Source organism: Sinohyriopsis cumingii, chromosome 14 (genome assembly GCF_028554795.1).
Source record: "Sinohyriopsis cumingii isolate HCF-2022 chromosome 14, ASM2855479v2, whole genome shotgun sequence".
NCBI classification, from domain to species: domain Eukaryota; kingdom Metazoa; phylum Mollusca; class Bivalvia; order Unionida; family Unionidae; genus Sinohyriopsis; species Sinohyriopsis cumingii.
Genome location: NC_142974.1, coordinates 13797838 through 14086195, shown reverse-complemented (window position 1 = coordinate 14086195; position 288358 = coordinate 13797838). Strand labels below are relative to the sequence as shown.

General features: G+C 38.0%; 2 protein-coding genes across 5 annotated transcripts; both read right to left on the bottom strand.

Moving 5' to 3' along the window:
• Positions 1–38385: 38385 nt before the first annotated feature.
• On the bottom strand, positions 38386–48049 carry LOC149783286 (uncharacterized). The gene is made up of 4 exons (XM_089933090.1): positions 47905–48049; positions 42693–42905; positions 41666–41809; positions 38386–40936 (listed from the first exon to the last, which is right to left on the bottom strand). The coding sequence occupies exons 2-4, from the start codon at positions 42895–42897 to the stop codon at positions 40746–40748; spliced, it is 540 nt and encodes a 179-aa protein (XP_089789216.1). The 5' UTR covers positions 42898–42905; positions 47905–48049; the 3' UTR covers positions 38386–40745.
• A 40854-nt stretch (positions 48050–88903) lies between these two features.
• LOC149783285 (uncharacterized) lies at positions 88904–205238 on the bottom strand. Of its 4 annotated transcripts, none has more exons than XM_089931516.1 (5): positions 204799–205238; positions 165617–165735; positions 106963–107248; positions 95476–95550; positions 88904–93449 (listed from the first exon to the last, which is right to left on the bottom strand). In XM_089931516.1, the coding sequence occupies exon 5, from the start codon at positions 93440–93442 to the stop codon at positions 91979–91981; it is 1464 nt and encodes a 487-aa protein (XP_089787642.1). In that variant the 5' UTR covers positions 93443–93449; positions 95476–95550; positions 106963–107248; positions 165617–165735; positions 204799–205238; the 3' UTR covers positions 88904–91978. The 4 variants fall into 4 exon arrangements, with proteins under 4 accessions (XP_089787642.1, XP_089787643.1, XP_089787644.1 ...); XM_089931517.1 differs by having other exon boundaries at positions 106963–107063; XM_089931518.1 differs by lacking the exon at positions 106963–107248.
• Positions 205239–288358: the final 83120 nt, after the last annotated feature.

The following is a 288358-nucleotide window of genomic DNA, read 5'->3' as shown; positions in this document are numbered from 1 at the left end:
TCAAAATTCAGTAGTGTATGGAGGACCTACTGTGACATAAATTAAAAAAATAATTCAATGTGGTGATGATAGTTAATAATGTGGTGATGATAGTTAATAATGTGGTGATGATAGTTATTGATACTTAAAGATAATTTTCTGTTTATATTTTTTCGAGAAAGCAGATCTTATTATATTTTCTGCCACCCTTTGTACTGATTGCGGGTGAATATCAAAATATTTCGCAGCAGAAGATATTGAACGCGATATAACTTTTTCGCCAGTTTCTATGTTTGTGGAAATTACCGCCCTCTTTCCGATTGTCTTACATCTTCCTGTATTACCACGTGTATTATTCTCGCTGTGAGAGATAGCTTGTAAATTGGATAAATTATTGTTTTGAGTGTCCCCGTCAATATGATCAATAACAAGACCATCTTTGATCACTCCGAAGAAACATTCATACGTAAATCTATGACATAGATAATGTTTCTTCCCCCCCCCCCCCGCATGTGAACATTAGATAACCAACATTAGTAATATAACCAACTTGTCTCTTCAACTTGCAGTGTCTGATGATACCATTAATATTTGATTCATAGTTTGTTATGACAGGATGTGGGACAAATATATTTTGCTCCATTATAATAATATTATACGTTTAAATCGTTGTTTGTCTGAAATCTTGATATATAATCCCTCACGGATTTTATAGCGTTTTCACCGCTATTATTTTTTTTGTCATAATATCTTTTAAGCTCTCTGAACCGTTTCCCGCCGCACTTCCCACATAATTCTGTCTTTCCTCGCACTCCAATACCACACCGTAGACATGGTATTGGTCCTAGACTTCCTCGTCGTATGTTTTGTGAGTGTATCCAACAAAATTCCTTTCTACAGGATTTGTTGCATCGATTTACCGAGCCGATCATCAACCATCTGCATTGGGACATTGTATATATATATATATAATTTTCTTTATTTAAATATTTGTTTTAATTATATGAACGAGTTTGAGAGATTATCCCAAACTAGGCCTGTTAAATATAAATTCAACCTTGACAGATTATCTTCTGACATGCCAGTGCGAGATCTGGTTGATACGAAAAATAAAAGTTTGATCTTGAAAATTCACGACGCCAAGAAAGAATTTTACACGGATGGTGCATCTCATACATGGTCAACGTTCAAGATTATACGCAACACTGGCAAAGTTAGTGTCGACAAAGTCAAGGACGCTACAATGAACGACAAGCGAGCGGCAACTATCATTAACTACATCGCTGAATACGAGGGCAATCAAAAATATTTCTTCAGAGTAAAATTTATTGTATTAACAGAAACAGGTAGTTGGATTATCCGTGACAAATATGATCCTGTCCTTGGTAATAATGAAACTATCATATTAAGTAAAAATTCCAGACCGGGTCTACTGACGGGTATTGACAAACCGTATTATGAGCGAGCATATCCTGTAACAGCGGTTATTTATGGAATTTATGAGATAAATAAAAAACCCAACGTTGATAAACTAGCGCCGATGAAATTTTCAAGGTTAAATTGTGTGGCTGAACGAGTAATAGAACACTTTACAAACGCGATGCGTGGAAATGGATTAACTGATTTAAGGCGTGAAAAAATAAACTCGTGGGCTGATTCAGTTAAGGATACCGGTGCTACAATAAAAGATGTTGCTGAGTTAGGAAAAATATTAAAATTTCCAATAACCGTAGCAACAATAACGGGAGAAGTACTGTACCAGTCGAAATATAAATCGAAAGGAGCTCCAATAAATATTATCGATCATAACGCGCACGCATGGACTAACGCGGTAACAATATTTCCACGTGATCGAACTGTTAGATTTTACTCCCCAGATAATTCTGGGGCAGATAATTCTGGGGCAGATAGTATGTTTGATTTTATCAACGAAATAAGTAAAACCGATCCTGTATCGGTATGGTTATTTAAAAGTAATGAGGAGGGTGAATTTGATCAGTTTGTCAAACCGAACGGTGAAATATATCGCACAGAATCCCTCCATGACGAGATGAAAAATCTTGCGACGTTTTTACAGTGCAAGCACGCGGAAAATACTGACAAATTACTAACTAATTGTTTTACCGTTCCATCTGTTGCGGCTCATTTCGCCAGAGAACGAAATTCATGGAAACCAACACGATTTGATTTACTCGAGGACGTACGCGCAAGTTGCGTCGAATATGGACATGGCGGATTATGGAATACCAAATACAATTACAATGATGTTATTTCGGTTGATATGGTTGCATGTTATCCAGGAAGTTTTCTGGGATACGGAGATTGTTCTGTGTACTTTGAAAGATTTGGTCACCCTACAAACGAGATGACGCGAGTGGCAATTAATGGACCATTACCTGATTTTGATCTGACTGGATTCGCCCGTATTGAATCGTTCGAGTTTAACGAAAATCTTCACAAGATTTGTTATGTTTGGTTTGGCAGACATTTTTGTGAAAAACGTTGGGCACCTATAGTTTTGTTGCGATATATGCTAGATTGTATGATACTGACATCGTTGGTGGTCAGTGAGGCAATTATATCATATCATGCACAGACCAAAGTTTGGTTGCCCATGTCAGATTCTGAAGTTATCAGCGAGTTTAAGGATGATATTCCTAATAAACTCAAAACCGCAAAAGATCTCGGTAGAAAAATTATAGGTAAATTTACTCAAGGTGGTGCATATGATTATAAAAGACATCACGCACGATTAATTCTAGATGATGCCGAGTACGATTTTATAATCGCTGATACAACGGCGAAAAATATATTTGTAAATCGAGAGAGTGTTTATTTATCCGACGGAACAAAATTGGGTACGATCGTTAGTTACATAAATGATGTATCCCCGCAATATACTCATCTAAGATCTTCCATGTTGGCTTATGTTTCTATAAATTTATTATCGATGATTAATAGATTTCCTGAGACCGCAGTCAGAGTCGCAACGGACTCGTTTTATATTTCAAGTAAATATTTAGAACCTGTTATGAAATTTACAAGTAATGATGAACGATGGGGTCCGTGGAGAATAAAAAAGGAACTATTACACAATTATACAGAATCAGCAGATGTTCCAATGAGAGATTTTTATCGTGAGGGTAATAAAATATCAGACATGTTGAAAGCACCATCATTGAGTGATCCAATAACCAGATATAAGACAGTATATCTCAATGGACCTGGTGGATGCGGCAAAACAACTCGAACGATTAATGTTTTTAGAAATTCAGATATAATCGTGCTGACACCCACACATAGACTTGCACGTGAGATGAAACAACGGCAAGTACAATCGTGCACGTATCATAGTTTCTTTCGGTGGCGCGGAGATACATGGACTCCTGAACGGATGGGAGAAAAATATATACCTAAAATAATTATTTGGGATGAGATATGCACGGTGTCATTGGATACATTAAAAATGTTTCTTGATTGGTTGTTGACAAAAAATACCGCCATAATAATGTGTGGCGATCATGGTCAACCTCCGCCTTTTGTTGGACCATCTCCACATGATTGGTTAAAAAATTTCGTTGATTATTACGAAGAAATAGATGATGATCATAGAGCTCTTGATGCAAATCTGAAGGAGTTTAAAAAATTAATCAGATTACAATCAAACAAAATTCAGTGTGAAATAATACGTGGAGTGATCTCAGAGACATCAATGAGTGATTTTTTAAATTTTTGGAGACCCAACGATTTGATCGTAGCAAGTAGAAAAATAATCAGAGACGCTTTACAACAACAGTTATTTCAACTACATAAAGAAAAACACTCAGAATTACCCGTACCGTTGTGTTATAGACCATCAGATACACGAAAACAGAATATTAATGTTGATATTCCAGGACCCTTGACAGAGTCAAGGAAACAAAATCTCGTATTAAATGATATTGTCGCCGTTGATATCAGTGTGGTCGAAGATGCATTACACGCTGACAAATCTCCATGGGTGTTGGGATACGCTATGACGATCCACTCGTCTCAGGGATTAACTATTTCTGATACACGAGTCTGGATTGTAGACGATCGCATCGAGTGGTCAAATTTAGTTTATTTAGCGGTATCGAGGGTCAGAAATATATCTCAATTACGTAGAATCATAATTCCTGAAATCGTTGATAAATTTAACATCATCGATGATGATATAATAAGAAAAAAATTAATCGGATACAAACAATCTGACAAAAAAAATAAACGTGACTTTGATCTTGATGTTGAATTTATTATTGAGTTAAAACAGCAGCAGAACAATCATTGCACCAGTTGTAATTGTATAATGTTATGGCGGTATTCGAGTAATGATTCAAGACAATTCACCGTAGATAGAAAAGATAATAGTCGCGGTCATACACGAGAAAATACCATGTTAACCTGTCTTGAGTGTAATCGACGTAGAGGCGCTAGCGCCTTGGGTGCTAGTTAAGTGATCGAAATCACCGGAGTGATTTTGGTGGTAGTTGTGTATCCGCGGGAATTATTTGTAGTTGTTCACGTGTAAATCCACGTTGAGGAGCGGCCGAATCTAATCTGTAGATTGCAGGTCTGGAAACGCCTACGTTTCTTCCAGTGGATCTTGTCACGGTAGATATTTTGTGTGTGGTAACACTCCAAATAGGATCGGTCGCTCTCGCTTTACCACCTTCAAGTTCACCAGGCTCATATAAATATCTGACTGTGACATCACCTAATATTTTTTGTTTTCCAGCATCTTTTCGTTGTGTTGGTATATTTATTTTTGTGACCGCGCTAATGGGTTTCATGTTGGTTGTTCGTGTGATCTCATTATTTAATGCAGCTATCACACCTGGTAATCTTGCAACCCACTCGCGAGATCTTTTATCCTGAATAAATTCCCTCGCGTATTGATATCCAAATAACCGTTCAGCAAGTGTTCGATTAAATCGCTCAACAATTGCTTGATCACGGTGAATTGCAGTATGACCTCGTCGTATTTTGGTATTATGTTGTTTCATCAGCGATGATACTGGACCAAGAAATTCCTTACCAGGATCAACCTGTAGTAGCTGCGGCCATCGTAGACCACCTCGTGGTCCACCACCTCGTTGATAAATTCGTTCAAACGCATCGGCTACTTCAGATGATGTTTTCGCTGATAGCGGCTCTGCTTCTTTATATCTACTTGCAACATCAACTACGGTTAACGCGTATTTGTACGTTTTTCCACGCACAGTATCATGCGGTAAAAACAGAATATCAGCTTGATGAACTTCATTAGGAACACTGACATCGAAATACGCGTACTGAATTTGTTTAGGACGTGGTAGATAAATTTGCCATATTGCCTGCCTGGACAACCAAGCGCTAGCAGTAGAATGTTTAACCGCTGCTGCATCAGCGAGTTTACCAATTGCTGCTTTGCCTCTCCAGTATCCTCTCGGTGAATAATAAATTGATTCCATTATTAATTACCAGCCCCAATCGCTAATTTACCTTTCATCGAGGATCTTACTAACCAATTAGCTAATGATTCTCTAATATTTTTATTTTTTATAGAATTTAATGAATGAATTAATTTCACATCTGCAATATGCCTATCTTGTAGATTTTGACGTTTATAAGCTACATCATGAGCATGACAAGCTCGATCAATAGCGTTTATTGGTTCCTCGCCTGGTTTTGGTTGATCTTGATCATCGAGCCTGATATCAAGTCTGGTACCAGGACCGCAATAATTATATCCTGGTAGATGTTTTTCTCCACTGTATTTAGCCCATGGAGCACCTGGAAACTTTGACATCAAATTAGCAATATCACCACCGCGCTTATTAGGTAAAAACGAAAATTTCTTTCTACCGCATATAGAACATTTTCCACCGTACGCTATTTTTTTGTTTTTTGTTATAACTGTGGCTAAATCAGTAGTTGGAGTTTTAACTCTACAGCGTAAACAATATAAATTCATGTTATAATATATATGGATATAATTGATTTCTCAGCAACTCGGCAGCGAGAGCCAGTTAAGCATCATCCTGCGCTACCGAACTCCATCAGAATGATTATCATAGGACCATCTGGATCGGGTAAGACGCAATTATTACTTAATCTGATAATGAGATGGTTGAAATGGGATAAATTATATTTAGTAGCACCATCCGTTGATGATCAACGATGTTATGATGTACTTAAAGATTTCAATGAAAACGCGCGATTACTGGATGAAGATAATGATGTTATAGAGTTTATAACCGATATTGATGAAGCACCATCCGTAGATTCCATAGACGGATTTATTAATAATTTAGTTGTATACGACGATGTGATGCTAGATAAACAATCAAATCCAGCCAGAATATTTTCCCGAGGGAGACACAAAAATACAGACGTGATCTATGTTACTCAACGATATACACAAATTCCGAAGGTGATCAGAGACAACTGCAACATTTTAGTTGTGTTTAATGGCGTAGACACACACACGTTGCGAAATATTCATCAAACTTGGTGTGGTGGTGACATGGATATAATTAAATTCAAAAATTTCTTCTCACGAGCGCAAGCTACTCCGCATGGATTTATAACAATAAATTTACATGATCCAAGAACAAGATATCGTGTGGGTATTGATAAAATATTTGGGTAACAGGGGGAGCAGCAGAGAGGGTACCTACCAACGTTGGTCGTCAAAAAATAAACAAGAAATAAATAAACACGTAGAGTACTTTATTTTTTCAGATACCATTTCGAACTGAGGTTTTATTAGTACAATCGTCCATTACAGAAATAAAACATCTCAAGGAAAAGTTCATTTGTAAAATCTTGACCTTTCTACGAGATGATTTATTTGTTTGTTTTATTTGTTTTGTCGGAATTCTATGGTCTGTTCACCCTCTCTGCTGCTCAAGTCCATCTCCATAATATGCACTTTAAACAGGATATCGCGAATTTACCACCCTGATTCGTCGGGTCATATGATGAGAGTCATGTATGATCATTTTATTTAATTATTTATTTCTCTAATCCTCGCGATGCGAGGGAGACTTTCAGTCGCTCTCCGTGAGTTCATCAATAAGTTCTCGGTAGATGCTAATATCCATGATACCGTCGCTGAATAATCGCTGACAGATATCAGCCGCTTCATTAATGATTTCCGGAGAGTTGTTTCCGGCACGTCTTCCTCCGATGAGAACTTCAAGCCGTGATACATCATTGACGACGTTGTCAGGACAAGTAATTCCCAAACCACTGCCAGTAGCTACAGTGTCAGATGCGTCAAAAAATTCTTCTGTTGTCTCTGTGTCTTTTTTAGCTAAAGATCTCGCTTTTTTAAGATACTTCTCTTTTTAAAGTTCCGGCGAAGGAGACTGTTGTTGTTCTATCTGTTGCAGAGGTGGAGGAAGTTGATAAGAAGGCCCCAGCTGGTGCGTTATTTGTTTCATTTTCTCTTTATAAAGGCTTTTTATTTCTTCATCAAGACTTCTGTATTCTAAATCATCATCTCTGACCTGTTTTTTGTTTTTATATATGCGATATATCCACTTAAAAAGATTGTCGTCGGTTACCTTTTCAAAACCGGATTTTAAGATATTAGGTTTATCAAATATACTAATTAATATTTTTTCAGGCAATTCTTTTCTTTTAGTATTTCTAATATCTTCAATAAAATTCTTCTTAAATTTTGCAATCAGTCCAATATTTTCCTTTATTGGTTTAGACTGAGTTCAGTACGAATTTGTTCAATGCCTTCAAGTATTTCTTCGCCGACGGGCGAAGGTTGACCTGCAGCTATATCAGTTGGAAGATCTCGTAAAAGTTTTTTTGTTTGTTTGGTTCTTCTAGCAATTTTTTCAGCCTGCTCAGCAGTTTGTTTTAGCACTGGAAGAATACCCGTTGTTTTGTCGTCATCTAGTAAAACCCTTTCAGTGACCGCCGCAGCCTTTTCAGTAGCTGTTGTGACGGGTTTAAATAATTCTTCTGCACCTGTCGCAAATTCAATTTGTGCTTGTTGCCGTGCTTGAAGTTTTTCCCGTACAGAATCTCTCACAGGAAGAAACGCTTTTATTGCTGCTAGTCGCTCTCGAGCTAGTCTGGCGGAATGTGCTTCTCCGATGTTGGCCATTATTGTTAACTTAAATTTTTAATTTACAGCAGCAGAAACGGCGACGACAAGCAAACTCTGCCAGGACTTTTACAGAGCAGCAGACGGGGCTAAACACCCCCGAGAAGTTTTCGCAGCATAGACCCTTGTACAAGAAATAGTTGTACGGGTAGATATTTTCACGATATAACTCTTCCAAGTCAGTAGAGAAAGCCCATTCTGTGTTGTTTTTCTGAATGGAGGGTTTATTTTGTGAAAATAAGGTCTCTATCTAAAATGTCCTCGATGGGGGGCTCTGTTAAGCAAAATATTTTGTGGGATTCGCCCCCTCTGCTGCTTCACACACGCACACAAGCATAAGGATATTTGACGATGTCATGCCTAATTGGGTCAAGGGTCCGTTTACTAGCTTGGCATTACATCAACAGTCGTGTCTAAATGACTGGGTCGTTATTAACTTAGACCAGGTATGTGCAACGTACAGCGCGCGAGATTGGCTCGCGACCTGGTTTTGTCCGGTTATATTTACATCATACGGATACATTTAAAATTCGCTATCCGACCCCAACCCAGGTGGAAGCTGCACATGCATGTCTTAGATTTTCTAATGAATTAATTTCAAATTTCGAGTTTATTTCTTTGAATAGGGGTTTGACTAACTAAACATGTTAATAAAGGTGGGGTGGGGGTGGGGAGAGGTTAATTAAAAACTTTGTAATTCCTGCATAGAGGTTGACACGCTGACATTAAAATATTACATTGTTTGGTAATATGTAGTATTTTGACTTGTAGTGAAAAGGTATATGAATGAAAATGTACGGAACATGACTTGGTATTTTTCTGGCACCCTGGGTGGCCCATACCTCTGCTCAATGTATTATGGTACATGACTTGGTATTTTTCTGGCACCCTGGGTGGCCCATATCTATGCTCAATGTATTACGGTACATGACTTGGTATTTTCCTGGCACCCTGGGTGGCCCATACCTATGCTCAATGTATTATGGTACACGACTTGGTATTTTTCTGGCACCCTGGGTGGCCCATACCTCTGCTCAATGTATTACGGTACTTGACTTGGTATTTTTCTGGCACCCTGGGTGGCCCATAACTCTGCTCAATGTATTACGGTACATGACTTGGTATTTTTCTGGCACCCTGGGTGGCCCATACCTCTGCTCAATGTATTTTGGATCCTAGACATTCTGATTCTACTAGCCTGCTGCAAAGCTTATCGATACAAAGTATTATGCCATGAATAGTAGAAGCGTGATGTCATTATACATCCAATGAGCATTTACTTTGGAAAATGAAACCGAATTTGTTTGTTGTAGCTCAACTAATATGTACATAGTTACTGGGTCCGGTCCACATTAGCATGCATGAAATAGGCATAGCATCATTGACATGAATGCAAGCATTTCTGAATGGTACGCATGTGCTGCTGCACGACTCTCCATTCGAATGGGCTATGATTTAATAAAAACTCAGATGAATGCTGAAGCTGCATTTCATAGCATACGAATCATAAATATAGACAAGATATTACTTTGGTTTTCTCCTATTAAAGAATAACTAATATATTTTGCAATAAACACAAGTTCAGAACAGAAAAAGGGAATGGGTGAGTTTGCTAGGTAACTCAATACATACAGCGTACAAGAAATAACAAGCAAAATTAGCCAGGTTCATTTACAGTACGTTGATCGTTATCGGTGCGTTACAAAATCAGTTGAAAATGTGAACGTAGCGCGTGCAACTTTACACAGATTAGTTAACTCGAGAGTGGCAAATTCAACGCATAGTACGTGCTCAAGCTGTCCCGTTGTTACTACGTAACAGTTCCATGAAGTATCGCGTGTCTTCGAGATGCTTTCAGGATCAGTATGTTTCACATGTAAGAACAGCGAGCGTCAATTGGTTTCCAGTGCAGTTGACCATTCAAAGAGCACTTTGCAGACACCACATTCAGATAAAGGTTCTTTTAATTCAGGGGTACACAACCCGTGGCCCGCGGGCCGGATCCGGCTGGCTAATGTGGTCCGTCCGGACCCAAGGGAAAATTAAAATAACACAGAAATCTGTCCCGTGAACAGTATTTATAGTAAAGAAATTAGAAATCCATTGGGCTAATATCAGCTTTGCGACCTTTACCAACCTGACACAGAACTTAAGTCTAACTCAGGGAAGGCGATTACGTCGTCCTCACCTAAGAAGCTGAAAAAAGCCGCATCTGTTAGAACGCCAGCGCAAAAGGGCAGCATAAACCTGGCTCGCCTCAGGCGGCAATTTTTATCGCGCCGGCCCTGTCAAGTCTAAGAATTTTGATTGGCAGCTTGTTGCGCGATCTTAATCAAGTTCACCATGTCGGTGATTCTAGAATATATCTTCTTCATTGCGTCAGCGGTAATTAAGACAAAGCGTGCTTTTCTAAAACTTTAATTTACAATGCCGTAAGAGAAGATGTCTAAACTTGAATCTAAAAGGCGTACGATTGATGGAGGAAAACGTCAGATCAATGATGAATGGACATGTCAGTTTATGTATAGATACTTTTAACGGCAAATCAGTGGGTTTTTTTTTACGCGAGTCACTTAGTGTTATGAAAGAGTATAACTGCAGACTACATCAAGAAAAGAAACATGCCGCTGTTCAAAAGGAATTGCAAGGTGACTAGAGAAGGCAGAAAATCGAACAGTTAAAGAAGACTCTGTCGGACGAGCAAAGTCTTTTTCACAAGGAAGTCGTAAGGAATAAGATGTTTGACACGTGCCATCTGTAAAGCGGCGCAGATAATTACAAAGCCATCACGGCCTTCCACATATGGCGAATGTCTCCAAAGCATCTGCACAGCAATATGTCTAGAAAATGCTAGTTGTTTAAGCAAAGTTCTGTTATCAAGAATCACAAATCAACGCCGAGTCTTGAACATTGCAAAAGATGTTACTGAGCAGTGGCATGACAAATTAGCTAGCTGCACATATTTTTCAGTAGCTTTGAATGAGAGCACTGATAATACCGATACTGCACAACTCTTAGTTTATGTACGTACAGTGAATGGTAATTATGAGGTAGCTCAGGGTCAGCTTCGTTGCATTGACCGTGGCGTGACAGGTTCTTATGCCGTCACTGTGGTAGGTGTGGGGTGGGGTGCTTCCAATATTTATTTAAATTATTATAGAAGTCCCACCCAGGCTCGATTTTGATTGGAAGTTAAATTAGTGAAAGACAGATGTAAAGCTTTTAGCCCCAGGCAACAATCCGACGGTTTAATGATTGAATATACAAAAAAAAAAAAAAATGAAATTGAACTAAAAACAATTAAATGACAATTCAATAATTAAATGTTTAAAATTTCCCATGTACTCTCCTTCCGCTTGACCCTGTGATAGCCTTTTGCATCATTTGATTTGTAGTGGGATAGCTTTCCACGTGTCCTTGTATTCTATTCATCCGTGTATTCTTCTATCCTATCAATTCAATTCCTTCTTCTCTTCCTCCCAATTTTCTCCAAATTCCTACTCTTACCGACTCTTCAGTACTCCTTATCCTTCTCCACTCGCTCCTCCTCGATTCTCTTTCCTCCTCCTCCTCGACTCTGTACCGACTAGACTTGTCGACTCCGACTACTCTGCAAGCCTTACTTCCGTCTCCACTTTTAGAGACTCGGAACTCAATGAACCGGAAGTTCTGTCCCCTAAAAAGCTTTCTGTGAAAACAAAAGGACGGTACAAGATTTTCCTTAGCCTTCTCATCTCATACGACATACATCCTATCATCAGATAACGGCTATTAAACTTCTTCGGTCACGCATTCTTTCACATCGAAATACTCATACGTTCTTGTATGGTAAAACAACCTCGTAATAAAAACACGGTATCAATTACCTCTCATACCTACATCAATAAATTGCTTCACATCAGCACACATTTCTAATCCCATTATACTATACAATATCACAACAATCGGACTCATTTCTTAAAATAGCAAACTCATACAAAGTACACAAATATTCAAATACCAATGCTATGATATATCCATACATCCATATTAACTAATCTTACATACTTCATCCATTTTCCTAATTCACAATTCAAGCATGTGTAAAATTTAATATATCACATGAATATATGCATTAGATTACTACGAAGTATTCTAACAGCGAATTACAAAATTAATTCTGACCACAAGCTAACAATCTACATAATTTTCTACATAATAATCAAGCTAATTTCTCAAATACGCGTGTAAAGTAAGCACCACAAAGGTAATGTTACGTACCAAATGATTCCAGTAATTAAGTATACATACTACACATAATTACAATTACAATGCCGTAATATTCTGCAATATTGAGCAAATATCTTAATGACCTTTACGAAGTTTTGTGTTCCCTTAGAATCTCCTCTCTAAGTTTTACCGCCAAATTACGAGTGGCTCTTTCGGAGTAACCCTACATTGCTCATCAATCTTCTTAGGCCAGACTAAATTTTCGATGGCTAGTTAGAAGTTATAATTCGGATCGAAATTATTACCACACACCCCGTCTCAATTCCGATTGGATGTCTCTTTGATTCGATCCAATCAGACCTAACGGACAAGGTCCTTCATGCTGTCTGTCAACTTGGGGACGGATTTAGAACGCAACCTGATCCCACGCGGTTCCTCTGATCTTAGGACAAAGCTATAACACTTAGGTAAGAAGTCGATCGATCTAACGCCTGTGCCAATTTCAGATGCCGGATCTTCTTTCTGGTCACGGTAACCTTGCGTAAGAGATTAATTCTAGCCTGCTGCTATGTTCAGACATCAAACATGCATTGTACTAATACCTTAGTTTATACACGACTTATGAACTGGGATGAGCAAACGTGCCATGGGCGTACAACAGGTCTAGAAATTTTAAATGGATGAAGTCATTTCTTGGTGAGTTTAATGTACAATGGTTGAAGATGTTTAGTGTGACAACAGGCGGTGTTCCTGCAATGTTAGGAAAATAAACTGGATTAGCTGTTCAAGTGAAATTACATTTGAATCAAATTGACCTTCGAGATGATGCTGTCAATACGTACCACTGTATTGTTCACCAGAAAGTACTCTGTAGTCGCGTTATAAAATTTGACAAGGTAATGAAGTATATTTCACTACTATTAACTCCATCAGTTCCAGAGGCCTTAATCATAGGCTGTTTAAATCCTTTCTAGAAGAGATTCAAGCTGATTACCAAAATATTCCTTATCACACAGATGCCGGAAGATAGAGCAGAGGAAACGTTTTGAAAAGATTTATTGAACTGCATTCAGAACTTTACGAATTTCTAACTGCAAAGAGCAAAGAAACAGCTGTGTTTGACGAAAAAACATGGCTGTCTGACTTGGCCTTTCATACAGACATCAGAGGTCATTTAAATACTGTGAATCAACGTCTTCAAGGTAAAGATCACTTTATCCTTGACATGTTTCAAAAGTTGCAAGAGTAGTAAGGTGGGCCATTATACGTACAATGGAAATTAGCATTACGGAGACCCCTGGGCCACTATACGTACAATGGAAATTTAACATGGCGAAAAATCGTGGGTCAATATACGTACAAGGGGATTTAACATGGCGAAAAATCGTGGGTTAATATACGTACAAGGGGAATTAACATGGGAAAAAAATTGTGGGCCGATATACGTACAAGGGGAATTTAACATGGGGGAATAGAGTTTGGGGATTGTTTAGGGACAAAGGGGAATTGAGTATGGGATTTTTTTTTTTAAATTTTTTTAAAAAAAGGGGTAGGCAATGGAAAGGCTATCTCTTTTCGAGAAATATGGCTGGCCCTGAAAAGGGCCTTTGGGTTTTCTTCTGCTTCTAGTTTCTTCTTTTTCTCCACCAAGTTCTTATTTTATCTCCAACACTCTTTCTCTTCTTTTCTTTCTTTTTTTTCTCCTGCTCTTCTTTCTTCTTCTCTTCCTCCTCTTCTTTCTTCCTCTTCTCATTTTCTTCTTCTTTTTCAATCTTTTCGTTCCATTTGCTTATTCTTATTCTTTCCTCTTCATCCTCCTTCTCCTCCTTTATCTCTTTCATGACACCACTAATCTTGTCCTTTACCTTTTTTAAGTTATTAATTTCCATCTTTACACGATGGGGACTATAGGAATAATGGTCTTCAACCAGTCTTATCAACATCTGCTCCATCATTCCTAAGTTGTCTAAAACGTCTTGTAATGTTTGTATTTTGTCCATTTGGTTAGAAGCCATCTTCTTTTTTTATTCTTTGCAGAATGGTTTGAACGACGAATACTGTGGGTTCTTATACTTAAAGCGCGTACGTGAAGGAAAACATCCCCCTAAAACGTAAAATTGATCTTACCTAGATCATGACCAAACAACGCGCGGACGTGAAGGAAAACATCCCCTACTTTTTCATTTCATATAATAAAACCCAAACTATACTCTCCACATACGCTAAGAAACAATAAACAAATCCATAATCTACTATCCACACAATCGTACGTGAGCGGGTACAAACACAAACACAAACACACAAACACATACGCTAAGAAACAATAAACAAATCCATAATCTACTATCCACACAATCGTACGTGAGCGGGTACAAACACAAACACACAAACACAAACACACAAACACATACGCTAAGAAACAATAAACAAATCCATAATCTACTATCCACACAATCGTACGTGAGCGGGTACAAACACAAACACACAAACACAAACACACAAACACATACGCTAAGAAACAATAAACAAAATCCATAATCTACTATCCACACAATCGTACGTGAGCGCTTACAAAACCCAAACTATACTCTTCACATACGCTAAGAACAATAAACAAATCCATAATCTACTATTCACACAATCGTACGTGAGCGGGTACAAACACAAACACACAAACACATACCCTCACACTATCTTAAAAAAGAGTTAGTGTTTATATTCACACTACTCTACCTACACATTGGCAAATTGATGGTTATTTCTTTTCTAGAGTATTGGGTAGCCCTGAAAAGGGCTGTTTTTTGGGTTTTTTTGGAACTTCATGGACACCTGGTTAATGGTGGCACCTTCCAGGCCTGGCGCCACATACACATCTTATCCCCCAGTTACTTTTTACTTTTTTGGGGGAGAGAGCAGAGGCAGGATATGTCTCTTCAGAATCCCAATTTTCGCTCTCTGGGATTCTGAAATTTATTCTTCTTCTCTTCTTTTCCTTCTCCTCCTCCTCTTCTTTGTTTCTTCTCTCCTCCTCTTTGTATCTTCTTTCCTCTTCTTCTTCTTCTTTATATCTTCTCTCCTCCTCTTCTTTTTTTCTTCTTTCCTCCTCCTCTCTTATCCTTCCCTCCTCCACAATGGCTTCCGCGGCCAGTTCATTCAACAGGCGCCTGGCATATTCCAGATGCACATGAAGTTCCAACAGTTTAGACAGTCTCGTGTTCATTTTTGGTGTTGATCAATCAACAAGGGTAGCTAGACTGCCCAGCGAGTTTCAATTTATAGTGAAAGCGCGGACGTGAAGGAAAACATCCCCCTAAAAAAACATAAAATTGATGTTACCTACATCATGACCAAAAACAACAACGCGCGGACCTAAAAGAAACACTCACTCACTTTTTTATGCTACCCATCACTATTTTAAAATTTTTTATAAATCACTTCAATAGACTATCCACATACGCAAAGCAATCCAATCTAACCTCAAATCTACACCTCAAACACCAAATAAAGACATCATTTTAATCTACTATCCACACCAATGTACTTGATCACTTACAAACACACAAACTCACAAACACATACCCTCACATTTTTTTAAAAAGAGTTAGTGTTTATTTTCACACTACTCTACCTACACACATTGGCAAATCGATCGTTATTTCTTTTCTAGAGTATTGGGGGGTAGCCCTGAAAAGGGCTGTTTTTTTGTTTGCTATGGCATTTTTTTAGTTTCTAAGAATGCGATGTCCTCTGAGGATAGACTTTCTGGCGATAGGTCTGCTTCTTCGGAAAGAGAAGAAGAACTCTTTGGTGTCGATACGACAATCGACAAAGCCTCTGTCAGCTTCAGGTTGCTGATGCTGTTGTTGTTGTTGTTGTTGTTGCTGCTGTTGCTGCTGTCTCTGAAGTCTGTACTTCTCTGTCCATTCTTCTTTTTCCCTGTTCATTTCTTCTCTGAAGAGCTCTTCTATCAGGTCTTCAGTGATTTTTAACATTCTCACATTCTCTATTTCTTCTGGCTTCGGTATCAGATTGTGTCTGACCCTATGCAAATTCACGTAGGCTTCGTTGAGTTTAGCTAGTTTGGAGCACATCTTCTTAGGAGGATGAGTCGACAATGGATGGTTAGACTGGAAACAACCCGGTTCTTAAAGTCAAAGCGCGGACGTGAAGGAAAACATCCCCCACACGGTTTTTGAGTCGCAACGTTTAGTGAGTGTCATGAGAGGGATAGTAAGAAATGAAAGAGCATCAATCCAACATTCTTAGAGCTAAACAAAAGACAAAGGCATTTTTTTCAAAACACAACATTTTTTATTCAAAAATCACTTAACACTAAACAACAACTCTAACATTTTTAACAATAATCCAACAATATAACATCAAACAATTTTTTTCAAAACACAACATTTTTTAATTCAAAAATCACTTAACACTAAACAACAAGAACTCTAACATTTTTTAACAATAATCCAACACTAAAAGTTTCTCCACTAGGTAAAGAGGGATAACAGTCTTCCATGGTTTCTAGTAATCTAGGATGACTTCTCTCAAACTGTTGATTTCTATGGTATTATCGAATTCTGCATACAGGATGACGTTCACCGTTTCATCAGGGTCTCGGTCTTTAAACTGAATTTCCACACGAATCTGGCCGGATTTTATAGGGTGGAAATGTCCCTCGTCGCTGCCTTGGTCTGGAGTGAAATCGAAAGCCCACAAAGCGTAGCCTCCTGCATAATCCTCGTACGTAATACCGTGACTGGTATTGGTTCCTAACTGTCCGGTGGCTTCGTACAGGGACAAGTACGATCTCAAGTAATTCTTCTTGGTAAAGTCAGGTTCGAAAGGTCGGGTACACAAGGTCTTGCCATCGCGACTGACTTCGATTTTGGACACGCCAAAGTGTTGAAAGTAGAAAGGATTTTTTTCGGCAGCTCCGTTGAAGGCTGTATTCTCGACGATACCAACGATCAAACGTTTGGGTAACTGTCCTTGGAACAGATGATCTTCGATCATGGATCGCTGTCCCTTGGGAATGGTGAAGGTTTTCACTTCCACGCGTCGTATGGGATACTTGGCGGTCGTTCTGCTCAACGTCTGACTGATGTCGTTTCCCACTTTAGGTAACACTTCCACACGGCGTACGTAGAGTCTGGCTTCTAGGATTTTGGTTTTGTAACCGTCACTATCAGCCATCAAATGGAAAGCGGCACTGCTACGATTCAGTCTCAGACGGACATCCACCCCGTTCAGCAAATACTTTTCTTGCAACCACATGTCCAAATGCAAACGATCCATCAGTTCTAAACTTGTGTCGGCTCCCGTGATTCTCTTTCTTCGTTCTACAAATCCATCATTGTTGTCTTTCTTTTCATCAGTTTCCAATATTTCAAACTTGGTAGGTTCGTCAGCTTCCCATACCACACAGGCATTGAGATGAGTGTTCTTGGCATCTATTCCGTACGTCAAGAGATTTTCCAGGTAGGCACGATAAGGGTAAGTATCCATGCTGCTACTGACCAGTTTGTTATTCAAGTACAAGTCCACTCCACTGAACAAAGAATGCATGAAATTGTTGACGGGAGCTACTGCTTCATCGTCTATAGCACCTCCAGTCTTATCTAGAATTTTGACTTTCAGGTACAAGTAACTGCTATTCAGATCGATGTAATCTTCGGGCTGTCCTTTGATTTCAAACTCGATGGGAGCGGAATCGGTCAGTGAGGAGACGGGGTGAAATTCCACCCACTGGGATTCTTGCATCGTCATCATCGTGGGGGGCATGGCAAACAGGTCCAGTTCCGTCTTGGAACAAGCGCAAGATTCTCGGTGCATCATTTTTTTTTTGTCTCTTTTCTCAATAATCGAAAACGTCTAAGTCTCGAACGGTTCTTCTTTTCTTGGCCTTTCTCGCTTGAAGTCTGGTGAAAGGGTGTTTTCTTCGTCGTCTCTTTCTGCCTTGTCCTTGCTGAATGCCTGACTCGGTAGCGTGCAGGGCATTTATAGGTGTTTCTCGTTGGCCTAAAATGTCTTTGCCCGTTTGCAGCAAGACATTTTTGCCAGCCCTCATGAAGGCTTCTTTAGGGTTTTGTTTGTCGATGATGACATTTTGGAGAAATTCTTTGCCTTGCGTCAGTGCCGCATCTTTCAAGGCGTGCAATCCGCGTGTCACCATCGGTTTCAACACTGGGGCCACCGAACGAAAGGCCGATTTTAACATATCTCCTAAGCCGTGTCCTCGCTGTCGAGCAACCCCTCGGTACACTGGGTACATGACTTACTTACGAGTCGTGAGAGAACCGTTTTCGAAAATGGAGTTTCACCGTGACTTTTCCTTTGGTGAATGGAATATTTTGTCCCAGATCTCCTTTTATAGCAATGTTGACCGTGTCCAAATACGACTTACTGACAGGCAAATAGTGAGGATGTACAAATTCGCGGTGGACGTGGTAAGTGTTTCCACCTTCCTCGTCAGCGCCCGTGGCAGAATCTACTTTGAAAGGAATGACACGCAGTAACGGTACGGAGGTGTGTCCCACCACGTTATACTCCACCACATCGGAGTACACAAACATCAAATTCAGTCCTTGGTTCAGTTCTACCGGGGCACGAAATAACTTGCTAAAAGACTCGTTGTCGTAAACGATGGGTAATTCGTTTTTCTTGATCATGGTCTTTCTCATGTCCATGTCTCCGCCCAACATGTCAAACAATTCAGGACAAAATAAAATGGACATGATTTTACTCCGTTCAAATTTCATCAAGAAGCGACGAGCTGTTTTGTGGTACTCCATGGTGACACTTTTGTTGACATGCTCCAAAGCTTTCAGAAACACGACATTAAACCTGGAGGTTATGGTGCTGACCAAATGTTGACCACTAAAATAATAGCCTGGGGGAATGAACAAGTGATAGGTGGTGTACTTTTGATTTTGTGTACGGGTTTTCTTGTCATATTTGACATTGCTATCCATCCACTGTTGCATTTGCTCGTCATGAACTTCCACATCAAAAAAAATTTGATTGGGAAGGACATTGAGGACTTGGGTCGGGTGAATCATTTCTACTAAAGCCACTTCCCAATGGGCTTCGTGATCTAACTGGATGGCTTGAGGTAATTTGGCCGTGTAACAGCACAACGTGTTCTTGGGAAACACCTCCATGGAACTGTCACTGGGTAAGGTTAAGTAAAATTGGTTTTGGTGACTCATAATTCCAGAGTTCTGTGGCTGTCCGAGGGGATATTACTGGACGTCAGAGGCGTGTCTCCGTCTAAAATGGGGTTCTGGTTGTGGTTGAAGTGGTGACTGGCACTGGCACTGGACACAAGGTTCCCGGGGTTCCCGTTCGAGGTGAATTTCAGGCAGGGATTAGGAAGCAGGTAACCGATGCAACTGCTCAATAAAATGGTCCACAATTGTTTGTCTCCTTGTTGCAAACTCATATTGGCGATGGCTGCCCCGATGACACAATACACCACGAAGATTTGGCAGAAAAAGACGATTTGCGTTTTAGGCACACGTTCTCCACACCACACCCACAAGGGTTGTTTTTGTAAATCTTGCACAGAAGAACTAGGTGAAGGAGGAGTGGTCGACGTAGCTGCGTCTGCTGTGTGAAAGGGCATGATGGTCACTTCTTTTTATAGTCGATGACTTGCGAAGCGTCGATCCAAGAATCGAAACTGGGTGGATATCCTTTCAAACGTACTTTGACTTCTTTGACACGTCGTTTGCCCACTTTACGGGTTCTGCGTTCGAGAATGCTTTCGATGTCGTACACGTCGTCTTCTTTTTTGGTGACACGTTGTAGCTCGGGCAAATAAAACGTTCCTTTGAGCACTTCTCCGTTCATGTCTTCCAATTTATAGACGGCAGGATGACGGCCATGCACTCGTCCAGTGACGCGAAACAATTCGGTCGTCCAGTTAGGTAAGTAACCTTTGTCGAAAGTGCGTTTGGTTTTGCCAATGCGCACCCAATCTCCTACGGCCAACATTCCACTTTTCTCGGGGACAGCCCTCGTCGGGGACGTACCGAACAGACGCTCAAACACCAACACTTCGTTGTCGGGAGTCACGTCTTGCGGGGCACGTCCGATGCTTCGATGGTAAGATTGGTTGTACGCTTGCACCAGGTGCAGTAAGATGTCGATGTACTTCAGAGTGTGGTGATGCGTAAAATATTTCCACATGCGTTCTTTCAAAGTGCGTTGAAAACGTTCCACGATGCTGGCTTTGGTTTCGGGATTCTCGGTGGTAAAAAAATGAATGTCACGTTTCTTTAATTCTTTTTGGATAGCTTGGTTCAGAAATTCGGTGCCTTTGTCCGTTTGCCATCGAAGAGGGTGACGACCGCTTTGTTTCAACACCCGTTGCAGGGCTCGCACTAACTCGCTGCTCGATTTGGAAGTCAAGGGCACGACCCAGGCAAATTTGGAAAAGACGTCGATGACACAAAACAAATATTTGTAGCCACGATTGTAGCTGGCCAAATGAGAGACATCGGCTAAATCGGCTTGCCATTGATGATCGATGCCTTCCACTCGGGTGCGACTTCTGGCAAACTTGCGTCGAATGGGTTTGTGTAAAGTGTAGGTAGCTTGTTCTTGTAACCATCGTTGCACTTGAGGTAAACGGAGACTTTTCAGTCGCGTTTTGGCAGCACGATACAATTTTTGAACTCCTGCGTAACCTGCAGGATGGGAGGGATCGTAGTAAATGCTGGCTAAGACTTTTTCCATTTTTTTTTTGTGTTGGTTGGTGTGTTAATAAGACACCCACTCTTGGAGGATGCTACTCTTTTTCTCTTGGGGTATTTTCTTGGATTGCAATGCTTTGCGTGTGCGGCCAGCAATAGGTGTCGAAGAGGAGAAGGATGTCTGAGCGGGGGATATCGGTTCTTGTTTCACTTCTGTCTTCACTTCTGTCTTCACTTTCTTTTTCTGTTGTGAGGAAGAAGGGGTGGCCATCATCTTTTTAATCCATCCAATTCTGGAGGTAGGTGGTGTTGTTAACTTGCGTACTTTTCCTGGTGGAGTTTGAAACCCTTCCTCTTCTTCTCCTTTTTCTGTCTTGGTCACGGGTACTGGTGGTACTGGTACTGGTACTGGTACTGGTGATGGTGATGGTGCTGGACTTTTCATCAAGGTCTTAAAATCTTTCAGAGTGGGTAGAGCTGTTTCGTCTAAAGCTTTCTGGTGAAAAAGTTGCAGTCGTTGCAAGAGTTGACCGTACTTTTGCGATTTTTCTGTTTCGCACAAATCTTGGCGATCCATCAAGGACTGCAATTCGTGTTGTAACTGGGACATCTCGCTCAAATGGGGATTGGGAGGTAAATGCGGGGTGTGTTGTTCTTGCCACCGATGGTATTCCATCCATCGTTTGTAAGGTACTAAAGCTAGTTTTCGTCCTTCCATGGGGTTGTCAGGGGTCGATTCTGAGATCTTGGAACTTCCGAGGCCTTTTTATCTTGCTCCCACCAGTCCTCCCAACATGGTTCCCAAGACTCCTTTCAGTATGGGGCCTAACAAGAGAGGTAAAATACCTCCACGTTGCACTAACATCTTCTTCTTTTGACGAATGGGAATTTTCTTTTGAACCATTTGGCGAAGAACGTGACGATGTTTGCCTAAGCATTGTTTCTGGTGTTTGGACAAAGGGATCGTGCCTTTCAAAACGTTCAAACAACATTCGCACACGGTATCGATGACCTCTTTGGAGGCTGTTTGAATGAGTTTTTTTCGTAGGGGTGGAGAAGCTTTGGACAGAACAGATAACATGTCCCCATGTTTGGCTAAACGTGGTGGCAGTCCTTTCCTTTTCTTTCCTTGGGGTTTTCTGGAGGGTGACATCTTTGAGTCTTCAGGAGCACCAAAAAAACACTGATACCCGACTTGGTCACAGGCCTTTTTTATACTGGAACGCGTCGCCACTGATTGTCTTTACGTCGTATTAGCTTGAGGACAGGCATGACACGTCGTGCAGGGGTACGTAACGGACTAAAGCGAGCCAGTTCTTGCTTGGACAAATCCAGCAAACTTTGTAACATGCCCGATCTTTCTTGAACTTTGATTTTGGGAGAAGGTACTTTGTGAGCAGCAGCCACTGCCACTAAATTGGAAGGTCCTGCCACTGGGGAAGTTCTTTTGGGGGTCATCAACGGAGAAGTTCTTGGTGTGATCAACGTCTCCAAGTACTCTTCAGTTCTGGGTGTCATTAACGGAGAAGTGGACAAACGTGAAGCTGCCGGAGACGCAGTCACCGCCGTGGCAGGTCGTGGTTTGCGAGTGTAAGGTTGCGTCCTGGCCGAAGTGCCTCTCTTGCGACTAGTTTTCTGTGGACTTTTCTTTTTCTGGGGGCTTCTTTTCTTTTTCCGGGGTGGTGGTGGTGTCTGGTCAGAGGAGGGTCCTGCCACTGGAGAAGTTCTCCTTGGGGACCTGGTCTTTTTCTTCTTGGGGCTTCGTTGGACTTTTGTCTTGGGGATAACTTTGGGGGCATTAGGATCCCATCTTAAGAGTGAGCGAATGATGACCCCTCCTAGAGTACCGCTCCCTCCAGGTTTCAAAATGATTTGTTTTTTGGTTTGAGTGTCGATGCGGGGATCGGCCAGTTGGACCAAAGCGACTTTGTTTCGATCGAAAAAGCGTTTGGTTTGATGAGGAATCTGTATGATTCCTTGGAGTAATTGACGTGCTGTCACCGTGAACCATCGTAAGACTTCTTCGAGACTAGCTTCTAAGACACGAGCTCGTGTTTGTGGATCTTTTTCTCGACTGATGCCATACAAGGCACGAATCAATTTGACGGGAAGATGCGACTGAAGGGACGTCATGTTCGCACTGAGAGTGAGACAGACGAAAAAGGGTCTGAGGTTTTTATAGATTTTTTATGGGGAGTGAAATGAAGTCGAGGACGGAGACGTGTACAGGACAGGCCCTCCGTCTTGGCACCAGTGGTGAAACAAGTGGGTACGAAATCGCAAATCCTCGGGAGTCGTAGGTTTCAAATCGACGAGTAAATAGGCGTGTGGAGTTTGAGTGGCATCGTCGTACGCCTGAGTCAACCAAGGCGCTCCTAACTGTTTGGCTAAGACTTGCACTTGCGATTTATCTCGAGGGCTTTTAAACAAGACCACGTAATGCGCATTGAGACTGATGGTGCGATGGGCTTTACTTTGTTGAAACAAATTTTGGGTGATGTAAACGACACTGGCATTACGGTGATGGCACAGTTTAATTTCTTCTTCGTCTTCTCCTAACATGTCGTCGAAAATGACCAAATGGGTTAGACGGGAGTCAGAGACGATGCCATCGTCTTCTTTAGGAATGCCTTCCACAAACACGATGGAATCGCCTTGACTTTCTCGCAAGAGGCTGTACGCCGATTGCCACTCTTTGTAACACCACACGATTCGTTGAGGGGGTCGATCGATCAAATGATGTTTATGTTCGATCAAACGTTTGACGAATTCGGTTTTGCCTGAACCGCTAGGTCCAGCAATGAGCATGTTAAAGGGATGGCGAAGATACAAAGCCTCCCAACTGGCACGATCTAAGTGTTCGTCGATGACTTTGACAGTAGAGGAAGAGGGAACAGAGACAGCAGAGGTAGCCATGGTGTGAGAAATGTCACTTGTGACACGAAAAACAAACAAGACAAGAGTTTATATACTTTTTCAGAACACGTTTATTGAATGTTTTTTTCAAACATGAATACGAAAGACAAAAAATACATAAAAGCCAAAGGCTTAAGTACAAGAATAAAAGGCACATGATAACCATGAACGTGGAATAAACACAAGTGTCTGTACAACATGTTTTGGGTAAAGTTCTAACCAGTTCTATAGTAGGGGTAAGGTCACACAAGTGTCCTCCCGAAAGGGTCTTTCAGGCCTGTCCACGACAGTCCTGTCCTGGGTGACGGGTTCTTCTGGCACCGTCACTAACACAGTTTGAAAAGTAACTTTTTTCCTTGAATAACTCTCGTGCATACTGGGCCACCTCTTGTGTCCAAGCCTCAAAACCCTGGTCTCGGTGATGTCCAACATTTGACTCCTAACCAATCTGGTTTCTTCTTCGTCAACGACATGGTAAGTTACTTCAATGAACAATGAACTATCGATCTTGCCTAGGGTTCCTTTTTATATACAGACCAATACCGACGTGACCGTACGGTAAGGTGAAGTGATTGGGAAGTCGCACTCGCTTCTGGTATACAATTTGATAGACTTTTTCCAACGGTCGACTGACGATGTGGTGAGTGGGTAAACGTACAATCTTGTTCGGTTGATAGGTGGTCACTTTAAACTTTCCATCCTCTCCCGATTGCAAAGCTTCTTTCAATACCCCAAAGTTCACCACTCGACTGGTACGATGATTCAGAGTCAGTCCTTTCACTTTGCACGTCGTGTGCACTTCTCCTTGTTTGTCCCGGTATCCGTAGCCGTAATTTTTGGGACCGCCACTGACGAAACTTAGAATCTTGTCGTCGGGATGCTCGTCTGTCCAGGCTCCTAAACGGTCTCCTTCGATGTCAGGGTGCTGTTGAATCGGGTGATGGATGTAAATGCAACTGTCCGTGTCAAAGTACAGGACGCGTTCTTCTAACAGTTCTAAAGCTTCGTACAATTTTAAGCGAGCATGAGCTGTCACGTAAGCCGCAATGATATTTCCAAAAGGGTCGTCTTGTACAAAGTCCAGATCTTCTTCGTAATTGACCAAGATCAAATCCTCTCGAACGACGTCCACGTGTTTCATGTATTTGGTTTTGTCGTGAATCATCTGGAAATAGCGGGAAGGTGCTGTCAATTATTCCGTCTTGGGTAAACACGGTCGTTGTGCCATTTTACTCCACAAGCAATTTAACATCACTTTGGCAAACGATCGCCTGCCTTCGTTTTTTTCGATGTGGTCTAAAGAGATGCCTTCTTGTGCGTAGTATTTCTCTTTGAATTGTATTTGGTCTTCGGGAGTGTGACACCAGGAAGGATAGCCGCTGGCTTCTTGTTTCAGTTTCAAAAAGGCATCCACGTAGTCGGCGAAAATGCCTTTCTGAGTAGGGTCACCCTTGTTGTACTGTTGTGTCTTGGGAAAGTGGCAAATTTCGTACACTTCTAACAGTTGGTATCCCATGTCCAGAGCTTTGAACAATTCCACGCTGACCCAGGTTCCCGTCAAGGCACGTTCTTCCTGGCTGTGATGGCAAGGTTGGTCCTGGTTGCACGTTTCGGCACAAGTACGGCACAAGGGAAACATCAGTTTGCCTTGACAATGGTGAGGTAAGACGGGATGGTATAGGTTCGTGGGAGGCAAAACTTTACACTTGATCAAGCCTTCGTATTGTCGAATGTTTTTCAGGTCGATGTGTTCCGTGAACAATTGCGGGTGCCCTACAGGAAAGCGACAATATTTGCACACGTAGGGATACAGCGAACACACGTCCAAGTATTTGATTTCTTCTCCTTTCTCTTCGTCGGCTTGGTACAGCAAACAGGTGGCATTGGTCCTTCCTCCGTACAAACTATTCCTCGGGTTCAGCGGGTCCATGAACTGGTAACTTTCCACGAGGCGTTTAAACTCGGGATCGGTTTTCAAACGGTGATCGTACTCGTGTTCCCACATTTCCACCACTTGGTATCCTTGCTGTTCTAGCTTTAGGCGTCGCTGACAAGTGTCCTGGTACAGGTCTTCCATGGTCCGTTGTAAAAACTGATTTTTAGTGTCACGGTCAGGGTAGCAGACGGGACATCCGTGAAATAAGCAACCGTTAAACTCGTACACGATCTTGGGGTTTTCTAAGTCCCAGCCATCTACCGAATACGTTCCGATGGTCTTTTCGCCTCCTCCGTTGCGGGCATGCTGAATCCATTTGTCTTCCTTGTCGCACAAGTAATGTAACCAACGTAGGGTTTTGACCGAGTATTGACGCTTGACATAGTGGGTCGTTTGAGGACTGATGACAGCCACGGTGTTTTCAGGCATGAATCGTTGGCGGTACACAAAGGAACACGCTTTGGCAATGGTGCAAGCTTCTTTCAAAGGATCGACCCCTCCGTGTTCCATGAACAGTTCTCGAAATTTTCCACAGCAACGCCGTAAAATGTCCACGTCGGAACGACAATACTTTAGCATTTCTTCCTGAAAGTCGAAAGGGTCCGAGGCGTGAGCTTGGTACCAAGCGTAGAAAGCTTCTCGTTGTTCGGTACGCATGTTGTCGGGGTCGTAATAGTGAGCCTCAGGCAAATGGGGTAGAACAGCATCTTGATTGGCTTCCGTATTGAAAAAGTGTGGAAAGTACCCTTTAGCCATTTCTGTCATTCCAAACGTTTTAGGCATTCGGCTCAAAGGCATGGCCAAGTAACTCATCGAATCTTTAAACTGTACTTGTCCCACTTGCATGAAAATGATTTTGGCTCCGTTCAAAGTCACTTTAGGACGTTCGGTGCCTTGTTCCGCATAGTACCTCAAAAGAAACTGTCCATCGTATCCGGAGAAATTGTGAGCCATCACCGTGGCATGACGATGACAATCTCCGTAACGTTCGATGTCCTCTTGGTTCCACGTCTTGTCGATGGGGTCTAAGACCCATTGGGCAAAATCGGCTAACGTGTTTGGTCCCCGAAAGATTTTTTCACGTCCTCCAGGAATCTTGCTGCAGTGAGGGCAATGACTGAAGATAGGTTCTTGAATGCACTTCTCGCACGCTCGATGAGCCACGCAGAAATTAGGAATGTGAATGCCGGTCTCTTGCATGCATTCGAAATCGAAAAAGATGAAATTGCCTTTCTTCTTGTGACCGTCCTCTTTCTCTGGTGGGGGTTGGTATTTTTGCACGTAACATTCGTGTTCCAAGTCCACGATGTGGTGACAAATGTGACATTTTTTCTTTCCTCGACATACGTGTGCCTTGGCATTGTTGGTACGTATGCCTTGTCTACACGTAGGGCACAATCTCAGGAGTTGACAAGCACATTTCTTCTGTGAACCTTGTGTTTTCAGATGTTGTTGGTAACAGGTAGGGCTGACAAACGTGCGCAGACAAGTCGAACAAGGCACTGGTTCTTCGCTCAGACAGGGTGGAGAGGCCAAACATCCTGGGCATTTCCATCCACAATGCTTGTGTTGCTCTCGATTATTATAACCATAGTCACATTTCTCACAGTAATATCTGTATCCCAGGAATCCGGTGATACTGGTAATGGTATCGAAATGGTCATCGTGATGATAAACATGAATGTATTTTCCGTCCTTAAAGTCTTGGCCTCGAAACAACAGAGACCCGCGCATTTCTTGAGGGTGCACTTTCAAGGTGTAGCGTGGAGCTAGGGCATCTTGCAATTTTTTCATCTCAGGAATGCCACAGGGTGTGTCTTTGGACAGGCCAGCTTGTTGCAACAGGTGTTCTGCTTCGTTTCGTTGTTTGGCTCGATCGGATCGTTGAATAGTGTTCCAGGTTCTTTTCCATTCTGTCGTGTCGTTCTTGTTGGCATAGGTTCGTCCCACCACGATGGCACGGGCTAAACACATCTGGTCATGAGGATTGTGAATTTGGACAAGGCTACGCTTAATGCTGCGAAGCTCGTTCACCAATAACATCTTTTTGCGTCCTGTCCCTTGAGGAAGAGAGACGTGGGCCATTTTCAGTGTGGCTTTACCATCGGTGATGTCAAACTGGTCATTAGATTGTTGTACGTGTTGAATCTTGTCCATGATTTTGGAAGGGGTTAGTTCTGCAGGTCTGCTAAACTCGATCCAAACAGGGGATTTCAAACCGTCGTGATCTATGGATAGTGTCAAGCGATCGTCTTCTTTGGGTTGACATTGTCGCTTGAGTGCGGTGAGCAAAGAATCCCACATCTCGGTGATGAACCCTTCTGCTTTCTCCAAGGGTACGTCGGCCTTGAAATCTTTAAACTTCACCGTGTAGGTGTAAGCCGTGGTTCTAAATTTTCTAGAGGAGCGCTTTTCCGTCTCTCGAATGGAATAGTATTTTTCAGGGTTGACTAAGGGTGACGAACTTGGTTTAGAGGTTTCAAATTCTGGTTCACTCATGTCCTCTTCAAAATCACTGGCATGAATTTGTGCCAAGATTTCAGCCCTGGTACGAGGCGATAGATCACGTTTCTGCCTCTTACTTTCTTCTTCTTCTTTCTTCTCGAATGAATGGGATCGTTTCATCTTGAGTGCAAAACGTCAAATGACTCAAGTTTAAACACCACAGACTAATTTATAGTCTTGGCAAACCAGCGTATATAAAAAGGGTGTGTGTCTTGTCCTTTCACTATTCATTTCACTCTCAAGCCGAGCACAACGATGGAAGAGACTACCCAGATGGAACGTTTCGTCAGAGCTTTGCGAGGGGTCATTAGAAAATTCTCTTCAGACCAGCCGACGGACTACTCTCCTTCCTTTCGAGATAAAAGTCAAGATACTTGCTATATCTGTCAGAAGAAAGGGCATTGGTCTTCAGAGTGTCCAGACCGTCAAAAAAGAACAAAAACAGGGACTAAAAGAGACAAAAGTCAAGATACCTGTTATTATTGTAAAGAAAAAGGACATTGGTCTCCAGATTGCCCAAAAAAGAAACAAGAGGAGTCAGAAGAAAAGAAGGATTCTTCAGAAGAAGAGAGGGATTCTTCGGAAGAAGAGAGGGATTCTTCAGAGGAAGAAGAGGAAGAAAGAAGACAATTATATTTAAAAGAAGCAAAGAAACAGGAGAAGAAAAGAAGAAGGGAGGAAAATGAGGAAAAAACGGTGAAGAAATTCAAAAAACAGAGAGACTAAACAAGGAGAAAGAAGAAGTCAATGAACTTTTAATTAAAGTGTTCTGTGGTGAATTGTGAATTGGATTGTAAAAAAATGGATAAAAGAATACATGAATGATATAAGGTAAGTGTCTTTGAGTTTTGATTTTAAAATAAGAAGCTACACTCACGCACTCATACACAGACACGTACTATAAGGGTAAAATGGGTGGGGTTTATTTTTGAGTTATTGGCAAATTGAAATTGTATTTCTTTTCGAGAAATGTGGGTGGCCCTGAAAAGGGCCTTTTTATTTTGGTGTAGGGGTGAGTTTAACCAATCAACTTTAACTGCCTTAAGCCTTTGCCACGGCCAAGGCCTACTTCTGATGATTGGGTTGAAATCACTAAGGGTGGTACGACAGGCTTGGTCACAGGGTTGGCGTGTTTAGCTCGGGAAGGTCGTATTCTCTTCGGTCGTGATAAAGAAGTCTGATACATTTGTTTCAGACTTCTTAACTCCGCTAAAATGTCCAACAGTACCGTAGCCGTTTGATTTTCACCTTCTTGTTTCTTTGCTGCTACTTCTTCTTGCTGTTGTTGCTGTTGTTTTTTTCTTACCTCTTCTTGTTGCTGTTGCTGTTGCTGTAGGAGAAAAGCTTGTTCCGCTTCCTTTTGTCGTTGCATAAATTTCTCCAATTCTTCTTTCTGTCTCTGTCTAAAATTCTCCACTTGCGGCAATGAAGAAGGTAACGAAGGTTCCGGAACAAATTCTTGCGAGGTAAGAAAATCCACAAAATCCCAATTCACCTCTTCTGAAAGTAAGTCCGGGTTCCCTTGGGCAGTCTCCCCTGCTGGTGCACCCCAATGGATCGTTTTCTGAGTTTCCGTCATGTTGAATCACTGTCGCATAGATTGACTGCACACAAGCGCTAACGAATCTATATAGACCAACTGACGTCACAGACTGCTCTCTTCGGATTGGATGCGAGCTGACTGAATTTTGTAACGCGTGTTCGGATTGGTGAATGAATTCAATCCGTTTCAATCCTTCCTGTACCTATAAATAAGCGCAGTTCACTGCATTGATTCACTTGTTCTCGTCGCTTCAAGATGTGGACCGATGTGCAATCTTCTACGCTTGTGTCTTCCATGATGTTCCGGACGGACATGCTCATGTATGTCCGATCCAAGTGGACCGTTGTCCACAGGACAAACACCAGCCTGTGGATACGTAGGATCTACGTTGAAAGACAAGGATGCCTGAAAAGAGTGCTGATTTACGGACCAACAGTGAGACGTAGCCTAAGGACAAGAAGAAGACCAATGCGGTACCCTTTATGTTAATGAATACATTAACATAAACCCAAAGGCCCTTTTCAGGGCCAGTCATATTTCTCGAAAAGAGATAGCCTTTCCATTGCCTACCCCTTTTTTAAAAAAAAATTTAAAAAAAAAATCCCATATTCAATTCCCCTTTGTCCCTAAACAATCCCCAAACTCTATTCCCCCATGTTAAATTCCCCTTGTACGTATATCGGCCCACAATTTTTTCCCATGTTAATTCCCCTTGTACGTATATTAACCCACGATTTTTCGCCATGTTAAATCCCCTTGTACGTATATTGACCCACGATTTTTCGCCATGTTAAATTTCCATTGTACGTATAGTGGCCCAGGGGTCTCCGTAATGCTAATTTCCATTGTACGTATAGTGTCCCACCTTACTACTTGCAAGCTTTTCAATTAAATCTACAATTCTTTCAGTCACATCTGCAGTCTGGGAGTCTAATTCATTTTGAGATATGGTTACTTGTGCAAGTGGTGTACCAGGGTGAATTTTCGGGATATCATAAGTCTTGTGAAACCTTAAAGAAGGAATTTAATAATCGGTTTCGAGACTTCAGAGTAAAGAAAGATTTGTCTAAGTTCATGCTTGATCCCTTTTCTTGTACAGCGGAAGCTATTCCTACTGAATATCAGTTGGGGGTTATCGAACTTCAGTGTTCAGCTGAACTGAAATTGGCCTTTACGGAAAATAACATGTTAACATTTTCCAGGAATCTTCGTCCAGACAAATATGGCAAAACTAAGGACTTGACCTTAAAGCTGTTTTCACTGTTTGGAAGTACATATTTATGCCAGCAAATATTCTCATTCATGAACCTCAATAAGAATAAACTGAGATGAAACATGAATGATAGCAACCTCAATAAGAATAAACTGAGATCAAACTTGACTGATAGCAACCTCAATAAGAATAAACTGAGATGAAACATGACTGATAGCAACCTCAATAAGAATAAACTGAGATCAAACATGACTGATAGCAACCTCAATAAGAATAAACTGCGATCCAACTTGACTGATAGCAACCTCAATAAGAATAAACTGAGATCAAACATGACTAATAGCAACCTCAATAAGAATAAACTGCGATCAAACTTGACTGATAGCAACCTCAATAAGAATAAACTGAGATCAAACATGACTGATAGCAACCTCAGTAAGAATAAACTGAGATCAAACATGACTGATAGCAACCTCGATTCCATTTCCAATTTGAAGATTGCAACAACTGAATTACAACCAAACATTGAGAGAATAGTTCAGAACATTCAGTCACAGACATCTGATTAGATTACGTGGAAGCAACAAATGAGGAATTGTATGTTGGACTTAAACATTTTAATTAAAACCTGATGATCAGTTCATCTTGATTCTTGAGCCCTCGCTTTTACATATAAAAATAAAATTATATGAATGTTTCATGTCTGTCAGTAGTTTATTACAACATTTATTAACATTAAGTTTGTTTACCAAGTCTCTGTTGTATAGAATATGTAGCGTCGTGTTTGAGACCTTCGAGTGGTCTTAGAAAATGCAATCTGGCCCTAGGCCGAAAAGGGTTGTGCAACCTTACTTGATATTAATTTATTAGAAATGTAGCAACAAAATACATGTCTTTGCTAAATCTACTTGTCAGAACTAAGTTGTAGTTAAGCCGTGGCAATAAGACTTATACGGCTGGCTGATTATTGTCAATTAGACTCCAGTCTGAAATGATTTTGTTCCCAATCACTAAAACAGTGCAAGTGGAAGCTCTGAATGTCGATACTTCTGAGTAGCATGAAGTAGTACGAAGATACTTATGGCCCATTGTTTTCTTTCTTCTTGTCGTTACATTATTAATTTATTTTCATCGCCTCTTTAATAACTGAATTAGAAAGCAGAAAAAATTGTACACGTTATACAATTGCTTACAACTTTGAATCTCCCCAAAACCACAACACATAAAATATGGTTCTTAGCGTCAATTGTAATGCATAAGTAGTGTAGTGGGATATCGTAGCGTCGAAAGGACGTCTATGTTAAAACAGGGGGGTTGTACCCTGGCATCAAGGGATTTTAACATGGGGAAATTTAACATGGGATGTATAAGGACAAGGGATTGGGACTGTCTAGTGTCTAAAAATATTCGGACTGTCTAGCATCAATAGAAATCCCTGTCAAAAAAAGGTCGTGGGCAACTCTGGCGACACGTGGAATTTAACATGGGGAAATTTAACATGGGTGGGACTATAGAGGCTCATGGTATTCGGACTGTCTATCATCAAGGGATTGGGACAGTCTAGCGTCAAGGGATTGGGACTGTTTAGGCTCAATTAAAGCGATTTAGCCTAAATGGGTCTTTCATTTTTAAAATTTCGTAGGCAACTCTGGCGACAAGGTAAATCTAACATGGGAACATATTGGGTCTGTCTAGCGACAAAGAATATTAGGCCTGTCTAGCGACAAAACATACTTGGGATATATAGGGACAATAGGAACTGAACAGGTGGGGTGACGTTATGGACCATGTCAACACTGCCCACCAGGAGTTACATAAAGTTATATGTCCCACCCCGCCAACCGTTATATCAAGCCATATGTACCGCCCCGCCATGCGTTATAGCTTTTCACTGTGATACATGGACAAAGGGAATTACTATTACAAAACACCCTGGGACGATTCAAGGACAAGATTTATACGGACAAAAGGTTGGTCCTGTATTGAGACCAAAACAAATATTGGATATGTCAAGAAACAATAAGAATGGAACAGATGGGCTGACGTCACTTTACTGGACATTTGCAACAATGTGGCAAGGGGCTGACCTCAATCGTGCCAAACAGTGACAGCGAGGGAACAAATATATAACGTCTGGCGGGGCGGGACTCATAACTTTGTAGACGGAGAATCCCCTACCAAAGTCGCTTCAAATGTAAGAGAAGGAGATGAAATCTCAAAGATATATATCCCTTGCACCACAAACTACTATCCATTACACCCACTCTACCATCCATTATATCATGCTCTCAATCCAAACGCCCTATGTTAGCTTAAAATGTAGAATGAGATAAAATCCCACAAAATAGACTATTCCTTACACCACAAAAATATTATCTATCACACCACTATGCTATCCAACGAATCAAAATCACTATCCAAAATGCCTTGTGTTTGCTTAGAATGTGAGAGAAGGAGATGAAAATTCACAACATATATATCCCTTAGACCACAAAAATACTATCTATTACACCCACTCGACCATCCATTATATTATAGTCACTATCCAAATGCCCTGTGTTAACTTAAAATGTGTTAGTAAAAGTTTGTGCTAGCGATCTTGAAGAAGATATGATTACCGCATATTCAACACCAGTTACATCCATTACAGGAAGATACTAAGAGACTGAGAGAGTGAAAACACGGTGGTAAATCTGAATGGATGACAGAATCAACAAGACCAGTGAAGAAGGAACATCGTTTAGTGTCTCATGGAGATTGTCTTTACAAAAAGTAGCCTAAAAGTGACTTGCAGAAAATAAAATTGAGAACGATGACATACACCTACACCGAAAAATTAAACGGTTTAAGTCAATTGTTATTATGTTTTTGTATGTAATGTTCATATGACATTTTGGTACAAACGAAAGATAACACACACACACACGTACGCACGCATACACACGTGTTACTACATTGGGTGACGGTAGAACTGGGACTAGTGACTTGCGAGATGGACAGACTTAATGTTACAATGCAAGAGAAAGAAAGAATTGAAAAAGACAGAAATGTAGACACCATATTTTGGTTATTTTTTAAAGGTATTGCAGGATAATGATAATTAAGACAACGATATATTCTATGTGAGACATTTTCAAAGAGAATCGTTTTCATTCTGCCATAACAATTTTTAGATATCCCAATTTGGAGATGTCATGTTTCGCATCACACTCTACAAGGAATGTGGCGAAGTTTCCAACAAAACGACTGACATCACCAAAACAAGTTTGGTTCTACTGCAGTCTTAAGAAACGCATGTATTGGTTTTAGAATCAGAGGTTGCCATAGACAGGGTCATATATTGCAGTGAAACTTGCTTTAGTATTGAAAAGGCCCTGTTTGTTTTCTTTCGGAAAAACGGTAGATCTAACGTTAGAATATTTTTTCCGTGACATATGACAGTAAAAAAGGATACCTGATGTGTGCAGGTACAAGTCAATTCAAGTTTTGTTTTTAGCATTCAACGATTTACTTATGGAAAGAAAGAAATCGCTCTACAATTTTTAGGGTGTAAGTGTTTGAAAAAAGTGCACGAGAAACGGAACAGTTCACCTAATTACGGTAACTACTGATCTCATTTCTGGAGAGGTTTCCTAAAACAGGAACAGATACCATTATGATTTCAATCAAACTTATTACGAGAGAGAGAGAGAGAGAGAGAGAGAGAGAGAGAGAGAATGTTATTCCTGCTTTAATAAAATATCACTACACTTACGTTTCTATTTATGGTGGAAAGCTGAACATAGGCTGCGTTTGTATAGGGACATTAGGAATCATGACGTCACGGTACTGGACATTGGCAACAATGTTGCAAGGAGCATACCTCAATCGGGCCAAACATTGATAACGGGAAAAAGAAATAAGCTATAACGCTTGGCGGGGCGGGAACGAATCTATGTTCAACTTTCCATATCCGTAGTGTGTTTGTGTTATGTTTGTGTATTTGTTTATTTGTCTAGGTCTGTAAAGTTATATGTCCTGCCCCGCCAGGCGATGTTTTTGTTTGTAGTATGAACGGTACGTATTCATACCCCGCCAGGCGCTGTTTGTGTTTGTTGGTCAGTACCGCGCGGAAGTTCGTTCCATCCCCTCAGCGAACACCAGGCAATTTTTACTTGGCAAAAACTTATCCCTAAACACAAAACATATTGAATGTGTGTGTGCGTGTTTTGTGTGTGTGTGTGTGTGTGTGTGTGTGTGTGTGTGTGTGCACGTTTGTGTGTGTGCATGTGTGTTTGATTTTCCTTATAAAAAAACTTATCCATTAGCAAAGAGGGTGTCTGTTTGCATTTATGTGTGTTGGTATGCACGCGTTCGTTTGTGTGTGTATGTGTTTGTGTGTATTTTGTTTGTGTACGCGCGTACGTTTGTATGTGTTTGCATGTTCGTTTTCTTCCCTTAACAAAAAAACTTATTCCTTAGCCAAAACGTATTTGCATGTGTGTGTATGTATGTGTTTTTTGGATGCACGCGTTCGTTTGTGTGTTTGTATGTGTGCGGGCGTACGTTCGTGTGTGTTTGTGTGCTTGTTTTTCCCTCAAAAACCTATCCCTTAACAAAAAGTGTGTGTGTATGTGTGCACTCAAACGTTTGTATGTGTTTGTTTGTTTGTCTCTTTCCGTTAACAATAAACCCTTGTTCCTGTTCAATGTGTTTGTTTTGTGTGAATGTAGTGTGACTATAACCACTAACTATTTTGCTGAGGTGATTATAGCTAATCGTGTGTTTTGTAGATAAAAATAAATTTCCTTCTCCACAATGCATTGATTGTAAATAACATGGATTTTGTTAGTATGAGTTTGTTATTTTTTTAAAAAATTATTTTAGATTAGCACTCTCACCCCTATGCATTGTTTGGTAGGTGATTCTCTGTCTATAAAGTTATAAGTCCAGCCCCGCCAGACGTTATAGATTTGTTCCCTCGCTGTCGCTGTTTGGCCCAATTGATGTCAAACCCTTGCCACCTTGTTGCCAATGTCCAGTATCGTTACGTCACCCCACCTGTTCTATTCCTATTGTCCCTGGACAAATCCTATATTTTTTGGCGCTATACAGGCCCAACCCTTTGTCCTTATAAATTTTGTCCGTGAATCTTTCCAGGGTGTTTTGCATTGGTCATTCCCTTTGTCCGTGAATCGCCGTGAAAAGCTATAACGCTTGGTGGGGCTGATCAGATACCTTCATATAAATGTTGGCGGGGCGGGATATATAACTTGATATAACACTTGGTGGAGCGGGACATATAACTTTATATAACACCTGGCGGACTGTGTTGCCATTGGCCATGAAGTCACCCCACCTGTTCCATTCCTATGGTCCCTAGACGAACCCAATATGTTTTGTCGCTAGACAGGCCCAATACTTTTGGTCGCTAGACACGCCCAATATTTCCACATATTAAATTTCCCTTGTCGCCAGAGTCGCCCACGACCATTTTAACATGGAAGTCCCATTGAGGCTGAATCGCTTACATTAAGCCAAGACAGTCACAATCCCTTGACGCTAGACAATCATAATCCCTTGAAGCTAGACAATCACAATCCCTTGAGCCTCTGTAGTCTCACCCATGTTAATTTATCCCATGTAAAATTCCCCTTGTCGCCAGAGTTTCACACGACGTTTTTGTCTGGGATTTCCATTGATACTAGACAGTTCCGATTTTTTTTAGCCAGTCGCAATCCCTTGTCCCTATACATCCCATGTTAAATTTCCCCATGTTAAATTCCCCTTTACTCCAAGGTACCCCCCACCCCGTTTTAACATAGAAGTCGCATTGACGCTAGGGTGTCCCACTACACTATTTGTATATTCTAACTTACGTCTTGCACAAAAGTTGTTTATTTAACATTCTTGTGCAGAAAACGTTAGGTTCGTCCTCAAGTAAAACCGAAATCCTGGGTGGGTATACACGAAACTAATTTCAAAATGGTATAATGTTCGTTTGTTTTACATTAGTATGACTTAACAATACCCAATTCCATGTCGTAAGTAAATAGTTTATGCCACGTTCCACGCACCTAATGCACATAATTACTCCTATCTCAAACCGCTAACCACTTATATAGGAATTACTTGTATTAAGAAATTTGACAAGGGCTAGTTTACGAAACTAATCCAACATGCCATTCAGTCCCATGAATGTGGTACAGTTTAAATGATGATTATACCTACTAATTGGCTAATTAATCTGTTTCCGAATATTTTCCCAACGCCTATTCCTAATAATAAATTAGGTAATCTGTTCACATTGGCAACATCTATTGCGCATCTGCTTCGTATGCGAGAGATCGCAGGTTCGAATCCCGGCCGAATCATAGCAATTGTAATAAACACTGCCTCGCCTAGCGCTCAGCATTAAGAGGTTAGCTTTAGGACCGGTATGCCTGGTGTCAGGATAATGTGACAGGGTGGGACATGCTGCATGTCTGCGGCATGATGCCCCAGTCCCAGGCATCACTATAAGCTGCCGAACTGCAGACTTGGTAGCGATATGACCGAAAACAATTGTTAAAGCTACGTTAATCATCCAAATCACACACAACCTCTATTACAATAAGCATAGGTATGATCCATGCAGATGAGATAATACCTTACAGATTTTCTCTTGCAGTCACCGCTCATTCTTAGCATATATAGGAAACGATTGCATGCTTGGTTTAACTGCATATTTAACTCATTATTGGCCATAACATTATTGGCCATGGCATGATTGGTTTAACTGCACATTAAACTCATTATTGGCCATTGCTTGCTTGGATGAACTACACATTTAACTCATTATTGGCCATTGCTTGCTTGGTTTAACTGCACATTTAACTCATTATTGGCCATAACATTATTGGTCATTGCTTGCTTGGTTTAACTGCACATTTAACTCATTATTGGCCATAACATTATTGGTCATTGCTTGCTTGGTTTAACTGCACATTTAACTCATTATTGGCCATAACATTATTGGTCATTGCTTGCTTGGTTTAACTGCACATTTAACTCATTATTGGCCATAAAAATTTGATTGAGTATGTGGGAGCTAAATGCCATTCCCAAGTACAGACTGATGCCGCTGACACGTGCAAGACTGGGTATTATCAAACCGACGGTCCGTGAACTGCGAATCAAACGCTCTACCAAATGAACTACCGTGGCTCACAATGAATAAAAAAAGAAACAATCAAAGGAAAGTCGCATTATTTTTATTATATGTTATATTAAAGTGCATTCTTAGGTATTTTATTATAAATGAAATCCAACTGACAATAATCCAACGACAACTATCCAACTGACAATCGTACAACTGACAATCCTCCAACGACAATCATCCAACGACAACCATGAAACTGACAATCATTCATCTGACAATCATCCAAATGACAATTGTCTAACTGACAATCATCCAACGACAATCATCCAATTGACAATCTCTTATAGTCTCGGCTTGGCCAATGTGGCTATGTGAACAAGTTGGCCATTAGATTCCCATGGGTCGGTAGTTCTTCCCGGAGTTTTCCTGGGTTCTTCCTCCATAACACATACTGGCCGGCATGCATCCTGTTATGTGCTGAAAATGGGTTAAATTAAGAGTACAAGACCCAGTTGAAAATATATTAATTGTATTCACAAAATGACAAATCAGTATTGCAATCAAACGTTTTAACAGCGGAAAAAATAGTGACAATAAATGGCTTACATTACAAGAATGAACCGATCGTACTTTTGGATGGCGGTTTTAATTAATGTTCAGATTTGACCGAGCAATGAAAAAATATATATTTTCTAACGTAGTGGTAATCAGGTGCAAGCGTTATAAACATTCAACATATTTGACAAGCAGATAATCTGCTCTAATTAGAGGACTTGAACCTTTATTTTGTCTAACTCTCAACATCTGATTCTTGTTTTACCTAAGAGAATATCCTCAGTGCACAATGACAATAATAGAGCAGCATAATTTACATTGCATAAATGACAGCACATGTGAGGCGTACGATAAAAAGAATGGGGGTTTGGGTGTGAAAGTTTACTGCGGAACCTTCTTTGTTAACGGATGTGCGGACAGAAAAAGGGAACTGACAAATAGACTTGCAGGCACACATTGATATTACTATACCTCACAGAAACTATTAAAGGAGGCGAGTGAATGAAGAATGGAACGAATCTCTCAGGATTATAATATACCAGTAGGTTTTCTAGACGTGTCACATATATTTTACCTTCTTATACATGTAGCCTTAATATATCTGGGTAACTGACATTAATTTGTACCCCGATGAATCTCAAAAAGATGTTATATTCCAATCTATTTCCATCCTCTGGATTGGAGTGTCTGCCATCTTTCCGGAAAACCTTGAATAAGGTTTGAAATGGTACGGAGAAATAAGATGACGCAGTATGTCTTTCAAGTACCTATCTATCAGAAGTGTGGCCTGCTTCATTAAGGTACGATTGAATTACAGAATGCTGGATACAAGATCACCAAATTGACAACAAATTCCATACAATATAGCAGATTGGGAATACTAGTCTCGTTCTGTCTGCGAGAACGATATATGTACAGGCTACATACCATTACGTCAGAGTTAATTAGCAATTATTGAAGTACTGAACAAGGGATAAGCTAGTATAATTAATCCTGCAAATAACGTCTGTTAGCTACGAACAAATTATATCAGTTACTCGAGAGGCAAATCATCTAAACTCATTCAGTTTTCAACGTCAGTCAAACCAGACTAAATTAATGATAGACCTAATTATCCAACCTTTATGAGCAGTTGATATTTATAAATAGGCGAAGAAGTATTAAATAATGTGTAAAGGGAACCTGTGAAAATGTTTCTTCTTAGAGAGGTTTACCGTATATAAAAGTGATCGTTGTATCAAAACTAAATGCATATTTCATCGATGTATGAGGGTAAGTAATAATTATACTGTAGATAATTATGATTAGTCATTACGTTATATGAGAACAATGTATAAGAGATGACCATCATTTGTGTGGTCAGTCTGAACCTCCAGCTATGGTTAACTTTTATGCATTTGAATCATTTGACCCCTGTTAGGTCGACAGTTAAAGAGTTTTTATATTTGTATCCACCCCACGATCTGTAGTTGGGTGTATATTTTCAAAAAACAGGCAATTTTTTTTTATATAAAACGTGGATCTTTATTTAGAATTTTAATTCATGTTTCTCTTTCTATTTTACAATGGCGTATTTATCTAAATTCCCCATTCCAGGTTTTCATCCCTTCTGTCCCCAAGCGTAAATATGAATGGTGAGGGTGAGAATTGAATTGCGACTTTGGGCGGTGGGTCATAGTGCAACCTACATCTCCATTAAACAAGTTAGTTACATGCAATAAAACGATAATCGTGTATCAATCCCTGGCAAGCATCATTACACAGTTCTCATAAGGGTAGGGAAACTGCCGAAAGATCAAGATCTTTTTTAAATACATTAATGTATACACTATTTTGATACGTGTTCCGCAGGTTTCAGGAAAGTGCTCTCTGAGCTCAAGGAAGTTGTTAGCATATGTACAAGCAAAGGATGGATGTTCACACGGTTTGTCTCTACAAATTCTCAAAACTTCGAATGCGGCTGTTCACTGGATTCTGCTTTCCAACCTAGGAGAAGCAGAATTCCAGCAACGATCGACAGAAAGCCTGACACGATGGCGAGGATGAATCCCACGGAAAGACTGCATTGTACAAACAGTTGTTCATCCTTGTACTTTGCTGCCCAGATGATGGCTCCGACAATCATAATCACACCTAAATTGTATAAAACAAGTGTGGATGTATATAATGCTGACTCAAAGTATGTATAAACATAATTATATTACGTAGTAGACAGATAATGATGTGTTATATATAATTCATAGGTTTTTCAATTATTTATACAAATGTATTACCTGACCCTGAGTATCTAAGAGTCAAACGTCTCCAAATTTGCATAATTCCATCATTTTTGTACCTTATTTGAATATATATATATATATTTATATATATATATATATATATATATATATATATATATATATATATATATATATATATATATATATAAGTCAATATTTCTGCACGTTGACGAATGTAGACGTTTGGCTGGTTTATCTGTTATTATATTAACTTCCATCCAGTAGTATCTCAGTGGTTAGCTAGCTGCGTTACAGAAGAGACAATGGTTTTAAAAATACAGATTCAGCCCATGGTTTGTCCTTGTGCGAAGCTCTTTCCTCCAACTACATCAGCAGAAACTAATCTAATTATATTGATGTAACATAAAGCGCTAAACAAAATCAAAGTAACTCTGCCACAAGAACTGACTTTATTTGTATTGTCAGCTAGCATTTTTGTTTAGACAATATAAGTATAATGAAATATATTTGAATATTGTTCTCTGGAAGATAAAGAGAGAGTGAACGCTTTGATCTTACATCAATCTTCATCTTGTTGATTTACTTCAAAATAAAGATACATGGATGATCTATTTAAACTTACCACCACCAACTGCACTTGGCCCTGGTACTTTCCCCGCGACTTTGCTGTTCTTGGCGATGAAAATATGCAGAAAGGCGAGTAAAACAGCGAACAATATTTCACAAATGCCTGCCACCTCAATCGCTGATGTAGCTATTATCCATCCTACGTGCAAGACAAACAAGGAGAAAGAAATGTCCTTAAGCCGGGAAAGAATATTTTACTTGTAGAGATGCCAAAACATTTACATTCGCATAAAGTCTAGTCATTAAGATTATATATTAATAATTGTCATCACAAACATAATCATCTTTTTTATAGATCACGAGCAATTTTATGCTCTTACCTGAATCAGGTCAATTTGATAAACAAAATGAAGACATTCTGTACATTGCTGAGACATGAATAAAAATAACAAAATTATATATAATAATGTACCAGGACTCACAGGACTCACAAATATATATATATATATATATATATATATATATATATATATATATATATATATATATATATATATATATATATATATATATATATTAGAGAAATTGATAGAATAAGATGTTTGTAAGGAACGTTTTCAAAGCTCGCGCTGTAAATATAACTTAGCCAGGAGTATAGCAACAGATTATATCAAATAAAACGATTAAGAAAATAGATACACATGCCATGGATAAACAAATAACTAAATTGACGGAAACCCAAAGTGACATGTTCGAGTGATTAGATGAAATAGACAAGCAAACAAACATATTGAATTGTCTACGGTGTATTGACAAAAATAAAACTTCACGGGGGTCTTATTTTAATAATTGTAAAACTTGATATGATTGAGGTATAATGTAGAATGAAAATTAAACTGACATAGATACATGCTTACTGAGAGAGAGAGAGAGAGAAAGAGAGAGAAAGAGAGAGAGAGAGAGAGAGAGAGAGAGAGAGAGAGAGAAAGAGAGAGAGAGGAGAGAGAGAGAGAGAGAGAGAGAGAGAGGGGGGGGGGAAGGAAGAGAGAGAGAGAGAAGGTGGGCTACTTTCCTCCTATTACCTGGTGTTTGTTCATATGACCCGCAAACCACCTCACCTCCTACTGAAACGGAGGCGCAAGCTCGCCACAGTCCAAATGATACTTCTGCTATTCCCAAATCAAATGCCAGCCATTTTGGAACAGCTATGGCTGCGATGCCTAAAACAACTGACACGGCCCCGCACGCCGCTCCAGCGATTGTCATGGGTGGTTTACTCAGATTCATTTTAAAATCTAATAAATAAAAATTAAATACCGTTAAATATAAATATATATTTCAGTGTTAACGACAAGATACCGATATCGTTTTGTTTCCAAATTATCAGACTTTCACCCACTGACGGAATGTAGCTAATAGTATGTGGCCAATATTCTAAAAACTGTATAATTGTATAATTGCTCCTACAGTCATATGCAAAATATGACTGGACCACATGAGAGAGAGACAGAGGGGGGTTATCTTTATCAATCAGCAACTAAAAAAGAAAACATTTCCATACTTCCAAAAAGCATTTCCTTTCAATGTATACACAGCATGCGGATACAACCCGTTCATCCATAAATTATTGTTTCAGTCAATATTGGTTTGATACGGTCAAAACCAAAAGCGTCCTTAAAAATCAACACGATCAACAGGTGATAAGTATTTCGAAGAATTTTTACAATAACACATTATAAAGACCTTTGTTTGCATAATTTTTAGGTTAATATCTATCCTTCCATCACCATTGTTGAAATGAACAATCATTCAATGGCATCGTCACAGTTTTGATGTTTTGTTTCCACTGCACGCGTGTTTAATCATTCATAAACCAGAGACTTTATTGTTATTTGCACAGGGTTAGAATCTTAAAGTAAAAAAAATTCTCTGGGTTTCCTCACTGATTATAATATTGTAAGAAGACCTTCTGTATTCTATGCTTTGTCCAAAGAACCTTTGATTCCTTTTATTTTGGTGTGTGATCGACAGGTGTAGTTTGGGTTATAGATTATACAGATTGGACTTACTAAAATTGTGCACCTATAAACAGTCTCCGCTTGGAAATATTCACTTCCTTGACTTAGAAGTAGATCGTAAGAAAAAGAAGGGCCGATAACTTTGTTACATTATTTTTTTGGTAATTCATTATCGGCACTTTCCGAAGCTGCTATTATCTAGTCCGATTTTCCCTATTTTAATAACTACTACATTAGTGTACTTTTGACTAAATCAGGCTGAATTGTTTAGCCTAAGTGAGCAGATATCTTAATTAGCTGTGCTTAGATTGTGTACAGTTTCCACAAGTACAATTATCGAAAGAAATTTCAACCACAGTACATGAAAGCAAAGTGAAGTGAAGTAATTTGGACTTTTAACGTAGCTTTAACAATTTTTTAGTCACATCGCTACGATGTCTGCATTGTGGCAGTTTATAGTGATGCCTAGCACTGGGACATAATGCCGCAGACATGTAACATAATGTTGCACCCAGTCACATTATCCTGACTCCAGGCCGACCAGTATTAACACTAAGAGCGCCAAGCGAGGCAGCTGTTAATACCATTTTTGTAAGTCTTTGGTATGCCTCGGCCAGGGATCGAACCCACGACCTCCCGCATCAGAGGCGGACGCTCTAACTACTAGGCCACCGAAGCGATGTGTAGATGAAAGTAACATATATATATATATATATATATATATATATATATATATATATATATATATATATATATATATATATATATATATATATATATATATATATATAGTGGGTACCCTAAATAGATCGTGAACGTCTGAGAGAGTGCGGGTTTAAGGTGAAGTTGTTTACATTTGCAAGATACGCGATGGAGATAATGTTGGTATACCTGAGTGTATATATATATATATATATATATATATATATATATATATATATATATATATATATATATATATATATATATATATATACGTACTTGGATACAATGTGTTCGGCTCCAACGTCTGAGATTCAATTCCTCGGCCAAATTCCAATCTTATATGTATTTCTAAGGCTTTGCTATTACGTTCCTTTGATCAGGGCCAATAAGATGGGGTGGAGGCGACCAGGTCCCGGGCCGAACAAAACGTTTTAATTTTGTAAAAGAAAAATTGAGTTTGAACAAGAACATAGATAGGCCCGGGTGTTTCTTATCCCAGGGTCCGTGATAGCTCCCAAGGGCCCTGCCTTTGTTACAAAATCTAATCACACATACCATTTCATTTATGCGGTCCGCCTGATGAAATTAGCTCAGTCAGAATGTTATATCGCCTAACTCGCCTAAGCCAGACAAATAATGGCGGTCAGAGATCATAACAATCCAATAGCACGATATGCGGCGCCCTCAAATTTCAGATTTTTTTTCATCCTATATTCTAAGTGTCCTAAGTGCCCTTTGGGCTTCTCGTCAAAATGTTCTGAATTTGCAAAAGAAATCTTTGATCGCGCTGATGAAATGCTGCATTTTATTTCAAGTTTTTGAAAGACTAGTAGATTAATAATATGCATCCCCTTGTATGCCCATCACCCTTAAAAAGATCGTCAACTTTGTCTACGAAGCGAACCATGTAACCTATGGATGGGGAACAGAGTGCTTGGATTGTCTATAACTAGTGCTCTCTTGGCTTTAACATACATGTAACTTTAGAACTAAATATCATGTTAAAGAACGTGTACCGCATATATCGTTTCACATTTGAAACCTACCACTTTGGAAAATTAAGAGATTTAATAAAACACGAAATGATTTTTTTTTACAAAAAAACAACATAAACAAAACCGATTTATAGCGCGTTTGTACATGCGTTACAGAAACCAGGGAATGACTAGCCTATTTGGTACCATAACCTTTCCAGACTTCGTTGTAACCAATGTACTGATTTGCTTTGTAAAATGGGGTTTAGGCTGACATGCGTACACAACACATTGTTAACGAATATACTTTTCTTATAATCTGGAAAGTTGATGACAAATGAGAGTTGTTTTCGAGGTTTTTATATGCTACAAATACGGTCAATTAAATATAGGTCGTCCATTAGCGGAACCGAGATAAAATGGAAAGACCCTCGAAAAAGGGTTTCAGCACAACACTTGAATAAGATTTTTTAAATTTCATGTTAGCATTTCATTAATGATAGCTAAGATATCCCCATCCTCATACATACACCTGAGAACGGAAGTATTTATACATAATTATCGATACTTTCATCGGCTTATTAATGTATTATTTTGTATTCTCATAATACAGTGTATTTATACAAAAAACACTAAAACACTTAACAACTCAATCAAGCTATCTTTTAAATTGTCAAGCGTAATTTGGTATGGAATTTTATTGAAAGGCTTATATTTGATTTGTACCTTGCAAACATACGTGCTGCTGTTTTGTTTAGGAATCGTTTTATTGTTGACAGTATCAGAAGGTAATTCAAATGATAGCTTGTGGATGTACGGTTTGGGATAGCCATGCAATAATCTTAAGAGATAAATATTTTGTAGTGTGAGATAGTCACACAACTATGTCGTGTGGTAATGTTTTCACACTTAACGTACACAGAGTGACCATGATTTGGGGTGTGGATGGGGTTTAGGGCGCTGATCGCCGTAATGCTTCAAAATTGACAAAATATTATCACCGCACTTGTGGCCTAGTGGTTAGAGCGTCCGCCTCGGATGCGGGAGTTCGTGGGTTCGATCTCCGGCCGCGTCATACCAAAGACTTACAAAAATGGTACTAACAGCTGCCTCGCTTGGCGCTCAGCTTCAAGAGGTTAGTGTTAGGACTGGTCGACCAGGTGTCAGGATAATGTGACTGGGTGGGACATCATGCTATATGTCTGCTGCATGATGCCCTAGTGTTAGACTTCACTATAAACTGCCACATTGCAGATATCGTAGCGATATGACTGAAAAATTGTTAAAGGTGCGTTCTAAATCCAATCACATCACATCACAGAATATTATCTTCCTTAAATCTTATTCCAATCCCATACAGATATACATACTGGAGTAAAATCTATAATGAACTCGTTTTCAGTTAATTTACCGTCCTATAGATGAAAATCGAAGGCTTTTAAAGTAATGTTATTATTGTACACCAATCAGTGAAAAAGAGGTGTGTAATATATACTATACTACCCAGCTGTATTATCCAGTAACAAATAAACTGAATTTCACTCTGTTAAGTTCTTTCTTTTTAATGAGTTTATTTTATTTTTACAGGAATGTTTAAGGTAAAGAACAAAAGTACTTCTAATAGTAATGGTGTCAGTGTACTTTTGTAAAAGTGGAAACATATATAATTCTTAAAAAGAGCCTGGAATATAAAGCTTTCCTAAAAAAAAACCACATTATGCATTAAAAGTTAATTGTTGAATGATATATATATATATATATATATATATATATATATATATATATATATATATATATATATATTATAATTTCGTAAAATATATGTTAGTAAAATGGTAAAACACGCAAAATCCTTTAACCGTATGAAGCAGGATCAGAATCAGGAAGGGAATAAATACCCATGTTAATAATAAATCTACCATTATATAGTTTCATTGAATTTTTTCTTTAAAGACAGGAAGTAAAAAGTGAGATGGTCGGAGATGGATTTTCTTATGTATAATGAAGATGGATTTATGTCCACCAGATTGGGGAGGAAAGTACGTGTACCTATATGAACGCGAATAAACCAACACTCACAAGCATGCCTTAGAGTTACAAATGTAAAAGAACAAGTATTACTGTGAATATGTATGTTATATGGCTATTACTTGTCGTCATTTCCCTTTTTTTCTTGTTATTACATCGTAGTCCTATGTTATTCTTTTACTTCAATGTCCATTATTTGGAAAGAAGTGTTTATGTTTTATTAACAGGTTAATTAGTTATGTAAATTAGCAGTTTTAAAAAAGGAATTAACGAATACTTATAACGTTTTCGTTGGGATTCGAAAATTACAAAGTCCATACACTTTTAGTTTTGGACACGTATCAATTAAACAGACAAACCGGCAAGCAAGAAATGTGACGGAATCCAAATGTGCACAAAATAGAACAGAGATGATGAACTAACCATCAGTAGAATAACGAAACAAACAGACGCAAATGCTAGCATTGAAACTAATCAGATTATATATGGAAGAGAACAGAGATGGTGTATGAAACGTTAGGAAGAGAGAAAAACGGACATAGAGACATGAAGGGAAAAAAAAACTTTACCTGTATTCACCGTTATTGCTGCCTTGATGATTGAATGACTTCTGGTCTGGATTATTTATCAAATAAAGTAGAAAGCCAAGCCCATCCATACAGTGCCCTAAAGCAAGACAATGAGGTCATCTGTTCAAGTTACTACTTGCTCAGTATCTGCCAGCACGTAATCGTCAGTTCAGGATCAATCACAATGGTTGATCAAGACAGGGCAGGTTCTCTTACCTTCCTATCCAACACAAATAATTTGCGATCACTCTTGTCCAACACGATGTCCCAGCCAGCGTACATCAGTCAGTAAATTTCTTCACCATATGTGTGTGTGTGTGTGTCTGTGTGTGTGTGTTCCTTCGTCAACTGATACTTTTTTAACTCAGAAAGAGCTTGTTTGTGAAAGTTAAGTACGTGCTTTGCACGTACAGTATATTCATATTTTTGCTCTTTTTGTTGCTCTATCAATGTATTCGGCAGCGATATATTAGAATATCGTGCACGTATGACAAAAAAACTTGCTTGATATGGAACACAGAAGGACTAGTTCGTAAAATCAAAGCCTCGTTTTTAACAAGAATACTTCTTCCATAATATGTATCAGCTCAGGCAGTCTTTGCAGTTGATACTATAACTATATTCGTGGTTCTTTCTCAACTACTGACAGATCAGGTAATTACAATTAGCAATTCTTCTCACGAAAATGTTCAGAAAAGAATTCAGTATCTTAATGATTTATCAAACTAAATACAAATGTAAATCATCAAATAAAACTGTACCTTTTTATCTATAATTTAGTAACCCAACGGCAATATTATTATTTTGTGTACATTACCGTCTGACGTTTTGTTTTTTATATTCCGACACTTGGTGAGGACACTTCAGGTTTCGTACACCTTTGCTAGCATCCATTGATCTTCGTGAAACATATTTGCTTGCCTGAGTCCGTTTGATTTATGCCACAACTTTATCCTACACAAACTGACTATGCAGATCGAATCTACGGTAAGTAGAAAAAGCTATACTAAATGTTATAAACTTGTGAATTTAAGTTAATGAGACCGTATTGAGTTAGGCGTTGCCTACGCATATAAATCTATAAAGAAAGAAAAGGTTAATGAATTCATTTTAGTAAGATAAATTTAAGAACAAGAAGCAAATTGATGACCGAGAAATAATGCAGCTGAACGAATAGGTGGGTGGTTCATTTTCACCAGATTAATTTATCACATGACCATATTACGTGCTGGCATGATCTATCTTTAACAGATGACAACGCTAAATACGTTGAAGTTTGGCCGTCTTTAAACCTTTGAACCTTTGTATACGGAAGACAAGTTTAATTTAAACATATTTATGCATTTGCAATCTAACAGAAGAAACGAAAGCAAAGTACAAATTTGAAAAAGTGTGCAATAGTGTTCCTTTGAATGGTATCTCTGATATAAAATTTAAGTTAAAATTATGAGGGGTTAATGGTCCTCACAGACGTTTGATATAATTGTAAATCATATTTATGAATAAGATCAGATGTGAGTGTACCTTCCACGAGTTTGTATATCAAATGTTTGTTTTCAATTGCGTTAAGGTTAAGGTTGTTTTAAAGTAGTTTATCCATTTTTTTTAAACTAAGAAAAAATAAATAGTTTGTGATATTGTTGTATTTATAAATGGTTTGATATATTTGTGAGTAAAATCAAAAATGGAATTTATATTTAGCCAGATAGATAGATAGATAGAGAGAGAGAGAGAGAGAGAGAGAGAGAGATCCCTTTTATTTAATTACTTTTTCTCACCAATCTCCTTATACCAAATGCTGTATTTCATCATATTTTTAGCACGATTGCTCCAGAGTCAACAATAGATTTTATTTGTTATTTTATTTATTTAAAAAGCAATGCTTCAAATATATCTGCTAAATTTGTTATATTCGTGTGAAAAATTCAAAATGGTAGGTATTTCATCCTAAATAAAACATCGCCGCCAATCTTTTCCATTGCGGATTTTTGCACGGTTCACCATTTTCTTCATTACAGATTCTACAGCTTGCTTTCTACGCTTGCATACATATACACGTGCACCATTTAATCCTGCCTCGCTATAGCTATTTAAGATTTATTTCTCTAATCTTCGTTGCTGTGGAATTGGGTGGCAATATATATTTAGCTATGGTTCAGTTGTTACTATCATTTTTCATAAGGCATGCGTACAATGCTCTTAACTTGGGATATAAATTCAGTTCGAGTAATTAATGTATCTGTGTGTGGCATGTTACCCCATCATTTTAGCACTTTGCAAAGTCTACTTAAATGTTGTTACTAGAACAAAATAGTTAAAATTAGTATTCTATCTGAACACTGTTATTGATATCGTACGTTTGTATAGGTTAATGTAAGCCCCATTACATACAAACTTAACACTGTTCTTGATATCGTACGTTTGTAAAGGTTAATGTAAGCCCCATTACATTCAAACTTAACACTGTTCTTGATATCGTACGTTTGTAAAGGTTAATGTAAGCCCCATTACATTCAAACTTAACACTGTTCTTGATATCGTACGTTTGTATAGGTTAATGTAAGCCCCATTACATACAAACTTAACACTGTTCTTGATATCGTACGTTTGTAAAGGTTAATGTAAGCCCCATTACATTCAAACTTAACACTGTTCTTGATATCGTACGTTTTTAAAGGTTAATGTAAGCCCCATTACATACAAACTTAACACTGTTCTTGATATCGTACGTTTGTATAGTTTAATGTAAACGCCATCACATACAACTAAAGTTTCATTCATCATACAAATCTACCGCAAACATCGTTTAATTACGTTGACATGAATGGATCTTATCACGGGTAATGTATGCCTGTATTCGTATCGCGGGAGATAAAAGTTCAATTGATAATATATATCACTAAATGAATACTGAGCAACTTAATTCTATAAAGGGCCTTAGCATAATGCTGCGCCGATTTAACATAGTTATAAAACAATACGGATCTATTTGCGGGAAGTCAGGTCAAACATGATAAATCCTGAACAACGAAGCTTTCAAAGACAGTCAAATCATGCTTTGTGAACCTTTAATTTCTCCCCCATCAAATACAATAAAACAAAACAAAAAAAAAAGATGTGAATCTGACATTAGCAACAAGCGGATAAAGTAAATTCACCGAAAGTATAACGATTCACGACGACTTTATTTGGAAACCAGCTTAAAATAAAATGTTCAATTGAATTTAATAATGTCAAACATGAACGTGTACTTATCACATGAAGGGTTTGTTATGCGATCTAAGAGATAATTCAACCAGATTACAAAATATTATGGTGTTATACGTGGAATCAAACTATATTTACAAACAGTAAATTTGCGACTAGAGAAAAAATCTGCACACATTTTACCCGAAGAATATTGAAGTTCTACTCAGGAAACAAAAAGGAGAAAGAAAGATATATAATAGTTTAATAGCATCATTTTTACAATGTTCGAGAAACCATTTTTCCAAATTTAACAGTACAAAAGACAAGAATTGGTGGAGCAGGGCATATTCCGTAAAAAATGACTTTTGATATAAATATATGGTGGCTCAAGCTTAGAACCAAAACATACTGAAAACAACTATTTGTTTTAAAAATCAAAATTGATTTTGTAGCTGATCAAATGTGTCCTTTCCTTAGTTGTGAGGAAGAAACGATGAAATATTTATTTTGCAATATTGCTGTAAATTCTTGGGGTCGGAATTTACATTTTTGAACAATGGAGATTGGAGTAAATTTTGAGATTTCTGACAAAATCATTTTTTATAGATTTAAATCAATGTTGCCATTAAAAGGTAATAAATCTAATAGTACTGCTTGCAAAATGTTTTAAACTTAGATAGAAACTTCAAAACATACAATGCTGCTTTGATCTGGTAATTCAATTTAAATTTAAAGCTAATAAGCCTGACCTTGGAAATCCAAAAGTGCAAAAGTTATTTACCAAATGGAATCATGTGTAAACATATTTTATTGGGTATTGGAGTAGTGGTTCTGAAATTGAAACCTTCTCCTCGTTTGTCTTATGGTTTAAATAATGTAACAAGATTTACATATTACATGCATACAGTGTTTGTTTATGCCCATAACCTTTACAGTGTACACAAGAACAAGATTGTAAAAAAAGGAGCGAACTGATAAAATCACTGTTTATTTCACAGATTATATGGACGCGGTATCTTGTCACTGGACAATATCCAGTCATGACATTAACATACAACCCAGTGCCATAATCGTTTCTTCTAAAACATATCATTTGAAAGAAACAAGAAACATTACCAGCATATTGTACAGTGATCATAATCATGCATATCACATGCTAAAACACAACATAGTTTCATCACGTGATAGCAGCTTCAGCTATCATTATCCTAAACAGTATCGACTACTTAATGAAACATGGGATCAGCCATACAAATGTTAATTCTATGATCAACAGCTAAAACGAAGAATAAAGCAAAAGGGGTACGTAAAATAAATGATGAAAATGACATTAGACAAGGGAAGAAATTGGCAGAACGTTTTTGAAATAAGGCACATAGTGTGGTTTCGACATATGGATTACGAAAATCACCGACATTGCATACGTAATATCTGACAAACGTGTATTGCAAAATTCAAGTTGTAAACGAAACCTTGAATCATAGTATACATAGGTTCTGGGATGGACAATTAATCCTATAAAATACTTTGTAGCCATGTTTTATCGTATGATAAACAAACGCACTAACCGTGGCTTAAACCTCAGTAATAACTGTATTACAAGACAGCAAGTCGTGTACACCAACATTGAATTATCCCCGCCAACCTCGATATAATTGCATAAAATACCACGTTATTCGCATAATCTGCGATGGCTGATCGTTTTATCATGTAGAGTAAACAGACTATAACAATTCAGCATACCACTGTATCATTTACACTCCTAGCATGGTTTAACCTGAACAACGTTTACAGTTGTACAATATGAAATCAAATAAATGTACGCTTGCAAATCCTCTGAAGAGAACGGTGAGGACAAAACTGTTAATTGGAAACTTTCGAGTGTAGTAAGATGCGATTACACCCGAATCAGTCGCGCAATGTTTAAGTGACAAAATATGGAGTCGCTTTCTTTTACGAGCACGCCAATGGGAATGTATCGTTCACATATCAGCCAATAGAGAACGCATCGTTCACATATCAGCCAATAGGGAAAAGCACACTTCACATATCAGCCAATGGAGAACTCATCGTTCACGTATAAACCAATGGGGAACGCATCCTTCACATATCAGCCAACGGGGAACACATCGTCTGCATATAAGCCAATGGGAGAGGCATCTTTCACATATTAGCCAATAAAACCTCATGTGAATCTGACACTTAAATATCCATGTATTAAACTTTTTTTTCTTTCTTTCAACTGTCTTAAAGAGTGGAGAAAGGGGTCCCAAAATGTTTAACATAACAGTGATATAAATAATCTCACATTTGAAGATCAGGTTACCATTCTAAAGAATGAACTAAATTTAACTATGCCCGGTTGCATGTGATAAAGCCATATGTAAACTTAATCTGATATGGACAGAATGCAGAGACCACATTGATTCTGACTTTATGACCTGCCCAACCTTTCTGTGCCACGAAATCTACAGTAGAAAAAGAAGGTGATTATGATAGGTCCTTAAGAGTCATTAAAAGTGGTAAGAGTTACTGGTTGATGTCTAAGAAGGTATGAATAATTTGCTTTGTTTTTGTGACCGCGAATTGTTGCAATGTGGCTAGAAAGAGAAACGAGAGGCAAGATGTTATATCATCAAAATGTTTGTGTTTTTACTCCAGCATCTTTTGCACGTGACTTTTATTCCTGATTTTCAACATGAATCGTTTTACTTGTTATGACAATTTAAACTTTCAGCGTTTCATGTGGATCTCGCGTGATGTGTATGCTTCATGTGGGTCTCGCGTGATGTGTATGCCTCATAACATTTATATTATTTGAATATTATTTCAAATTGTAGTGCTCGTATGGTGATGAAGTGAAGCTCTTAATAAAGCGAACAATATCGTCATTTGGATGAGTTGCGTCAGGTGACTGGACGGTCCAATTAAATTCATGTCTTATTAATTTATCTTGTGGTTATTTAAGCACTTTAAATATCTCAAAGATTGTGAAATATTTTAATCGAGTTTATATATTTTGTTTCCTTCAATTATTTCCAATATTCTTTACACATATTCTTGTCGTCGTGAACAGTTACAAATAAACACGGTTTATTCCCTAACCATGAATAACTTTCTGATTGAATGTTCGTTTAACACTTTTTCTTAAGAAGCGGTGAATTGTCCATTTATTAATTAGTGGGAAATCAAATACGTTGTCCTTTGAAAAAACAACTAGAGTCGTAACGTTCAATTTTTTCATTCATGTAATGTATAAGTACTGGGCCACTAACTGTTTTACGACAGTTAAATCAGTTTACTTGTGGACTAATAAAAAGTATGATACTAACTATTTTGAGATGCGCCAAACAGCTAGTACATGTATTTATTTTTGTACATTATATATTCAACCAACTGCAACCTATGTATTACTAAAGCTAAATTAAGTTGACATCAAAATATTTTTTACTTTTTTATTTCATGTATTCCATTAGCTAGTAAAAAGATAGCATATGGACTCCTATTGTTAGTCTGTATTATTAGGTGTCAACAAGATAGTCCACATGTACAGGACTAAAATAAATGCTGTGAAACACCTGTACTTTAAGGTTGAAACAGATTTCTCTAAATGTAATAAATGAATGCGTGCATGGTTTGGATGCCTTCCTAATGCAGAAATTACTTTTTATGTACTATACATTAGCATTATGTACTATAAAACTTCTTTAAAACGTTACACGTTATTTTGCTCATGTTGCTCATGTTGACAGTCATGAACAATAAGCTTCATTTTGCGTACTGGTGATTTTGAAATAGTAAAGCAATAGTTACAAACTGGTTCTGTAACACAGCTCCAAACTCAAATATGGAGAATAAAAATAGAGAAAGTGTATAGTATTGAAATGACAAATGATATAACCAGTCCGTAGAGCCATGTGACTACTAAGACCAAAAAGTAACCAGAACAATGGCTAATCCTTTAATCAACCATGGCAATAGCAAATGTAAAGTTAAGATAATTTTCTGATGTACGTCCATCGACCTTGAGATTTGGTATATCGACTGTAAACTCAACAGAGAGCTATCCTTCCTCGTATGCAATGCAAATGTGATGTCATTACTGATGGAATGCAGATAAATTGAGGAGACAGTTGTTGAGACCGTAACTTTTGGCTTTCTGACCTAATAACAAATATGGAGGTAACTCTTCCAAAGCAAAATTCCAGCAATAAAGGACGAAATGGCTGACACGATAGCGAGGATAAATCCCACGGAAAGACTGCACAGTACCAAGTTTGCTTCGTCGTTGTACTTCACTGCAAATGTGATGGCGCCGACAATCATAAGCACACCTAAATGTATGAAACAATGTGTGTGACTATAATGTTGACTCAAAATACCTAATAACAGAATTGCATTACATAGCAGATTGATACTGATGTGTCAGAATAATACTTAAGTTTGCTGTTGTTGTTGTTGTTGTTGTTGTTGTAGAGTTTAACGCCATTTTTCAGCACATGATAGGCTATACATGGCGGCCAGTATCAATCGTGGAGGAAGAACCCAGGAAATTCCCGGAAAGAACCACCGACCCTCGAGAAGCTACTGGCAAGCTTTCTCACATACCCACATTGGCCGAATCCGATACTTACGTTGTAAATTATTTATAAACTGTGTTATGTAACCCTGAGTATTTAAGAGTCAAACATCTCTAAACTGAAGACGCGCCTTTTGCGTAAGTTCCTCACTTATATTCCTGGTTTAGAATGTCCACTTTGACAAATGCACATTCTACCCGAATATATATAATCTGCAAATGAAAAAGCTATTTAAATGAATATTCTCACTTTAGATGCACATCAACAAATGAAGGAGTTTGCTTCCTCTATCAGTCACTGTCTTTACTTCTTTACTTACACCCCAAAAGTGGGTCAGTGGTTGGCGTACTGAATGCGTTATCGAAAACAAGCAGGTTCCAAACCAAACAAAGATTCAGCTCTTGTAGTCAATTATGTTGTATCCCTATGCATTACATTTAACTCCGATTACATCAACATACATAAACTAATTGCTTTCTTATTACGTCGAGCTCAAAACAAAATCAAAACTTCTTTTTTTATATCATTTCCGACTTTATTTATATTGTCACTTAGCATTTCCTTTTTAATAAGTATAATTACATTGAAATATCTTGAATATGTATTTTCCTTTTAAGCTAAGTGAGGTTGAAAATGTTGATATTCTTGTTGATTGATTTAAATATAAACAAATAATTGATCACCTGTTTAAGCTTATCGCCAGCAGTTGCATATGGTCCTGGTAATTTTCAAAGAGATTTGCTGTCCTCGGGGAAGGAGATGTGCACAAATGCGAATAAAACGGCGACAAATGTTTCGCAAATGCTTGCAACCTCAAACATTGATGTAGCCATTACCCATCCTAAGTGAAGGACAAGCAAGAAGTGAGAATAAATGTTCTTTTAGTCTGGAAATAATATTACACTGGTGGCGATACCAAGATATATTGTCTAATTCAAAGGCAAACACAAATCAGAGACGAGACAAACACTAAACACAAAAAACAATGAAATTACAAATGTGTAAGTAACTATTTCCGCTGGAGTCAAGGTTTTAAAATGTTTTATATTTCGAACAGGTAGCTTCAGCTTGACGGATGATGATACCGTGTATCGACCTACAAATGGATAAGCCATATCACTATATGTTTGTTGTTTCTTTTTTTTTTCTTTTCTTTTTTTTTGGTTTGATTTTTTGTTGATTGTTTCTTTTTTGTTTGTTTTGGTAAATTGGTCTAACAGTAACTTATATCCCGGATATTTCATTTTTTCGAGAGTACTCACAGACATACTAGGGAATAATGACCAAATAAAAAACAAAACTTTAAATGTAAATGTGCTGGCTGTAAAAGTATCATGCGACATTGCGAGTGGTTGTCTTTTTGCAATCTTCCTGATTAAGGCCGCTTGGTTTGAGTGTTTTAAGACACCGTATCCAGTAAAATTCCTTTCATTTTCTGGTCTCAGAACTCCAGTTGGGTTCGCGAGCATTTGCAATTTGCGATATATCCATGAAAGTGTGTCCGGGGGAAGAGAATTGGTCTGTAACTGGATTGCTGTTCAGCTTCTTTATCATCAAATTAGATCTCTGACGATTGTTTTGTATGTGTAGCTTTTCTGTTTCTCCAACATACTGAAGGCAACAAATCTTACATGCGATGAGACGAGTTACATTCTGTTTTTCACGTTCCGCCTGGATCAAGTAAGCTCAGTTTTGTGCTCGTTTCTGTGCTAAAGAATATTTTGTTCTTTATCATACGTTGACAGGTTTTGTACCTTTTATTTCCACAAGGAACAAATTTACAAGGTTGGTCCAAGCTTGTGATTTGCATTAGCCTCACTCTGAGTATTGTATTGGTCTGCAATAGGCTACTACTTGTTTTCTTCGGGAGGATGAACTTTAGTGTATCACATGATTCCACGGTTGGCCAGGGTTTCTGGAGTTTTACATTGGGGTTATCTACATGGCAGGTCTTGATAAATGGTATACATTCGACTTTTCTTACACTCTTTAGTTTAGAAAAGCATTGAGGTTTGTTTATTTAACACGTTTGTGTTGCTCCGCTATCGGATCTGTGTCGTAGCCACGGTTCATCAAATGCTAGGATAATTCTTCATGTCATATTTAGAATATTTCATTGTCGGAGCAGAGGTTTCATATAAACTATCATCGGAAAGAAAAATAGATGTATGGAATGTTTTCCATGTTATATTTGTTCAAATATAGATGTGATAAACGAAATATCAAGACGAAATCATATGAATGACACAAAGTAGACAAAAGACAATATAATATTATTATATAAATGAAAATACATATGTTATTAAATTGACCTTTCTTTTAACGTAGTTAATGTATATATTGTACTCCTGAAATATCACAGTTCATCTTAATATTCTATGGGTTTTTGTGTGTGTTTGTTTCCAATTACCGTCATATGGTTGTGATCACTAAACAGATTTATCGAAGAAGGAGTTGTAATAATATACACTTCATAGTGTGGAAAGTTAATAACAAAACCAAACTTTCCTTCTCGATTACTGTTCAACTCCTCTGGTGAAGTTCCCATTGGGCTTGTCGATAAAATGTTACAAATTTGCTTCAGAGAACTTCGATCACGCTGATCAAAAGCAGCATTTGTTGAACGACGAATTTTATTTTCAAAATGTATCGGTATGTATGCTGTTTTGTATTTTTTTCAAAATGTTTAATTTTTGTCCTTGATTGTAGATTGTAAATGTTGTCTAGAACAGAACATATTTCATATTAAATTTTTGTCCATGATTATGGATTTCTACTTTATTATAATGTGACTTTTTCCATAAACATGTTTACTTGGATCTGAGATCCGGACATTAGTATTAGCTTTAAAGAAAACATTGCGTGATCTTTGTGAATTAGCTTGTTAAGTTTAAGTAAACAGATCGGACTTTGTTTACCAATTGATTCACAATACTGTAGTTAATGTAAAGGTACGCCCCTCTCTTGCAAGGGGTGTGGGTTGATTGACGGATTATACCTTCTTGCAAGGTGTCCACTTTATTCGGTTCTCGTTCTCTAGGAGATGATCGGTGTTATTGCCCCAAACGAGTAAACTTATATGTGGAATAAACAGAGATCTGTGCATATATATAGAACATAATGACACGATCCCCTGTACGAAAATAATCAGAATTCAATCAATTACATAAACACTGGAGATAATACAATACATTGGGTAGATGCACTTCTTTGGAATCAATCTTTCACCGAATTTCAAAAAACACAAATATATTTATAAAAATGCCAATCAGTTTTACTGATAGAATTAGTCATCATACGATCGAGTGAACAATCGAAGTCGTCGCCCTGCACAATTTGTTCAATTATCGGTCCTTTCGCCCTTTCTCTCCTTCCTTTTATCTTTCCTCTCTCCAACCTTTCTACTACTTCACTCCATTCGGTCCTCTTTCTTGTTGTGGGTAGGTGATTATTTAAGCATGTAGATACACAACTAATTGATTTCGTCAGTGCGTAGGTACATGTGATGATATGTCGAAAGATACCTCTGAAGTTACGTTCGAAGAGCTATTTTCCCCTTTTGTACTTTGAACGGTTTTCTCTACGTCCGCCGAAAAGTGTGACCGTTGAACCTTCACACCTCCGGTCCCTTGGTCACGTGTTTTACGAGAGAGAATATCTTTCAAGTTCCTCTCGGAGTCCACGTACGTCTACTCTTGCAGCAAAACTTAGACTAATTAGATATTTTCGATGTGACGATATTAAATCTAGGAAATTTAGTGTGGGAAACACGCCTGTTTCTTTATAGCAAAACCAGTCAGGATTAAATATATTTGCCGGCTTTTATAACTAGGCGCCAAATCTGGGGTCAATTTGATCTTCTACGTTGCGATTAACGGTTTATGGAAATATTCAATATTTGAGAGTTCCACTATGAAATCGCAGTTTAACTGTGTGCCTAATAGTCTGGCTGGTTGCTATATAAACAAAAATGTAATTAGCATCATACCGTCCCCGACCAGACATTTAGAAAATTTCGCAGTATAGCGATTTAACAAGTGCATATGTCCATAAATACGATTAATTGTTCTCTGGTCTCAAACTAATGTGTTCTTCATCGATCCACAGAAATTTGCCCCTCAGAACCTAAATTTATTGTTGACATGGCATAACCTTCCATGTCATTTTACCAGCCATAGGACAAACATACTGTTTTCAGTCCATTTACCACATATATCGTATAAAAGGTTGCTCGTTTAATCCATAAATGATACATGACACAAAGCAGACAGAACTAGTCTGCTACGTACCCGTACTGTTGCAGTGCTCGTTGGAACCAATGCAATGATGCGTGGCTGAGAAATGAGGTTACGGCTAATACATGTACAGATCAAGTTGTAACTATAACACCGTATCGTTATAATCTTGAGGGATTATGGCAAATAAGGGATTTGTTTATAAGTGTTATAAAGGGATCAAATGTGGATTATGCTGACTTTTGAGTCTATGATTAAAAACAGGCCGTCCTCTGCCGGAAATGAGCTGAAAAGTAAAGACCAATCAAAAATGTATTTAGACAGAAGAACTTGAAACGTGTTCTGATTTTTCGTGTCTTGTTCCATTGATATTATGTTATTTCAAGTCAACATTTCATGAATGAAACCTAAGATGGACACTTCGGCATCCTTATACTTGTGTAAAGCAACAATTATGATACATGTACACCTATGTTAATACCTTCACCAGCTGGTAAAACGTGCCGATTTATCGCTTCTTTTAATCTTCATGATAACACGTATTCGTACAAATTTATGATGTTTTTCTGGGGGCCAATATTATTAGCAGCAAATGTTAGTTCTGGCGATACTCATATCAGTACTAACACGTTATCGACATGGGCAAGTACATTAACTATATATATATATATATATATATATATATATATATATATATATATATATATATATATATATATACATACATATATATATGTGTGTGTGTGTGTGTGTGTTTATGCACTTGCCCATGTCGATAATATATATATATATATATATATATATATATATATATATATATATATATATATATATATATATATATATATTACCATATGTCTAATACTGAAAGTTTTAATCCACTTCTCAAGTTTTATTGAGATAATCATGAACTAATCTAACACCGTGAATACTAATATGTACTTGACGCATGTGCAAACAGCCAGCTAGTGTAGCATGTGACTTTTAAAAGAAATTGTTTAGAAATGATGACTCCCTCTGTAAACATTTGAAAATGCGTCAGTTTATTCTGGTGTTCTGGTGTAAAACTCATTATATGAGGTTTATAACGAAAAGAATGATTCAGGATGGTTCGTATCTCATTGATATCAATCACACAATCACACACACAGTATAATCGGATTCATTCCCATACGGAAACACATTTAAGGAACGACATTCAATGACTGATCAAATTTTCAGCTGCCTAACTATACAGCACATCAACGTTAATAGCATGGGATATACATTCGTCTATTTCGACACACAAAACTGTGTACACGGATGATGTATTCTACTATGTTCCAATTATTCAAACAACAATAAATCAAAGTTCAAGGAAGCAAGTTGTTGCTTCAGTAAGGATGCCTTTTGCTCTATATGTAGATAACGGAGCATATCAAACTCGTCATTCGAAGAAAGAATATTCCACACTGTTGATGGTAATCTAAAGTAATAAGCGAAAACACAGTTTCACAGTGCAAACTACAATTTTCGAAACCTGGGACTACACAAAGAGACTTATTCCCCTAAGTTGTGTTAATACTGGATTTATTTATAAGCAGAGAGAGAGAGAGAGACAGAGACAGAGACAGACAGAGACAGAGACAGAGAGAGAGAGAGAGAGACAGAGACAGAGAGCAAACATTTCAAGTCAAGTAAGATTTGCAAACAGTGAGGTGAATACAAACGTTTATTTCATAGCTAAAAACGTGGCTGCGGGTGAGAGTTTAAAGTCAACATTGGACATAATAATGACCTCTGTCCAGCATTTTGTTTCTTCAACTTTCATGTTAGTGGAGATAACAATACGTAAGTAGCACATATACTTTAGTCGTCTCGTCTCCCATCTTAATCAATGTCACACACGTTCAATTAAGAATGCATTCAAATAATTGTTGACACCACCCTTTCAAACAATTTAAAACTAGCAATATGAAACTTTAATGAATGAAAACTCATTAGTTTGTGATTGTGCTTCAGAAATTTTTTATCGAGCATCTGGATGTGGGGCTCAGGAGATATAAGTTATTTCGCATGCAATTTAAATAATTCCAGAGTTGAATGTAACATTGCCTGGGACTTAGCGTCTATAGCCAACGCACCAAGCATGTCCACAGGCCAGCTTGAAACTTATGACTGCTACCCCATGGTTCTTTTCCTTCCTTACCCAACGGGTGACAATATAACGGCAACAACTGGGAAACGCAATGTTAGAGTTTGAGCCGTACGTACAAAACAATGACCATGAAATACGTATTTAAAAATGCAATTAACAGGGTTGGCGCCAGACCCGGCCTGACTATCGGGCGCCCTAGGTAAGGTTAGATTCTGGCGCCCATCCCCACCCCCAGAAAAATATCAATTTCCAAATTTATAAACAATACAAAAAATTAAAAATGCACCCCCTGAAATCAGCGCCCTAGGCGGCTGCCTAGTTTGCCTATATGGTAGCGCCGGCCCTGGCAATTAATATTTCCTCCCGGGTATATGCCAAAATCCTGAGGACTCATGCTGTTAGAGATAACATTTAAACTAGGTCGGTCCGGTGCATCCCATAATGTGTGCACTTACTGGACACTGGACTTAAGATCCTCGCAGTGATACAGGTTTTGATTTTGCAGCACAAGTTATCCAGTAACTACCCAAGGCTATTGCAATGTAAATTATGTCATAATAGTACGAAGCTGATAGACCTATCGATTTCTCGTTTTTCATCAACAAAGAGACCATTTCGGCGTTTAGGTCCTTACATCTACTCCTATTATTTTATACACCTACTTTCAAACAGGTGGCATTATCTTTCGTTTAATTTAGTATTTATAGATGCTCAGACATAGCACAAGTATGGGTGTGTTGGTGTGTTATTTGGATTTTTAACGTAGCTTTAACAATTTTTCAGTCATATCGCTACGATGTATGCAGTGTGGCAATTTGTAGTGATGTCTAGCACTGGGGGATCATGTCGTAGACATGTAGCGTGATGTCCCACCCAGTCACATTATCCTGACACCAGGCAGATTTGTCCTAACATTAACCTCGTAATGCTGAACGCTAAGCGAGGAAGCTGTTAGTAACATTTTTGTAAGTCTTTGGTATGACTAGGCATGCGATCGAACCCACGACCTCACGCATCCGAGGCGGATGCTCTAACCATTAGGCCACCGGAGCGGTACCACAGTTATGGGTCTATTTGGTTATTATGCAGATGCCTTTAGTAGAAGGGAGCATTCAGTAAAGATGACATACGTCTAATTTTAATGTATCATTAACTATTCAAGCTGCTGTTATTTTACCGTATGCTACGGTTGACATTGACCGCATGACCAAAACGTCTATGTGAAATATAAAATTGTTTACGAAGAACTAAACACAAATTTTCTTTAAGTTAATCTTGATATATGTGTGAACGAAAGCGATGGTTTTTTTTTTTTTTTTTTTGACGGTCAGTGATTTTCTGAAGGGTATATGTCAGTGGTGTAGACAAACATGTGATGGGGATGGTAGGTTTATAAGCGCATGTTGCATTCACTAAACTAAAGCATGCCAAAAAAAACCTGAGATACACGGCCTTCACCGGGACACGCCGAGGCCGTCCTCCCTGGCTGACACAGGCAGGTATCGAAACATGCTGCTTCCGATTATGACTATAACGCTCTTGACATTCCTCTGGTAGGGCAGCAGATTACAGAAAAAATTCGAATGTGTAAATACGGATTAGTTCTTAAACATATATATTCATCAAATACTCTTTTAAATAGTGAAGTTTAATGAGGTATGGAATTCTATTGAAAGGTATAAACCTTGCACACACTATATGTGTTGGTGTTTTGTTTCATCAGTAAATATAAATAAAAATGTTCTTATATCATGTTATTCGAGATTTCGAAGGACTTGTTTATTGTTGACAGTATCAGACGGTCATTCAGATTATAACATGGGGGTGTACGGTATGGGATAGCCACATCATATTCTTGACAGATAAAGATTTCAACATTTGGGATAGTCACACGACATTGTTATCAGATAACGATTTCAACCCTAACAATCAGTGTGAGAATAAGAGGGTATAATGAAGTGGGGTTGGGGGGAGGTACCGCATATACCATTGTGTATATCTTATTTCACTCCGCCCATTAGTCATACATACTGGAATACTATCAGTGAACTCACTTTCAGTTATTGCAAAGTTCTTATGCACAAATATGATAGGTTCTTCAATTACGCGCCAATCAGAAAAAATGCGGTGTCCAATATATAGTGTATAAGCCAAATGTGTCATTATCATAAATACGTTGTTTTTTGTTTTTTTAAATCCAAAACGCAGTGTTTATTGTGAAGAAGAAAAAGAAGTAGCAGTTATAATGATAGGGTAATGGTACGTCAGCACAGTAATGGCTACATTGTCACGTTAAAATATCCATTTCAAAAACTTAAAATATTCAGAATATAACCACCAACCAGGATGACAAATGTTTCCAAAATTAAGCACTCAGTACTAAAAGGTAAAGGTTGAATAATAAACATATTTAAATTATGTGAAATGAATATATAAAAAATATAAAGGTAAATTATATAAAATCCGTAAAACATACGAAACATGAACAGAATCAGGAAAGAGAATAGTTAATCATGTTAAAATACACTATTTTATAGGTTTAATGATTTCAGCTTTCAAAGGTAAACGATAATATCTTTGATAATTGGAGAGGGATTTTCTTATATATATATATATATATATATATATATATATATATATATATATACACACACACACACACACACACATATTGAGAGAGAGGGATTTTTGAATAATTAATTAAGAAGGGGTCTGTCCTGGTGTGAAAGACCAAGCATATATATATATATATATATATATATATATATATATATATATATATATATATATATAATTAAGAATGGGTGTGTCAAGATGTCAAAGACCAAGCATATATATATGGGTGTGTCTATTACCTCTATTACCTTTTCCCGTTATTCTTTTGTAATCCTATGTGCTATTTTATCGTTAACCTATCAAGATCTTATACTTTAGTTCATTTTCATTTTGCCTTTGGTGTTTAGCTTATATTATTAATATGTTAATTAGTAATGTCTATTAGCGATATTAAACGAAATAATTACGGCATACTTAAAGAAGTGAAAATAGTTAATCATGTTAAAATACAGAGATGTATTTTAATTCCGAAATCGGGTAGACTTTTAATATTGACATATCACTGCAAAATAATTGTATGAATCAAACAAAGAGACCTACCAGACAGATTTGCGACTAAAGCATAATATACATGGAATAGAACAACGGTGATGAATGCAACGTTAGGAGGACAGAGAAACAAAGAGATGGAAAGGCAAAACTATAAGTAAATCAGACTGTAGAAGGAAGAGGGCAGAGATGATGACATTAGGAGGGAGAAAAAGCAGATACACAGAAAAACAAACTTTACAAATACCTTTCCTCTATTTACCGTTGCTGTTGATTTGCATAATGTTTGACTTCGAGATTATATATCGTAGATCAAATATAGCAGTGAAACTGTCCCTTCCAACTCTATCCTAAAAGGATGGTAAATGTGGTCAAATGTCCATGTTAATGTATATCCAGTATATGACAGTACGTAATCGTCATTTGACTATTAATTGGTAGGTCAAGATAGGAAACGTTCATTCTTGTCCTACTTCATTTCAGCATACGTACATCAATGAATACATTTCTTCATTCTTACCTTTAATGATTCATCCGTCAGTCTGCTTTTCCATCAATGACAACTCGGAAGCGGTACACACACACGCACGAATGCACGCACGTACGCACACACACACACACACACACACACATACAAACATACTTATATATATATATATATATATATATATATATATATATATATATATATATATATATATAGATACATATATATATATATAATGTTACATACGTTCAGTACAGATGTAGGTTTTCGAAATTTATTGCTTTATATTTGGATACTATTTAAAAAATTTCTTGTTTACAGAAAAAGAAATGGGGTAGGTGGTGGTGGCGAAGTGGTATTATACAGATATACCTTAATATAGTTTGCATGTGTGTTTGGAAGAAGAAGAAAATTATTGCCAGAAAGGTAAGTTTTCATAATGACTACAGGTTGTTTTGAGAAGGTTTCACTTCTTTTATGTCAATGCAAGACCACAGATCTCAGACTGCCAACTATTTATCAGCCGCACATCTGCATGGTTTCTCCTCATTAGGTTCCCGTACCACCAGCAGTTCACGCCATATAAAGAATACAACTAACCCTTAACACAAGGAACTATTTTAACTCCGCCACCCTAGGCCAGTCAACCCATGGTTCCCAGGCACATTTCGCAAGTATAATTACACTTCATTTGCCACCATGGCGACATAAACCGTATCTGCCGAGTCCCTTCTTATTGGTTCCATAGTGTAATTTGCCGGTTTCCTACCGTAAATACTGGCACTGCAGTCACACCACCAATGTACACCGCTAGATTTTAGTAGGGACTTTATTATTCCATCGACACCCATTCGGTTTGGACCTGATTCCACTACTGGTGAACCATGGCATCATGGAAATTCACTAACACTTTACTCCGTGATATTTGCTCCCAGTACTTGGCTAATTATTTCGAGCAACGGAATATCTCTATTACACCGAATTCCAATAACCAGACAAGTAATCACAAAAATCTAAGAATTCCTTAAAACGGTCGCTATAATCAAATGCGCACATACTCCACATTTATTCCAATACTATTTTATGCTAAACAATTTATCTCATTTTCGACAAGGTTTCGTGTGCTTTTCGTAGAAAAACAAAGACCACGTACATCCAGCATATAATTGTATCAAATTCTAGCAATTACAACGATCACAGTTTACAGATATCCAAACCCAAATATACGGATGAATTCGTCCAAGGTGAAAGAAGGCGAGACCATGACGATGAACTGGAATATATTTGTCTATAGTAAGATAAACTTACATTCGAATCAATCGCGCAACATATGTGTAAAAAGTATGGAGTTACGACCACACCAGTGGGAGGAGCATTGTTGACATATCAGCCAATAAACTTTCACAACTCTTTCAACTAATTATTTAGGAATGGAAACTACCTTTTCCAGCCGTGGTAAACAGTGGAGAAATGTGCCCCGCCAAATGTTTTATAACTCATTAATAGAAACAATCTCGTATATGATGATTAGGCAGTTAAAATTAATTATGTTATATAACTTGTGGTAAAACCATTTGTGAACTTGATCTTTTAGGGACAGAATAAAGTGAAAATATCGCATTTTGACATTATCGTATTGTTAGCGTTTGTAATCGCTGTTAAGCACATGATGAATCCGCTTATATTATTATTTATTCCTGGCAAACACTAGATCGTTGCATAATTAGAAGGTTCGTTTTCATGTACACATAGTTTACTACTGTTCCTTTACCTGAAATATGTACCTGTTTGACGAATAGAGAGTTATTTACTAATTTAATGAAAGTCATTTTTAAAATTATCATTACCATTTTGTCACAGTCTGGTATTCAGATATGTGTATGATTTATGTAACTGTTAATGTTAAAGCAGGGCCGGCGCTACCATATAGGCAAACTAGGCAGCCTCCTAGGACGCTGAGTTCAGGGGGGCGCATTTATATATATTTTTTATTGTTTATAAATTTGGAAATTGATATTTTTCGGGGTGGGGGAGCAGAATCTAACCTTGCCTAGGGCGCCAGATAGTCTGGCCGGGTCTGGCGCCGGCCCTGTATTAAAGCAAGACAATTGTTTGTATCTTTTTGCTGTTTTAATCATAACTGCATATACAAATTATAACTTATGTAATTTGTCACTTACTTATCCTTGTTTTCCAGATTGTTCCGGTGCCCTAAGTTGTTAGAGCGTCCGCCTGAGATGAGGAAAGTCGGCGCGTCATACCAAAGACATAAAAAAAAGTACTAGAAGAGGCCTCGCTTGGTGCACAGCATTAAGAGGTTAGTGTTATGACTGGTCGGCCTGGTGTCGGGATAATGTGACTGGGTGGCACATCATGCAACATCGTAGCGATATGACTGGACAATTGTTAAACCGCCGATTAAAAATTCCAATCAAACACAGTCATTCCTTGTTTCCAATGTACAGTCAATTTTTCATACATATAATAATGTATTAATTTCATTTGTAAGGGAGATAAATGATTTCAGTATGGTGTTAATTTCTTCGGAACAGACTTGTAGTCCTTGAAATCATGGTACCTCTACATTTACTTCAAATGAGTAATTTGTATTGTTATTATGGGTACCAGACCACCAATTGCTTGAAAGTCAGAAAACCAGTCTAATGGGCGAGGGGAATAAAAAATAAAATTTAGACTCTTTTAAGATGCACCCATTGATTTGCAAATGAATCTAATTTGTGTTCATAATACATTTAACAAATTTCAATATATGTATATAGATGAACATAGAAAATTCTTTCGATTTGTTATCCGATATTTAATTTGCTACTGATAACAACATAATTGGACGCTTAGTGCGAGTTGATTTTGTTATATGCAAACAAAGGTAATCCACCTAAAGAGGAGAACGCATCTAAACTAATTGCTGTGAAACACCAGTGTTCTTAGGCTGAAAAAGATTTCTTGCTCTAAAAAAAGGTAATGCATTTGTGATATTTATACCAACCTAATGCAAAAAAAAAAGGTTTTGTTTATCATATTAACATTACATTATGTAGGAAATCCGTTCGTGACAGTTCGTGACCCGATTCTTTCTAGACTGGGGGTAGTGTCTGTTTCTATGACAACTATGTGCATCGCTGCAATCTTTTCAGTGTCATTGGTTAATTGACGAGAACATGGTTTGGTTTCGGCCACAAAATTGACAGCCATGGTATTAAAGTTTATGTTGTTATCTGACTGTAATAACAATGAGTTGCAGATTGGAATGGTATTTTCCCAACTCCTAAATGCATTGTCACTGTGCATATTACAGTGAATGCCAATACTATTTTCTGTATCAGCTCGCAACAAGTTCATTTTTCTATTTCATCGCAGACCATTGCCACATATTTACCATATATGCATTTATCACTGGAAATAACAAGAAATTTATGAATTTATATCCTCGTTTGTTACACAGACTCTAACATTTATTACGCTATATTTTACATGGATTAATTTATAATCTAAGTTACATGACTGTGCCCATGTATGAGTTTGGATTGGATAGGTTACCTCCCCTTCAGCATACGTATTAACTTTAAAATGGTATATCCATTTTGCAATTATGAAATTACAATGAAGAACTGACTGAAGAGTCTCATAATAAATCATATTTTGCGCAAGATCTTATCTGAAGTACTTCTGGATAAAATTTATTTGATTATAAGTGTTTTTTTTTCAATTGTGATTTTGATTACTTTCGTTCATGAACCAGTGCATGCAGACTGAATACTAATATTTTATAAGACTAAGTAATGATAAATTTCTTTTTAGTTCCTTGTTCAGAATACTCGAACTGTAGCGTCTTTGTCAGTATCAATGTCTGAACGTTTTTCTTTTTTCAACAAGATTGTACTTTACCTCCAAATGCCTTTTGCATCGTGATTTTGTCATACTTTTCTCTTTTCTCATCTGCTACACTCTTATTATGAAAATTATTTTTCTAGTTTGAAATGAAAGTGACTTCTGTTTAAACAACTTCTGGTTTTTCTCTTTACTTTTATCTCTGTAATGTGGCTGTAGTTTATGATCTGAATTTTACAGAGCGACCGCAATATCTATATATCTATCCATATCTCTCTCTCTCTCTCTCTCTCTCTCTCTCTCTCTCTCTATATATATATATATATATATATATATATATATATATATATATATATATATATATATAAGCAGCAGGGAGGGCGAACCCTACAACTTTTTAGAAGGTTCCAAATGCCGAAATAAACCCTTTATAAAACCTCGATGACGCTTTATGTAAACGCAATTGTCGCCGTCATTGCTGCCCTTTTTGTCGTTGCCCTCCCTGCTGCTTTCTGCGTCCCTTTTCGAAAATCAAGGCCTTTATCGATGTACGAAAAAACATTTGCGCGTCTGTTGTCATAAATTAAAAATTTAAGTTAACAATAATGGCCAACATTGGAGAAGCACATTCCGCTAGATTAGCTCCAGAGCGACTAGAAGCAATCAAAAAATTTCTTCCCGTGAGAGATTCTGTAGGACAAAAATTACAAGCGCGGCAACAAGCACAAGTTGAATATGCAACATACGTAGAACAATTATTTAAACCCGTTACAACAGCTACTGAAAAAGCTGCGGCGGTCACTGAAAGAGCTTTATTGGGAGATCCTAAGGACGAAACAAAGAAAGGTATTCCTCCAATATTAAAATAGACCGCTGAGCAGACTGAAAAAATAGCAGCGAGAACTAAAAAAACAAAAAAAACTTTTACGAGATCTTCCAACTGACATAGCTGCAGCTCAACCTCCACCCGTCGGCGAAGAAATACTTGAGGGTATTGAACAAATTCGTACTGAACTCGCGTCTAAACCAATAAAGGAAAATATTGGACTGAAGATATTAGAAATACTAAAATAGAAAAATTGCCTGAAAAAATATTAATTAGTATATTTAATAGATCTGGTGTCTTAAGATCCGGTTCTGAAAAAGTAACTGATGATAATCTTATTAAGTGGATATATCGCATATATAAAAACAAAAAACAAGCCAGAGATGATGGTTTAGAATACAGAAGTCTAGATGAAGAAGTAAAGAGACTTCATAAAAAAACAATAAAACGACCAGAAAAACAACCCTCTCAGCAGGAACCTTCATATCAACCTCCTCCACCTCTGCAACAGATAGAACAACAAAAGTCTTCTTCACCGCAGCAAAAGTTGGTGTCGGAACTTAAAAAGTCTGAGGAGCTACTTAAAAAAGCAAAAGGAGAAAGATCACCCTTAAGACTGTTTAAGAAAACAACAGAAGAAGGAGCTACTGGCAGTGGTTTGGGAAGTGGTCTTACTTGTCCTAACAATATCATCAATGACATGTCGCGGTTAAAAGTTCTCATAGGAGGAAAGCGAGCTGGGAATAACTCACCAGAAATAATTAATGAAGCAGCTGATATCTGTCAGCGATTATTTCAAAATAATATTATGGATGCTAGTATATACCGAGAACTTATTGATGAAGTCGGGACGGTGTCAGTGGCTACTACAGCGACTAGTTAAATAAATAACTAATTAAATAAAATGATCGTACACAATTCTCATCGTAGACCAGTCATGGCCAGAGTTGTAAACTCACGAGTACCCGTATACAGGATGACTTACGGAAATGGATTTGGTGATGTTGTTCGGGGTTTATTCGCGAGGATGGCTCCTAAAGCAATACCAATCGCAAAACAATTATCGATGAAAGCTATTGACTTATTAAAGATAAAGCTACTGGCGCTGTTGGCAGCGCTGCCGGTAAAGCATTCTTGGCAATTAAGGATAGACTAGCACGATTAATACGCAAACCTCAAAGAGGTTCGCCTCCACCGGTAAAATTACCAGTCACCGCAGACATGCCTGTAAATGTTAGTAAAGTAATAAATGAAGCCGCAAATCAAAACCTAGCAGCGCTGATAAATCAAGGGGCTGAACAAATAAACACAAGTCTGGTGGTGGGAAGTGGTCTTCGTTTTAGACGATAACTTTTATAATAAAATGTTTAAACGGGAATCCGACCCAGCATTCGACATAGACGAAAAAACCGGTTCTTAAAAATGAATCAGTGCGTGATTATCAGTATTATTCTTATGACGCACGAGAACCAAATAAACAAGGACGAATTGAATTACAGGCTCAGGATACAAGTAGATATTTTTTACTCGCTGAAGCATTTATTGAAGTAGAAGGTGAAATTAAAAAAAAACAGATGATACAGTATACGGACCTGAGGTTAAAATCGATTTTGTCAATAACGGAATTATGGCCTTGTTTAGTAGCGCCATATATATGATTGACGGAAAAAAAATTGAGTCAATTTAAAATAATGTCGATGTTGCTACAACAATAATTGGTCTAGCAAGATATTCTGATGATTATACAAGATCAGCTGGTCCATCAATTATGTTTGCCAAGGACACTTCTGATTATCCTAACAGTGATCAGTACAATATTAGACGACCAAGAAACTTTGCCAACAACGCTGACGCTGATGTGACGCCGGTGGTTCATGGTGCTAATGCAGAATTTAATTTAGGTTTCGCTACACGTAGACAAATGTTAAAAGGGGATCGTATAAATTTTTCATGTGCCATTCCGCTGTCGCATATCTTTGGATTTTGCAGAGATGTCAGAAAGGTAATTTTCGGAGCAAAACATACGGTCGTGCTTGTTAGAAAAAATGACGATAATGATGCTTTATGGCGACCCCTAGGTGACGCTGGTAAAGTAGAAATAAAAGAAACTATCACTGTGGATGCCGGTAATGACTCCGGCAATTCCTGAAGAACAGCAACTGCTTTCTTTAATGGATCAAGGTGGTAAATTGTTGTTATCGTGGCTTACAACAACCAAGATAGTATTCAGAGTAATAATAATGGTTTATTTACATGGCATATAGCATCACAGCAGGGGGTTTCCGCGCCGCGACATATTTTCATTGCTCTTCAAGATGTTACACGAACAAACTCACAAACACGGAGTCACATGATATTTGTCAAACTCGGTGTCTCAGAAATTTCTTTAAGAATAAACGGGCATCAAGAACCATCTGAGAACATACTGTTAAATTTTGACAATAATCATGTTGCATGTGCATATCAACGCTTGACGAAATATCTAGCGCGTGATCTAAATATTGATACTGGTTTGCAAATATCACAATTGGATTTTATAAATTATTATCCAATCTATTACTTTTCACTAGAGCATCTTGATTTAACCAGACAGTCTGTCGTTGATGTGCACTTTCGGGCTAATGTGACAAGAGGAGCTATAGCCGAGTACAGAGCAATCGCAGTCATACTCAGCGATAAAGCAATGTTACTTGAAGTTGCTGGCGGCCGAATGAGATTCGTTGATGCACCAGTAGAAAACATGTAGACATTATTTTAATAATGTGTAGACAATTAGATCAATCTCGTATTAAATAAAATGTCATACAGTCACGTTAATGTCACTCTGACTTCTGGTCAGGCGAAAAAATTACAATCGAAAAACGCGAGCACATGTGGGGCAACGATAACACTAAAAAATGATCAAATTGCTGTAGGTCCAAACAAATTATCGCTGACTAAAACACAACTTAATCATTTCAATAAAGCAAAACAAGCAAAAACTGGGGTTCAACTTAGTTTTGCTCCGAAAGCCGTCAAAGACATGATTAAAACCGGTGGTATATTTCCTCTTCTCGCCTCAATACCATCACTGATAGCTGCTGCTGCCCCAGCTGTCGCAAAAGCAGCCGCGTTAGGAGCTGTTGGAACCGCTGCTGGAATGGCATTAAAGAAAGCAACTGGAAAAGGATACAAAAAAAAAAAGGACGGGGTCTAAGACTTCCAGGAACTCCGCCTTCATGGTACCCAAGACGGTTCTAGACATCACACAAGGTGTTTTCACACCAATGTCAAATTTTGATTTATTCGATGCTGTTAAACAATTAAATATAAAAAATTTCAGAGGCGTCTTTATGCGAGATCAGCTACCAGTACAACCAAACAATCCAGAAACCGGAATTATTAATCTCGATAACAGTAACGGTCCAGGAACTCACTGGGCTGCTTACACGATACATCCACGTGGAATTATCTATTTCGATTCGTATAGGTTAGCACCGCCAGTTGAATTTCTAAAATATACAAAAGACATCCCATCGAAAGTTTGGTACTCAACGCTACCAACACAAACACTGACCGATCCTCCGATATGTGGTCGTGAAGTATTAAATGTTCTCACCGCGATATCAAAATCAATCAAACCACCTCACAAAGTCGTGCACGAGTATACCACCGGTCAATTTAAACAGTTTCCTATCAAATAATGGTTGATATTTACGGAAGATCTCTTCTCAACAGAAAAGTGAAGCGCACCGATATAGATTTATCAAAATATGCGACCAAAGATGAAATCGATAATCATTTAAGTCTGACCGGAATAGACCCAGATGAGGTTGTTATTTTTCAGGACCGACACGGAAAACTAAAAACCAGCGATATCAAATGGCATGAAATAATTCGTAGGGTTATTGGAGCTACTCCGGGTAACATCCCTGTGTTCACTGACAGCGGAAAAATCAAAGATTCGCTGATATCAATCGCGGCGTTAAGAGATGATACGCAAAAAGCTGCAGGGGAACGCGTAAAAAAAGACCGGCGATACAATGACAGGTGAACTCAGCATGAACGGTAACAAAATAGTGGTTTTAAGAGATCCAACATCCCCGGAAGATGCCGCGACGAAAAATTATGTTGACACCGTTGACGGTAAATTATCCACGTTGCGGACCGAATACGACGTTCACATAACCGCGTTTTCAAGACTTCGTAGAGACTTAAAAAAAACTAATGAAACCGCAGAGGAATTTTTTGGTACTCCGCACACCGTTGACATAAAACTTTCTGATATCAAAACTAACATTGACACGGTCAAACAAACACAGCAGGATATCGTAAGTGGGATTCCTGAGATCGTTAACAAAACCAGTTTGATTAAAATCCCATCTGGAGTTACTCCCGGGCATATTACCAACATGGTATACACAGTATCATCCGGGATCGCAACATGGTCTAAGCAAAATTATACTATCAAATATACAGCAACAGTCACTGGAGTGTATAGACTGTCTGTGTTCAGTGCTGCGCAATTTGAGATATTCACAACGTATCCCTGGCGACATTCCACCGACAAGTATTCCGGGGTTGTAACTATCATATTAAACAAGGGAACCGAAGAAACATTTATACTGGAATCCGCCGACAAGAAATTAACCGCAACATCTTACTGGTGGTGTTTGGAATTTGTAGCTGAAACGCCTCAATTGGTTACTGCGTAAAATAATAAAATGGCGTTAAAAAATAAGTCAGCATCAACGACAACATTAGATGCGCAGCAATATAGATACGATCAAGTACGCGAATGGCAATCAGAGTTAAAAAATACCATTAACCAATGCACAATAAAAGTAAAAAAATACAAGCGCGTGTAATCATCCTAGACACAATAGTGTATTCAGTATCCGCGATAGTTGCATCTACGGGAGTATTATTATCAACGCTAACACCAGTGACAACTGCAATCGCGGTAACAATTACAGTTTTAACATCAACGACAATTGCAGGCGTTGAAAATATTATCGCGAAAAAAATATCCTCATGCGCGCTAACAAAATTGCACGAATATGAAAAGTTAAACAATGCGGCCACGAGCGCCTACTCGAAATTATCGTTGCTGATATCATCAAGCCTAAACGACGAAACAATATCAGATTCCGAATTTACGCAAATGGCAAAGATATAAGAAGACTACACCAGTCATTTGAAGAGACAAAAGGTAAATAACAATGTCGGAATTACTTCAACAGATAGTCGAAAATACAAGCCCAAAACGAACTACTTCGACAACAGTAATCTCGACTAAACCAGAATTTAGTATTAATTTTCCAACTGCGATTCCAGTAAACGAGATCGCGTTAGCACAATTACGAGTATTTCACAGTTGGCCCAATATCAGATCAAAATCTTTTGGTGGATTGCCAGCGAATAATTCGTTTGTGTTTGCAAATAAAAATAAAGAAGATGGTACACCAGACTGGAATGCCATTGAGTTACCAACCGGGTCTTATCAAATCGAAGAAATCAATGAAGAATTACAACGTCGAATAAAAAATATCACAGGAAAAGCATCTAAGATAATAATAACTGTTCATGAACCAACCCTGTCTTCTGCCATTGAAATAAACTCTCCAGACTACTCCGTGGAAATATATAATAGTTCGATCAGAACATTGTTAGGATGGCCTGAAATTCCACCGCCGACGCCGCCAATACCACCAACACCGATGAAGTCTGACTATGTCACAGATAATAAATCATATCATGATATTTCCACTGCAGACATCCATCCTCGTTATATGGAACATCTAACACATTCATTACTTTACGCTGGTCAAGTTTGGGGAGTGATGAGAACTGTAGATGAAGGAAAATCGATAGAACAAAAACATGTTTTGGAATTTTTCAACTCTCTTAATAACAAATACAAGAAAATATTAAATAAATTACGACAAAATCTTCAAGAACTTGTTTTTGATTTATCGTTAAAAACCTCAATTATCAAATACATAGAAATATTAAATCAAATTGCACACGACATGAAACTATTTAATATACGATTTATTCAAAGTGTATTAGATGCCAGTAGTGGCACTTTTAGGAATTATTTTGCAAATTTGAATAAAATACGTGTAGAAGATATTCCAGATTATAAATTTCCCGGATATATTTCTCGAACCGAACACAAAAAATCAGTCAACGACCTCATCAATGAGTTCTTTGATGACATACTTGCAAAACACAGGCGATCACTGCCACCGCCAACTATCCTCAGACACAATGGTAGTCAAATTGGAGACGGACGACATGTATCTCCGGGCATCGTAAACATAACTGAAGTGGTCGCGGTCAATCTTGTGTGTGATGTCATTGATGGCAGCTACAGCACAAACACGACAGTATCAAATCAAGTCCAGCAAGGATTTGTTCTTTATTCATTTACCCCGAAAGATGTACCACCTGGATTTCTAATCGTGCAAAATCCGATCAATCCAGTCTATCTATGATGTCATAATCCGTGGCTGACCAGAATAAGTTTCAAACTAACAGACCAGTCTGGTCACCTTCTTGATTTACGGAATGAAACACTACATATTAATTTACTTGTAAAGTCTTAAGACTTTTATCATAGAAGTCAAAGACTTCCAAATCGAAGATTTTCAGAGATTTTGTCTTAAGACTTTCAGTCTTAAATTATATAAATAATTTTCACACTGACTTGTTTTGCTTTTTTAGTGGGTACTTTACTAGTAAAAATCGTGCACGATGACTTAGCTAGTAACATTTTTTATATATTTTACAAAAAATTATAATTTTTCACAAACAACGATTTCAATCCGGCCAAATTAATATATAACGTACCACCGCGTAAAATGTTTCATACATAACAAAGAACTTCTTGATGAAGCTGTTAAAACAGGAAAAGTTACCCCGGAAAAAATAATTGTTGACGAATACGGCACTGACGATTTTATATTGACCGATACGCAACTGAAAAGACTAAAAAAGGATCATATTGTGATCGCGCATTGCAGTATACTTCAAATTTTAGAATGTGTACGTATATTTAGATCTTAGATCTTAAATATGTACCACCACATAAATGTTTTCGTGTATGACAAACAAGCGCTCGAGCAAGCAGTTAAGGCCGCATTTACCCAAGAAGAAATTAACGTTAAATTCATTATTGACGAATACGGATACGAAGATTTCTTACTAACACAGCAACAGTTAGATAGCCTCAAACGCGAGCATATTATTTCAATTTTATGTGACCGAGATCAAATTCTCAATTATGCGCACTCTTGCATTAAATCTGATCGACTAAGAGAAATATTATCTAACTCGGACTGATACAAGTCACCTTGATGAAATCAAGGAAGTAAAAAAAATAATTATCTGTATCACTTTTTTTTTACTTTCAATTTCATTTCCAAGTACTTGACTTCATTTCTAGGTATTTACTTCCTTGACTTCGTTACTCTCTGACACACAAATTTGTAGATGTCTTACGCGAGTATTTATTACTTTCCTTGTTTCATATTCTTGGGCTAATTCCAACCTGTTTGTTTCAGTTGCACGAGACAACGAAATAAATTCATTTATTTGTGTTTCTTCTACTGTAACCAGCGATTTATATAAATTCGTCTGGATCTTCTTTATAAATCTGTACTGAGCAGGCAAAATATAACGCCCTGCGCATTTAGCTTCATGTAATGTTTCAAAATCAGATATGATTGTTGCAGCATTTAGTTCATCGGATATATTAAATCCGCTCTCTTCTAATTTTTTAATAGCAACAATCACATCATTGATATTTTCGTAATTAATATATATATATATATATATATATATATATATATATATATATATATATATATATATATATATATATATATATATATATATATATATATATTATATGTTTAAAAGAAAAAAATAAACAGTAACCATGATGAGCGGTTATCAATTATGGGTCTTGCACTAGCCTATGTTTCACGAGGTCCTTTCAGACTTTCATCTTGGAGATTTTATCTCGGGAGATTTTTTATCTCAGTCTTACAGAACCTTCCTAATGGTTTCTCGGCATCCTCGTGATTGTGACAGAGTCAAGGGCCGCATTCTTTGTTGGACCCATGTGACGTAGAGCTTTCTGCATCCAAAGTTACTGTTTATTTTTGGGGGCCTAAGCGAAAGTGAAACTGTCTGTTGTACATACCCCCCGAGATCAAAATCCCAAGGGTGAAAAACACACCCCCACGATTCGTCGTGAAGGAGACATGTACACGACGGCCCTGCTGGAGCCCCCAAATTTTATTATAAAACCCTATAATTGGGACCGTCGACAGAATGTCCGTGACGAGACTCGAACCGCTGACATTTGATAAAGTCGAGGACGAGAGTCAAACGCTTTACAACTGCACCACGGTCTTATCTAATAATGCAGGATTTAAAAATTATCATATAGGTAACTATTGACAGACAGTTAACAAGTTCTGAAATATTGCTGCTGAATTTAAATTCTGAATTTAAGTTCTGAACTGGATTTTAAACATTACTGCTAAATTTTAATTCTAAATATTACTGTGAAAATAACACTTACCTGTAATGACAATATCAGACGCGGAAGTGTTAATGTATTGAAATAGACTGTGGCGCAGTCTGTATACAATTGGCTGTAAAAAAAACCCAACTGTATACAGTTCTGCTCGCTGGATAATATTACCTGTAAAAGGTAATGATATGTGTGTTGCACAATCACCTTGACAAAGTCACCCTGACAAGGAAAGGGAACTAATTGCATGAGATATGCTTAACGGAGTTATCTCCCTTACATAATGCTATTTATATTAAAAAAACTTCAGGATTTTAGTGAAGTACCTAACAATAATCAAAAACAATCTTTTGCTTATTATATTTTTTGAGAGGGCAGATTTGGTTATATTTTCGGCGACTCTTCATATTGAAGGCGCACAAATATCAAAATACTTGCCAGCCTCGTTTATTGAATGAAATATTTTTTTTTTATTTGTGTTTAAATTTATGGAAAAAATTGCTTTGGCTCTTTTATCACTACAGCCAGTATTACCAGACTTACAATTTTGACTTTGTGTTACAATTCTCAGATTGGATAAAGAATTGTCGAGTTTGTTGTTGTTGATATGATCGATTACAAGACCGTCTTGGATCTCTCCGTTAAATACCTCAAACACGAAGCGATGATTGTAATACTTCTTTTTCGCAACAGTAAAACTAAGATAACCAGCATTAGTAACAAAACCAACTGGTTTTTTCAACCTGAAGTTAGTATTAAAAGATATTGTCACAGTTGATGTCAATGTTGTTGAAGATACACTGCGCGCTGATAAATCCCCGTTGACGCTAGGATACGCAATGACGATTCATTGATCTCAAGGACTGACTATTACTGATACAGTTGTTTGGATCGTTGATGATCGAATCGAGTGGTCAAACTTAGTTTACTTGGCAGTGTCTCGATTGAGAAGATTTTCTCAATTGCAGAGAATTGTCTTGGATGAGTCAGTGGCTGATGTCAAGTCGATATAATAAGAAAAAAAATTGGCTGGTATTAAACATAGCGACAAAAAAAAATAATCACAACTTTGATCTTGATGTTGAATTTATCATGACACTGAAACAACAACAGAATAATCACTGTGCGAGCTGTAATTGTATAATGTTGTGGTGTTACACTAATAAAAATCCAAAATAATTTACCGTAGACAGAAAAGATAACAATCTTGGTCATACACGAGAAAATGTAATGTTGACATGCCTTGAAGGTAATCGAAGTCGTGGTGTTAGTTAAGTGATCTGGGCGGTAATTGTGTGTCTTCGGGAATTACTTGTAATTGTTCACGTGTAAATCCGCGTTGAGGAGCAGGATTCACCTGCCTGTAGATTGCTGGTCTACCAGTGGATCTAGTTATGTTAGATATCTTGTGTGTGGTGATGCTCCAGACAGGATCAGTCGCTCTTTTTTTTACCACCTTCAAGTTCACCTGGTTCATATAAATATCTTACAGTAACATCACCCAGTATTGGTTTTACTGAAAAATCACGTCGTACGGGTACATGTTTTTTGGTAATTGCATTAATAGGTTTCATGTTGGTTGTTATTTCATTATTTAATGCAGTTATCACGCTTGGCAATCTTGCAACCCATTCGCGAGATCTCTTGTCCTGAACGAATTCCTTCGTGTACTGATATCCAAATAACCGCTCAGCAAGTGTTCGATTAAATCGTTCAACAATTGCCTGATCACGATGAATTTCAGTATGTCCTCGTCTATTGTTGACATCATGTTGCTTCATCAGCGATAATACTGCACCCTGAAATTCCCTGCCAGGATGAACTTGTAATAGATTTGGCCATCGTAGAGGTCCTCGTTGATAAATTCGTTCAAAAGCAGAAGCAACCTCAGATGCTGTTTAAGTCGTTAACGGTTCTGCATCTTTGTATTTACTTGCAACATCAACTACAGTTAACGCGTATTTATATGTTCGACGACGAACGGTATCATGTGGCAGAAATAATATATCAGCCTGATGAACTTCATTAGGAACACTAACATTAAAATGTGCAAAATTAATTTTTCTAGGACGCTGTAGATAAATTTGCCATATTGCCTGTTTTGGATAACCAATCTACTGCAGTATCACGTGTGACTTTTGCTGCACTGGCAAGTTTACTAATTGCTGCGCTACCCCTCCAGTATCCTCTTGGGGAATAATAAATCGACTCCATTATAATTAATTACCAGCGCCTAATACAAGCTTAGATTTCATCGAAGATTTTGTTAACCAACTAGCTAACCTCTCCTTGAAAGATTTATCAGTGATGGAATTTAGCGCGTCAATTAATTTCACATCCGCGATATGCCTATCTTGTAGATTTTTACTTTTATAAGCTACATCATGCGCATGACACGCTTTATCAATATCGTTTATCGGATACTCACCTGGTTTTGGTTGATCTTGATCATCAAGTCTGATATCAAGTCTGGTTCCAGGACCACAGTAATTATATCCTGGTAGATGTTTTTCTCCTGGGTATTTAGCCCACGGAGCACCTGGAAGTTTTCCTAACTGAGCGGCAATATCACCTCCTCGTTTTTTTTTTTTTTTTTACTTGGTGCTGGCTTTGACTTTGGTTTTGGCACTGGCTTTGGTTTTGGCGCTGACTTTGGTTTTGGCGCTGACCTACCACCTTACGGAGTCAGGGAGATAAATTTGAACTTTTTTGTACCGCATCGTTCACACTTGCCCGTAACCGCAGATCTATTATTTTTTGTTGTAATGTTTGTTAGATCACTTGTAGGCGTGCGTGCCCTACATTTCACACAATATAAATCCATATTTATTTTATATTTTTCTAATGGAAATCACTGACTTTTCTGCAACAAGGAAACAAGAACCAGTTAAGCATCACGCAGCGCTACCAAATTCTGTTCGTATGATTATAAATGGACCATCTGGGAGTGGTAAGACACAGTTGTTACTTAATTTAATAATGAAGTGGATGAAGTGGGACAAGTTGTATTTGGTAGCACCAAGTGTAGACGGTCAACGATGCTACGAAGTGTTAAAAAATTTTAATGAAAGTGCAAAATCATTAAATGAAAACGGTGAGGATGTTGTTGAATTTATAACTAACATTAATGCAGCGCTAAGTATTGATGATATTGATGGATTTATTAATAATTTAGTTGTTTACGATGATGTCATGTTGGATAAACAATCAAATCCTGCCAGGATATTTTCCAGAGGCAGACACAAAAACACTGATGTGATTTATGTAACCCAGCGATACACCCAGATACCGAAAGTGATCAGGGATAACTGTAATATTCTTGCAGTGTTTAACGGTGTTGATACACACACATTACGAAATATACATCAGACTTGGTGCAGTGGTGATATGGATATAAATAAGTTTAGAAATTTATTTAGTCATGCCCAATCAACCCCTCACGGATTTATAACAATAAATTTACATGATCCTCGAACACGGTATCGAGTTGGGTTAGATACAATTTTTGGATAATTTTTCGTACATCGATAAAGGCCTTGATTTTCGAAAAGGGACGCAGAAAGCAGCAGGGAGGGCAACTACAACAAAGGGCAGCAAGACGGCGACAATTGCGTTTACATAAAGCGTCATCGCTGTTTTATAAAGGGTTTATTTCGGCATTTGGAACCTTCTAAAAAGTTGTAAGGTTCGCCCTCCCTGCTGCTATATATATATATATATATATATATATATATATATATATATATAGCTGCTATATAAAAATATATATATATATATATATATATATATATATATATATATATATATATATATATATATATATATATATATATATATAATACAAATACAAATAATAATAATAATAATAATAATAATAATAAGAATGATGACTTTTTATAGCGCCTAATCTTTAGACGCTCTAATAATGATATGATTACAAAAACAAACACCATGAAATTAGAAAACATTAAAAAAACATGCTGAGAATATTTAAGGTAGGAAACATTATTAGGTATTTAAATTTGTTCTTGCAGCCGAAATAAGTGAGTTTTGAGAGCCCTCTTGAATGTGATCACTGTGTCTTTGTGTCTAAGTTCAGTGGGCAATTCATTCCATATATGTATATGTCTATTTTTTTATTTACTGATGGTATTAGAGTTGGCACTGTTTATATTATTTATTTTTATTAAGGGAAGGTGGTAGCAGTTAACGATCTGATCAGATTGTTTTAGCCTTTGGCTGCAGACCTCTACAATCATACATTTCCAATGTGACGTGTGGAAATCAAATTCTAATGCAATATTACACACATCTAAACACTAATATAGAACATTGCAGACATCCAAAATATCAACGTTACAACAGAAATTGATTCAAAACTAATTATCTTAATTAATACATCTTATTTAATAATACCCATTTTAGATGTGTTCACATGAGTAGGTCAAATACACATGGAATTACGACAAAATTAACATCCTTGCATTTATTCACCTATCTACTTCTATAGTTTATTTATATTGTAATTATTAACTGCATTGTAATAATCATTTATGTCATCTGTCGGCATTACATAGGTGTGTATTAGTATTCCTGGTTATGCTTACAACTCCGCCCACATTAGAATGGTTCACATCTGGTGTCTGAGGGCGTCCATACACAAACATGTTCGAAATTGAGACTCAGCATAGGTGTTCGACCATTAATATCTGTATAGCCACAACATAGTCTACTAGTGAGAGAATAAAAATAGAACTCTAAATTTATAATCCTGTAATAATTTCCACTGACAAAATTGCATATGGACTCTTGTGTGGGGCTATCTTGTTGCGTGCAGACCAGAGAGTTCCCCTTTTACGAGCACGAGGCTGAAACAAGCACTGCGAACATAGACATGTTATACATACATTACATTTTTATTGTTTAATATATTAGCAATAGTTTGTGATGGAAATGAATTAGTCTGGCATTTTAAATCGATGATCATTTACCCTTCAAGTATCTAGCCAGCATCATCATACGTTTCAAAAATATAAGTATCTTCCACTCTAGTCTGTAACTAACTAAAGCACTTGATGTAAGATTTACGTTTTCTTTTACATTGCTCGTTCTATTTTAATTTTACATTCTTAAGTTATTACATTTAGTGCTTGTTGTTGCATATCTGTGTAGTATCATAGTCAATCAGGCGCCAAAATGCCATTACGAATCACTACACGCTTTTCATGATTATTTGTGAAACGTTTGAACTGACATTAATAGTAGCATCCTAAATATGTCATTGTGAAACAGAGATCACAATGGGTCTAGTTGGGAGTTGTTAATAAATCCATTCTTGTATTCCTCACAATTGTCGCCGAACGTTATTAATTGTTCTCTTTACATGTTAAAATATTAACTGTTATTTGCAGGCTGAAACGTTTCATAATATTACGCACTTAGTTGTAATCGTCATGTCATAACTTTGAATAGCAAGTGACGACTAAATTGAGTTGAGCATTATTAGTGTTCCACGTGACTTTTTGAGGCGCGTTCCGAGGCTTCAAGTACATTCTCTGGTATACATCGAGCCTAAAATATGCATGTATCAACATCATTTCCCTAAACAATTTTGATTATTCTTTCTGTTACATTATTCGGATATATTTTCTTACAACTGTTTACGAACAAATGTGTCATGTTTCTTGCGCTAATCGTACAATAAATACATCCTTTATTTATTATCAGGTCTTGTCAATAAACCCTATGGGAAGTTATTTTTTCTCTCATGAGGTATATTTTTGATTTGTATTTAGCGTGGTCGACTTTAGAAGTTGACATTTTTCTTAAATTTAAAGAAATTTATTTTCTCCGCGTGGTCGTAGAGTGGCCGAGGCGTCTAAAGCGATCTTGTTACTGATCACTGCCATCTCACATATGTCTGCGAGGATCCTCGAACTTCGGGTTTGGCCACTGTGGGTACATAAGAAAACATGACAGTGGTCCTGTGGGTCAGTGGTTCTTTCCAGGGTTTTTAACGGTTCTTCCTCCACAATGTATACTGGTCTGCCATGTATGGCCTATCTTGCGCTGAAAAAATGGCGTTAAACCCCATACAACAACAACTTCTCTGCGTGACAATGATTCGGCTTTGAAATAGGACGCATTTAATTATCCGCTATGAATCGTATTTAATTATACTATGAAGAAACACTCTAATTGTTGCTCTATCATAACACGCAAAGTCACGATATTTGTGATTTTTTTGCCCTGACCGCTTGCTAGCAATTGTCTGTCTTTCAGTCGGTGTTTTTTTAAAACAAACTTTGCACTTGAAAAGTTCAATTCATTTTTTTGGAAGACCAATCTGTGTGTGATATGTATTGTGCTTGTATGTGTATAGGTCCATAACAGTATTTAGAATTTAGTGGTGATAGTTTTGGTTTTCATTTAATATGTGTGAAGTGTGTGCGAACATGTTTTCTATTGCCACATAATAAAGTATCCCTGGTCTGGCTCTATATCTGGCTTGGTCCTGTCGCTATAACTAAATCACATAATAAAGTATCCCTGCTCTAGCTCTATAACTAAATCACACATCAATACCTTTTAATGCTGTTCCATTAAATATGGATTGTGTGATTGATCACACAACAACAACGTGATCTTGAAATGTGACATACGGATGTAATCGAGAACTATGCCATAAAAGCTCGTGACTAGTAATTCTGAATTGTAAATGGTGTACAAGCAGCGGTGTTGACTACGAAGCTTATTGCTTTAGTTTATTGGAATAAATAAATAAATACTATTACTTTTTAAGTGACAGAACTATTCAGGACGCATTCTCTTTACGATCTGTATTTATACTGTGTAATATGAAGCACGATCCGAATACCCAATACACATAATTACAACTACCTCTAATAATTCAACACTGAGACATAAAAATATCCTGTGAAATCCTTATTATTACAAAACTCATAGATCCAGCCATACAGTTTGGTGCATATTGTACAATATGACGTTTATACGGGTGAAACATGTTTTAGAATAATCTGTATGTAGTTTAAATTTAACAGTACATTCCTTCTCGGTAAGCGTCACACGTATCCATTACGACTGATGTATTGGCTGGTCCCGCAGTAATTGTTCACTGCTAGGGATAGAATCTGCTCTGCAAAGGGGAATTAATTGAATTGTAACTAATACCCGCTTTGTTAACAGTTAAGAACAGGCATGGGTACAATATTACCGCGAGGTCACTGCAGTATAATGTCTAGGGTTGATATGTACTAGGGGAGCATTTTAGGAAATTGTAGTCCATTTAAAACAGGTGTCATAAAATGATATGTTACAGAATCGTCATTAACAATGGCAGGCTAAATAGGATTTGCGGACTTCGATGAGAACGATAAAGAAATTTGTCTTGTAAAGTAGTAATTCTGATTGTCTATGCTAAACGAGGGGGTCGTTTCTAAACGAAATTTCGGATTTCAAAATAATTCCCCCCCCCCCCGTAGAATGCATCAAACCAAGTTTTTTTTTGGCCATTGGGGAAGGTAAGAGGAACTCCGTGAAAATTAATAAGTCATTGCTCTCCTTAAACAAATTTTCGAAAGGCAAAGGGCTTTCGTGACAGTTAGAGACCCGTAACCAGAGAATAAGACAGAGGGAATTATATAATTATTAGCGACGAAGAGCTCGAGAAAGCACAAGGTTAGTCTCGGTTACATATGATGTGTTCACTGATTAAAATTTTTAATTATTGCTGAATTTTCGTGTTACATTTATATTTCAAGTTTTCCTTGAGCGCATAAATAATAGTGCAGGTTATATGATTCATGTTTATAAGAACGTTATACAGTATTTCTTTATACGAATGAGTTCGAATCTATTTGTTTTTATGTAAAATAAATGACGTAGTAAGATTGGATGCATTTCTTCCGAAGTAAATTGTGTGAATATGTGAATTATCACTCTTAAATGATTCGTATCACTAATTAGCAAAGTAACGTAGTTATGACAAGGAGGGAAGTCCAATAACTATTTTATAATTAAGTTGTGAATTCATTCCATCCGAAATAGTGTTGTAGCTTTAGGAACATGTGTCGACTGATACGTCAGCTGGTGAATTTATGGCTACTACGGGACAAAGACAGTATCAAAGATGGCTTTTCATCCCATGGTGCTCAGTTAAGAATGTTGTACCCGCTAACCAGGGATACATAGGTTGTTTGTGTATTATTGCGAATGACATAGCTAGTTATGTTGAGTTCGATACACGATATCTGACAAAAAGAGTGGAAATATGTGTTGATCCCGTCAGAGAAGAAACCCTGACGGTATTTCGGTTAGGTGTAATATTTTTTTGAAGGAACAAAACAAGATAGCTCGATAAGGAGAGCACAGAGAAAAGATAGTAAAGACTTCAACAGTGAGGTTGGTGTCCCGAATAGGCTAAAATGAGAGAGAGAGAGAGAGAGAGAGAGAGAGAGATAAGTAAACACTGACCGATCACCAGCAGTGATTGGGAAAGGACCGGAAGTACCAGGTGATGCTCTCATGCCGGCAATCTGCATTCGATCACATGATGACATTTTTTTATGTCAGTGACAAAACCGCTAAATGAAGTTCGCATAATTTTTTTAACTCTGTTTCTGAGAGAAAGCGAATAATTCACGAATCAAGTACGATTTCATTTTCATTTTGTATTTTTGTAATTGATTAAATTGTTGTGTTTTATATAAGGGAGATCCTGTTATTCTATTATATATCTCTGCTCAGTTCTCTGTTATTCCATCCCTAACATCCATATGGTATGTTATTCATTACTCGATTCGGGCAATAACACCATGAACGATCATCTTAGATAACAAAACTCAAAAGTCTTCGGAGTGAAATCTCCCACATTTTACACCTCCCAATCGAGACGTCTCTTCCTATTATGTGGCCAATTATACGGCTTAAAATATCTCCTTAACTCTTACTTCATATAATCAAAGAATAACCCCTTAAACCTATCAAAGTTAAACAGAGTTACATACCAATAGCACATGCCTAGATGTGGCAAAATAAAAGAAAGAAGGAAGAGGTTGTTGTTGTTGTAGGGTTTAAGCAATTTTTCAGCACACGATAGGCTATACATGGCGGCCAGTAATAATGGTGGATGAAAGACCCGGAAAAACCCCGGAAAGAACCACCGACCTACGAGAAGCTACTGGCAAGCTTTCTCACATAACCACATTAGCCGACTCCGAGACTCGAGCCCACGCAGATAGAGGTGAGATGGCAGTGATCCGTAACGGTGAGCGCTTTAGATCACTCGGCCACTCGGGGCCCATATATATATATATATATATATATATATATATATATATATATATATATATATATATATATATATATGTGGGTTCGAATCTCAGTAGAGAGAGAGAGAGAGAAAGTTATAAATATACACCAGACAGAACGGAAAATGCTATCCCTGGATTCTGTAGAAGAATGCTTGATAATAGTATACATAATTAATATTTAATACAAATGATAGTCTCATACTGGTGAGCGAAATTTTAATTCATACTCTACGGACATTTGCAGTCATGTCCTCGGGTTAACGGCACCCATTGCCTTGCCTGCACACACAAGTCCATATTTCCCCACGACTATGCACACATCACCAACAAATAATGCTATTATATATGTGGTATGTAAACTCGTGCGTAGCAGACACACTCACATGACGACCTAATAATTAATTCTCATCTATCTACATAGTCAATCCTGGTTCCTATGAAATAAATCAAGGTATATTGAATTAATTATAGAGAATTTTAAATATACACCAGATAGAATGGAAAGTACTATCCCCGAATTATATAGAAGAATGGTTGATAATAGTAGGCAGAGTTAATATTTAATACAAAACAGTCATTCCGGATTCCTATGAAAGAAATCAAGGCGGTGGATGCCGCTTACGCGCGGACCTGGGTTCGAATCTCAGTAGAGTGCAAATTAAACATTCTCTAACATGTATGATAGTATTATATATGAAAGTTATATAGCCTCCAAATAAAGAAAAACTAACCTTAAAGTGATTAGACTTTTTATTAAGATAACATTGGTCAATAACAACAATAAATATCATGTGTCATCAAATTAACAAACACATTTAATTTCTTAAAATGTGAGCAATGGTTCAGCCGAGCACTATCAGTCAACTGTATCGACATCATTCTAACGCCTTACTGTTGCTTACTAGCAGTATGGTCCTTCTGTTAAGTGAAGAAGATGCATACTTCTACGGTTGATCTATAGAAAATTTCTAAGTTAAAAATCCAGGGAAAATTCTAGTGGTTGACATTGTATATGCTAACATGTGCATATATGGTCTTCTGATGAAGATCTCAATGTCGCAGTGGTTTGGACACAAGGAGAGACAGACAGACATACAGACAGGCAGAGAGAGAGAGAGAGAGAGAGATTAAAACCTATGTTGTGTGCGTAAATTATTGTAACCCAGAGAAGTATGTAGAATTCAAGAATACGGCTAGGAACAGTCTAGTTGACTATTTATTATTGCACATATATGTTTGGTTTTTCATGCCGTTAAAGAGTGTATATGGCTTTTTAATGGGGATCTCAGAGGTTTCGCGTTCTAACCCAGAGGATAGAAACAGATGTACGACCCAAGGCAGTGTTGGATTAATGTAAGGTAACTTCTTCCTTTTGTATTGATATAAGGACACACAATGCGTCATATCAAATTCTATATTGAAGACTATCAAAATATCAGTATATGTGGATATTGGGGATTAACGTTGATCTGCCTTATCCCTAACACTAATCGGTTGAGACTCAGTTTGCTGAAGAAAGAAAATCAACACTCATTTCGTAAACAGTAAAAACTGAGAGATTAATCTAAATTCCAACAGGCGTTTTCAGAGTTATGAGCTTCGAAAATACTTAAACGGTCTATTGACGCCGGATCCAAAATTGACACCAGTTTTAATCCGAAAATGACACACTTTGATATATGTTATGTCAAGCACGTTTCTCACGAAAAGACGAAACAATAAATAAATAAATAAATAAATAAATAAATAAATACATGGATACATATTAAAAGAAGCACAAAGGAAACCAAGCGCTAGAATGGTATTTACAATGATCGCACATTGTTGTTCTTATACTTCATTTATAAAATGGATGGTAGTTTGTCATCGTAGTTACGCTGCCATCCGGTCATACCTTGTATATACCAAGCAATGGTCAGAATAACTATAAACATCCGAGAAACACATAATTTTCCATAAACGCAATATAACTGGTGAGCCAAACGCTGTACCGATGTAAAGCATTCTCGCAGTGGAACACGTTTGTAGCAGAAATGAATTTCTAGGTCTGATTTCATGAACCTGTTTCCAACCAATTTGCAAGTATAACATTTTATGGTATGAAGAGTTTTAACTAACCAAACTAACTTTAATGCAAAACAGATAGGTCGAACTAACCCGACCCTGTTTAATGGAAACAAGATAGGCCTAACTAACCCAGTTCAGTTTAATGGAAATAATATGTCTAACCAACCCAGCTCATTTTAATGGAAACAATATGTCTAAAAAATCCAGCTCAGTTTAATGGAGATAATGTCCAACTAACCCAGCTCAGTTTAATGGAAATAATGTCTAACTAACCCAGCTCAGTTTAATGGAAATAATATGTCTAACTAACCCAGCTCGGTTTAATAGAAATAATATGTCTAACTAACCCAACCCGAATTGATGGAAACAAGACAGTCCTAACTAATGCAACCTGGTTTAATGAAATTAAGATTAACTACCCCAGCTCAGTTTAATGGGAATACTTTATGTCTAACTAACCCAACCCGGTTTAATGGCAGTAACATGCTTCTAACTAACCTAATTTTGTAAAACTTTATTTATGCCAATCAAAATATCAATAATACAGAATCAATCTTTTTGTCACAATATGTTTCTGTTCAAAAGACACGATATTAGATAAAAACTTTAAAATCGAGAATTATTTAAAAGCTTATGAAACATATAATTTAAAATATATGCATGGTAAAGTACTCTTGAAAAGTACTCTTGATATGTCTATAAAATGACAACAAACTACAACTATCGTATATCACGTGTACATTCGACGTATACCACGTGTATATTCAACGTATGGATCTCACTCAGGTAATGTACCAATTATATTGCTACTAAGAAACGGGACAGAAATTAAACATCTTTAATAGGCAAGATAATTTTAAAGATTGCTAAAATATACGTAAGGAATTTATTTCTACATTGGCATAGAAAATACCAAGAAAATCTTGCCTGTTATAAATATATGTCTCGTTGATTATACAAAATATGTCTCATTTATCATTCAGACTTATAGCTCTGTTCTAAAGTTGTATACTTCTTTCATTAGTTAAGAATCGCCGATAGATGAGTGTCAGTCAATGTGCACGTCATACTCAAAGCTATACAGTGTCACTGTCAAAATGAAGAGAATGTAAATTATCGTGAGTGTACTGGATCAATCCTTTATTGTAAAGCTGGTTCTGTTCATTTAGAATAGAATAAGATACTGTATAACAAATTTTGCCTGGAATTATAAATTTTTGTCGACTTTACAATTAAAATTTGGGCTGCCCTGCTTAATATGATATGAAAGCAGTATAAACATTAGTGATTGGAGATATGGAGTTTTGACGCTATCTGCCAAAAATTAAACTAAATCCAGCTGATTTTATATATATATATATATATATATATATATATATATATATATATATATATATATATATATATATAGATTTCCCATGAGCATAGGGCAATAACATAAAAAGGAACGGTTAATTGATCTTCAAACCTGGCATCACATTCAACGGGACTGCTAAATCAATGATCCAATAAAAACGATCTACATTTCCAAGATCGTTGTAGTTTTGCGTGTTACTTTTACAAGAGACCATTAATCCTAACAGTCATACACCTGAGCATAACTTTTGAAAATCATAACAATCTTAATGAATCTGATCACAGACAACACAGAAACATATTATAATCGAATCAAAGGAGTGTTCATGATCCTTAAATAGGCATCATCTACAATCTGGATCCATCAGTACAAGAAATAAAGGACTAAAAAGTTAAAGTTGTTCCTCTTCGTTTCTCAATATGGCAAAACAGGACTCCCTTTATCAATCGAATGCATTCCAATCGGAACCGGTCATCCCAGAATCCATATATTATTGGGTTCACCATATTATTTATGACATAAGAACGAAGACAAATGTCGTAAATAACGAGTCTTGTTGCGTCAATCCCTTCCCATAAGTCCTCAACTAATATGTCCGCTACCGACATTGCGATGTAAGGGATATAGCTTACGATAAACATTATTGTAATTGAAAACATCATTAAGGTAATTTTCCGTGTGGTTTTCTGTTTCTTTTGGGAAGCTGCTGCCGCCTCTGGAAGACCTTTAACTGATTTAATATATTTCATGAGCGAAACTCCTTTTCTGCTGTTACTCCGACTCCTTGAAGGTATGCCCTCAAGTGGAGACTTAGATCTACTTCGTGACCGCATTGGGTCTACATATGAAGTTCTTGTACTTTTATTAGTTCCATTGGAAGATTTAGAAGAATCTGAATGCCTTTCTGGGGTTATCTCCCCTTCTAAATTGATGTTTTCCGTTTGTTCCACTTTATGGGTATTCATGTCAAATGTTTTCAGAGGAATATGTTGAATTTCCTCTTCTGAAAAAGAACCAGCTTCTGTAATATTAGTATGATTATTTGTTTCCACACACGTGCCCTTACGTGATCTGACAATCGTTCTTAATATATCTCCTTGGTATTTGTCATGCATGTATATCTGATAGCAAATAAATGAATATAATATTATTAATGTGATTATTGTAGATATTGCTATGAAAAATGTAAATCCAATATAAATTAGTGGATAGTTTGTGTCTTTATAAGAATCATCCACGAAACATTCAACTCCGGTAATATTCACGTGACCTGAGGGGACGGCAGAACTGTGTCCGTATATTACAGCTTGCGGACATGCAGAAAGTACTCCCAACACTACAGCAAATAGGCACGCCTTCCGTGGACCAAAGTCTGCAACCTGCTTTTTCAGTGGTCTGCAGATTTTGAGAAAACGATCTACTCCAACGACTAATAGGACGTATATTGATCCATATGTGAAAAACGTGATGAGAAATGTCAATGCTTTACAAGCATCCGAATAGAAATAGGTGTACGGATGTAGTAAATCTAATAAATGATAGGGAATTCCTAAACAGCATACACACAAGTCCAACATGGCTAAACTCAGAATGTAGAATCTTGCACTGATCCGTTTGAATCTGTATGTATATATGATGAGAACAAATATGTTCCCAACTATGCCGATCACCATAATGATGACGTAGAACACAATGACAGGTAATAACATGATTACTTCAGAGGCGTTTATTTCTTCTAATGTCTGTAGACTCTGTACCACATTTGCGTTATGATTCTCATAAACGCTCGTGTTGGAGGAATTTAGCTCCAATACCCATCCGTTCGGATTACTGTCATAAATTGCCATTGTTGCACTGAAATAATTCATACAAAACAATTACATTTACTTTGAGCAAGAACATAGAAAATCTCCTTCAAATAAGACAGGAAGAAAGATTACTCTGAGTAAGAACGGAATAAAGCGAAAGAGGTATTTCTGAAATACAGGAGAATAGCTCAGTGCAACAGCTAAGATATTTGTGCGCCTCTGCGGGCCCCTATGCAAAGCTAACGGGGTGGTGCCATGCCTATTCGAAAGTGTACAAAAGTAATTCGCATGCAAGAGTATGCAAAGCACAGAGGCCCACGAATTATTTTTGTACACTATAAATTAGGTAGGGGTCCATCAGTAAGCTTTGCATAGGGGACGCACGGGGGAAAGTGTAGGGCCCAGGAATTAATTTGTTACACGTTAGATTAGGCAGGGCCCATCGGTAAGCTTTCCATAGGGTCCCGCATAGGGGCACAGCGATCCTAGCTACGCCACTAATCACATATGTAATTGAAGAAAACTTGCTGAGGAATTTTAAATGTTTCATTGCCACTTCCTCGCAAAATATAAAGTTACGCTGTATCAAAACGTACGGCAACCTGCTAGACTACGGTCTTCCTGCAGTTTTACTTCCAGACAGGTGAGTCATATTTTGCATGTGTGCATACAACAGTTTGCGGCTGTGCTCTGGGTCAAATCTGCCCTTAATCAAACTCCATAAACATCACTATGTCAGCATTTTCCAACATGGCAGATACTGGCGAAACCCTATCATTAACATAGTTGAGCTCTGCACAGATGATCCTTATTTGACAACTCTCTTCAGAGTCACAGATTCCCGTGGCCGTTTGAAAATCTCTCTAATTCGCGATTATCTGTTTACACATTGACCCCAACCTTTTTGGAACAAAAATGAAACATGTTATATATATAATATACATATGATAATTCCCCAAAATGAGTACATAACAGCGGCAGGGGAAAATGTAGGCTAAAAATTATTCTTGAAAACTATTTGCAGAAAATGTGTTTCGTGCCAAAATTAGTCTCCTTGTGCATACAGCATGAAGTCTTGCATACTTGAATCATAATTATAGCGAGTTAGATAATGGGATAAATGCATGAAGACAAAGTACAAATAACTAAAACAAAACATTTAGAAAGTGTTTTGTGATAATTTCGATTATAAATAGTTTCAAATAGTCTTAGTCTGGGATTTTGTAAAGAATCGCATCATTTCATTTTTGTTCATAATGATTGAGATATTTCAAACGGATGAATGCATACAAATATTAAGTAAATTAGAATGTTTTCAGAAATGTGTAAAAGGGAAAATAGACTCGTTATCAAACGCACACTAATCATAAATGTTGTGGATTTTTCAATCTACTATGAAGACAATATTATTTAATTTTTAGCAACAGGAACATATTTTTATCCCTTTTGTCTTATTTTATAAGAGCTAAGCAGAATGACCAGTCAATAATCCGCAGGCTCAATTTCGCTTGATGTAATTTAGAAATTCAGACAAATATCTTAAAGTCTTACAACATACTACATACTTATAACCAGGTAATTATTCAAAAAACCTACAATCCGTATGCATGCGTTATTATTGATAAATGTTTTTCAATCAGAAGTTGGGTAAGAGTAATTAGCATTTGAAATAATCTGTGTCTATATTAATTATCTAATCAGATTTGTTTGGATCAAATATGATCGTAATTCTATAAGTCAAAGTTTGAATTAATCATAATCATTTGCTTAGAAGCCTTAGAGGATAACCCGATGCGATATTAGCACACAAAAATGGCAGGCGGCGTTCAAGTGGTATAAATCTAATTGACAATATAGCATAGCTATTTCTCTTGGGGTATTTGTTGTGTGTGTGTGTGTGTGTGTGTGTGTGTGTGTGTGTGTGTGTGTAAAGGTAATAATATTAGTATATCTGCATTGCTTTATATATATATATATATATATATATATATATATATATATGTATGCACAGTCAATTTGCCATTCTAATCTGGTTGGGAAAATGCCTATGCCGTATCTAGTTTACTACTTACGTTCTTGTCCCCAGTCTTGGCTTGATATGGTCACTCCTTTCTTAATGCGCAGGGTCGAACTGTTGACAAGGTATTCTGGAAAGACATGTTAAATCCAAACTAACTGCATATAATCCTGCAAACACTGAGAATGTGTAAGAGATAATGTCTTCGAAAGCAAGTTCTGAACACATGCAAAGAAAAGATAATTTTGATTGCAAAATGGTGGAAGGTTTAACTTTATCATAAAGTCAGAAAGAAGATATGACATTCACGTTTTCACGAATATAAAGGAAACGAATTAACTTTTCGAAAGACATAAAAAGGTGGGTGAATATAACCCCAAAAGGATAAAACAAATGTCCAACTCTGCGTTGTGTTCTAGTGACGATTTTGAAGTTGACAGCCTGGAGCCTAATTTACGAGGACGCATTATGCCACAGTAGATCGGTTTATCTGACGTCGGAAGCTTGGATAGCATTATCCAAGGATTAATCTAATGCATAACTCATTCCAATACATCCCATCGTAATTTAATCCTACCGTGGACGATAACGAACGAAAGGGACGTTCCCTGACTCTTGGATTAAATTATCGATAAAATAAAATCTAAATAATAATTCAGCCATATAATGGATATGATAAGAGTAATCAATATATTGTACAATGCATATCACAAAATATAATTGTATCGTGGAACAGAAGCCAACCATAAGCTAACAATGACTCAGGGAATAGTTTGTAGAAATGTATACAATGATAGCGAACTATAATGGCCTTAAGCAAGGATGTTCTTGTGCAATGCTGATACAAATGTGGTCCAGATTGCGGCCATTAATTAAAGAACCTGGAGACTGACTTAGAAAAGAAGGAAACGATGAGGAAAGATAGAAAGGATGGAATAAAAGATTGAAGCAAAAATGGGAATGAATAAATAAAGCGGGGAAAAAAGAAAAGAATAAACACACAAGCTAACAGAAATGGTAGAGGATAAGTAATTATCATTTGCATTGTTAGATTTGAAAATTCTTAATCTTCCCATCCTGATGTTGTATGATGTCTTTCTAATATTCACATCTCAATATCGATTGTATCATTATTGACAAGTTAATTTCACGAAGTTAACAAAACAAAATTAATTGAAATTTCGCGTCGGACCAAACTTGAAGCATGTTAAAGAATTAAAATATCCTAAAATGAATCATAAAATAATCCGATTATCTATGGATCATTGGCCAGACAACAAAAGTAACCATGAGAGCGCGGTGTTGCATTATTATGACTGATGTTTTAGAGTAGCATTTTAGCTATGATACTTGTGTGAGAATGTGTGGGTTGTTGCGCGTGCAAAATCACCTTCATTCTTTTACGAGTATCTTAATACCAGGTTTCGTTTTTTTTTTTTTTTATAATAGAGTAGGGTTTTGTTATATTAATATGTTTATCATTATGCATATCTCTTAAAACTAAAGGAAATAAAAAAGACAATGATGCTTGCAGTATGCAATATTAAGTATTATTTGCTACTTTTTGCTTGCAACTTTTAAAAAATATACTTATTTTGGGGGAAATAAAAAATATAAAGCCGTTTAGAATTTTCTTAAAAAAATGAACTTTTCAGACCACATTTTGAACTATTTCCTACTATTATACACTAATTTCAATTTCTTTTTACACGCAGTATGATTTACTTATACAGTGATATAATGATTTAAAAATAGGACTTGTAACATAGGCTGCTCATTTGCTTGCGCTAATGATTAAAATCTGTTCTCGTAGTCGCTATTAGTCACAGAACCGCTCCGGTGGCCTAGTGGTTAGTGCGTCCGCCTCGGATGCGGGATGTCCTGGGTTCGATCCACGGCCGAGTCATACAAGAGACTTACAAAAATGGTACTAGCAGCTTCATAAGCTTGGCGTTTAGTATTAAGAGGTTAGTGTTAGGACTGGTCGGCCTAGTGTCAGGATAATGTGACTGTGTGGGACGTCATGCTACATGTCATCGGCATTATGCCCCAGTGGTAGACATCACTATAAAATGGCACATTGTAGACATTGCAGCGATATGACTGAAAACTTGTTAAAGCTACGTTAAAAATCAAAATCACATCACATTAGTCACAAATATGTTTCAATTATATACGTATCTGTCGTCAATACATATCAGTTTAAATGAAAAACAATTTGAAAAACACTTTTGTCCGCAGTCTTATTATTGATCAGTATGCACTTTACACATTTAAGTTGAAAGCAACGTACAAATTGACGATGAGAAACGAGAGGTATTGAATTACATAAATATGATCATACGTAGAATTAGCAATGTTGTCTAAATCCACTACACATATGTGCATTCAAGATCAAAAGGTTTTCCTTATAACGACTAGCAATGGTCGAAACAACTTAACCAATTAGCACACACAAGACAATGGTGCACAGTGACTTTAATACATGTGTGTACGTCCTACACTTTTAACACACCTAATACGTTCTATATTATTTTATACATAGCTTTATAAAGAGACATGTGGCTTATCATTTTACCAAATCGTCTTTACAGAAGTTTATTAGGGAAAACGAGTTCAATAATTAGTTTGTTTTTGGTTCAGTGATTCACGATACAAGTAAGTAATTTAGTGCTGACACAGATGGATGATAGTTCCTTACCACGGTAGGAATTGGTACATTATCGGCCTTTTCCGTCAAGTTAAGAAAGATACATCGGATGTAATTCGCCTCCATTAAAAGCTATAATCTGAACTACTTTCTTTCACGTGGAACAACTGAGGAATGGGACTGAGTCACAATCAGAACAATCTCGTCCTTTGCTCTCGTATGATATGTGGCGCTCTTCATCATAGGCTAATCACTATGCGAATCATATTGATGTGTATTAGTTCAGATGCTGTTTCACGACTTGACGGAAATGAACGAGTCATGTAACGATCGATCATCGTAGCAGACGATGGCTGATCCTACGGAAGGATTGAAATATCCGTTCTTTCGGCACACTTAGCTCTGAAGCACCAAGGCTCCTGCCTCTACGATTCATATTTTACCACATAAAAGGACAGTGAATATGGCTTATTCAAGAAAACAAAGTCACATAGTTGAATATGTTATTCAACAATAAATCACCCAATTTTTGGATAACCACAAGGTCGCTGTGCACTATGTAAGTTACAAGTGTTATAGCATTAAGAGATCAAGAGTCGCCCCCGTGCAACGGGGCACAATGTGGCACTTCTTTCATTACGCGAAATGAAGTTATTATAAGATATCTCTTCATCTAACATTAGTAAATCTCAAAGATATTGTAAAGCATTAAGTATGGATAAATATTAAAAATCAGACAGCAATTCACTCAAATGATTTAAAACTCACTGAAAAATTGACCATGACCCTAACCACGTTTTTTCGTGTTATTCACAAGAGAGATAGGTATTGCACAAGGTAATACCTGCAGCTGGTAAAACAACTCTCTAATGTCTAATGGTTTATTCGAATCCGAGGAGACTCGTTGCTGGGACGATAGTGTGTCGGACACTTAATCCAATGTATCGTGGGTTTTAATACCCGTTGAGGTCAGACGGGGTCAGTTCCCCCTTGGTGTGTCCTTGAAAAAGATATTTAGCTACCATTTATATGGCATGATATTGCCACTGACGTTAAAAGCGCCGTTTATTTAAACTAAAAAAAAAGTTAAATAAATTCAACAGAGTGCAACTTAACATTGCGTTTATCGTATGTCTTTAAATGCCAATTAAATATGGAGTTTCAAACTTGTCTGTGAAATCTAAAGGCGGAAGATATAATTATTTCTCACACAATGCACAGATTATATATATATATATATATATATATATATATATATATATATATATATATATATATGTGTGTGTGTGTGTGTGTGTGTGTGTGTGTGTGTGTGTGTGTCCCCCCGCCTGTTTGCTACCTATAAAGTCGATAGAACTATTATCAACAAAACACTAATTTTTTAACCGATATCATCGCTTTGAGAAAAATCATAATGACATGTTCATGGTCCAGAAATGAATGAATTGCCACTAAAGAGAACGTCATGCTGGTTGCTCGTCGATTTTTCTTAAATAACAAGTTATCATGATAAATTACACCTTTCATGGAAAGCGCCGACGCAAGATATTCAACGTATACAATTTCATTTTCTGCTGATAGTATGAGGATTAAAACCCGAGATCAATATGTTAAAACCCATATTTTATTGTACCTCAGGTATTTCTTTCTTTCCTTGATTTAATATTAAATTGCTGACTAACCCAAGCTCTAATTTCTAAATTCAGAACTCACAAATGCGTCATAAGTGTTATATAATATAGATTTATAACCATATGTATATATTACATTTTAGAGACACGAGAAATACATGCAATGTTGCAAACATGATTCAGTGTATGTTGCATTTCAGTGGTAATTAAGTAGCAGAAAATAATTATTATAAGTTAATGAAAATGGAACACATTCTTGAATAACGACAAATTTGTGAATGAAATTGTTTTCTGCATCATAGTTACTTTACCTTATATATATATATATATATATATATATATATATATATATATATATATATATATATATATATATATATATATATATATATATATATAATTATAACAAAGGCCGATAATATTGTCAGTTCGTAATAAAATATTCAATCAATAAAAGCTGTCTGGGTTTAATCAATCAATCAATCAATCAATCAACCCATCAATCCATCCATTCATCCACCCATCCATATAAATCCACTGATCCATCCATCCATCCATTCATCCACCCATCCATCTATCCATCCATTCATTCACCCATCCATCCATCCAAAATCAATCAATCAATCAATCAATCAAGGTTATGCGATCTTGCACAGTGATGGACAGTAGGAAGTCGATTTGACGGAAATAACGATGTGTCCTACACGTAACAGAATATTGATATTTCTTCTGTTAAAATATTCCCTTGGAGTAGCCTAGATGTTTAAGTATTAACTCCCCTGATAATGATCGTCAGTCAAAAGGTTAGAGTAGTGATCACGTTTGCTGATTTTATCGCACATTACGGTTTCTCCACCAACTGTGTGGATTTGCAAGAACCTTACCATTTTTGCCAATTTTTCCAGTAAGTTTCAAATTAGAAAAATGACTTTACACTTTCGGAACTCTGTAACCACGTTGAGTCAATCATTAAAAGCAAAACATATCTGGTTATTTCCATATGAATTACAAGTAAAATATGTTACAATAACTTACGTGGGTTCAACACTGGATTGATTACAAGTTAAATGTTAAGGATAATAAGAACTTGCTTCGTGACAATGTTCCTGAACAGGATTTGACTCAGAGCTAAGTTTTAGAGTTTCAAAACTATGGATTGTTTGTTGATTTTTAGTAAAACTTTGCAGATTAGTAGTGAGATTTTTGTGATCCCTTCGCTAGAGGATCAGTAAAGCTAATAGTATAAGAACCTTCTAGCTCTTTGTGAAATGACAGATTAATGAACGAACAAGAACAATAAATACTCATATACATCCACACGTTCAGAAAAGAAATTATATCGTAATTGTTCAATACCAAACAAATTAATCGAAAGCAGGTAATGACAGAACTTCTTCCTGATAATTGTTCCACATTATAATAGCTCAATATCATAATGTAGACGCATGTGTGGTATCAGTAATGGTGCGTGGACAACATTACATCTGACCACAACTGACCAAAGCTTAACCAAAATATTTTTCTTTGTAAAAGGTTCCCATCGGAAATAATTGACAAAGGAAGAATAGTGTTTGTATTGTACGCTATGTTCTAAAAATATGTTTTGTAACTTGCAACGCCAGCATATCATACAGACATTATTGATAGATATGATATAGGCATTCTGAGTGTGATGTTCTATTTTCTAGCAAAGACGAACATTGCTATATTAATTGTACAACATATATCTGTACATTTAAGTATGCACACAATTATTGCTGTCGCTTCCACAGCATATTATTCACTTTTTCCACATGACGCAAGCTGCGTCGTTTGGCTATATCTTTCATTGATGGTATACACTAGCGTGTGTTTTATTTATTTATTTATCCATTTATTTATTTATTTATTTATTATTTATTCTTAATGCAGGTGTTAAGATGGTAATCAAGTGATGTATTACATGTGTAATTAATTATCATACCATGTAATCTTCAAATAATGAAATAAAGATGATGATGAGGGAATCGCATGCTACCTCAATCCTTGTTTGTGCCAATAAGCCTACTAGTCTACCACTATATAATAAGCATGGTAGTCCACCACTATATAATAAGCATGATAATCTACCACTGTATAATAAGCCTTGTAGTCCACCACTCTATAATAAGCCTACTAGTCTACCACTATATAATAAGCCTGGTAGTCTACCACTATATAATAAGCATTGTAGTCCACCACTATATAATAAGCCTGGTAGTCTACCACTGTATAACAAGCCTACTAGTCTACCACTATATAATAAGCCTGATAGCCTACCCCTATATAATAAGCCCGGTAGTCTACCATTATATAATAAGCCTGGTAGTCTACCACTATATAATAAGCCTGGTAGTCTACCACTATATAATAAGCCTGGTAGTCACCCATTATATAATAAGCATGGTAGTCTACCACTATATAATATGCCTGGTAGTCCACAACTATATAATATGCCTGCTAGTCACCCACCAAATAATAAGCCTGGTAGTCTACTACTATATAATAAGCCTCGTAGTCTACCACTGTATAATAAGCTTGGTAGTCACCCACCAAATAATAAGCCTGGTAGTCTACCAGTATATAATAAGCCTTGTAGTCTACCACTATATAATAAGCCTGATAGTCTACCACTATATAATAAGCCTACTAGTCTACCACTATATAATAAGCCTACTAGTCTACGACTATATATATATATATATATATATATATATATATATATATATATATAATAAGAATGGTAGTCTACCACTATATTATAAGTCTGGTAGTCTGCCACTATATAATAATCCTGGTAGTCACCCACCAAATAATAAGCCTGGCAGTCTACTACTATATAATAAGCCTGGTAGTCTACCACTATATAATAAGCCTGGAAGTCACCCACCAAATAATAAGTCTGGTAGTCTACCACTATATAATAAGCCTGGTAGTTAACAGCTATATAATAAGCATGGTAGTCTACCATTATATAATAAGCTTACTAGTTTACCACTATATAATAACCCTACTAGTCTACCACTATATAATAAGCCTGGTAGTCTACCACTATATAATAAGTCTGGTTGTCTACCACTGTATAATAAGCCTGGTAGTCACCCACCAAATAATAAGCCTAGTACTCTACCACTATGAAATAAGCCTGGTAATCTACCACTATATAATATGCCCGGTAGTCTAACACTATATAATAAGCATGGTAGTCACCCACCAAATAATAAGCCTGGTAGTATACCACTATATAATAAGCCTGATAGTCTACCACTATATAATAAGACTGGTACTCTACCACTATATAATAAGCGTGGTAGTATACCACTCTATATCAAGCCTGGTAGTCACACACTATATAATAAGCCTACTAGTCTACCACTATATAATAAGCCTGGTAGTCCACGACTATATAATAAGCCTGGTAGTCACCCACCAAATAATAAGCTTGGTAGTATACTACTATATAATAAGCCTGATAGTCTACCACTATATAATAAGGCTGATAGTCTACCACTAGACAATAAGCCTACTAGTCTACCACTATATAATAAGCCTACTAGTCTACCACTATATAATAAGCTTGGTAGTCTACCACAATATAATAAGCCTGGTAGTCACCCACTATATAATAAGCCTGGTAGTCTACCACTATATAATAAGCCTAGTAGTCTACCACTATATAATAAGCATGGTAGTCTCCCACTATATAATAAGCCTGGTACTCACAAACTATATAATAAGCCTGGTAGTCTAGCACTATAACATAAGCCTGGTAGTCTACCACTATGTAACAAGCCTGGTAGTCACCGACAATATAATCAGCCTGCTACTCACCCACCAAATAATAAGCTTACCTGTCAACTACTATATAATAGGCCTGGCAGTCTAACACTATATAATAAGCCTGGTAGTCTACCATTATATAATAAGAATGGTAGTCTACCACTATATAATAAGCCTGGTAGTCTACCACTATATAATAAGCCTACTAGTCTACCACTATATAATAAGCCTGGATGTCTACCACTATATAATAAGCATGGTAGTCTACCACTATATAATAAGCCAAGTAGTCTACCACTATATAATAAGCATGGTAGTCTGCCACTATATAATTAGCCTGGTAGTCACCCACCAAATAATAAGCCTAGTAGTCTACCACTAATAATAAGCCTACTTGTCTACCACTATATAATAAGCCTAGTAGTCTACCATTATATAATAAGCCTGGTAGTCTACCACTATATAACAAGCCTGGTAGTCTATCACTGTATAATAAGTCTGGTAGTCTACCACTATATAATAAGCCTACTAGTCTACCACTATGTAGTAAGCCTGGTGTTCTACCACTCTATAATAAGCCCGGTAGTCTACCACTATATAATAAGCCTGGTAGTCTCCCACCATATAATAAGCCTGGTAGTCTACCACTATATAATAAGCCTACTAGTCTACTAATATATAATAAGGCTGGTAGTCTAACAGTATATAATAAGCCTGGATGTCTGCCACTATATAATAAGCCTGGTAGTCTACCACTGTATAATAAGCCTAGTAGTCTTCCACTATATAATAAGAATGGTAGTCTACCACTGTATAACAAGCCTGGTAGTCTACCACTATATAATAAGCCTGGATGTCTACCGCTATATAATAAGCATGGTAGTCTACCACTATATAATAAGCCTGGTAGTCTACCAGTATATAATAAGCCTACTAGTCTACCACTAAATAATAAGCCTGGATGTCTACCACTATATAATAATCCTGGTAGTCTGCCACTATATAATAAGCCAAGTGGTCTACCACTATATAATAAGCATGGTAGTCTGCCACTATATAATTAGCCTGGTAGTCAGCCACCAAATAATAAGCCTGGTAGTCTACCACTAATAATAAACCTACTTGTCTACCACTATATAAAAAGCCTGGATGTCTACCACTATATAATAAGCCTGGTAGTCTACCACTATATAATAAGCCTACTAGTCTACCACTATATAATAAGCCTGGATGTCTACCACTATATAATAATCCTGGTAGTCTGCCACTATATAATAAGCCAAGTGGTCTACCACTATATAATAAGCATGGTAGTCTGCCACTATATAATTAGCCTGGTAGTCACCCACCAAATAATAAGCCTGGTAGTCTACCACTAATAATAAGCCTACTTGTCTACCACTATATAATAAGCCTGGATGTCTACCACTATATAATAATCCTGGTAGTCTACCACTATATAATAAGCCTAGTAGTCTACCACTATATAATAAGCATGGTAGTCTGCCACTATATAATTGGCCTGGTAGTCACCCAACAAATATTAAGCCTGGTAGTCTACCACTAATAATAAGCCTACTTGTCTACTACTATATAATAAGCCTGGTGGTCTACCACTATATAATAAGCCGGGTAGTCTACCACTATAGAATAAGCCTGGTTGTCTACCACGATATAGTAAGCCTACTAGTCTACCGCTATATAATAAACATGGTTGTCTGCCACTATAAATAAGCCTGGTTGTCTTCTACTATATAATAAGCCTGGCAGTCTACCACTTTATAATAAGCCTGGTAGTCTACCACTATATAATAAGCCTAGTAGTCTACCACTATATAATAAGCCTAGTAGTCTACCACTATATAATAAGCATCGTAGTCGACCACTATATAATAAGCATGGCAGTCTACCACTATATAATTAGCCTAGTAGTCTACCACTATATAATAAGCCTAGTAGTCTACCACTACATAATAAGCATGGTAGTCTACCACTATATAATTAGCCTAGTAGTCTACCACAATATAATAAGCATGATAGTCTACCACTATATAATAAGCCTGGTAGTCTATCACTATATAATAAGCCTGGTTCTATACCACTGTATAATAATCATGGTCGTCTACCACTATATAATACGCCTGATAATCTACTACTATATAATAAGCCTGGTAGTCTACCACTATATAATAAGCCTGGTAGTCTACCACTATATAACAAGCCTACTAGTCTACCACTATATAATAAGCCTACTAGTCTACCACTATATAATAAGCCTGATAATATACTACTATACAATAAGCCTGGTAGTCTACCGCTATATAATAAGCCTAGCTGTCTACCACTATATAATAAGCCTTTTAATCTACCACTATATAGTAAGCCTAGTAGTCTACCACTATATAATTATCCTACTAGTCTACCACTATATAATAAGCCTACTAGTCTACCACTATATAATAAGCCTGATAATATACTATTATACAATAAGCCTAGTAGTCTACTGCTATATAATAAGCCTGGTTGTCTACCGCTATATAATAAGCCTGGTTGTCTACCACTATATAATAAGCCTGGATGTCTACCACTATATAATAATCGTGGTAATCTTCCACTATATTATATGTCTGTTAGTCTACCATAATGCAATAAGTGTGGCATTCTACCACTATATAATAAGCCTGGTAGTCTACCACTATATAATAAGCATGGTAGTCTACCACTATATAATAAGCATGGTAGCCATATCTATGGAAGAAGTCAGGTAGTCAAGTGCTATTTAGTATATAATGAAGCGAACTTCGACAAGTTTTGTTATGGAGAGAATTTGCAGACCGCTCGTTCATACAAACTTAGCTGGACAAAAACAAACAAAAAAATCCATACTGGTACAGGTGGAAATGATAAGTATGTTTGAGTAATGCTCACTGACATTAACACAGGCACACCTTTCTTAAATACTGTATAGCAGACGAAAACCTTACGAGGTTGCTCATTCACGGACCATTTCATTTTCTTAGTTATTTCTCTGTTGAGGTTATCGTATTTAGGACGGTAAATTCTGATGGGATACATGTTAGCGACTTAAGTTACCATTAAATCTCTAAAATATCTACATCTAAAACGTTCCGATATACGATTATATTGTAATATACAGTTTTACTTCAACGTCGAGACAGCAATAATCAATCCCGTAATGATATGTTTGCATAAGTTACTCCACAGGAGTCTTTACCTATTTATATATATTCACAACAAAAATCTAGAGCAAAATTAATTGTCAAGTCTCACAATAATATATGATTATTTCATTATTCCAACGAATATTTTAGACAGGTTTCACTCACTGTGTAAGTACGTGTGTGTGTGTGTGTGTGTGTGTGTGTGAGAGAGAGAGAGAGAGAGAGAGAGACAGACAGACAGACAGACAGACAGAGATGGAGAGACAGAGAGAGAGAGTCACCTGTTACATCTGAAAGCCGTACAATCACATTGCCTTGTGTCTAGCGTCGATACCGGCCGATTATCCCAGAATAGGTGTTGCAACACACGTTGTGAATACCACTGTAAGTATAGGTTTCCAACCGGTTCAGGAAATCAGATAAACGTATCAAGTTTTCTTCTGTAAGAATGCCCACAATAACCATTAAGGCGGAGCGTGGACAGGTAGAAAATTCAATATATTCTTTTCGGTTTTATGTTTCTCCGATCCCCACTTTACAACAGCCTTAAGACAAGGTAAGTCACTCCTAAAAACAAATACCGCGTATATTCGTTATACGGATGTCGTAAAATTAATACCATATATAGTCACCTAAAAGTCGAATACAAAAGCAATCTGCACTGACCCTGATCTGCCATCGCATTATGCACCGGCAGATCTGGACTGATGCAATTGGTTCGGAGTAATCAGGAAATCAAACAACGCAGATGGACTCGTATTAGCAAGCACTTATGGTATTTAATGCACAAATAATGTGCAGCACGTACGGCCGAGTTCCTAGAGTCAAATTTTAAATGCAAGAAGTTAAAGTATCTGTGTCCAAATGGACGTCTCTCATCGAGTCTTGGATAGGATGGATACACATGCAGGTCATGTGCTTTATATACATGCCCAATCCATATGCGATATATATATATATATATATATATATATATATATATATATATATATATATATATATATATATATATATATATATATATATATATATATATATATATATATCCAAGCCTAATCGAAAAAATCGAGTTTAAAGACCGCATAAGAAAATGGAACACACCCTTTAAATCTCACAAACCTTCGTGGTCTTATGAACAAATGTTACCACACACACACATATGAATGATTGTTGTTGTTGTTGTTGTTGTGGGGTTTAACGCCGTATTTCAGCACACGATAGGCTATGCATGGCGGCCAGTATTAATGGTGGAAGAAGAACCCGGGAAAACCCCGGGAAGAACCACCGACCCACGAGAAGCTACTGGCAAGCCTTCTCACATACCCACATTAGCCGAATCCGAGACTCGAACCCACGCAGAAAGAGGTGAGATGGCAGCGATCCGTAACGGAGAGCGCTTTTGACCACTCGGCCACTCGGGGCCCCACATACGAATGAAACACATTATGAGAATGGTCGATGGTATATATCATTTCACGATTGATATAACTGACTATGGGATGTGAATGTACATGCATACATATTATACGTCCAGGAAAAAAATGTCTTCACTTGGAAAACAGTACACTTTTAAACACTATTTTTGTCTTTAACAGGACAAAATAATTAGTTCACGAAATCAGTATCACGTTCAAATTACAAGGTTACACCTTATTAAATACAATTTAAACCCACGGAAATCACCTCTTATCATCTTCTATATGTTATTTACACTTACTAAGATCGTACGGTCATGTTCCATCTATATTTACCTATGCCACACATGTACCTCGCATCAACACCGATAGATGAGTAGTTAAGTGGGGCACATTAGGGACAATGGGACTTAGCATTAAAAAGACCCCTGGGTCAGATTAGGGACAATGGAAATTTAACATGGAGAGAAATCGTGGGTCACTTTAGGGACAATGGGAATTTAACATAGAGTTTGGGTCTGTCTAGGGACAAGGGAAATTAACATGGGGAATAGAGTTTGGGCTTTTGGGATTTTTTTTTTTTTTTTAAATTTTTTTTAATTTAAATTTAAATTTAAATTTAAATTTAAAAAAAGGGGTAGGCAATGGAAAGGCTATCTCTTTTCGAGAAATATGGCTGGCCCTGAAAAGGGCCTTTGGGTTTTCTTCTTCTTCTTCTAGTTTCTTCTTTTTCTCCACCAAGTTCTTATTTTATCTCCAACACTCTTTCTCTTCTTTTCTTTCTTTTTTTTCTCCTGCTCTTCTTTCTTCTTCTCTTCCTCCTCTTCTTTCTTCCTCTTTTCATTTTCTTCTTCTTTTTCAATTTTTTCATTCCATGCTCTCATCCTTATCCTTTCCTCTTCATCCTCCTTCTCCTCCTTTATTTCTTTCAACAGATCACTGATGATTACCTTCATTTTTCGTAAATTGTTTATCTCCATCTTCACTCGATGGGGACTATAAGAATAGTGATCCTCGTTTAGGTTAACCAACATTTGCTCTATCATTCCTAAATTGTCGAGGACGTTTTGCAATTTTTCCATTTTGTCCATTTGGTTAGAAGCCATCTTCTTTTTTTATTCTTTGCAGAATGGTTTGAACGACGAATACTGTGGGTTCTTATACGAAAAGCGCGGACGTGAAGGAAAACATCCCCCTACTTTTTCATTTCATATAATAAAACCCAAACTATACTTTCTCATTTCATATAATAAAAACCCAAACTTTACTCTCCACATACGCTAAGAAACAATAAACAAAATCCATAATCTACTATCCACACAATCTTACGTAAGCGCTTACAAAACCCAAACTATACTCTTCACATACGCTAAGAACAATAAACAAATCCATAATCTACTATTCACACAATCGTACGTGAGCGGGTACAAACACAAACACAAACACACAAACACAAACACACAAACACATACGCTAAGAAACAATAAACGAATCCATAATCTACTATCCACACAATCGTACGTGAGCGGTTACAAAACCCAAACTATACTCTCCACATACGCTAAGAACAATAAACTAATCCATAATCTACTATCCACACAATCGTACGTGAGCGCTTACAGAACCCTAACTATACTCTTCACCTACGCTAAGAAACAATAAAGAAACCCATAATCTACTATTCCCACAAACATACCTTAGCCCTTACAAGCACCAACACACAAACACATACCCTCACACTATCTTAAAAAAGAGTTAGTGTTTATAATCACACTACTCTACCTACACACATTGGCAAATCGATCGTTATTTCTTTTCTAGAGTATTGGGTAGCCCTGAAAAGGGCTGTTTTTTTGTTTGGAACTTCATGGACACCTGGTTAATGGTGGCACCTTCCAGGCCTGGCGCCGCATACACATCTTGTCCCCCAGTTACTTTTTACCTTTTTGGGGGAGAGAGCAGAGGCAGGATATGTCGCTTCAGAATCCCAATTTTCGCTCTCTGGGATTCTGAAATTTCTTCTTCTTCTCTCCTTTTCCTCCTCCTCCTCTTCTTTGTATCTTCTCTCTTCCTCTTTGTATCTTCTTTCCTCTTCTTCTTTATATCTTCTCTCCTCCTTTTCTTTGTTTCTTCTTTCCTCCTCCTCTCTTATCCTTCCCTCCTCCACAATGGCTTCCGCGGCCAGTTCATTTAACATGCGCCTGGCATATTCCAGATGCACATGAAGTTCCAACAGTTTCTCCAGTCTCGTGTTCATTTTTGGTGTTGATCAATCAACAAGGGTAGCTGGACTGCCGAACGAGTTTCAATTTATAGTGAAAGCGCGGACGTGAAGGAAAACATCCCCAAAAAACATAAAATTGATCTTACCTACATCATGACCAAAAAACAACAACGCGTGGACCTAAAAGAAACACTCACTCACTTTTTATGCTACCCATCACTATTTTAAAATTTTTATTAATCACTTCAATAGACTATCCACATACGCAAAGCAATCCAATCTAACCCCAAATTTACACCTCAAACACCAAAAAAAACAAAAAAGACATCATTTTAATCTACTATCCATACCAACTTACTTAACCACTTACAAACACAAACACACAAACACATACCCTCACATTTTTTTTAAAAAAGAGTTAGTGTTTATTTTCACACTACTCTACCTACACACATTGGCAAATCTATTGTTATTTCTTTTCTAGAGTATTGGGTAGCCCTGAAAAGGGCTGTTTATTTTGTTTGCTATGGCATTCTTTTTAGTTTCTAAGAATGCGATGTCCTCTGAGGATAGACTTTCTGGCGATAGGTCTGCTTCTTCGGAATGAGAAGAAGAACTCTTTGGTGTCGATACGACAATCGACAAAGCCTCTGTCAGCTTCAGGTTGCTGCTGCTGCTCTTGTTGTTGTTGTTGCTGCTGTCTCTGAAGTCTGTACTTCTCTGTCCATTCTTCTTTTTCCCTGTTCATTTCTTCTCTGAAGAGCTCTTCTATCAGGTCTTCAGTGATTTTTAACATTCTCACATTCTCTATTTCTTCTGGCTTCGGTATCAGACTGTGTCTGACCCTATGCAAATTCACGTAGACTTCGTTGAGTTTAGCTAGTTTGGAGCACATCTTCTTAGGAGGATGAGTCGACAATGGATGGTTAGACTGGAAACAACCCGGTTCTTAAAGTCAAAGCGCGGACGTGAAGGAAAACATCCCCCACACGGTTTTTGAGTCGCAGCGTTTAGTGAGTGTCATGAGAGGGATAGTAAGAAATGAAAGAGCATCAATCCAACATTCTTATAGCTAAACAAAAGACAAAGGCATTTTTTTTCAAAACACAACATTTTTTATTCAAAAATCACTTAACACTAAACAACAACTCTAACATTTTTAACAATAATCCAACAATATATTATCAAACAATTTTTTCAAAACACAACATTTTTTATTCAAAAATCACTTAACACTAAACAACAACAACTCTAACATTTTTTAACAACAATGCAACACTAAAAGTTTCTCCACTAGGTAAAGAGGGATAACAGTCTTCCATGGTTTCTAGTAATCTAGGATGACTTCTCTCAAACTGTTGATTTCTATGGTATTATCGAATTCTGCATACAGGATGACGTTCACCGTTTCATCAGGGTCTCGGTCTTTAAACTGAATTTCCACACGAATCTGGCCGGATTTTATAAGGTGGAAATGTCGCTCGTCGCTGCCTTGGTCTGGAGTGAAATCGAAAGCCCACAAAGCGTAGCCTCCTGCATAATCCTCGTACGTAATACCGTGACTGGTATTGGTTCCTAACTGTCCGGTGGCTTCGTACAGGGACAAGTACGATCTCAAGTAATTCTTCTTTTTAAAGTCAGGTTCGAAAGGTCGGGTACACAAGGTCTTGCCATCGCGACTGAGTTCGATTTTGGACACGCCAAAGTGTTGAAAGTAGAAAGGATTTTTTCGGCAGCTCCGTTGAAGGCTGTATTCTCGACGATACCAACGATCAAACGTTTGGGTAACTGTCCTTGGAACAGATGATCTTCGATCATGGATCGCTGTCCCTTGGGAATGGTGAAGGTTTTCACTTCCACGCGTCGTATGGGATACTTGGCAGTCGTTCTGCTCAACGTCTGACTGATGTCGTTTCCCACTTTAGGTAACACTTCCACACGGCGTACGTAGAGTCTGGCTTCTAGGATTTTGGTTTTGTAACCGTCACTATCAGCCATCAAATGGAAAGCGGCACTGCTACGATTCAGTCTCAGGCGGACATCCACCCCGTTCAGCAAATACTTTTCTTGCAACCACATGTCCAAATGCAAACGATCCATCAGTTCTAAACTTGTGTCGGCTCCCGTGATTCTCTTTCTTCGTTCTACAAATCCATCATTGTTGTCTTTCTTTTCATCAGTTTCCAATATTTCAAACTTGGTAGGTTCGTCAGCTTCCCATACCACACAGGCATTGAGATGAGTGTTCTTGGCATCTATTCCGTACGTCAAGAGATTTTCCAGGTAGGCACGATAAGGGTAAGTATCCATGCTGCTACTGACCAGTTTGTTATTCAAATACAAGTCCACTCCACTGAACAAGGAATGCATGAAATTGTTGACGGGAGCTACTGCTTCATCGTCTATAGCACCTCCAGTCTTATCTAGAATTTTGACTTTCAGGTACAAGTAACTGCTATTCAGATCGATGTAATCTTCGGGCTGTCCTTTGATTTCAAACTCGATGGGAGCGGAATCGGTCAGTGAGGAGACGGGGTGAAATTCCACCCACTGGGATTCTTGCATCGTCATCATCGTGGGGGGGCATGGCAAACAGATCCAGTTCCGTCTTGGAACAAGCGCAAGATTCTCGGTGCATCATTTTTTTGTCTCTTTTCTCAATAATCGAAAACGTCTAAGTCTCGAACGGTTCTTCTTTTCTTGGCCTTTCTCGCTTGAAGTCTGGTGAAAGGGTGTTTTCTTCGTCGTCTCTTTCTGCCTTGTCCTTGCTGAATGCCTGACTAGGTAGCGTGCAGGGCATTTATAGGTGTTTCTCGTTGGCCTAAAATGTTTTTGACCGTTTGCAGCAAGTCATTTTTGCCTGCCCTCATGAAGGCTTCTTTAGGGTTTTGTTTGTCGATGATGACATTTTGGAGACATTCTTTGCCTTACGTCAGTGCCGCATCTTTCAAGGCGTGCAATCCGCGTGTCACCATCGGTTTCAACACCGGGGCCACCGAACGAAAGGCCGATTTTAACATATCTCCTAAGCCGTGTCCTCGCTGTCGAGCAACCCCTCGGTACACTGGATACATGACTTAAGAGTCGTGAGAGAACCGTTTTCGAAAATGGAGTTTCACCGTGACTTTTCCTTTGGTGAATGGAATATTTTGTCCCAGATCTCCTTTTATAGCAATGTTGACCGTGTCCAAATAAGACTTTCTGACAGGCAAATAGTGAGGATGGACAAATTCGCGGTGGACGTGGTAAGTGTTTCCACCTTCCTCGTCAGTGTTCGTGGCAGAATCCACTTTGAAAGGAATGACACGCAGTAACGGTACGGAGGTGTGTCCCACCACGTTGTACTCCACCACATCGGAATACACGAACATCAAATTCAGTCCTTGGTTCAGTTCTACCGGGGCACGAAATAACTTGCTAAAAGACTCGTTGTCGTAAACGATGGGTAATTCGTTTTTCTTGATCATGGTCTTTCTCATGTCCATGTCACCGCCCAACATGTCAAACAATTCAGGACAAAATAAAATGGACAGGATTTTACTCCGTTCAAATTTCATCAAGAAGCGACGAGCTGCTTTGTGGTACTCCATGGTGACATTTTTGTTGACATGCTCCAAAGCTTTCAGAAACACGACATTAAACCTGGAGGTTATGGTGCTGACCAAATGTTGACCACTAAAATAATAGCCTGGGGGAATGAACAAGTGATAGGTGGTGTACTTTTGTGTACGGGTTTTCTTGTCATATTTGACATTGCTATCCATCCACTGTTGCATTTGCTCGTCATGAACTTCCACATCAAAAAAATTTTGATTGGGAAGGACATTGAGGACTTGGGTCGGGTGAATCATTTCTACTAAAGCCACTTCCCAATGGGCTTCGTGATCTAACTGGATGGCTTGAGGTAATTTGGCCGTGTAACAGCACAACGTGTTCTTGGGAAACACCTCCATGGAACTGTCACTGGGTAAGGTTAAGTAAAATTGGTTTTGGTGACTCATAATTCCAGAGTTCTGTGGCTGTCCGAGGGGTTACTGGACGTCAGAGGCGTGTCTCCGTCTAAAATGGGGTTCTGGTTGTGATTGAAGTGGTGACTGGCACTGGCACTGGACACAAGGTTCCCGGGGCTCCCGTTCGAGGTGAATTTCAGGGAGTGATTAGGAAGCAGGTAACCGATGCAACTGCTCAATAAAATGGTCCACAATTGTTTGTCTCCTTGTTGCAAACTCAAATTGGCGATGGCTGCCCCGATGACACAATACACCACGAAGATTTGGCAGAAAAAGACGATTTGCGTTTTAGGCACACGTTCTCCACACCACAGCCACAAGGGTTGTTTTTGTAAATCTTGCACAGAAGAACTAGGGGAAGGAGGAGTGGTCGACGTAGCTGCGTCTGCTGTGTGAAAGGGCATGATGGTCACTTCTTTTTATAGTCGATGACTTGCGAAGCGTCGATCCAAGAATCAAAACTGGGTGGATATCCTTTCCAACGTACTTTGACTTCTTTGATACGTCGTTTGCCCACTTTACGGGTTCTGCGTTCGAGAATGCTTTCGATGTCGTACACGTCGTCTTCTTTTTTGGTGACACGTTGTAACTCGGGCAAATAAAACGTTCCTTTGAGCACTTCTCCGTTCATGTCTTCCAATTTATAGACGGCAGGATGACGGCCATGCACTCGTCCAGTGACGCGAAACAATTCGGCCGTCCAGTTAGGTAAGTAACCTTTGTCGAAAGTGCGTTTGGTTTTGCCAATGCGCACCCAATCTCCTATGGCCAACACTCCACTTTTCTTGGGGACAGCCCTCGTCGGGGACGTACCAAACAGGCGCTCAAACACCAGCACTTCGTTGTCGGGAGTCACGTCTTGCGGGGCACGTCCGATGCTTCGATGGTAAGATTGGTTGTACGCTTGCACCAGGTGCGGTAAGATGTCGATGTACTTCAGAGTGTGGTGATGCGTACAATATTTCCACATGCGTTCTTTCAAAGTGCGTTGAAAACGTTCCACGATGCTGGCTTTGGTTTCGGGATTCTCGGTGGTAAAAAAATGAATGTCACGTTTCTTTAATTCTTTTTGGAAAGCTTGGTTCAGAAATTCGGTGCCTTTGTCCGTTTACCATCGAAGAGGGTGACGACCGCTTTATTTCAACACCCGTTGCAGGGCTCGCACTAACTCGCTGCTCGATTTGGAAGTCAAGGGTACGACCCAAGCAAATTTGGAAAAGACGTCGATGACACAAAACAAATATTTGTAGCCACGATTGTAGCTGACCAAATGAGAGACATCGGCTAAATCGGCTTGCCATTGATGATCGATGCCTTCCACTCGGGTGCGACTTCTGGCAAACTTGCGTCGAATGGGTTTGTGTAAAGTGTAGGTAGCTTGTTCTTGTAACCATCGTTGCACTTGAGGTAAACGGAGACTTTTCAGTCGCGTTTTGGCAGCACGATACAATTTTTGAACTCCTGCGTAACCTGCAGGATGGGAGGGATCGTAGTAAATGCTGGCTAAGACTTTTTCCATTTTTTTGTGTGTTGGTTGGTGTGTTAATAAGACACCCACTCTTGGAGGATGCTACTCTTTTTCTCTTGGGGTACTTTCTTGGATTGCAATGCTTTGCGTGTGCGGCCAGCAATAGGTGTCGAAGAGGAGAAGGATGTCTGAGCGGGGGATATCGGTTCTTGTTTCACTTCTGTCTTCACTTCTGTCTTCACTTTCTTTTTCTCTTGTGAGGAAGAAGGGGTGGCCATCATCTTTTTAATCCATCCAATTCTGGAGGTAGGTGGTGTTGTTAACTTGCGTACTTTTTCTGGTGGAGTTTGAAACCCTTCCTCTTCTTCTCCTTTTTCTGTCTTGGTCACGTGTACTGGTGGTACTGGTACTGGTACTGGTACTGGACTTTTCATCAAGGTCTTAAAATCTTTCAGAGTGGGTAGAGCTGTTTCGTCTAAAGCTTTCTGGTGAAAGAGTTGCAGTCGTTGCAAGAGTTGACCGTACTTTTGTGATTTTTCTGTTTCGGACAAATCTTGGCGATCCATCAAGGACTGCAATTCGTGTTGTAACTGGGACATCTCGCTCAAATGGGGATTGGGAGGTAAATGCGGGGTGTGTTGTTCTTGCCACCGATGGTATTCCATCCATCGTTTGTAAGGCACTAAAGCTAGTTTTCGTCCTTCCATGGGGTTGTCAGGGGTCGATTCTGAGATCTTGGAACTTCCGAGGCCTTTTTATCTTGCTCCCACCAGTCCTCCCAACATGGTTCCCAAGACTCCTTTCAGTATGGGGCCTAACAAGAGAGGTAAAATACCTCCACGTTGCACTAACATCTTCTTTTTTTGACGAATGGGAATTTTCTTTTGAACCATTTGGCGAAGAACGTGACGATGTTTGCCTAAGCATTGTTTTTGGTGTTTGGACAAAGGGATCGTGCCTTTCAAAACGTTCAAACAACATTCGCACACGGTATCGATGACCTCTTTGGAGGCTGTTTGAATGAGTTTTTTTCGTAGGGGTGGAGAAGCTTTGGACAGGACAGATAACATGTCCCCATGTTTGGCTAAACGTGGTGGCAGTCCTTTCCTTTTCTTTCCTTGGGGTTTTCTGGAGGGTGACATCTTTGAGTCTTCAGGAGCACCAAAAAACACTGATACCCGACTTGGTCACAGGCCTTTTTTATACTGGAACGCGTCGCCACTGATTGTCTTGACGTCGTATTAGTTTGAGGACAGGCATGACACGTCGTGCAGGGGTACGTAACGGACTAAATCGAGCCAGTTCTTGCTTGGACAAATCCAGTAAACTTTGTAACATGCCCGATCTTTCTTGAACTTTGATTTTGGGAGAAGGTACTTTGTGAGCAGCAGCCACTGCCACTAAATTGGAAGGTCCTGCCACTGGGGAAGTTCTTTTGGGGGTCATCAACGGAGAAGTTCTTGGTGTGATCAACGTCTCCAAGTACTCTTCAGTTCTGGGTGTCATTAACGGAGAAGTGGACAAACGTGAAGCTGCCGGAGACGCAGTCACTGCCGTGGCAGGTCGTGGTTTGCGAGTGTAAGGTTGCGTCCTGGCCGAAGTGCCTCTCTTGCGGCTAGTTTTCTGTGGACTTTTCTTTTTCTGGGGGCTTCTTTTCTTTTTCCGGGGTGGTGGTGGTGTCTGGTCAGAGGAGGGTCCTGCCACTGGAGAAGTTCTCCTTGGGGACCTGGTCTTTTTCTTCTTGGGGATTCGTTGGACTTTTGTCTTGGGTATAACTTTGGGGGCATTAGGATCCCATCTTAAGAGTGAGTGAATGATGACCCCTCCTAGAGTACCGCTCCCTCCAGGTTTCAAAATGATTTGTTTTTTGGTTTGAGTGTCGATGCGGGGATCGGCCAGTTGGACCAAAGCGACTTTGTTTCGATCGAAAAAGCGTTTGGTTTGATGAGGAATCTGAATGATTCCTTGGAGTAATTGACGTGCCGTCACCGTGAACCATCGTAAGACTTCTTTGAGACTAGGTTCTAAGACACGAGCTCGTGTTTGTGGATCTTTTTCTCGACTGATGCCATACAAGGCACGAATCAATTTGACGGGAAGATGCGACTGAAGGGACGTCATGTTCGCACTGAGAGTGAGACAGACGAAAAAGGGTCTGAGGTTTTTATAGATTTTTTTATGGGGAGTGAAATGAAGTCGAGGACGGAGACGTGTACAGGACAGGCCCTCCGTCTTGGCACCAGTGGTGAAACAAGTGGGTACGAAATCGCAAATCCTCGGGAGTCGTAGGTTTCAAATCGACGAGTAAATAGGCGTGTGGAGTTTGAGTGGCATCGTCGTACGCCTGAGTCAGCCAAGGCGTTCCTAACTGTTTGGCTAAGACTTGCACTTGCGATTTATCTCGAGGGCTTTTAAACAAGACCACGTAATGCGCATTGAGACTGATGGTGCGATGGGCTTTACTTTGTTGAAACAAATTTTGGGTGATGTAAACGACACTGGCATTACGGTGATGCCCTTTGCGCGTGAACCACAGTTTAATTTCTTCTTCGTCTTCTCCTAACATGTCGTCGAAAATGACCAAATGGGTTTGACGGGAGTCAGAGACGATGCCGTCGTCTTCTTTAGGAATGCCTTCCACAAACACGATGGAATCGCCTTGACTTTCTCGCAAGAGGCTGTACGCCGATTGCCACTCTTTGCAACACCACACGATCCGTTGAGGTGGCCGATCGATCAAATGATGTTTATGTTCGATCAAACGTTTGACGAATTCGGTTTTGCCTGAACCGCTAGGTCCAGCAATGAGCATGTTAAAGGGATGGCGAAGATACAAAGCCTCCCAACTGGCACGATCTAAGTGTTCGTCGATGACTTTGACAGTAGAGGAAGAGGGAGCAGAGACAGCAGAGGTAGCCATGGTGTGAGAAATGTCACTTGTGACACGAAAAACAAACAAGACAAGAGTTTATATACTTTTTCAGAACACGTTTATTGAATGTTTCAAACATGAATACGAAAGACAAAAATACATAAAAGCCAAAGGCTTACGTACAAGAACAAAAGGCACATGATAACCATGAACGTGGAATAAACACAAGTGTCTGTGCAACATGTTTTGGGTAAAGTTCTAACCAGTTCTATAGTAGGGGTAAGGTCACACAAGTGTCCACCCGAAAGGGTCTTTCAGGCCTGTCCACGACAGTCCTGTCCTGGGTGACGGGTTCTTCTGGCACCGTCACTAACACAGGTTGAAAAGTAACTTTTTTCCTTGAATAACTCTCGTGCATACTGGGCCACCTCTTGTGTCCAAGCCTCAAAACCCTGGTCTCGGTGATGTCCAACATTTGACTCCTAACCAATCTGGTTTCTTCTTCGTCAACGACATGGTAAGTTACTTCAATGAACAATGAACTATCGATCTTGCCTAGGGTTCCTTTTCATATACAGACCAATACCGACGTGACCGTACGGTAAGGTGAAGTGATTGGGAAGTCGCACTCGCTTCTGGTATACAATTTGATAGACTTTTTCCAAGGGTCGACTGACGATGTGGTGGGTGGGTAAACGTACAATCTTGTTCGGTTGATAGGTGGTCACTTTAAAGTTTCCATCCTCTCCCGATTGCAAGGCTTCTTTCAATACCCCAAAGTTGACCACTCGACTGGTACGATGATTCAGAGTCAGTCCTTTCACTTTGCACGTCGTGTGCACTTCTCCTTGTTTGTCCCGGTATTCGTAGCCGTAATTTTTGGGACCACCACTGACGAAACTTAGAATCTTGTCGTCGGGATGCTCGTCTGTCCAGGCTCCTAAACGGTCTCCTTCGATGTCAGGGTGCTGTTGAATCGGGTGATGGATGTAAATGCAACTGTCCGTGTCAAAGTACAGGACGCGTTCTTCTAACAGTTCTAAAGCTTCGTACAATTTTAAGCGAGCATGAGCTGTCACGTAAGCCGCAATGATGACATTTCCAAAAGGGTCGTCTTGTACAAAGTCCAGATCTTCTTCGTAATTGACGAAGATCAAATCCTCTCGAACGACGTCCACGTGTTTCATGTATTTGGTTTTATCGTGAATCATCTGGAAGTAGTGGGAAGGTTCTGTCAAATATTCCGTCTTGGGTAAACACGGTCGTTGTGCCATTTTACCCCACAAGCAATTTAACATCACTTTGGCAAACGATCGCCTGCCTTCATTTTTTTCGATGTGGTCTAAAGAGATGCCTTCTTGTGCGTAGTATTTCTCTTTGAATTGTATTTGGTCTTCGGGAGTGTGACACCAGGAAGGATAGCCGCTGGCTTCTTGTTTCAGTTTCAAAAAGGCATCCACGTAGTCGGCGAAAATGCCTTTCTGAGTAGGGTCACCCTTGTGGTACTGTTGTGTCTTGGGAAAGTGGCAAATTTCGTACACTTCTAACAGTTGGTATCCCATGTCCAGAGCTTTGAACAATTCCACGCTGACCCAGGTTCCCGTCAAGGCACGTTCTTCCTGGCTGTGATGGCAAGGTTGGTCCTGGTTGCACGTTTCGGCACAAGTACGGCACAAGGGAAACATCAGTTTGCCTTGACAATGGTGAGGTAAGACGGGATGGTATAGGTTCGTGGGAGGCAAAACTTTACACTTGATCAAGCCTTCGTATTGTCGAATGTTTTTCAGGTCGATGTGTTCCGTGAACAATTGTGGGTGCCCTACAGGAAAGCGACAATATTTACACACGTAGGGATACAGCGAACACACGTCCAAGTATTTGATTTCTTCTCCTTTCTCTTCGTCGGCTTGGTACAGCAAACAGGTGGCATTGGTCCTTCCTCCGTACAAACTATCCCTCGGGTTCAGCGGGTCCATGAACTGGTAACTTTCCACGAGGCGTTTAAACTCGGGATCGGTTTTCAAACGGTGATCGTACTCGTGTTCCCACATTTCCACCACTTGGTATCCTTGCTGTTCTAACTTCAAGCGTCGCTGACAAGTGTCCTGGTACAAGTCTTCCATGGTTCGTTGCAAAAACTGATTTTTAGTGTCACGGTCAGGGTAACAGACGGGACATCCGTGAAATAAGTAACCGTTAAACTCGTACACGATCTTGGGGTTTTCTAAGTCCCAGCCATCTACCGAATACGTTCCGATGGTCTTTTCGCCTCCTCCGTTGCGGGCATGCTGAATCCATTTGTCTTCCTTGTCGCACAAGTAATGTAACCAACGTAGGGTTTTGACCGAGTATTGACGCTTGACATAGTGGGTCGTTTGAGAACTGATGACAGCCACGGTGTTTTCAGGCATGAATCGTTGGCGGTACACTAAGGAACACGCTTTGGCAATGGTGCAAGCTTCTTTCAAAGGATCGACCCCTCCGTGTTCCATGAACAGTTCTCGAAATTTTCCACAGCAACGTCGTAAAATGTCCACGTCGGAACGACAATACTTTAACATTTCTTCCTGAAAGTCGAAGGGGTCAGAGGCATGAGCATGGTACCAAGCGTAGAAAGCTTCTCGTTGTTCGGTACGCATGTTGTCGGGGTCGTAATAGTGAGCCTCAGGTAAATGGGGTAGAACGGCGTGTTGATTGGCTTCCGTATTGAAAAAGTGTGGAAAGTACCCTTTACCCATTTCTGTCATTCCAAACGTTTTAGGCATTCGACTCAAAGGCATGGCCAAGTAACTCATTGAATCTTTAAACTGCACTTGTCCCACTTGCATGAAAATGATTTTGGCTCCGTTCAAAATCACTTTAGGACGTTCGGTGCCATGTTCCGTATAGTACCTCAAAAGAAACTGTCCATCGTATCCGGAGAAATTGTGAGCCATCACCGTGGCATGACGATGACAATCTCCGTAACGTTCGATGTCCTCTTGGCTCCACGTCTTGTCGATGGGGTTTACGACCCATTGGGCAAAATCGGCTAACGTGTTCGGTCCCCGAAAGATTTTTTCACGCCCTCCAGGAATCTTGCTGCAGTGAGGTCAGTGACTGAAGATAGGTTCTTGAATGCACTTCTCGCACGCTCGATGAGCCACGCAGAAATTAGGAATGTGAATGCCAGTCTCTTGCATGCATTCGAAATGGAAAAAGATGAAATTGCCTTTCTTCTTGTGACCGTCCTCTTTCTCTGGTGGGGGTTGGTATTTTTGCACGTAACATTCGTGTTCCAAGTCCACGATGTGGTGACAAATGTGACATTTTTTCTTTCCTCGACATACGTGTGCCTTGGCATTGTTGGTAAGTATGCCTTGTCCACACGTAGGGCACAATCTCAGGTGTTGACAAGCACATTTCTTCTGTGAACCTTGTGTTTTCAAATGTTGCTGGTAACAGGCAGGGCTGACAAACGTGCGCAGACAAGTCGAACAAGGCACTGGTTCTTCGCTCAGACAGGGTGGAGAGGCCAAACATCCTGGGCATTTCAATCCACAATTCTTGTGTTGCTCTCGATTGTTATAATCATAATCACATTTCTCACAATAATAACTGTATCCCACGAATCCGGTGATACTGGTAATGGTATCGAAATGGTCATCGTGATAATAAAGGTGAATGTATTTTCCGTCCTTAAAATCCTGGCCTGGAAACAACAGTGACCCGCGCATTTCTTGAGGGTGCACTTTCAAGGTGTAGCGTGGAGCTAGGGCATCTTGCAATTTTTGCATCTCAGGAATGCCACAGGGTGTGTCTTTGGACAGGTCAGCTTGTTGCAACAGGAGTTCTGCTTCGTTTCGTTGTTTGGTTCGGTTCGATTTTCGAATGTTCTCCCAGGTTCTTTTCCATTCTACCGTGTCGTTCTTGTTGGCATAGGTTCGTCCCACCACGATGGCACGGGCTAAGCACATCTGGTCTTGAGGGTTGTTAATTCGGACGAGACTCTTTTTGGTGTTGCGAAGGTCGTTCACCAGTAGGACCTTTTTGCGTCCTGTCCCTTGAGGAAGAGAGACGTGAGCCATTTTCAGTGTGGCTTTACCATCGGTGATGTCAAACTGGTCATTAGATTGTTGTACGTGTTGAATCTTGTCCATGACTTTGGAAGGGGTTAGTTCTGCGGGTCTGCTAAACTCGATCCAAACAGGGGATTTCAAACCGTCGTGATCTATGGATAGTGTCAAGCGATCGTCTTCTTTGGGTTGACATTGTCGCTTGAGTGAGGTGAGCAAAGAATCCCACATCTCGGTGATAAACCCTTCTGCTTTCTCCAAGGGTACGTCGGCCTTGAAATCTTTAAACTTCACCGTGTAGGTGTAAGCCGTGGTTCTAAATTTTCTAGAGGGGCGCTTTTCCGTCTCTCGAATGGAATAGTACTTTTCAGGGTTGACTAAGGGTGGTGAACTTGGTTTAGAGGGTTCGGATTCTGGTTCACTCATGTCCTCTTCAAAATTACTGGCATGAATTTGTGCCAAGATTTCGGCCCTGGTACGAGGCGATAGATCACGTTTCTGCCTCTTACTTTCTTCTTCTTCTTTCTTCTCGAATGAATGGGATCGTTTCATCTTGAGTGCAAAACGTCAAATGACTCAAGTTCAAACACCATAGACTAATTTATAGTCATGGCAAACCAGCGTATATAAAAAGTTTGTGTCTTGTCCTTTCACTATTCATTTCACTCTCAAACCGAGGAGAACGATGGAAGAGACTACCCAGATGGAACGTTTCGTCAGAGCTTTGCGAGGGGTCATTAGAAAATTCTCTTCAGACCAGCCGACGGACTACTCTCCTTCCTTTCGAGATAAGAGTCAGGATACTTGCTATATCTGTCTGAAGAAAGGGCATTGGTCTTCAGAGTGTCCAGACCGTCAAAAAAGAAAAAAAAACAGGGGCTAAAAAAGACAAAAGTCAAGATACATGTTATTATTGTAAAGAAAAAGGACATTGGTCTCCAGATTGCCCAAAAAAGAAACAAGAGGAGTCAGAAGAAAAGAAGGATTCTTCAGAAGAAGAGAGGGATTCTTCGGAAGAAGAGAGGGATTCTTCGAAAGAAGAGAGGGATTCTTCAGAGGAAGAAGAGGAAGAAAGAAGACAATTCTATTTAAAAGAAGCAAAGAAACAGGAGAAGGAAAGAAGAAGGGAAGAAAATGAGGAAAAAACGGTGAAGAAATTCAAAAAACAGAGAGACTAAACAAGGAGAAAGAAGAAGTCAATGAACTTTTAATTAAAGTGTTCTGTGGTGAATTGTGAATTGGATTGTAAAAAATGGATAAAAGAATACATGAATGATATAAGGTAAGTGTCTTTGAGTTTTGATTTTAAAATAAGAAGCTACACTCACGCACTCATACACAGACACGTACTATAAGGGTAAAATGGGTGGGGTTTATTTTTGAGTTATTGGCAAATTGAAATTGTATTTCTTTTCGAGAAATGTGGGTGGCCCTGAAAAGGGCCTTTTATTTTGGTGTAGGGGTGAGTTTAACCAATCAACTTTAACTGCCTTAAGCCTTTGCCACGGCCAAGGCCTACTTCTGATGATTGGGTTGAAATCACTAAGGGTGGTACGACAGGCTTAGTCACACGGTTGGCGTGTTTAGCTCGGGAAGGTCGTATTCTCTTCGGTCGTGATAAAGAAGTCTGATACATTTGTTTCAGACTTCTTAACTCCGCTAAAATGTCCAACAGTACCGTAGCCGTTTGATTTTCACCCTCTTGTTTCTTTGCTGCTACTTCTTCTTGCTGTTGTTGCTGTTGTTTTTTTCTTACCTCTTCTTGTTGCTGTTGCTGTTGCTGTAGGAGAAAAGCTTGTTCCGCTTCCTTTTGTCGTTGCATAAATTTCTCCAATTCTTCTTTCTGTCTCTGTCTAAAATTCTCCACTTGCGGTAATGAAGAAGGTAACGAAGGTTCCGGAACAAATTCTTGCGAGGTAAGAAAATCCACAAAATCCCAATGTACCTCTTCTGAAAGTAAGTCCGGGTTCCCTTGGGCAGTCTCCCCTGCTGGTGCACCCCAATGGATCGTTTTCTGAGTTTCCGTCATGTTGAATCACTGTCGCATAGATTGACTGCACACAAGCGCTAGCGAATCTATATAGACCAACTGACGTCACAGACTACTCTCTTCGGATTGGATGCGGGCTGACTGAATTTTGTAACGCGTGTTTGGATTGGTGAATGAACTCAATCCGTTTCAATCCTGCCTCTACCTATAAATAAGCGCAGTTCAGTGCATTGATTCACTTGTTCTCGTTGCTTCAAGATGTGGACCGATGTGCAATCTTCTACGCTTGTGTCTTCCATGATGTTCCGGACGGACATGCCCATGTATGTCCGATCCAAGTGGACCGTTGTCCACAGGACAAACACCAGCCTGTGGATACGTAGGATCTACGTAGAAAGACAAGGATGCCTGAAAAGAGTGCTGATTTACGGACCAACAGTGAGACGTAGCCTAAGGACAAGAAGAAGACCAATGCGGTACCATTTATGTTAATGAATACATTAACATAAACCCAAAGGCCCTTTTCAGGGCCAGCCATATTTCTCGAAAAGAGATAGCCTTTCCATTGCCTACCCCTTTTTTTAAAATTTAAATTTAAATTTAAATTTAAATTTAAAAAAATTAAAAAAAAAAAAAAATCCCAAAAGCCCAAACTCTATTCCCCATGTTAATTTCCCTTGTCCCTAGACAGACCCAAACTCTATGTTAAATTCCCATTGTCCCTAAAGTGACCCACGATTTCTCTCCATGTTAAATTTCCATTGTCCCTAATCTGACCCAGGGGTCTTTTTAATGCTAAGTCCCATTGTCCCTAATGTGCCCCACTTAACTACTTAGAAGACTGATTCAGTGAAGCTGCACTGTAAAATATATCCCATTCATACGAATGAAAAACTCATTTCACTTTAATTGTACATATGTGCAATTCACACTTTTCTATCATCGAACAAGTGTATATTAAAAAATAAAATTGACTTATCATTACGATCACCAGCAGGGCCGTAGAGAGGAGCACGGGCCCTGGAGTAAGAAACACCCGGGTCTCTCCTATTTCTAGTTCAAGCAAAACTTTTCTTTCATAAAATTAACAAGTGTTGTTCGGCCCTGGCCCCGGGAATATATATCCCGGCCCCCCCCCCCCCCCCCCTTGTCCGCCCTAATCACCGGAGATAACAGTTGTTGCTATTAGTGCATTGACTACTTGCGGAAAAAAAAAGACGCTTAAATTACTGGCGGAATTTTCCCCATGCACGTAGGAAGAAGCCCGACAGTGATACATTTTACTGTGGATATTTTCTCGTTTATACACGGCAGAAGAATGTTGTAAAGGGAAACACTGCTATCACTCTTTTTCTTTCAAAGGCCAAATGCTTGTTAGAAATAATTTGCGGCTTTTACCTTTACTTGGACGCAGTGGGCCTGGGCTATGCAATAATTCTATCTAATCCTGTATTACATTTACCGGTATATGTTAAAGTTATAATTAACAGACTACTAACGATTTTAAACAGTGGTGTAGCTATTACAGACACTGCAATGCAATTTCGTAATGATATTATCAAATGTTAGAACTTACTCTTTGTATTACTTTCCAATTGTGACGCTGAAAATAGTGAACAGATATTTATGGATTGTGTTTTATTTCGAAAGCTGTTTCAAATTCTTCTAATTTATGAACCAAGCTTCATCAAATATAATTTTATTTATACAGTATATATGCTCTTAAATTATATGTACATTGCCACACGTATAAGCTTGTATATGCCTACATAAATTACACCCATACAAGTAAATTGGTAAATTGATATAAAGACAATTTGAGCAATCTTAATAACATGTTATGATTTCGGGTAGCAGCAAACAAATTCTAGACAGTGTATTTTTACGAAAATATTGTTAACTTTCAATTAAAATTCAGTGAGAACATGTTTAGTAATAGTAGCTGTAGCGGCTGTTGTTGTTATAGGTTTAACTCCAGTTTTCAGCATATGATAGGCTATATACATGGCGGCTACTTTACTTTTGGCGGAGGAAGAACAAGGTAAAACCCGGGTAAATAATAATAATAATAATAATAATAATAATATAAAAGGATCTTGCAGCTTCTTTAAAGGGCCTTCGACGACTCCGATGTTGACTGGATTTGGTCGAGACTCCAGGTCAAGGAAACTGCCAAAGCATCATTCGTCAATTTATAAGAAAGCACCCTTCTAGATCCGAAATTGGGAATCCATCCCGAGACCAAAGAAGTGTAACGCATGCACATTACCACTCTGATATCCTGACCCTTATTTTTATATCATCAACGTTACTACAATAGTTGGTACACTAATGTTTACTGTCATTTTGTAACATAATTCAACTCAAGACACGTGCATGTGATCTCTTGTCCTCTAGTGTTGTTACTACCTTGTGACTAAGCATTCCAACATCCCTAACAATACAGCAAGTTAACTGCTTTTTGTAAGTATCGCTTAAGGTTTGCTTTTCATTTTATGCGACACATATACCAGAATAGTTCCAGTATACAAGGTTATAATGAATTTTTTTTCTAAACTTATTTCCATACCTTGCCACACGTATAAGCATCAATTACACCCATACAAGTAAATTGGCATATTGATACAGTCTATATGCTCTTAAAATATGTGTACACGTATACAGGTTACAATGAATTCTTTTTCTAAATTTCTTTCCATATCTTTAATATATATATATATATATATATATATATATATATATATATATATATATATATATATATATATACACGCACACGCACGCACGCACACACACACACACACACACACACACGCAGTGGGTTAAATAAACTTTTAGAGTTTCCCATTTTCCATCTTGAACTAATTTAGTTGGATATAATTTTAAGTTGTTTTCCAATGTACGTTTCTTTACTATATGTACTACAAACCGTTAGCGATAGTGAAAGTAGTGAAGCCTGTCCTGTGGAATAATTCGAAATATAGTCCATAGTGGTCTTGGCCGTATTAAAATGACCATTGGATCCGTATCCCCTTCTGCCCATTTCACTCTGTCACATTTGCTCAGCCCCAATTCGTAAGTCGTGTATAAACAAATGTGTTTATTACAAGTCATGGGGGAGGGGGGGTGCCAAGTAGCCGAGTGGTTTAAAGCGCTCTCCGTTACGAGCCATTGCCATCTTACCTCTGTCTGCGTGGGTTCGAGTCTCGGATTCGGCCAATGTGGGTATGTTGGAAATCTTGCAAGTAGCTTCTTGTGGGTCGGTGGTTCTTTCCGCGGTTTTCCCGGGTTCTTCCTCCACCATTAATACTGGCCGCCATGTATAGCCTATCGTGTGCTGACAAATTAAACCCTACAACAACAACAACAACCAAAACAACAACAAGCCATGTTTTGAAGTCTGAACATTGACGCAAGGTTACCGTGACCAGAGAGAAGATCCTGCATCCTGAATATGTACAGCCGTTAGATCGAGCAAATTTCCACCTATGTGTTTCAAAAATCAGATGAATCGCGAGAAACAGGACGTGTTCTAAATACGTACCAACGTGGACAGACAGCGAGAAGGACATTGTCCCCTAAGTTTGATTGGATCGGGTCAAAGCGACGTGCAATCGTAATTGGGGGGGGGGAGGAGAGCGTGATAACAATTTTGATCCGAATTGTAATTTCTAAGTAGCAAGCAAAAATTTGGTCTCGCCTGGGAAGATTGCTGAGTATTATAGGGTTACTCCTAGACAGCCACTCGTAATTTGGCGGTAAAACTTAGGAGATTTTAAGGAAAGAAAAAGCTTCTTAAAGGTCAGTAAATTAATTGCTTGATTTTCGCAGTATATTATATCATTGTAATTGTAATTATGTGTAGTATGTATACTTAATTACTATGAACGTTTAGTACGTATAATTACCTTTGTAGTGTTTAATTTACAAGCGTATTTGAGAAATGAGTTTGAGTATTATGTAGAGAATTATGTAGATTGTTAGCTTGTGGTCAGAATTAATTTGTCATTCGCTAATAGGCTAATTCGTAGTAAACTAATGTACTTATTCATGTGATATTTTAGAATTTACACATGCTTGAATTGTGAATTTGGAAAATGGTTGAAATGCATAAGATTAATTTGATATGGTTGCTTGGATATGTGAATATTTGTGTACTTTGTATAAGTTGTAATGGAAAGAAATACGTGTGAATGTTGCGGTATTGTTTAATATAATGGGATTATGAATATGTACTGATGTGACACAATTTATTTATGTATGTTTAAAAAAGTAATTGATACCGTGCTTTTATTACGACGATGTCTTACCATACAAGAACATATGAGTATTTCGATGTGAATGAATGAGTGACTGAAGAAATTTAATAGCCGTTATTTGACGATAGGCTAGGTGTAGAGTGAGATGAAAGGGCTAATGATAATACTGTACCGTCCTTGTGTTTTCATTTGAAGCTTTTTCGGGGACAACTTCCGGTTTAGTTAAGTCCGAGTCTCTAAGTGGGGAGACGGAAATGAGACTAGCGGGGCAGGCGGAGTCGACAAGTCTAGTCTTAATAACGAATCAAGGAAGAGGATGAAAAGGAGTCAAGGAGGAGAAAGTGGAGAAGGAGAAGAAGTATGGAGAAGTCTAGAGGAGAAGGAATTTGGAGAATGTAGGGAGAAAGAGAAGGAATAGTTGAGAAGAATACACATATGAGTAGAATACAAGGACAGGAGGAAAGCTACCTCACACTACTAATCAAATGATGCAATAGGCTAATACAAGGTCGAGCGGAAGGAGATTACGTGGGATATTTTAATTGTTTGACTATTTAATTGTCATTAAATTGTTATACGTTGAATTTCACTTTTTGCATATTCAATCACTGTACCGTCGGCAACGTTGAGTAGCGGCAACGCTGACTAGGGGCTTGGAGTTTTACATCTATCTTTCACTAATTTATATTCCAACAAAAACTGAGCCTGGGTGGGGCTTCTATAATAGTTTAAATAAAATATTGGAAGCACCCCACCCCACACCTACCACAGTTACGGCATAACAATCCGTCACGCCACACATCACTCAGGTTTAATTAAATAGTGTGTGTGTGTGTGTGTGTGTGTGTGTGTGTGTGTGTGTGTGTGTGATTTAGATTATTAACTTTAACAACTTTGCAGCCATATCGCTACAGTGCCTGCAGTGCGACAGCTTGTAGTGATGTCTAGCACTGTGGCATCATGCCGCATACATGTAGCTTGATGTCCCACCCAGTCACATTATCCTGACACCAGGCCAACCAGTCCTAACACTAATCTCTTAATGCTGAGCGCCAAGCGAGGCAGCTGCTAGTACCATTTTTATAAGTCTTTAATATGACTCGGCCGGGGTTTGAAACCGCGACCTCCCACATCCGAGGCGGAAGCTCTAACAACTAGGCCACCTGAGCGGTTCCTTCGTCTTTTGGATGCGTGCGGTAATAATAAACATGTTTTCCATACCATGTAAACAAGCTAACGACGATTTTCATGTTTTTAAATTAAAGGTTTATCGATCACTGGCAAAGATTAATACAGTATGATAAATACAATACAGCTCATAATTAAATATTTTACTGTATTTCATGAGTTAACAAAGCTATATATTACCCAGTGTAATTTTGAACATTTTTCAATATGGTTCGTGTGTGTGATTTGGATTTTTAACGTAGCTTTAACAATGTTCCAGTCACATGGATATGATGTCTGCAGTGTGAAAGTTTATAGCAATGGCTTGCACTGGGGCGTCATGCTGCATACACGCAACATCAAGTCCCACCCAGTCACATTATCCTAACACCAGGCCGACCAGTCATATCGCTAACCTCTTGATTCGACCGGGGTTCGAATCCGCGATGTCCCTCATCCGGAGCGATCGATTCGTGAAAGGAAAGAAGACTTTCAAAAACATAAGTCAATAATATTTAACCCTTCTGGTATATCTTCAAGTGCTCGTGTCAGTGAGCTATTTGGCATATTAACAGAACCAACGATAAAATAAAAACCATTCGAGTGATGTTCTTTGCTTTTCTAGGTACAAAGTCGAAATAACTGTAATAAACAGGTCCTGACGAAAAATAGCCATGGTGTCATGTTTACCCCGACCCAGAGTAGCCCAGTTTGAAACATGTATAATCAAGGTAATTCTGACGGGTCATTGTTTGATGTCGAACATTGCCGAAGGCTAGCACTAATCCGTTACATAAGATTGTTGTGGCTAGAATCGAAGGACCGGACATTGGAGTTGCAAAGTCACAGACAGCCAATTATCACCTAGGTGTCGAAATGTTTCCAAGATCAAAAGAAATTGCCTGAAGAAGTGGGAGTGTCCTAACTTCTTTCCCCTGCAAACAGACAGAGAGGTTGAACTGGCCGCTAAGACGATTGGATAGGGGCACAGCGCCACCCAATCAGAATCGAGATGGGGGAAACCTTGATTTGGGTAGAATGATATCCCTGAGTTTTCCGGCAAAAGTTAGTTCGCTGAGAGAAATTACCCAGAGAAGAGGTTAGCGTAACTCCGAATAGCCATTCGTTATTGGCGGGAAAATCTTAGAGCGGGAAGGTCTAAGTACAGAAAGCTTCAAAAGGAAGCTTTGAGGGACAGACCAGTTAAAGTTTGGTCCCGTTGTCTCGGATAGAGAGACGGAGGAAAGGAGGGAAGGGGAAGAAAGTGGAGTGAAGTCTAGGAGCGAAATTGGAGGAGGAGATAATAGAGAGGGAAAGGAGAAGAAAGGAGAAGTTGAAGTCTGGAGCGAAGTTGGAGGAGGAGATAGTAGAGAGGGAAACAGAGACAAAGGAGGAGTTAGAGGAACAGAAAGAAGGAAGAATCAGCGGGAAGAAATAGATGAGTAGATGCAAGGACAGGGGGAAAATCGAACTCACACTGTAAATCACGGGATGAATTAGGCTGTCACTTGGTCGAGGGAAAGACGAGTGATTGGAAGTTATCGTTTTTAAATTATCACATTTATTAAATTGTTATTGATTGAATTTCATCTTCGTGTTCTCTATAATTTAACCGTCGGCATTGCTGACTGGGGGCTCAGAGCTGTAAATCTACATCATCACTAATTTAACTTTCTAACCTAACGAGCCAGGGTGGAACTTTCAATTTAATTTAATTAAATTATATTGGGAGAACTCCACCCTAATACGACAGAACGCCACAGTGGGCGCTTCGTCCGGGATTTGAATTAGACATAAATATTATTTTACGATCTAAAAGTTTACTTGTTAGGAAGTATTAGTGAACAGTGTGAGATATTTTCCATCCTAGATATTTTGAATTTTTATGATTTTCTCATCTTGTGTTTGTTATATTTGATATTTACATGTTTGGTAGATCTTTAATTACTTGCAGTAATTGTGAAGCAAATATCGAGCAAATATCTTACCTGAACGAAATTAGTTGTTGTCGACAGGTAAGTATTTGGCTGGGAACTTGTAACATCTGTCCATTGTTAGTAAGGTCGAGACAAGGTATCACTTCCTATTAGTATAACAATATGGCTACAGAAAGGCAAATGATCAAGGAGTACCGTGCCATGGGTTCGGAAGATCTCGGCTACGAGGGAGATCGCCTGGCAGCATTTATTGAAGAAAGAATCAAGGAATGGAAGGCAGAAAAAGCAGCGGAGAAGGAGCTGGCTAAGATGGCAGCGGACCGAGAGCTGGCCAAGATAACAGCGGACCGAGAAACACAGAAAGAGCTTGAGCTGGCCAGACTTGCTCACGCTCTCGAAATGGAGAAGGTCAGGTTAGCGGCTAGGGACAATGATAGGGACGACGCCAGCACAAGTTCTGGAGGGACTGGACGACCTTTCATCGACCACCGAATGGTCCAGATAAGTATGCCGCGGTTCAGCGATAAGGAGGAATCTATCGACGATTTTCTTGTTCAGTTTGAGAAACTCGCTCACGCTCATAAAATTCCTGAACAACATTGGGCGATTAATGTCTCAGCTTTTTTGCAAGGTGCAGCTCGTGAAGTCTACCACGGCTTAGCTGCAGACGATGCTGACGGCTACAATGCGCTCAAAAAGGCCCTTCTCTGCCATTATCGGCTGACCGCCGAAACATATCGTAAACTTTTTCGGGACTCGGCGAAAAAGGCAACGGAGATCCACTCTCAATTCCACACCCGTGTTCGAGGGTTATTTGAGAAGTGGATGAAGATGGCCGAAGTCGAACGATCGTACGACGGGCTACGCGAGGTTATACTCAAGGAACATGTCCTGAGTACTTACCGTCGCGAGTTGACAGTCTTTCTAGCAGAGAGAGAACACCGGACGCTCGAAGAGATTGCTAGCATGGCGGAGCGATACGAGCAGGCACACTCGAAAAGTGGAGGTTCCGGGGGTGCGGATCGACCCCGACCCACTGAGTCGCGCCGTGTGGTTGAGGTAGAGCCGGCTGTCCGTAACCGTCAGGGCGACGGAAGGGTCGGAAGGAGATCTACAGGTAGGGATGCCAACCATAAACCTGGACAGGCCTCACCCACGAAAGCGGGACTTGCAGGTCGGCGAGGGCCGCCGACGTGTTACAACTGCAAGCGCCCGGGGCATATTGCCAGGGACTGTCCCAAGGGCAGGCAGACCCAGGTGAATGCCGTCGCTAGGAAGGAGCGCGAACCGGAGGCAAGCTGTAACCCAGCCAACCTCGCGTCTGCTACTGTCAACGGAGAAGGTGCCACCATCTTGTATGACACTGGGTGTAGCGTCCCAGCCCTTGTCGACAAGAAGTACGTTAAGCCCGAGGATTACACAGGGGAGGTAATCGAAGTTCAGTACGCGAACAGCGCGCGTGACTCATTGCCAGTGGCTGTCATTGACCTCGATTCACCGTACGTGAAGGGGAAAATTGAAGCTGCATGCTTGGATGGTTTATCACATGACGTCATACTAGGATGTCGTTATGTGTTGCCACAACCGAACCCCGAAACCTGCACACCGATGCCGGTGAGTGCTGTGGAAACCAGGTCCAAGAGTCGACAGACGAAAGTGAAGCCGATAGAAGTTACATCGACACCGGTGAGTAACGTTCTTCCGGCCGAGCTGAGGAAGCTGCAACAGGAAGACGCAACTCTGGCGCAGTTGCACAAATACGCTGCAGCAGGAACGGAGAAAGAGACTCTGAATGGCGGGGTGAAGTTCGCATACAAGAAGGGGATCTTGTATCGCTACGCCAGGAATGGTAACGAACTCTTTAAGCAAGTCGTCGTACCAAAAGAGAAGCGAGGGGAAGTGTTGAAACTCGCGCACGAGAGTCTCATGGGTGGACACATGGGAATTGCCAAGACGCGGGACCGTCTTGTCAAAGGATTCTACTGGCCAGGGGTCCAGGGAGACGTCAAACGGTTCTGTCTCTCCTGTGACAAGTGTCAGAGAATGGCACCGAAAACGGATCATCGACCCGTCCCCTTGGGGAGTACACCCCTTATCGATGAACCGTTTAGACGCGTCGCGATGGACTTGATCGGACCGATAAAACCCGCGTCGTCGCACGGAAATCGGTATATCTTAACGGTCGTAGATTACGCTACACGCTATCCGGAGGCCGTTGCGCTGCGTAATATTGATTCGGAAACCGTCGCGCAGGCGCTGTTTGGGATTTGGTCAAGAGTTGGAGTGCCCCACGAGATCCTGACCGGCCAAGGGACACAATTCATGAGTCGCGTGATCGCAGAGGTAAACCGACTGATGTCAATTAAGCACCTCACGACTACACCGTATCACCCTCAATGTAACGGACTGGTCGAACGGTTTAACGGGACCCTAAAAAACACGCTCAAGAAGCTGTGCGAAGGCCGCCCCAAGGATTGGGATCGGTATATTCCTGCCATGCTTTTCGCCTACCGGGAAGTACCTCAAGCGAGTTTAGGGTTCTCTCCCTTTGAACTCCTGTACGGGAGGACCGTACGCGGCCCAATCGCCATACTGAGACAACTGTGGACGGACGATCACGCTGTGGAGGAGGTACGCACCACCTACCAATACGTTGCGGACTTGCGCAACAAACTGGAGGAAGTTTGTTCCCTCGCACAGGAGAACCTCAAGCGAGCGAAGGCGCGTCAGGCGAAGAATTACAACAAGCGCGCAAAACCACGCCAGTTTGAAGTAGGGGACAAGGTGTTGTTACTGCTGCCCAAAGAACACAACAAGTTGCAAGTTTCCTGGAGGGGTCCATACGTTGTCACCGAGAAGGTCGGAGGTCAAACATATCGGATACGGCTACCAACGAAGGAGAAATTGTACCATGCCAATCTCCTTAAGAGATACCGGGAAAGAGAGACCGTCAGCGATTTTGTTATCGCCACGATAGTCACCGAGGACGCCGAAGGCGATATGGAAGGTGCCAACACTGTTCCGAGCTGTCCGTTAACGAGGGCTGAGACACCCTCGGACGTTGAGTGCGACCCCATGTTGACTGCGGTACAGCGGGAAGAGATTGATACGTTGGTGGCCGGGTATTCCGATGTGCTTACGGAAATACCCGGGAGAACGTCGCTTGTCGAGTTCGGGTTAAAGCTGGTGGATAACCGGCCAGTCCAGCGGAAACCCTACCCCTTGCCCCACGCAAAACGACAAGTCGTAAGGGAGGAGATCGAGCAGATGATTGCTCTGGGAGTGATCGAACCCGCCGACTCTCCGTACAGCTCTCCGGTAGTCCTAGTGCAGAAGAAGGACGGCACCCATCGGTTTTGTGTCGACTACCGGAAGCTAAATCAGGTGACAGAATTTCAAGTCGAAATGCTACCTGACCCGGAACATATTTTCGCTTCTGTCTCGAAAGCGAAATATTTCTCCAAGCTGGATTTGTCCAAGGGTTATTGGCAAATTCCGGTAAGGGAGGAGGATAGGGCAAAGCTAGCTTTTGCTACTCCCGACGGGACCTACCAATGGTTGGTCATGCCGTTCGGGGTACAGAACGCGCCCAGCGTCTTTACTAGGATGATGCGGAAGTTGTTGGAACCCTTGCGCGATAGGGGTGTCCACACCTTCATTGATGACATCTTGTTAGCCACAGCGATGTGGGGTGAACACCTCACTCTGTTAGCTGACGTTTTGGAGCGGCTGCGTCAGGCGGGATTGACAGCTCGCCCTTCCAAATGTCACCTAGGGTTCCGGACATTGGACTATTTGGGACATACCCTGAGCCAAGGTACGCTGTCCCCAGAGAAGTCGAAGGTGGAGCAGCTGAGAAACGCCGCACGGCCCACCACGAAAACTGAGGTGAGGTCATTTCTGGGATTGGCCGGGTATTACCGGAGGTATGTGGCCAATTTCAGCGCGATTGCAGGACCGTTGTCTGACTTAACCAAGAAACGTGCCCCGACTAAGGTTATTTGGACAGATGCGTGTGAGCATGCTTTCCAAACGCTGAAGGATAGACTTACATCCGACGCAGTTGTCCGTCTAATGGATCTGGCAAAAGACTTCGTTCTTCGCACCGACGCATGTGACACGGGACTGGGAGCAGTACTACTACAGGAATACGATGGGACGCTTTTTCCTGTCGCGTACGGCAGTCGGAAGTTGTCAGCTGCCGAGAAGAACTACTCCGTATCGGAGAGAGAATGCCTCGGAATTGTGTTCGGTATATCACGGTTCGAGCGGTACTTATACGGGCGGAAGTTCATCTTGGAGACTGACCACCAACCACTCGCGTATCTCACGCAGGCGAAATTGTCGAATGGACGATTGATGCGATGGTCGCTGTTCTTACAACAATACCAGATGCAGATCAGATACGTGAAAGGAACTGAGAACGAAGGCGCCGATTTCATGAGCAGGAGCGCTGGAATGGTATAGATCGCTCTATGTAGATATATAGTCATGTTCATACTCAGTGTGTAGTGTCGCGATAATTTTGTTCTTTATTTCGTGTATTAATGCCATTGCATTTGAAGTAATTTTGAGGGAATAAAATCCCGATTTTATTCTCAAGCGTGGGGGGGGGGTGTGTCATGTTTACTCCGACCCAGAGTAGCCCAGTTTGAAACATGTATAATCAAGGTAATTCTGACGGGTCATGGTTTGATGTCGAACATTGCCGAAGGCTAGCACTAATCCGTTACATAAGATTGTTGTGGCTAGAATCGAAGGACCGGACATTGGAGTTGCAAAGTCACAGACAGCCAATTATCACCTAGGTGTCGAAATGTTTCCAAGATCAAAAGAAATTGCCTGAAGAAGTGGGAGTGTCCTAACTTCTTTCCCCTGCAAACAGACAGACAGGTTGAACTGGCCGCTAAGACGATTGGACAAGGGCACAGCGCCACCCAATCAGAATCGAGATGGGGGAGACCTTGATTTGGGTAGAATGATATCCCTGAGTTTTCCGGCAAAAGTTAGTTCGCTGAGAGAAATTACCCAGAGAAGAGGTTAGCGTAACTCCGAATAGCCATTCGTTATTGGCGGGAAAATCTTAGAGCGGGAAGGTCTAAGTACAGAAAGCTTCAAAAGGAAGCTTTGAGGGACAGACCAGTTAAAGTTTGGTCCCGTTGTCTCGGATAGAGAGACGGAGGAAAGGAAGGAAGGGGAAGAAAGTGGAGTGAAGTCTAGGAGCGAAATTGGAGGAGGAGATAATAGAGAGGGAAAGGAGAAGAAAGGAGAAGTTGAAGTCTGGAGCGAAGTTGGAGGAGGAGATAGTAGAGAGGGAAACAGAGACAAAGGAGGAGTTAGAGGAACAGAAAGAAGGAAGAATCAGCGGGAAGAAATAGATGAGTAGATGCAAGGACAGGGGGAAAATCGAACTCACACTGTAAATCACGGGATGAATTAGGCTGTCACTTGGTCGAGGGAAAGACGAGTGATTGGAAGTTATCGTTTTTAAATTATCACATTTATTAAATTGTTATTGATTGAATTTCATCTTCGTGTTCTCTATAATTTAACCGTCGGCATTGCTGACTGGGGGCTCAGAGCTGTAAATCTACATCATCACTAATTTAACTTTCTAACCTAACGAGCCAGGGTGGAACTTTCAATTTAATTTAATTAAATTATATTGGGAGAACCCCACCCCAATACGACAGAACGTCACACATATATTCAATAGATGCAATGCTGCATCGTTTAAATGTTAATAAGATAGTATCACTGTTGTAAATGTTAATTAATGATCATTTAATCATTTTTCTTTCTGAATGAGGTTGATTTTGTGGAAAGAAAAGTGTGATGATTTTCAAATGCCAATATACATCATAATTATATCAATATTTAGATGAGATTTACAAGCGCATTCCTCTTCCGATGAATAATAAGTTTTTGAAATCAGATATCCTTTTTCACGCGTATGGGTCCAGATAAACTTAAAACAAGAAAACAAAGGTTACATGAATAAAATCTGCATCATTATATTATTTTCTTAGTCCACACTTGTCCATCATATATTCTCACTTCAACTGTTAATTATGTGTAAAGCACGTACTTGTTTTAACATTCCTAATGTTGTCGTTGATGCTGCACCGAAACAGCGAAGTTAAAAAATAAGACGTTGACCCAGAAATGAAAGTGTTTTCTGCAGCAAGTGCTCAGTCTATTCAGGAAACATCGCACTAAATCAATATAGTATCCACGTCGCGAATGTGATTATGAAGACAGTCCTTTCCAATGCTGAGTACTTCGTAAATTGGCCCCTGGCAAATTTCTTAACTTAAGGCTATGGTGTGACTTTTTCAGCTATTATTGTTCACTGTTTATATATATGAATATGTTTGTGAACTAGGGGTTTTGGGCTTGTGTTGTTCTTGAAATTGATGTCAGGCATGTACACCTTCCATAGTTGCTCTGCAGTATGTTGATAGTGAAATACCAATAGTCGGCTAGGAAGAAGAGCTAGCCTCCCGTAGCAGTAGACACGTGGGTTCAAGGCAAGTAGAGTATCTCAAAAACGGCTTGGATGACAACTATTCTGAATTGCATCAAACTATTTAGTAGACAATATTTTTCAAAATTTTCATAAAGGGAAAGGGCATGAGTTTGCACTGTGAGCACCACATGCTGTCAAAAATGGCCTTTGAATGTGAAAAAGGCATGTATAAAATAGGGGTTGGGGTGCATAAACTTCTTCTGCTATGAACTGCCATTGACTTCTCTGGTCAAGTCAATACTATTCTTATGCTTTGTTTTAATATAGGTGTCTAAAAATATGGACCTTTTTGACCTCACTTGTGTATTTGATTTTTTATGATTTTTTATACTAGGTCGCTGATTGCGGCATTAAATTTGTACATAAAAACTGGCCCCTGCCCCCTTAATTAAGGAAAATTGATAATTTAATTATGGTGCAGTCAGCCACATCTATTATACTTTTCTGTTTCTTTGTGTATAATTAAATAATTATTATGCATTAACTTCATTATATTTCCTTCTTTTTTCCATATATCACTTAGTGTTGTATGTAATGCTCTTTTTTGTACCTCAGTGTGAGAACTGTTTACATCATGACAAAGTAGCATATTCTGGACTTAACTTACTAAATATGGGAACAAAATGGTAACCATAATGTATTGTCTTGCACTTTCTGTAGCTGTCAAGGTTTGCACCCCTATTTTTTATGAATAATATTCACATTTCAATACAGATACACATAAACAATTGCATAGCATGTCAACATGAGTAGTGAATAGGGATAGTATAGCGTCAATGGGACTTAGCATTAAAAACACCCCTGGGAACATATAGCGTCAAGGGAAATTTAACATGGAGAAAAATCGTGGGAACATATAGCGTCAAGGGAAATTAACATGGAGAAAAATCGTGGGACTGTTGAGCGTCAAGGGGAATTTAAACAGGGTGGGACTGTATAGCGTCAAGGGAAATTGAACAAGGGATTTTTTTTTAAAAATTTTTTTTAGAAAAAGGGGTAGGCAATTGAAAAGTCATTCTCTTTTCGAGAAATATGGCTGGCCCTGAAAAGGGCCTTTGGGTTTATGTTAATGTATTCATTAACATAAAGGGCACCGCATTGGTCTTCTTCTTGTTCTTAGGCTGCGTCTTACTGTTGGTCCGCAAATCAGCACTCTTTTCAGGCATCCTTGTCTTTCAACGTAGATCCTACGTATCCACAGGCTGGTGTTTGTCCTGTGGACAACGGTCCACTTGGATCAGACATACATGAGCAAGTCTGTCCGAAACATCATGGAAGACACAAGGGTGGATGACTCAACTGTGGTCCACATCTTGAAGCGACGAGAACAGGTGAATCAATGCAGTGAACTGCGCTTATTTATAGGCAGAGGTAGGATTGAAACGGATTGAGTTCATTCACCAATCCGAACACGCGTTACAAAATTCAGTCAGCCCGCATCCAATCCGAAGAGAGCAGTCTGTGACGTCACGTAGTCTATATAGATTCGCTAGCGCTTGTGTGCAGTCAATCTATGCGACAGTGATTCAACATGACGGAAACTCAGAAAACGATCCATTGGGCTGCACTAACAGGGGAGACTGCCCAAGGGAACCCGGACTTACTTTCAGAAGAGGTGAATTGGGATTTTGTGGATTTTCTCTCCTCGCAAGAATTTGTTCCGGAACCTTCGTTACCTTCTTCATTACCGCAAGTGGAGAATTTTAGACAGAGACAGAAAGAAGAATTGGAGAAATTTATACAACGACAAAAGGAAGCGGAACAGGCTTTTCTCCTACAGCAACAGCAAGAAGAAGAGGTAAGAAAAAAACAACAGCAGCAACAGCAAGAAGAAGAAGTAGCAGCAAAGAAACAAGAGGGTGAAAATCAAACGGTCACGGTACTGTTGGACATTTTAGCGGAGTTAAGAAGTCTGAAACAAATGTATCAGACTTCTTTATTACGACCGAAGAGAATACGACCTTCCCGAGCTAAACACGTCAACCCTGTGACTAAGCCTACCGTACCACCCTTAGTGATTTCAACCCAATCATTATCATCATCATCAACATTACGCAGTCCAGAAGTAGGCCTTGGCCGTGGCAAAGGCTTAAGGCAGTTAAAGTTGATTGCTTAAACTCACCCCTTCACCATGAAGAAAAAGGCCCTTTTCAGGGCCACCCACATTTCTCGAAAAGAAATACAATTTCAATTTGCCAATAACTCAAAAAAACCCACCCATTTTACCCTTATAGTACGTGTCTGTGTATGAGTGCGTGAGTGTACGTTCTTATTTTAAAATCAAAACTCAAAGACACTTACCTTATATCATTCATTTATTCTTTTATCCATTTTTTACAATCCAATTCACAATTCACAACACAACACTTTAATAAAAAGTTCATTGACTTCTTCTTTCTCCTTGTTTAGTCTCTCTGTTTTTTAAATTTCTTCACCGTCTTTTCCTCATTTTCTTCCCTTCTTCTTTTCTTCTTCTCCTGTTTCTTTGCCTCTTGTAAATAGAATTGTCTTCTTTCTTCCTCTTCTTCCTCTGAAGAATCCCTCTCTTCTTCCGAAGAATCCCTCTCTTCTTCTGAAGAATCCCTCTTTTCTTCTGACTCCTCTTGTTTCTTTTTTGGGCAATCTGGAGACCAATGTCCTTTTTCTTTACAATAATAACAGGTATCTTGACTTTTGTCTTTTTTAGTCCCTGTTTTCTTTCTTTTTTAACGGTCTGGACACTCTGAAGACCAATGCCCTTTCTTCTGACAGATATAGCAAGTATCTTGACTTTTATCTCGAAAGGAAGGAGGGTAGCCCGTGGACTGGTCTGAAGAGAATTTTCTAATGACCCCTCGCAAAGCTCTGACGAAACGTTCGATTTGGTTAGTCTCTTCCATCGTTGTGCTCGACTTGAGAGTGAAATGAATAGTGAAAGGACAAGACACACACCCTTTTAAATACGCTGGCCTGCCATGACTATAAATTAGTTTATGGTGTTTAAACTTGAGTCATTTGACGTTTTTCACTCAAGATGAAACGATCCTATTCATTCGAGAAGAAAGAAGAAGAAGAAAGTAAGAGGCAGAAACGTGATCTATCGCCTCGTACCAGGGCTGAAATCTTGGCACAAATTCATGCCAGTGATTTTGAAGAGGACATGAGTGAACCAGAATTTGAAACCTCTAAACCAAGTTCACCACCCTTAGTCAACCCTGAAAAGTACTATTCCATTCGAGAGACGGAAAAGCGTTCCTCTAGAAAATTTAGAACCACGGCTTACACCTACACGGTGAAGTTTAAAGATTTCAAGTCCGAAGTACCGTTAGAGAAAGCCGAAGGGTTCATCACCGGAGTGTGGGATTCTCTGCTCACTGCACTCAAGCGACAATGTCAACCCAAAGAAGACGATCGCTTGAGACTTTCCATACAACACGACGGTTTGAAATCCCCTGTTTGGATCGAGTTTAGCACCCCTGCAGAACTGACCGCTTCCAAAGTCATGGACAAGATTCAACACGTGCAACAATCTAATGACCTGTTTGACATCACCGATGGAAAAGCCACATTGGACATGACCCACGTCTCTCCTCCTCAAGGGACCGGACGCAAAAAGATGTTATTGGTGAACGAGCTTCGCAGCATTAAGCGTAGCCTTGTACAAATTCACAACCCTCATGACCAGATGTTTTTAGCCCGTGCCATCGTGGTGGGACGAACCTATGCCAACAAGAACGACACGGTAGAATGGAAAAGAACCTGGAAAACTATTCAACAATCCGATCGAGCCAAACAACGAAATGAAGCAGAACTCCTGTTACAACAAGCTGGCCTGTCCAAAGACACACCCTGTGGCATTCCTGAGATGCAAAAATTGCAAGATGCCCTAGCTCCACGATACACCTTGAAAGTGCACCCTCAAGAAGTGCGAGGGCCTCTGTTGTTTCGAGGGCAAGATTTTAAGGACGGAAAATACATTTATGTTTATCATCACGATGACCATTTCGATACCATTACCAGTATCACCGGATTCCTGGGATACGGTTATTACTGTGAGAAATGTGACCATGGTTATAATAATCGAGAGCAACACAAGCATTGTCGATTGAAATGCTCAGGATGTTTGGCCTCTTCATCCTGTCTGAGCGAAGAACCAGTGCCTTGTTCAACTTGTCTGCGCACGTTTGTCAGCCCTACCTGTTACCAACAACATCTGAAAACGCAAGGTTCACAGAAGAAATGTGCTTGTCAACTCCTGAGATTGTGCCCTACGTGTGAACAAGTCATATGTACCAATGCTGCCAAGGCACACGTATGTCGAGGAAAGAAAAAATGTCACATTTGTCACCACATCGTGGACTTGGAACACCAATGCTACGTGCAAAAATACCAACCCCCACCAGAGAAAGAGGACGGTCACAAGAAGAAAGGCAATTTCATCTTTTTCGATTTCGAATGCATGCAAGAAACCGGCATTCACATTCCTAATTTCTGCGTGGCTCATCGAGCGTGCGAGAAGTGCATTCAAGAACCTATCTTCAGTCATTGCCCTCACTGCAGCAAGATTCCCGGAGGGCGTGAAAAAATCTTTCGAAGACCGAACACGTTAGCCGATTTTGCCCAATGGGTCCTAGATCCCATCGACAAGACGTGGAGCCAAGAGGACATCGAACGTTACGGAGATTGTCATCGTATGCCACAGTGATGGCTCACAATTTCTCCGGATACGATGGACAGTTTCTTTTGAGGTACTATACGGAACAAGGCACCGAGCGTCCTAAAGTGACTTTGAACGGAGCCAAAATCATTTTCATGCAAGTGGGACAAGTACAGTTTAAAGATTCGATGAGCTATTTGGCCATGCCTTTGAGTCGAATGCCTAAAACGTTTGGAATGACAGAAATGGCTAAAGGGTACTTTCCACACTTTTTCAATACGGAAGCCAATCAACACGCCGTTCTACCCCATTTACCTGAGGCTCACTATTACGACCCCGACAACATGCGTACCGAACAACGAGAAGCTTTCTACGCTTGGTACCAGATTCACGCCTCGGACCCTTTCGACTTTCAGGAAGAAATGCTAAAGTATTGTCGTTCCGACGTGGACATTTTACGGCGTTGCTGTGGAAAATTTCGAGAACTGTTCATGGAACACGGAGGGGTCGATCCTTTGAAAGAAGCTTGCACCATTGCCAAAGCGTGTTCCTTAGTGTATCGACAACGATTCATGCCTGAAAACACCGTGGCTGTCATCAGTCCTCAAACGACCCACTATGTCAAACGTCAATACTCGGTCAAAGCCCTACGTTGGTTACATTACTTGTGCGACAAGGAAGACAAATGGATTCAGCATGCTCGCAACGGAGGGGGCGAAAAGACCATCGGAACGTATTCGGTCGATGGATGGGACTTAGAAAACCCCAAGGTCGTGTACGAGTTTAACGGCTGCTTATTTCACGGATGTCCCGTCTGCTACCCTGACCGTGACACTAAAAATCAGTTTTTACAACGGACCATGGAAGACCTGTACCAGGACACTTGTCAGCGACGCTTGAAGTTAGAACAGCAAGGATACCAAGTGGTGGAAATGTGGGAACACGAGTACGATCACCGTATGAAAACCGATTCCGAGTTTAAACGTCTCGTGGAAAGTTACCAGTTCATGGACCCGCTGAACCCGAGGGATAGTTTGTACGGAGGAAGGACCAATGCCACCTGTTTGCTGTACCAAGCCGACGAAGAGAAAGGAGAAGAAATCAAATACTTGGACGTGTGTTCGCTGTATCCCTAAGTGTGCAAATATTGTCGCTTTCCTGTAGGGCACCCACAATTGCTGACGGAACACATCGACCTGAAAAACATTCGACAATACGAAGGCTTAATCAAGTGCAAAGTTTTGCCTCCCACGAACCTATACCATCCCGTCTTACCTCACCATTGTCAAGGCAAACTGATGTTTCCCTTGTGCCGTACTTGTGCCGAAACGTGCAACCAAGACCAACCTTGTCAGCACAGCCAGGAAGAACGGGTCTTGACGGGAACCTGGGTCAGCGTAGAATTGTTCAAAGCTATGGACATGGGATACCAACTGTTAGAAGTGTACAAAATTTGCCACTTTCCCAAGACACAACAATACCACAAGGGTGACCCCAGTCAGAAAGGCATTTTCGCCGACTACGTGGATGCCTTTTTGAAACTGAAACAAGAAGCTAGCGGCTATCCTTCCTGGTGTCACACTCCCGAAGACCAAATACAATTCAAAGAGAAATACTACGAACAAGAAGGCATCACTTTAGACCACATCGAGAAAAACGAAGGCAGGCGATCGTTTGCCAAAGTGATGTTAAATTGCTTGTGGGGTAAAATGGCACAACGACCGTGTTTACCCAAGACGGAATATTTGACAGAACCTTCCCGCTACTTCCAGATGATTCACGACAAAACCAAATACATGAAACACGTGGACGTCGTTCGAGAGAATTTAATCTTGGTCAATTACGAAGAAGATCTGGACTTTGTACAAGACGACCCTTTTGGAAATGTCATCATTGCGGCTTACGTGACAGCCCATGCTCGCTTAAAATTGTACGAAGCTTTAGAACTGTTAGAAGAACGCGTCCTGTACTTTGACACGGACAGTTGCATTTACATCCATCACCCGATTCAACATCACCCTAACATCGAAGGAGACCGTTTAGGAGCCTGGACAGACGAGCATCCCGACGACAAGATTCTAAGTTTCGTCAGTGGCGGTCCCAAAAGTTACGGCTACGAATACCGGGACAAACAAGGAGAAGTGCACACGACGTGCAAAGTGAAAGGACTGACTCTGAATTATCGTACCAGTCGAGTGGTCAACTTTGGGGTACTGAAAGAAGCCTTGCAATCGGGAGAGGATGGAAACTTTAAAGTGACCACCTATCAACCGAACAAAATTGTACGTTTACCCACTCACCACATCGTCAGTCGACCCTTGGAAAAAGTCTATCAAATCGTGTACCAGAAGCGAGTGCGACTTCCCAATCATTTCACCTTACCGTATGGACACGTTGGTATAAAACATTGGTTGTAAGAGGATAGTTACCCCACCAGAAAGATGACTTCGCCACAGCAAGAATCGAGTGAGAAACCCGATGAGAACTCTAAGTTCAAACCCTACCATTTTCCAGTCTTCTTACCTGACTATTGTGATTGTGCCCGTCGATTGGACACGTTTCAGAAATGGCCTACGGATAGGGAAGGATTACCTTCTTCGCATGTTTTAGCTAGAACAGGATTTGTCTACTTGGGACCTGAGTCAGGATTGGGATACGGGGTACAGTGTTTCGCTTGCGGACTGAAGTTACGAATGGATCTATGTATCTATAAAGATTCAGCTATTCTGGAACATACTCGATGGTCTCCGCACTGCCCTTACCTTTCTATGGCCTTTCCACCCATCACACTACGGTACAATGTTGACGGTACCTTAGAGACGGTACCTTCCAGAACAGGACATAAAAAACGTAAAAAAGGAAAGATGTACAAGCTGGAGACTGCATTGCGACTAGTATAAAAAGGGGCTATGGTCAAGATCGATAGTTCATTGTGACTACCAAGACCAAGCGAACAAGATGAATACTTTGAAAGAGACATTGTTCCAGTTTGGGGATTGTAAAAAAGTTGTATCTTCCTCTAGTGTGACTAATACTGGATGGATAAGACCCAGGCATTGCGACGGAAAATGTCTGGAAGGAAACTGCGATTGTCCATGTGGTTACCATTGTAATTGCGTAACGGAGTTTGCAGACGAGTGCGATTGTGAGCCTTGCGATGGATACGATGCTGTACCTTGTGACCTGAGCGATGCCGTAAAGCATCATGGGAACTTTGTTCTCACTACCCCTATCATGGAAAGTGATGCTGTGCGTGTCAAACCTGAGGGATGCGAAAGCGATGCCGCTCGTCCTCTTAGACATTTTACCGGGTTTAAAGGGGAATGTCGACCTTCACGTTTACCTCCCTACGGATGTCATCCAGCCCTGAGCAAACTCCTGTTCATGTCACCCAACCCTCATCGAAACGAACCTGTGAAAGACGAATATTCGTTTCCTGTGCGTTTGTCGGAATACTGCGACTTTGAAAATCGTCTTCAATCGTTCAAAGGAAAATGGCCTAAGTATCTGGGAGGACCGACCCTCGAAGAATTAGCCAGAGCCGGATTTTTCTACTTGGGCGAAGGAGATAAAGTCAAGTGCTTCAGTTGCGGTGTGTCACTTCACCACTTGGAACCGCAAGATTCGGCCTACGTAGAGCATGCTCGATGGTCACCGAATTGTCATTACTTACCCTTAGTGGGACCGAGACATTGAAGTAACTTCTTACCATAATAATCTGTTCATGGATACTTTACAGGAGAACATTCGTGCTTTGCCTGTGGAGTTGCGAGAACGCATTTACCGAGAACTGGTCAAAATACAAGTGAAACGTAAAGAACAATTGCATCCGTTACGTCACCGGTGTTTGAACCACTGGTACCTGAAGGCTATACAAGGATTGATTCAATTGAAAGTGTTCCATCGGACAGACATTGATCAACGATCCTCTAGTTTTAAAAAGGATTGGTTTGGTATGGACGATTCTACCTACATCATTGTAAACGTACTGCATCGAATTCCAGAGGAAGAGTTAACGAATTACCAACATCTTGAACACAATGTCAACTTGGTGAAAGAGGAAACTTCTGAACGAATTGTAATGTGCAAATTAGTGACTAAACGATTTAAATTCGACACTGAAGTAAAACCATGTTTGTGCAAAGAGTACATTTCTTGTGTCAGACCAAAGAGGATTTAGTATGACCTATTCATGGATAATTTTCTAGAGAACATTCGTGCTTTGCCTGTGGAGTTGAGAGAACGCATTTACCGAGAACTGATCAAAATACAAGCGAAACGCAAACTCAAAGTGATTCATCCGTTTTTAAATTATGCTATGTTTCAAAGTACAAGAAGACTGATTATGAGTGGATATTACATCAGGCACAAAGTTAAACGAGGCTATTGGCCACCACCCAACGATTCCAAAAACAGTGTATATACTTATGGATACTTTACAAGAGAACATTTTGGGCTTGCCTGAGGAGTTGAGAGAAAGGATTTACCGAGAGCTGGTCAAAATACAAGTGAAACGTAAAGAACAATTGCATCCGTTACGTCACCAGATCTTTAACCACTGGTACCTGAATGATATAAGAGGACTGATTCGTCAGAAATTTTTTCAGTGGTCAGACCTTGTTGAACACTTTCAGTATATGGATGAGGATGGACCAGACGTTCGTAATTTTGGTTACTTGGAGATTCACTTACTGCAACGTATTGAGGAAGACGAGTTAAAGGATTACCAACATTTGTTACATGGAATCTGCTTAGAAAAAGACGAAACATCTAGACAAACTCTGACGTTTCAGTTACAGTATGTAACATTTAAATTCCCTACTGGAGAACGAACGTGTTTGGTTAGAAATTACCTTTATTGCTTCCGAGACAAAGACACTATAAAATCAAGTTGCCATGCCACGGATTATGTCACATATCATTCAACAGATTCCGTGGAAGGAACTCAATGACCATATTCAAACCGTGGATCATTACCATCAATTATTACAAGAACTGTATCCGTTCAATTTGGGACGACAAGTGGTGTGTGTCTTAGTGACTTGTTTTCTGGGATTTCGTTTACCAGCCGGTTCTTTGTGGACTCTTTACGATCAGTACTTACCACCTCAATGGCCTTAAATGGTCACGAAAAACTCCTTTTGCTCAAAGCCTTGCGTTTTCATCTGGATACTTCTCGACCTCAACAGGAAAACAAGATTCGTCAACTTTTAGCTACCCAAGACGTGTATGACGATGTGTGTGTAGCTTGTGACTTACATCCCCATTGGACAGATGTCCGTGCCTGGAAAGAATGGGCTTTTGAGGCTTGGACCCAAGAAGTGGCCCAGTATGCACGAGAGTTGTTCAAGGAAAAAAGTTACTTTTCAACCCGTGTTAGTGACGGTGCCAGAAGAACCCGTCACCCAGGACAGGACTGTCGTGGACAGACCTGAAAGACCCTTTCGGGAGGACACTTGTGTGACCTTACCCCCTACTATAGAACTGGTTAGAACATTACCCAAAACATGTGGTTGTAAAGACACTTGTGTTTATTCCACGTTCATAGTTATCATGTGCCTTTTATCCTTGTACTTAAGCCTTTGGCTTTTATGTATTTTTGTCTTTCGTATTCATGTTTGAAAAAAAAACATTCAATAAACGTGTTCTGAAAAAAGTATATAAACTCTTGTCTTGTTTGTTTTTCGTGTCACAAGTGACATTTCTCACACCATGGCTACCTCTACTGTCTCTGCTCCCTCTTCCTCTACTGTCAAAGTCATCGACGAACACTTAGATCGTGCCAGTTGGGAGGCTTTGTATCTTCGCCATCCCTTTAACATGCTCATTGCTGGACCTAGCGGTTCAGGCAAAACCGAATTCGTCAAACGTTTGATCGAACATAAACATCATTTGATCGATCGGCCACCTCAGCGGATCGTGTGGTGTTACAAAGAGTGGCAATCGGCGTACAGCCTCTTGCGAGAAAGTCAAGGCGATTCCATCGTGTTTGTGGAAGGCATTCCTAAAGAAGACGACGGCATCGTCTCTGACTCCCGTCAAACCCATTTGGTCATTTTCGACGACATGTTAAGAGAAGACGAAGAAGAAATTAAACTGTGGTTCACGCGCAGAGGGCATCACCGTAATGCCAGTGTCGTTTACATCACCCAAAATTTGTTTCAACAAAGTAAAGCCCATCGCACCATCAGTCTCAATGCGCATTACGTGGTCTTGTTTAAAAGCCCTCGAGATAAATCGCAAGTGCAAGTCTTAGCCAAACAGTTAGGAACGCCTTGGCTGACTCAGGCGTACGACGATGCCACTCAAACGCCACACGCCTATTTACTCGTCGATTTGAAACCTACGACTCCCGAGGATTTGCGATTTCGTACCCACTTGTTTCACCACTGGTGCCAAGACGGAGAGCCTGTCCTGTACACGTCTCCGTCCTCGACTTCATTTCACTCCCCATCAAAAAATCTATAAAAACCTCAGACCCTTTTTCGTCTGTCTCACACAGTGTGAACATGACGTCCCTTCAGTCGCATCTTCCCGTCAAATTGATTCGTGCCTTGTATGGCATCAGTCGAGAAAAAAATCCACAAACACGAGCTCGTGTCTTAGAAGCTAGTCTCAAAGAAGTCTTACGATGGTTCACGGTGACGGCACGTCAATTGCTCCAAGGAATCATTCAGATTCCTCATCAAACCCAACGCTTTTTCGATCGAAACAAAGTCGCTTTGGTCCAACTGGCCGATCCCCGCATCGACACTCAAACCAAAAAACAAATCATTTTGAAACCTGGAGGGAGCGGTACTCTAGGAGGGGTCATCATTCGCTCTCTCTTAAGATGGGATCCTAATGCCCCCAAAGTTATCCCCAAGACAAAAGTCCAACGAAGTCCCAAGAAGAAAAAGAAAAAGACCAGGTCCCCAAAGAGAAGAACTTCTCCAGTGGCAGGACCCTCCTCTTACCAGACACCACCCCGGAAAAAGAAAAGAAGCCCCCAGAAAAAGAAACAGAGAAAAAGTCCCCAGAAAAAGAAAAGTCCACAGAAGAAAACTAGCCGCAAGAGAGGCACTTCGGCCAGGACGCAACCTTACACTCGCAAACCACGACCTGCCACGGCGGTGACTGCGTCTCCGCAGGCTCACGTTTGTCCACTTCTCCGTTAATGACACCCAGAACTGAAGAGTACTTGGAGACGTTGATCACACCAAGAACTTCTCCGTTGATGACCCCCAAAAGAACTTCCCCAGTGGCAGGACCCTCCAATTTAGCGGCAGTGCCTGCTGCTCACAAAGTACCTTCTCCCAAAATCAAAGTCTATGAAAGATCGGGCATGTTACAAAGTTTACTGGATTTGTCCAAGCAAGAACTGGCTCGATTTAGTCCGTTGCGTACCCCTGCACGACGTGTCATGCCTGTCCTCAAACTAATACGACGTAAAGACAATCAGTGGCGACGCGTTCCAGTATAAAAAAGACCTGTGACCAAGTAGGATATCAGTGTTTTTTGGTGCTCCTAAAGACTCAAAGATGTCACCCTCCAGAAAACCCCAAGGAAAGAAAAGGAAAGGACTACCACCACGTTTAGCCAAACATGGGGACATGTTATCTGTCCTGTCCAAAGCTTCTCCACCCCTACGAAAAAAACTCATTCAAACGGCCTCCAAACAGGTCATCGATACCGTGTGCGAATGTTGTTTGAACGTTTTGAAAGGCACGATCCCTTTGTCCAAACACCAGAAACAATGCTTAAGCAAGCATCGTCACGTTCTTCGCCAAATGGTTCGAAAGAAAGTTCCCATTCGTCAAAAAAAGAAGATGTTGGTCCAACGAGGAGGCATTTTACCTCTCTTGTTAGGCCCCATACTGAAAGGAGTCTTGGGAACCATGTTGGGAGGACTGGTGGGAGCAAGATAAAAAGGCCCTCGGAAGTCCCAAGATCTCAGAATCGACCCCTGACAACCCCATGGAAGGACGAAAACTAGCTTTAGTGCCTTACAAACGATGGATGGAATACCATCGGTGGCAAGAACAACACACCCCGCATTTACCTCCCAATCCCAATCTGAGCGAGATGTCCCAGTTACAACACGAATTGCAGTCCTTGATGGATCGCCAAGATTTGTCCGAAACAGAAAAATCGCAAAAGTACGGTCAACTCTTGCAACGACTGCAACTCTTTCACCAGAAAGCTTTAGACAAAACAGCTCTTCCCACTCTGAAAGATTTTAAGACCTTGATGAAAAGTCCAGCACCATCACCAGTACCAGTACCAGTACCAGTGACCAAGACAGAAAAAGGAGAAGAAGAAGGGTTTCTAACTCCACCAGAAAAAGTACGCAAGTTAACAACACCACCTACCTCCAGAATTGGATGGATTAAAAAGATGATGGCCACCCCTTCTTCCTCACAACAGAAAAAGAAAGTGAAGACAGAAGTGAAGACAGAAGTGAAACAAGAACCGATATCCCCTGCTCAGAGATCCTCCTCCTCTTCAACACCTATTGCCGGTCGCACACGCAAAGCCTTGCAATCCAAGAAAATAACCCAAGACAAAAAGAGTAGCCTCCTCCAAGAGTGTGTGTCTTATTAACACACAAACACAAAAAATGGAAAAATCTTAGCCAGCATTTACTACGATCCCTCCCATCCTGCAGGTTACGCAGGAGTTCAAAAATTCTATCGTGCTGCCAAAACGCAACTGAAAAGTCTCCGTTTACCTCAAGTGCAACGATGGTTACAAGAACAAGCTACCTACACTTTACACAAACCCATTCGACGCAAGTTTGCCAGAAGTCGCACCCGAGTGGAAGGCATCGATCATCAATGGCAAGCCGATTTAGCCGATGTCTCTCATTTGGCCAGCTACAATCGTGGCTACAAATATTTGTTTTGTGTCATCGACGTCTTTTCCAAATTTGCCTGGGTCGTGCCCTTGACTTCCAAATCGAGCAGCGAGTTAGTGCGAGCCCTGCAACGGGTGTTGAAACAAAGCGGTCGTCACCCTCTTCGATGGCAAACGGACAAAGGCACCGAATTTCTGAACCAAGCTTTCCAAAAAGAATTAAAGAAACGTGACATTCATTTTTTTACCACCGAGAATCCCGAAACCAAAGCCAGCATCGTGGAACGTTTTCAACGCACTTTGAAAGAACGCATGTGGAAATATTTTACGCATCACCACACTCTGAAGTACATCGACATCTTACCGCACCTGGTGCAAGCGTACAACCAATCTTACCATCGAAGCATCGGACGTGCCCCGCAAGACGTGACTCCCGACAACGAAGTGCTGGTGTTTGAGCGCCTGTTCGGTACGTCCCCGACGAGGGCTGTCCCCAAGAAAAGTGGAGAGTTGGTCGTAGGAGATTGGGTGCGCATTGGCAAAACCAAACGCACTTTCGACAAAGGTTACTTACCTAACTGGACGACCGAATTGTTTCGCGTCACTGGACGAGTGCATGGCCGTCATCCTGCCGTCTATAAATTGGAAGACATGAACGGAGAAGTGCTCAAAGGAACGTTTTATTTGCCCGAGTTACAACGTGTGACCAAAAAAGAAGACGACGTGTACGACATCGAAAGCATTCTCGAACGCAGAACCCGTAAAGTGGGCAAACGACGTGTCAAAGAAGTCAAAGTACGTTGGAAAGGATATCCGCCCAGTTTCGATTCTTGGATCGACGCTTCGCAAGTCATCAACTATAAAAAGAAGTGACCATCATGCCCTTTCACACAGCAGACGCAGCTACGTTGACCACTCCTTCTTCATTCAGTTCTTCTGTGCAAGATTTACAAAAACAACCCTTGTGGGTGTGGTGTGGAGAACGTGTGCCTAAAACGCAAATCGTCTTTTTCTGCCAAATCTTCGTGGTGTATTGTGTCATCGGGGCAGCCATTGCCAATTTGAGTTTGCAACAAGGAGACAAACAATTGTGGACCATTTTATTGAGCAGTTGCATCGGTTACCTGCTTCCCAATCCCTCCCTGAAATTCTCCTCGAACGGAAACCTTGTGTCCAGTGCCAGTGTCAGTCACCACTCCAACAACCACAACCAGAACCCCATTTTGGGCGGAGACACGCCTCTGACGTCCAGTAATATCCCCTCGGACAGCCACAGAACTCTGGAATTATGAGTCACGAAAACCAATTTTACTTAACCTTACCCAGTGACAGTTCCATGGAGGTGTTTCCCCACAACACGTTGTGCTGTTACACGGCCAAATTACCTCAAGCCATCCCCTTAGATCACGAAGCCCATTGGGAAGTGGCTTTAGTAGAAATGATTCACCCTACACAAATCCAAAACATCACCGAAAAGCAAAACACTTTTGAGGTGGAAATCCTGAACGAACAATTGCAACAAGCCATGAATGACATCGGGTTTTCAGGGGACACAAAACAAGCCAGCAATCCACCCTTCCAAATCTACACCTTGAAAATTCCACCAGGGTTTTATTTTAGTGGCCAACATTTGGTGGACACTACTGTGGACAGGTTCGAGTTCGCCTTTGGCAAAGCCCTGAACAGAATCAAAAAAAGTGTCACCCTGGAGTACCATAAAGTGGCTCGTCACTTACTGATGAAATTTCAGGATACCCAAATGTTGTCCTTCAGGTTCAATGGTAGTCTGTTTGAAATTTTGGGTGGACATCCAACAATGGTCGCACAAAATATGAGCCCCAAGATCAACAATAATATGGATTTTTACAGAGCTTTTGGAAAACCGGTAGAACTGAACCAAGGACTTAATTTGATGTTTGTGTATTCCGATGTGGTGGAGTACAACGTGGTGGGACACACCTCTGTGCCGTTACTGCGTGTCATTCCTTTCAAAGTGGATAGTACCACAACCAGTGACCAGGAAGGTGGAAACACCTATCACGTTCACCGGGAATTTGTCCATCCTCATTATTTGCCTGTCAGCAAGTCGTATTTGGACACGGTCAACATTGCTATAAAAGGAGATTTGGGACAAAATATTTCATTCACCAAAGGAAAAGTCACGGTGAAACTCCATTTTCGAAAACGGTTCTCTCACGACTCATAAGTAAGTCATGTATCCAGTGTACCGAGGGGTTGCTCGACAGCGAGGACACGGTTTAGGAGATATGCTGAAATCGGCCTTTCGTTCGGTGGCCCCGGTGTTGAAACCGATGGTGACACGCGGATTGCACGCCTTGAAAGATGCGGCACTGACGCAAGGCAAAGAATTTCTCCAAAATGTCATCATCGACAAACAAAACCCTAAAGAAGCCTTCATGAGGGCAGGCAAAAATGTCTTGCTGCAAACGGGTAAAGACATTTTGGGCCGACGAGACACACCTATAAATGCCCTGCACGCTACCGAGTCAGGCATTCAGCAAGGACAAGGCAGAAAGAGACGACGAAGAAAACACCCTTTCACCAGACTTTAAGCTAGAAAGGCCAAGAAAAGAAGAACCGTTCGAGACTTAGACGTTTTCGATTATTGAGACACAGCAACAAAAAAATGATGCACCGAGAATCTTGCGCTTGTTCCAAGAAGGAACTGGATCTGTTTGCCATGCCCCCCACCATGATGACCATGCAAGAATCCCAGTGGATGGAATTTCACCCCGTCTCCTCATTGACCGATTCCGCTCCCATCGAGTTTGAAATCAAAGGACAACCCGAAGATTACATCGATCTGAATAGCAGTTACTTGTACTTGAAAGTCAAAGTTCTAGATAAGGATAATGGTGAAGTAGCAGACAGTGAGAATATAGCTCCCGTCAACAATTTCATGCATTCCTTGTTCAGCTCAGTGGACTTGTACTTGAACAACAAACTGGTTAGCAGCAGCATGGATACTTACCCTTACCGTGCCTACCTGGAAAATCTCTCGACGTACGGAATAGATGCCAAGGATACTCATCTCAATGCTTGCGTGCTGTGGAAACCTGACGAAGCGAAGGCATTTGACGAACTAGATAAAGACAATGACGGCTTTGTGGAAAGACAAAAGAAAATCCTAGGTGGAAAGAGTTTAGAACTGATGGATCGTTTGCATTTGGACATGTGGTTGCAAGAGAAATATTTGCTGAACGGGGTCAATGTCCGCTTGAGACTGAATCGTAGCAGTGCCGCTTTCCATTTGATGGCTGATCCTGATAAGACTGGCATTCCTAAAAGCAAAATTTTAGAGGCCAAACTCTACGTACGACGCGTGGAAGTGTTACCCAAAGTAGGTAACGAAATCAGTCAAACGTTGAGCAGAACGACCGCCAAGTATCCCATACGACGTGTGGAAGTGAAAACGTTCACCATTCCCAAGGGACAGCATTCTATGATCGAAGATCATCTGTTTCAAGGACAGTTACCCAAGCGTTTAATCCTTGGTATGGTCTCGAATTCAGCCTTCAACGGAGCCTTCGCTCAAAATCCTTTCAACTTTCAACACTTAGACGTGAAGAAAATCGAAGTCAGTCGCGATGGCAAGACCTTGTGTACCCGACCTTTCGAACCTGACTTTGATTCCACAAAAATGAATTACTTGAGATCGTACTTGTCCCTGTACGAAGCCACCGGCCAATTAGGAACCAACACCAGTCACGGCATTACGTACGACGATTACGCAGGAGGCTATGCTTTGTGGGCTTTCGATTTCACTCCAGACCAAGGCAGCGACGAGGGACATTTCCACCCTATAAAATCTGGCCAGATTCGTGTGGAACTTCAGTTTGCAAAAGAACTACCAGCAACAGTGAACGTCATCCTGTATGCAGAATTCGATAATACCATAGAAATCAACAGTTTGAGAGAAGTCATTCTAGATTACTAGAAACCATGGAAGACTGTTATCCCTCTTTACCTAGTGGAGAAACTTTGGACATGGAATGTGAGGAGACCGTGGAAAAAGAAGAAGTGATCATGATGAAGTCGAGATGGCCAGAACAAGAAGCCCATTTAGTCTCCTGTTTTGCCAAACACTTAGTCGACAAAATAACAGAATTGATCAAGAAAAATTGCTATGGATGTCAAAACGATCATCCCAGTCAAATTCAACACGATAAATGCCTGATGTTGAGTCAAGAAGAAAAATTGAACGAGTATCTGGACGAAGCTTGGAGTCTCATCTCGGACAAAGACGTCTTGCACCAGTGGTATAAAGACTTGCGTGAACATTCTTGTCCACCATTAACCACTCAAGAGATCCATCGTATCGAAGCTCTCCTGAATCAGAGTGAGGAAACAGAACGAATAACCGTTTATTCGTCAGACATTTTCAAGCAAAAAGTCAGGATCGAATTGACAACTTATTATTACCTGTGAAGAAGAAGAAAAAAAAAACCACACAAATAGATACCTGGGAACTTTATTACCTTTTGAACCACAGTTCGTATACGTCTTCTTGGAATCCTGTCGTCTGTGCTAAACATGAACTCCCTCATCGCAAACCTCAAGACCATCAAGCTTACGTGATCAACACGGACGACAGTCATCTCCCAGGAACCCACTGGGTAGCCGTCTACTTTCCTCAAGAAGGATGTGTGGAATATTTCGATTCGTACGGATTGCCCCCTTTGGAAGACGATATCATCGACTTTATGAGAAGAAATGCTCAAACCACCCGATTCAATAATGTGAAATTACAAGGCACAGATTCCTTGGTGTGTGGACAGTACTGTGTGTATTTTCTGCATCATCTCAGCCTGGGCTATTCCTTAGAACATTTAGTGACTCATTTTGATCCTCGTTCTTCTGCTAGAAACGATGTGAAAGTAGATCGATGGTTCTGTGACCATTATGCTTATCTTTTGTCTCAAGCTAGGAAACGTAGTGTCCATCAATGGCCTAATGATTTCCAACAGTGGAAATCACAATTTCATTCACAACGTTCTCAGCCCTGTTTAAAGTAGATTGTCAATTGAGAAAAAAATGTTTGTGATTTGAAAAAATTGTTTGATGTTATAGTGTTGGATTATTGTTAAAAATGTTAGAGTTGTTGTTTAGTGTTAAGTGATTTTTGAATAAAAAATGTTGTGTTTTGAAAAAAATGCCTTTGTCTTTTGTTTAGCTATAAGAATGTTGGATTGATGCTCTTTCATTTCTTACTATCCCTCTCATGACACTCACTGAACGTTGCGGCTCGAAAACCGTGTAGGGGATGTTTTCCTTCACCTCCGCGCTTTGACTTTAAGAACCGGGGTTGTTTCCAGTCTAACCATCCATTGTCGACTCATCCTCCTAAGAAGATGTGCTCCAAACTAGCTAAGCTCAACGAAGCCTACGTGAATTTGCATAGGGTCAGACACAGTCTGATACCGAAGCCAGAAGAAATAGAGAATGTGAGAATGTTAAAAATCACTGAAGACCTGATAGAAGAGCTCTTCAGAGAAGAAATGAACAGGGAAAAAGAAGAATGGACAGAGAAGTACAGACTTCAGAGACAGCAGCAACAGCAGCAGCAGCAGCAACCTGAAGCTGACATAGGCTTTGTCGATTGCCGTATCGACACCAAAGAGTTCTTCTTTTCTTTCCGAAGAAGCAGACCTATCGCCATAATGTCTATCCTCAGAGGACATCGCATTCTTAGAAACTAAAAAAGAATGCCATAGCAAACAAAAAAAAACAGCCCTTTTCAGGGCTACCCAATACTCTAGAAAAGAAATAACTATCCATTTGCCAATGTGTGTAGGTAGAGTAGTGTGAATATAAACACTAACTCTTTATTGATAGTGAGAGTGTATGTGTTTGTGTTTGTGTTAGTAAGTGCTCACGTACGTTGGTATGGATAGTAGATTAAAATGATGTCTTTTTTGGTGTTGGAGGTGTATATTTGGGGTTAGATTGGATTGATTTGAGTATGTGGATAGTCAATTGAAGTGATTTATAAAAAATTTTAAAATAGTGATGGGTAGCATAAAAAGTGAGTGAGTGTTTCTTTTAGGTCCGCGCGTTGTTGTTATGGGTTATAATCTAGGTAAGATCAATTTTATGTTTTTAGGGGGATGTTTTCCATCACGTCCGCGCTTTCACTATAAATTGAAACTCGTTCGGCAGTCTAGCTACCCTTGTTGATTGATCAACAGTAAAAAAAATGAGCAGCAGACTGACTAAATTGATGGAACTCCAGATGCATCTGGAGTATGCCAGATGCCTCCTGAATGAGCTGGCTGCAGAGGCCTTTGTGGAAGAAGCCAGGATAGAACAAGAGGAAGAAGAGGAAGAAAAAAAGAGAGGGATAAGGTCTCACGTGTTCATGATACAGAAATGTGAGGTGAAGCCCTGGGTGATGGAACCTCCACAGTTACAACCACAACAAGAACAAGTACAGGACCCACAAGAGGTAAGGAGACCAATTGTTCATCCTCGAATGAGGAATAGAAGACAAAGAAGACAAAGGGAACAAGAAATGTTCACTATTCCGCAAACGGAGGAGTGGGATAGTGAAGCCACTCAACCCTCGTCAGCTCTTCCAACAACTTCAGTCAATTGGACCAATGATTGGAGTAGGCGTTGTGTCTGTGGTGCCAGACCCGGAAGGTGCCTCCATTAGCCAGGTGCCTCTGAAGTTCCAAAAAAAGTCCTTTTCAGGGCTACCCAATACTCAAGAAAAGAAATAACCATCAATTTGCCAATGTGTGTAGGTAGAGTAGTGTGAATATAAACACTAACTCTTTTTAAAAGGGTATGTGAATGTGTTTGTGTGTTTGTGTTTGTAAGTGCTCACGTAAGTTGGTGTGAATAGTAGATTATGGGTTTCTTAGCGTATGTGGAGAGTATAGCTTGGGTTTTATTATATGAAATGAAAAAGTAGGGGGATGTTTTCCTTCACGTCCGCGCGTTGTTAGGTCATGATCTAGGTAAGATCAATTTTATGTTTTAGGGGGATGTTTTCCTTCACGTACGCGCTTTAAGTATAAGAACCCACAGTATTCGTCGTTCAAACCATTCTACAGAGAAGATGGCTTCGAACCACCTGGATAAATTTCAATCATTGCAAGACGTCCTTGACAATTTGGGCATGATAGAACAAATGCTAGTACGACTCGTTGAAGACCACTATTCTTATAGTCCGCATAGAGTAAAAATGGAGATTAACAACTTACGAAAAGCAAAGGACATGATAAGTGGTGTGATGAAGGAAATAAAGGAGGAGAAGGAGGATGAAGAGGAAAAGATAAGAATAAGAACATGGAACGAAAAAAATTGAAAAAGAAGAAGAAAATGAGAAGAGGAAGAAAGAAGAAGAGGAGGAAGAGAAGAAAGAAGAAGAGGAGGAGAAAAAAAAGAAAGAAAAGAAGAGAAAGAGTGTTGGAGATAAAATAAGAAGTTGGTGGAGGAAAAGAAGAAATTAGAAGCAGAAGAAGAAAACCCAAAGGCCCTTTTCAGGGCCCCCATATTTCTCGAAAAGAGATAGCCTTTCCATTGCCTACCCCTTTTTTTAAAAAAAAATTAACAAAAATCCCATGTTCAATTTCCCTTGACGCTATACAGTCCCACCCTGTTTAAATTCCCCTTGACGCTCAACAGTCCCACGATTTTTCTCCATGTTAATTTCCCTTGACGCTATATGTTCCCACGATTTTTCTCCATGTTAAATTTCCCTTGACGCTATATGTCCCCAGGGGTGTTTTTAATGCTAAGTCCCATTGACGCTATACTATCCCTATTCACTACTAACATGTATTCTTAAAAGTAATTTTACTACACAGGAGCAGATATAATTCAGAGGAATCATACATAAACATACTGTTGTGAATATTGAATGTCACCAGTGGAATGGTCTTATAAATAATGATGCATATGGCATATTGCTTGCTATATTTTGGTGAGAAGAATTAAAGTCTTAACACACCGACATAGTTTCTACCTTCATGACCCCACTCTGAAGTTGACATAAGAGATTCATATCTCACATTTAGGTGATAATAGAAAATGTTTCAGTGTTATGTATATATCTTAAAATTTCTCGGTTCAGTTAACAAAGGGGGAAAAGCTTAAAATTAAGTGGCAGTTTCATGCATTTGACAATGCACATACAGTTTCTCCTCCGAAAGTCTTATGTTTTCACTGAATGTTAAAAGTACATCAATATCGCTTGTTTTTTGTGGGGTTTTTGCAGGTCTCAGTTTGCATGGTAAGAGAGTAGAATTAATCGGTTAGTCATGCTGAAAGAAACAATAGCTTCAATCTCATCCAGATACTCATTCTGATCTAAGTGCACAAGGGAGTGACATTAACGGACAGATTTAGCTTCTGCAGGAGCTGTTTTATGGTAGGTGCTTATTAAAAGCCAAGCCGGTGAAATGCTTTTTACCTTGAACTGAATTTTCCACTGTAAACATTTGTTACATACCTTATCTTATTATTTACTATGTTTTGTAAACTCCAGAAAACATTAAAGTCAGTTGTAAGTAAACTGGTGTCGAAGAAGAAATTTCTCTGTTAAATTGTATAGAGTAATATATATATATATATATATATATATATATATATATATATATATATATATATATATATATATATATATATATATATATATGTATGGTCAGTTTCATTGGGTATGTATCTATGAATTTATTTTATATGTCACTTTGTAAGTTTTAGGGTCCCACACATCAGTATATCAATATTCCAGCATTGTCTAATGTTAAGTGATTAACTTTGACTTCTCCAGACTAGCCAGACTTGTGTTGTGATTAAACCCCCCCCCCCCCCAACATACACTGACACAGCACTGATGCTGCTATTAGCATCTCCAGAATGATAATGAACAGTCAGGAACTGCTTCTTTTTTATCAGTCTAAAAGTACTTCTAAAGCACATGATTTACTTTAATGTGTGATTTCTTTAAGTTTGCTAGAAGAGTTTATAGAAACTTTTCACTTCTCTCACTGACAACTAACACAGCATGTCTGTCATTCGCACCTAAAATGTATAACTTCCAGATCTCTTCTTGACAGTCATGAAACAATGTAAAGGAATTTTGATTTTGTACGGATGCTATGGTGGCAAACAATGATCAAAAGTATTGTAGGTTGCAAACAGTTTGAAATTTTTCAAGAAATGCAGTCAGTCATAATTCACAATGTAAATAATGCAGTGCTTTTTGCCGCAAAGAGGTTAACTTTTTTAAAAGCATAATATCATTTTTAGTTTTGTGCACAAAAAGCTTTCCTTTATACTATTGTACTAGATAATGTCTAAATATGTGATACGTACACAACTTTTGACATAAACTATTTTTAGCAAAATTCTTAAGGTGGCAGGGTCCAGTTTCGTAAATTGGCCCCTGGCAAATTTCTTAAGTTAAAGCTATGGTGTGACTTTTTCAGCTATTATTGTTTACTGTTTATAGATATGGATATATTTTTGAAGTAGGTGTTTCGGGCTTGTGTTGTTCTAAAAATTGATGTCAGGCATGTACAACTTCCATAGCTGCTCTGCAGTATGTTGATAGTGAAATACCAAAATAGTCGGCTAGGAAGAAAAGCTAGCCTCCCATAGCAGTAGACACGTGGGTTCAAGGCAAGTAGAGTATCTCAAAAACGGCTTGGATGACACCTATTCTGAATTGCATCAACCTATTTAGTAGACAATGTTTTTCAAAATTTTGATAACAGGGAAAGGGCTTGCGTTTGCACTGTGAGCACCACGTGCTGTCAAAAATGGCCTTTGGATGTGAAAAAGGCATGTATAAAATAGGGGTTGGGGTGCATAAACTTCTTTTGCTATGAACTGCCATTGACTTCTCTGGTCAAGTGAATACTATTCTTATGCTTTTTTAATATAGGTATCTAAAATATGTACCTTTTTGACCTCACTTGTGCATTTGATTTTTGTATGCTTTTTATACTAGGTCGCTGATTGCGGTATTAAATTTGTACATAAAAACTGGGCCCTGCCCCCTTTCAAGAAAATAGCGCTCTTTTCTATAAAGAACAGATATATCCCACCAATATAGACTGGCCTTCCTATATGATACGATATGGTCCATATATTTATGTAATTGTCTGCTAATCAGTCTATACATGGGCAATCATTGGAATGAATTAACAACAATAACAAAACTGATCACATCATGACAAAACATGTTGGTATTTGTTGTTGGCAGTACACTGCCCAGATAAATTAATAAGCAGTCTTCACAAACGAAAAGCAAGTAACATCTTCCTTATAGGGTGTAATGGAGCTTTTTAACGAAAAGTAAGTAATATCATATTTCCATATAGGGTTTAATAGTGCTTTTTAACGACAAGCAAGGGTTCATTGTGCTATTTAACGAAAAGAAAGTAGCATCGTATTTTCGCATAAGGTGTAACGATGCTTTCTAACGAAAAGAAAGTAACATCGTATTTCCGTATGGGGTGTAATGGTGCTTTCTATTGAATGCAAATAACATTGTTTACTGGATGGAAAACAAATGAGTTATTTCAAGCGGACCACGTTAGGATCCACTATCAGCTGATTTGGAATAACCAAATTTCCTTCTCGAGGATGAACGGAGAATATTACGGCCCAACCGCCATTGACTATTTGTACTGAAGTTGCCTTCTTTAAAAGCTCTATTTGAAAAACAGGCACAGCCTTCTTTATTAAAATCCAGATTCCTATCTAGATGTTCATTTTATTGCCATGAAAGGAAATCTTACTCATTGCCAATAACGATTTCATACATTTCCTTTGCTAATGAATTTCAGGTCTAATGTTCTTACTCTGTTGTTACACGTTGCCATGCTTTCCCCTAGCTATACCCAGTTTAATTGTGAATTATAATCACAACTTTGGCATCCACCAATGAAAGCTCCTCTTATAGACATTCAGTCAACCGACATAAGTACACAATTAATATACTGTGGCTGACAAATTACCCAGATACAAGTACGGCTGATTGGTTTATTCAGGGTAGTGATACGTACTAAGACATTTTTCATGATATATGAGGAAATCATAAAAGATACCCACCCACCCTCTGTCTCTCGCTGTCTCCGTGTTTGTGTGTGTGTGTGTATATATATATATATATATATATATATATATATATATATATATATATATATATATATATATATATATATATATTAACCCGAAGTCTTCATGTATGCAAACAGCGCGATGATAAAATATTCCGAGGCCCAAATTTTCTTTCAGTATTGGTGTCGTAATTATTTCCCGCTCAAGGTTAAACTTCCAATCTAACAAAGATTAATCTAATATGACCTATGTCCGGCAGAATCGACGTGTTATAATCAAAATGTCATATCTGAACCGAAATATACATATATAATGAACATAGATCGGATGTAAAACTGATTGTTTACTCTGGCTTGGCAAGCAACATCGAGCAATCATAGGAAATAAATGAAAACAATGCGGCCGTGCGAAAACAACATTTTCCGTTTGATCTTTCGTTGATCTAAAATCTATTCTGTTTTAAAGATTAATAGTTGATGGTCGTATCACAATTCTTTATGAAACTCAATCATTTGGCGTTGATAATGGATGATGGGGATTTAAGAGATCCAAAATCTGTAACAATAAGCAATTTCAGAAGTTGCTTGCTCTTCGCGGCTTGGGTAAACGAGTTTCACAATCTCCGATAATCAAGATAAGGCTGGCTATATCGTTATATTATTATTCAAAAGCGAAGCTTAGTTTATATGTGGACACCAGATCGGCCGCTTTGAGGAAGCCATCAGGCCAATGATGTGACCTGTTATTGTCCAGAAACTAATGGACTTTCAGTTTTTGTATGGCCTCACAAGGATATGTCTTAAAAACACCTAAATTCTACGCAACATACTCGTTAACATCACAAACTTATTTAATTTCGTCTTGTACTCCTTTCTTAATGGGTATTTCAACCCGAGGCTGGTTTCTTCACCATTTTCCTTGTTATGCATTTAACACTGAATTTTCAAAAAGATCATTATATTTTGCCCTTGTATTTGCAATTTATTGTGCATTTGATGTACGCGCTTTTTATCCGTTATTTACATAGTCGTTAAGGTGAGACACAGTTTTTTTTATATAATATTTTAATAGTTACTCTTCACAAGCTAAACTAGCGGAAACGTTAATATTTCAAACGTTTATATTTTTGTGTACGTGTTTGGGAGAGTTGTATAAAGTGTCTTGAGAAAAACTTAATTTAGAATCACAACTGTATGTATGTTTGTTTCTCCACTTTTGATGTGTTTTGTTATTTATGTAGATATGAAAGTAACTTGATAATTTTCTTATTCATTGAAGCATCCGATGCATTTATATTTCGTTTTGTTTAATGTATGACCTGTTAATTTAGTTTTCTTAGTTTTACTTGTAATAATAAAAGTGAGTTTTGCTACCACTGAGTTTATATTAAAAAAATCGCATACGACAGCCACACTTACTCTAAAATTACCTGTATAACTCTCAACTCTTAAATTTGAATGTACTCAGGAGAGACAGAGAGAGAGAGAGAGAGAGAGTGAGAGAGAAAGAGAGACAGACAGACAGACAGACAGAGACAGAGAGAGAGATCGTCCACTTCCTTGTTCCAATTACTATTTATAGTCTAAAAGTCCCAATAATTTGGTTTGGTACTTTACAGGAAAGTAACACGTGAAGGTTATTTTTTAGTGTAGAGGCGATCGGAGAGTAAATATCTTGCACAGAGATTATATTGTAGATTTCGAACACGTACCCATACAGTCCAGTATGTTAACCGCAGTGCCAATGCGGCTCCTTCTAAAATCGAATAACCATTTTCAAATCATTCCAATCACATTACTGATCTGAAAATAGCGTAGTGTCAAACGAGTTGTAATCGTCACTTTCGGAGAAACTTTCATGTCTGATAATTTTCATGCCATTTCTACACAATTAAAATTATAAATTTTTCTGATAATCGGTGAAAAGAATATATAGCATTACGCTAGGGATAGCCGCTATTTTTGCACAGCATAAATAACTTTAACATGGGTTAAATATGGCATTCCTGATTACTGAACATAAGTAGTAAACTGTCCTCAGTGGCTACAAGGTGTAAGCTTTAATACTTTTCCCTTGTTGCAGATTACGGAAGCACACCTACCCACCCACACAGTAAGATATATATATCTTACTGGAACATCGTTTTAATCATTGGATGTCAACGGAGTGAACGATTCAGCAATGGTATTAACACAATCTACCATAAACATCAATAATTAAATATACCAGTTAACAAATTGTATAAATTCAATATCTATTTTACATCATGCCAATCTACTAGACATATGCACCAATTCTGTGCTGCTTTTGAATGGAATTCAGCCATAATGTTTGATAAATTAAAACACTTTTCGATATTTTTGTTATTTTGATAAAGAATACGGTAGCTTTGTTTTAACATCTAACGATAAGTAAGAATTCTTGCAAAATATATTACTTACCTATGTTTTCTCAGTCGTGTTAGAAGGGGTTTAGAAGTGTTTTCATATCACTATCTGCAAGTCATGAACCAGTAAAATTGATAGTATTCAACACAGCACGAGGTCAGTCTATGCATCATCTGAAAGTAAACGATAATATGTCTGTAGATTCGATACGTTGAGCGCTATGCTTACTATCGTCCGTCATGATCACAAATACGTATGAAAGACCTCGCTCGAATTCTGTTCCTCCAGAATGCCTATAGTGTACAATGGATCAGTTGGTTCCTTGTCGCTTAACCTGTGCTGATGAGTAAAATATCGAACATACGGAGCCAGTCTAGAAATCTACTTGTACGGCCCACGTCATATAGCGACAGAAAAGAAGGATAGGAACGTTGAATTGGAAAATGATGTAAGATTGGAAGATAAAGCTGCCGGACGATCTGAATGATGATTACAATGAACTATAGTGTTGATTATCCATTATAAATCGGATTTGAGACAAGTGTGGAGGTGTATTCTCCATCGAGTCTATGGAGATCATTGCACACTTACCGTATATACTCGCGTATTAGTCATTCCAGCTGCAGACAACAAAGATCAGAATCTAACGTTGCATAATGCGTATGCAGACCAGGGTTTATGTTGTTTATTCTACTTATCACACCTAACAAACTGCACTCGTCTTATAAACGAGTATAAACGGTAAACATGCTGAAATGTCTCAGTGGAGTCTAGTAAAATCAATTTTCAGTTAAGCATATTCAAATGCATTCGAGCATGTTTTGCTTTCAACAGACGTTTGGTCTGCGTTCGTCTAAGTTGTTGATGACATGTGTGTGTGTGTGATTTGGATTTTTAACGTAGCTTTAACAATTTTTCAGTCTGATTGCTACGATGTCTGCAGTGTGGCAGTTTATAGTGATGTCTAGCACTGAAACATCGTACCGCAGACATAAAGCACGATGTCCCACCCAGTCACATTTTCCTGACACCAGGCCGACCAGTCCTAACAGTAAACTCTTAATGCTGAGCGCCTAACGAGGCAGCTGTAAGTACCATTTTTATAAGTCGTTGGTATGACTTGGCCGGGGTTCGAACCCACTACCTTCTGCATCCCAGGCGGACGTTCTAATCACCAGAGCAGTCTTTAATGAAATGAAATGTGGACATCCTGCAAAAACTGTGCAGAGATGCATAACTTATTTCTCAATTTTTTTTGGGAATTACTGATTTAAATTTTGCATGTTTCCAATATTGTATGTACAGTTCGTTGTATCTCTACAAGTGGCGTTTCGTTTTTCTAATTTTGTATTTTAATACATCCATGTTTCGATTTAAAGAAGGAAACCAAAAATGCTTAAACGAGTTTTATGTTTTAGTACATCCATGTACAAACTCGTAAAAGCAAGTCAAATCACGGTTAAACGAGAATATACATAGCGATACAAACGAAGATAATAGCAAATTGTGTATCTACCCTACCAACCTAAGCAGCTAACCGTCTTGTGCCAAGCATTAGATTAGGCGTACTCTCTCTGCTGTCTATTTCAATAGCAAAACTTATAACATAAAAAGAGATAACTAATATTCAAATCCGAGCCTGTAACTCAATCAGAGAAAAATCGGATAAGAACTTGATCTCTTCTAAATACTTGCAATAAAACAATGAAACTTGTTGAAATGCGATTAAATTGTGAATCCCTCGTCTAAGGATGCGAAAGAAAACAAATACCTCGAAAACTGAAGTATCTAGCTGTTTAAGTAAAGGCTAAACGTATAGACTGAGGGAGGGGGAACCAGCCGTTTCTTTGTTTTGATATTGATTGCCTACTTACTTAAGACATCATATTTGTAATGGCACAAAATAAATGATGCTAAGCCAAAATGCTTATTCAGTGTTAGAGGGTTCTATTTAAGGCTGACAGGCCTGCAGTTAGGAGTACTTGGTAAGCTTGTTCATTTAACTACAACATTAACTACTTATTTATATAGGGTGTATCACGTGACCTATACTAGGTACAAACTACATTTAACATATGTAATAATGCCATATTTTGTTACACCAAGCAATAATCTACACTGAATAATCATCTGGTTGATACTACCTCTATTTACTCACACGGGAATCATGCCAATCTTCGATCAAACCTTGATAACTCAAACATGATATTGACCTAATGGACATTTGATAGTCAGGTGAAGTCTGCTACAAATTAATCCCAGTGTCTGTAATACGAAATGGAACGTTTCGTCAGAAATCAGCGTTGGCGTTTGGGTATGTATTAGGTGAGGAATCTGCACAAATCCTATGGGGTCGAAGTTCAGTACATTTGACATTGCGTGTGGGGTTCGGGAGCGGAATAGTTAAATTGCACTTTTACATATTATTGGCAACATCATGGAAAAGAAAGGAAATCTAAGTGTATTTACCAAGGACACAGAGAGACACGAGCTGAACAGGGCGAGGGGCAAACTAACGATCTTTGTATTACCTGTCCCATGCTTTACTGAGCTACCACGGCTCCTCGAATCTTGACAAACATTTATTCGTAATCTGCAAGAAAGCTTTAAGACAAATAAATATACAGAAATGGATTGGAAATTATCTTACAAAGAAACGTCAGAGTGCCTGCATTAATGATGCTAATTTTAATTTGTCCCAGTGATTGGCGTTTCTGTTGCTCGACCAGAAAAGCTATCTTGAAAAGCTCCATTTTAGAATACTTACATTTGTATGCCAAGAGAAGCAACGTTATATATGCAGAACTATTAACAAAAGCAAATTCGTATTCTATTTATGTCAACAGGTCTGGGAAGTGGCCGATGAGTCCTATCGGATTATAAATGCCATTAGCACTCTATGCTTGTACCGTCTTTCACAAATAAAGTACTCGAAATACTCAATCAGGTACGTAAATAAGATAGAAATACCAAAATGCAATACAGTCAGGTATTGCATAACAGTTATCGTCCATATAGCCTTTATGTGGAGCTTGCTTAAAAATGATGTAAATGAATTGCTAATTTCAATGACCTTTTTTTTGATAATTATAATCTGTTCGTGTAGCCAGTGGCGTCACTGGGGGGGGGGGGGGCTGCAAGGGGTACGGACGGCACCGGGTGACACCATCGGGGTGGAGGGGGTGACACCAAAATGACTGTCTATAAATGTTTTGCACCATGAGTTATCGCACATTACTGTCCATAAAATGTTTGAATTTTTGTGCATGAAGGAGGTCCATAGGGGTGACACCATGAGTTACCGCACGGTGTGACACCATGGGTTACCGCACGGGGTGACACCAATCCTAGTGACTCCACTGCGTGTAGCATTAAATGCAAATGTACAATGTGCAAATATATCCTTCAATTATTCACACGATATGCCTTTTATGTTTTGTGCATGTCTTTTTTACAATTGGCTGGCAATTTGTGGCTTGTGTGTGAGAGGAATTTGCTCATCTCCTACAAGACAAAAATTAAATATACAAATCGTTATTGAGAAATTTAAAAAAATTCTTTGGCAATACAATACCGATTTTGCTACCAGATGAACTCCATACATTACGACAAAAAATATGATGTCAGGATACATTACGTTACATTCAGCTCCATACATTACGACAAAATATGATGTCAGGATACATTATGTTACATCCAGCTCCATACATTACGACAAATATGATGTTAGGATACATTATGTTACATCCAGCTCCAAACATTACGACCAATATGATGTCAGGATACATTATGTTACATCCAGCTCCATACATTACGACACATACGATGTCAGGATACATTATGTTACATCCAGCTGGCTTGATTAATAACGTGGTTATCGTTTTATTTGTTTTAGATAAGTGAGAGTAAGCATTTAAACATGTCGCATTAAGTTTGGTTTAGTCTACTCTACCGTAAATCCCCATGTAGCTTACAATCTTTTGGTACCATATTTATTCCTAAAAATGTTTCTTTGTATGTCTCTGTACGTGTCATGTATATTCATGTAAAGATGTGTGAAACTATATTGGATGTCATATATGTATCTATTTAGTTAGTATGTTTCAATTTGCAGCTTATGTTTGCATGTTCGTGCTTTGTTGACCGCTCTGATGGCCTAATGAGTCCGCCTTGGATGCGGGAGGTCGCTGGTTTGAACCCCGGCCAAGTCATGCCAAAGACTTATTCAATTGGTACGAGCAGCTGCCTCGCTAGGCGCTCAGCATTAGGAGGTTAGTGTTAGGACTGGTATGCCCGTTGTCAGGATAATGTGATTGGTTGGGACATCATGCTACATGTCTACGGCATGACGCCCCAGTACTAGACATCACTCTAAACTTCCACATATAGCGATATGACTGAAAAATTGTTAAAGGTAATTTAAAAATAAAACACACACACACGTACCATATACGTACCTACGTACATCGGTATGTCTTTATGCATGGATTTATGGATGCATATATGCATTACATGTTTGTATGTTAGATGCATGCTCTTGGCTTAAAATGCGTATATAGGTTTATGTACTTTGTTCAACTCATGTAGTTCTGAATCGTCTGCATGTATGTATGTAATTTGTATATACGAGTATTCCGTTAACTCATGTACAATTATGTATGGGTAGGTGTACTTCTGTATTGATTGCATACTTTTTTCAAATTTGTCTATGTAAGTGCTGTGTCCATTCATGTGCAAGTATGTATTGATATGTGTACGTCTGTAATGAATGGATCTATGATTGTAAGTTTGTATATGCACGGTGTCAGCCATGATCATTTGGATGATAATGTATGTACAACAGATGCCATACGATATATGTGAGTAATTTGTCTTGTACCAACACTCTTTAACAGTACGTAAATTACTATTTAAAATAGTCCATAATAAAAGTTCATTCTCTTTGATTAAAATTAGTATGACCTGACCAAGTTTGATTGACTGATGCACTTTCAGAATAATGAAATCACGCCCACAATGTAGTATAGTTGATCACTTTGTAGTAGATTAATAGAAGAAAGTGAAGTCAAAACTGTGCAATATGGTATAGCGCCTTATCTGTAATTACAGAACGAATGATCCCTGAGGACGAAGATTAGCACGTGCAGTTGTCGTGGCTGATTTATGCCTTCGTTGCGGAAATACCGTATTTGACATTTGATGCAAACACGTACACTTAGACAAGCTCCTTAGTATACCAAACGATATGGCAAGGATTCTATATTTTCAATAAAAGTTATACATGTACAAAAACCTTCAAAAATTAAATTTTATTTGTAAATAAATTACTCAATGGTCTATGAGACAGACAACAAAATTCGTTAAAAGTATTGGAAAATCCTGATTCATGGAAATAGTCATAAACCAATCAATATTATAACCGAATATTTTGATAAACATTGTCATTGCTTCGGTGGTCTAGTGGTTAGAACGTCAACCTTTGATGCGGGAGTCGCAGGTTTAACACGGACCAAATCATACCAAAGACTTTCGAAAATGGTACGAGCAATTGCCCCGCTTGGTACTTAGCATTATGAGGTTAGTGTTAGGACTGGACGGCCAGGTGTCAGAAATATGTTACGGGGGCAGGGGGATATGATGGTATATTTCTGTGGCATTATGTCCCAGTGATATACCTCACTACAAACGGCCAAACTGCAGACATTGTAAGCCATATGACTCAAATTGTATAAGCTACGTTAAAAATCCAAATCGCACACCCCCACACCCCCCACCACACACATGAACATTGTCTGTTTACATATGTTCATTAAGTAGTAGTAATACACGACTGTGACAAAGATGTGTGTCCAGTCCGCAGTGGAAGATGGCACAGAGTGTACTAAACACGGAACCTCGCTATGCCATATATTATGATATATCTCAATTCGTTAATCATCATTTGTTTAATTATTTTCTTTTATATATTTTTTTTTGTAAAATAATAATCTCGAAATGTCTGGAAAGTTGTATCCCTATCCCTCCCTCCTCCGAAAGAAGCAAAACAAAATTTATTAAACTTTGTTCCTCTAATGAACATAAGTACTAATTGCATGCGTTTTTAATATATATATATATATATATATATATATATATATATATATATATATATATATATATATATATATATGTATGTATGAACAAATATCAAATATTTCCTCTTAAGAAGACAAGTCTAGGTATGATGAAATATTCCCATCCCGACCATAACATGTTGATACCCAAAGTTATGCATTGTAGGTTCGACGGGAGATTTTAACCGCTATATTGAACATCAATACAAGTTATGGTATACCGTATTATTGCATACATGATATATAATAATACTAATATCAAGAAAATAAGTTGGAATCCTCCATGGTCATTGCTCTCTATTTATTTCAATCAGATTATATATTGTCTTTTCTTCAGTCACCGTCTCGTGTGTCATTCATTATATAACGATATGTACAGGCCGAATTCATTACTTCTATGCTCATAACATAGATCAACCAATTAATCAGCCTACCAATTTATCAATCAGTAAATCAGTTTATTGTTAATGCATCAATCAGTCGATTAGTCACCCTTCTTTCCATTATATATATATATATATATATATATATATATATATATATATATATATATATATATATATATATATATATATATATTATATGCTCATTTTTTCCCCCGTTAACTTTACATTGACAGAATCGTTCAATATTCCCCGATACTGAACGCGCGCGACAATACACATATAGCATTCACGTGAATAAAGAAACTACTTTGTTTTGTAAATAAACAATGGACGCAGACGCCAGCACTTTTGATTTGTATTCTAATCATGTACACTCGCGTAAGAGGCTCTTTACGTTGTGGTTGTTTATTTGTTTCTGAATGAACTAAAACATGTTTCGTGGACTGCAAAAAACCCCAGCTGTCTTGACATTTTGCGTTGATACAATGTTACGGATTTAGGCTAGCTACCTTGTATAAATGACTGATTAGGTCCTTACAAATAACAAGGCATATACTGTTTTCATTAGCTGGTGATAAGAATGGCGAAATAAAATATACTTACAGTTTTACATCCTGAATTTCCTCAAAATGTTTTTTCTTAATTCTGCAAATCCGAATTACATGAATCATGTCATAGGTTTTCAATCTGGATTACACGTTTCGAAAGTGTGCTGTAATTTCGATGATACGTGCAATTGCATCCTCCTTACTGCACTCAAAATGAAATGCACATTAAATTCCATAGCGTCTTTTCGAAAATTGCAATTTTCCCACGTTATGATTTGAAACATTCAGTGACAGAAACAAAAGCACATTTGCAGACGTAAACACGCTTCTCCCTCGCCACTTCAATCCGATGTATTTCATGTATAATTTGCACAGATGAATCCAGTCCAAAATCACAAACTTTCGTCGAATCGAAACAAAACACCAAAATATATTCATTTCATATCAAATGGAAAAGTCGTTGCAATGCCCAGTCATTCACAATATGACTGCAAATTTCAATTTTAACTAGACACGCAATTTTCTTTCGAAAGTTATGTCGACCGCGCGACTAAGTTCGAATTTATCTAGGTGGAGCTATGTGCGCATTAATAATGACGTCATTTTGTAATGTCAAATCTGCGCTTGTGTATTTAGTTTGGAATACGGCATTCATTCATTTACGTTGTTTCTTGTAGTGTACTTTGTTTACATAATTAAACCTTAGGTTGAATAAAAAAATGAGAATATAATAAAAAGGTTACTGCATTTGTATGGGAAAATATGAACTCGTTTTGTCGGAAGGATATACTGCACTCACAAGTTCGTGCAGTATTCATTCCGAAAAAATCGTTCCTATCTTCCCATGCAAATGCAGTAACATATATATATATATATATATATATATATATATATATATATATATATATATATATATATATATATATATATATATATATATATATATATATATGTGTGTGTGTGTGTGTGTGTGTGTGTGTGTCCGTTTTCTGTTTTATATTTGTGCTTTGTTCTGCTCTTATCTCTTTGTTGCTTTACCGTTAAAACAAGAAACTAGACCTTCTGTAGTACAACTTCAAGCACGGCTGTCTGCTGGATGTTAAGATGAGAAAATCATCAAGATACAAATGCTATTTATTTTCTATGCCAGATAACCAGTATGGCTTGAGAAAATAAATCTTAAAATAAAATAAAAACTTAAGTTGTTATATTTCCTCCTGAACGTAAAATGCAGAAAACTTAATCTAATGTTTTTCCTAAATGAAAGTCTTTTTCCCATTACAAGCGCAGCCGATGACTTTAGCGGCGTAGGATTGTAGTCTGTCTTCCGAAAAGCGAGCTGTGGTGTCATTTTCTTCCATTTTGAAATTAAGCCTCGCTTTGAACTGCCATAAGTCGTCGTCTGCCGCTGTCAGGCAGCAGTTACATGCATATGTATTTTAATACGGCAGCTCAACCATTCAACAGTACTTAATTTGAATGGGTCATTTCCGTTGTTTAATTAGAAATAAAAATAATTACTCGGTAAAATTATAAACAATTAATTATCATGTGACAGTACACGTATATTATTGGTGAAATATAGCTAAAGTGCAATACCAAAGAATCGCAGAAATACAGAAAGAAAACACGTCTGTTTCTATCAAACTGCTTTTCACACAGAGTCCATATAAAGGCAGACATAAACGTCAATTACACGTGCTGTACCTTTCGTTCTCGGTGTAATAGCAATATTAAAGTCATAATACACATCTTTAAGAAAACAACATGATTAGCAACTGTTCCGTAAGTTTTCTTCCTCCAACATAGTTGGAAGTGGTTTTCGAAAATTGAGGTACAGTGTGCGGTCAAGAACAGGATCATAATTTATTGTTACACATATCATTAATTTATTGTTACACATATCATTAATTTATTGTTACACATATCATTAATTTATTGTTACACATATCATTAATTCTCACTGGACAGTTTATCTGGTGACTTTTCACCCGACAATGACCTGCTGCAGAAATATGAGAATAATTTTACACTGAAGATACAAATAAAAACAAGTTAATGATTTCAGTAGAAAACATGCATGTGAGATTTTGACTGCGGCAATCAGGTTAATTCCATTTGCAGCCCAAGTTACGCTTTTTTTACATTCATTTTTGACAGCAAAAAGATATTTTAAATATTTGCCTGTGATTAGGCAGCTAAAAGAATCAGTATGTGCCTTATGCATGAATAACATTCACTAGTACTATAACAGATCAGCATACTTTTCATCACTCCTTACCTATGTAGCAGACATACATAAATACGTAGCCCAAGTAGGCTGTTCATTTGCAGCTCAAGTTACGCATTTGATTTCCAATGCTAGTATAACTGTGACAGGCAGTCACAAAACAAGCCAACCCATTTTCAAGCCTAATTCAAAGTAAATCTAAAGCACAATACATATTTAGCTTCTATATGAATTTATAAATGCTAGGCTTATGATAATTAGCTTCATGCCTTCTACCTTAACAATTAGTGAGGTGTCAAAATACGCAACTATCCAGTCAGACCATACATGCAAGGGTTTCACTACTGAGCGAATTTAATAACCGCGCGAGTATGTATGGCTATGAAGTCCATGATTCACCGATATCCAAGGACCTCGCGACAGCAGGTCCTTGTCAGCTAAAGGATCCTTAAGCTCGCGAATACTAAAAATAATTTTCTTCAAATCAGCTAAAAAGTCCACACCTCACGAAACCCTGATTTCACACGTATGTGTTTTCTTCTTCTTTTCACATTTGTATGACTCATTGGCAACCATTGACTAAAATACTCATATGGTATGAATAGATGACCACTATAATTTCATTAGATGTCCTTGGTAGGTTTGATTAGATGACAACTGCAGTTAGAATCGATAAGCACAATGGTTTAAATAGATGACAAGTGTGGTTTTAATAAATGTCCACTATGGTACGAATAGTTGGCCACTATCGTTTGATAGAAGAGCACTATGACTTAAATATTTGGCCACTATAGATTGAATACATGACCACTATGATTTAAATAGATGACCAATATAATTAAAAAATATGACCGCTGTGTGTCGAATAGACAACCACTATGGTGAAGACATATATACATGTGCATACAAGTACATTTATAATGTTTGTTTCAAAATAGCTTTTGAAATGTATTATATATACATGGTTGTTTGGTGACGTTTTATAAAATAATCCAATCAACTGACTTGTTCTAATGCCGGCTGACTAATTAGATGTAGCTTTTTGTAACTAAAAGAATGTATTATATATATATATATATATATATATATATATATATATATATATATATATATATATATATATATATATATATATATATATATATATAATTAATTACATTGTATAGATTTTACTGTACTCACTTGAAGACATTGTCCAAATACATGGTGTAATGAACAAAAGTGGGCATAAAGCAAAATATCAGTTTTAGGTGTTCAATTTCCAATACAAAACTTGTAAGAAAGATTCAGTGTAAAGAGTAGGACAAATACAAATTATCATTTGCGACTATCTTCTGAGTAAGTAATTCATATTGTACGAACAGTAAATGATTGAATTGTCCCGATGTTTTGTTTGTTTGTTTGTTGTTTGTTGTAGGGTTTAACGCCATTTTTCAGCACCCGATGTTTTGTACACCAATATGTATTCACTATACACTAACATATGAACTTCGGAGACTTCGAAGAATTTGTCATGAGTGTTCGAATACCACTGCCGTGAATAGAACGTGTTTCTTATATGACATTGTAATAAATCTTATTCCAAATTAGCACTGAAATTTAATTCAAACTAAGACATTTGTCAGTCCAATTAGCTCACAATCACTGATTGTCCCTCAGTTGAGTTGACCAATATTCCAACCGACAGGCCTAAATATGTGAATTAGCTCACAATCATCGCTTGTCCCTCAGTTGAGTTGACCAATATTCCAACCGACAGGCCTAAATATGTGGTCCAATCCCTCAGCTGAGATGACCAATATTCCAACCGACAGGCCTAAATATGTGGTCCAATTCCAACCGACAGGCCTAAATATGTGGTCCAATAATGATAAGCCACAATCAATCTGTAATTGGATCCTTACCGACATTTCTGATCCTAGGATTAGAAAACGAATTATTGATGCAGAAAAATTAAAGCTTTCACATCACTTCTAGAATGATTAATTATGATCTGAATTAAGAATTTGCATCAGATTAGAAGCTTTTGTTATTGCACTGTTACATAATATATTCGACCGCCTAAAATTTACCGTATTTCACGGTTCCTATAAACTATCCGATACTATATAATACGCTACAATGAAATGGTTGAAGGAACAAATCTAAATGTACCCTATTCATCGTTTGACACGTTTATACATTATTGTTGTTGCAGCTGATATTATGGGTTTAACGCCTTTTTTCAACACATGATAGGCTATACATTGCGGCCAATATGGTGGAGGAAGAACCCTTGTAATACCCGAATAGAACCACCCACCCACGGGAAGCTATTGGCAAGCCTTTTCACATACATGCATTGGCCGAGCCCGAGACTCCACGCGGCAGATGGGCGAGTATCATATATTCCACACGAGAATCGCTACTTAGATGAACAACATTCTGTATTATCACACAAGGGCAACCCAAACTACTACCTACTAAAGCCATTAATATTGAAGTCATTGCACGAGGTACTGCTGCTGTACATCAGCTCAATATCACCAATGACATCGCTGTCTTGTAATTCAGTGAATTTACACGTGAGTATTACGACATGTAGCTATAGCCAATTCGTTTCCCGCCTGCATGCTTTCAACACGAGTTGTATCGACATAGAAATACCATACTTACGATGCATGCTAAAAACGAGTTGTTTGTGAACACGAAATCTTGCCAGGTAAACAGGCAAACACACCATGTATACTTATAAATCATATCATCTTATATATAAGCACACACATCTGTCTGTGTGCCCCGGCTGCCAAACAAGAAATCACGAGTTCGAAACTTGCTGTGGCATCCCAAATTTGGTTCAACGTTTATGTGTTCAGACTTTCTTTTAAACTCGATCATCCCGATTGTTTATATTTGGGGGGGGGGTTACCTTTTATTTTAATCTTGAAACATTCTTTTATATTATTTATATCAATCCTCACTACTAACGAACTAAGGCATACAGATTAGGTTTTGATAGCAAAACAAAACTTATTAATTGTAACGGAAATTTATAATTTGTACGCAGATTATCCAGTTTCAGCTGTAAATAAAAACGATATTAAAACCATGTTCTTTCTAGTGTATTTTTTTGTGTGGTATTATCGCGATCGAAACATTCCCACAATAACAAAGCGCACATCAAACAAAACTATTAACAAGGTCGACTCCGAGAAAATGGTAAAGGGTTCACTGCTAATGCTGCATTCAAAGAAATTCTCCAACAGGAATTAATTAAGAGTTTAATGTTATTTGTTCCAGAGTATATCGTGGTAAAAACTGTCAGTAGATGATTCACCAAGCAAATAACGCCAGAATATCGTTATGTAAGCTGTGTGAGTCGGCAACTGACAGTTTATACCACAATAAACTCTGGGGAAAAAAACGTTAAACTTTTATAATTACAATTTTATATATATATGAAAATTTGGGCAATTTAGTTTAGGTTAAAGATATTTCTTTCAGCTTTGGAGCCAGTTTAAGCGTATGAATTCTTGTTGAGGCGTGTGCTATGTAGCTATTTATAGAACAGGGGATTCTCCATCTGCCACGTAATAGCTACGTCAATAACAAACAAAAAATTCTACCAATGGTAGGCAATCTAAAGTTTTCAACATTTCACAACATGGTTTTTATCTTTTATCTAAATCGTCATATTTGATCTGAGTAAAAGTTCATTATTGAAAGAAAAGGATGTATTGTTTTGTTTAACATACTCTCGAATTTGATGCTATCATGAGTTCATTGTCACTTGGCAGAATCTTTATTGTCTAGACAAGTCCGTGACTTTAAATCTATTATTGTGGTGATTATCATTTTAGGCTACTTACGAATGAAATTACGACTATCGGTAAAAGGTTATAGTGATGAGGGTTCTATAGTCAAACAGTGCAAGACATCGACACTGACAATTACGATAGGGGTGGGGTGGTGGTAGCGGATCTCCCGCCCACTCCCACAGCGTAACTATCAATGTCAGAGTCTTACATTGTAGGACTGTGAATCCATTTGTTATAATGTTAGTTTTTGATCCCTCTCCTTCCAGTTCCTATATCGATTTACCTACATTTTTAGAGACCAGGCCAGCCAGTTCTAACACTAACCTCTTAGTGCTGAGCGCCTAGGGAGGCAGCTGTTAGTACCATTTGTATAAGTCTTTTGGTATGACTCGGTCTGGGTTCGAACCCGCGACCTCCCACATCAGAGACGGATGCTCTAACCATTGGGCCAGAGGAGCGGTCGACTCATATCTTGAACAACTGAAGCTGTGCATAAAGTGGAACGTGGTAGGAAAATAATTAAATCCTGTTTTAAGATCACTCTGTGGGAATCCTTTGCAACTGTGTTGTGATTCGAGAGGAATCATTTGTTTAAATTATTCATTGGAATTACAAATTATTCACTGACTTTGGATTCATACTGAGATATGTCAGGACATTCAAGATTATTGAATTGATAGGGAAAATTCTACACTTTTGAACGTGTGATAGGATATGTAGGAATGTATTGGTCGTAATTGACAATACTGCAGGTGTCTCTTGGATTTTCACTTTGTATTATAAAGAAATAAATAACTTGTTGCTATAACATAAATTGTCTGTTTCTCTTCTTTCTGTTACTTAACTTAAGACATGTAGTTGTAACAAAACACATTGCTAAACACACATTGAAATCAAAACGAGTGTCATATTGATTTCGAACCGTCATAATATATTTAAACGGTTTAGGAATATTAGAATATGATATAGTCAGCGTAAACAATTATGTTTTCATGGCACGTGAGGTCATAACTATATGGATTAGCTTGAATTTACCAATCACGGGTTACCTGTATTGATTGGTCCGGATACACCTGGGTTCATAAAACAGACCACACATTACTCTAATTACATTACATTAGTTATAGTGCCAAAACAATAAGTAATTAGCATATTCCAGTCAGTGTGAAATCATCTGAACCAGTCCCAAGCCAGCACTACAACAGTGCCTCAAATGTTTGAAACACATTAGAGAAAAAATAAACTATGCATTAAACTTTCTTTACTCCAATAAAAACTTTAAATAAATGTAAAGCTAATGCATACTATGACGAATAAGTGTTCAGTATGAAAGAAATCTTGTCTAACGTCAATGCCTCACATACGCAAGAAAGAAAACAAACTGTATATTTCAGGATTGCGGTATTGATATATGAGCCAAACAACATTTGTTTGCTGTGTTGATTTTACGACGTGTAAAGACAAAATTAGCTTTGAATGAAAGTAGGCTAATTGTGACGATGAAAACATAATTAGATATGACTGCATTTGGGCTAGTTATTCACAAATAATAAAAAAATTATATTAGTTATGTATGCATGTGGGCTAATTATTTACAAATGCAAAAGATAATTAGTAATTATTTGCGATGAAACATTAATAATCTAATTATGCGAGTAGGTCAATTATTATGAATGAAATTAATAAACTATTCACCAGGAATTATCCACTTTATATTTTAAGAGCATGACAACACTAATTTCCTTATGCACCTCCTTCTTTTATCTATATTTTTTATGAATAGGTTACAAGGCACATCGACTTTATTGCTTGTGTTATGCACTAACATGCACTGACCATATAAACATATCTGTATGACTGTTGCTTGTTCTGGAAGTAGTTGCATATTAATGAACTGATTGGAATAGTTGGTGCGAACATCTAAAATTTCGGCTTTGGCTTTAATTCTACTTTCTGTTAAACGCATGTGTAAGTTAATTCAATAACTGACTAATTTCCCAAAATCATAGAAAATTATGAATTATTTTCTTTAAGAAAATAAAAAAAAAAAAAGAAACAAACGAAACAGTTTTCGAAAGAAAAGAAAAACATCAGTCAGAAACCCGCTGCCAAGTGTGTTTTTTGTCCCACTCTAGTCAGCATTATGTTTTCGCCAGGCAAGCACATTTTCAAAGAAATGCTAATAAAAATGCAGACGCAAAAATACAATATTGTCAAAACGAATACTGTCCAAAATCAGCAGTGATTTGTCAGAGAGAGAGAGAGAGAGAGAGAGGAACATGACAGTCACCACTTTAAACAAGACAAATGAACCAAAGATTAATTTGACATTCCGTACACCATTAACAAATTTCGCCTTCCATCATAATCGGAAAGATTTTTTTTTATAGGGTAGATCAGTTCCATAAATACTATTGTGTGTTTTTCTGAAATGTTAACAAAATTGATAGCTTATCACACTAAAATGTCCATTTAACTGTGTAACGCTCTTAATGATTCAAAGTGGTTGCAATGAACGCTTTCGAATATGTAGCGATTGAAATCTATTGAATAATAGGAAAATTGTGTTACGGTTAGTTATGTATTCAAAGATCAAGTTCAAGTCGGATTGTTAGATGGGTAATGTATTAATAAACTATAACAATTAAGCGAATCTCTCTCTCTGATCATCAGTTACTAATCCATTCAGAACAGAAAAAGGTTTTTGTTTCATATCAGAAAACAAGCAAGCAAACAGAAAAAAACCACAACTGATAACGTGAAGAATAGCAAACATATCCGCCGGTAATACGTACAAATGACTTTTAGTTTCAAGAATTGTTATAAATGCATTTCAGCATGTGAGCAGTACGTCCTATACATTTCTTAGACAAAATCACATAGCGACAACAAACAACATGCAAACAGATGACTTAAAGGACCCACAGTACTAATTCAGTTCTCTTAGCAAACCTATGCAAACACCATGATATAAAAAATTAAATAACTTAAAAATTTTGAGTGCTCATGACCAAACTTATATTTGTCAGTATAGATGAAACCTGGCTGTCGGCTTCCGTGTAGAGGAAAGGATATATGCCGTGGCATTTTCTGGACTTACATTTGTTTAAAACATGTGCATTCAATTCAAAACCAAAGAGTCAAGCGCTAATTTTATTAATGACTGTTCCAAGCTCAAGAATGTTAAAGGACTCTAATTCCATCAATAAAACAATGTATGTATTCTTTTCACTTGCAACTAGGCTAATCTCTCAAAAGATTATTTTCCCTAAAACATAGCTTACATTATTAACGAATCCTAGTCAGCCAAAACCATATATACTATATTTTATGTTCATGCTTTTACAGGCTGGTTCCCATTTTTCAATATCATTAGTACCATGTATCCTAAACGACTGTAGTACTTACGCGAATATAGGACATACATAAGACGATATTCAGTGCACAGCCTTCATAACGTCTAGCCAGTAAGGAGGGTTTCACAATTAAGACACTTAATAATCGTCTGGAGTTTTTTTATGATGATACTCAAAGGCAATTTATTCACAGCTGTTTACGCAAAGAGGAACATTCTGATAATCCTATTATATGTATCTGATTACACTAAAAATCCTTGATAAAAAACAAACATAAAAAGCTAAAAGTCCCCTAAACATTTTAGCAAAAGCACTAAAAATATGCCTTTTGTCATGATACCGTTGTTCAAATGGTGCAAATACAACTTAATCTCCCTGTAAATGACACTAAATTGTCAGTAAAATATTTTCCTTTAAAGTCATGTTTTCGTTATAGAAGGTAAAGTGTGTAATGATAACAAATTCAATGAGTTCTTTAAGGTGCTTTATTTTAAGATGTTTCTGATATCCATCTATCCGCCAAGAAAAACGGCTCATAAGACGACACCATAAAAATGGCCAATTCCAGCACAAATCGTTTTCCGTGTGAAAGCCTCGCTCTGTAACGTCATTTATGTTACGATAAAATTAATGTTCAAGGGAGACGTTATAAAGTTACATTAACAAAGATAGATTTGTTAGGCTAAATTTTGTGTATCATTTCGTACTGTTGGCAATTCCGTTCCAAAGCAATGGTAACTCAAGATAAAGAGCCTTTCTTGCACAATTCAAAAGCAATTCTAACTCTGGGTAGAAAGCCTTTAGGAAGATTTCGAAAACAATGTCAACTAGAACTAGAAAAATCTTTCTGCTAGTTTCAAGGCCGATTTTGTGTTATGGTTCAATGCTCTTATCCCAGTTTTAATGGGAAGAAACCTACTGTGAGGTGTATGATATTTAATTCAATTGGAACGTCTTCATCTCTTGGCGATGCAAGTCCCATAACTTTGACTACCTACGATCAACTCATTTTTGCCTATAATACGTCGGAAGGACGAAGACAATCTAATAAAAGCTTCATTGTCCATGGTATATTCAGAAACATCGGTATTATTGTATAAAATAATTTCTTTGTCAGGTGCTACTAGCGGATGATCTAAATATACGGAAATAATATTTAAAAAATAAAAATAAAAAAGAACTCGTAATAATTCAATGTAATCTACTCTAGCTTTAATTCCATATAATCAACGACATTAATAATGTTGTGACATCATCTGTTCATTACGTTATTCGATATTTATTAAAGTTTCAATTTATGTCTAGATTAATTCCTGAAATAAGCCAATATCTACTTCAAAGATGTTGTTTTTCTTCAAAAAAAAAACTCCCGAAACTAATATCTTGGATTCTCTGCACCGTAAATCAAAGTATTTGTTCATAATGAGATTAAAGACGTTTCGTGCGAGGTTGTGGATAAGACCCAAGTGAACTGGACGTGTTCTCTTACTGGTAAGAATAGGGTATCATTTCTGAATCCAGTACCAAGTAGCCTGACGTTTTTAAAGCGAACCTCAATTTTAGTAACGAGCACCTGCAATACACACGCACACATATTCTCAGGGTGTGGTGGATGATATAAGCTAATCCACGCCTGCTACGGTCTTTGCTTAACGTTATCTAAGAGATGATTGACCACGATGTTATTTCCCGAATCGAATTATTAATAACATAAGATATGAGATTAATGTATGGAATAACAGAGATCTGAGCAAAGATATATAATGGAACAACACTAGCCCCTGTATATAAAATATACCAATTTCATCAATTACATAAACAAAACGAAATTGAAATTGTTATTGTAATGATACACATTCTCTTAGAAACGTACTTATAAAAGTTAATGCGAAATTCAATTAGCCGTTTTGTTTTATAGCGACCAAAGCGAATTTCGTCATAGCATCGAGTGGCTGACTGATCTAACTTAAATCTCTTTGGTCATCAAACGTAACTTGGCCGTCTACTGTCTTTCCCACAACGTGGTGAATGTATATAGCATTTTGCCTTCACAAAAATATAATATGCAACCTATATATTTTTCACGTTTTCATTCTCCAGGGATCAGACAATATACTGCTATTTTTACTCAGATATCATCTTGTCATAATTCAACATAACATTATATTTTCTAGCGGCTACTCGCATTCCTAACTGGAACTATGACATAACTAGGCCTCTTTGATAACTAGCAAACCCTACTGTTGGCTAAAATTACAGGCTGAACAAACAGGCCAATTTTTCGGTGAAAATATTTTTAAAAAACATAGTTACACAAACGAATTAAACGACTTCACATTTTGTCGTAACTACATTACTTGCTTACTTGTGATTATTTGACATAGACATAGTAAAATAAAATCTTAGCATACATGACACGTACCATCCTACATTATTATATGCCTATTTTTTTCTCTGTTAACTTTACTTATCAGATGCCTTCACTATGTTACGATATTGCACACCTTCATATTGCATTCACGTGCATAAAGGAACTAATTTCGATTGTAAACAAACAATGCACGCAGACGCCAGCACTTTTGATTTGTAAACAAATCATGTACACTCGCGTAGTAGGCGCTTGCGGTTGTTTAAATTTGTTTATGCATGAAGTAAAGCAGTTGTTTTGTGGACTGCCGCATACCAGCAGCTTTGGCACATTCCGCGTTACCTTTAAGATGCAATGTTTCGGATTTAGGGAATCTATACAATAGAGGCAATAAATGGTCATTACAAATAACATACAAGTGACAAGACATAAAATATCTACTTTAGCTGGTAATAAGAATGGCACAAAATATACTTTCAGTTTTACATCCTCAATTTTCTCAAAATATACTTTCTTACTTCTGCAAATTCGATTTACATGAGCCATGTCATAAGTTCTCAATCTTGATTACACATTTCGAAATTGCACTGTAATTTCGAATATGAGTGCAATTACATCCTCCTTACTGCACTCAAAATGAAATAAGCATTGAATTCCATAGTCTTTTTGATAACAGCAATTGAAAGATTTCACATTTTTCCTACATTAAGATTTCAAATATTCAATGACAGAAACAGATTTGCAAATGTCAATACACTGCTCCCTCGTGTATTGAATCCGATGTATTTCATGTAGAATTGTCACATATAAATCCAGTCCATAACCACGAAATTTCGTAGAATCCAAAAAAAAAAAAAAACAATACAAAAAAAAAAAAATACAAAAAATCTATTCATTCCAGATCAAATGGAAAAGTTGTTGCAATGCACATTCATTCACAATATGACTCCAAATTTAAATTTAAACTAGACACAGTAATATTGTTGTTGTTGTGTAATGATGAATCTGCACTTGTGTATTTAGTCTGGAATACGGTATAAATTCAGTTATTTTGTTCCTTGTTGTGTATTTTATTAATATAATTAAGCATTAGGTAGAATACTAAAATCAGCATATAATAAAAAGGTTACTGCATTTGTATGGGAAAATATGAACTCGTTTTGTCGGATGGATATACTGCACTCCCAAGATCGTGCAGTATTTACATCTGAAAAACACGGTCATATCTTCCCATACAAATGCAGTAACCTATAAGTACATGATAGTTACTACATTTAAAACAACCAAATCCAAAACATTCATGCCAGTGAAATACTGGATGACATCCATGAATGCAAGAGCAACAAAACATTCATGAACACACACACACACACACACACACACACACACATATATATATATATATATATATATATATATATATATATATATATATATATATATATATATATACATACATACATACATACATACATACATACATACATACATACATACATACATACATCAGTACTTCCAATGTATGTGTCTTTAATTCATTATGTCCAATATTTATAGGTTACTGCATTTGTATGGGAAAATATGAACCAGCTTTTGGATCGAATACTGCACGACCTTGGGAGTGAAGTATATCCTGCAGACAAAGCAAGTTCATATTTTCCCATACAAATGCAGTAACCTTTTTATTATATGCTCATTTTTTTATTTTACCGAAGGTTTAATTTTATAAACAAAATATACTACAAGAAACAACGCAAATGAATGTATGCCGCATTCCAAACTAAATACACAAGCGCATATTCATCATAGCACAAATCAACATTATTACTGCGCACATAACTCAGCCCTGATAAATTTGAACTTAGTCGCGCGCTCAACATAACGTTCGAAAGAAAATGGCGTGTCTAGTTAAAATTGAAATTTCCAGTCATATTGTGAATGAATACGCATTGCAACAACTTTTCCATTTGATCTGGAATGAATATATTTTGGCATTTTGTTTCGATTCGACGAAAGTTTGTGATTTTGGACTGGATTCGTCTGTGCAAATTATACATGAAATACATCGGATTGAAGCGGCGCGGGAGAAGCGTGTTTAGATTTGCAAGTGTGTTTGTTCTGTCATTGACTATTTGAAATCATTATGTGGAGAAAATATGAAGTCTTTCAATTGCAATTATAAAATAACCGCTATGGAATTTAATGCTTATTTCATTTTGAGTGCAGTAAGGAGGATGCAATTGCACTTATCATCGAAATTACAGCACAATTTCGAAATATGTAATCCAGCTTGAAAACCTATGACATGGCTCATATAATTCGGATTTGCAGAATTAAGAAAATACATTTTGAGGAAATTCAGGACGTAAAACTAAGTATATTCTATTTTGCCATTCTTATCACCAGCTAAAGAAGAGAGTATATGACTTGTCACTTGTATGTTATTTTTAAGGACCTTATCTTTCGTATGTTATATACCGTATCTAGCCTAAATCCGTAACATTGTATCAACGCGGAATGTGCCAAAGCAGCTGGTATGTGGCAGTCCACAAAACATCTGTTTTAGATCATTCAGAAATAAATTTAAACAACCAAAATGTAAAGAGCCTTTTACGCGAGTGTACATGATTTGTGTACAAATCAGAAGTGCTGGATTTTGCGTCCTTGGTTTGTTTACAATAGCAAGTAGTTCCTTTATGCACGTTAATGCTGTATGTGTATTGTCGCGCGGATTCAATATCGGGCAATACTGCACGATTCTGTCAATGTAAAGTTAGCGGGGAAGAAATGAGCATATAATAAATATGTATTTAATTCAGTACATCCAATGTATGAGTCTTTAGCTCGGTACATCCAATATATGTCTCTGTAATTCAGCACATCCCAAGTATGTGTCTGTAATTAAGTACACCCCAAGTATGTGTCTGTAATTCAGTACATCCCAAGTATGTATCTGTAATTCAGTACACCCCAAGTATCTGCTTGTAATTCAGTACATCCCAAGTATGTATCTGTAATTCAGTACACCCCAAGTATGTATCTGTAATTCAGTACATCCAATATATGTCTCTGTAATTCAGTACATCCCAAGTATGTGTCTATAATTCAGTACACCCCAAGTATGTATCTGTAATTCAGTACATCCAAGTATGTATCTGTAATTCAGTACACCCCAAGTATGTATCTGTAATTCAGTACACCCCAAGTATGTATCTGTAATTCAGTACATCCAAGTATGTATCTGTAATTCAGTACACCCCAAGTATGTATCTGTAATTCAGTACACCCCAAGTATGTATCTGTAATTCAGTACACCCCAAGTATGTATCTGTAATTCAGTACACCCCAAGTATGTATCTGTAATTCAGTACATCCACGTATGTATCTGTAATTCAGTACATCAAATGTATGAGTCTTTAGCTCGGTACATCCAATATATGTCTCTGTAATTTAGCACATCCCAAGTATGTGTCTGTAATTCAGTACATTCCAAGTATGTGTCTGTAATTCAGTATATCCAATGTATGTCTTTAATTTAGTACATTCACGATATGATTCTTAGACTCAGTATATCCAATATATGTCTTTAACTCTGTATATCCAAGGTATGTATTTAGCTCAGTACATCCAATGTATGTGTGTATAATGTACTATATCCAATGTATGTGTGTATACTTTACTACATCCAATGTATGTGTGTATCATTTATTGTATCCAATGTATGTGTGTATAATTTACAGCATTCAATGTATTGTGTATAATTCAGTAAATCCAACGTATGTGTGTCTAATTCAGTACACCCAATGCATGTGTGTGTAATTCAGTACATCCTAGGTATCTGTCTTTAATTCAGTACATTCAATGTATGTGTCTTTAATTCAGTACACCCAATGTATGTGTGCATAATTCAGTACATCCAATGTATGAGTGTATAATTAAGCATATCCTAGGTATGTGCCTTTAATTCAGAACATACAATGTATGTGAATAAATATGTACATCCAATGTATGTGTGTATAATTCAGTACATCCAATGTATATGTCATTAATTCAGTACATCCAATGTATGTGCTTATAATTCAGTACATCCAATGTATGTGTGGTTATTTAGTACATCCAAATGTATGTGTGTATAATTCAGTACATTCAATGTATGTGTGTATAAATCAGTACATCCAATGTATGTGTCCTTAATTCAGTACATCCAATGTATGTGTGTATAAATATGTACATCCAATGTATGTGTCTTTAATTCAGCACATCCAATGTATGTGTGTATAATTCAGTACATACAGTGTATGTGTGTATAAATCAGTACATTCAATATATGTGTGTTTAAATCAGGACATCCAATGCATGTGTCTTTAATTTAGTACATTCAATATATGTGTCTTTAATTCAGTACATCCAATGTATTTGTCTTTAATTCAGTACATCCAATGTATGTGTGTATATTTAAGTACATCCTAGGCATGTGTCTTTAATTCAGTACATTCAATGTATGTGTGTATAATTAAGTAATTCCTACGTATGTGTCATTAATTCAGTACATCCTATGCATTTGTATATAATTAAGTACATCCAATGCACGTGTCTTGAATTCAGTACATCCAATATAAATGTGCATAATTCAGTACATTCAATGTATGTGTGTATAATTAAGTAATTCCTACGTATGTGTCATTAATTCAGTACATCCAATGTATGTGTCTTTAATTCAGTACATCCAATGTATGTGTGTATAATTTAGTACTCCCAGTGTATCTCTGTATAATTCAGTACATCCATTGTATGTGTCTTTAATTCAGTACATCCAATGTATGTGTGTATAATTAAGTACATCCTAGGTATGTGTCTTTAATTCAGCACATCCAATGTATGTGTGTATAAATCAGTACATTCAATGTATGTGTGTTTAAATCAGGATATCCAATGCATGTGTCTTTAATTTAGTACATCCAATGTATGTGTCTTTAATTCAGTACATCTAATGTATTTGTCTTTAATTCAGTACATCCAATGTATGTGTGTACATCTAAGTACATCCTAGGTATGTGTCTTTAATTCAGTACATTCAATGTATGTTTCTTTAATTCAGTACATCCAATGCATGTGTGTATATTTTAGTACACCCAATGTATGTCTGTATAATTCAGTACGTCCAATGTATATGTCTTTAATTCAGTACATCCAATGTATGTGTGTATAATTCAGTACATACAGTGTTTGTGTGTATAATTATGTAATTCCTGCGTATGTGTCTTTAATTCAGTACATCCAATGTATGTGTCTTTAATTCAGTACATTCAATGTATGTGTGTATAATTAAGTACATCCAATGCATGTGTCCTTAATTCAGTACATCTAATGTATGTGTCTTTAATTCAGTACATTCAATATATGTGTGTATAATTAAGTACATCCTAGGTATGTGTCTTTAATTCAGTACATCCAACGTATGGATGTATAATTAAGTACATCCTAGGTATGTGTCTTCAGTTCAGTATATCCAATGTAGTTGTGTATAATTTTGGTACACCCAATGTATGTCTGAATAATTCAGTATATCCAATGTATGTGTCTTTAATTCAGTACATAATGTATGTTTGTATATTTAAGTACATCCTAGGTATGAGTCTTTAATTCAGTGCATCCAATGTATTTGTGTATAATTAAGTACATCCAATGTATGTGTGTCTAATTAAGTATATCCAGTGTATGTGTCCTTAATTCAGTACATTCAATGTATGTGTGTATAATTAAGTACATCCTAGGTATGTGTCTTTAATTCAGTACATCCAATGTATTTGTGTATAATTAAGTACATCCAATGCACGTGTCTTGAATTCAGTACATCCAATGTATGTGTGTATAATTTAGTACACCCAGTGTATGTCTGTATAATTCAGTACATCCAATGTATGTGTCTCTAATTCAGTACATCCAATGTATGTGTGTATAATTAAGTACATCATAGGTATGTGTCTTTAATTCAGCACATCCAATGTATGTGTGTATAAATCAGTACATTCAATGTATGTGTGTTTAAATCAGTACATCCAATGCATGAGTCTTTAATTCAGTACATTCAATGTATGTGTCTTTAATTCAGTACATCCAATGTATGTGTCTTTAATTCAGTACATTCAAAGTATTAATGTATAATTAAGTACATCCAATGCATGTGTCTTTAATTCAGTACATCCAACGTATGTGTGTATAATTAAGTACATCCTAGGTATGTGTCTTCAATTCAGTATATCCAATGTAGTTGTGTATAATTTTGGTACACCCAATGTATGTCTGAATAATTCAGTATATCCAATGTATGTGTCTTTAATTCAGTACATAATGTATGTTTGTATATTTAAGTACATCCTAGGTGTGTGTCTTTAATTCAGTACATCCAATATATTTGTGTATAATTAAGTACATCCAATGTATATGTGTCAAATTAAGTACATCCAATGTATGTGTCCTTAATTCAGTACATTCAATGTATGTGTGTATAATTAAGTACATCCTAGGTATGTGTCTTTAATTCAGTACATTCAATGCATGTGTCCTTAATTCAGTACATCCAATGTATGTGTGTATAATTAAGTACATCCTTGGCATGTGTCTTTAATTCAGTACATCCAATGTATGTGTGTATAATTTAGTACCCCCAATGTATGTCTGTATAATTCAGTACATCTAATGTATCTGTCTTTAATTCAGTACATCCAGTGTATGTGTGTATAATTAAGTACATCCTAGGTATATGTCTTTAATTCAGTACATCCAATGTATGTGTCTTTAATTAAGTACATTCAATGTATGTGTGTATAATTAAGTACATCCTTGGTATGTGTCTTTAATTCAGTACATCCAATGTATGTGTGTATAATTTAGTACACCCAATGTATGTCTGTATAATTCAGTACATCCTAGGTATGTGTCTTTAATTCAGTACATCCAATGTATGTGTGTATAATTTCGTACACCCAATGTGTCTATATAATTCAGTACATCCGATGTATGTGTCTTTAATTCAGTAAATCCAATGTATGTGTGTATATTTAACTACACTTAATGCATGTGTGTATAATTGAGTACATCCAATGTGTATGTGTTTAATTCAGTACATCCAATTTATGTGCTTAACATTCAGTACATCCAATTTATGTGCTTAACATTCAGTACATCCAAGTTATGTGCTTAACATTCAGTACATCCAATGTATGTGTGCTTATTTAGTACATCCAAATGTATGTGTGTATAATTCAGTACATTCAATGTATGTGTCTTTAACTCAGTACATCCAATGTATGTGTGTATAAATCAGTACATCCAATGTATGTGTGTATAAATCAGTACATCCAATGTATGTTTGTATAGTTTACTACACCCAATGCATGTGTTTATAATCCAGTGCATCTAATGTATATGTGTTTAATTCAGTATATCCAATGTATGTGCTTAACATTCAGTGCATCCAATGTATGTGTGCTTATTTAGTACATCCAATGTATGGGTCTTTAATTCAGTACATCCAATGTATTTGTGTATAATTTAGTACACCCAATGTATGTCTGTATAATTCAGAACATCCAATGTATATTTCTTTAATTCAGTACATCCAATGTATGTGTCTTTAATTCAGTTCATCCAAGGTTTGTGTGTATAATTTAGTACATACAGTGTATGTTTGTACAATTTAGTACATCCAATGTATGATGGGGATATGGTATGTAAGTTATAGATCCAAGCATGTACCATGAAAGCTGTCCTTGAATCATCTTTATACGTATATGATTATTAAGGCTATACTAGGCTACATATTATACGAGTTAGACCTATTTGTGATATACTTAAACACGTGCAATTTTGTCTACAGCAAATGACTGGGCGGGATGAAGGAGGGACTAGATGCATGCCTCTGCCACCCCCAACCCCCCTTCCAATTATAGCACTGTCTCTTTGTCTGATTATCAATAAGGCCTCGATATTCACATGATTGAAAAGACACAATAAGTGATTTCAAATGATGAATCTAAACATAGGTATGAACAATTAACCATGAGATGATTTATCCACACGGTCGATATATACAGACTCAATATAGAAACTGAACTTACAATATTTAAACTTTTGCCATTATACCTATTTTACAAAAGTGCAAAACCACCTAAAACAAAAACTAAGCCAACTAGCAGAGTTTTCCTCCAAAGCGAAAACATTTACCGCTACAGTTGTAGCCTGTAGTCCTAATGACGCAAGGTTGCTGTATTCACGTGTATTTTCAAAATGCCTCTCCCGCTGTGCTCGTAGCTTCTCTGTTCATTAACAGATGCCACTCCATAAATGAAAACATATTTAAACAGTCCAGCCATTCTCCCTCAATGTAATGTAAATCCTCTTAGACGACATACTGTTCCAGCATACGTATATATTTTTCTTAAAAGCGCATGGAGGCCGATGGTACCGCAAAAGTGATACATTTTCCTCATGACGAGAAAGTATTTATATAAAGTGTAATTTCAGTGGTTTCAGGTTATGACACGGGGGATGGACACTGAAAGACAAAGGGGAATGGCGTTGGGGTAATATTGGTTTTTAACATAAATTAGCAATCTACTATTGTGTATTAGTCTTGTATATTTCTGCAAAAGACAAATCCAAATAAACATACACTCAGTATACTAAAATGTGGATATAATTTGGTCAATAACGTTAGAAATTTGGGAATGATCTTTGACTCTTCGTTTTTAGTAAACCAGCGAGCAGGGTTAAAGTTGATAAAAAAGGCCATATTCACCCGCTATACTTCGGAATTTGTATCAAACCTGTAAAGGAAATTTTGAGTAATTGCCACGCAGAAAGAAAACGTCTGCAGTGAGTTGATGCCGAGGACGCTGAAGCTGAAATCAGCATTGCTATATCTGGGATTTTTTTCCCAAGAGGCGAGAAATATATAATTAAATTTGTGTCCAGGTACGATTAGTGAAGTATTTCCGCTCTCAACTGCATCTCGTCGTTCATGTGTTTCCCTCTCCGTTCATGTTTGTTAACTTGTCCGTGTGTCTGCATGTCTTTTTGATGGATCAGATTGAAACTGCGTACGCATGATTTTCGTTACCTTCAAAATATAATGTCTTGCTAACAATTCATAGAAGGTTTATAGGCCTGAATCTGAAGGTTTACTGAACCTGAAAATGACTGGAAATATTTTTAAAAAATTATATCCGAAGCAGACGGAATAATTATGTTAATTTTTCACCATCAGTGCCTTATATTGCGAATGAAGACCCTTCATCTTTGAACTTTAAGTACAGGTCTTTAACTTGAAATTTTTTATAAACTCCAGAATGGATTTAGTTTTAGAAATACTTTCTCAGTAATTATGTGATGTTTTAGATTGGTAACGTGCAACATACAAATGTATGTATACGATGAGAATCCAGACGCTGCGTATTCGCAACAAAGTGATTTAATTACGAATCAAATAAACCACGGAAATTCCATGATCAACACTAACCTGGACCTATTTCCCGTTATTTTCAGATAAAACGTTCTTAATTTTTCAACAGAAGGTAATAAAATCTTTACGTATCATAAAACAAAAGGAGAAACGAAAGCGGATAGTGGATAATGCACTGGGTAAATAAGTATTTATTTAAGCTGTTGTTTGAGTTTCGTTGGGTTTTATATGCTTTTAATTATTAAATCAGTCAACATTCCAATCCATTCCTAGAAAAGGGAGATAACATAATTCCTAATAATAATTTTAAAGGATAACTATCCGGTGAAAAGATATAAGATTACGTTTACATTATCTACGACATCATACATGAAACATTCAAAATAGGCATGGTCGAGACAACGCTAGTTTAGGGCAGATAATGAACACCTAATATTTGTCTGACTTCTTTAAGGAAATATTTTCATTTCACTGTAAATTTGTTTACGACACAGATAACACATCATCAGTATTTTAGAATCATAAGGCAGTTTTAACAATACGAATCAGTTAGGGGTTGTCCATGTATATAGTATAGAAGTGGAATTCGTCATGGAGTTAAAATCTTTTATGCATGTTTGCAAAAATGAGCTCTAAATACAAAGTTCCTACGATTGTTACGGCGCACATCGCCTATGTCATGGGCCATCGTTTCAACACCACCGTGTGCTTATCTCCAAAGAGGTTACAATAATGTCGAAGGTGTATTAAAACTTACTCGCCGGCCAACGGGAATTCACTACCTTGCCATGTACACAAATCCGCTGTATTTTTATTAAGAAATATAAGGTACATAATTAAATATAATCATAATTATTAAATTTGCACCATTTTAAATTCCGATTCATACAATTAAATTGTTTACTGATCAATGTGTAACAGTATTATGCGGGTCCTGTATGTACATTTGCCTCGATTTTCACGTCAGAGTTAAGTGTGCAATTGTTTTATTATCATGTGCAGTAGAGACCAGCGATGAGCCGTAGCAATGTAAAGTCTGACAAGTCTGGTATTTAAGAGAGAGAGAGAGAGAGAGAGATAGAGAGAGATAGAGAGAGAGAGAAGGGGTGGGGTGGGGGTGGGGGCACCGAACTTTCAGGCTTTGTCCAACATATTGAGATTATAATATAAACACAAAAAACAATTGCGCAGAGAAGGTCATTATTTGTATTGGTAAGTTAGAAGAGGAACTGGGTATTTATTAAGCCCTACCAAGATTAGCGGACTCTCATATCTCACCAAGAAAATGAGCAAGTACGATATTATGTTGGCCTAACAAAAAACCGCTGTAAATAACAATGCGATCACCTAGATGTCTTTTGTTTTGATTGCGCTGTTTGTAACGGTACTTTTAATATTGCTAGTTATATCATGGAAGGGAACTGGGAGATACACTTCCCAAGGACACACTGAAGGAGCAAGCTCGGGCTGATGTGGACCGGTATCGAACCCGCGACCTTTTAATTACAACGCTGATGCTTTCTCATTTGAACTACCACGGATAGTTTGCAACTTGTCGTTATTATTTGCATAAGGATTAACTTATAGTTTAATTTTTCGTACGTTATTACCTTCACAACAAAAGAGGGGAAACCTAAAGCAATAAGCAATAACATTTTTTAAAAACAACTCCGATAATGCTTGAACAAAATAAAAAATTTGATTCAGCAATATACAATTTGAATAAAATTAATCAACTACAATGCGATATACTTGTGTAATCCTTACCCCCTCCCCCCAAAAAAACCCCACAAAAGACGAATAAATATTGACCTACTCCATGTTGATCGGTATATGTGTACCAGTGATATCCCTTTATTAGTTACGTGCATTTGAATTTTTACACTGTCTCGCCATCCTCCGGCGGATGTGTTAATAATAACGCCCTTCTCGCCCAGATGGTCTCCGCGGGGGAGGCAAAGCACCTATAATGTTTGATGAATTTCCATTCCACATAGCAATTTGGGAAGAAATGTGATGAATCTCAGACAGACGGATGAAACGTGGGTATCATAATTTTCTGCAGTTTAAAAACAAAACAAGAAAACAACACAAGAAACAACACAAGAAACAAGAAAACAACACAAGAAACAACACAAGAAACAACAATGCGGAACAAACATTAAAGCATTGAATGGCATCATCAATGGTGGTTACAATCAGGATAAATCAAGGATAACAACATGTCTGCAATCGTATACACTGATACTTATCTCAGGATTATCAACTCCGATGTCAAAAGGTCATCTCTATAAATTGCTTTTCATGGATTGCATCAAACATTTGAAAGACATTTACCCTGTACATTACTGGCATTTGCTTCTGCAACGACTACGAGTACATGCCTTGTGAAACAATTACAAGTACTTACTCTGTACAAGGATTATGATTACTTTCCCTGCACAATGACTACTAGTAATTGTCCTGAACATCGATTACCAGTACTTTCCATGTACAACGATTGCTAGTACTTTTCCTGAACATCGATTACCAGTACTTGTCCTGAACATCGATTACCAGTACTTTCCATGTAAACGATTACCAGTACTCGTCCTGAACATCAATTACCAGTACTTGTCCTGAACATCGATTACCAATACTTTCCATGTACAACGATTACCAGTACTTTTCATGTACAACGATTACCAGTACTTGTGCTGAACATCGATTACCAGTATTTGTCCTGAACATCGATTACCAGTATTTTCCATGTACAACGATTAACAGTACTTTCCATGTACAACGATTACAAGAAATTGCCCTGTACCACTATTACTAATACTTGCCCTGTATTACGATTACTTGCCTTGTATAACGATTACTAGTACTTTCCCAGAACTACGAGTACTAGTACTTGCCCTGTACAACGATTACGAGTACTTGCCCTGTACTGTGATTGCTAGTATTTGGCCTTTGCGACGATTATGAGTACCTTCCCTGAATAACGATTACGTGCACTTTCCCTGTACAAATTATTACAAATACTTGCCGTGTACTGCGATTAGGAGTACATGCCCTGCACAACGATTACTAAGTACATTCCCAGAACTACGATTACTAGTACTTGCCATGTACAAAGATTACGAGAAGTTACCCTGTACAACAATTGCGAGTAGTTGTCTTGTACAGCGATTTGTTTTATTTGTCACTATTAGTAGTGGTTTAATCGCTAATGCTACTGACTGCAAAGTTGAAATTACTAGTCATGTTTTTTACATCCTTGGAGTTTTTACCATTGCTATTATTTCGTTTTCATTTTCTTCTTCATGTTGTTCTTCTTCTTGATTATTATTATTATCATCATTTTTATTTTTATTATTATTATTGATGTTGTTGCTATTATTTTTATTATTATTATTGATGTTGTTGTTGCTATTATTAGTATTATCCATGAAGAGGAGCAATGCCATCATTACTTTATTTCTAGTGACCCAGGTGCTGCTTCTAGAGTTAGATTGTTCCAGGGACCAGTATCAATAATGGCTTGGGGGTTGATTTATCTGAGAACTACGTCCAGAAAACAAGCGAATCTCCAACGATATCCGACACAGTGATCTGGTGACGTTTGGTTTCCAACAATAATTAACGGACACCATGACCGACTATCGTTTTTACTTATTCGACATGCAAAGTTGCAAATTAATGCGGTAAATGTATTTAGAGTATTTGATTGGTTACACTACGTACTGCTGCTGTACGTACTATTTATTGAATGGCTAAACGTTTGACTGACCATTTAAAGCGAATATATCAATCTTGCATTTCAACACTCCTTTTAGCAATAGTACCTTGAAGAACCTGATGTTTAACTGGGCGACAACAAGTCAAGAGTTTAATATAATACCATCTCTTCCTTTTAAATACTGAATGTCGAAAATAGCTTTGATATTAATCGACAATAACAATATGTTTAAATTAGATACTGTGTTGGATATAATGGATGTCAGATAGGCACCATTTTCATTTTGGACAAAGTATACATCATTAGAACTCCATCGGTCAAAACATAGTGCATAATGATTATTCATTCAGAAATACTAGTGATATCAGGCTGTCATAGCAGCCATATTGGATGTACGACTGGTACCATTTTCATTTAGGACCTACCAGATAATAAGAGTATACTGATGTAAATTAGTATTGATACAGGACTCACGGTACTAATTTAGTTCCATAGTAAGCCTATGCAAACACCATGATATTAAAAATTCAATAACTTAAACTTTCTGGGTGCTCATGATCAAACCTATATTTATCAGCATAGCTGAAACCTTTATGTCAGCTTCTGTGTAGAGGAAAGGATATGAGACGCGGCATTTTCTGGACCTGCATGTGTTTGAAACATGTGCTTTTCAGTTCCGCACCAAAGAGTCGGGTGCTAATTTTAGTAATCCGTGTTTCAAGCTCAAGGCTGTTAAAGAACTGAAATTCCATCAATAAAACAATGTCTCTAGTTTTTCACTTAAAATATAGGATAAGCTCTCAAAAGATTCTTTCTCATAAAACATAACTTACATTATTAAACAATTCTGGTCAGCCAAACCCATATATACTCTATTTTATGTTCACCCATTTCCAGACTGGTTCCCCTTTTTCCATAAAATTAGTACCGTTTAAACAAGATGTTAAAGATGGCCATATATTGGGCTTCATATCAGCACCATTGCAATATGAGATGAACAAAACATTTAAGTATTTCGTGAAACCCCTTCTCAGTACGACTTCCGTTCGAATGGAGTAGCGATATAAAGATTTTCTTGATGGCTGCTATGGTAGCCACATTGAACGTTAGACCAGAAACATTTTCATCAGGGCCAACTAGACATTGCGAGAAGTTATGCAGTGAAAACCCCGTGTTGATATGAGTATTCATTCATCAATAAATAAGAATGACAAGATTTTCAAAATGGCTTCTATGGCGGATATATTTGATGGGAATAACCAACCAGACCATGGGATGAATGTGTGTGTACATTTTCATGGCAATCATACAATAAACTTGCGAGGACTGGCGACAAAACAATTGCGCTAACGGACGGACGGACAGACGTTGAACGAAAAACAACATACCGTCCCATAATTTCCTCTGGTCTGTGACCAGTAGAGCTAAGACTAAGCGGATGTTTCTTCTGCATAATCAGAACAGTTATTTCAATTGTGGTTTATCACCATCTTCGTCTTCATTCATGACATTCACACAGTACAAATGACTTGGATAACATTCAGAGAGAGAGAGAGAGAGAGAGAGAGAGAGAGAGCAGTTATTTTAAGCAATAGCGATAACACAAACAAATTAAACATCGATTTGAAATTCATTGCATCCTTAACAACTTTAACCTTCCATCATTATCGGAAAGGTTTGATTAAACTACTCCCCAGATAACGTCATACACACCTCCAATTCCCATATAAAACTTTTTTTTCACCGTGGAGAGCATCGTTTTGTAAAGTAATGTATAGTACATTAGGAATTAATTTTCAAGGCAATATGTGAAGGTACTGTGCCAGAACTAGAGCTGTTAAGTTAAGCGTTAAATCTTTAAGACAAAAATTGTTTCATGTGAATAAAATACATACACTTGCATCCATTTCATACAGGATATTAACCAATGATATTTGTCAGTTACTTTACTTGATAATTATTCATAAAAAGCATTTGAGTTTTAAACTGGTAATATATTTTGAAAACTAAATGGTTTTATGAAATGCACTGTGAAATCTACATCTCAGAGTTTCTGAGCTTTATTTCAAAGTATTTGGATATGAGTAGATTGCAAACGTTTGGCAGTGGAAAGAGGATAAGACCCAAGTAAATTTAAGAGCGTTTCTTCTCCTACCGGAATGAAAGGGATTTCACATGCAAATATAGTAACGAATGTCTAAAACTCAACTAGCGAATCTGAGTCATAGTAACAAGCTAATGCAACATATTTAACTTGGTTTACATCTGCAAAAATGCTTAGACATGTCTGTAGAAGTACTTATTCTTTGCGTGAAATATGTCCCATGGGTCATGCATAACTGCAGACGTATTTGCCCTTGTAGCAAGTCCCGTTGTCATCTTAGTACGGCATACTGTAACATTCCCGTGCCACTTTGTGGCAAACACCAATGTCTGTGTTTTTAATTCTGACTATCCAGTAAAGTCCGAATTCTTCTCTCTATATCTGTATTGTAACAACTACTGCCTCACTTCTGTACTCACGCGATAAATCAGTCAGTCATTTAATGTACATGGTTGTCTGCATTATTATTAAAGGGACGAAAATATTTATATCACAGCTGGGCTGAAACAAAATCTGAGTATCGTCAATTATGATATGACTTATTGTCAAATGTGATTGAAACATAATCGATATGGCAAAAAGAAATTACTACAATTCGAATCTTACTTTCAAACCTATATCCAATATATGCAAAACAACATAAAACCAAAGACACGCTAACTGAAAATATCACGGAAAGTGGGGACTTGACCCTTGCAGTTATAACCTCCATTTCTAATTGTGCACGAAATGCGAGTGCGTCTTAAGTGCTTCGAATGGGACACGCACAACTGCCCCGTTCATCAATGAGATACCGCCTAGCAAAATAAAACATATGTTAACTAGTCATGTCATTTATTTCTGCGTAATTCAACGTCCAGCTATTGTGGATGGTTTCATGCACCACACTTGTGTATATTTGTTACATTCACTTGTGCCTGATGAATCGAGGATAAAGTTCGAGATAGTCCGAGGAATCCAGGAATAAAAAAAACTGAGTCAAACGTTCTATACAAAGATAAATTGTTTTTTTAAAAATATCCTTAATTTGAATATCCTTTTATAGGGCGTGGGCAACGATGAAAATGACCAAACTAATAAACAAAACAAAATAAATTGCAAAAAAATCAAATAATAACAATAACAATAATAATACCTTTTTCTTCGTTATATTAATTTTAACTATATCATACTAGTGGTTTTCAAAAGGACACACAAAGGCAGCCGATACAAACTATCAAGGGCGGATATCGAACTCGTGACTTATTGATTGCTATTCAGACGCTGTACCAACTGTATTATTGTGGCTATCTTACAAATTCTCTTCATTTTCAACATTCAAATTGTTATGTAATTTAAAGATGCATAAGTTATTACCTCCGCAAAAAAGATAAAAAGCATTAACGCTACCACACCCCACCCCACCGAACCACTCTCCACCCCACCCCCCAAAAAAAAAAAACAAAAGCAAAAGTGAAGAGAACAACAACAAGAAAAAAAAAACAACACAAAGATAACAAACAATTAAACAAACAAAGGGAGTAGCCTTAGACTAGAACAAAGTTGTGTCATTCTATTCTGGATTCAACCGTATAAAAGTTGAATAAATTCAGAAGTATAAGAGAGTAATTATAACCGTTGAATAAATTCAGACGTAGAAGAGTGTAATTATAACTGTTGAATAAATTCAGAAGTATAAGAGTGTAATTATAACCGTTGAATAAATTCAGAGGTATAAGAGTGTAATTATAACCGTTGAACAAATTCAGAAGTGTAAAATCTGATATATTTTCAAAGGCAAGGGGATATAATTATACAGTTATTCGAAAACTGAACAAATTGACCCATATCCCATTGATCGGTATCAGAATGCTATTAATATGCAATTATCCGATTCATAGGTGCCCCTTTCAATAGATCCCTTGTGGTTGGACAGAGGATTACCAAAATGATACAGTAAAACCCTGCCTGACGCTTATGATCAGAGAATCGGCTCAATAATAATCTGTTCGTATTAGCAAGAAAAATTAAGACACAATCGAACTAGAGTAGATTGGTTAATCTGTCACTTGACGTATATTTAACTAATCAATCGAATAAAGGATTTGTATCATAGTGGATGGGCTTTGACCATACGGCAACGCACTAATGATCATCAGCGTTCCGTGTGTGTATTTATTTATTTAGTGACATCGACAGGAACGTCGGAATCATTTACTGCTACTAATATCTGTGTGTGTGTGTGATATGGATTTTTAACGTAGCTTTAACAATGTTTCAGTCATATCGCTACGATGTCTGCAGTGTGACAGTTTATAGTGATGCCTGGCACTGGGGCATCATGCCGCAGACATGTATCATGATGTCCCACCCAGTCACATTATCCTGACACCAGGCCGACCAGTCCTAACACTAACCCCTTATTGCTGAGCGCCAAGCGAGGCAGCTGTTAGTACCATTTTTGTAAGTCTTTGGTATGACTCGGCCGGGGATCGAACCCACGACCTCCCGCATCCGAGGCGGACGCTCTAACCACTAGGCCACCGGAGCGGTACTAATATCTAAAAGAGTAAAATTAATAAATCAACTGCAGTTCCTTTTCATGGCTACCCTTTTTACTGTGTAATCCCAACCCCATTCTCGCCACCTCTACTGCCTTCCACGGTACCCCTTTCCACGGTACTCACTGCCATGCGTCTGAGAGCAATGCAGATGATATAATGCAAAATCCGTTACTTATCTTATGTACTCACGTATAAGTCGAGTCCAACTACAAACTGCAAAGACAAATATCTGCTGTCCCATAATGCGCATGCCGATCGGGTTCTTTGCAATGTGATAGAAGTAATCAGTAGAACAAAAAACATAGACCCTGATTCGCATGCGCAATATACTAAGGCAGATCCATATTTTTGTTGTTTTCAGTTTAATTCGACTTATACCCGAGGAAATAAGGTATTTAATTCGACTTATACCCAAGGATATAAGGTATTTAATTCGACTTATACCCGAGGAAATAAGGTATACCTAAAATCACCGAGGCTTAAACAATATAAAATAATCATCCGTGGGGATCAATTACCAGAGCATTGAAAGGTCTCATTAATTGTATGACTTGTGACTGGTAGTTAATATCAGTATATATTTAATGATAATAATAATAATAACATACACTCAGAAGTCTCAAGATGGTCCTCTTGAGTGTAAAAAGGTCACATCCAGTAATCTTCAATTTATCATCATAAACAAGATGTCCTGTTGCAAATGCTTAAGTGATTGCCATCAATATTGTCAAATTAAATGCAAAATATAACTGAACTATACATGTCCTGTACTACGATTGCATGGCTACTGATGCTATTGCAAACTAGAATGGCTGCCGATGTTAATGCAGACTAGTAAGGCTACTGATGTTAATTCAGACTAGTATGGCTACAGATGTTAATGCAGCCCAGTAAGGCTACAGATGTTAATGCAGCCCAGTAAGGCTACAGATGTTAATATAGACCAGTATGGCTGCCGATGTTAATGCAGCCCAGTAAGGCTACAGATGTTAATTCAGCCCAGTAAGGCTACAGATGTAAATTCAGACTAGTAAAGCTACAGATGTTAATGCAGCCCAGTAAGGCTACAGATGTTAATTCAGACTAGTAAGGCTACAGATGTTAATTCAGACTAGCATGGCTACAGATGTTAATGCAGCCCAGTAAGGCTACAGATGTTAATATAGACCAGTATGGCTGCCGATGTTAATGCAGCCCAGTAAGGCTACAGATGTTAATATAGACCAGTATGGCTGCCGATGTTAATGCAGACTAGTAAGGCTACTGATGTTATGCAGACTTTACTAATTTTTCTACTACGTTCTTTGTGCTTCGGTTACGGGAGGTCGCGGTTTCGAACCCCAGCCGGGTCGTACCAAAAACTTATATAAACGATACGAACAGCTATCTCGCTAGGCTCACAACATTATGAGGTTAGTGTTAGGACTGGTCGGCCTGGTGTCAGGAAAATGTGACTGGATGGGACATGATGCTACGTCGATGGCATCATGCCGCAGTGCTAGACATCACTATAAAACGGTCACACTGCAGACATAGTAGAGATATGACTGAAAATGTTTTAAAGCTACGTTAACTCACTCACTCACTCACTCTTTTAAAACAACCACCAATACCATTTTTTTTCTTCTTGCTCTTCTTCTATCTCGGATGCTGGAGGTCGCGGGTTCGAACATCGCCGAGTCTACCAAGACTTAAACAAGTGGTATTAGCAGCTGCCTTGATTGAAGCTCAGCATTAAGAGGTTAGTGTTAGGACTGGTCGGACTGATTTCAATATAATGTAATTGGGTGGGACACGACGTTACTGGTTCGACGCGCAAATTTCTAGATTATTGTATCTTATGTATTTAGAATGACTGATTGAAATTCCATTGCTTTACAGATATATATATATATATATATATATATATATATATATATATATATACCATGTTATTTCTAAAAACCAGAAAGTATTAATTATTTTGAATGCATTCGACAACATAGTGATTCACATTATTCATGATATTGTAATAAAGACCTGTTTGGATAAAAAATAACCTTTTTCATCCCGTATAACCTGAACAAAACGTCCACCAGAATCAGTCTTATTGTTACTAAATCTATCCATCCATATATCTACATATCTCTGTGCTTATCTGTCCATCTATATATCTACCTCTCTCTGTGTTTATCTGTCCATCTAAATATCTACCTATCTCTGTGTTTATCTGTCCATATATATATCTACCTATCTCTGTATTTATCTATCAATCTAAATAGCTACCTATCTCTGTGTTTATCTGTCCATATATATATCTACCCATCTCTGTATTTATCTGTCCATCTATATATCTACCTATCTCTGTATTTATCTGTCCATCTATATATCTACCTATCTCTGTGTTTATCTGTCCATCTATATATCTAAATATCTCTCTGTTTATCTGTCCATCTATATATCTACCTATCTCTGTGTTTATCTGTCCATCTGTCTCTGAGGGTATCTATATTCCTCTCAACCGAAGGAGGAAACCAAAGCTGAGCGAAAAATCTGAGCACATACACAACATAAATTTATGAACTGAACTTAAGTATGATTTGCATGTAAAAGGATCCAAAGACTTACCTCATTTATTTCCACAGAGGCAGCCACACAAATACCTTGTAACTTGCAACATTCTCAATTCCCAAAGTATTTACTGCAGTATTTCGACTCCCAATGTATTTATCTTCTCTTATATCCGCTTCCCTTCCCAATTCACTGATGTTTGTTGACTACGCGTTTTATAGTGCTCCCAAAGAGTGCGGGTCTATAGCGGCTATTTTATTATTACAAGCTGCCATCCAATAAAATGGCCTTTCCTCACCACTAACGACCGTTTCACACAATAGGAAGGACTATGAGAGTAACTGGGGTGCTGCAATGTACAACTATATCCTTGGTATTAAGAATCTACCACATCGTGTATATCACGAAGAAATTGCTTTAAGAGCTATTAGTCTGAACGTGAGTATTTCACATTTCATCTCAGTTTTTAAACAGACTTCGGTACGCTGGCTCTAAGTGTATATCTAGTCAGTCACAAACACTTTCCCCTCTCCGTTCAGGATGTAAATTCATGCGGTATACTTGAAACCAAATTAAACTTTTCATTGTTGTCATGTGTGATTAAAAATAGCCGTAAATTCCCCCTTTCCCGTTCAGTCCACTTAATTGTAAATCTATAGCCAATTGATCGCTCCTGGGAAATAACTTTCTGATCTGCCTCCGTTGTACAGACCCAAAAAGGATATGAATATTGTTTTCACGTGAAACCGTCTGCATATTAAAACATGTACATAAAAATTGCATACGTAGGCTTTATTACAAAAGATTATTTATTTTAAAAAGTTGAATTACAAATCTCAAAGACACAGATGGACAGTAAGAGAACAAGGAATAAACACTTTTATAAATAGTGTGATATAAACAAATAGACTGACAAAGAAACTATTTAATTGTGTCTTGGGAGACAAATTGTCTTAAATACATGTAGAGGAGAGAGAGAGAGAGAGAGAGAGAGAGAGAGAGAGATTGTATGTGATTCAATGCGTTGTCTGTTCATAAACGAGTGACATGAGTGAAGCTTACAGTAAAATGACGTATAATCAGATTCAACAGCGTTCCAAGTATACCAGTTCAAAATAGATTCAAACTGGATGGTATCAAGAGCCACGGCATTCGTAACACACAAATGAAATATAATGAATGTATTGGTTTGGTGGCCATGCTTTCTTTTTTTTATTTTTTTGGTGGGGATGCCGGAGGATGGATTAATGGACCGACAACACCCCACAAATAGTACAATAATCTCCATTTAGCTAATGCTACACAAGCTGTAAATACAATCAGTTTCAATCTGTCACTAATGTTATTTAAAGACAAAATTTGTGTGCGGATGTTGAGATATATTTTATAAAAACATACACTGAATTCAATAATTATTTTGAAAACAGAAAAGAAATAATCGCAAGATATTTTCTCAGTAAGCAACCATGTGACATACATGTTGTATAGTTGCAAATGTTGACTGCTGATCTGAGTAACTGTGGTTAGAATATTCCATGAAGCATTTAGTATTTTCCTTAGAGATTTCCTTTGCTATTTATATGTTTACTTCAGACCATGACGTCACCAAATGTGATACTAAAAGCGAACCTAATACCACACACTAACGATACCTAACGCCACACACTAACGATACCTAACGCCACACACTAACGATACCTAACTCCACACACTAACGATACCTAATACCACACACTAACGATACCTAACCTTAAAGCAAACTTTAGGTGGCAGGGTCCAGTTTCGTAAATTGGCCCCTGGCAAATTTCTTAACTTAAGGCTATGGTGTGACTTTTTCAGCTATTAATGTTTAGTATTTATAGATATGGATATATTTGTGAACTAGGTGTTTTGGGCTTGTATTGTTCTTGAAATTGATGTCAGGCATGTACACCTTCCATAGTTGTTCTGCAGTATGTTGATAATGAAATACCAATAGTTGGCTAGGAAAAAGAGCTAGCCTCCCATAGCAATAGACACGTGGGTTCAAGGCAGCTAGAGTATCTCAAAAACGGCTTGGATGACAACTATTCTGAATTGCATCAAACTATTTAGTTGACAATGTTTTTCAAAATTTTCATCCAGGGAAAGGGCTTGCGTTTGCACTGTGAGCACCACATGCTGTCAAAAATGGCATTTGGATGTGAAAAATGCAGGTATAAAATAGGGGTTGGGGTGCATAAACCTCTTCTGCTGTGAACTGCCATTGACTTCTCTGGTCAAGTGAATACTATTCTTATGCTTTGTTTTCATATAGGTATCTAAAAATACTGACCTTTTTGACCTCACTTGTGTATTTGATTTTTTATGATTTTTTTATACTAGGTCGCTGATTGCGGCATTAGATTTGTACATAAAAACTGGACCCTGCCCCCTTAGCGGCTCTGGTGATAGAATTGTACAAAGCGCTCGCCTGTATCAGGCGCCGCAGCGGACAAAGCTTGTGCTTTTAGAACGTTGCCGTTGAAATTTTAATATCATGTGTCCAGAATAACAAGTTTACGTGTTGTATCAAAAATGCTTCCATTTTTTAGATCGATATTTTAGATTGGATCTGTTGAATTAAACAATAGTGGTTGAAAGCTATATTTTCTATGTCGAGGGTTTAGACTGTGTCGTTTGAATTACACGGCGGTGGTTGAAATTTCAATGTTATACGTGGAGAATTCCTAATTTACGTATCGGTTCAAAGTGTTTATGTTGAAAGTTCCATTTCAGATGCTGAGTATTTAGATTTCACCCGCTGAATTACACAGCGCTGGTTGAAAATTCGATGTCCAATGTCGAGTTTTTAGATTGTATCTTCTGAATTACACGGAGGTTGTTGCAATTTTAATTCATATTTCGAAAGTTTCAATTTAACATTTTGAAACACATTGATTGTACTGAAAGTTCCATTTCGTATGTTGAGCATTTATATTGTATCTGTTGAATTACACAGCGGTGATTTGACATTTTCTTGTGCTTGTCAGAATTGTTTTTTTTATATGCTGAAATGATGTGTTGGTATTAAAAGTAACATTACACGATGTCCACTTAACACAATTCAAAATAATATCGAGTATTAAGATACATCGTATTCAATTATGAGGCGCCATTACATTCATGCATTTACAAGTTGAAAGTTACCATTCACAGGTCGTGAAAATTACTATGAATTTCTTCTCTAGAGGTCGCTCTCTTGAACGGACATTGTTATTTTTTAAACAAGGAGGCTGTTTCTCGTTGCTGTGAAATTCAACAGATGAAATTTAAATATTCGCCGTTTGAAATGGAACTTTCATCACAAACATTTGCATACAACGTGTGAATTAGGGATTCACCACATCTGATATTGAACTTTCAACCACCGCTGTGTAATTCAAAATATACACTGTAAAACGTCGACATAGGAAATAAAACTTTAAACTACCACTATATAATTCAAGATATAAAATCTAAAATTTCGATCTAGAAAATGGAACTTCAAGGACATGCAATTTGATCCAACACGAGATATTGGATTTCTCGATACACGACATCGAAATTTCAATTGCAACTTTCTCATTTGACCAGCTTTTGTCCGCTACAGCATCTCGTACGCCTGTACTGATCACTCACGCATCTCATATCCGACCGCATGGGATCGAGTCTCCGATTCAGCCATCGAGGCTATGTGAGAAAGCTTTCCAGTAGCTTCCGGTGGGTTGGTGGGTCTTCCCGGGTATTATCGGATTCTTTCTTCACCAAATAAACGGCTGCCACATATTGCCTACCATGCGAATCCCACAAACAATATGTAAAAACAACAAGGCAAATTTTAGACGACAATGTGGCAAAGCATGTAGTACAACCATGCAGTAGGCCTAATCACTGGAATATAACGATATTTTACCGTACAACCATGTAGTAAATATTAGCATGTGAATAAATATAACTGTGCAACCGTGTAGAAAGCACTGGACTATAAAATATCTAACTGTACAACCATGTAGTACACATTGGGATTTAAAGATATATTGTTGTTGTTGTAGTGTTTAGCGCCATTTTTCAGCACAAGATAGGCCATTCATGGCATCCAGTATAAACGGTGGAGGAAGAACCCAGTATAATCCCGGAAAGAATCACAGACCCATGAGAAGCTACTGGCCAGCTTTCTCATGTACCCACATTGGCGAGCAGAGACTCGAACCCACGCAAACAGAGGCGATACGGCAGTGATCCGTAGCGGTGAGCGCTTTAGACCACTCGGCCACTCTGGCCCCTTAAAGATATATCATTTTACAGCTGCGTAGTTAACACTGACATATCAAGCGATCTAGCTGTATAACTGTGTAGTATCTATAACTTTAGGCCTATAACCGTGTAGCAAATATTGCCATATAAAGACTTATAACTACACTACCGTGTAGTAAACAGTGGCATATAAAATATATAACTGTACAACCATGTACGAAACATTCGCATTTAAAGATATATAAAGTAGTCAATGCTAAAATGAAAAGATTACTAACTCAATAACTGTGTAATTAATATTAGCATACAAAAATATTGAGCCATACCACCGTGTGGTAAATACCACCATACAACGGAATATCTATTGAAAAAAATAATCAGCTGACGTACCCGCTAAGATTTCATGATTGTATCTAATAAACATTTAAATCCATCTTGTCTGCCCTTAAATATTTCATAGTGAGATAACATTCATTACAAACATGGTTTTATTGATTTTAGTATCATTGGCGAAAACAAACCACCCGCCTGACAGCATGAACGCATTTTGATTTACTTAATTTTAAATAATTAATATAGGTATTGTGTTGGTCACCATGGTATACAATTCATATTTCTCCATGTTAGTACTACAATGCCATTATACCAAAATTAGCGATAGAATGCCTACCCTTATTACACAGAAACTGTTTCGGAGTTCACATCATTTTTTTAAAAGTAATTCATTAGTCATGTTTTAGTGTTCACTCCTAGCTCGTTAAGAAAAGTGATTGAGAAAGTATTGTTCAAGTCCACCTAATAAATTAGGAGTAATTGAATTAACATATTTACGAAAATTCATAATTTAAAAAAATACAGATTACGTTTGATGATAATGGTATAACAATACCAAATATTTTGCTCTGTTATGCTGTTTGTCAGTTCGGAACAAGCAAATATCTTACCAAGTAATAGGCCGGCTTTCATGATGCAGCGAGTAATTGATTATTGTTTCCATTACGACGATCTCATTAGATACAGCGAACGACGTGGTCTTTGCCTGTATAGTCACAAATAACCTTGTCAGAAAATTCGAATCACTTTTACCAACTATGAACGTATTCAATTTGTTATGTTGAAAAGACATTCATTAATACATCTATAACGTAACGTATGAGTATAATACGATTAGAATGGCAAACTAAATCACTAAAGTTGATGACTGCATGAAGGACACAGATCTCATCCAAATGAAGGGTCACTTAAAAAAATCCGGGCGTGATGAATGCCCCGTGTTTACTTGATGAATTATATGAAAGGAATGATGCTTAAAATAATCTAACTCGACACAAATGCAAACCAATTATCAAATATCAAATGATGCATTTATCCTTGTAGCAAATCATATCGGGATAGAGAAAACAAATCGTCAACAGCAGACGCATGACATATTTGCCCATATTTGTAGCAATTGTTCCCCCCGTGTGTGTGTGTGTGTGTGTGTGTGTGTGTGTGTGTGTCTATCTCTGTCTCTTTTTCTCTCTCTCGTCAAATATGCGCTTAGAAAAACATTTTTTCATACATGCAAAACGGTTAGATAAACTTCTGCAAAACGACACATTATTTCGAGTACCAATACTTTTTTGAGTGGTTTCATTGTACTTGGACTAAGTCACACGTCATATAATAGCACGTTGAAGTTGCAAGATTACATATGACGTATAGGAAAATGATTGCGGTATGGTTGCGATTTCTATTGAAAACAATATAAATCGAATAAATCGCAAAGTACATAAATGGATTAAACATAAATATCGAATTCGTACTTCGCTAAACAGCCATATATATATATATATATATATATATATATATATATATATATATATATATATATATATATATATATTATGATCATCATCATCAACATTCATTTACCTCTTTATGCAAATCAATAACCCTAATTTACAGATTCGCCAGCAGAATTATTGTGTTTTTTGGAGGTTGGGCAAACATATATTATTCAGCTATTAAGTTTAACGGATGTAGGCCAAAATCTGTTTAGAAGTAAAATCGGAGGAGGGAGTGGTTGTGGGGCAATGGGACAATCGACCATTCGTTAGCATGTATCATGTGCAAAACATAGTTCAATTAAGTCAAGATGCATGTTAACATGATAATTTCAAATTTATCAAATTACCTAAGAGGGCTTTACGTACCTAAAACTTGATCGATTTATTTACATACCACCTATTGCGTTATCTCTAATAAATATCTGTTTTATTTAATTTTACGCGTACTTCTTTGCATAGGATATAACATCATTTGAGCATTATGTTTTCTTGTCGTCATAAAATAACACAAGCCATGTTACATGGCATTTATCTCACATTAGCAAGGCTTCTTTAAGGTCATGACTGGTTTCATTCTAAGGTCGATTGTTCAATGTGTCTGGGTTTTTTTTATTGAAAAAATCAGATCTTAGATTCCGAACTGCCGGAGGGCTCTCACTCATTATAAATTTAAAACCAAGCTGGAATGGTCTCTGAAATTTTCTGGAAACTGTTAAAACTCACCAAGCTTTGCTTTTGACTTCCTGTTTATAGACCGAAACTGGCACGCCCCACACAGCTCTCACTCTTTGAGGCTATGTTACTGCCTGTAAGGCTGTTTCAATCAATAGTGCGTCGGCTTTCCGCACTAATGCATGAACACGTTGATTGATTATTCACGTTGATTATTCACGTTGCGTAACTTCAACTTTTGCTCCTTCATTCCCGACCCTGCACAAATTCAGTAATGGCCCAACCCCAAAACAACACCTTGGAATTTTGAATTCTCTTCTTGAATGACAACATACGCACGCGCGCACCATAAATTTCAGGGGCCGCGAAATTTGCCTCTGGAAAGAAAACAGTTATTTACTTGAAGCACCCCCGATTCTTTTATAGTCCATTATGTTGTCTGAAACGGTCGCCTTGCATGTACTATCACAGCTTGAATTCCAAATTAAAACAATACGAAAAAGAACAGACTGTGTTTCGGAGGCTCACAAGATCTTTGCTTTGACGTTATCTATATATTGTGACGATTGTTCGGTGCTACTTCACAATGTCGTTAGCCATTTGCGCTACATCACTGCAAGTAAATAACTGTTTTCTTTTTCCTACGTATTTGACAAAATTTACAACCACTCATCTTCTTAATAGTAATGATTTAGTTGCATGTTTTGCACCCCGACTTCTCCCATAGTCCATTATGTTGTCTGAAACTGTCGTTACTGGTGAGGAAAGGCGATTTTACTAGATCGCAACCTACCTCTGCAGGCCTATTCTGCACTATAGATATCGTAGAGGAAAGATCGCATAAAATGGAACAAAGAAAGAAGGAGAAACGAACCTGCCTGAGGACATTTTAAATTATTTTATTGTGTAACGAACCCGACTTTGCTATTTACATAATATATTTTCAAAGACAAGACGATGTCGATGTCAAATAACGAGAGGAGGGATAGTCATGTATGTTTCAGATAGAGTAACATACAATAGGAGAACTGTATCAAATCTGATCTGTTTACCGACCTCCAAATTCTCTGTTTGTCTGTCTGTCTGTCTGTCTCTGTCTCTCTCTCTGTCTCTCTCTCTCTCTCTCTCATCTTTGTCGGATTAATTTGAACGCAAGCCAGCGGCTATTTAGCTTTGAGCACTGAACTGGAGACTTTAACATTGATTTCATATCCGTGTTTTCCATTAAATGGCTTTATATGAAACAAATTCACAACCTTTAACAGATAATCAATTTTACAACAGCCTGTGTTTCTGTACTGATCGACCATATCTACACAATCCACCATCAAAACCATTAACAGATTAAAGTAACCTGTCTCCCTCTTAGACATCACTATTACATATGCGCAATCCGCAAACAGCAGAAAACATTGAAACATAAATTACGGTGCTATATCCAATACCAATGCTATGGGGGCCGAGGCCAGTTTTTATGTACAAATTTAATGCCGCAATCAGCGACCTAGTATAAAAAAATCATAAAAAATCAAATACACAAGTGAGGTCAAAAAGGTCCATATTTTTAGATACCTATATTAAAACAAAGCATAAGAATAGTATTCACAGACCAGAGAAGTCAATGGCAGTTCATAGCAGAAGAAGTTTATGCATCCATCCCCTATTTTATACATGCATTTTTCACATCCAAAGGCCATTTTTGACAGCATGTGGTGCTCACAGTGCAAACGCAAGCCTTTTCCCTGTATGAAAATTTTGAAAAACATTGTCCACTAAATGGTTTGATGCAGTTTAGAACAGTTGTCATTCAAGCCGTTTTTGAGATAGTCTACTTGCCTTGAACCCACGTGTCTACTGCTACGGGAGGCTAGCTCTTCTTCCTAGCCGACTAGTGGTATTTCACTATCAACATACTGCAGAGCAACTGTGGAAGGTGTACATGCCTGACATCAATTTCATAAACAACACAAGCCCGAAACACCTAGTTCACAAATATATCCATATCTATAAATAGTACACAATAATAGCTGAAAAAGTCACACTATAGTAAGTTAAGATGTTTGCCAGGGACCAATTTAGGAAACTGGACCCTGGCACCTATAGCACATTTGCTGAAAGCGCATGTCTCTCTAAGCTGTTTCAAACTATTAGTTCATTAACGTTCTCTCAAAAAAAACCGGAGTATATGTTTATCTGGATCTAAAGATTACGTGGTGTCCTAAATAAACACGCTACCATTCAAATCAAAGGAATTAAGCTGTAATAACAACCAGATTGGTATTCTAACGAAATTGCTGAGACACAACGAAAACGAAACTATCATCATGAACATAACGAGTTTCACAATAATCGTTTATGGTGGAACGAAGTCAAATCCCTCATCAACGCCCCTTTTACAAAGACTCCATCTCCTGAGACGCTGATAACAGATCCGTCTTGAATCACTCGAAAGAACTAACTTCTACGGAAACAGTACTCTTAAATCCCTCTGCAGTTATAGCTATTGTCACCTTTGGACACCGATGCTCATCCTATTGAAAGCCTCTGTTTTGATAGCATTTTCCCAACACTTGACATGTCTAATTTTACAGAGCCTAACATATCTGAGCCTACTACCTGATCATGTTAGTTGTAATATCCCCCCCCATGACATTAACTGATACTACTGATATTACCACTAAATTAGACACCAACATTTCTACCTACCTGGTCGCTGAACTTTATTTTTGGGGGGATAGATACTACCACAGATAGTGTACGGCTGTATCAAGCTGGAAACAAATTCAGTTATAATATATCAAGAATTAATAAGATATAGAAAAGGGACACGAAACAAATTCGGAAAATGTCCTATTTCGACTTTCAGCATTTTTTGATTTTATGTCTACAATGGCAGTATATACAAACGTAATCTGTATATTAAAGGATTCGCAACATATAAGTATCTAATCGACCTGTCTCCAGATTATATTTCTAACATATAAGCATCTAATCGACCTGTCTCCAGATTATATTTCTAACATAGTTGAATTAAGATCATCAAATACTAAACGCAATCACAGATCAAAAACTAACGACGACCTCCAGATTCTGAGGTCTACATCCAAATATTTTTAAAGATCTTTTGATTTTTACTATATCAGTACGTATGTATGTATGTATGTATGTATGTATGTAGGTATGTACCTGTTGACCGTTACAGTTGCATATATAATATATAGCAATTACTTTCAAACCTTTTCCTTTGTATAAATAATATTTGATAAGATATAAAAGATAGCCTAAAGTATTGATAGCGTTGACATTTAGAATATGCCTTTTGAGTCGTTTGTGGCAGTGAAACTAATCAAAATTATTGATAACAGTGATATTTAGGATATACCTTTTGAGTCCTTTGTGGCAGTGAAACTAATCAAAATTATTGATAATGTTCAGTGATATTTAGGATATGCCTTTTGAGTCATTTGTGGCAGTGAAACTAATCAAAATTATTGATAACAGTGATATTTAGGATATGCCTTTTGAGTCATTTGTGGCAGTGAAACTAATCAAAATTATTGATAACAGTGATATTTAGAATATGCCTTTTGAGTCGTTTGTGGCAGTGAAACTAATCAAAATTATTGATAACAGTGATATTTAGGATATGCCTTTTGAGTCGTTTGTGGCAGTGAAACTAATCAAAATTATTGATAACAGTGATATTTAGAATATGCCTTTTGAGTCCTTTGTGGCAGTGAAACTAATCAAAATTATTGATAACAGTGATATTTAGGATATGCCTTTTGAGTCCTTTGTGGCAGTGAAACTAATCAAAATTATTGATAACAGTGATATTTAGAATATGCCTTTTGAGTCGTTTGTGGCAGTGAAACTAATCAAAATTATTGATAACAGTGATATTTAGGATATGCCTTTTGAGTCGTTTGTGGCAGTGAAACTAATCAAAATTATTGATAACAGTGATATTTAGAATATGCCTTTTGAGTCCTTTGTGGCAGTGAAACTAATCAAAATTATTGATAACAGTGATATTTAGGATATGCCTTTTGAGTCGTTTGTGGCAGTGAAACTAATCAAAATTATTGACAACAGTGATATTTAGCATATGCCTTTTGAGTCGTTTGTGGCAGTGAAACTAATCAAAATTATTGATAACAGTGATATATAGAATATGCCTTTTGAGTCGTTTGAGGCAGTGAAACTAATCAAAATTATTGATAACAGTGATATATAGAATATGCCTTTTGAGTCGTTTGAGGCAGTGAAACTAATCAAAATTATTGATAACAGTGATATTTAGGATATGCCTTTTGAGTCGTTTGTGGCAGTGAAACTAATCAAAATTATTGATAACAGTGATATTTAGGATATGCCTTTTGAGTTCTTTGTGGCAGTGAAACTAATCAAAATTATTGATAACAGTGATATTTAGGATATGCCTTTTGAATAAATGGAGGTAGTGAAGTTGGAGATAATTTGCGCCGTTAATACAAACTGTTATCATTGTCTAAAGTCTGTACTTAAGATTCTTGCCAACGCCGACGCATCATTTATGCACATTTGTGTATATTTATCTGAGTTTACATATTATGCGCGCAAATCCGTACTGCGAATAAATGCATTTACATGACTTTCGCGCTAAACGTTCCGAACAATCAGATCCGATATTTACCACCATCTTAACACTTCCAGCGTCTGCTATCAGACTATGCTTGAAACATTATTTAATGTGAAGCATTTATTTATTTGATTTAAATTATTTGAGCTCCTTTCCCCTTTTTAGAATCAAAATAGTACATATATTCGTGTGCAATAAATTCGAACGATTATTATGGTCACCTGACGGATATAAAACCTTGACCTGAATGTTGACATTGTCCCAAAGTTTAGAACTATTGTACACCTGCATCTTTCCTCCGTCTAGTTGTATTTCCGATCCAATTTGGATTTTAAAAAGTGTAATTACGTTATTTAATTTACCTTCACATAGTTTAGATATATATGCACTTGTCAATCTATCTGTGCGTCAGTTAGTCTATTTAGGTATATGCATATTTGTATACAGAGAAATAAAATGTAATAGGATTCTCTTGGACTTTGGATTGGAACTGGAAGATAACTTTGGATCGTCAATCATACAAGCAAACCGCATCTAACTATCTTAACATTCATACAGACATGCGGGCTGAGATTTTGAGCAATATAATATATCATTAACATAGCAAAAGTCTCAAAGCTTTGTGAAAATATTTAATATTAATATGGGTGTAGACATATTCATCTCTTCTAGGAAGTGACACCATTAACGTATATATGTAAAACTGCAAAAGAACGTTCTAACGGATGTTGGGTAAGTATCACTAATAATAATAATAATAATACTGAAGACGCATATTTTGATAATGTTTTGATTGTCACAAAAAGCATGTATCAAGTTCTCTACTACGAAAACATACGTGCTCACAATCAGAGAACCGAGACAAATTTAGCACACTACACGATCACAATTACAGCCATAAACGAAGATCCTTGCTTTTTATATTCTTTCATAATATATAACTGACATAGCGATGCTTTGACCATAAGAACATCTAAGTCGCATATCATCGTCTCCATGGATTAAAACAAAAGAACATTGTCCGGTTCTTACTGTTCTTCCCAACGATTGGATTGAAATCCCAATCAACATAAGGGTAAAGGGACCAGTCTCGATATGGCGGCTTAAATGAGTTACGTTATGACGTTATTTGTAAATTTTGACTTCTGCTCACATGTTACTTATTCACAACATCGTAAATGGGGTTCCATCTTTGAAAGTAAGGATTAACAGAATTGTATGCGGGCATGTAATCTCAAGATCATGCACCGAAGACAATTTAGTGCAAAACTCACAGGTAATACAACATACCAACTACATATATACTACAATTCGAATACGATAAATACATGTCTTACTGATAAAGTGTTGTCTTCTGAGGTCGATCCTCTGCAACATCAAGATTAACTCCGATTAAGGTAAACATCGAATTATTTTACTAATGGATATCAATTTTAGAAAACTAAAAGAACAATGAGATTTAACAATATTGAAAGTGAAACTCCCGGCCCACACAAACTTACAAAATAATAAAATAGCAGTTAGAAAAGAAAACGCTTTACTAATACAATCGAACTAATTATAAGCACACACCAAATAGACAAAGGATAGGGAACTGTGACCAGTACAAAGGTGGCAGGGGATAGATTTGTAAATTGGTCCTTTTAATTTCTTAACTTCAGGCCGTGGTGTGACTTTTTCAGCTCTTATTGTTAATAATTAACAATATGGCTATATTTGAAAAATAGGTGTTTCGGTCATGTGTTGTTCTTGAAATTGATGTGAGGCATGTACACCTCCCATAGTGAATTTACAGATTGTAGACAGCGAAATACCAATAGCTAGTCACCCACAGAATTACACATGATGGTTCCGTGCAAGTAGAATATCTATAAAAAAAATGGCTTGCATGGGCAATTATTTTGAATTGCATCAACCTGTTTAGTACACAATATTTTGAATTGCACCAACCTGTTTAGTACACAATATTTTGCAGAATTATCACCTAGGGGAGGGGCGTGTGTTTGCAGTGTGAGCAACAAATCGTGTCAAAAACCACCTTCGAACGTGAAACATGCAGGTGTAAATTTGTAGTTGAGCTGCATAAGGTTCTTGTTCTATGAAATGCGGTTGATCTTTACGGTCACGTGAATAATATTCTTATGTTTTGTTTTAATATAGCTATCCAAAACTATGGACATTTTGACCTTATTTGTGCAATTTATTTCTTATGATATTTTGATATTAGGCAAATGAATACACATTAAATGTTGTGCATTTTAAGCTGCCCCTTGAACCAAAGTATGGAGTGATGACATTTTGAGAGGTCTGCTATGTGGCAATACGCGAGATAGAAGGATTTTTAAGAGAGCTTCAGAAAATATGAGCGCTTAGTAATTCAAAAACAACCATATCAAGACAAATGATAGGAGAAAACACAAACAATAGCAGCACGCGGATCTCAAACAGCACGCACGCACGTACTTGCAATCACCTTATAAATAAAATATGAGGGGAAAAAGCATTATACGAAATATTATATCTATTTATGTCCGTACCTGACAACAACACAGGATGGTGCAAGCTATAACACTTACACGCATAAAAGTCATAATGCACAGAATGAAAACCAGAAACGAAAGTAAACTCAAAATAGACCTTGAGGGAGAAGGCCGCCTGTGATTTGAAACTATGTATGGATTGAAGAGTGAGGAAACTAGAGCAACATGAGTATATGCCCGACGGGATGAAAATACGACCCTGAAACCCAATCAAAAATATAAACTGGATCAATGTGAGTATATACCCGACGGGATGAGAATACAAAACCTGGAAACCCAATTAAAAATATAAACTAGACCAACATGAGTACATACCCGACGGGATGAGAATACGAACCTGGAAACACAATTAAAATATAAACTAGATCAATGTGAGATTTAGAAGAAAGAAAAAAAGAATTAAGTTTAAAAGAAGAGGAATCTCATTCCAAGGTCATTTTCAAAATTAGTGCCGGTTTCTTCAGGGAAATACACATTATATCAATATGGGTGTACGGGATATGCACATAAAATTATTTGATTTTCGGAAACATGAGAGTTGAACTCTAAAGTTCCATGCCGGGATGGGATTGCGAGGTTTCCACAAATTAGACATGACTAATAATCCGTAATACATATTGACAGCTGACCGGAGTGAAGTTGTTTTTCGTATCAGTCGAATACGTTTCTTATTAGGCTGACCTATATCGGCCAATCCACTGGCCAGATCCCTGCATTCATACAATTACAATGCCAAGAAACTATTGTACATTCAATCGAAGATGACGTTCGTGTCTTGTACAACAACATATACAGCAAGGATATCATGTCGTTGTTTTCTTCTGACAACATATCCAAACCTGAATGTGTTGTGTAGGCATCTATCTATCAATGGATCTATGTATGAATAGATCTGACTGACTTTCAATCTATCATAGATTTGTTCATTTTAATGGAATCAGTCAGAGAAAGGTGGAAACGCTAATCATGCAGACCAGCAACACATTTTTAATCTGACCAACATCCAATACATTTCTTAATAATTTTATACTAAGAACATTGACGAGATTATAACCATTTAAACAACATGCATTTGAAATTGAGCATGCGCAACGGTTACACACAGAAAAACCTACGATCCTCGCCGTTATATTTTATCTTTAAGAATATATCGCTGCCATAATGATGTTGGATATCCAGGTCATCTAAACCATACCATAAGTCATTGTCTCTACGGATTAATACATAAGAACCATGGCTGGTATCCACTATTATTCCCTTGGCATGCGTCGAAATCCTGGCAACAAAGAGGGCAAACGGACTGTACAAAATGTATTGGTTAAGATGCGTTGCATTGTGACGTCAATGGCAAAACTGACGTCTGATCACGTATTATGTAATAATGTCAGCGGCACCTTGTTCCATCCCTGAAATGAAGATTCCAATGAGTCTATTCCGCGGTATGTAATACAAAATCATCAGATTCTGCACCAATACAACATTAGAGAAAACGTCACAGTAATTAAATTCTACATTCTACAGGCGGCATTATACTTATAGGTTGCCGTATTTGCATGGGAAAATATGAACGATTATTTTTTCTTCTGAGTAATTCTGCGCGACCGTTTTAGTTCAATATTAATCTGAAAAATCGAATTCCTATTTCCCATAAAAATGCAATAACCTTTTTCTTATATACTCATTTCGTTTTCCTACCTAAGGTTTAATAATAAAGGAATACGCAACAAGAAACATACTTAACTGAATTTATGCTGCGTTTCAAAACTAAATATACAATTGTTGATTCATCAATATACAGCAACACTAGCAATTCTCAAGTAGAACAGTCAAGCATCCTTTGAACTTCGTCGCGCACTCGACATATGGCTAAATAAACGTCTCCTTTTGCTTTAAAAAAATTGAAATTTAGAGTCATATTTTGAATAAATGCGCATTGAGAAAATTTGTCCAGCTGGCCTGAAATGGATGGATTTTGTTTGTTGTTGATCCAATTTAATCCTGCTTTTCTGCTTATTATGGACTGTATTTATTGTGTCAGTTAATGACAGTAAGGAGAATGTGTTTTCAATTTAAAAAATATAGTCGTACTTACAGTACAGTTTCGGTGTGTATCAGGTTTTCCATGACTTGGTCAAGTCATTCGGATTTTGCAGAACTAATTAAGACAGTACATTGTGAGGACATCCAGGATGCATAAATGTAAGCATATTTTTTACCATTCTTATCACCAGCTAAGGAAGGTATATTTGTATGCCCTGTCACTTGCATACTCGCTGTTTGAGGTATCCCAGCTTCGACTTGTATCATACAGTGTATGTACACGATCGCTAGCTTAACATTGTATCAAGATAGTTAAAAGGGTAACATTGCGAAGCAGCTATTGTTTGATAGTTGATTTATCCCTAGGAAATAATACTCATTCGTCGCCTTGGCTTATTGGATCTGCTCTTAATTTCCTATCAAACCTTCAGTTACATTTTGTTCTGGAATTAAGTTTTTTTTTACTTACTTGTAAATCGGTAGTTCTCTGATAGATGTGTGATAGTCCTTGGCCGCAGCATGCTTTTCTGTGCAATTTTTATAGACCCTAGATAATACATCTCATAGTCTGAACCATTCTGTTGGCGAAAAGGTTATCAGTAGTGAATGGGGTGAGATTAGCGACAATGGGAATTAGCATTAAAAACACCCCCTGGGTAAGATTAGCGACAATGGAAATTTAACATGGGCAAAAAACCCTGGGTAAGATTAGCGACAATGGAATTTAACATTGGAGAAAGAAAATAAAAGGAAATATCCATTTTAGCGACAAAGGCATTCGAACAATGGAAAAAAATATCGATTCTAGGGACAAAGGCAATTGAACATGGGGAATAGAGTTTGGATCTGTCTAGGGACAAGGGGAATTGAACATGGGAATAGAGTTTGGGTTTGTCTAGGGACAAAGGGGAATTGAACATGTTAGGAAAAAAAAAACTACTTTAGGGACAAGGGGAATTGAACATGGGATTTTTTTTTAAAAAAAAGGGGGGTAGGCAATCGAAAGGCTATCTCTTTTCGAGAAATGTGGGTGGCCCTGAAAAGGGCCTTTGGGTTTCTTCTTCTTCGTCTTCTAACTCCTCCACTTCTTCCACCAAGTCCTCACGTTTTCCATTATTCCTTTCTTCTTCTTTTTCTCCTCTGGCATCCAGTCTGGATGGCCCAAGGCTCTAAACTTTTCCTGGACTTTGATCCAATTCTGATTTAGCCTTTCAAAATCAGCCTGTTTCTTTTCTTTCTTTATTCCATCTCTCTTTAATCTTCTTTACCTCTACCTCCATCACTTTTCTCATCAACTCCTCTCCTTTCCTCAGTCTTTCCTGAGCTCTCTCCACAAAAGAGCACTCTGTCCCATGTGACATATTTTCAAGAAAGCACCTGACTTTGCTTGCATTGTCAAGTTCTTCCTTTAGGCTTCCCACTCTGACATAGGTGGGATTTATCATACCTTTCAATCTCTTTTCCTCCTCTTCTATCATTTCTGCTATCACTTCTTTTGCTACGTTTAGGCATTTAGCGTAGTCCAGATACTCTGCTATCTTCCATTATTTTCTAGTCTCTCCACTACGTAGATACCATCCATTATCCAATTGTATATATGTACCAAATTGTTGAACAACTCACTTGCAACCACCATCTTCGTTTTTATTATTCCGTAGAATGGTTCGAACATCAAACCTTGTGGGTTCTTATAGTTAAAGTACGGACGTAAAGGAAAACATCCCCTAAAAACATAAAATTGATCTTACCTAGATCATGACCAAACAACGCGCGGACGTGAAGGAAAACATCCCCCTAGTTTTCTCATTTCATATAATATACTATCCACATAAGTGAAGCAACAATAAACAAACCCCAAATCTACTATGTACACACGCAAATCATTAAAACAAAATCCATAATCTACTATCCACACAATTGTACGTGAGCGGTTACAAAACCCAAACTATACTCTCCACATACGCTAAGAAACAATAAACAAACCCCAAATCTACTTTTTACACACGCAAATCATTAAAACAAAATCCATAATCTACTATCCACACAATTGTACGTGAGCGGTTACAAAACCCAAACTATACTCTCCACATACGCTAAGAAACAATAAACAAACCCCAAATCTACTATTTACACACGCAAATCATTAAAACAAAATCCATAATCTACTATCCACACAATCGTACGTGAGCGGTTACAAAACCCAAACTATACTCTCCACATACGCTAAGAAACAATAAACAAAATTCATAATCTACTATCCTCACAATCGTACGTGAGCGGTTACAAAACCCAAACTATACTCTCCACATACGCTAAGAAACAATAAACAAACCCATAATCTACTATTCACACAAACTTACGTGAGCGGTTACAAACACAAACACACAAACACATACACTCGCACTATGAAAAAAGAGTCAGTGTTTATATTCACACTACTCTAGCTACACACATTGGAAAATTGATGGTTATTTCTTTTCTAGAGTATTGGGTAGCCCTGAAAAGGGCTGTTTTTTGGAACTTCATGGACACCTGGTTAATGATGGCACCTTCCAGGCCTGGCGCCACATACACACCTTGTTCTCCAGTTGCTTTTTACTTTTTTGGGGGAGAGAGCAGAGGGAGGATAAATAGCTTCAGAATCCCAATTTTCTGTCTCTGGGATTCTGAAATTTCTTCTCTCCTTTTCCTCCTCTTCTTTGTTTCTTCTCTCCTCCTCCTCTTCTTTGTATCTTCTCTCCTCCTCTTCTTTGTTTCTTCTCTCCTCCTCTTTCATCCTTCCCTCTTCCACAATGGCTTCCGCGGCCAGTTCGTTCAACAGGCGCCTGGCATAATCCAGATGCACATGAAGTTCCAACAGTTTCGCTAGTCTGGTGTTCATTCTGGTGTTGATCAATCAACAAGGGTAGCTGGACTGCCGAACGAGTTTCAATTTATAGTAAAAGCACGAACGTGATGGAAAACATCCCCCTAAAAACATAAAATTGATCTTACCTAGATCATGACCGAACAACGCGCGGACCTAAAATAAACACTCACTCACTTTTTTATACTACCCATTCCTATTCTAAAAAATTGTTTCATTAATCACTTCAATATACTATTCACATACGCAAAGCAATCCAATCAAACCCCCCAAATCTACTCTCCCCACACCTCAAACAGCCAAAAAAAAAAAAAAAACATGATCTTAATCTACTATCCACACCAACGCACGTGAGATGCTACAAACACAAACACACAAACACATACACTCGCACTATTAAAAAAGAGTCAGTGTTTATATTCACACTACTCTACCTACACACATTGGCAAATTGATGGTTATTTCTTTTCTAGAGTATTGGGTAGCCCTGAAAAGGGCTGGGTTTTTTTTGTTTTTTTTTTTGCTATGGCAATCTTTTAGTTTCTAAGAATGCGATGTCCTCTGAGGATAGACTTTCTGGCGATAGGTCTGCTTCTTCGGAAAGAGAAGAAGAACTCTTTGGTGTCGATACGGCAATCGACAAAGCCTCTGTCAGGTTCAGGTTGCTGCTGCTGCTGCTGCTGCTGCTGTTGCTGTTGTTGTTGCTGTTGCTGCTGCTGTCTCTGAAGTCTGTACTTCTCTGTCCATTCTTCTTTCTCCCTGTTCACTTCTTCTCTGAAGAGCTCTTCTATCAGGTCTTCAGTAACTTTTAACATTCTCACATTCTCTATCTCTTCTGGCTTCGGTATCAGACTGTGTCTGACCCTATGCAAATTCACGTAGGCTTCGTTTAGCTTAGCTAGTTTGGAGCACATCTTCGTAGGAGGATGAGTCGACAATGGATGGTTAGACTGGAAACAACCCGGTTCTTAAAGTCAAAGCGCGGACGTGAAGGAAAACATCCCTCTACGGTTTTCGAGCCGCAACGTTCAATGAGTGTCATGAGAGGGATAGTAAGAAGTCAAAGAGCATAAATCAACATTCTTATAGCCAAACAAACCACAAAGGCATTTTTTTCAAAACACAACATTTTTTATTCAAAATCACTTAACATTAATCAACAACTCTAACATTTTTTAACAATAATCCAACAATATAACATCAAACATTTGTTTCAAATGACAAACATTTTTTTCAATTTACACTCTACTTTAAACAGGGGGTTGGCAACGTTGTGAATGAAATTGTGGTTTCCACTGTTGCAAGTCATTGAGTCATGGATGGACACTACGTTTCCTAGCTGAAGACAACAAAATAAGCATACTAGTCACAAAATCAACGATTTACTTTCTCATCGTTTCTAGAAAAATCATGATCAAAATAAGTCACTAAATGTTCTTTTGCTGATAATAAGTGATCAATTTCGATCTCGACTTTCTCTTTGAATTTGTTAAAGAGGGCTTTGATGTAATGGATTTCTTGAGTCGTTAATGGAGGACAGAAATGTTCACGCAAGTCTTTATACCACCAACGTAACACGTCTTTTTTAAACAGACTCCAAGCTTCGTCCAGATATTCGTTGAATTTTTCTTCCTGACTGATGTTTTGACATTGATAGTAATCATGCTTCATCCATATCGTAACTGTGTCTGCCAGGTATGTAGCACAGTAGGAGACCAATTGCTGTTCTTGTTCTGGACATCTCGACTTGATCATGATGTCCTTCTCGTCTTTGTCTTGGGATTCTCCTTCCACGGTCTCCTCACATTTCATGTCTAGAGTTTCTCCACTAGGTAAAGAGGGATAACAGTCTTCCATGGCTTCTAATAGTCTAGAATGACTTCTCTCAAACTGTTGATTTCTATGGTATTGTCGCATTCTGCATACAGGAGGACGTTCACTGCGTGATCTGGAGGTGGATTTGTAAACTGAAGTTCCACACGAATCTGGCCCGATTTTATAGGGTGGAAATGTCCCTCGTCGCTGCCTTGGTCTGGAGTGAAATCAAAACCCCACAAAGCATAGCCTCCTGCATAATCGTCGTACCAAATACCGTTACTGGTGTTGGTTCCTAACTGTCCCGTGGCTTCGTACAGGGACAAGTACGATCTCAAATAATTCTTTGCGACACCAAAGTTGGGCTCAAAGGGTCGGGTACACAAGGTCTTGCCGTCGCGACTGACTTCGATCTTGGACACATTGTAATGTTGAAACTCAAAAGGATTTTGATCATGGGTTCCGTTGAAGGCTGAATTCCTGACGATACCAACAATCAAACGCTTGGGTAACTGTCCTTGGAACAGATGATCTTCGATCATAGATCGCTGTCCAGCGGGAATGGTGAACGTTTTCACCTCTACGCGTCGTATCGGATACTTGGCGGTCGTTCTGCTCAACGTCTGACTGACGTCGTTTCCCACTTTAGGTAACACTTCCACACGACGCACGTAAAGTCGGGCTTCTTGAATGATAGTTTTGTATTCGTTGGCATGGGCCATCAAATGGAAAGCGGCACTGCTACGATTCAGTCTCAGACGGATATCCACCCCGTTCAGCAAATACTTTTCTTGTAACCACATGTCCAAATGCAAACGATCCATCAGTTCTAAACTTCGCCCTTGCAGAATTTTCTTACGACGGTCGTTAAACCCCACATTGTGAGGACTGTCATCTTCTGTCAGGACTGTGTCGCTAAAAGTGCCTACACCTGCCGTGTCAGGTTTCCATACCACGCAAGCATCCAGATGAGTATTCTTGGCTTCTTTTCCGTACGTCAAGAGATTTTCCAAGTAGGCACGATATGGGTAAGTATCCATGCTGCTGCTGACCAGTTTGTTATTCAAGTACAAGTCCACTTCGCTGAACAAGGAATGCATGAAATTGTTGACAGGAGCTACACGAGCATCGCCTCCTGGATTGGTGTTGTCCGTTTTGATCACTTTCACTTTCAAATACAGGTAACTGCTATTCAGATCGATGTAATCTTCGGGTTGTCCTTCGATTTCAAACTCGATGGGAGCGGAATCCGTCAAAGAGGAGACGGGATGAAATTCCACCCATTGGGATTCTTGCATTGTCATCATGGTAGGGGGCATGGCAAAGAGATCCAGTTCCGACTTGGAACAAGCACAAGACTCTCGGTGCATCATTTTGTTCTGTGTCTCAATAATCGAAAACGTCTAAGTCTCGAACGGTTCTTCTTTTCTTTGTCTTTCTCGCTTTAGACGTGTGAAGTCTGGTGAAAGGGTGTTTTCTTCGTCGTCTCTTTCTGCCTTGTCCTTGCTGAATGCTTGACTAGGTAGCGTGCAGGGCATTTATAGGTGTTTCGCGTCGGTCCAAAAGGTCTTTGCCCGTTTGCAGCAAGACATTTTTGCCTGCCCTCATGAAGGCTTCTTTAGGGTTTTGTTTGTCGATGATGACATTTTGGAGAAATTCTTTGCCTTGCGTCAGTGCCGCATCTTTCAAGGCGTGCAATCCGCGTGTCACCATCGGTTTCAACACCGGGACCACCGAACGAAAGGCCGATTTTAACATATCTCCTAAACCGTCTCCTCGCTGTCGAGCAACCCCTTGGTACACTGGATACATGACTTACGAGTCGTGAGAGAACCGTTTTCGAAAATGGAGTTTCACCGTGACTTTTCCTTTGGTGAATGGAATATTTTGTCCCAAATCTCCTTTTATATCAATGTTGACCGTGTCCAAATACGACTTGCTGACAGGCAAATAGTGAGGACGGACAAATTCGCGGTGAACGTGATAAGTGTTTCCACCTTCCTCGTCAGTGACCGTGGCAGAATCCACTTTGAAAGGAATGACACGCAGTAACGGTGCGGAGGTGTGTTCCACCACGTTGTACTCCACCACATTCGAGTACACAAACATCAAATTTAGTCCTTGGTTCAGTTCTACCGGGGCACGAAATAACTTGCTAAAAGACTCGTTGTCGTAAACGATTGGTAATTCGTTTTTCTTGAGCATGGCCATTCTCATGTCCATGTCTCCGCCCAACATGTCAAACAATTCAGGACAAAATAAAATGGACAGGATTTTACTCCCGTCAAATTTCATCAAGAAGCGACGAGCTGCTTTGTGGTATTCCATGGTGACACTTTTTTTGACACTCTCCAAAGCTTTCAGAAACACGACATTAAATCTGGAGGTTATGGTGCTCGCCAAATGTTGACCACTAAAATAATAGCCTGGAGGAATGAACAAGTGATAGGTGGTGTACTTTTGATTTTTTGTGCCAGGGGTTTTCTTGTCATATTTGCCATAGGTATCCAAGTACTGTTGCAATTGTTCGTCATGAACTTCTACATCAAAACAATTTTGATTGGGAAGGACATTGAGGACTTGGGTGGGGTGAATGATTTCTACTAAAGCCACTTCCCAATGGGCTTCGTGATCTAAGGGGATGGTCTGAGGTAATTTGGCCGTGTAACAGCACAACGTGTTCTTGGGAAAAAACCTCCATGGAACTGTCACTGGGTAAGGTTAAGTAATATTGGTTTTGGTGACTCATAATTCCAGAGTTCTGTGGCTGTCCGAGGGGTTACCGGACGTCAGAGGCGTGTCTCCGCCCAAAATGGGGTTCTGGTTGTGGTTGTTGTTGGAGTGGTGACTGGCACTGGCACTGGACACAAGGTTCCCGTGGTTCCCGTTCGAAGAGAATTTCAGGGAGGGATTAGGAAGCAGGTAACCAATGCAACTGCTCAATAAAATGGTCCACAATTGTTTGTCTCCTTGTTGCAAACTCAAATTGGCAATGGCTGCCCCGATGACACAATACACCACGAAGATTTGGCAGAAAAAGACGATTTGCGTTTTAGGCACTCGTTCTCCGCACCACACCAACAAGGGTTGTTTTTGTAAATCTTGCAGAGAAGAACTGGGTGAAGGAGTGGTCGACGTAGCTGCCTCTGTGTGAAAGGGCACGATGGTCACTTCTTTTTATAGTCGATGACTTGCGAAGCGTCTATCCAAGAATCAAAACTGGGTGGATATCCTTTCCAACGTACTTTGACTTCTTTGACACGTCGTTTGCCTACTTTACGGGTTCTGCGTTCGAGAATGCGTTCGATGTCGAACACGTCGTCTTCTTTTTTGGTGACACGTTGTAACTCGGGCAAATAAAACGTTCCTTTGAGCACTTCTCCGTTCATGTCTTCCAATTTATAGACGGCAGGATGACGGCCATGCACTCGTCCAGTGACACGAAACAATTCGGTCGTCCAGTTAGGTAAGTAACCTTTGTCGAGATGGCGTTTGGTTTTGCCAATGCGCACCCAATCTCCTACGGTCAACTCTCCACTTTTCTTGGGGACAGCCCTCGTCGGGGACGTACCAAACAGGCGCTCAAACACCAACACTTCGTTGTCGGGAGTCACTTCTTGCGGGGCACGTCCGATGCTTCGATGGTAAGATTGGTTGTACGCTTGCACCAGGTGCGGTAAGATGTCGATGTACTTCAGAGTGTGGTGATGCGTAAAATATTTCCACATGCGTTCTTTCAAAGTGCGTTGAAAACGTTCCACGATGCTGGCTTTGGTTTCGGGATTCTCGGTGGTAAAAAAATGAATGTCACGTTTCTTTAATTCTTTTTGGAAAGCTTGGTTCAGAAATTCGGTACCTTTGTCCGTTTGCCATCGAAGAGGGTGACGACCACTTGGTTTCAACACTCGTTGCAGGGCTCGCACTAACTCGCTGCTCGATTTGGAAGTCAAGGGCACGACCCAGGCAAATTTGGAAAAGACGTCGATGACACAAAACAAATATTTGTAGCCAGGATTGTAGCTGGCCAAATGAGAGACATCGGCTAAATCGGCTTGCCATTGATGATCGATGCCTTCCACTCGGGTGTGACTTCTGGCAAACTTGCGTCGAATGGGTTTGTGTAAAGTGTAGGTAGCTTGTTCTTGTAACCATCGTTGCACTTGAGGTAAAAGGAGACTTTTCAATCGAGATTTGGCAGCACGATACAATTTTTGAACTCCTGCGTAACCTGCAGGATGAGAGGGATCGTAGTAAATGCTGGCTAAGACCTTTTCCATTTTTTTGTGTTTGTCTGTTAATAAGACACCCACTCTTGGAGGATGCTACTCTTTTTCTCTTGGGGTACTTTCTTGGATTGCAATGCTTTGCGTGTGCGACCGGCAATAGGTGTTGAAGAGGAGGATGTCTGAGCAGGGGATATCGGTTCTTGTTTCACTTCTGTCTTCACTTCTATTTTCACTTTCTTTTTCTGTTGTGATGAAGAAGTGGTGGCTATGATCTTTTTAATCCATCCAATTCTGGAGGTAGGTGGTGTTGTTAACTTGATTACTTTTTCTGGTGGAGTTTGAGCCCTTCTTCTTCTTCTCCTTTTTCTGTCTTGGTCACTGGTAGTGGTGGTACTGGTACTGGTACTGGTGATGGTGCTGGACTTTTCATCAAGGTCTTAAAATCTTTCAGAGTGGGTAGTGCTGTTTCGTCTAAAGCTTTCTTTTGAAAGAGTTGCAGTCGTTGCAAGAGTTGACCGTACTTTTGCGATTTTTCTGTTTCGGACAAATCTTGGCGATCCATCAAGGACTTGCTCAAATGGGGATTGGGAGGTAAATGCGGGGTGCGTTGTTCTTGCCAACGATGGTATTCCATCCATCGTTTGTAAGGCACTAAAGCTAGTTTTCGTCCTTTCATTGGGTTGTCAGGGGTCAATTCTGAGATCTTGGGACTTCCGAGGGCCTTTTTATCTTGCTCCCACCAGTCCTCCCAACATGGTTCCCAAGACTCCTTTCAGTAAGGGACCTAACAAGAGGGGTAAAATGCCTCCACGTTGGACCAACATCTTCTTCTTTTGACGAATGGGAATTTTCTTTTGAACCATTTGGCGAAGAGCGTGACGATGTTTACCTAAGCATTGTTTCTGGTGTTTCAACAAAGGGATCGTGCCTTTCAAGACGTTCAAACAGCATTCGCACACGGTATCGATGACCTCTTTGGAGGCCGATTGAATGAGTTTTTGTCGTAGGGGTGGAGAAGCTTTGGACAGGACAGATAACATGTCCCCATGTTTAACTAAACGAGGAGGCAGACCTTTTCTTTTCTTTCCTTGGGGCTGTTTAGCAGAGGGATGTTTTCTGGAGGGTGACATCTTTGAGTCTTCAGCACCAAAAACACTGATACCCGACTTGGTCACAGACCTTTTTTATACTGGAACGCGTCGCCACTGATTGTCTTTACGTCGTATCAGTTTGAGGACAGGCATGACACGTCGTGCAGGGGTACGTAACGGACTAAATCGAGCCAGTTCTTGCTTGGACAAATCCAGTAAACTTTGTAACATGCCTGATCTTTCTTGGACTTTGATTTTGGGAGAAGGTACTTTGTGAGCAGCAGCCACTGCCACTAAATTGGAGGGTCCTGCCACTGGGGAAGTTCTTGTTGGGGTCATCAACGGAAATGTTCTTGGTATGATCAAAGTCTCCAAGTACTCTTCAGTTCTTGGTGTCATCAACGGAGAAGTGGATGAACTTGAGGATGCCGAAGACGCAGTCACCGCCGTGGCAGGTCGTGGTTTGCGAGTGTAAAGTTGCGTCCTGGCCGAAGTGCCTCTCTTGCGACTAGTTTTCATCTGTGGACTTTTCTTTTTCTGGGGGCTTCTTTTCTTTTTCCGAAGTGGCATCTGGTAAGAGGAGGGTCCCTCCACTGGAGAAGTTCTCCTTGGGGACCTGGTCTTTTTCTTCTTCTTGGAGCTTCGTTTGACTTTTTTCTTGGGGTGAAGTTTGGGGGCATTAGGATCCCATCTTAAGAGAGAGCGTATGATGACCCCTCCTAGAGTACCGCTCCCTCCAGGTTTCAAAATGATTTGTTTTTTGGTTTGAGTGTCGATGCGGGGATCGGCCAGTTGGGTCAAAGCGACTTTGTTTCGATCAAAAAAGCGTTTGGTTTGATGAGGAATCTGAATGATTCCTTGGAGTAATTGACGTGCCGTCACCGTGAACCATCGTAATACTTCTTTGAGACTAGCTTCTAAGACACGAGCTCGTGTTTGTGGATTTTTTTCTCGACTGATGCCATACAAGGAACGAATCAATTTGACGGGAAGATGCGACTGAAGGGACGTCATGTTCAAAATGTGTGTGAGACAGACGAAAAGGGTCTGATGTTTTTATAGATTTTTTTTGTGGAGTGAAATTAAGTCGAGGACGGAGACGTGTACAGGACAGGCCCTCCGTCTTGGCACCAGTGGTGAAACAAGTGGGTAGGAAATCGCAAATCCTCGGGGGTCGTAGGTTATAAATCGACGAGTAAATAGGCGTGTGGAGTTTGAGTGGCATCGTCGTACGCCTGAGTCAGCCAAGGTGTCCCTAACTGTTTGGCTAAGACTTGCACTTACGATTTATCTCGAGGGGTTTTAAACAAGACCACGTAATGCGCATTGAGACTGATGGTGCGATGGACTTTACTTTGTTGAAACAAATTTTGGGTGATGTAAACGACACTGGCATTACGGTGATGCCCTTTGCGCGTGAACCACAGTTTAATTTCTTCTTCGTCTTCTCCTAACATGTCGTCGAAAATGACCAAATGGGTTTGACGGGAGTCAGAGACGATGCCATCGTCTTCTTTAGGAATGGCTTCCACAAACACGATGGAATCGCCTTGACTTTCTCGCAAGAGGCTGTACGCCGATTGCCACTCTTTGTAACACCACACGATCCGTTGAGGTGGCCGATCGATCAAATGATGTTTATGTTCGATCAAACGTTTGACGAATTCGGTTTTGCCTGAACCGCTAGGTCCAGCAATGAGCATGTTAAAAGGATGGCGAAGATACAAAGCCTCCCAACTGGCACAATCTAAGTGTTCGTCGATGACTTTGACAGTAGAGGAAGAGGGAGCAGAGACAGCAGAGGTAGCCATAGTGTCTGGAATGTCACTTGTGACACGAAAACAAACAAGACGAGAGTTTATATACTTTTTTTCAGAACACGTTTATTGAATGTTTCAAACATGAATACGAAAGACAAAAAATACATAAAAGCCAAAGGCTTAAGTACAAGGATAAAAGGCACATGATAACCATCAACGTGGAATAAACACAAGTGTCTGTACAACATGTTTTGGGTAATGTTCTGACCAGTTCTGTAGGGGGTAAGATGACACAAGTGTCCTCCCGAAAGGGTCTTTCAGGCCTGTCCACGACAGTCCTGTCCTGGGTGACGGGTTCTTCTGGCACCGTCAGTAACACAGGTTGAAAAGTCGCAAGGCTCACAATCGCATTCCAATTCAGATCTCCCACACTTGAATTGTGCCTGTCTAAACTTGTTTTGTGTTTCTCTGAAAGTATTCATCTTGTTCGCTCGGTCTTGGTAGTCACAATGAACTATTGATCTTGCCTAGGGTTCCTTTTTATATACAGACCAATACCGACGTGTCCATACGGTAAGGTGAAATGATTGGAAAGTCGCACTCGCTTCTGGTACACGATTTGATAGACTTTTTCCAAGGGTCGACTGACGATGTGGTGAGTGGGTAAACGTACAATCTTGTTGGGTTGATAGGTGGTCACTTTAAAGTTTGCATCCTCTCCCGATTGCAAGGCTTCTTTCAATACCCCAAAGTTCACCACACGACTGGTACGATAATTCAGAGTCAATCCTTTCACTTTACACCTCGTGTGCAATTCTCCTTGTGGGTCCCGGTATTCGTAGCCGCAATTTTTGGGACCACCACTGACGAAACTTAGAATCTTGTCGTCGGGATGTTCGTCTGTCCAGGCTCCTAAACGGTCTCCTTCGATGTCAGGGTGCTGTTGACTCGGGTGATGGATGTAAATGCAACTGTCCGTGTCAAAGTACAGGACACGTTCCCCTAACAGTTCTAAAGCTTCGTACAATTTTAAGCGAGCATGAGCTGTCACGTAAGCCGCAATGACGACATTTCCAAAGGGGTCGTCTTGTACAAAGTCCAGATCTTCTTCATAATTGACCAAGATCAAATCCTCTCGAACGACGTCCACGTGTTTCATGTATTTGGTTTCGTCGTGAATCATCTGGAAGTAGCGGGAAAGTTCTGTCAAATATTCCGTATTGGGTAAACACGGTCGTTGTGACATTTTACCCCACAAGCAATTTAACATCACTTTGGCAAACGACCGCCTGCCTTCGTTTTTCTCGATGTGGTCTAAAGAGATGCCTTCTTGTTCATAGTATTTCTCTTTGAATGTCTTTTCGTCTTCGGAAGTGTGACACCAGGAAGGATAGCCGCTGGCTTCTTGCTTTAGTTTCAAAAAGGCATCCAAGTAGTCGGCGAAAATGCCTTTCTGACTGGGGTCACCCTTGTGGTATTGTTGTGTCTTGGGAAAGTGGCAAATTTCGTACACTTCTAACAGTTGGTATCCCATGTCCAGAGCTTTGAAGAATTCTACGCTGACCCAGGTTCCCGTCAAGGCCCGTTCTTCCTGGGTGTGCTGACAAGGTTGGTCTTGGTTGCACGTTTCGGCACAAGTACGGCACAAAGGAAACATCAGTTTGCCTTGGCAATGGTGAGGTAAGACGGGATGGTATAGGTTCGTGGGAGGCAAAACTTTACACTTGATCAAGCCTTCGTATTGTCGAATGTTTTTTAGGTCGATGTGTTCCGTGAAGAATTGTGGGTGCCCTGCAGGAAAGCGACAATATTTGCACACGTAAGGATACAGCGAACACACGTCCAAGTATTTGATTCCTTCTCCTTTCTCTTCGTCGGCTTGGTACAGCAAACAGGTGACATTGGTCCTTCCTCCGTACAAACTATCCCTCGGGTTTAGGGGGTCTATCAGCTTGTAACTTTCCACGGCACGTTTAAACTCGGAATCGGTTTTCATACGGTGATCGTACTCGTGTTCCCACATTTCCACCACGTGGTATCCTTGCTGTTCTAACTTTAGGCGTCGCTGACAAGTGTCCTGGTACAAGTCTTCCATGGTTCGTTGTAAAAACTGATTTTTAGTGCTACGATCAGGGTAACAGACGGGACATCCGTGACATAAGCAACCGTTAAACTCGTACACGATCTTGGGGTTTTCTAAGTCCCAGCCATCGACCGAATACGTTCCGATGGTCTTTTCGCCTCCTCCGTTGCGGGCATGCTGAATCCATTTATCTTCCTTGTCGCACAAGTAATGTAACCAACGTAGGGCTTTGACCGAGTATTGACGTTTGACATAGTGGGTCGTTTGAGGACTGATGACAGCCTCGGTGTTTTCAGGCATGAATCGTTGTCGATACACTAAGGAACACGCTTTGGCAATGGTGCAAGCTTCTTTCAAAGGATCGACCCCTCCGTGTTCCATGAACAGTTCTCGAAATTTTCCACAGTTACGCCGTAAAATGTCCACGTCGGAACGACAATACTTTAGCATTTCTTCCTGAAAGTCGAAAGGGTCGGAGGCGTGAGTCTGGTACCAAGCGTAGAAAGCTTCTCGTTGTTCGGTACGCATGTTGTCGGGGTCGTAATAGTGTGCCTCAGGTAAATGGGGTAGAACGGCGTGTTGATTGGCTTCCGTATTGAAAAAGTGTGGAAAGTACCCTTTAGCCATTTCTGTCATTCCAAACATTTTAGGCATTCGACTCAAAGGCATGGCCAAATAGTTCATCGAATCTTTAAACTGCACTTGTCCCACTTGCATGAAAATGATTTTGGTTCCGTTAAAAGTGACTTTAGGACGTTCGGTGCCTTGTTCCGTATAGTATCTGAGAAGAAACTGTCCATCGTATCCGGAGAAATTGTGAGCCATCACTGTGGCATGACGATGACAATCTCCGTAACGTTCGATGTCCTCTTGCCTCCATGTCTTGTCGATGGGATCTAAGACCCATTGGGCAAAATCGGCTAACGTGCTCGGTCTTCGAAAGATTTTTTCACGCCCTCCGGGAATCTTGCTGCAGTGAGGGCAATGACTGAAGATAGGTTCTTGAATGCACTTCTCGCACGCTCGATGAGCCACGCAGAAATTAGGAATGTGAATGCCAGTCTCTTGCATGCATTCGAAATCGAAAAAGATGAAATTGCCTTTCTTCTTGTGACCGTCCTCTTTCTCTGGTGGGGGTTGGTATTTTTGCACGTAGCATTCGTGTTGCAGGTCCACGATGTGGTGACAAATGTGACATTTTTTTTTTCCTGAACATACGTGTGTCTTGGTACTGTTGATACGTAGGCCTTGTCGACACGTAGGGCACAATCGCAGCAGTTGACAAGCACATTTCTGCTGTGAACCTTGCGTCTTCAGATGTTGTTGGTAACAGGCAGGGCTGACAAACGTGCGCAGACAAGCAGGACAATGTACTCTTTCTTGTCCTTCGCTCAGACAGGGTGGAGAGGCCAAACATCCTGGGCATTTCCATCCGCAATGTTTGTGTTGCTCTCGATTGTTATAGCCATAGTCACATTTCTCACAGTAATAACTGTATCCCAGGAATCCAGTGATAGTGGTAATGGTATCGAAATGGTCATCATGATAATAGACATGAATGTATTTTCCGTCCTTAAAGTCTTTCCCTCGAAACAACAGAGGTCCGCGCATTTCTTGAGGGTGCACTTTCAAGATGTAGAGTGGAGCTAGGACATCTTGCAATTTCTCCATCTCAGGAAAGCCACAGGGTGTGTCTTTGGACAGTCCGGTTTGTTGTAACAGGAGTTCTGCTTCGTTTCGTTGTTTGGCTGGGTTGGATCGTTGAATAGTTTTGCAGGCTCTTTTCCATTCTACCGTGTCGTTCTTGTTGGCATAGGTTCGTCCCACAACGATGGCTCGGGCTAAACACATCTGGTCTTGAGAATTGTGAATTTGGACGAGACTCTTTTTGGTGTTGCGAAGGTCGTTCACCAATAACACCTTATTGCGTTGTCCGGTCCCTTGAGGAGGAGAGACGTGGGCCATTTTCAGTGTGGCTTTAACATCGGTGATGTCAAACTGGTCATTAGATTGTTGTACGTGTTGAATCTTGTCCATGACTTTGGAAGGGGTTAGTTCTGCGGGTCTGCTAAACTCGATCCAAACAGGGGATTTCAAGCTGTCGTGATCTATGGATCGTGTCAAGCGATCGTCTTCTTTGGGTTGACATTGTCGCTTGAGTGTGGTGAGCAAAGAATCCCACATCTCGGTGATAAACCCTTCTGCTTTCTCCAATGGTACGTCGGACTTGAAATCTTTAAACTTCACCGTGTATTTGTAAGCCGTGGTTCTAAATTTTCTAGAGGAGCGCTTTTCCGTCTCTCGAATGGAATAGTACTTTTCAGGGTTGACTAAGGGTGGTTAACTTTGTTTAGAGGGTTCGGATTCTGGTTCACTCATGTCCTCTTCAAAATCACTGGCATGAATTTGTGCCAAGGCTTCAGCTCTGGTACGAGGCGATAGATCACGTTTCTGCCTCTTACTTTCTTCTTCTTTCTTCTCGAATGAATAGGATCGTTTCATCTTGAGTGCAAAACGTCAAATGACTCAAGTTTAAACACCATAGACTAATTTATAGTCATGGCAAACCAGCGTATATAAAAAGGGTGTGTGTCTTTTCCTTTCACTATTCATTTCACTCTCAAACCGAGCACAACGATGGAAGAGACTACCCAGATGGAACGTTTCATCAGAGCTTTGCGAGGGGTCATTAGAAAATTCTCTTCAGACCAGCCGACGGACTACTCTCCTTCCTTTCGAGATAAAAGTCAAGATACTTGCTATATCTGTCAGAAGAAAGGGCATTGGTCTTCAGAGTGTCCAGACCGTCAAAAAAGAAAAACAAACAGGGGCTAGAAAAGACAAAACTCAAGATACCTGTTATTATTGTCAAGAAAAAGGACATTGGTCGCCAGAGTGCCCAAAAAAGAAACAAGAGGAGTCGGAAGAAAAGAGGGATTCTTCAGAAGAAGAGAGAGATTCTTCAGAGGAAGAAAGCAACCAGGTGAAGAAAAAGAAACAGGAGAAGAAAAGAAGAAGGGAAGAAAGTGAGGAGGAAGAGGAGGAAAAGACTGTGACGGTGAAGAAATTAAAAAAAAAAGAGAGAGTAAAAGAAAAGAAACAGAAGAAGTGAATGTAATTTATAAAGTGTTCTGTTGTGAATTGTGAATTGGATTGTAACTATGGAGAAAAGAATACATTAATTATATAAGGTAAGTGTCTTTGAGTTTTGATTTTAAATAAGAAGTTACACTCACGCACTCATACACAGACATGTACTATAAGGGTAAAATGTTTTTTTTTTTTGTTGATTTTTGAGTTATTGGCAAATTGAAAGGCTATCTCTTTTCGAGAGAAGTGGGTGGCCCTGAAAAGGGCCTTTTTTGGTGTAGGGGTGAGTTTAAGCAATCAACTTTAACTGCCTTAAGCCTTTGCCACGGCCGAGGCACACTTCTGATGATGATGATTGGGTTGAAATCACTAAGGGTGGTATGATAGGCTTAGTCACAGGGTTGGCGTGTTTAGCTCGGGAAGGTCGTATTCTCTTCGGTCGTGATAAAGAAGTCTGATACATTTGTTTCAGACTTCTTAACTCCGCTAAAATGTCCAACAGTACCGTGGCCGTTTGATTTTCACCCTCTTGTTTCTTTGCTGCTACTTCTTGTTGTTGTTGTTTTTTTCTTACCTCTTCTTGTTGCTGTTGCTGTTGCTGTAGGAGAAAAGCTTGTTTCGCTTCCTTTTGTCGTTGCATAAATTTCTCCAATTCTTCTTTCTGTCTCTGTCTAAAATTCTCCACTTGCGGTAATGAAGAATGAGACGAAGGTTCCAGAACAAATTCTTGCGAGGTAAGAAAATCCACAAAATCCCAATGTACCTCTTCTGAAAGTAAATCCGGGTTCCCTTGGGCGGTCTCCATTGCTGGTGCACCCCAATGAATCGTTTTCTGAGTTTTCGTCATGTTGAATCACTGTCTCGCATCGATTGATTGCATACAGGCGCTAGCGAATCTATATAGACCACGTGACGTCACAGACTGCTCTCTTCGGATTGGATGCGGGCTGACTGAATTTTGTCACGCGTGTTTGGATTGGTCAATGAACTCAATCCGTTTCAATCCTTCCTCTCCCTATAAATAAGCGCAGTTCAGTGCATTGATTCACCTGTTCTCGGAGCCTCACGATGTGGACCACAGTTGAATCATCCACCCTTGTGTCTTCAATGATGTTTAGGACGGACATACCCATGTATGTCCGATCCAAGTGGACTGTTGTTGATAGGACAGATACTAGTCTATGGATGAGAAGAGTTTACATAGAAAGACAAGGATGCCTCAAGAGGGTACTTGTGAATGGACCTGCAGTTAGAAGGAGTTTAAGAAGAAGAAGATGTGACAGATGCCGTCTATGTTAATATTAATATTAACATAAAACCAAAGGCTCTTTTCAGGGCCACCCACATTTCTCGAAAAGAGATAGACTTTCGATTGCCTACCCTTTTTTTAATTCTTTTTTTTTTATAAAAAAAATCCCATGTTCAATTCCCCTTGTCCCTAAAGTAGTTTTTTTTTTTTAACATGTTCAATTCCCCTTTGTCCCTAGACAAACCCAAACTCTATTCCCATGTTCAATTCCCCTTGTCCCTAGACAGACCCAAACTCTATTCCCCATGTTCAATTGCCTTTGTCCCTAGAATCGATATTTTTTTTCATTGTTCGAATGCCTTTGTCGCTAAAATGGATATTTCCTTTTTTTTCCTTTCTCCAATGTTAAATTCCATTGTCGCTAATCTTACCCAGGGTTTTGTGCCCATGTTAAATTTCCATTGTCGCTAATCTTACCCAGGGTGGTTAATGTTAAATTTCCATTGTCGCTAATCTTACCCAGGGGGTGTTTTTAATGCTAATTCCCATTGTCGCTAATCTCACCCTGTTCACTACTGTTATCCGAAATAATTGTTTAGATGATCAGGATGGCATTTTATATTACTGCGTCTCTCGCGTTTTGTGTTGACACTGGGAATATTACGTTAATTTCTTTGCTTGATTGAAAGTTTCACTTGTGACGTAGTGAACAAAAAAAAAACAAAAAAAAAAAAACAACACAAAACATGCTGAGAATATTTCAGGTAGGAAACATTATTAGGTCTTTAAGTTTGTTCTTGCAGTCGAAATAAGTGAGTTTTGAGAGCCCTCTTGAATGTGATCACTGTGTCTTTGTGTCTAAGTTCAGTGGGCAAAACATTCCATGTTGCTGGGCCTTGGTATGCAAAAGAACGCTGTCCACACGACTTTGTTTTCATAGTGGGAATAATGAGTATATGATTGTCAGAAGAGGAGTGTAAGTATCTTGCTGGTGTGTACACATGGGTGAGATCGGATAGGCGTGTCGGACCAGAGTCCGACAGTGAAACGTAGCACAGAGAACAAATTTTGTGTTTGATTCTGTATCGAATGGATAGCCAGTATAGGGTACAGAGCAGCGGGGAGGTGTGCTCTGATCGTGGTACTCTAAGCATGATCCGAGCAGCTGTGTTTTGAACTTTTTGAAGTTTCTGGAGTAGTTATTGAGATGAACCAGACAGAATTGAGTTGCAATAGTCCAGTTTTGAAAGTACTAATCAACACACAAGTGTTTTAGTGGCATCAGCTGAAAGATATTTGCGAATTGAGCTGATGCGTCTCAGCTCAAGATATGCAGCCTTGCATATGTTCATGACACGTTGGTGCAATGTGATAATACTGTCCAGAGTAACACCTAGGTTTCGTACTGATTGTGTGAATTTAATATTGGTGTTGCTGATATTTATTGTTTGACGTAAAGGATGTGAATGAGAAAACCTTTGTGTTGTGATCAGAATGGCCTCAGTTTTATCATCATTCATCTGCAGCTTGTTCCATGTCATCCATGATTTCACATCAGAGATGCACCTCTCTACACCTTGGATGGTAGTATCAACTTCAGTTGGATGGCTAGATTTGTATATTTGGGTGTCATCAGCTTACAAGTTGTGAGACACTGGATGATGATCTATGACACTTGAAAGCGGCTGAGTGTACAGAATGAAGAGAACAGGTCCAGAAACCGACCCCTGTGGAACACCACAACATAGATCAACTGGGCTGGAGTGTATTCCATTTGCAGATACAATTTGTGTCCTGTTGACCAAGCAGGACTTGAACCACATTAAGGCTGTATCATGAATGCCAAATACATGCTGGAGACGGTGAAGTAATATATCATGGTCTATTGTGTCAAATGCTGCAGACAAATCAGGGAGGGTGAGGACTGTAATCTTTCCACTATCCAACGCAGAGAGAATGTCGTTAACTACTTTCAGAAGAGTAGTTTCAGTACTGTGGCATGGGCGATATGCAGATTGTACATTGCTAAAAAGACTGTTTGACTCTAGATGAGATACAAGCTGGGATAGAACAATCTTTTCTAAGATTTTTGAAATGAATGGGAGATTAGAAACTGGGCGGTAGTTCTTTAAATCGTTATGGTCTAGAGTTGGTTTCTTCAGCAGAGGCTTTACAATGGCAGTTTTGAAAAATGATGGGAATTCCCCGGATGAGAGAGAGGTATTAATAACATCAGTTGGTGAAGGCAATACTGGATCTAAGCACTCAAGCAGCAGTGATGTTGGAATTGGATCAAGTTCACATGACTTTGGTGCACTCTTCATCACGATTGTACGTACAAAATCCATAGAGACAGGTTCAAATACTGCTAATGGTTGCCGCTCAAAGTCTGTATTCCAACTGTATGGTGACGACGAGTCAATTGAAATTGTGGTGTCAAGCTTATCTCTAACGGTTTGTACTTTGTCATGGAAGAAATTTGCAAACATGTCCAGAAGGACGACTGGAGAGAAGGTAGTTGGAAGTGGTGTTGATTTGTTCCTTGACATTAGCTTGTTAGTAATCTCGAAGAGCTCTTTGCAGCTGGAACTTTCCATGATCTTAGTAGTGTAGTGGGCTCATTTCGAAGCATGGACTATATTTGTGACATTCTTCTTAGCGACTTCATAGATTTGCTTATGAATAGAGTCTGGTGGAAAGCCAGAGCCTCTCAGCTTTACGGCAGTCTCTTTTAGCAGTACAAAGCTGGTCCCTAACACTGCTATACGATGGAGAACACTTGGTAGCTGGGGCATATTTGTCAAGTAATGGACGCAGACAGTTATCGAATTGTTCTGCGGTAGGACGTAAGCAGGTTGTTAAGTTAGCTTGGATGTCGTGCATTAGTTTGGTTCTATTTATCATATGGATGTTTCTCTTAGTAGCAGATACAAGCGGAGGGTTAGGGACTGACACGTCCAGATGGCATATAATGCAGAGGCGATCTGATGCAAGGTCATGGGATACCAGGGAGGACCGTAGAATGTTATCATCAGGTCTATGAAGAATCCAGTGCAAAATGTTACCATGTTTATGGGTGGGTTGGTTAACTGACTGTTTGAGGTTGAAAAAATTAATGGAATCTATGAGTTTTTATGTATTTGAGTTTCCGGGACAGTCAAAGTGAAATATTATGCACAAGGAAAGTTAGAGTTTTGTCTCCGAAACATTTGTCTATACTTATCGGTTATTATTGACTAATTATACAAGGTAATAAAGGGCGTTGTCTTTAGATTTCCCATCATCCTCAAGCTTCCGTTGTGTAAATAAGAATTATATACTGTCAAGACAACAACTGGTTACACTAACACCACCTTTACAACAATTGTTTAAAAAACGCTATCTTTACAAAAATTGCATACACAGCACCACCTTTACAACAATTACTTACAGCAACACCACCATTACAACAAGTGCTTACACAAACATCACTTTTACAGCAATTACTTTACCAACACCACTATTGCAACAACTACTTACACCAACACCACCTTTCCAACAACTACTTACACCAACACCATCTTTCCAACAACTACTTACACCAACACCACCTTTCAAACAATTACTTACACCAACACCACCTTTACAACAATTACTTACACCAACACCACTTTCCAACAATTACTTACACCAACACCACATTTACAACAACTACTTACACCACCACCACCTTTCCAATAATTACTTACACCAACACCAGTTTCCAACAATTACTTACACCAACACCACCTTTACAACAATTACTTACAACAACACCACTTTTGCAACAATTACGTATGCCAACATTACCTTTGACAACAACTACTTACACCAACACCACCTTTACAACAATTACTTACACCAACACCACCTTAACAACAATTACTTACACCAACACCACCTTTACAACAATTACTGATGTTGATATTACCTCTGCTACAATTAGTCTTTACAACTACAACTGATACTTCTAATTTGTACACTACTATAATATTTCATTTTAATTTGCAAATTGAAGTTTCTACAAATATTAATGTTTTATATACATATATAACGGTCCGAACGATGCCTACTCAAACACATATATCCACTAATGCTTCCCATTTCTTCGAGAACAGTGTAATAAAGATACAGCTATATATTAATTCACTTATCAGCAAACAGCGTATTGTTAATGGATACTTTACTTAATTCATTTCGTATTCATTAGATACATGTTTTTATTTCCATTCTTGATGAGCTACAGGCTGAATGGTCACAATGACGTGGAAAATAGAACGCAACAAGGATCAGTTCTGAACAGGATGCCCGCACATGGTTCTGATATAAAAATCGGCTCAATTTTAATCGCAATCCTAGTAATTTGGTTTGGCACGAAGGAAAAAAAATAATCCTCAAGAGATAATAGCTAAATATGGTAATTTAGATGCATTTTGATTATAAACCGGATATTATATTTGCATGATATAGGAATTTACATTGACGGTTTGTTCCCGTTCATCGATTTATATATCTGCAATGCGATTCAGTCCAGTATCTACTTTAGCCTACTCTGCAATGACTTAGATTACGACCTATGACTTCTACTATACGTGCGACCTGCGACAACAGTCGTTAGTCTCGCATTTTTACCTTCAGGTTTACTATTGTAAACTGCACGACCTGAGCTATAATCCAATCTGAATGTCCCGAATATCAGCTGGGAGCGTTACTACCTGGCTCAATGTACATGGAACGACAGGGACTGGCATGATTTATAAAAAAAAAAAAAACAGAAAAAAAACCAAAAAAAACAAGAACTTGTTTTCATGCATTACTTGGCATAATTGTAAATAATAACTTGGAATGATAAATTATTTTTCAAAGAAAAAATATGTTCTCTATAGCTCCTAAAGTAAATGGAGACCTTTATTCCACTGCAGAATAAAGTTTCTTAAACGTTGCTGTCAACCCAATCTTCATTTCTGAAACATAATGTAAGGGAATATATCAGCTTCGAATATGAGGAAAACGGAAGACAAACGTAAAAGACTTTTAGAAGGGAATGAAAACAATTGCTAATTAGCAAATATATAATGTTCAAAATGAAACGTTTTCAATGTGCGTACTATTAATGCATTAAGGAATATTCCTGAGTGAGACCAAATTGATGCATAAGGTGTCTACAAACACTGACACCATTTACGTGACCAACAGTGGACAGGAAATATAATCGACAGGATCCCACATCTAATATCAATAACAAACATAAATTCATGAGTACCAACCAAACTAGGTGCTTGCCATAATTGTCTTTTAATATTCGGGTGCTGTAGCTTATAATATAATCTGTTATGATATTAAATCATTCCAAAATATTTCTTTATTCACAAGAGGTGTATAACATTGAAGAAATCCTTCAATATGTTGCAGATAATAAAATAGAATATAATCCACCCACCACCTGATTTAAGATGTTGCTGCAGAATGGCATCTGTATGACGAGCTGAGTTTGTTCATATGTGTGTGAGTATAGGATGTTGTCTGCGTGTGTATGTAAATATATTCTTTATTGTTAACTTGTATATCTATACACATTCACGCACATAAAGAAAGGTGCGAAATACAGGCTAATTAATAATTTGGAACTTTGGAACTAAATGAGTGACTCAGAAAATAGTGTCCTTATTAATTTTATCAATAGTTATTAGTACTGTTTCTATTGGTGCTGCTACCGCTCCGGTGGCCTAGTGGTTAGAGCGTTCGCCTCGGATACGGGAGGTCGTGGGTTCGATCCCCCGCCTAGTCATACCAAAGACGTACAAAAAATGGTACTAACAGCTGCCTCGCTTGGCGCTCAGCATTAAGAGATTAGTGGTAGGTCTGGTCTGCCTGGTGTCAGGCTAATATGACTGAGTGGGACATCATACTACATGTCTGCGGCATGATGCCCCACTGGTAGACATCACTATAAACTGCCACACTGCAGACATTTTAGCGATATGACTGAAATTCTTTTAAAGCTACGGTAAAAGTCACACACACACACACACACACACACACACACACACACACACACACATTGATGCTGCTGATGCAGGGTGTTGCTGTTACTAAAACTACTACTACTGCTACTATATGCTGTTTTGCTCTCACCGTATGTTGATAATAAAATGCTTTGACTTGTTAGTAAACTTTATAATTATAAGTCAGTTAAAAATGAACTGGCGTATATTTATGTTGACGAAAATTTGATTTCGTTCCTTATAATACTTTTACCAGTACCACATGTAACTGTTCTGTAATAGTCGGTACAAATTGCTCGGCCGTACATTCCAAATTACCGATGCTGGTTTAGAAATACGAACATCACGAGTTGTAAAAGACGCATAGCTTGCTGTAATTTTCAATGTTTACTTTCTTTGATCACTGTATAAACGAACCGTATGTGAAGGAAGATATTTTTGCAATAAAGGTAGAAGATGCCTTTATGTCTGATAAACATATACAACTGGTATAAATCTTTTCCGCAGATTCGATTTCGATGGATGGAAACATTTGGAGCTTTGGTAAATGAATGTTTATGTTGATTCGCTCTTCACATCCACAACCGTGTCATGTGTCCAGAAGCTAGTCAAACTGTTGAGAATAGTGAATTGTATTTTACATATTGACCACTAATAAACAAACCAAGGGCCCCGAGGGTAGTTGTATGCGAAACATGGGTGGGAGAAAATATGAATTTAACATCAGCCCACATGCTTTCTTCCATTATAAGGACAAACGGGAAATCTTATGCCAACATTGTGGTAGGCTTTACAGCGAGGTTGCATGGTTAAGTCGTTACAAGTGGTTCACTTCAAATCAGATTACATAATAAAAGTGTTAGAGTTGACCTCCGTATGCTCGCCCGTGCTTTTTTCCGTTCCACTTTAGACGTGTTGAATTTGCGTAGATGATTATGGATGGTGTTAATTCTGTCAGTTTAATAAACTTCCTCCATACGGGAGACTTCAAAACTGTCGAGACTCTCAAACTGTCGTCGTCAGCAGCTTGATATTGTCTTCTCAATATCGGTAGTAATGCATCCCGCAAAGCGGATATTAAACCTGGATTTTTAAATGATGGTAATTGAGGCTTGAGCTCCTTAAACTTCACCGTTTAAGTGCGAGTGGTTGTTCCACAATTTATCAAAATGTTGTATGGAGTGTCTCAAATGTGAAAATAACACTTTTGCATCTGAAATATTGTTTTAATTAGTGGATCTTGCTCCTCTCATTCTTGCTATAGCGCTAGTCTGTGTTGGTTCAGGCTTAATCATCTCATCTTGGAAATCACTGGCATGCACTTGTTCTAACTACTGAGTTAGTGTATAAGGCGACACCAAAATCATCTTAGTTTCTTGGTTTCCTCTCTTGGATCGTTGCTGGAATGTATAATCCTTTTATCTTGATTCCAAAATTTGATTGTCCTTGTTGTACGTATGCTCTCGTTATGTACTGAGAGATCGTGTCACCCTAAGAAACTATATTCATTCAGATTTCAGAATGTGGAAATGGTGGAATAGTCAAAACAGGCCGCTCTTCTCATTATGGTTTTACAGAGATCTATTCAAAGTAATATTTCCAACAAAACTACGGATTATGAAAGTCGAAATAAAAGCTACAACATATGATATATCTGTCAAGTGAAAAAAACAATAGGCTCCAGAAAGTCTTCAGCGTCAAACCAAGTAACATAGAATGAAAGAGTGACAAAAGTATATATACATGGTATTACTTTCTCAGGAGAACGAGATTGGACTTCAGTGCGCCCTATGAAGAAAGAAAACATAAAAGAGGAGTAGGAGAGTCCTTCAGAAACGAAAGACGAACCACTTTCGGTAAAGAAATTCAAGATGGCAAGACAATTAGAAGAAATGAAAAGGAAGAACCCCTACCAGCAAAGATATTCAAAGAAAAAAAAAGAGACAGATAATGAAAGACATTAAGAACGAGGTAGAAAATGAACCTTTGAAATGTGTTTAGAAATTTTATTGTGATTCTTATATAAGGAGAATATACCGAAGGAAAACAAAAACTAGGTGCTCTTAGTCTTTTATTGGCTATTTTAGTATGGATAATATACTTTAACACATTTACACAAACTACAATTGATCATTGAAAGATATTTAAGTATGATTTCACTTTACAGTCATTGAGTAATACTATCTATTGTAAGACCTAAAGGTCTATATAAGGATTGAAGATGCAAAACTCTTGGCACGTGAATGTCTTTCTCTAACTGGATTATCTAACGAAGTCTGATATATTCTCTTAACATCTTCAGTGTCAGCCAAAAATGTTGTAACATCGTTTACATTTCACTCCCTTACCTGTGAAAGCTGTTCTAAGCTTTCCTCTTGTTTTTTTTACGTTCTCTCGTTGCATCTTCTTGATGTTATTTTTCTGTTGTTGCTAAAATTATCGAGCTATTCATTCTCTTCCTGTTTGAAATCATGCACCAGTGGTAGTGTTGAAAAAAGTGATAAATGTAGTACTATCGTAGCGAGCAAAAAATCGAAATTGAAGTTATTCTATTCTGGAAGAGGAATAATAGACAGCCTCAGTAGAAGTCCTTATCATAGTACTACAGCTCCTAGTACACCATATATCCACGTCAGTGTCACCCCAAATACATTGCCTTCTTTTTATGTTTCAGCCATTGGAATTATACTCAAAACGTTTTGCAGTAGTGAACCGAATGAACACTCTTTATATATATATATATATATATATATATATATATATATATATATATATATATATATATATATATATATTGAAAGTGACCTTACGCGTCTGCTCTCTTCTGTTTGGAAGAGCGACCTTACGCTCAGGCTGAATTTGCCTTTGGAACATTGTAACCCGTTTTGAAACCGATCCTTTATAATTAATACCGGTGCATTCTTCTATAGTGTCACCTGTTCGCACAACAACCAGGCAAGATGTTGGTACAAATAAGCCATCGGCCATTATCTCCATCATTTGCTCAATCTATATTTTCTAGTCTATTTGAAGGCAACATTGGCCAACATCACGATTACGGACACGACTATCTGGAAGGGGAGAGTGCACGTGGAAAGGCATGGGTGCCTGAAAAAATATTTGTGTTTTGACTGCCAGTGCCAAGAGGTTTCGGGAGTAAGAAACGTAATGCTATGTGGTATATTTTAATAGTCTTCATTGGTTCATGACCTCAACGGCCTTTTTCAGGGCCCAGTATCGCTAGATAAGACAGATACCAATACTATCTGGCACATAATTTTTTTTGTGTATCTTATGTATTTGCCTTTCCCTCAAAAAAACAGTGTGTCTATAGGCACTTCCTACCCTTGTGTAATATGTTTGCTATGTGTAGATTGTGTGCCTCAACGCTCCAGACGTTTCGTTTTCTTTTTGTATGTTGACACCTCCCAGCTCCGTCCCAGCATATATGACTGGTTAGAACTTAGAAGTGACACCCTGTTTTTCAAAAAGTGTGTATGGTGTGGGTTTGCCATGTCCTCCCGATTATGTACCAGTATTGATGTATAAAAAACAATAATGTGATAAAAATTTGACAGGGTTGATATGTTTTTTTATCTATCAAGTGAGTGAGTTTTTTTAACCATATAGCTACCAGGTGTACTATCGAAGCCTATGTCAGAGCTTACAATGGGCCTGAATTCCGCCTGAGTAGTTTAGATTTAGGGATGTACTACTACTCAATTAGCTAGATAGGCTGATGAGTGGGTTCCTTCCCTTTTCTTATAAATTTCTTTTTATTGTGTCTAGTGACTCTGCCATAGTCAGTTGTCCATGTGTGTAGAGTGTATGATGCTTTGTTGTCATTGTATGTATATCTGTTGGACGGCTTTGGATATTATGGGTATGAGTCTGGATAACAATACAAAACAGACGGTGAATAGTGAGCGTGTGTTGGATAAGAATAAAAACATGGCTTCTGGAGTGTGTGTGTGTGTGTGTGTGTGTGTGTGTGTGTGTGTGTTTGGTAATCCAAAAGCGGGTGCTGGATATTATATTCGGTGCGCTGGATAATAAGCAAACAGCAGTTGATGGATTCTAGAAGTAGTGTTGAACTGTATATTAAAAAGTGCAACATTACATTTTATATACGTCACCATACATGTTTCAACACGGAAACAAGCAATAACTGAAACTTTTAAAAGATCATTACCTTGTCCCTGACCGATCTGCCTCCCCTGCCAACACTTTAAGCCAATATATCATTTTAACATAAGATTCCCAGTTTGCTCCATACAGGTATATTTGTTACTAAATTTCGAGAACGTTATTGTGACAAACGGGAAATACCATGTTTATTTCCCTTTGTTCCCTACATGGCCATCCGTGTTCAACCTCTGGACAATTTTAACAAAGTATTTCCCGTGCGTAACTATAGTTGCGTATATTGAGGTAAACTCTAATAATATTACCATGTAGCCAAATTAGAGGTCAACTTCTTGTAATAATGGCACCATCTACCCTGAGTGTGAAACCTTTTGGACAATTTTAACATAGGATTTAACGTTTATCCATATAACGACACACACTGTAATGCAACAGGTCACTGTTAATTACTTTTTGCCCCGCCCCATTGTGCCAAATAGAGCTACTCCCGAGGTATGCCTTATATTCATATATGTCACCTATAACAGATATAGTAAACTCTTGCCTATAGAAAATTGTCGCAGAATGTCCGAGTTCATAATTCCTGCAAATGCAGAACATTCAATATTCCAATTACGGAACCATTGCCTGAAACGATCCATTGTCGTACAGAACTTGAAGTATCGGACAACATGCGTCTAGCATAATCACATTGTCACAGTAAGCAAGGGGTAAATTAAACAAAATAGAGCGACACCTATGCCATGAAATGTTGTTTGTACCTAAATTAAGTTTCAAATGATTTACAAAGCTATCCGTCCACGTGGCTGGTTAATGTGCACACTAGGTGCATTTGCGACAGAGAAGGTTTTCCCCTTTACGCTATTTATAGGAGGTATCAATATATTAATAATACTCCTTCTATATGTCCTTCATTTTTGAACTTTTTTGTTGTTAATGAAGTACATTACATTAACAATAAGTTGTCATTTCTAAAGACTTATTTATACTAGGCTTTCACTTGAACAAACCATATTGTTAAGATGATAGATGTAGTGTATGTTACATTTTCTGCAAATATGTGCATTTTTTTAATGCAAATGACCTTTAAAGTATTCGACTCTAACATATTTATTTTGTTATCCTGCGCAAATGCCACCAGACTTAATTCAATCAAAAATATTGTTCATTTTACAATTCTTAGTACTTATTCCGACGAATTCAAGTAGGATTATTTATTAGTTTTATCAAATGTCCACGACAAATCAGAGAAGCAACATGACGTATGTCATCAGAGACTGCAGTAGGATACAATAACAGGTTATTGATTCCATTTGTGCAGTGAGATCCTGTTACGTATCTATACTCTTAAAATAAGTAACAGAAAAGAGTGAGAGGCAACAAGCTTAATAAAATTCAACAAATAATTTTTCCACTTAGAACAAAAAGTGAAAATGAGAAGAAACAAATCATGGTATTGCGAATTAAATCCCAAATAATCCAAAAATTAAGGACACAGGTCCTAATAATATAAAGCCTGGAAAAGAATTCAGTAAAAGTCCAGCATAAATCCAAAACCTGACGGCGATGATGTGTCTGTGGTAGCGTGTAGAGTGCTGAAGTGCCAATATTCTTTTGATGAATCACAGTATTGTAGTCCCATATTTGATTTCACTATAAATTTCACTGAATGTCTTTATCCAAAAAATACTGGAAACACCATATAATACAACTTACAAGTGTTAGGTCATAAATCACAACTGAAGCAAATCATCTCATTTACAAGAGTATATAGTTCTCTCGTTGACCTCATATCACAATTAATGTTTTCTAAAATAATCCATTACCTATTGGAACATAATCTTCTAGAACGATCCTGATATTTACAAAAGAAACCACATAACTTTGAGTATTTAATATTCATTTAGGAAATTACAAAACCTAGACCTAGACTGAAAAACCCTATTCACATCTATTATTAATAATACTAAATTTTATCCTATAAAAATACAGAATAAGTTAGCTATGTAGTAGTTATTAACACAGAATAAAATTAAAAAATCAATTCGGTCAAACAGAAACGAACTCAGTTTTGGATATGGTCAAGTCTAACATACAATTTTACATTGCAACAGCATGTAATGAAATATAAGAAAAAAACAATTAAAAAAAATTTCTAAAAAAGACCAACTAAATTATATGTATATAACAACCCATAAACAACTAACTTGCATGTACATAACAACCCATAAACAACTAAATTATATGTACATAACAACCCATAAACAACTAAATTAAATGTACATAACGACCCATACACCAATAAATTACATGTACATGACAACCTAAAAATAACTAAATTACATGTACATAACAACCCATAGACAACTAAATTACATGTACATACCAACCCATAAACAACTAAATTGCATGTACATAACAACCCATAAACAACTAAATTACATGTACATAACAACCCATAAACAGTAAAACAGATCATGACTAATGCTCTCCAACATTTCATCAGTCAGTTTAAATACTGTAGATACATCGGAACTTTTACATATTTAAAACATAATTATGTTTAACCGTCAAGTACTATATGTTCAGCATTTGCAATTAAAAATAATGATATTCACATGAAAATTCCCTCTAAAAGAAGTAGTCAATGCAAATGTTCGGTTCGATTTTTGAGACCAGCACTTTACTACGTGCAATTTCGATTAAGGAATTAATTTCATCAGAATTTTAGCCGGTTCGCTCTTTTTGATGGTCCTATTCATGAAGTTCAATAGATTCAGTCTCGTTAAGTTGAAATATGTATATTTATATGTGACACTATTTCGCTTATTAACTGTGAAGAATTAGAAGTCCAACAACCATCATTGCCATGTGGAGCCTCTGTGTAGTTTACTTTGGGTATATATATATATATAGCAGGTACTTATTAACTGGATGCAATCTTCAATAGTTTTCGGACCACTTTGGATTTAATTAACTGACCAATGCGAAATCTTCCAGTATTTATTGTCTGCGCTCATCTTAATAGTCAATACAGTAGTGTGAAGTTGGGCGTAATCTTTACTCGCTTATTCTAATGTTGGCGATATGTTATCTTCCTGATATTTTTGCACAAGTGTTTTGCGTGGCATTTATAATCTCGTAAATTATTTTAATTCACTTTAGAAAATTCTCGCAAGGACTAAAATAGTGGCATATATGATGAAAGTTCTAGACCTCTTGGTTTGTTTTGATCGAGTATTAGCTTTCAGAGAAATCTACAAAATATGCGTTACACATACACCCTTAAGTCATTCGTCACCAATTTATTCAGCTTATCCAACTCTCACCCATTTATTTAGCTTGTCCATTTCTCACCCATTTATTTAACTTATCCAACTCTCATCCATTTATTTAGCTTATCCAACTCTCACCTATTTATTTAGCTTATACAGCTCTCACCCATTTATTCAGCTTATCCAACTCTCACCCATTTATTTAGCTTATCCATCTCTCACCCATTTATTTAGCTTATCCAACTCTCACCCATTTATTTAGCTTATCCAACTCTCACCCATTTATTCAGCTTATCCAACTCTCACCCATTTATTTAGCTTATCCAACTCGTCACTAAAATAATTACGCTTCACACAATTTGACTGCTTCCTGTATCCGATTAAATACAATATTGGCATCTAAATTCTTGCATATTTGTAACAATTATGATAGTTAGCCCTAAATAACGGTAAAAATTGAGAATTGTAGTCTTGCTATTCACATGTACATGCAGTCTTGATATTGGTAAATCCAGACATAAAGTAGATTTTTCCTCTACCGGAGCATGATTACAATGTGGTCAAAATATGTGATGTGGGAATATGTTAATTATAAGATAATCAAAGTAAAAAATTGGTGAAAGTAAAAAGTGAAAAAAAACATTTGTATTTATTGCTTATATTCTTGTAAACTGCATCTCATGAAAGTTAAAAAATGAGTCAAATTGATATCAGGTTGTCAAGTACTCTCGTTATCTATACTACTGATTACATCAAACTGTGTGCACTTGGCAAACGCTTTTGAATGTTACAACAGGATTGCCATGTGTCCGCTACACATTTGAAAGTGCAGCTGTGTAAGATAGTGTTTCGCACATCTATACATAATTTCAAGACAAAAAAAAAAAAAAAAACAATTCAGGAGGTACGATCTGAAGTTGATGTTTTGATCCGATTGAAAGTAAATTCTATTTGACTCAATCAGTCATAGCTACAGCTCTTTAAAAGGGAATTAACCATACTTTATTTTAAGGGTGCAACTGATAGAATTAAGAAGAAGGGCAAAAGACTCAATAACTATTTAGCATCGAGGACAAGTCAAATCTAGTGAATTAGTTTTTTAATGCATTAATGGATTAAATGCGCAGTATATATAAGTTTGTTAATTATTATAGTTTAACATGTTAATATTTGTTTTTCTCAGTCACTGTCAGATTCTTTGACAAGAACTTATACTGCTGCGTGACTCGTTCAGGTCAAACCAAAAACAAAACATTGTGTTTCACAAATATACATATGTTTCGTCTCTGCAATCTTCAAAGTGTTTTTCTTTTAGTTTCTGCAAATAGCCAAACATATTCCCTCAGTTTATGGCTATGTCTGCTACTTGCACCTTTAATAAATGGTATACATTATAATTTAATTCACAGGCAATTAATCTTCCTACATTCATTCATGTATATAATGTTACAGAGTTTGATATACTATCTTTTTAAAAAGTATATATGTGCCCCATTTAACTGTGGATCAACAATCCATGAAAACAATTACCTATGACCGTTCACTTGGAAATGCCAATGATGCTTTAGGAACACAACCAATATTCTCGAGTTCAGCCAAACGCGAATTATATTGCTCTAGTTATCTTTTGAATCATCAACGTTGTAAATGGGTTAATCGAAGAGCAAGAGTTAAAGAGCGATGATAGTAAACAGGATCATAGATGACAAACCAACGCAACTGTTAGAATCATTTCCACAGATTATGTATTGCCAGATGGAAACATTTGAAGCTTTCGCCTCCTGGATGTTTTTTCCCTTATGATTTACACTTCCTGTCTTTACATAGACAGACGTATTACAAAAATTACTGCTTCACGATTTTCTAATGTTTTTATAGGGCTTAGAGGTGGAATTGTTTCCATAGCAATCACGCCAGTTTATCTTGACAGCGTTTTGATCCATGTCGTCCAAAACATATAATATTTTAGACATGCGCATTGATGATTTATGGCTAAACTTAAATGCGGAAACACAGAGTTGAGTATGGTGTTTGTGCAGGATTGAGGTATTTTGTTGATTGTATTTTAAGATATAAAAGAAATAAGATAAAGAAAATAAAATTTCATTTTATGAGAAATACAGTTCAATCGGGAATAAAACTATTTAGCATTCAGTGTTCATTCAATAACATATACTAAATTCCAGATATACTATGCATTTAGGAATCTTCAGCAAAAGGGTGGTTTGCAATGAAAAATAATGGTAAAATGCGAAATATTTTAAAATAGACTGAGCAAAATTGTTTGCAGATAAACAGTTGAAAACGAACTGAAGCAAGAAGAACATAAAGATGACAACATAGAAATAAACACATAAAGTCAAGGACATAAAGACAAGAACATAAAGACAAGAACATATAGACAAGAACATAAAGACAAGAACATAAAGACAAGAACATATAGACAAGAACATACAGACAAGAAAATAAAGACAATAACATAAAGACAATAACATAAAGACAATAACATAAAGACAAGAACATATAGACAAGAACATATAGACAAGAACATAAAGACAAGAAAATATAGACAAGAACATACAGACAAGAACATAAAGACAATAACATAAAAACAATAACATAAAGACAAGAACATATAGACAAGAACATATAGACAAGAACATAAGACAAGAACATAAAGACAAGAACACAAAGACAAGAACATATAGACAAGAACATATAGGCAATAACATAAAGACAAGAACATAAAGACAAGAACATATAGACAAGAACATACAGACAAGAACATACAGACAAGAACATATAGACAATAACATAAATAAAAAACATAAAGACAAGAACATATTGACAAGAACATATAGACAATAACATAAAGACAATAACATAAAACAATAACAAAAACACAATAACATACAGACAAGAACATATAGACAATAACATAAAGACAATAACATAAAGACAAGAACACAAAGACAAGAACATATAGACAAGAACATATAGGCAAAAACATAAAGACAAGAACATAAAGACAAGAACATATAGACAAGAACATACAGACAAGAACATACAGACAAGAACATATAGACAAGAACATACAGACAAGAACATACAGACAATAACATAAAGGCAAGAACATAAAGACAATAACATAAATACAAAACATAAAGACAAGAACATATTGACAAGAACATATAGACAATAACATAAAGACAATAACATAAAGACAATAACATAAACTCAATAACATAAAGACAAGAACATATAGGCAATAACATAAAGACAATAACATAAAGACAATAACATAAAGACAACAACATAAAGACAATAACATAAAGACAATAACATACAGAAAAGAACATAAAGACAATAACAGAAAGACAAGAACATATAGACAAGAACATAAAGACAAGAACATATAGACAAGAACATGAAGACAAGAACATGTAGACAAGAACATATAGACAAGAACATGAAGACAAAACATAAAGACAAGAACATAAAGACAATAACATTAAGACAATAACATAAAGACAATAACATAAAGACAAGAACATACAGACAAGAACATAAAGACAATGACATAAATAGAAAACATAAAGACAAGAACATATAGACAATAACATATAGACAATAACATATAGACAAGAACATATAGACAAGAACATACAGACAAGAACATAAAGACAATAACATAAAGACAATAACATAAAGACAAAACATAAAGACAAGAACATAAAGACAAGAACATAAAGATACAGACAAGAAAATAAAGACAATGACATAAATACAAAACATAAAGACAAGAACATATAGACAAGAACATATAGACAATAACGTAAAGACAATAACATACAGACAAGAAGATACAGACAAGAACATAAAGACAAGAACATAAAGACAAGAACATACAGACAAAACATAAAGACAAGAACATAAAGACAAGAACATAAAGACAATAACATAAATACAAAACATAAAGACAAGAACATAAAAACAATAACATAAATACAAAACATAAAGACAAGAACATATAGACAAGAACATATAGACAATAACATAAAGACAAGAAAATAAAGATAAGAACATAAAGACAATAACATAAAGACAACGTAGGATATGTCGAGTTGTATATAAAACGTTGAAGGCAACATTTATGAATTCCTTCAGGCATATGGTCACATACTTGCTATATAAACAGCTTATTCTACTTCATTTGATCAAAAACTTATTATTCATCATAGACCAAACAAAGCATATTGTCGATTGATTTGAAGAAAGAATTGTCTATATGAACGTGAACTTACCACAGATTGCCATTTCGCTTGAGAAAGTTTCATATCAATAGTAACATGAATGAACACGTTTTAGGTTTTAATCACGCATACACTTTTTTAGTTTTTTTTGTCTTAATGTTAATGTGTATTTCTCTCTCTCTCTCTCTCTCTCTCTCTCGATCTGATTACCAGGAATGCGATTATCAAAAATGATTCACGCAAACATATGATTTGGATGAATCGATTTTTTGCAAAGTTCAATCGAATGATACTTACAAATGTATGTATGTATGTATGTATGTATGTATGTATGTATGTATGTATGGATGTATGTATGTATGTATGTATGTATGCATGCATGCATGTAGGTTGGTAGGTAGGTAGGTAGGTAGGTAGGTTGGTAGGCATGTTGCTATTAAAGAAGGAAACTTCTGCTGTTCCTAAAAGACTTATACAGTAGGTATAAAAGACAACATACGTTTCTAATGAGGAAATACTATACACTAAAACAGTGATGCAAGTCTAGTTTAACCCGTACCAGTACGGTACCCAACCTACACATAACCTCGTCTTTCCGGTATCGTCGTACTTTTAATAAATGTATTAACATTAGGGTTATCTGACCGTAACGGCTTATATGCACCACTACATAACGACATACATCCTACATCAATACCTTTTTTTCATACCAGCTACAGAAAACACGAGCAATGGAGCATTTTTTCTCCACTGTTATCTTAAAAACATATGCTTCCTGCATCTACCTCGCATCTAATATCAGTGTTCACTGCCTAAATGTTTTAACTGACATACGTTTTAAAGTGCTAAAGAAGAAGGCGTTTTATAGGACTAAAGAAGGTGTTTACATAGTGAAAGTTAAATGGAAATATTGATTGACTGAAAATGCAATTATTGCATTCAATTTTGTTTTATTTATATTTAAACCAGTTCCCAGGAGAATGTACAATAATAGTATAATATTCTAATAGATCTGTTAAAGTTAAATATCTCTCCCCCTCTGTTATCAATGCATGTCTCCTGTAATACCAATACACAATACTCAATATAGCGCAATGAAATTAGCATAAATACTATGCATATATGTAGAACGATATACCCATAAAAACTACAACGTTCGCATCATTGATTATTCATAATGTCATTAACAACGGAAGACGCATTGCCATATCCACTAATGCTTTGCTATTACTGCAGTATGTATTGTAAGTATACAGTTGTTACTACAATGTGAATACCTGTATTGATAAGAACCTCATATAGATGTTTCGGAACATCAACTGTCGAGACTGCTTGAACCAAGTACATGTACCGATCTAGTAATGGCTTAAGAAAGAAACAAATATTATAATCTTTGTAACTCGATGTGGAATATGATGTCACTGAAGCAATACTAAGTCCATTGCCCTTGAGTACCATCAGGGTTACAGGAGATGCCATAGCTGGACGTGATTGTTCAGTGCGGAAATGTATGTCATGAGCCCTTGTTGAATTTTACTTTGATTCTTACCTGGTTGACTCAACGTTTGCCTGGGAACCACAATTATGTGGATTACACGTAGTTTGCCGGGGATTTGTGTTCCTTGTTCATGGTTGGAACACTTAAGGTCTTTAGCTGTGACTTATGTAAGAACAGTGGCGGAATGTTGCACAGCCGTGTCCTTGTAGGGAACAGATGAACCCTGAAAATATCAAAAATGACACTTCTAACTCTATCCAAATAGGAAAACTGCGAACCCATATCTATAAGGCAAAATTCAGTGGTGAATACCTCTATTTCAATGTTTAATTTCCACAAGAAAGTTTCTCGATTTGTCGAAATTGATTCCACCTGAAAATCTGATCAATATTGGGCCTTCATTTTCTTCGGCTTGCTCGTCTGTAAATGAGTATATTACTTCAGTATCCTACGTCAAGCGTGGTTTATCGGGACGCTTAAAGTGTAACATGCCATCATCTTTTTCACCAACGGCGAATTATTTACGTGATGGGTATTTTATTGATGGTTTCCAGCAGCAGTTGAAAAACTTTCATACATTTATTGCAGCAACTCTACGAGTTAGTGGAAACTATTGACGAGTTTAAAAAATCTCCCAAATAACGACACTGTTAATTATGACTGGAAGCTAACGACTTATTCTGCAAATCTACATTATTCTGATATCTTTGACGAAGAATTCGATCATGACAATGCATTTTTTTAAATCGAAGCAAAAAACTTCTTCACATTCTGATGTAGGTGCTGTCATTTACGACACATATGCCAGTGAGCAATAGGTAGGCATTTTGCGTACTCGGGTTTTGCCATTTTAGTCACAGCCGCCACCCCCAGCAAGTACCTATGCGCCGACAGTAACGAAATGCTTTTCTTCAAACAAGCAAGGAATTTCATCCTCAGCTATACTTACTTCCAGCCAGCCTGAAGGTCTTGCCATTTATGCGATTTCTTCGTATCGAACAACAAAGTTGACCCACCAGTTTTAGATTCCCAGGTCAATCCTAATATGGTCAAAGAAGAACTGTCTGATCAGTACAAAAGACAAATTGACTCTACCTGCATGGTTGTGATAAAATGTAACTCAGTAGTTTGGGACAAACTTCATATAGCCACAACGGCTACATATATAACATTTCAAAACGTTCAAAATCATGTCATATCTGCAATGGTAGCATTTGTTACTACAATGCACTCCTTGTTGAAAGGGCATTTGAAAGGTGCGGCTCGTACAATGTGCCAAAGATGGGAGTGCAGATACATTTCGTCTGTTTTCCATCGTTCAAAATGAACTGTTTCACAGACGTCGTTTCTTCATTCGACTAGATTTCCTGTTTGATATTTCGGGGTGCCTATAGCCAACAAAAGCAGACATATATTTGCCACAGAGAGCAGGCTAGTGTTTAGCTCCGGTGTCCAATACCAAGTGGGGTCGCTGTCATCCATACCCATAGGAACACTATTCAGTGACAGGCCAAACATCTAGAGCATTCCTTACCTTTTTTGGATCTCACAAAAATCTCGAGGCAGAACAAGGACTCGATCAGTTACGTAGCGCAAAGTAGCAAAACGTTTGAACAATTTACTCAGTATGGTCCCCGGCACTGGGATTTTGTGAATCTGCCTTTTAATTGTAACCGGAGAAAGTTGCTCAATTTCATTATAAATGAAATAACATTACTTCTGATAGTACCATAACATGTATTGTCGAAACATACGAAAATGAATGTTGGAATTACAATATGTGTCCCCGTTTTTATTTAAATCCTTATGAAACTGGATCATCGGTTCTAAAATTGCAAAATTATTACCAAATGGACTGATTGAGGCAACTGATCCAAAATCATTGGAGTTTATTTCTACAATTTTCATTCGTCTTTAAAAAGATAGAACTTACATAATGAATTTGAATATCGAAAACCTCCTTTATGTAGTGTTTCATCACTTGAATGTGGAATCTTTAGTTTAGAATCAGAGCTTAACTTCATGACCAAAGAATTGCTTGTTTATCTTGTATATTTGAAGGATGCATGCTATACCATCAGAATATCCTCTCACTACAGAGCAAAAAAATCTGAGGTTTATCAGCAAGGTTAACATTACCAGTTACCTGCATTCGAAACAGTCATGCAACTGCTCCAATGATTTTTATGTAACTAATTAAACAAGTTTTATTCATCACTTCGGAAAGTAGGGCGCTGTAATGCGGCTTACATTGATGATATTTTACATTTAAGTGATACCCAATATGGCTTGTGACATATTATTCTTTGAAACGGTCACGTCGCTTCATGATTACAATCCACTAGGTAATTTAGTTGATTTATCTGCTTTCAAGCGAACAGTCATAAATTTTGAACTGATAAGAAAACCAACAATACGTCTGCATTGCGTTGGATCATTACAAGAATATTTGCACAGACGTATGATATTTGTGAGAATGAAACTTCACTTTATTGGTTTCCAAATGCCACAGATGCGCGTCACAGCTGGGTGGATACAATTAGTCATGCAGGCAGAACAGGTGACATTTCTGGCTGATCGCCACATAGTGCCACGTCGGCGTCTTGCTTTGCTGCTACAGCCTGGAAAGTACCCATTAGTACAATTTTAAAAATAAAAGGTTGTCACAACGACTCAGATTTTAGGAGTTTGTGTGCGTGTATGATTTGGATTTTTAACGTAGCTTTAACAATTTTCAGTGACATCTCTACGATGTCTGCAGTGTGGAAGTTTATAGTGATGCCTAGCACAGGGGCATCATGTCACAGACATTTAGCATGATGCCCCACCCAGTCACATTATCCTGACACCTGGCCGACCAGTCCTAACATTAATCTCTTAATGCTGAGCGCCAAGCGATTCAGCTGTTAGCACCATTTTTGTAAATCTTTGGTATGACTCGGCCGGGAATCGAAACTATGACTTCCCGGATCCGAGGTTGGCGCTCTAACCACTGGGCCACCGGCGTGGTCAGGTTTTAGGAGATATTATCAATAAACAGTGACTATTAACAGTGTCATCACCGATTACCTTCTCAAAGGCTATCATAACTAACTTGATCATTTTTTCCATAACTCTCTTCCTAATTACTTTTGCTGTTGAATCGTTAGTTTCATAGTCTTGATTTGTAAGTTTGATATATAATTCAAATACGTTCCCCTATCTCATTACCATGGGGATAGTACCATGGCCCACTAAAATAACAAAATGGTCTTTTTCTATCTCATGAAACCAAAGGGCAATAACCCTCGCCAATTATTCATTCTTGCCACCGCCAGATATCGCTAGATCTTAGTTTCGCTACTGTGCTGATAACATCGTACAGTTTACTTCCGATAATCGAAGTCATTTTAGTGTTCAAATCGGACCAATCAACTTTCTCGTTGTATTTATTATGTGTGCTAATTATTTTACTGCTGGTTGTATTCATTATGTTCAAATGTGTTGCCAAGTTTGAGTGAATTTGTCACCTTTATGGACTTCTTCTATTTAAGACCACGTTGCATCACGTTATTTTTAACGAATAAGCGTGACATTGTAAATTTGCGCTTATACAGTTATCAGCGGCGATTATACTAGCCCGTTAATAACATGCTGCAATGCTAATTTATCTTTGCTCTTTTGCATACTTTTCTTGACGAAATGCCCGAATGCTTAAATTCAAAGCATGGTCTCGAGGACACTAAAAAGTCGAGGTTGACTATTTAAGCTTTTCCCGTTCGTAACGGGAGTGATATTGATGATTAATGTATACGCTGAATTACTAATTTTTACTTTGTTTTCTTCTGTTGTGTCGTTTCAGTGGAAATATCATCCAAATGTAAACAATGCAAAATGTTGAAAGCAAAGGAGGACAGTCATGTATCCTGTATTGTATCTACTAAATGTTCTTCGTCTGTGCCATACAGCATATACAATATGTGCTCAGTGGAAATCTTAGCTATCGTGGTCTAGAAGGCAGCTAAAGGGAAGAAAAGATGATATACGTATATAAACGATAACGTTGAATTTCTCAGGTTACGTCCAAAGTCAGCCTCCAAAGGAATTTTCGCTGAAGATGCTGTGGACCCCGCCATAAAAAATTATCCGTTTGCAACAGTCAGCCACGGTGACAGCGCAAGGGTAAGAGGATCATGTGGAAAGGGTAAAACCGTCTGACATCGAATGGATGCATTGTCTGGTTCAGTAGACGACGAAGCAATTATTGCCTTCAGGCCAAATATTACCTCTATTTCCTTCCCTCTTGTAAGTCCTGACTCATGTTTTTTTTTTTTTTACTAGATCCATTGGATCAAATTCATAATACAAATGTCCAGAAGTTGTCAGCAGCCCAGATGACCAGCAAACCCATTTAAAACAATCCGCAGAGCCTATCAGTTTTGATGCATTCTTCAGTGAAAAAAGTTTTATTAATTAACTTCTTAACCATATGTAAAGTTTACATATCAAGACTATGTTGCTGATTAACGAAGAAGAACGGGTTATCGTGCTCATAGGGAATCCAGCTATCATTCCCGAGAAGGATACCCGAGACAGAGGTTGGATTCTCAGCATTAAGTCATTTTACCTATTCTCCTAATGTAATGTGATTGGGTAACGTATTTGAAGGAGAAAGCAATTGATTGTTTTCCTAGTATACGTACCCTATAGCATTACCTAAAAACCTTCCCGACCACTCAGCCACGATAGCATCTCATCAGTGTATTGCTCAGTTAAAACTGGTGGTGCCAAGCGGAGACCATGGACAAGAGTTACTGACTTTGTCTATTATAGACAAATATAACAAGATGATTTCTTCTTTTAGTATGATTTGATTTTTGAGGTAGCAGAGTAATATTTCCTATGTGATTGGATAAGTATTCTCGGAGAAACATAGTTCCTTTAAACGTTGCATTTTCTTTCATACGTCGACTCTAAAGTAACATGAAAACATGAGGAATTGGTAATTACAGGATATTTAACTGTAAGCTGAAAGTTGACGATAACTGCATTGCACCTAAGTGAGTGGTTGAAAGGACCGTACTGATAATTCCACCCTAGGCTTTCTTTTTCTTCCTTTTCCGTAACATTATATACATAATGAGAGTGCGGTTTTTTAAAAATCATTTTAATGAATGCTGATCATAGAAATGGAATAATTTGATATTTACGTGCTGGTTGATGTTTGGATCTGCGTGTTGCCTACAAACAAAAATTGAATCGGATATGTCCTTTTAATATAGTGTTTCTGCTGCTATTATTTGTGTTGTTGTTGGGAAACGGCAATATAATACGTTCCTGAAGAGACATATGTATAAACGTCATTATAAAATAGTTCGTACAACGTTCATTCAGTTCCACGTACTAGTGAAAGTTCTGCATGTATCTGAACGTTTATAAATGCTCCCGATTATTGTATTAACTGAAATCAAGCGTGCTGAATTGTCCCAAAGGTATTGTCAATGTATTAATTTAACGAGTCATTGGTAAAAATAGGAAATAGTTTCCTTGCTTTATTGCCTGATTTATTAATCTGAAGTGGACCTCACGTTGTGAAGTTTTTGGAAATAAAGGTGGCCACACATAAGAACCAATTATTATTCAAATCGTAAAGAAGACAGTCCAAAATTAGGAATATGAATATTATACAATTTTGAAACTAACGGACAAATAATAACGTTGACATTCGCCGAGTTCTTCTCTTGATTATCACTTTACTGTTTAATTTTTGCATTATGAACTTCGAATCCCTCTTGGTTAGTGTAACTAAATGAATGCATTAATAAGGTCCACGTGTATCCACGAACATTTCGAAAATTATGCTTTTGAAGTCTGGGTGAATTGATCAATGGACCATTCTGAAAGATTATGCACGTATATTGTTCTAGTAAGTCTCATTGTGCGTAAACTGGTTGAGAAACTCTTGCGAAACAAAGATTATGCATAATGTTTTCGATTATAAATAATAACGTACCTAATTTTTTAAGCGACTTTTATCTACAAAAGAGATATGATCCGGTTAATTACCGTCTACTTCACTCTCAATGCTTCGCACTAAACCTTACTCTAGATGTTTCGGACGTAGTTTGCCCATATACAATTTGTCTTTGGACGTTTCTCCCTGATGATATGCAAAATTATCCTTATCGTTCAGGCTTTTAAAGAAATGCTTATCAAATCTACCCAACGGGTTAACACCGTATGATCCTTTTTGTCAGATGTCACCTTAATATCCTACACAATAGACTTTGATCCGATAGTTACCGAGTGGATATTGATAACAATCCGATGGTGGCGTTTTTGGTTATAATTCGAGAGCTGTTGAACACTACAGTTTTCATAGTACTTTATTTAATACTGAGTGATCACAGATGGTTGTGGCCCTATCCTGAAAACTATATATATATATATATATATATATATATATATATATATATATATATATATATATATATATATATATATATATATATATATATATATAACTAGATGTTTTTGGTACTTACGGTTACTGTCTTAGTGCTTTATCTGTGAAATAAACCAAATAGATTTATGTTATTGCCAATTGTCTTTTCTCTCGTTTCTGTTCTGTCTCTTTCCTCACTTTTCTTTGTCTCTTTCAGTGGTTACCAATTAACTTAATTATATACGTATACGTTTATTTTGTTGCCTTTGAAATGTTATATGTCTTCTAATTAATGTAATATATGTGATGCTTGACATTGTATTAAAATGTACGTGGTCATTTGTTTTTAATATTAATGTCAACTTCGATCACGTTTGTTATTTTGCAAAACAAAAGACCAAACGACTTAGTCACCTTGTGCCCAATCCTACAATCGTTAATCAAGCAACATCAAACTTAAAACGAAAACACGTTATCCTCTTGACTATATTGTTAGCGTTGCAATTTGGTAATGATGAAATATATAATTGATAACTGAGTAAGATAATTTAGCAATTTAAATACATCTTATAATTCAGTTACTTCTTTAACGCCGACATCATAATAGCAAGGAAAAGAAAATTAATTTCTTCCAGATGTCATGTTCATGTAGGTGTCAAGTATTTATATGGCAATATCAGTATCACACAAAATCACTGAGCGATACAACCGTGCACAAAAACTCCTCTCCTTTAAACAGCTCATAAATAAACATAAAGTCATGAATGGTGAATGCCACCAATAGAGCAGTCATTCAAGAGCTAAATATATGATATCTTCTGGGCCTTGTTTCAGGATTGGGGCGAATCAAAGATTTTAGTACGCCCACTTAACCGTCTTTTATCTTACAATCACTGTATGTCTGACATCAAGGTTACATTCATCACACCGTTTGCCACATTAAGAAATGTATCGGTGTTAAACAGCTATTTGTTGAAAGATTAAGGTCCATTAATGAATGTAAAATCTAGCAAATAAACGGAGAATGTCTCGGATATCAAAGTTAAGCCAATTTTATTTACTATGTAAACAATGATATGTTTGGGGTATTCGTAATCGCTGCATGCTAACAGTATTGCAGTCATTTGAAAATAACTTTCATATAGGTTGCTGAAGGCATGGTACAAAATATTGTAAGTTATCGAAATAGTGAGTCATTCTTCTCTACAGATTTAATAATCGCCCTAGCTAAAATCTGAACTGCTTTTCTTACTTATTATTTTTCAATGCACAAGTATTGTAGGGATTGTAACAGTATGAAAAACATTTCTCATTGCTCGAAACACTGATTAGATTAGAATATTTGTCAAAGTTAAGAACATATGTCCATGTCCTGTTCTCGCTGAGTATCGAATGTAAACCATTGTCATCAGCTTCTATTTTTTACATGTCAAAGTTAATGATAGCTGTCCTTGTTATGTTCTCGCTGCATATTGAAAGTAAGCAAGTGACGTTAGCTCTTCGTTTATACAGGTATCACGTGACATACATTCGGATTAACTGAACAAAATAATGAGTGTGTGTGTGTGTGCGTGAGAGAGAGAGAGAGAGAGAGAGAGAGATTTCGGTTTTTAACGTAGCTTTTAAATTTTTGGTCATATCTCTACGATGTCTGTGTCAGTTTCTGTCGATGTCTACCACAGGAGCATCATGCCGCAGACACGTGTCTTCATGTCCCACCCAGTCACATTATACTGACACCAGGCCGACCAGTCCTAACACTAATCAATAATGCTGAGCGCCAAGCGAGGAAGCTTGATGTATGTATGTATGTATGTATGTATGCATGTATGTATGTATGTACTGATTATATTCGTGTAGACAAGTTTGAGCAGTTGCGACGGGTTCCAAAAGTTGGACCTACAAAGAAACGAGTCTTCAAGAAGAATGGTTTTAAGTACATATTCAATATCCTATCTATTCTGTATTATACAACAAAGAAGAAAAACATTCTTGTATACATATTTATTAGAATCTAGCTAAGAACATAATGATATTGCTAAACATGTGTTTTAACTATATGTACGCATATGCCAGTAAAATATTCCGTGCGTCGACTCTATTCCTTGCGTATCTACACTTCTTCCCGCCAGATTAAATCCAGCATTAGTTAACTGGTACATTTTGAGAACGGGTTGAATAGGATCTAGCACATTCTTTGTTATACTTTTACCAAGTCCTGTATCTGACGCACTGTTTTGGTAATGCAAAAACATTATCCATCCATTAACATGATGATGTACGTGCATTAACCATCCAGTATAAGACTGGTGTCAATGAATGAACCATACTATAATTTTTATTTTAAGTGGTTCTTCCTCCACCAAATATATTGGCCTCCATGTAAATCGCCTATCATGTGCTGAAAACTGGCGTTAATCCTATAACTACTGGCACTACTGCAGCAACTACTACTAGAACTATTGCTAATATTACTGCTACTACTATCAATAATAATAATAATAATAATAATAATAATAATAATTCACTAAACTGAAAATATTTTAAAGAAATATTTTAAGAAGACTTGCAAAATGATTATGCTAGCGTGGCAGAGCTGAGCTCCTAAAATGTTTATTTTTTGTTTTTCATTTCTTCAAATAATGAGGAATATTGGAAGAAGAAGAGGAAATAAATTATTTAAATTATTATTTAAATTTAAATTTGCATACAAGTTCTCACTGAATTTTAAATTAAAGTTTACAATATTTCCGTAAAAATGCGCTGTCTAGAATTTGTTTGATGCCACCCTAAATCATAAAATATTAAAAAGATTGCTCACATTGTCTTTGTATCAATATGCCAATTTACTTGTATGGGTGTAATTTATGTAGGCATATACATACTTGTACGTGTGGCAAGGTACACATATTTTAAGAGCATATATACTGTAACAATGAAAGCATAATATGATGAAGCCTGGTTCATAATTTAGAAGAATTCGAAACAGCTACTGAAATGAAATACAATCCATAAATATTTGTTCAGTATTACAATCGTCACCATTGGAAGGTAATACACGGAGTAAGTTCTGACATTTGATAATATCGTTACAAAATTGCATTGCAATGTCAGTAATAGCTACACCAATATTTGAAATTGGTAGTAGTCTGTTAAATATAACTTTAACATATGCCGGTAAATGTAATACAGGATTAGATAGAAATTATTGCATTGCCCAGGAACACTGTGTCTAAGTAACTGTAAAAGCCGCATATTATTTCTCACAAGCATTTGGCCTTTAAACGAAAAAGAGTGTCAGAAGTGTTACCTTTAGCTATGCTTTTCTGCGGTGTATAAAGGAGAAAATCTCTACATTAAAACTGACCTCTGTCGGACTTCTTCATACGTGTATTCCGCGAGTAATTGAAGCATTTTTGCGCGTGTAGTCAATACACTAGTAATGACAATAGTTATCATCGGTGATCGGGGAAAACAAAGGGGGGGGGGGCAACCATTCATATATCCCCGGGGCCCGGATCCGTAAGGGGGCCCTGGCCGAACAACACTTTTTAATTTTATAAAAGAAATTTTTTGTTTGAACAAGAACTAGGAGAGGCCCGGATGTTTCTTACCCCAGATCACGCGATCGCTCTCTACGGTGATGGTAAGGATATAATTTACAGTGCAGCTTCACTGAATCAGTCATCTATCGGTGTTTACATGAGGTACCTGTGTAGCATAGGTAAATATAGATGTGACATGACCGTACACTCTGATCAAGCGTAACTAACATATAGAATATGAAAATGATCTAAGTAACACAAGTTTTGTTCCTGGGTAATAAGTGTTATTTCGTAATTGTTTATGCCTAGGAAATGTAGAAAATGGCTATTATTCTCTACAAACTTTGCTTTTGCAAAGGTGGCATCGGCACCTTCCTGGGGTTCACCAGTGGCTCCCATTGGACGTTGTTCCTTCCCATATAGAACACGGTCCGCCGTGGCCAGTCCAGCCTGTGGTAGTGCGCCTTGGTGTCCCTGTTGTCCAGTTTGAAAAGATAGCAGGAAAACTTGGTAAAACCGCCATGGAGAGCAATCAGGAATGCCGCCATTTGGAGGTATCCAGTGACCTCCCAGCCGTACTCATCAGACTTCAAGGCGTCCAGAAAGGTATTGAAGGTGTTGTAATCCTCTTTGATGTGCAAGTGATGAGCCAGGGGAAGGGATGGTTACTTGTTCCCATTATGGAGCAGCACGGCTTTGAGCGTCCTGGATGAGCTGGCAATGAAGAGGCGCCACTTATTATGATCATATGCAATTCCGAATGCCTCAAACAGACTGATCACATTGTGGCAGAATCAGAGTCCATCTTGACGGGTGAAAAAGCTGGGAAAAGCTTGATGACGTTTCCTCTGATCTGCGACTTGCACACTTTCAACCAGCAAGTTCCACTGCTGGAGCCTACACGTCAAAAGCTATGCATTGGACTTGGTGAGGCCAATATCTTTCATCAAGTCGGTGAGGTCTTTCTGGTTGGTTTAGTGTGGGTTCCTCTCCTCAGCTCCTCCTCAGAAATTATCATCTGGAGCTACAACGTCTTCCTCGCTCTCTGAATTGCTGCTCTCTTCTACAGACGGATGCCTCTCACTCTGGAGTAGTAGGTGCGGGGAGATCAAGGCAGTGTGTCAGAGGGGCGATGGATAAAGGACGGTCTGTATACGTGATAGCAGGTGCAGTTTCGCCAGTCTGACGTTTTGAAGGGTCCACCATGCAGAAGTAGTAGATGCTTGAATAACAAACTTCATGGCACTCTTTTCCCATCTGTACCATCGTAAAAAAATACATATATTTCACCCATGGCTAATGTGTAAGAGATTTTCTCAATATTTTTCATATACGATATATATTTTAATAAAATTGAAATATGTGAAACATTTTAAAGTTAAAAACTTGTACAACTTTTGAAACTTTTAACAAATTTTATAATATACAATTCCGAGCAACAATTGTCCATCTTACCTTCCAGAGTTTGTTTGCAGTGCTAGCAGGTGAAATGAGTTGCCCAGGGTTTGTATTGATCATTGACAGGCATGCCGAAATATGTATTGTATGCCTCACACATCATAGCAGGTGTTTCCACGGAGTAGTTTTTCGCTTTTGTCTTGATACATTTTCAGCAGAAGTAGCAAAATGCGTCTGCCGGATGCTTGCAGCCTGTTGATGCCATCTCAGAAAAATGCAGATATCTATCCACTTTGGCAGCTGAAAGTAAACTGAACTGGTGTGGTTAAGTCCCCTGTATGTATACTACTATTTATATGACTGGAAAGTTCTAGAAAGTTTTAGAAGTTATTCCAAGTATACTCAGCACTAAATCTATCTGGAATTTTTCTGGAAAATTGGTAAATTTCAAACTATCACTGTCCTGGTCACAAAAGCAAATTTTGTGGGGAATGATAGCCATTTTCTATACTTTTTAGGCATAAGCAATTAGGAAATAACACTTACTACCTAGGAACAAAAAACAAAAACTACTTGTTGCACAGTGCAACACAAATGGCGGCGCACGGGTATAAACCATCCAGTATAAGGGCGATGCACGTGTATAAACCATCCAGTATAAGGGCGATGCACGTGTAATAACCATCCAGTATAAGGGCGATGCACGTGCATAAACCATCCAGTATAAGGGCGGTGCACGTGGATAAACCATCCAGTATAAGGGCGATGCACGTGTATAAAGCATCCAGTATAAGGGCGGTGCACGTGTATAAACCATCCAGTATAAGGGCGATGCACGTGTATAAACCATCCAGTATAAGGACGATACACGTGTATAAACCATCCAGTATAAGGGCGAAATAAATGCATTAAACAGCGAGTAGAAGGTGATGTCAGTTCATTAACCATATATATAAGAGTGATACAAAATCGAAAGAGAACAAAATCCGCTCATTTGAAGTAAACACATTGTAAATACGGATCTGGCAACTTGACCTAACTTGACATAGCTTTATTGTGTCTATCTCTTCGCTATTAATTCACCTCAGGTTAGCTATTAAAGCACATGTTTAGAAATATCAGAGTGGAACAAACGGAAATGATCTTGTCTGCAATCAATAAATTGAGGGTCAACTCAAAAGTACCAGTGCATTTTAATGGCTACTAGCATAAACTGAACTCTGTATTTTATTTCCACATATTTCATTTTTAATTATAATAAATAACCTTGATATGTGTGAAGGCAACGTATTGCGTTGATTCTTAATTAAGAGTGGTTTGTAAAATGCTAAGTTGCCGGGGAGGTGCAGGTTTCGTTTTTTGTATTTTAAGTACTATTTTCAGAATAATAATCGCATTTGTGTTGTCGGGACTATATTTCTCTATTTCCTGCATTGTGTTATTGCTCTTTAAAATCGCTGATATTTTCAATATTGTCATCATGAAGCAGTTTTTATAATTCAATAAAAAGTGAACTTGCTTTTAAATATAAATTCAGGATCAATATTGATTTATAACAAATATAAAATAAAATTGCTGAGATTGACTAATTAATAATCTATAAAATGCATTTCAAGCCCTTCATCTGTAAACCAATACCCTCAGAATGGATACAATTTTGTGGGCAGTTTAACAAAAGTGAGAGCAATTACGTCAGTTGAGATTTCATTTTATATAAATAAAAATTTTATTTTGTAATTTATGACGCAAGGATCTGGCACTGTTTACCGTGATATTAAATTTATTAACCAGCGTGTAATCAATGATTACGTATTTAGCTACTATAAAGCTCTTTATAGCAAACACTATAAACGTCAATTATAGTGCAGAAAATAATCGCGGACTAAGCTTGACAAGGAAATGTTGACTGCAGTATTTCCTATGATATTAAATTATTGCTATTTATATCTATACAGTATGTTTAACTTTTGTCCATGACTGTAGATTTTAATAATAAGATTACATAGCAAAGTTTTGTCCATGTGGGTAGATTCTATTTTCAGATAATGAGCTATAAATATGTTATTCAACTGTGTTTGAGTTCTAGAAAATGAACATTTTTCCAGTTTGAAAAAATATTCTGATTGGATGGTTGAGGTATTGCAACATATGTCAGCTGGGCATGTAAGGTGAAATATGTCAGGTTGGGACGTATTACCACACATGCCACCTGGTGATGAATCTGCAATAGTTTTTAATTTTGTGTTTAGATTTAATTTGATAGGAATGATTTATCTAAATTATTTGTTGAATTACAATGTGTACATTACATGTGATCATTTTTATTAGGTTATATGTCGGGGTGATTGTGAATTTATTTAAACGAGTTTTTGACAATTCCATTGTGATTAATCAATACAGTTGTCACTTGGGCGCATTAAAGGCTACTGGTACATCTGCAAACTCAGGACCTGGAATTTATATTATTTTGGTCTTATGATAGAACCTTGAGAGTTATTTTTGTAATTCACAATAAAGAACATTCCTCTTAAATTTGCATTTCATAACGTAGATGATTACAAAAGGTGGTTTTTATTTTTAAAAAAAACTTGTTCGATTTTTCTTCTTTCTGTTACATAGCTAAATAACATAGATTCGTAACGGTAAAGTTACTTTAATATTTAGATATAAACTGGAAATAAATTTTATTTTTCATTTTCATTGTTTCCAAAACCTGCTTACACCAGTAATTACGGCGATTATCTACTGCAGTCAAGGTTGTAAATTCAAGCAAAACTTGTCAACAAGATCACTAAAGTATAAAATACAAGTCAAATATAATATTTTTAGAAAGAAGAATGTACTACATACAAGGATGATTTTCCACCACGATGTATGTCTCTAAGTAAGCTAGTACACATCGTATAGTCATTTATTCAACCCTCTCTTCCACTCTCTTTCTCTCTCTCTCTCTCTTTCTCTCTCTCTCTCTCTCTCTCTCTCTCTCTCTCTCTCTCTCTCTCTCTCTCTCTCTCTTCCACACGCATTCACTATAAGGATCAAATGGCCATCATTAGATGAATCAAATTCCTAATAATGCAAATCCGGACTTAGAAATTACATTCAACACTAACATCATTATTCTGTGAATTTATTACTACCGTTCGCCGTTTATCAGACCTTCCATGTACAAACGCGTTACGTCAATAAATTAATTGTATTTGAAAAAGGGGAAAAAAGTAACTAATACAGGTCCAAAATATTTAAATCAAAATTTACTTTGCTTGATATCATTATTCAACTACTTCAGATCATAATTGTACAGCGATGTGTCCCTTAAATGTGTCTTGAGGCACTTAACCCTACAATGTTCCAGGCCCAAAGTTTCATTCACAGCTTTGTATGACCCCTTTACTGTATATAATTGATCACCGGAAAGGGCGTTGCATCATGGGTAAATTATGGTAATTAATAACCCTAGGGCTTAACAGCCTTATCGAACGGGCCTATAGGGCTTGCTGACTAGCCTCTCTATCAACATACTAGCAATCTCGAGCAGTAATGGCAGAAACAAGTAAAGCAGGCTTAAATACATTTTTCACATGAGGGCAAGGACTAAGAACTAAGAAGTAGTACTATCATTGATTACTAGTGCTAGTACACAAATTTTTAATAATGAAATAAGTCAGTTAAGTAATCAATCATCATGTACAGGAATAAATCTATATATTGATCTTGTGATCTAATTTCATATGTTTGATAATGAAGATAAAAAGGGCTGTTACGGTTAAGCAATAACACACACACACACACATACACACACACACACTTTTTGAGTCCGACTCCCACTTTTTACATTATTGACTTGCGTTACAACCCGTACATCATAAACGTAAACAAATTACCTTTCCCACAAAACGTGACAAATCGTGGGTTAGCCTCCAATATATTTCACTATCTAGATATTTGCAAGCTCTTTTCCCTTCCTACTAATGTGATTTTCGACAACGCACATATTTGTATTTGCCCAGACATTATCCAATACAAACTCATTGTGCATGCATTGACGTCACCTAATCGCTGTAGAATGTAATGTCTTTTTTTATCTTCAAATTTTGTAGAAACATGGAAAGCAACAACAGCGGAAACAAAACTGTTCAAAACAAACTAAGGAGTGTTAAACGATTTTGCAGGAATATAGTACATGAACCTTAGACACATCCAGGCACATAATCAATTGCTCTAATATTGCATCTTTTGGATGGATTTTCGAAAGCCTTTCATTGACAGATACCATATATAATATGTTAGATGGATTGTCGAAGGCCTTTCATTGACACGTACCGTATATAAGCTGTTGGATGGATTTTAGAAGGCCTTTCATTGACACATACCTATTATAATCTGTTGGATGGATTTTAGAAGGCTTTTCATTGACACATACCGTATATAATCTGTTAAACCGAAGATCCAGCTGTAAACTGCCCTGACCGTTGCAAATATGGATACATGCAGTTGTCTAGACTAATCATTAGAACAAAAAATATACACTCTGACCATACAAATACAAAGACTATTATTCACAATTGAATGCAGAGTCGATAAATGAGAGTAGTTGTACTTGGAGTTAGGGGTCATATGGGAATGAACACTGAGCCATAGACTTTTGCTTGTTTGACAATTGTTTGTTAATGGGGAATTCCGTTAAAATAGACTATATGCTTAACGTTGGGAAATCCTATGTCCAAACGGTATATAGCTTTTATCCTGGAGATGGTACTATTGAGTCAACAGTATTTATAGGGTCCAAAACATTTCAGAGGTCAGAATTTTTATAGGGTCTAAAGTGTTTATAGGGACAAACGAGAAATGTTAATATTTATTTTTGTTTATAATACAACCCATGATGTATACCATCCCAACACATACTCCTACGATCCAACACCACCTTTTTACTACTATCCAGACATGTCCCTACAATTTATGTATGTATGTGTACTATAGTTCCACATAAGTACTTTCAACGTTATTTGAAAATGTTCTACGACACTGGTTATTATTTCAGAATTTTCAGTGGTGAATAAATGAGTGTGTGTAGTCTATAATTCGTTTTAATACGCTTGTCTGAGAAATGCATTGTATTTGTCTCTTTTAAATCATAAAAATGGCGCTTGTCTGAGAAATGCATTGTATTTGTCTCTTTTAAATCATAAAAATGGCGCTTGTCTGAGAAATGCATTGTATTTGTCTCTTTTAAATCATAAAAATGGCGATTACATTGTTTATTAACCAGTCCTAAAGCCATTACTAAATCTGAAATTGTTTTAGAACCCTAAGGAACTATCCAAGATCGTTTAGAAAATACGTGTATGACAGAAAACAATAATGTGTGACCACGGTTGTCAAATGAGATACATCGGTTAAATCTGTTTGTCATTGATGATCGATGCCTGCAACTTTAGTTGATTTCTGTAATCTTTTAGTCGAATGGGTTTTTGTCACGCATATGTCGATCTTTCTTTTTATTATTATCGCATATCTAGCAAACATACACTTTATCTTCGGTTTTAGTAAAACGGTACAGTTTTTGGACTACTCCGTAAAATCGAACATCTGAAGGATTGTAGAAAATACTGGCTAATAATGTCTTAGAAGAACCCACACGTCTTAAAGTGGCTTCATTTCAGGAATATCACACACCATCTTTTTGGAAATAACTGCTTCATGTGAGAATAGCTATTCTTGTTTCGTTGTCTGGCTCTGTCCGATTGTCGAATACTCTCCTATGCTGTTTTCATTTCCATTTCATCGTTCTTCTCTGCACAGGCTTGCCCAGCGGTGATATAGCGGTTTAAGCACATCTGGTCCAGTGAGTTGTTAATTTGCACGATATTGAGTTTGATACTGAGAAGTGCTTCCACAGATAACACTTTTCAGTCTGGTGCGCTACATCTGAGAGGTAAACTGTGCATCATGTGCAGGGTGGCTCTTCCTTCGTGTCTAACTCGACTTGCTGAGCGGTAAAATGTGCATCATGCGAAGGGTGGTTCTTCCTTCATGTTTAACTCGACTTTGCTTAACGTGTTTAATATTGTCGAATACTTCCGAAGGTGTTGATACTGCTGGTGTACTAAACTCCATCCAGACAGGAACCTTCAAACTGCGTGACGGATATATAGTTTTAATCGCTGCTTTATCTGATGGCACTAAGACATGTGTAAAATTTGATTTTAAATATTCTGGGATTCAACATTTGTGAGACTCTCGAAAGTGAAAATAATCTTAGGGAGCCACTGGTGTCGTTCTTTCTTGGCGGATCTTGACTCTTTTTGTCTTGTGAAGTATAGGTAGAGATTGGTAATTCAGACTCACTCATATCTTCGGAATCAGCAGCATGTGTTTGTGCTAACAATTCAGTTAGCATCGTGTTTCTTTTGCAGGTATCTTGCTAGAAACATGTGATCATTTACTCTTGATTCCAGCATTTGATATGGCCAGGTTTTACACACACACACACACACACACACACACACACACACACACACACACACACACATCTTCTAATCTAAAATCATGTTTCACTCAGCTTTTAGACATCGAAAACGATGCGAGACTTTAAACATATCGCACTTCTCGTTGAAAGATGTACAAGGCAAAGTCATTCGAAAGTATACTTCGGATGAGTTAGGGACTACTCTTCTCGAGATAAAGGTAAAGATAATTGCAATATCTCTTAAGTTAACTAACACTAAGCTCATGAAAGTCCACAGCGTCATCCCAATGGAAAGACAGGAGAAACGAAAGAGAATGAAAAATATACCTGATATCATTGTTAGAAAAATGACACTGGCTTTCAGATTTCCTATGAAATATAAAAACTAGGAGACTTAGACGCAAGCGGAAGCTCTTTCGTCAGAAACAGAGAAAGAACAACCAATACATTATTTATTAACCATAGGTATGGTACTCCGAATTTTTATCAAAGGTAAACTGTAGAGAAGCGGGTACGACTATATATTGAAAGTGGCGTCACGCGTCCATCTTGATTGCAAGAGAGACCATACACTCTGACTGAATTTTTGATACGCATGCTTTGATTATTGGAACAATTCAATAAGTTTCGACCCACAGCTAGACTATAGTGTCACCTATTCTCAAGACAACTCGGGCAAGATATGGACCAGTGTAGAGTCATCAACCATTGTTTCTAGGATGCTGTTCAACAAAGACCATCTCTTTTATGTGCATGAATCGTAGGACTGTGCAAGGATCACATTCAACACAGCGATCAAGACAAGTCTTTGTGAAAGGCAGGGGTGTCTGACGCGAGTCTTACTATACGAACCAGCCGTGAGACGAAGTCTGAGACGGAGACCAGTGAAGAGATGCCACTTATGGTAACTGCTTTTGGTTGAATGGTACTGGTGTGTGTTTTGAGCCTATGTGTGATATGCTGGATCGTACATCAAAAGTGTACGACTATTATTCCCGTTTGTCCGTATAGGTCCTATACAACCTTTGACCCCACAAAAACACGTTTGATCATATAAGCACCTTTGACCCTATAATGCTATCCCCCCGGACCAATGTAACATCAGAATATCCGTTACGTAGCTATAATCGGGCATATTGAGGTGAACTATACCAATGTTACAATGTAACACTTTTAACACTGCTTCTATATATCCCCAACATTAAATACATGGTCACGTTTAAAATAGGATTTCCAATTGACTCCCATATACCACACACATGTAGTTCTACACCCAAATTCCCATATGTCTTACAGACTGAACATACCAGCAGTAACGGGCATGCAGAAAACAGCTTCAACACAATTCATGATGCTTACATCTAGTAATACCACAACTACTTGTGCTACTACTACTACTACTAATACAGTTACACCAGTTGTGGAAATAATACAATTGTTGTTGTTTCTGCTAATACTGTTTCTGATAATTCTTCTAGAGTTCTTAAAATACAAAAACAAATCAAATGACCATACCATATTCATACATCGAACATTGCAATGTTGTCATAAATTTTCGTCGTCACTACCAAAAGATGTGCTTACAATAATGAATATTATAGTCATTATCATGATAGTCATTATCATCGTCGTCATTTGTTTGAAATAACATTTTATAACATTTTATATAAACACTTACATGTAACATTAAAATCTTGATTTGGAACATGTCAAACATATATACCAATATATCACTGGTTATGGCAACAACAGTAAAAACACATTAACTCACAAACAGATTTCAATGTTTATTTTTAATAGTAATGATAAGAGACACGAAATTATATATTTAGTTAATTGTATCGCTACATAAAAAAACCGTGCTTTCAATTATTAATTAGGGGATGTCAACATATCCTAAGAATACCGATCCTAAAATGTCACATTTAGATTCATATACTGACCTAGGAGTAAAGATGATATATTTTCTGTCAGTAATCAATTTGGCCCACATCTAGCATTTTAAAGTGTCATTGGCAATAGGTTTTGCTGGAAACTTGTTTGATTCGCATTATATATTCATGTTCGCGCTCTTCGTGAAAATAAACGTTAATTCCGTCTCTTCATAATGGAATATTTCTGATACATCATTAACGATAATATTCTTAACATGTTCACAACAGTTTTATAATTGGCTATGATCCCTGTGGATGGAGCGAGAAAGTTTTCCTTTTGTTGTCTTTCAAATCATCATGAAGGCCACGGATATAATATAAGTAAGAGCTGCATGGTTACAATTCAGGTCTTGCCCCAGTTGTATAACAAAATTGTCCCTTGAAGAGCACGAGGAGATAAAATCAGACATATACTCCAACTACAATCTCAATCCTCAGTCGTTGCGTTCTTCATCACAAATGGATTGTTCTGTGATACATGCTTTACAAATATATAATTTTAGCTTAGCAATGCTTTCCTGTGGGTTTTTAAAGGTAAAATACTTTCAATTTGCTTACTGATAGCATTCACCATAAACTTTAGATAAATAGTTAGACTGTGAAGGAATAGTAACGCTTTAAGTTGTAATTGAATATTCTACGACTCAGTAAATATTATCTTGAAGCATTAACGTGGTGTGCTGTCATGACATTTGCACATCTATACAGACTTATTAAATCCTGGCGGAGAGATATATAAACCTCTTTGCACTGAAACTAAAGAAACGTAAGATTTATTTATTGCTAAATGGTTAAATACTTCACATAAAGTTTTTGGGAGAATTTGGTCTTTATCCAATTCTTTCTGCGGATTGAATCAATTAAGAAAGCTTTTTATTGTTCTTAATGATAGCACTTGGTATCATAAGGAACACGATCATCTTCACTAACAAACAGGAGAGATCAAATGATTGCTGTGGTCTAAGGCAATTAATTGGTGTGTTTGCTGGTCTCTCCTTGCTCCATTTAAATATGGTTTGACAAACAAACATACAATAATGCATGAAATGATGCATAGCAAGTTAGATATAATTGTTTTCTGAGCCATGATTGGTTTAGTTTTCATTTTTACATCACAGAAACTCCTGAAAATTAATTTAGTATTGGATAATTTTGGAATACAGTACAATGTCCCGGGATAAACCACCTTATTAGACCCATACTGATCCAAGGGTATATTTTCAACCTGCACCCTGTCGATTGCCAGTCTGCCAGCCATATAAATAATGAAAGCTACATCTACTCAAGAAACCAAACACAATTTGGATGCATTGAATTATTTGTGGTAATTACTAAGTTTCCTCATTGCGATAAACTATTTCCTAATTAGGAATTCTACACACTAATACTATTTCCTAATTAGGAATTCTACACACTAATACTATTTCCTAATTAGGAATTCTACACACTAATACTATTTCCTAATTAGGAATTCTACACACTAATACTATTTCCTAATTAGGAATTCTACACACTAATACTGATCTGCATTTCTGAAAACAGCATATATCATATCATGTAATTCTTGCATAAAAAATGATATGCAATAAATTCAATTAGCAATGGATTAGCTTGCAAGGAATCAAAAGGAGTAGAACCTTGAAGACGCGAAATGCTGCGGAATGACATTTTGGGTTGGAGGTTTGGGCAAAGTTCTAGTGATTGAGCTCGCAGACACGATGCTAGATTATACACTTACTGGGCGAGTAATTTAAGTAATGTCTGGTATATGAGTGGTTGATATTTTGGTTCCCGACGGTTTACTGTAATAATGGAACTTTTCTAAGCGTAATAGATCTGTCAAGGCCAATTAATATGATTGTTTTCTACTTGGCGTAGCGCAGTGTCTCGCAATTCAAGCAACTTGTGCTTTACGTGACCATGATATTTATTATGATACGAAAGGGGTAATGAAAGCCTGCAAAGTCGAAAGTAGGCACAATGTGCTATTAAGCGAAATTATCGTACGCCTTGTCCAATTAATCACAAGAAAGGGAAATAGAAAGGTGGACTGTATGATCAGGAAAGACATGAAATAATTACTTAGCTTTGTTACTTTTCTCTCTCTCTCTCTCTCTCTCTCTCTCTCTCTCTCTCTCTATATATATATATATATATATATATATATATATATATATATATATATATATATATATATATATATTACAGGATGCAATTTAGTTTCGAAGATTATTGTTCTGAATAGTGCATAAACTTCCTAGTTTACCATATATTGCTACTTTAAATGATCGTTTGTTTGTCTGAACGATGCTATATGACATATTATTCATGCTACCCATGTCACAATTATAATAAGACGGATAATACAATTGTCGATATTAAATCATATTTTTATATTGGGTCATAACAATGTCAATAATAGCTCATATTTGTTCTATTGCTATTTCTATTGAATTCGTGAATATTTATATTGGATTAATGAATCATTATCTTCCATCTATGACTATTTCTCTTGCATCCATTAATAGTTCAATCTTCCATCTGCAAGACAACGGAGCTGGCATCTGCATGCTCTTTTATAACTCCTATCATATTCAATGCAGGGAGTATTCATGGGAAGGCACACAATGTCTAAAAAAACATTGGCAGACTGTCAGGTAAAGTAACTCATTGAATCTTTAAAATGCACTTGTCCCACTTGCATGGAACTGAACTTGGCTACATTCAAGGTCACTTTAGGACGTTCGGTACTTTGTTCGGTATAGTATCTCAAACGAAATTGCCCATCGTATCCCGAGAACGATCGACGTCCTAATGACTTCACGTCTTGTCGATGGGGTCTTAGATCCGCTGGGCGAAATCGACTATCGTGTTCGGTCCTCGAAATACTTTTGCAACTTCTCTAGGAATCTTGCAGCAATTAGGACAATGACTAAAGGTATGCTCTTGGATGCACTTCTCGCACGCTCGATGAGTCATACAGAAATTAGGAATGTGAATGCCGGATTCTTGCATGCATTCGAGACTCTTTTCGGTGCTGCGAAATCGTCCACCAATAACACCTGTATGAGTCACGTTCCTCGGGGAAGAGAAACGTGGATCATGAACAGTGTCGCTTTTTCATCGGTGATGTGAAACTTGTCGTTGGATTGTTGAACATATTGAATCTTTTCGATGACTTTGGAAGGTGACAGATAAACTCGATCCAAACATTGGACTTTAAACTGTCGTGATGACTGGAAAGTCTCAAGCGATCGTATTATTTAGCTTCATATTATGGTTTCAGTATGGTTAACAAAGAATCCCACACCTCGGTGATCAAATGCTCTGCTTTTTTAATGGTAGGTCGGACCTGAAATATTTCAACTTCACCGTTATAGGTCGTTGTTCTACTAATGATGGTGAATATCGATTGAGTGTACACTCTCTTGTTCTAGATTCTTGCTCACTCATGTTATCTTCAACATCACTGGCATGAATTTGTGCCAAGACTTCAGTTACTGTGCGAGGCGATAAACTACGTTTCTTTCCCCTTTCTTTCTTCTCTTTTCTCCACGAAATGATGCGATCGTTGAAACATGACTGCAAGACGTCAAATGGCACATTTGAAATGCTATGGTCCCCTATATATTCATGTCATACCAGTGTGTTTATGAAAGGTCAATGTCTTCCGTTTAAGTATTATTTTCACTCTAAATCCGACCAGTCCGATTGCACAGATCGAACTTCCGATCAGAGATTTGCGAGGTGCCATACAAAATTTTTATTCAGACAAGTCGACGGACTACTCCCCTTCCTTTCGGAATAAAAGTCAAGATACTTGCTATATCTGTAAGAAGAACGGGCAATGGGCTACATAGTGTACCGACCGTCAAAAAGCAAGACATGTGTAGGAGGAGACGAAAATCAAGATACTTGTTTTCATTGTCAAGCGAAAGGACCATGGTCTTCAGAATTCCCTAAAAAAAGAACAGGAGCGAGAGGACGAGAGGGGTTCAGAACAGGAAATAGAGGTACCCTCCCCAATGGATGAACCCGGACACGTCAAGAAAGAGCAAAAATAGAAGACGAGGAGAAAGTGAGGAAAAAAAGAAGGAAAAACCTGTGGAAGTGAAACAATTCCAAAAACAGATAGACACAGGAGAAATCTATGATCTTTTTAAGTGTTGTGAATAGGATTGTAAATTTGTTCCAGAATAGACTAGACAGAAAACCCAACTGTCTCTTTGTTTTGATATTTTAGAATAAGAACCCACACTCACCCATTCACAGACGTATATCATGGGCATGAAAAAACATAAATTTTGAGCTTTGATTTTGGCAAAATGAATAATATCTCTTTTCGAGAGAAGTGGATGGCCCTGAAAAGGACCGTTGGATGATTTTTTTCTCTTCGAAACAACAAACTCAGGAACGGTACGTAATCCGCTTTTACTGCCTAAGCCGTTGCACGGACACGGCCTACTTATGGACTGGCACCTGTCGATGACTTGGTAGAAGTTACTAGGGTGGATATTGCAGGTGTAGTAACAGGGTTGGGCTGCTTGGCTCGGGAAGGTCTTTTCCTCTTGGGTCGTAGTAAAGAAGTCTGACACATTTTTACTGACTCATTAGCTCTGCCAAAATGTCTAAGAGTACTGTCACCGTTTGACTTTCACTATCCTCCTTCTCTAGTTAACCTTGTTTATTCTCTCCGTCATCTTCTTCCTGTCGTTTCCTTCTGGCCTCTTCTTCTCGGTGTTTATGTTGAAGGAGAAAAGCTTATTCTGCTTTTCTACTGGTGAGATTTTTTTAAAATATCCAATTCTCATTTCTGTTAATATCCTCTACGTATGGTAAAGAAGGAGAAGGTGGTGAAGATACTGGTACCAGAACATATTCTTGCGAAGAAGAGAGAAAATCTACTAAATCCCAATTAAACTCGGTCTCTTCTGGAAGTAAGAATGTGCTGACTTTGGTAGCCGCTCCTATGGCATCGCTTCTTGTCTCCACAGCCGGTGCACGCTAGTTCATCTTCTTCTTAGTTTCCGTCATGTTTGAAAATTATGTCTCATTGATTCACTGTGCACAGACGCTAGCGCATCTATGTAAGGAATGTTACGTCTCAGACAGCTCACCGATACGAGCGTTTGGAAAAGAAGAATCTATGTGGAGAGACAAGGCTGTCTGAGGAGAGTCCTCATCTGTGGTACATATGTCAGAAGAAGTTTGAGGAAGAGAAGAAGACTTAAGCCCTCTATGTTAACGGAATGATTTTAACAAGAAACAAAGGCCCTTTTTAGGGCCACTCATATGCCTTGAAAAGATTTGCTTTCTTGCCTAATTTTTTTGTTGGTCTGTTGTATAGTTGTTTGTGTGATAGATTGATGTTCATCCATCTATATATATTTATATATACATTATTCCCACTATGAAAACACAGTCATATGGACAGCGTTCTTTTGCATACCAGGGCCCAGCAATGTGGAATGAATTGCCCACTGAACTTAGACACAAAGACACAGTGATCACATTCAAGAGGGCTCTCAAAACTCACTTATTTCGACTGCAAGAACAAACTTAAAGACCCAATAATGTTTCCTACCTTAAATATTCTCAGCATGTTTTTTTTAATGTTTTCTAATTTCATGGTGTTTGTTTTTGTAATCATATCATTATATGTTTTTGTATCTTACAGATGTTGTCTAATGTTGTAAAGCGCTTACAGTTTCTAAAGATTAGGCGCTATACAAAGTCCTCATTATTATTATTATTATTGTTATTATATGTTGAATGTTATATGTGTTATATATGTATATGTCCTGCCAAACGTTCAAGGTTTTTTTTTCCGCAGCTCTTTTGAACGATTGAGGTCAGCCCATTGCCACATTGTTACCATTCTTAAGTACCGTGACATCACCTCATCTGTTCAAATCCTATTGTCCTTATACAGCAATCTCACTTTCCCTTCGCCATATAAAGGCCCAATATTCCCCGTGTTCAATACCCTTTGTCGGTAAACAGCCCCACGACCTTTTTGACTGAGATTTTCATTGTCCGGAAATAGCCCCCATACATACTTAGATACATACATACATACATACATACATACATACATACATACATACATACAGACAGACAGACAGACAGACAGACATACAGACAGACACAGACGTTGTTGTTGTTGTTATTGTAGGGTTTAACGCCATTTTTCAGCACACGATAGGCTATACATGGCGACCAGTATTAATAGTGGAGGAAGAACCCGAGAAAATTCCCGGAAAGAACCACCGACCCACGATAAGCTACTGGCAAGCTTTCTCACATACCCATATTGACTAAATCCGAGACTCGAATCCACGCAGACAGAGGTGAGATATCAGTGATCCGTAACGGTGGGCGCTTTTGACCACTGGGCCACTCGGGAACCCCGCACAGACATACATACATACATACAGACAGACAGACAGACAGACAGAAAGACAAACACACAGAAATTGATGTTGTTGTTGTTGTAAGGTTTAACGCCTTTTTTCAGCACACGATAGGCTATACATGGCGGCCAGTATTAATGGTGGAGGAAGAACCCGAGAAAATCCCCGGAAAGAACCACATACATACATACATACATACTTTCGTAAAGCAACCGTAGGTGTGAGGAGATTGGAGAGGGTTGGCAGTATCCAAGCTAGGTAAATTCCTTTTATTTGAGCTCTGATATAATCGGAAATAATACATATACTATTTTCTGCTTTATGTGGGTCACACATACCATTGAAGGGGAAAACGCATATGAACGTTTATATCAGAGTGTTGGATAAAAAGCTAGATAAAACATCTTTGTGGAAAGATGATTTGTCCATCAGATGTTTGATTTTTTTTCCTGGATAGCCGAGCCATAAGAGACTGTTACAAGGAAGAAATTGCAGATTAGAAATCGAAATTTGTTTTCATTGTCAAGAAAATCTTCATTAAAATATGTATTGGTATCCTAAAGTTATAGCTTAATAAACAACATAAAATACTACTACTACTACTATCACTGCTACTACTACCTCTAATAATAATGATAATAATAATAATAGCAATAATAATAATAATAATAGTAACAATAATAATAATAATAATAAGTATAAGCATAAGTGTAGTAAAGAAATATAGTTGTCAAGGTTATATGAATGGTCACTAGCCTCATTATTGGTAACTATCATAGCTATTCTCATCCTCATTATTTTAACTAAACATATAAACAATCAACTGACTAATACAACGAAAGCAAGTACAGACATATAAACAATCACTGACTAATACAACGAAAGCAAGTACAGACATATAAACAATCACTGACTAATACAACGAAAGCAAGTACAGACATATAAACAATCACTGACTAATACAACGAAAGCAAGTACAGACATATAAACAATCACTGACTAATACAACGAAAGCAAGTACAGACATATAAACAATCACTGACTAATACAACGAAAGCAAGTACAGACATATAAACAATCACTGACTAATACAACGAAAGCAAGTACAGACATAACCACCGTCACAAATAAAAAAGAATATAATGCCATTAGTTTGAGTCTCACGTTACCTGTTACCTTTTCAAACGTAGCATGTCAAAGTTATTGATTTGATAATAAAGTCAATGTAGGTGTTGCATATACTTTGTCTGAAAAGAATGTTGATTGATCGTGATATGCTGTGCTGATTTAATTATTGCTGGATCCTTGTATCGTTGTAAAATCACTAAATAATTATAACAATACGAATAATAAATGATTTACCCATCCAATGCATGCTGCCAATCGCATCTGGTAAACCAATATAGTCAGTAGGGAGATCTTGCATTTTATAAAAATACAATTCATCAGGACTTCAAGATGAGACGTGCTAGATCACATGTATTGATCGCTGTCAGGGTATAGGATTTGTATTGTATTGCTAATGCATTTTATGATCAGCATTTAATGGACCTCTGGCTTATCAGTGTTTATGAATTAATTTGATACAACGTCTATAGGCATCAAAATTTCACTGTGCAGGGAGTAACTAGCCCAGTGATTCGATTTTTGGACTCGTAAACCAAAAGTTGTGTGTTCGGTGCCTGCTCATGCCAGCTCTGGTCGCCTATAGTAGTAGTGTGTCTTTGGGAACTTCGCTTAGCTACAATTTCCTGGGAATGATACACACAGTAACGAGTTGACGTACTTTAAAACCTGCGAAGCAAACCAGTAATTTACTGTGACATTGTCATCAGAGCAGTTGCAATTAAAATAACTACTATCACAGGTTCAATTAACACATAAGTACAAACAGTACATAGTGCTTTACTAATAGTATTTCCTCAATGCAATCGAATCGCTAATGCAACTCCTATGGATTACTTCTGATAACAGCATTGCACTCGCGTCTATTGAACTATTTACCGGGATCATAACATTTAAGGGTGGTAGTACATCTAAGGATCCGTGATTCGGTTCTTGCCAGAGATAACTTTTCCTATATTAACAAAAACTACCTCTATGCACCCGGAAGGAATTATATAACACGAATCCGACCAATATTAAGATGACCTACATGATCTGAATTTTTTTTTCTATTAGGTACCAATTAAAACATGAACACAAAATATAAGGCGTGGTAACAAGCAAATCCATGCCAGATAGACATGTGACTACGTTTACCCAGAGGCTGCAGTAGGCTCTCTTAAAGTCACACCCGGAATAGATCCTTTTTATAGAAAAGCAAGAAAACAGCATAAAATGTTAAATAGTTCTAATTTTGGAGCACATATGCTTACGGAGGAAGTGGAAATATGCATTGTTTTCACAATACAATGTCTGGTACTGATAAAGTGCTATACCATTTAATTTATCACCATTTTGGATCACTTTTCTCACAAAATGGATGATATGCATCCGTTTAAAATGGTCAAGGCCTCTATATCCTTCCTTGCCTATAATTAGACACTCTGTGTTTCCCAAACAACAGCAGGTCCATATTGTATCGTAAGTTTCACATCACATCAAACGAGCACGTTGTAATACTATCTGTTATAGGACACACGGTACTAATTCAAATCCAATAGTAAACATATGGAAACACCATCATATTCAAAATTCAATAACTTAAAATTTCTGGTTGCTGATGATGAGACCTATAATTCTCCATGCACATCTAACCTTGGTGCAAGCTTATGTGTGGAGAACACCATATGAGCCGAGGCATTTTGTTTATTTACATGTGCATGAAACACATGTTATTGATTCTGCACCAAATGAAAAAGGTGCTACTTTCATTATTGAGTACTCCTGAGTCAAGCCTGTAAAACTAATAAAATTGCATCAGCAGAAATTTGTCTATTTTTTAACAAATTACATATAGGATAAGCTCTCAAAAGATATTTTTACTAAAATTTTAATTGTCATTATTAACCAATTATGGACCACGAAACCCGTACATACTCTATTACACCCATTTCTAGACTGGTTCACAGTTCTTCCGTATAATTGGTACCGTGTGTCCTATAGGCACCAGTTATTTAGTACACCAGATATATTTGACAAACTAAGGAAACCAAGTTGCTATTATTAAAGAAAATTTTGTAACCCACTCCCTGACCAGAATTTTCTAATATGCATTTTCACGGTGATAGAAGGTTAAAATAATCAGTGACCAAAAGGTGACGTCAGATTAAAGCGAGTAGAAAAACAAAGATAAAACTGTTAATGGATGCGTCTCTAACGAAAACAATGAGTATCTGGATTCTACACATAATAATGCAGTTACTAATAGTGATGCTAAGTCTTCAGCTTATACAGCTACTACTAGTATTATAACTTCTGCAATTGTATTATTGTTAGTCATGGCTACAACTACTACTAACACAACCACTACTTATACTGCTACTAGTATTTGTACTAAACAATCTTATGTTACGTGTTTAGGCTCCAAAAAACAGTAACAAAAGCGAATGAAAACAACGAACTTTGACAAAATTAACAAATAATTTATTTCCATGGGAAAACTCTGTAAAAATGAAAAAAAAAAATAAAAGCTTGGGGGTTTTAAAAATCAAATAAGAAATGATCTAAGAATAATCCACTAATTAAATTTTTGAAATGATCTAATGAATTCAAGTTTGAGCAACGGCGAAGAATCATTTGTGGTGTTGAAATGTCTACAGCTCTGTGTCATTCACAAACAATAATCCGTTGTTTGAATTTCCCAGAAAAAATTAAATAATGTCCTTGTTGAAGAATTCTGTGTGAGCACACATATATTTCCAGGAAAAAGAATTAATTCTTTTGAATTCAAATTATTAGAACAAACATTAAAATGTAATTCATAAACTAGTCACATACAAACCTTGACATCAAGTGTTTTAAGACAAGACTGATAAAAATCTCTATAAACAATGATTACACAGTAACTCGAAACTCAAAACAAACTCCCGGATGAGGGTCAACCTTCCAGAACATTTGATAAGTATTTACGTATAAAAGTAAGTAGTGCCAGTATG

What these genes read in the sequence shown, in the direction of transcription:
- LOC149783286 (XM_089933090.1), bottom strand. Translation starts at nt 42,897, where the DNA reads ATGAATCTGAGTAAACCACCCATGACAATCGCTGGAGCGGCGTGCGGG. An exon ending in GTCATATGAACAAACACCAG is followed by an intron (nt 41,810 to 42,692) that starts GTAATAGGAGGA and finishes TCTTGCACGTAG; the next exon opens with GATGGATAATAGCTACATCA. An exon ending in GCCAAGTGCAGTTGGTGGTG is followed by an intron (nt 40,937 to 41,665) that starts GTAAGTTTAAAT and finishes TATACAATTTAG; the next exon opens with GTGTGATTATGATTGTCGGA.
- LOC149783285 (XM_089931516.1), bottom strand. Translation starts at nt 93,442, where the DNA reads ATGGCAATTTATGACAGTAATCCGAACGGATGGGTATTGGAGCTAAAT.